Below are 288,358 nucleotides of genomic sequence, written 5' to 3' on the forward strand. Positions count from 1 at the left end.
CATTGAGTCAATCACCCATCTCCTACTGAGCCCAGCCTTGGCTGGGGAGGGCGGGGTATTAATAAAAATTATTATTATTATTATTATTATTATTATTATTATTACCCCTCTGAGAAAAAACCCACCCCACCCTCCCACCACATATAAGGAAAAGCTAATACCAATAACACTTAGTTGGTCTCTAAGGTGCTACTGGTCAATTTTTATTTTTATTTCGACCATTAAAAACAGAACAAAATCATTATTAATCAACGTTGGCCAGTCAAGAAAGTTTTTTGTCTGTGTTTTCTCAGAGTACAATACAGTATTCTCTTCATATCTTGGGTCTTCCTGCTGTTTATGCCCTGTTATCTAGGGACCCACATTGTTGCTTACTCTTCATCCTGTGCTACAGATTGTGAGAAAGCTCAGCTGCAGCAATTTCTCTCCCCTGGACCAGGCATTTAGTTGCCCGAACGGTGACTCACAGAATTGGGGCCCAAATGGTTTACAAAACCGTATCCTTATCATGGTGTGAAAAATTGTTATTTAAAACCGAACCCTATCTTTCCCAGATGAAGAACGCCGTGTAAGATTACACATATTCCTTTGACTCCAAGGGAATGCTGATCTCTATCTTTATCTGTCATTGTGCTACTAAATCCTCTAATAGTCTCAAATACACAATGCATACCAAGTTAAAGTAGAGCTATTGGGCGGTGTGGGAGGAAGTATCCATCTTTTCAATGGATACATGTAATTTTTGCTTTCCTATTGCAGTGGGATGTTTTTGTTTGCCTTGGTTTTACATTTCTTATCATGCTTCGGAAAAACATACCCACTGGAAAATGTTGCATGTAAAATACAGCATCTGCCTTGACATATAAATTGTTGATTATAAATAGAAGAACATATGTGCGGGAGAGAAATTGTGAGCAGCAGTATATTTCTTAGATATTTGTTATATATATAAATGTATATAGTTACTGCTAGAGATAGGAGCAGGCTGTACAAGACGGGTGAAAGGACTTCAAGTTTGCAAGGTCTAGTTTGCTCCCCACCCCCAGGATGCCACGGCTACCAGCTGGAGGAGCCAATTGTGAAATAGTGACCTCAAAAGAGGCCTTAAATGACTCGGGACAGCAATGCCTCTCCCCATATAAACCATCCTGAACTCTGCGCTCATTATCTGAGTCCCTTCTTTGCGTGTGTCCTTCATGAAAGGTCCGGAAGATGGCAACACCATAATGGGCTTTCTCTGTAGTGGCTCCCCATTTGTGGAATGCTGTCCCAAGGGAGGTTCGCTCAGTGCCTTCATTATATATATTTTTGGCACCTGGTGAAAATGTTCCTCTTCAACCAGGCCTTGGGCTGATTGCCATCTGATGCCCTTTTAAAATGTGTCATGGAAGCAGGGCTTACTGGGTTGTTTTTATTCTACAGCCTTTTAAATGTGTCTGTTGGAGGGGGAGGTTGTTTTGCTGTTTCACTTTACTTATTTACTTGTTTTTATCCTGTATTTTATTCTGCGAATCACCCGGAGATCTTATGATGAAGTATATAAAATAAGCAAATAAACAAATAATACACTTAGAATGAAGAAAGATAGCACTTCTGAACAGCAGTGGATGAATAATATGTCAATTCCTTTTCCAATCATAAATTTGGGTTGCCACATTTCCAAATTTCCAGTTTCCCGGTTTTTCTTTCAAGGATTCTCATGAAAATTCATCAGCATTTTTCCTAATACACACATTTCCCCTCCTGTAATTTGGCTTATACACATTTTTGCAAAGCCATATTCCCTCATATAATTTTACTGATATATGCATGTATATAAATATTTTACCGTAATACATGTACATAAGAATAGCCATGCTGGATCAGGCCAGCGGTTCATCTAGACCAGCATCCTGTTCTCACAGTGGCCAACTTGAAACCTATGGGAAGCGTCTAACCAGGACCTGAGAGCAACAGCACTGTTTCCTGTGGTTTCCAGCAACTGATATTCAGAAGCATTGATGCTTCCAGTAGTGGAACTTAATCATAGCCATCATGGTTGGTAAGCCACTGATAACCAAATTCATGGGTAGGCAAACTGGGCCTGGGGGCCGGATCCGGCCCAATCACCTTCTAAATCCGGCCTGGGATCAGCATGTTTTTACATGAGTAGAATGTGTGCTTTTATTTAAAATGCATCTCTGGGTTATTTGTGGGGCATAGCAATTTGTTCATATTTTTTCCCAAAATAAAGTCTGGCCCCCCACAAGGTCTGAGGCACAGTGGACTGGCCCCCTACTGAAATGTTTGCTGACCCTTGACCAAATCCATTGGTGTGGATTTTGCATTGCAAAATTCAGAGAAGCGTAAATTTTAAAGGATGACTTTGTTTCAATTTTCAGTGTTTTGGAAAATGTCAGATGATATTAGTTTGCATTGAAATGTGAACTGAAATAAATTTCTCCTCCATCCGTACTTCTGAGAGCATCTCAGTCCAGGAATTGGTTTTCAATATCAGATCAGAGCACACAGACTTTTCACCTGAAAATCTGTTCCTGGTTTCCCCAGCAGTGCACTTCATTTCAGCAGCCCAATTTGGGGAAACGCTGCTATTATTAAACGATTGGGAATAAAAAATCCTTGGTGATCTACTATAAATCATCTTGCTGCTTACTCCTGATGTGGAGGCCTGCCTTCATGCTGCCACAGAGATGGAGAGGTGGGGACCATAAATCCAGTTCTTCATACTCTCACATGTGATGGGTGGTTGTGAAAACCAATTGAACCAGTCTACAGCATGCCCACATTTATTTATTTATTTATTTATTTATTTATTTATTTATTTATTTCCATCAATAACCAGTTGAGAAGGAGGGAAGAAAACAAAATACATAGGGTGCATGTTTATACACAATGTTAGACACAATCCTTATCTATTTTTTAAAGGAAATCCTGTGTTTAGATGCATTTCTCTCCAAAACCAGTTTTGATCCGAATTGAGAAAAAGAATGACCTAGCTGCATTTTAAGCCAGCGATGTGTGTACAACGTTTGTTGGCATTTTTATAAAGGAGAAAATTGTCAGGTGGGAGTTGAATGGGGGTGAGATGGAAAAAAATATGCTTGCTAAGTTCTTACGTTGTTGAGTTTCTGTTCATAGCATGGCCTGGTCACTTTTTTCTTGCTCGTTCATTACTCTTATGGCCAGGAATTTATGCTGGATAACATAATTTAAAGCTTTCATAACTACCATGTACACAGTATTTTCCCATAGACTTTTAATTCTCTACATTATGTTTTATCTAGGGCTTCTAGAAGGTTGAAAGATTTAAAGGTTCTATGAAGGTAAATGTTGCCCATCTCATAACACTACACTAATATAATATACTCGGCCATTAAGGGAGTGAGAACGTCCCATTAAGCTTAATTGGAATTAAGTGAGCACAGCCAACATCAGATCAGCTAAATATCTGCACTCACTATACTCTTCAGGCATGTCTTCCCAAATGGGGAGGGGACTATCCTTGCCCTGCTTAACTTATATTAGTTTCAATGGAGCCCGATCCAAAAGCGAACTGGGTGGACTGGACCCATGAACAACAGAATAATACAGAGATTAAAAACGAGAACAAAAATTGCTCCCAAAATTGAGTAGAACAAATTGTATCAGCCATTCTATACACCCATTCATGCTGTGCATTGAGGAGTTTCTTTCTTTCTTTCTTTCTTTCTTTCTTTCTTTCTTTCTTTCTTTCTTTCTTTCTTTCTTTCTCTTTCTTTCTTTCTCTCTCTCTCTCTCTCTCTCTCTCTCTCTCTCTCTCTCTCTCTCTCTCCCCCCCCCCCAAAGAGAGAATGACACCATTCCTCCTAGCCTTGCTCTAAACATCACTCATCTCAGCATAGGAGTCAACTCCTACTGACCAAGGTCCCTTCAGCACCCCCCCCAATAAAATATTTGAGGTGGCCGGGCCCCCAAAGTTATAGGGCATTGTCATTCAAATGATGCCTGTGCACCCCTTCATGTGTTCGATGATGCAGGGTGGGGCTTACCTGGCCTCTCCCAATATTTAATTCAGGTTGGCACCCCTGTTGCCCACTATCCCCACAATTGTCTGCAATTGTCTTCCTATGAGTGAGCTGTTGTCACTGACAAATGTTGAATAAACTTAGTTGAGGAATTGATACTGCCTTGGGCTTCTGACTTTTTCTGAACATTTAACAGGCAGTTTCACCCCAGCACCTCACATGGCTGGGTCTGACACAACTTGTTCCTCCCTTCACTTTTCAGCATCACGATATATCACTATATCACGATGTTTGACTGATGATACATCACAATGTTTGACCGATGATACATTGCAATGTTGAAAAGCTGATATCACCCAACCCCAGAATAGGATGCTGGGGACTGACACAGAAGGTATGGCCCTGTCCTGGCTTGTTGCATTATTCCTCCAAGCAGAGGGTTGATGAGTGAACTGGGCTTGTGTCGTGACTCAAATTGTGTGAACTGTTAGAGAGACGCAAGAAGCAAGAAGTAAGGTGCTCAACTGCTGCTTTTTAATGTAGCTAATAGTTTAATATTTGTCTTTTGATCAAATGAAATCCGCAACAGTTAACAACAGATCAGGAGAAGAAGTAGAACAAATTATAAAGCAATTTAAACAATTTAATTCAGCAGCAGAGTAGCATCCCCATAATGAGAATATGAAATGAACTTTTATCTGGCGCCCCCAAAAGTGAATCAGTTGTCAGGCGAACCTATCTGGGGAAAGTTGTTTCACATTCAGGTGCCCACAAGCAAAATAAATAATGTGTTTGTCTCTTATGCTGAAGGCAGTTATATCTTCAACACGGCTGGTGACTTGTAATGATGATGAATCTATGCAGAATTGTAGACATTTATGTAGCCACCTGCAGACAGATGCCTACATTCAAACAAAGAACAAAGTAAGGATTTTTGTTCTCTTAAAAAAAATGAAGACAGAACACAGGCGATATAGGATGTGTCACCTTTTTCAGTTGACAAAGTCTTACCACATGCCAGGTAGGAAATTGTTCCTTTTATTACAGCTGTGCAAGAGGAATGACATGAGCTCTTCCTTTGTTTGCTTTCATTCTGCAAAGATATTTTTGAAACATCTGTGCTCAGGTGGAGAGCAAAGCCTATACCAGGTTTTTTTGGGTGAGTTATGGGTGTCGGTTGGGAGTCTTCAAGCCATGCAGGCAAACTTTCCTTTCAGTAGGCTAAAGAATCCAGCCAAAATGGATCAAAATGTACCTCTAACAATACAGCTTTATACTTTATGTATGTCCAGAGAACTAAGTCTGGCAAAATTCAACATGATTTGTATTCAAGGGGTTTAAATTTGGAGCCTTAAGGAAGCCCAACTCAGGTGTTCCCATGTGGTTTCAAAGCAAACTGTGTTTTACCATTGAAGCAAAGTGCGCACCCACAGCCAACCAACATACCAGCAAAGGAGAAATCAGAAACTCACTATAAGCTCCCTGTTGTTCTTTGTAGGCAACAGCCTGACCCACACCTAATGTCAGGTGTAAAGCTGATGGGGTGATGTGCAGAGAATGGTCTCGCAGTTTAGTGGGGGACCCCTGCTGGGCAAATTGCAACCCAAAGGTTGAAGTTCTACCACCCTGTATTTTAACTCGCTACAGATCTCCATTCTAAAAAAACAAAATGGCTTCAATTGCTGCTGTATTCTTTTTTACAAAAAAATATTTTTATTAACCAATTTCAACATAACAATTTGTCAATCCTCGTAATCAGTTACATTATTTCCCCCTTTTATTCCCCTCCCTGCCCCCACCAAAGACTTCCCTCAGCTCCCATCCCTGATCATTTTTTTTTACATATCTTGTTTTCTGCATGTTATTGTTGTTGTTGTTTAGTTGTTTAGTCGTGTCCGACTCTTCATGACCCCATGGACCAGAGCACCCCAAGCACTCCTGTCTTCCACTGCCTCCCGCAGTTTAGTTTAGCTGGTAGCTTCAAGAACACTGTCCAACCATCTCGTCCTCTGTCGTCCCCTTCTCCTTGTGCCCTCCATCTTTCCCAACATCAGGGTCTTTTCCAGGGAGTCTTCTCTTCTCATGAGGTGGCCAAAGTATTGGAGCCTCAGCTTCACGATCTGTCCTTCCAGTGAGCACTCAGGGATGATTTCCTTAAGAATGGATAGGCTTGATCTTCTTGCAGTCCATGGGACTCTCAAGAGTCTCCTCCAGCACCAGAATTCAAAATATCCTTGCTTTGTCTATCATAGGTTCAACTAATAAATTTGTGAATGTTTATTCAAAACCTGCCAAAGAGTCCAGTTCATTTTGTTGTCTTTCTAGATAGTTTGTAAAAAGTTCCCATTCTTCACTGATGTCACAGTTGTCCTTTTCATGCAGTTTATATGTCAATTTGGCCAGTTCTGCATAACTCATCCATTCTTCTTGCCACTGTTCTTTTGTTGGGAGTTCCTCATTCTTCCAACCTTGTGCTAACAAAATTCTTGCCGCTGTTGTAGCAATTGCTGCTGTATTCTTTTGACCCCCCACCACTTTCTACTGCTGTCCTTTCGAATGCCAGCTCCAATTGCTCCTCCGTCATATCAGAGAGAATGGCTGAGTGCTAGCACAAGAAATGCTGAGATAATTGTGTTCTTTCCTCAGCCTGGTCAATCTTTTTTCTTTTCACTTTAAAGATAAGCAGTGCTGCTCATCGCTCTAATCAGGTTTAGGGCCTCCATATCAACCTTCAGCAATTTTCTGTCCTTAAATCAACACATCAATTCTATTCCAAAATATTGTCATTTTTGTTCAGCATTGCCCAAAGTTGCCAATATACTATTTCCTGACATTAGCTACTATCAGGGCACTGATCTATCACTTTCTGGGCTTCTAATGAGTCCAAACTACTCTTTCTTATCTTTTTTCCCCAAATTGGGTCCAAAATACAGAGGCTTGCTTAATTTTCTTCGCTTGTGATCGCATCTCTCCTTTGAGTCTTTTTTTCACTTTTCCTGTTTTCTACCATATTCAAATTAGAATTTTAACCTCTAATACCTCCAAGTAATTTTCCTTCTGTCTATCCCCTGTCTTATGTCAGTTTTCTCCAGTTCCCTCTAGATGTTCGTTGACTATGAATCCCATCAACCCCAGTCAGCACTGCCAATGATCAGTGATGATGGGAGTTGTAGTCCAACAACACATGAGGGTACCAGGTTCATGAAGCCTGTTTTATGCTATTATTCTGCGCACAGGAGTATAAATCTTGAAAAGGTTTGTGTGAGAGGCAGCGATTCCTGAGATATACTAGTTCCAGGACATTAAGGACTGCAAAGACCAAAGGCAGCATCTTGCATTGAGCCAGGAAATAAATTGGAAGCTGATGAAGGTGGCATGAAATTGCCTTAATGTTGTCCATCCTGACAAGCTTTTAATAGCCTCAGAAGCGACATTCTTATTTTGCCTCTCATTCAAACCAATTAGAAAAGAAATTTCAAATGAAACAGCTACCATAGAGCCAAAAAAAACAAGTAAATTTTTTAAAAAGATGAACTCCCTCCCGTTTCTCCTTGGCCTGCGTAGAAAAAAATTGAGAAAAATTATACATATCAGACCCTATAATAACCCTGCTAATAAGCTCCCACTGCCACAATTTAACTTGAAAATAAACACATAATCTCACTTCTTTTTCTAGTGCTTCTGTTAATATAGTGTAGGCGTGAGAGTCACACCTGACATAGCATGAAAGCAAGAACCAAATGAATGTATTTATTATAAGGAATAATGTATGTACAAATGGGCTTAATTTATAGATATTTAGATAATACAGGCCTTTTTTTTCAGCTGGAACTCACCAGAACTCAGTGCTAGCACCTCTTAGGTGGATGCCATTGCCAATATAAGTTCTCTGTGAGGACTAGTGTGCTGAGTTCTGGTACCTCTTTTTCTAAAAAAATATCACTGGGATAATATAATGTTGTGAGATAAAATGTTACACATTCAAATGCTTTACTTGATTTGAACTTCTTCAAACTAAGAAACGTGGGAGTCATTTTTGTCTAGTTAGCACCTTTCATCATTTCTCATAAAATATCAGGGTAGTTTACAACATGAAAACATAACATGACTGCACAATCAGGCAGTTGAGCAGGGTTGAGGTAGAAAAAAACAAACAACAAAAAGGAAAGGGAAACTAAGGTCACATTCACAATATACATTTAAAGCGCTATGAGACCATGCTATAGGTAAAGGTAAAGGTAAAGGACCCCTGGACGGTTAACTCCAGTCAAAGGCGACTATGGGGTGTGGCGTCCATCTCACTTTCAGGCCAAGGAAGCCAGTGTTTGTCTGCAGACAGCTTTCTAGGTCATGCGGCCAGCATGACTAAACCACTTCTGGTGCAACAGAACACCTTGACGGAAGCCAGAGTGTATGGAAAGGCCATTTACCTTCCCACCACAGCGGTACCTATTTATCTACTTGCACTGGCATGCTTTTGAACTGCTAAGTTGGCAGAAGCTGGGACAGAGCAACGGGAGCTCACCTCATCGTGTGGATTCGAACCGCCGACCTTCTAATCAGCAAGCCCAAGAGGCTCAGTGGTTTAGACCACAGTGCTACCCGCATCCATTTACCATGTTATACAAGCATGGCTTTCCCGAAATAATTCTGGTAGCTGTGATTTGTTAAAGGTGTGGAGAGTTGTTAGGAGACCCCTGCTTCCCCTTCCAGAGCTACAATTCCCAGAGTTCCTTGGTGTCAGGGGTTGGGCAGAGGAGGAGGAGTGGTGGAGACCGCCTCCACATCGTAACTCTTCTAGGGAGGAGAAAGACAATTTAGATTTACAACAGGGGTTTGCGGGAGATCACAGCTCAGAGGCAGATGAGGGGAAAAGTCAGGAAAGAATGGGAGAATAGGAGCAGGCAGAGCCAGATCAGCAACTGGCTGACACATTCTCACTAGAAAGCATTCCAGACCCACCATCTTCCATAACTGCTATCTCTAACCATGTTTCTTTCACAGGGTACCGTATTTTTCTGTGTATGTTGTTGTTTAGTCATTTAGTCGTGTCCGACTCTTCGTGACTGTTATGTACTGAGTTGAATAGGATCCAAACTGCAGCAGTCTGATTGGTCCTAGAACAATAGGATTCAGAATGCAGCAGTCTGATTGGTCCTAGAACAATGCAGCAGTATGATTGGTTGGCAGGAACCACCCAATCATTCTCCAGATAGAAGCGAATCCACAACCTGATTGGCTTACAGTAGAATTCGGGAATTAGCCAATCATGTGCAGCCCATTGTGTAAATAATGTATATAAAGCAGATACTTTGAGGGGACTTTCATTCATTCCTCCTCACCACTATGAGCTGAATAAAGAGCATGAAATCACTTTGCGACTCTGAGTATATTTCAGTGACCCTATGGACCAGAGCACGCCAGGCACTCCTGTCTTCCGCTGCCTCCCACAGTTTGGTCAAACTCATGCTGGTAGCTTTGAGAACACTGTCCAACCATCTTGTCCTCTGTCATCCCCTTCTCCTTGTGCCCTCAATCTTTCCCAACATCAGTGTTCTTTTCCAGGGAGTCTTCTCTTCTCATGAGGTGGCCAAAGTATTGGAGCCTCAGCTTCACAATCTGTCCTTCCAGTGAGCACTCAGGGCTGATTTCCTTCAGAATGGATAGGTTTGATCTTCTTGCAGTACATGGGACTGGTTTTCCATAACTAGGCAAGCCTTAAAAGTAGGAGAGCAAAGAACTTGAAGACAGAGGGCAGTTAGTGGCACCCGCAGAGGAGGTGATGATGAAGACGAATGAGGAAGTGGGAGAGAAGAGGGGGTAGAGATTCATTTGGGACAGCGCCATTATCCAAGCGGCTGGGTTCTATCACCTCTCTCTGTAAACTTTGAAATAACCAAAGGACCCTAAGAAACTTTTCCTTGTCTTTCTGCTTTCCTGGGCAACCAGCCGGGAGCCGCTGACAGCATCCTGACACCTGGGGAATAGGGACTGGTGGTTAAACCACATTGAGAATTATAGCTCCCCACCCTATAGAATGGCTTTGTGAATGTGGCATTGCGTTTAGGAAGTTGAATCTAACCCTCGATAAATATGACTGCATGGAAAGTGTGCAGCTATGGTAGAGAGAGATGCCTTCTGTTCTCAAGACACAGCTGGAGGACACAACATATTACAAAAGTGTTGCATTGATTACCTTTGTCAGATACAGCACGGTCGCTTCATCATCTTTTTATCAAAGGATTGAGCATGCCAAAGAGAAAGCTTATAGGTTTTATGGAATTCGTTAACTGCATTTATTTCTGAGACCCTACACTTCACCAAGTGATACTTGCCAGGAAAACCAGAACCTGACTTCAAGCAAACTAGAGGAGATCCCATTTATGCAATTGCGGGGGGGGGGGGGGGCGCAAATAGATGCTGGTGTGTGTGTGGAGTGGCTAGAAGGATTTTAACCCTTTGTTCCTGACTGTGATTCCTGATCCAGATTGGGGGCTCTGTGTCTCCTGTTTGCTTTGGAATTAAAACTTCTTCAGCACAAAGGACTAAGACTCTCTTCACCCCCCAAGTCCAGATTTGGGATGTATTTCCTGTGCCTCGCATTTGCTTTTTAAATGCCCATGTCATCAGGCATCTTGGGTAGTTTGCCCCTTAGTATCATTATCAAACACAGAGAGAGAAAAAGCTCACCACATCATACTACATAAACTTCCTTTATCCCATATGACATTTTAAAGAATCTCTATAGTCAGATGCTGTTTCCTCAGTCTTTCTTCACCCTTTCCATAGACTTTGTAAGAAAAAAAGAAGGCTGCAATTAGCTCCTGAGCAGCTGTGAACTCCACACGAACAGACAAAACTACTCTAGCCAGACAAACTTTGGAAAACGTGACAAGGACGCTTTGTGCTTTTCCTAGTTCCAGTTGCCCATTTGCCTGCTGAGGTGGGAGCTGCTTACATCCTCCCTGCAGGAACCTTGGGCATGGCAAAGCAGCAATTTGGATGCAGCCCACCTTACTACTGACTGCTATGCCAGACTTTTCTGCTGAATGATACCGAGGAGAAAAGCCCCACAGTGAAGCCGATCTTCTCAACTCACAGAAAACTCTCCGATCTTTGCTCAGGCCATAAAACAGATGTGCCACTTTCTCTGTTCTGTCCCCAGAACATCAAGAGTAAGGTCTAAAGGCAGATGAGCCTCTGAATTGTTAATAACACACATGCACAAACACAAACTGATGAAAACATTTTATTTTGCTTAGGCAAGTCTATCAAAACTTGTAATATTGACCCGTAACTTTATTTTATTATGTACATTTTTAAAGAAACCTGCTGATTCTGCTTAAGTTTTGATTTTTTTTTAAGTCAACTTTTTAACATCTGATTTTATTGGTACTTTTAATGTATATTTTACAATGTTTTGCATCAGCTGCATAGAGCTTTGGATGACGAAGCAGTAGATAAATCCTGTTAAATACCGTATTTTTGCTCTATAAGACTCACTTTTTCCCTCCCAAAAAGTAAGGGGAAATGTGTGTGTGTGTTATGGAGCGAATACAGGCTGCACAGCTATCCCAGAAGCCAGAACAGCAAGAGGGATCACTGCGCAGCGATCCCTCTTGCTGTTCTGGCTTCTGAGATTCAGAATATTATTTTTTCTTGTTTTCCTCCTTCAAAAACTAGGTGCGTCTTGTGGTCTGGAGCGCCTTATAGAGCAAAAAATACGGTAATTGCCATCCCTTTAAAGCCTTGTTCTATTCCCAATAAGCGTGGGACGCCTTTGCCCGATGGCGCTGTGGCTCATAGACTGCAGCAAAATACTGGACAAGGTTTTGCCTGATGTCTTGTTTGTGTGACGGGCTAATGGGGGAAAAACTGTCCCATGAGCCCTTGCAAAACCTATATAAGGCTCCTTCTGCTGGAGCTCAGCACCATTTTGTCTTGAGAGCTTGTCACCCACCAACCATCGGGTTAGAGCCTTCACAGAGCAATTTTGGGTTGCTGGTTGACAGGGCCAGAAAGGATCCCCCCCCAACCTTATTGGCACTTGATTGGGGTTTCCCCCCCACCTTTCCCTCAGTGAAATGATGGCTTTCCTTCGTTAGGTGGAGGAACATTGCTTGCATGAGGGCGGAATTGGCATTGGGAAGGATCAACATGGTATAGGGGGGCCTCTGTTAGGGGCCTGAGGGGAGGATTGACCACGACAAACCCAAGCTCAGGTTCAGTATCTGCCTGGTTGGAATCTGCACCTTGGTCCCCTTGGTCCCCTTGCTTGCTTGCTTGGCTTGCACTGTAACAAAGATCAGCACTGGCCATAGGAGCCAACTCAAATATTTGAGGGGGCCCTACAAAGTTGATGGGCATTCTCATTCAAATGGTGGTAATAATAATAATAATAATAATAATAATAATAATAATAATAATAACGATAATATATTTATTCCCCCGCCCATGTGGCTGGGTTTCCGCAGCCACTCTGGGTGGCTTCCAACTGAATATTAAAAACAATGCAGCATCAGACATTAAAAACTTCCCTAAACAGGGCCGCCTTCAGTTGTCTTTTAAAAGTAAAATAGTTGTTTATTGCCTTGACATCTGCTGGGAGGGCGTTCCACAGGGCAGGTGCCACTACCAAGAAGGCCCTCTGCCTAGCTCCCTGTAACCTCACTTCTTGCAGCGAGGGAACCGCCAGAAGGCCCTCGGAGCTGGACCTCAGTGTCTGGACTGAATGATGGGGGTGGAGACACTCCTTCAGGTATACAGGACCGAGGCCATTTCGGGCTTTAAAGGTCAGCACCAACACTGATGTGTGCACTACGTCATGAGATCGATTATGTGGGGCGGAACTTACCTGAGCCCCCACAACTTTCTATCTAAGTTGGCACTCCGGCACTGGCTGACTCCCATGGTACAGGTTTGGGGCAGTCCAGATCTATTCCATTTACATACAGCCTGGATAGCTGAGTTGGTTAGAGTACGGTGCTGATAACACCAAGGTTGCAGGTTCTATGGGACAGCTACATATTCCTGCCTTGCAGGGGGTTGGACTAGATGATTCTCAGGGTCCATTCCAACTCTACAATTCTATAAGTTTATGATCAATGTGGGGCTTGTGGAATGATGAACTGATCCTGGGACCCAATGCCATTCCAATCCTTACCCTGCTTGCTACTGTCAATAAAGATTTGGCCTGCTTTTCCCCCAGTCTGGTTATTTTTGCTGCTCCAACGGGTCACATAATGCTCCTGCCTGGGCAGTTATGGATTATGAAATGGGAGTGTAGGCCCAGTTTCAGGTTAAATGAATGGGGAAATTTAGACACAGCTTCTCAGACACTGGAGATATAAGAACAGCACCCTCCTTTCCAAACAAGCCACGGATTTCATAACCATTCATTCTTTGTTTTAAAATGGGTGCTAGGAAAATAACCCCAGTGCCTATCACTTCCTTTAATAAATAATATCAATGCTTGTTCAGCTTCACAGGACAAAGATTTTTGAATCATGAGTCAGAATACCAGTTGCTGAATACCAGTTTGAACAACTGTGTGAGAGAACTGTTCTCTTGCATTCTGTTTCTGGCCCTGGTTGGTCACTGTGGGAAGCAGAATGCTGGACTAGATAGGCCTTTGATCTGTTCCAGCAGGGTTCTTATCTTATTATGAGTCTTCTGTTTCACAAGTCAGTAACTGCAGGCTAGGGGCTGGAAGCAGCAGGTCTTTCCCCTTCAGCAAAATTTAGCTCAAAGTGAAACCATGGAGTGACAGTTTTAACAGCCCAGCAAAATCCACACTCTGAAAGTAAGCGATCAGAACTTCACACATGCAGCTAAGCGTCTGAACGAAATAGGATTCTCAGTATATTAGTGAGGCCCAAATATTCAATGGAATATCTGCTAGAACTTCTGTTAAAGTCTCAGCCAAAGCATTAAGCCAGTTCAATGCCTAGAAGAATGTGAAGCAGTTCATCACAGTGTTCAGTTGCAACTGTAGGCAAATTTCACCTTCGACGTCAGCAGTCAAACTAGATTTGAAAAGAGACCCTGAAGTTGGGCAATGTTAATCTGAGCTCTGCTGTGTGGGGTTTGGAGGAAACCGTGCAATGGTTCTGCCCTAAAACTTTGCAGCAGCAGAAGTTAGGAAGCTTCAGTATCTGTATTTATTTGTGAACAACAGATTGACAACTCAGCATAGCGGGTAGGATTTGCTACATAGAAAAAAAGCAAGGTTTCTTCCAACCAATTTCAACTGAACTGTAGGTACCAGGGAAAGCAGTTTCCATTACAGACCAGGCATGTGTCCTTAAGTGACAGGTGACACACACTACATAAGGAATCAGTAGCTTGAGCAAACAGTGGAGCAGTCCTGCTTGATCAAAATGGATGACAAGTTCAGCTACGTGCCACTTTTGTGGAAGCTGCTTGGAACTTTTGCTGACTGTTAGGAACAGTCATGAGACCTTGGCACTAGGGTGATGATAAGATTAAAGACAACATTACGTCATCAGCATAAATAGGAAGTTGCTTGCCTTTTGAAAGGATGAATGAATGAAACTTTATTTGCGTCAGCCATCGGCCTTAGCAACAAAAGAAGATTGTGGTGCTCATGAACACAAAGGGAAGAACAACAGCTTCACAATATATGTGGCATTATAAATATTGTCTGAATGTTTCAAAGGAATGTTCTGGTAAAGCAGGAGTCCTAAGTGTTCTTTTGTCCAGATAAGTGATGGCAATGCATGGTTATATCTCATGTACCTAAACTAATGCTTGTTGTTGTTTAGTCGTTTAGTCGTGTCCGACTCTTCGTGACCCCATGGACCAGATCACGCCAGGCACTCCTGTCTTCCACTGCCTCCCGCAGTTTGATCAAACTCATGCTGGTAGCTTCAAGAACACTATCCAGCCATCTCGTCCTTTGTTGTCCCCTTCTCCTTGTGCCCTCCATCTTTCCCAACATCAGGGTCTTTTCCAGGGAGTCTTCTCTTCTCATGAGGTGGCCAAAGTATTGGAGCCTCAGCTTCACGATCTGTCCTTCCAGTGAGCACTCAGGGCTGATTTCCTTAAGAATGGAGAGGTTTGATCTTCTTGCAGTCCATGGGACTCTCAAGAGTCTCCTCCAGCACCAGAATTCAAAAGCATCAATTCTTCAGCGATCAGCCTTCTTTATGGTCCAGCTTTCACTTCCATACATCACTACTGGGAAAACCATAGCTTTTACTATATGGACCTTTGTTGGCAAGGTCTCTACTTTTTAAGATGCTGTCTAGGTTTGTCATTGCTTTTCTAAACTAATGCTAAGGACATGCAATTCCATTCTCCTGATCCAATTCATGGGCAATTTAAAAGGTGTTCAAAGAATCATTTGTCTGCTTGCTCGCTCTACCTGCTCCCTTCTTCACATGTTCTCATCCAGTTGAAGACCACAGTATGCTAGCCTACAACTCTGCCTGCATAACTATGAATCCCCCCACCCCAGTGCTTAGTATACTAGGAAACTTAGGAATTAGGATATGCTATGGAACTAGGTTCACTAGATGAAGTTAGAAAGAGGAAAAATCTTCAGTTATGATAGGAAGTCTGATTGATTGCATTTCCAGTAAAATGATAATGCAATTTCTTATTCATAGTATTCAATAAATAGAGTCATACCTTGGATCTCAAGTGCCTTGGCTCCGGAACAAATCAGCTCCCAAACGAGCGAAACCCAGAAGTGAGTGTTCCGGTTTTCAAATGTTATTTTGGAAGCTGAACATCCTATGGGGTTTTTGCGGCTTCCAATTGGCTGCAGGCGCTTCCCAGAGCCAACCGGAAGCTGTGCTTTGGTTTTCAAACATTTTGAAAGTCAGTCAAATGGACTTCCGGAAGGGATTCCGCTTGACTTTCAAGGTACAACAGTATACTATATTGCTTTGTTGCTTTAAGATTCTTTATTTTCTACAAATTTTATAATATCACTACCGTCTGTATTTTGATATCTCATAATATAATTATCTTCTGTATACTGATATCTCACCACATTTTTATATTCTACGTTGGATTGCAGCTTCCATCATCACAGATCATAGACCATCTTGGCTGAAGTTACTGCAAGTTGGTGTCCAGCCTTCTGAAGGTTCCTCATACCCAATTTATTCCCTGTCCTAATGAGTTGCTGAGCAAACCCAAGTTAGATAACCCAATTAACTGGCTGCATTGGGCAAGAATTGGTGAGAAGACACTAAAATGGATTGGAACCCCAAATTAACTGCAACTCCACACCACAAATGCTGGTGATTGTTATTCTCTGCATTTTGCATCTTCTGATATACCAGTCACCTGTGCTTGGGTTCACTGTTGATAGTTTTGTCTCCACTTGCACTGCGCTGTCTTTGCAGAGGCTGACAACTTCCCCTGTGTGCTTTTGAGCATGTATCTCCAGAGGTTTTCAGGTACAGTGAAACTCTGATAGGAACTGGGCTTTTTTTCAGCTGGAACGCATTGGAACTCAGTTCCAGCACCTCTCCGGTGGGCGCCATTGCCTTTGTAAGAAAACAAGGTAGGCGTTTATGGTGAGTTCCAGCACCTCTTTTTTTCTAGAAAAAGAGCACCGGATAGGAACATACTTTTAAATCTGCTGGGAAATAACGGGAAATTTCCAGTCTATCAGATGGAAGAATTTCTAGAATCTGACTATAGAAACATTACAGGCAAGGATTACTGGCATTCATTAAAGTTTTATATGTCAAATGTGGTTTAACTGCAATATAAACATTTGGTTCATGTTCTTATAAAGACTCTTCCATCTATTCCTTTTGTTCCATTCTAAAGAAGCATGGCTTGTCAGTGAGAGATTGTTCATATTACAGTGTAAGACTTTGGGTGCATTCAAATGTGGGGTTTATTGTGTTACGTTTCCTGATTGTAATGCTAGCTGATTTTAATGATGACACATTTTTTCGACATTCCTTTCATACTGTTGCATTGTGAAACTGTGGCTTTTTGACCTATATACTGTCATGTCCCATGGACTGCAAGAAGATCAAACCTATCCATTCTTAAGGAAATCAGCCATGAGTGCTCACTGGAAGGACAGATCCTGAAGCTGAGGCTCCAATACTTTGGCCACCTCATGAGAAGAGAAGACTCCCTGGAAAAGACCCTGATGTTGGGAAAGATGGGGGGCACGAGGAGAAGGGGACGACAGAGGATGAGATGGTTGGATAGTGTTCTCAAAGCTACCAGCATGAGTTTGACCAAACTGCGGGAGGCAGTGGAAGACAGGAGTGCCTGGCGTGCTCTGGTCCATGGGGTCACGAAGAGTCGGACACGACTAAACGACTAAACAACAACATATTTTTTTATTGGGGGGGTTAAGGAGGCCACAAACAGATTTTTTTAAACAGAAGTGTATAAGATGTAAATTTCCACTGTATTCCACTAGACTTCCATTAGTGGCTTTTACATCATGTGAAGGAACAAATTCAATGTGTAAATTAGCAGGTAGGCAAATGTCAGGAAGACAGAATAAGCTGCCATGTGAATGCAACCTTAGTCTTTGTAGCTCCCAAGCAACATACCAAAATAATTCTTCTGACAGAGCTACACTAAGAATTTTATATAATACTGTATATAAAACATGCTAAATTAATTTGGGCTACAAACCTTCTATTTTTGTTGAACAACACGTGAAAAGGCAGTAGTAGAATACTCAGATGTATGAGGCAACATTTAAATGGGGCTGGTATTTGGCAGACTATATTTTCTGGGAAGGCACTGCAAAATTCAGTTCTAGTTATTAAAATGTGTAGAAGTTGAGGAAAGAGCATCAAAATCTTGGGTTGCTGTCTTAGTCACAGTATGCTGATTCAACATGTCTGTGAGAAACATATACAATTTGCCCACTTATCTGAGAGTAAAAAAGGTAAAGGACCCCTGGATGGGTAAGTCAAGTCAAAGGCGACTATGGGGTTGCAGCGCTCATCTCACTTTCAGGCTGGCTGAGGGAGCCAGCATTTGTCCACAGACAACTTTCCAGGTCATGTGGCCAGTATGACTAAACTCCTTGTGGCACAACAGAACACTGTGACAGAAGACAGAGCGCATGGAAACACCGTTTACCTTCCCACTGCAGTGGTACCTATTTATCTACCTGCACCGGTGTGCTTTCAAACTGCTAGGTTGGCAGGAGCTGGGACAGAGCAATGGGAGCTCACCCTGTTGTGGGGATTCGAGCCGCCGGCCTTCTGATTGGCAAGCCCAAGAGGCTCAGTGGTTTAGACCACAGCGCCATCCAAATCCCAGAGAGTATCTGAGAGTATGCTTCATTGCACTCAGTGAATCTTACTTTTGAGTAGACAAGCGTGGCATTTCATTGGATCTTTTGGGGGAAGCCATGAAGGTTTAAAGTGGTAGGATGCTAGGTACTGGTTTAATAAAGCTCAAAAGGAAGGTTTGGACAATTAATGAGTTGCTGCGCCCTCAAACTGCAGATAACAGATTTGGACAACATCCCTGATTGGAACGGAGTCAGAGGAAGCTGCGCTAATAAAAAGACAGTTGGAAAAATATATATTAACAAAGCTGTATTCGACGGATGAAAGTACATGATGTTTGACATGATTGAGAATCGTGGACTCAGGGACAAAGAATTATGAAGCGTTAAAATCAAGATGTGGAAAATATGAAAACAACGAAGAGAAGCAAGACTAAGATGTGGAGATATGCTTCAGAGATCCAGACCATGGGGAGCTCCAAAAAATTAATAAATATAATTTGGACTATAATTTGGTCTTTTTTATTTTAGGTTTTTTTTTATTTTAATTGGAGTATTATGATTGGATATATTAATTGGATGTTTTTTATTGGAAAAATTAATAAAAATGTTTTTTGTTAAAAAATTAAAGTGGTAGGATGCTGCTTTAAATGCATTGTGCAGATGGGGCCTCAGACAGACAGAAGCAGAACATGTGCTGCCGAACACACTTTGCCAATTGAGATGAAGAAGGAAGAGGAGGGGATTTTTGGCTCTGTTCTGTCTTTGCCTTAGGCTTAAGCACCTATCAGGATACATAGTTCTGGGTTGGGGAGTAGGAATTGATTTCTTGGAGACACCAGTTTAAATTTCAACAACGCTGAAGCCCAGCCCATACAGTGAAAATTTAGGATATTGTTTCAAATCTAATTATAATTTGTGTCACTAAAAAGAAATGAAAACTCTTGCTGTCTCCTTTGAATTATAATCACTGCTATAAATCTATCAAGTGTGCCGTATGTCAAATATGCAGCGACAGAAACAACTAAACGCAAATTATAGTATTTTCCTTCCCTCCTGATTCCAGAAAGAACAGTTTATGTTTTTGTGTTTTAAAAAAAGAAAGCTGTGGTGGTACATTTTTGAGTTATGAAATGGAGGCTGTTAATAATGAATGAGATGCATGTTGGATAGTTGGAGTGCGTATAACTGTACTAAGTGTGAAGCTCTTTAAACAATTTATAAACATGCAACCCAATTAGAAGCATGTTCACTCGGAATTCAACCGTGCAGGGGCCTTAGAAGTGCAGCTTTAGAGATCCTTCATCATTTTTTTTGGGTGGGGGGGATAGGTGAGTGTAGACACAGCCTGTATGGCTAGGTAAAGGTAAAGGGACCCCTGACCATTAGGTCCACTCATGGCCGACTCTGGGGTTGCGGCGCTCATCTCGCTTTATTGGCTGAGGGAGCCGGCGTACAGCTTCCGGGTCATGTGGCTAGCATGACTAAGCCGCTTCTGGCGAACCAGAGCAGTGCACGGAAACACCGTTTACCTTCCCGCCAGAGTGGTACCTATTTATCTACTTGCACTTTGACTGCTTTTGAACTGCTTGGTTGGCAGGAGCAGGGACAGAGCAATGGGAGCTCACCCCGTCGCGGGGATTCGAACCACCAACCTTCTGATCAGCAAGTCCTAGGCTCTGTGGTTTAACCCACAGTGCCACCTGTGTCCCACTGTATGGCTAGTTATAGGTAAAGTGTCCTAAGAGCATAAGACAAACCTGCTGGATCAGACCAATGGCCCATCTAGTCCAGCAACCTGTTCTCATAGTGGCCAAGTGGATGCTGTGAGAAGCTTGTAAGCTGGACATGAGGGTGACACCTGTCATTCCCAGCTACTGGTATCCAGAGGCATACTGCATCTGACAATGGAAGTAGAACCCAGCCATTTTGACGAGTGGCTGTTGCTGTTAACCTCTATAGTACTGTGAGCACTGTCATGAAATTCTACTCAATATTGATCGAGACTAGACTCCAATGTATAGTTAGCAGAGTAACAACTTAAACACATTGCAGGATTCCCCCCCAAAATAGACCAGAGGCAATTGTATTTCATCCAGCAGAGTTTTACTGCTACTGAAGGCAAATAAACATAATGGTCACAAATCTAATACATTCAGTACTGGCACTGTCCATAAGAAATCCAGGTGCAGCAGACTTAAACTTACAATATAATAAGTCTAAACCTTAACACTATATACTGAACACCAGACCAGAATGAAGAAAGATAGAAAAAGAAAGTGAAACCCATGCTCCTTCTGGCCCTACTTTTATAGTCAGCATGACCTTGACAGAAAGAGATAACAGAACCAGTTTAAACCAGCTGTACTCCGCTTCTCTGAAGGTATAACCCAAACATTCTGAACCTCCTGCTTGTTTCTTTCACACAGAGAAGCCTCTAGAACCCTCTTGAATTAATCAGAATACAGCAGCAGGAACTCATCCCATTGAGGGGATTTGAACTGCCAACCTTCTGATCGGCAAGCCCAAGAGCTCATTGGTTTAGACCACAGTGCCACCCTATTAGTAGCTATTGAAAGCCTTTTCCTGTATGAATTTCTCTAGCCCTCTTTGGAAATCATTATGTTTCTATTTGTACAGCAACAAGAGAGAATGTTTCAATCCTGAGCACAATTCTGAACGAGAACACTAAAAGAAATAAAGATATAACCTCTTTCTTGACTTCTGGGCCGCTCTGAGGTTAGGCTTTCTCAAACAAATTCTGTTAACTGGGTAGACAGAATGCAGACCCTGTGGGTGAAATATTTGTGTGTTCCATTAATTCGTATGATTTGCCCCAGTGTATGATTTTAAATGATGCTCTGTAATTTTTTTCTTCCTTAGGGGAATGGATAATTAAGACAAATGCTATATAGCATTCTATTAATTTTCTTTCACACTATTGGAGAATTATTCCCTGATAAACAACAAATACAATCTCTGAGGAATGATGAAGGGCATCACCTCAATAAGCAAAAGGCTCTGTAAAGTTAATGCAATGATGGATACAAGAGATAAAATTAGAAGGGGCACACTATGAAGCAGTCTTGAGAGAGAGAATGACTTACAAGTAAAGTCATTGGGCTAAGCTAGGTTGTTATCCTGATTGTGTTTATGTGGGAGGATCAGTAAAATCAGTGGGACTTGTCTGCATGAAATTGCCCTAAATGAGAAACTGCTTATGGTTGTAAGCACTCTGATACATGAGAAATGCCTGGGTATATTGGGTCGCGTTTCTGATGTGAATGCAGGATAAAGGTAAAGGTAAAGGGACCCCTGACCGTTAGGTGCCAGTTGTGGCAGACTCTGGGGTTGCGGCGCTCATCTTGCTTTATTGGCCGAGGGAGCCGGCGTACAGCTTCCGGGTCATGTGGCCAGCATGACTAAGCCGCTTCTGGCAAACCAGAGCAGTGCACGGAAACGCTGTTTACCTTCCCGCCGGAGCGGTACCTATTTCTCTACTTGCACTTTGACGTGCTTTCGAACTGCTAGGTTGGCAGGAGCTGGGACCAAGCAGCGGGAGCTCACACTGTCATGGGGATTCGAACCGCCAACCTTCTGATCGGCAAGTCCTAGGCCCTGTGGTTTAACCCACAGCACCACCCCATGTACAAAAGAGACTCATCAATGCATCTAAGCATCTTGGATGTGGGCAAATACCTCTAAAATTGCCTTGCAAAAGAGAAGGCTTCATCTTGCTTGTTCATAGTCCTCCTCCTCTGTACCAAGCTAAGATGGTTCTCACTTGTGATGGGATGGTGAGCTGCTTGTGCGTAAAATCCTGATCCCTCAGAGTTTGGCTAAGTTCCCAAAACTCTGTCTGTGATGGAGCTCCTTAAGCATGGCTCCATCAATCGCTCGTTGTCTCGGACAGTGGGCGTTTACGGAACTTCTTCCAGCATAAAAGCTCCTTAACGGAAACGCGTCTTCTGGACTCTCGGCGTGACAGTTTCCGCTGAGGAGTGGGTGTCCCTATGGGAGGTCCTGAAACCTCCCCACTGTTCTCGCTTGAAGTGTCTCTGAGCCCTCCCTCCGACTCACTTTCCCTTGGAGCTCCACTTCTCCCCCTGCTGGTCCCCTCCTCCGCTGAGTGGTCTCTCTCACCCTCCATGAGCCCTTTCACCTCCTTCGTCTCAGATGACAGTTCCCTGACATCCACCTCCCCTCCAGGGCCCCCTTCACCCCCTTCCCTCCCCTCCTCTGCGGGAGGCGAGGGAGCAAAACCCCTGAAGGAACCTCCCTCATCTTCCGAAGTTTCGAACACTTCCCTCCACCTTTTGCTGTTTCCGGTTTCCAAGTACTCCTCCTCCTCGGAGTCTGTACCTCCTTCCACCTCCGATTCCCTGAATCCCTCCAGTTCCTCCTCCTCGTCGGTGGTGCCAAAGTACTCCCTCCGGAACCTCGCTACTGGCTGAGGTTTCCTGGGGAACCTTTGGTGGAACGTTTCGACCAAGATCTCGTCATGGACCTCCTCTGCCTTCACCCAGGTGTTTTCCGACTCCGGTTCCCCTTCCCACGCGACCAAATACTCCACCTGATTACCCTTCCACCTGGAGTCGATGATTTCCGCCACATAGTTGTGGCTTTCCCTTTCTTCTATGGCTGGCCCCCGTGTGGATACCCCTTCACCTTCCCCCCTGTATGGTGACAGTAATGACCTGTGGAATACTGGGTGCAGTTTCATGTGGTTCGGTAACCGGAGTCTGAAAGCCACTGGGTTGACCTGTTGGATGACCTCAAATGGTCCCAATCTTTTGGGTCTCAATTTCTTGCAACCCCCCTTGAACGGCAATCCTTGGGTTGATAGCCAGACCCGACTCCCCACCCTAATTGTTTCACCTTCCCTTCTGCTCTTGTCTGCCTGCCTCTTATATTCTTCTTTGGCCCTTTCTAAGTTGTGTTGGAGTTGACGATGGATCGCCTCCATTTCTTCTACAAAAAGTTCAGCGGCCGGAACACTCCATCTCTCTCCTCCTTCCCCTGGAAACGCCCTGGGGTGGCACCCATAATTAGCCAAAAAGGGGCTCATCCCGGTGGACACATTCTCTGCATTATTGTAAGCAAATTCCGCTAGTGCCAACTTTTCGACCCAATCGTTTTCTCTGTCATTGACATAACACCTCAGGTATTGTTGAAGGATACCGTTTGCCCTCTCCGCCTGCCCATTGGTCTCAGGGTGCCTGGCAGTCGAAAAGTTGACCTCTACGTGCAACAAGCTCATAAGCTTCCTCCAGAATCTGGACGTGAACTGTTTCCCTCTGTCGGAAACCACCCTCAAGGGGGCGCCATGCAGCCTAAAAATATGTTCTACAAACAATTTCGCTGTCTCTTCCGCCGTGACTGCATGTGAGCAAGCTACAAAGTGACCCATCTTAGTTAACAGGTCTACTACGACTAGTATGGCGGTTTTCCCCTGGGATTTGGGCAGATCAGTCATAAAATCTATCGACACCGCCTCCCACGGTCGTTCTGGTGTGGGTAACGGTTCTAATAACCCCGCTGGTGCCTGCCTTTCTCCTTTGGCTCTCTGGCATTGGTCACACCTTCTCACATACTCCCGTACATCCTCCCTCACCTTGGGCCACCAAAACTCCCTGGTCACCAACCACATGGTCTTGTGTTGCCCAAAATGCCCCGCTGTGGGATTGTCGTGCAGCTGTTTGAGTACTCTCCCCCTCAATTCCCCTTCGGGAATATATAGCGCCCCTTTGTAATACAATGCCCCGTTTCTTTCTTCAAAACCTCCGGGGTCTTCTCCCTCTCTCCTTAAACCTCTGAGCTTATCCTGGGCGTACTCATCATTTACCGTTCCCTCTACCAGTTCTCTTTGCCCCACCCAGGCCGCACCACACACCCAGTGGTCCTCTGGGATAATATGTCTCTCTTCTGGTGCTCCCTCCCCCTCCAAATATTCAGGTTTGCGAGAGAGAGCGTCCGCTCTGATGTTTTCTGGACCTGGCACATAGCAGATTTCAAAATGGAATTTGGAGAACTCCTGGGCCCATCTCACTTGTCGTTGGTTGAGCACTCGTGCCGTTCTCCAATACTCCAAACTCTTGTGGTCCGTACACACTTGCACCTTATGCTGTGCGCCAATTAGTAAGTGTCTCCATCTCCGGAACGCTTCGTGAATGGCGAGTAGTTCTCGGTCATATACCGTGTAGTTCCTCTCGGATTTGTTCAGCTTACGCGAAAAGAAGGCACACAGTCTCCATTCCGACTTATTGCTCCCTGGCTGAAGCAGCACCGCCCCCACCGCCCGGTCTGAGGCATCAGTTTCCACTCTCATGGGTTTTTGTAAATCCACATGCAGGAGCTGTTCTTCCGAAGCGAATGCCTTTTTCAATTCCTCAAAAGCGTGCTCCGCCTCCGCCGTCCAAACGAATTTCTTCTTGCTGCTTAGACAGTCCGTGATGGGAGCCGTTAAGTGGGCAAAGTTCTTGATGAATTTACGGTAAAAGTTCCCAAACCCTAAGAACCTTTGCACATCTTTTTTCGTTTTCGGTGTCTTCCATTCCAGCACCGCCTGGACCTTGCCTGGATCCATGGCTAATCCCTTGTCTGATAAGCGGTACCCCAGGAATTCCACCTCCTTGGTGTGGAACTGACACTTCTCCAATTTCACCCACAACTGGTTTGCTTGCAGCTGGCTCAGCACTTCCCTGACATCCTTTACATGCTGCTCCTCATTCTCTGAATATATCAGCACGTCATCGAGAAAGGCCACGCAATTCTTGTAGAGCAAAGGTCCCAGTACATGGTTCATGAGCGATTGAAAACAGGCGGAGCCTGCTTGTAATCCAAAGGGCATAACGAGATATTCGAAAGCCCCTAGGGGGGTGAACATCGTTGTCTTCCATTCATCCCCCTTCTTTATTCGTATCAAGTTGTATGCTCCCCTCAGGTCCAGTTTCGTGAATATCTTCCCCTTCCTCACCCTGGTCAAAATGTCATCAATCCTGGGCATGGGGAAAGTCACTGGTTCTGACACGGCATTTAACCGCCGGTAGTCCACGACCAATCTCGGTTTATCCGTGTTTTTTTTGTCCACAAAAAACACTGGGCTGCCCCCCACCGCTCTGGACTCTCTGATGAAACCTCTCTTCAGGTTTTTGTCAATAAACTCCCTCAACTCCTGCATTTCCCTGTCCGACATGGCGTACAGCTTGCCCACGGGGAGCTGGGCCCCAGGGACCAGGTTAATTTGGCAGTCAAAGTCTCTATGCGGTGGTAGTTTATCTGCTTCCCTTTCGCTGAAGACCTTGCTCAGGTCAGCGTATTGTTTGGGCACCTTCCCTTTGTCCGCCACTTCCATCCCTGCTAGGGAGGCTTTTGCCCCTTCTGGCACCTTTCCCTCTTTGCAGTGTTCCAGGCAATGTGCTGACCCAAAGGAGACCACTCTCTGATGCCAGCCCACTAGCGGGTCATGCAACGCTAGCCAGCTCATTCCCAAAATGACTGGCGCCCCTCCCAGGGTGGCTACATTGAACGCTATCCTTTCGGTGTGCCTTGCCACCCTCATAACCATTGGGACGGTCTGTAGGCTAACTTCTCCCCCCAACAGCTCCCTCCCATCGATCGTGGTGACCTGCAGGGGGTTGCTTAAAGGGAGTGTCTGTATCTGGTGTTCAGCTGCAAACTCCTTGCTCATAAAATTACAGGAGCTGCCTGAGTCGAACAGCGCCTTGGTCTTTAGTGGGTATCCGTTTGCCAGCTCTAGCAACACCTCTATTACTAGGGCTGGTCTTGGAGGTTCCGGAGTGGGCACTTTTACTGCTCCTTGGCCTGTCTGCAGTGCCCTGACCGTGGCAGACAGGCGTTGGCTTTTACTGGCTCCTGGACTTCCTCCTCCTTCCCCCCAACAGCTCCCGCCATCCCTTGCCATTCCTTTCTTTGCGGGCAGACTCTGGCAAAGTGACCTGGCTGCTGGCAGAGATAACATTTCTTGGCGCTCTTTCCCTCCTTCTTCCTCCCTTCATTGGGATTTGAAACTGCGCGCGCGCGCGCTGTTCCAACTTCCATCGGCTCTCCGGGCGGGAAACTGGGTTCTGGAATCTCTGGAATGCGGAAATCCCTCCAACGCTCTCCTTTCCCCTCCCGCTTCTCCAAGGCTCTTGCCTCCTGGCGCGCTCCAATGGTCAGCGCTGATTTGGTCAGCTGGTCCATAGACTCCGCCCTGGGCGCCCGGGAAAGTTCGTCTTTCACCGCCGAAGAAAGCCCCTCTTCAAAGAGCATTTGAATGGGTTCCGCCGATAGGTCCCACCCCAATTTATGTATCAACATTGTAAACTCAGTCCAGTACTCACGAACCGATCGGCTCCCCTGTTTGCAAGCCATCAATTGTCTGCGCACCAGTCCCTGTTCAATCTCGCTGGAAAACATCAAATCCATGGCGCGAAAAAACTTCCTCGCGTCCTTCAGCATGTCACTATTCCCTGCCATCGGGGCCTCACCCAGTCTCTCGCCCCGCCTTCGAGATGGCCAATCACAAACGCCACTCGCGATGCCTCATCGGGAAAGTCGTTAAACTGCAGTTCGAGAGCATACTGCATCTCTGTCCTAAAGGCTTGGTAGTTCCTGGGGTCCCCCCCAAACTTCTGCACCATTCCTGGCATCTTTCTTGCTAGTGTAGCGCCTTTTGCCTTTTCTGCATCCTGCGCCCTCCTTTCTTCTAGCCTCGCCGTTTGCATTGCTAGCTGGAGTTCCAACACTCTGTACCTTTCTTCCAGACTTGGACCTTCTCCAGCTCCTGCTGCTCCTCCGGCTCCGGCTGGGTTGCTCATGATGCCTCTCTGCACAAGCTGCTTTCAGGGACTGTCCGATTGCTGTGATGGGATGGTGAGCTGCTTGTGCGTAAAATCCTGATCCCTCAGAGTTTGGCTAAGTTCCCAAACCTCTGTCTGTGATGGAGCTCCTTAAGCATGGCTCCATCAATCGCTCGTTGTCTCGGACAGTGGGCGTTTACGGAACTTCTTCCAGCATAAAAGCTCCTTAACGGAAACGCGTCTTCTGGACTCTCGGCGTGACAGTTTCCGCCGAGGAGTGGGTGTCCCTACGGGAGGTCCTGAAACCTCCCCACTGTTCTCGCTTGAAGTGTCTCTGAGCCCTCCCTCCGACTTACTTTCCCTTGGAGCTCCACTTCTCCCCCTGCTGGTCCCCTCCTCCGCTGAGTGGTCTCTCTCACCCTCCATGAGCCCTTTCACCTCCTTCGTCTCAGATGACAGTTCCCTGACATCACTGATGCCCATCCCCTCTATTAGGCGCACCATCATTTTGGGGGGGGGTGCTCTCTTGGCTTCCCAGCACTGCACATTGCTTAGAGGGGCAGGGACAAGTTTCAACTTGTGCCATTTCCCCATTTTACAAAAGCTCTCATATTTTAGATGTGCATCATCTCCCAATCTTGGACAATTCCTCATATGCCTTCTTTTTTACTTCCATGGCTTTGCAAAATGAATGAGAGAACAAGAAAAGTTGTGATTTGTTTGTTTGCAAACAGCATCTTGCCGAAGTGTTAGCGTAAGACCATTCTCTCCTTTAATGTATTTAAACTACGGGGAAAAGCAGCATCGTTCAAAACCCGTTCCTACCTGAAGATGATGTCACTGCTAGGCAGACATTGAATTAGACAGCTTCTGATCATGTCATGCAGGATAATGTTCAGCTCAGGCTGACAGTGACATAATGAGAGATGAGCAAAACTAGAAATACTCTGGTTATCAGGCATAGCTTATCTTCTTTATTTTACTGTATATGAAAGCAGCCTTGCTTTGACTGGCACCTCATCCCTCTACGTTCTGTAAAATCAGAGTCTTAGTTGCATTTCCCCCCAGCGTATCTTCAAGCCATCATTCTTTTCATGAGATAGCTTGCTTATTGGGATTTTTAAAAATCACAGATAGAGCTCTTTCATGATGTGCATGGAGTATCTGTCAGTGGAAAGCAAGCTGACTGTGATAAGCACAACACACAGTGATAGCATTTGCTGCTGGAGGAGTTGAGGTGGGTCCCTTTAAATCTCACCCCAGCCTCAATCTTTTCACTTCACGTTGAGAACTTGCCTCTTTAACCTCTCTTTCCCGCTACATAGGAAATGTGGGCAAAGTTGACCTATTTCTACAATGCGTTTCCTGAAGTGCAGCAATGCAAGTGGTCATGGCTGGTTTTATAGGAGTCTGACTTTTGCTTCACCTCTAGTTGCAGGCTTGTTCTGAGGTGGTGGAGTAAAAGCTGGAGATGGACAAATCAATTTTGGCTTCTCTCAGTTTCTCATTTTCCCACTCTTAAATTCAGTTCTCCATATCAGTTTGCCTTAAAAAAGAAAAGAAAAAAGTCTGCATGAAAATTCACCAGCATTTTATTGTGAATTTCTCCTGATACACATATTTTATATGAAATTTTGCCAAATAAAGTGGTACCTCAGGTTAAGAACTTAATTCATTCTGGAGGTCCTTTCTTAACCTGAAACTGTTCTTAACCTAAGGTACCACTTTAGCTAATGGGGCCTACCGCTGCCACCACACTGCGGGAGCACGATTTCTGTTCTCATCCTGAAGCAAAGTTCTTAACCTGAGATACTATTTCTGGGTTAGCGGAGTCTGTAACCTGAAGCGTATGTAACCTGAGGTACCCTTTCCCTGACAACTGTATACACCTTTTTGCAAGGGAATGTTTTTTGATATCATGCATATTTTGTACGGCATTTTCACTAATATATGCACACTTTTGTATACAGGGGTGTCAACTTGGAAGGCAGGTGAGTCCCACCCCACATTATCGATCACATAATATGGTGCACACACTCTATTTGAATGGCAGTTCCCATCAACTTTGGGAGACCTGGCCTCCTCAATTATTTCATTGGGGGGCCAAAGATCACTCAGCCCCCTAGCAAGTGGCTCCTATGCCAGTATATACATATTTGTATACATTGCATGGCTCAAGAACCACACTGTGAAATTCAGAAAAAATGTGACTTTCAAAATATACTTGTGTTTTGGTTTGCGTATTGCTTCAGGAAGTGTGAATCAGTTACTCACCCAAAAATGGAAAGAAGCAGTAGTCCCAGCAAAGGAAGAATGGATACAAAAACTTATGGAATATGCAGAAATGGTGAAACTTACCGGAATAATAAGAAATTAAGATAACAAACTTTTTTTATGAAAGAATGGAAATGGTTTGTTGAATATTTACAGACAAACTGTAAACAGATAAGAACATTGGCAGGATTACTGTAATAACCGGCAGTTTCATAAGAGCATATATTTAAAGTAGATGAATAAATGAGAAAATTAAGTTAATTCAGATATGCAGAAGATATTAAAAATAAATTTAAGGAACCACAGAAAGAGGAGGAAGGAAGTCAAATTTTGAAATGTTAAAATGATTGTAAAATTTGTGAAATGTATAAACCTGAAAAGCCTAATTTATTTTTTTTAAAAAAGGTTAGGTTCAACTTGAAATGCAAAATGAATTAAATTATTCCTCCATCCCTAGTGAAGGCCTTACTTGTATTTATCCCTCCATGCATTATTATGCCACTACTTATTCCTTCCTTCTTTGTTTGTTTAGATAAGTTAATGGCTAATCTGTTCTTGTTGTCTTCCAAGTTCTCTCTCCCCTCCCAATAAAAACTAATAATGTTGTTGCTTCAAAGACAGAAACAAAACCAATATCTCCCTTTTAAAATACAAAACATAGGGAACCCCAGGGATACCAATCATATTGCAAGTGAACACTTAGGCATCGTCAAAAGAGAAGACACAGATTTGCATGAAATTTGCATATTCATTTACCGTATTTTTCGTCTTATAGGACGCACCGGCCCATAGGATGCACCTAGTTTTTTTGGGGGGGGGGGAAATAAAGGGGAAAAAAATTATTCCCCCCCCCAGCCGCGGATATCTGCCCGAAGTGCAGGGCGCTCTGCTTCAGCGTTCCCCGCGCTCCGGGCAGCAGGCTGCTATCCGCAGCCTAGGGAGCCCTGTGGAACTCCCGTGGGCTCCCCAGGCTTGCTGATAGCTTCCTGAAGCATGGATAGTGAGAGGGGTCGGTGCGCACTGACCCCTCTCGCTCTCTACGCTTCAGCGAAAGCCTGCATTCGCCCCATAGGATGCACACACATTTCCCCTTCATTTTTGGAGGGGAAAAAGTGCGTCCTATAGGGTGAAAAATACGGTATATCTATAGATGCAAATTTAGAGATTATTTCTATAATTCAAATAAAAATACTATACTTCTCACCTAGTGAGGAAGACTGTGGACAGGTGAACTGTCTGTGTGCTTGCTCAGTCAGCTGTACAGGTGCTAACAATTGATGGAAATATTTAACCCTTTAAAAAATAATAATACACTGCTCTGCTTTAACAGCAGCAACAAAATCACCCAGAATTTTCAGGGCTTTGCTGGAACCATTTAGACAGCTTCGCTTCTTGCAAAGCCGATTGATTTAGAGTAGAGAAATGCAAATGCATAGCTAATCATATAGATACAGTGCACAGAAAAGCGGAGAGTACAGAAAAACTGAAGAACATGAGGTTTTGTAGGGGGCATTTTGTTGTCATTGTGGCTCAACTTGGGGAAGAATAAAAACAACCCCAAATCTCTCCAAATTATATTCAGCCCCAGCCCAGAGTGGTTTCACATTTTTTTATCACCTATTTGGGTTTTGATGTACAAACACTATAACAGTGTCATATTGGTTGGATTTGATTGTTTTATTGTAATTTAGTTTGTTATAATCCTGCTAAGCCACAGAGAATGGGTGGCCTACAAACTGCATGTATGTACAAATGAATAAACTTGAAAGCATGGAACGTGCAAATCTGCTTCTTTGAACTGCGTTATTCTCATCCACAAATTCAAAATTGATTTTCAGCATATTGTTTTAGTTCTATGTGAGATACTGCCACTACCAAAAAGACAGTTCTGCTACTGAGATCACACTAGCATGTTGTTGTTTTTCTCTAGACATGGCCACGTTACAGCAATGCCAAACAATGAATGAAAAACACCATAACTGAGATGGGTGCATCGCTATCAGTGCTGCTTGCAAGGCACTGTGCCAAAAATAGACGTGAGAACCCATGCTAACCTCTTTGCAGTGCAGGCACAGCAGGTAATAGAACTGATTCATTGAAAGACGCTTCATTCCTCTTTTGTTTTTCGATAAATTGAAATATCCCTTAAGTAATGCTTACCTCTTCTTCTGTAAATAGAACTGCCACCTTTTAACTGCTCACCAGTCTTCCTCCGGGCCTGCAATTCCAATCTAACTGCCTAGAAAGGTTATTAGAGGGGTATAAAATGAGGTCGATCACTTCATAACAGAATTGGAAGGAAAGGCGCATGATCAGTTTGTGAGATTAAGGGCCAAACTAGACATGGCATTATTTGTGTTGTTTGGCTTTGTGTGGTTGCTGGTTTTTAAAAAAGCCAGTAAAAGAGGTGCAATGTCAGGGGTGGGAGACTGGACTGGGATTGCAGCATGCAGGGCATAGGACTTTTAACTATTTGCCGATGACAAAAACCCATTCTGAATCTTGTTCCCCATCCTGTATATGGGAGGAATGGTGTGTTGTGCTTTAAAAGAAACAGTGTGCTTAAGTGAGTTTAATCAGAGATTAAATAATACAGGATATTCAATACAGGATCTCAAAGCAGCTGTCTTATTACCAAAGAATTTCAGAAATAGACTTGAAAGAGAAGCTGCTGAATTACAACTTATCACTAAACTGAAAACTATGGAGGGACCTGGTCTTAATAGAGATATTGGATTCCTGTCTCGTTACATATGCTAATCATCTGCATACTATACCTTGCTTTTTCCTGTAGGACTAATTGCAGTCGTTAACAGTCGTCAACAGGTTTACCATACCCATTGAGTCAATCACCATCTCCTACGACCCTTCTGAGAAAAACCCCATCCCACCTTCCCACTATATATTTGGGTCTGGTGACTTCTGCTTTAGTGTACCTGAAGAGGTGTGCATGCACACAAAAGCTTATACCCAGAAGGTGCTGCCGGACTTTTAAAATTTTTTTTATTATATTTCAACTCATACCATTTATTATATTTTGCGTCAGACCAATATGGATACCTACCTGAATCCAGAGATTAAATAGTTTTGAATAGAAGGTATTCTTTAAAGTTTTTGCAATCTCTGCAGGAAACCATCTTTAAGACAGGATTTGGGCACAACTAGTTAGGACAGTGACAGTAGATCCCACACATTGCTGGAGATGTGGCTCTTGCAAACCTGACGTGTTATAAAGCATTTCACAGTGTTGCTGACTGGCTGCATGATTTTGGCAGGTAGAAAACAGCACACTTCCTGCACTGAAAAAGTACATATGGTATTCACACTGGGGAGGAGCTGCGCCTGTTCCATCCCAAGATTGGAGGATCCCTTCATTGCGGCCTCCTACATAGAAGACTTCTTGTGATTGGGAACCTTGATAATACAGGGTTCCTGATTTTGGGTAAGCTTGTAAGCATGTTCAGCTGAATGCACTTAGAAGCCCTCAACCAACCACCCCATTCAGTGTGGGAAGGTTGTGGGTGAGCATGCCTGCTGTGTACATTGGAGTGGTCATGTCATGCACTTCCTCTGTCCCCAGCTTGTTTGTTCTTCGAAGAATTGAAAGGGACAAAGATCTAATATCACTTTAGTTGCTATCACTATGGAATGGCTCCTGAAATGAGTGAATGTTTACAGTTAACCCATAGATCCTAAGACAGCTCGTGCATAATTGTTTAATCTTGGAAGCTAAAATCTCACACTTGCCAGATGGCTCCCTTACAATCTCTGCCCTTTAAATGATTTGCAAATTTTAATTAAAACGATTTAATTTTAAATCATGTCAAGCACAATTGGTCTGAAGCTTGTCTCTTGACAAACAAACCCCCTCTGATACGTTTGCGTCCATCACAACTCATGAAAACTCCCCAAGTAGCTTGGCCACCCACCTAAAAGCACTATTTATGAAAAACTGTCCTAGGCAAATATATATATAGTGCATGCTGTAAATAATGACCTTAGAGTCAAACTCCCCATGTTCAGGAAATGACCCCATGGACTCTGATGAGGTGATGGAGTGGGGGAAGGGAATTATCTTTAACACCAACCTGAGATGGCCGCACTTCCCAGAAGCCTTAGTGCCTGAAGATTCCATCCTGTCACCACCTTCCTTGTCTGAGGAGATAGCACTGCCATTGCCTTCAGAGTCCAACAACTCTATGGTGGACTCATGGTTCTCTCAGTATTGTTGTCCCAGAGTGGCTGCGGCAACCCAGTCAGAAGCGTGGGGTATACGTAAGCAATTGTTGCTGTTGTTGCTGTTGCCAATTATTGTAGCCAACAGTTACTAAAGGAGGCAAGGTCCTTTTAATCTTAAGAGGCTTCTCCCAGTTGAAGGAGAGCTAGCCGCCCAGACTGAGTTACCATGCTAGTTAAGCCTCAGTGCAGGCTTCTCTGGTGCTGAAACAACACACTGCTTTTATGTGAGTCTCCTACAGGCTGAGGTCCATTTGGAGCTGTCCAGGGTGCTGCCTTGAACTGGGACTTGAACTGGGATGTGGGTGGCGCTGTGGGTTAAACCACAGAGCCTAGGGCTTGCCGATCAGAAGGCCAGCAGTTTGAATCCCTGCGACAGGGTGAGCTCCCATTGCTTGTTTCCTGCTCCTGCCAACCTAGCAGTTCAAAAGCATGAAGTGCAAGTAGATAAACAGATACCATTCTTGTGGGAAGGTAAATGGCGTTTCCGTGTACTGCTCTGGTTCACCAGAAGCGGCTTAGTCATGCTGGCCACATGACCCGGAAGCTGTCTGCGGACAAACACCGGCTCCCTCGGTCAGTGAAGCCGCAACCCTAGAGTTGTCCGTGACTGGACCTAATGGTTAGGGGTCCCTTTACCTACAGGCTGAGGTCCATTTGGAGCTGTCCAGGTGCTGCCTTGAACTGGAATTTGAACCTCTGGAAAAGCTTGAACCACAATCTGCAGTACAACCCCGTACAAATTCATAATAACTGAAGTTCCGACCTGGCACCACCATAATGCATGGCTGGACAAATGCTAGGTCCTACACTGCTGGTTATGCTTTTGGGGGACCCACTTTTGCCTAAACCATTATTTCCTGTACTCCCTGTAGTCACAGATGCAGCAACCACCCTTATTTCCCTGTTGAGTTCAGTTAGGATTTAATAAGAGGTAAGTGTGCTTAGGATTGCAGCCTGCAGCTAGCAGATAGTGATTTGCTTAATATAAGAGCACCTTAGAGGTGGGCAAGTGGGGAATACACACACACACACACACACACACACACACACACACACAATTTCTCAACATTGGACCCATAACACAAATGTCATATTTTGAATCTGAATTTTGTGATGTAGACATTTACATGAAAATGATCTTCCTTGTAATTTATTTACTCTTCTTGAAAAGCCAGCAATATAACTGGGATAAAAAAATGACAACAGTTTGTTTTCTGCTTCCCTTCTGTGCAGCATGGGACATTTTTTTCCAGAGCCAATTTGCTTTGGATGAGTGAGCACTTATGATGTGTTTACACTAACCTGTTTATTTATAAGTGTATGAGCAGTCAGAAATAGGAGTACAAGAAAGAAAGGAGTTGTAGATTCATGGAACCAGCAGCATCCTTGAAAAAGGAAGCACTCAGTTATCCGCACTGCATAATATATGGACTTTGCTGCCATAATATATGGTGATGATCATACTAAATACTGATGAATTTTCATGAGGACCTTAAAAAACAACACAACAATCTGATTTGGAGAACTGAGAGGGAAAACCCTTCAGAGCTGCATTTGCTTTCTGTCTCTGTTGTTTGCTCCCACTGCCACCCCCTCTTGCCTTCTCAGCAGGGGGAGAAAGCTTACCTGCTGGGGAAAATGAACAAAGCACACCACATTCACATTCTCCTCAGTTGGAGGCAGAGGTTGTGGTAGGAAATTATGGAGCCAGCAAGAAAAGCTAGACTTGAAGGGCTTCAGTCATTCAAAGCTCATCCATCAGGTCGTTCAGGTTTAAAGGAAGCCTTGGGATGTCCTTTCAGCTCTCCTTGCATGTTACAGCTGTCTTTGCTTTCAGTCCAAGTCAGAGTTGAAAGAAATATCTGCAGGACAAGGAATATGCCCTGAACCGTGGCAGCAGAAAGCTGATCTAATAGAGAGGAACTGCAGTGCTATTTACTTATGCTGGCTCAATCACTGCCTTTACAAGCCTCAGAAGACAGTGGACAGCAGTTTAGAGGGGTAGCATTGCTCAGAAGCATCCTAATGCATTTTCTGAAGTCTACTGCAGGGAACCAAGGGGCTTGGGAAGTTGTGGGGTTTCGGGTGGTTTGAGCTACCGGCGAAGTGCAACACTGGATTTTTCTCCAAGGGATCCATCAATTTGGAACTAATTGTAGTTGCTAAATTTCTTATGCTCACACCTCTGGGTCCATGTCAGCATAAAGACCTCTGAATCATTGCTTTCAGGAGGGGGAGATAATAACATTAAGAACCTGATTCTACTTATAGTAGACGTGGTTTGAATACACATCAACCGGGTTCTCACTTAACCTGGAAGCATAGTTTAGTGTGACAAGCACAGGCTTTGGAATCTATGTGTTCCCCTCCATTCTTCTCCCTTAGCAGATCTCTCCCGTCTGTTTTCAACTAACAAGTTACTTCTTAGGTCCAAACTGAGAACTGTGATTAGTGTTAACTATGATTTAGGAGTGTTTAATCATAGTTTGTGTTTTACTATAGCAAGTAACTGCAGTTAGTTTAAGATAGAAGTAAGGTAAAGGGACCCCTGACCATTAGGTCCAGTCGCAGACGACTCTGGGGTTGCAGCGCTCATCTCGCTTTATTGGCCGAGGGAGCTGGCATACAGCTTCCAGGTTATGTGGCCAGCGAACCAGAGCAGCACACAGAAATGCCGTTTACCTTCCCGTCGGAGCAGTACCTATTTATCTACTTGCACTTTTAACGTGCTTTTGAACTGCTAGGTTGGCAGGAGAAGATAGAAGTAGATGCTGCTTAATTCCTGACAGCTGTGACAGAGGAAAGGGGTAGGAGGTAAGAGTATATCGTTCCAAGGCTTGCTGCTACTTATGTATGTAGCACTCAACTATGAGCCTGTTTCTGTCTTTAAAAAAAATAATGCTTTGGATGATAGTGAACATTCAGACTACTTCCACCATACATTACAGCCATATTCACACTTTACTTTGATGAAATAATCATGTAGGATATGGAGAAGCAGTGCATTTTTTGCCCCACCCCCTTTAGCCTTGTGAAGATAATGATTTAATTTCCTGAAATGGGAATGTTTACTTATGTTAAATTACTGTGTACTTTTAACATAGGCTTTCTCCCCCCTCTGGCAGTAGCTCTCATATGATTGGCTGACTGTGAGACACATGAGAGAGGCATTCCATTCTGTTGTGACTGTTATTCCAGTCACTGTCATTTTTAACTGCTTTTTGTTTTCCTCTCTCTGTGTGTAAGGGAGAATGGCTGCTGAGAGAGGCTTCTCTGGATACTGCTGAGGATACTGTCACTGTGATCTGTCTGAAGTGAAACTGACAGTGGAAGATCCCTAAACATTAATAGGGAGAAACCTGTGCAGGAGCTCTCTGTAATGAACGAAGAGAATATTGCTGAAGTGAAAGTATATATATATAAAATAATTCATAAGAAACTCTAGTGCCTGAGTGAGGTAAAACTCTGGTGCTAGTCTCAACACAGTTTTGTTTATAAGTCTAAGTAACAAGACCTCAATATACAATTCAAGTGAGACTGTACCCATGTTTGAATGAGCATGAGATTGCAAATATATTCTTTTCAATTATATGTTTATGAAAATTAAGTTCTTTTGAATATAAAGAGTCTGGACATCGTATAGTCTTTACAAAGAAGCTATCAACCTAGAAGAGTTATTTAGCTTCCTAGCTATAAGATACTCTGCTACTTTGCATATCATCGGAATTTATTTTACATACATAACAAGTCCCACTGTCAATATCACTTCAATAACTATGTGATGTGCCCAGTCAAGAAAGACCAGCACACTTGCACAACCAGATGTCCTGAGTTGTGTGGAGCACCTTCTCATAAGCAGGATCTCAAATCATAGAACCTATTGACCTTTCTTTACAGGAAATCATGCACAGCACATTGCTATTGAAAGAAAAAGATGCGGTATTGGGAATGGGGCAAAAAGTGTGGCTCAACCAGACAAGTAGTGAGTGAGCAGGGCTTTTGCTTCTCTGGCTTTGCTCTAATATGAGAGGATAAAGTGCACATTCTCCCCATTTTCTGTCTCCCTCACTTAGAAAAAGATTCTATAAAGATAAACTCAGTAATGGAGACATTTTAAAAGTCTCGCTTGGGGAGAAAAGAAGAAGAGGTTTTCCTCTCAAAATACCAGGCAAAGTTCTGAGGGAATATTTAATCTTTAGAGCGTGAGAGAATGCCTTTGTCTTTCAGAACAATCTTTGCGACGAACTTGCTACAGTTAACCGCTGCGGCATGGCTTCTTCACCATGGTGCAATACAGTACAGGCACAAAGGTTTTGCAGAAATTTGTAATTCCATTCCCTGAAGTGGTCCAACAAACACTACAAAGATTTCTTTATCACAAAGCTCACAAAAATGGTAGGGAGCTGTCTTGGTCCATTTGCAAAGAAGTAAAAATAAAAAATCCCCAAACCACAATATGGTAATACTCACTACTTTATGACACTGTAGTGAGTCTTAAAATGGGCATTAACGGCTTTGGTTTTTCCCCCATGTTGAATTCAGTTTGGAAAGGTACACAGAAATTGAATGATAGATAATAAAGAATAAAGAAAGAAGTCTGGATTCTACATACAAATGGTCCTTATTGGATTAGCAGATGAGCAAATCTGAATGTTCATGTTATGATATTTTTATGTGCTGCTAAACAAGTTGTTAGGGACGCAGGTGGCACTGTGGGTTAAACCACAGAGTCTAGGGCTTGCTGATCAGAAGGTCGGTGGTTCGAATCTCCACAATGGGGTGAGCTCCCGTTGCTCGGTCCCTGCTCCTGCCAACCTAGCAGTTCGAAAGCACATCAAAGTGCAAGTAGATAAATAGGTACCGCTCCGGCAGGAAGGTAAACGGCATTTCCATGCGGTGCTCTGGTTCGCCAGAAGCGGCTTAGTCATGCTGGCCACATGACCCGGAAGCTGTATGTCGGCTCCTTTGGCCAATAAAGCGAGATGAGCGCCGCAACCCCAGAGTCGGCCACGACTGGACCTAATGGTCAGGGGTCCCTATACCCTTTACCTTTTAACCAAGTTGTTGCCGAAGGAAAACTCGAGGTGAACTCCTCCACATGTATGCCTAATGTGTAGAGGGTATGAAAAGAAAGAGCTACACATAAGCAGTTGCTGATACGTAGCCACTGTGGTGCAGGGACTACACATGGCACAACATTGGGCAGTAGGCCCAGGAGATGTAGCCCCAGTGCTATTTTTCTAAAAAAAAAAAAAAAAAAGAGGTGCCACAACTCATCATGTCAAGGTCTATCAGCCCCACTTGCCATCCCTGTCCCCAACCTACTAAGGTGCTTCCTCTGGCAGCACCAAGAAACAACTTCCAAGATGGCCCTGGGAACATGATCATGAGACAAGCACCCGAGGGAATGTGTGCAATTGCATGCCCAAGGGCAACTTTTTGCTTTTCCTCAACGACCGCAAGAGTTTGAAGCCTATGAATTTAGAGATCAGAGCTGCATATCTGGAGCAAAGTATGAGCACATGAGAAACAGGGCTTGTTCATTTGGTGCCCAAATGTGATTTAGCATTATTTCTAATGGCTATCCCATGGTGGCCATTTTTTAAAGGTAATATTTGATCTTCTAGAACACTGCTTGGGAGCTGCTTTGGTTTTGCTCATGAGACACATCTCCATGCATTCACATTCTCAGATACTAAACTGTCTGAAGAAAAAAAAGCCAAAAATTCCACATGCGACCCATCACTTAGTGATGCAGTGCCAAAGAGGGAAGTCTTCAGTTTTATTGATGAGTGAAGAGGATCAAGGTTTTAAAATTATCAAAAATGGCCACTTCTGTTGGATGCAGAACTTTTTCTGCCACATGCAAAAAAGAAAAAGAAAAAAAAGCAGTAAAAGAAGCAGCCCTGTTAATCTCAAACTTTTCTCGTACTGCAAGGAATACTAATTCGGTTTTGCAGAAAAATATGGAAATTATAATTAAAGCTGTGGTGTTGAAATTACTTATTGGTTTGTAAACCCCCACTTGCCATGTTATTTTCTGCAGAGAAGTGAAAAGAAGATTTGCTCCAAAGAGTTAAGGGGTGTGTGTGGGGTGTGTGTGTGTCTGTGTGTGTGTGAGAGAGAGAGAGAGAAAGCGAGACGGCATTCTGAAATTGTGTGTAAATAGGCAGTCTTCCATAACTTTCCATGCAACTACAATGGCTTGCTATGCATTAAGAGGAAAACACACTAACTCCAATGTACATAAATGAATGCTACCATTCATGATTTTAAAACAATTTTTGAAAATGTATGTGGAATTCTACTACGGGAAGACTCCTTGGATTCTGTTTTCTATCTAATTTTTGCCATTCGATTCTATACTAGGAGTTTTTGTTACCTATTTTATATGCATAACTTATTTAATGTACTGTATAAAGGAACCCAAACTGTTACAGATGTATTTAGTTTAGTTTGTTCAAATTTTGCTATCCCTGAATTGATCCCCAATTCACCACCTGATAGGGACTGGGCAGAGGAGGAATGGTGGAGACCGCCTCCCCAGCCTGACCCTTCTAGAGAAGAAAAAGACAGTTCAGAATTACAACAGGGGTTTGAGGGAGATCACAGCTCAGAAGCAGATGAGGGGAAAGCTGGGAAATAATGGGAGAGGAGGGGGGAAAGGAAGCACCAGGGTGGCAACAGCCGATGGACACAGTGTCTTTAGAAAGCATTCCAGACCCACCATCTCCCAGAACCCGGCGAGCCTTGAAAGCAGGAGAGCAAAGAGCTCAAAGCAGCACCTGTAGAGGTGATGGTGAATGAGGAAGTGGGAGGGAAAGGGTGTGGAGAGTCACTTAGGACAACGCCATTATTCCAAGTCGCTGAATTCCAAGCCTCTCTCTGCAAATACAGAATAAAAAGCAGATGGTAAGGACTTTTCCTTGTCTTATCCATTCTTGGCAACCTTCCGTGGGGGTTGTTTCCTCTGCTGCCTGACATTACCCAAGGCAGAGTCTTCGTGGTCAGGATTTTACCTGGGCTTTTTGGCGCATTGTTTACCTGCCTGCTGTGACTGACAGAAAATTCCAGTGGTTACTGAGAAGAGATTAGGTGAAAGAAAACTACCAGCCTCCCTCCATATCTGGTCACTGCATTGGAGATCCAGAGCCACTAGTGTCTTCAATACAGCCAGATTGTTCTTTAGATGCCAGGAAGTATTAATGTGTAATGAAAGAGCTTCACTATTAAGAGGGCAAGAAGAACCTGGCTGCTGGATCAGGGCAAAAGCTCATCTTGTCCAGAATCCTGTTCTCACAGTAGCCAGCCAGATGCCTATGGGAAGCCTGTACACAGGATCTGAGCACAGCAGTGCTGTCTCCTACTTGCAGTTTCCAGCAGCTGGTATTCAGTGACTGACCATCTCCAGCAGTGGAGGTAGAACATAGCCATCATGGCTGGTAACCACTGAAAGCCTTATCCCCCACGAATTGGTCTTGATTAACACGCGCACTTGTTATTGTGAAGGGAATTCCATTAAAAGCACTGGAGAGTTTTGTCGTTCTGTATTTTCTCAATTAACGGAGCCTAAAATTATAACAATTAGCATGTGGACATCTGCAGAACATTTTGAGGTCAAAAAGGAGTCCTCATCCTCGTTAAGGTTGGGAACCACTGGCCTTAAAACAATTTCCCCATATGTTCCCTCAAGGGAAAAGTCCTTTTCATAATGAAGAGAAATGTTCTTTCTCAGAGAATTAATTTTTCACCACAGTGATCAAATTGTTGCTGATCGTGGCAGGAGGCTGAATAATTGTTGCTGAGGCAGATATAGTGGAACTGTCATCTTACTTGCTGTCACCTCTTCTCTTCATAAGTTCCATGTTCCACTTAGCTAATAAATTACTGTCTCCCTGAAATAATATGCTGTAATAATGCCACATCATTTTTACAAATTGAAATTCTTCCCATAAATTCTTGCATAGGAGATGCTTGCGTTTGCCTTCAGCTTTTTCTCCCTGCTTGCCTATATATATATATATATATATATATATATATATATATATACACTCCGACTTAATTTAAGAACAAGTTCCCTGATAAATGCCTATTATGCCTTAATGTTTTGCTTGCATTCCTAATTTATTTTTCCTATCAGCATAGGTATACATATTTGTTCCTCTTCCGTGGGTAGAATGCAATTATAATTTTAAAGTCATGGGCATTCAAAACGCACTGATTTCCATGATTAAAATGAACAAATGGCTTCTCCTCTGCAATGGAATCAGGCACTTTCAATATAATGCAAACATTAATGATTTGGCTTTCTTGATTAATGGTTTTCATCAGGTTAGCTGACGGCATAAATGTGAACAAACGGTTTCCAACACAAATGAGTAGAGAGTTCTTATGAAGCACTTAGAAGAAGTATGAAGAACATGTGACAAGGACTTTTCATTGACCTTAACCTGACAGTGCTTTCCTTATTTATTTATTTGGTGCTAAAAATGTGTAAAGCACTTTTCATACACAACAACAGATCTCTTCTCAAGGGATGCAGTATCTGAGGGGATCAGAGGTTAAGAAGGGCAGAAGGGAAGGGCTCAAATAAATGTCATAAGTCCATTTCCTGCGGAATCAATAGTTCTTCTAATACAACATCACATAGCCCTTCTCAGCTCCTTGTTCTCAATCCAAGCACTGAGAGAATATCCCCCCTTTAGATGTTGTCTTAAGTTCAAGGGGGATACAGTATCTGTGCCTTTCCTGATGTGTCTAGGCCACAACTTCCATCATTCTTGACCATTGGCCATTCTGACTTGAGATGATGGGAGCTGGAGTCAAGCCACATCTGGGGGTTGAGAGATTCCCCACAGCTGTCTGACATCAACCAGGGCATGGCTTATTACTCCTTTGATTCCTTTTTTTGGCTTGATTCAAAATCAGTTTGGCGAATTTTAAGTTTTCTCTGCAGTTGTTTTGAAGAAGGTCACCTGTTTTCTGAGACTTTCTGTCCTAGCTTAAAACGTTGGTACATGTGTGCCAACAAACTTTAGCCTCTGGGGGACTTTGTTCTCCAGCACCATCTGTGATGAGGAGCCACAACAAAATTCAATCAGCATCACTTATATATCACATTTCCTATCTTCATGACCTCGGGCAGCTGTGGGCTTTTTTGTTTTGTTTCCACATTTGTTTATTTGTTTTTATTTTAAAAACCCCTTCATTTAGAGTGTGAGTTTTCAACTCCTTCCTCCAAAAGCATATATTTATGATACTGAGTTAGGCCAGAGGGCACAGCTCAGGGGAATTCCTGCACCTAGGTTGCCAGGGCACTGTGGAAGCCCTGATCTTTTCTGAACAATGTTTGGGAAGTTTCACAAAATGAATGAAATACAGTTTAGGCAGTGTCCCTTGTACCATGTGACTGCCCTAGCCTGGCACCACCCTACACACTAGCTACTTAGACTGTGGAAAGGCTGGCAAACAGTTCCTTTGCTCCCAAGGCTTGGGAATAAACAAGATGAGGGAACATAGTTTAAAAACCACCAATTGCCCCCATTCCACCAGTTTGGGCTGCACTGTATACTGTGACCAGAACTGTGTCTAAAAGCAGAGAAACACTTTTGATTGATGTGCATTTTCTGAGCTGTTCATCGAAATGTTCTCCCATACTGAAAATGCAGCATTTGACACAAAAATTCAAACTCGTGAAAATTCAGCCCAACCGAATTGCTACCACGCTCACTAAGTAAATGACTGCTTGGTTGGGTTGCTGTGTCACACAGCTCATAGCAAACAACAAGATTCACCGAGAATAAAGGTTAAGAACTCTTGCATGCACTCCTATGAAGTCAAGGCCTGATCACTGATTATACATTTAGAGAATCTCATTTTACATTCTGAGCTGGAGGAACAGCTTCTGAGAGAAATGGCACTCACGTTGTAATATATCCAAACAGTACATGTTGGACATGTTTATATTCTGCACCAACTTCAACAAAATCATTAGAAAGTAAACATCTGCCCTACTCAAAGCTCTGCTGAGGGAAAGCAATTGTGTTGTATTGACACTAGTGTGTGGAATATTGGGATATTTTTTCTCCACGCCAGTCTCTTCTATGAAAGCAGGCAGAAGTGAACATATGGTTTTACTTCTTATAAATCTTTGCTCAAATGCCTAGTTAGGTCATCCATACCAAAACAAATGGCTCGCTGAAAACACTAAAATAAATGTAGCCTATGTAGTTTTGCTCGGGGAGATATTTCTGAATTCATACAGTTTGCTTTTCCCTCCAGGATCCTTTTTATCATTTCAGACACTGTAAGTATTTGAACATGCTGTAAAGACAAACCTGCAAAGGGAAGATTTCCATCCAAGTGAACCAGATAAAGTATGGAAGGAATTGTTTTGAAAAGGGTAATACTGGAAAAAAATCAAATCAAATCCTTGTGAAATGTAATATTTTACGAACATTAAATGAAACCATTGACAGCTATACAACTGTTATCAGTCACAAACCTTAGTACAGCTTTCAAATACACATATAGACTTTGATCCACAGGCCAAAAATCATCCCAGCATGTCAATACTTTAAAGAAGAAATATATATTGAAAGAAATATTTTCCAGAGAAGCTACATGGTATGTCTAAGAATCTGTTTGTGGGGGGAAAGGAGTGGCTACTTGGTGGTACTGAAGAGAAACAGATGTCCATTCGTTAAATGTTGACCATTTACATGTATCTCACTTATTTGTCCATTCGCAGTCCTTCCCACATCCTCAGTGGGAGACCATGGGAAACTTGGAACTGGTGCTGCCTAGGCAGGCTCCATCGCCACTAGGAGTTCTCTGTATCAGAGTATTTTAAGCAGGTCCACCTCAGGGCAGCCTACAAAATAAAAAATAATAATAAAAAAACCCTAGCACATGGCATCCTTCTAAGGGGAAGGCATTCCATAGCTGGTATGCTACCACAGAGATGTCCCCATCCCATGTCACCACCTGTTGTCACCACAGATCTAAGGCTAATATTGCCTACAGGCACTGATGCAGCACCTGATTGTGATGGTTATGAGAAATAGGCAGGGCAAGATGAGGCAACCCACTCGGACGGCATGATCCACATGGCCCACAAATATTGATGTACAGTAGATCTTTGCACCCTGCCTCTTGTTCTTGATGTAGATCTTCAGTCACCCCATCTTCTCTGGTGGGGAGAGGAGCATCATGTTGTGGTTCACCTCAGTTGCCAAAATGTCTCGGTTTGCTCTTAGCAATAAGGTTGGGTGTCATCAGCATACTGGTGATACTATGTTCCAAATTCCTTGATGACCTCCACCAGCAGCTTTGCACAACAGGGTAACAGGACAGAAATAGTACAAAAATAGTCTATCAGTGCCTCTGAAGTAGTGTACAAGGGACAAATAAAGAATACAAGAAGCTCTGGATTCTGTTCTATATATATATCATTAACAAAACAGAAATATTACTAAAACATAATGCTTTGTCTGAAATACCTTTGCACCTGGAATATTATAAATATGTAATACTATGTATGTGATAATTTTTCCTTGCTTAGAATTGATTTTGGAAATAATGGAGAGAGAGAGAGAGAGAGAGAGAGAGAGAGAGAGAGAGAGAGAGAGATTAAACAGCCTTGGACCTGCTGACAAGGCTGTTAAAGATTGTTTCATACGAATACAAGAAGCTCCATCTAAAAGTGCTTTTGAACTTAATGGTAATGGTGCAAAACAGGTTGAGTATTTCCGAACAGAATGATTGTTCTGCTTTCAAAAAGCACAATTAAGAGTATGATGCTTGATGCAGACAGGCAAGATATAAATTTTAATAATATTAAGGATATAATCAAAATTTATACATACTTTTTTAAAGAATCAAACTGGAAAATATAAAATGAAGGAGAAAATGAATGTAAAATAATCCGCAGCACAAAACCTGCTGCTGCCTGCATAGTGCATTTATGACCTATTTTTAGACATGCACTGCTTTTGAAGTGATTCAGCATGTTCTTGACCTAACCCTTGATGGTTTCTACACATTTAAAAGCCCATTAGGTCCTACCATTTTCACTTTAGCAGAATTAAACAAGTTCAAGCTTGGGCTTAATATACTGTTCTCTGAATTCTGTGGGACGTATGCCTGGCTCAGCTGAAATAATTTTAAACGACAGAAACATTTCTAGAGAAGCAATAGGAGGGGTGGGGAATGTTCCCTGAGTATTGCTTCAAACTAATTCTTCAGAAAGTTCTTGTTATTTTGTTTGTGTGATTCGTGAACAAAATAGTTGTGGAGTTATCAGTACATTATTGTCTTTGGTATAATGGAGCTATTTCTTTTTCTGAAACTATTCTTAGCTCAGCTAGTAACTGATAGTGCACTGCAATAGTTTGAAATCCTCAGAGGGAAGAATAAAGAGCTCTATCCCAGAGCTCATTTTACAACCCAATCAACAGACCATTTAATTTCAATTATTTGTGTTTAGGATTATTTAAACCCATTAAAGTCAATGGGACTTACTTCCCAGCCTCCAGTTGTAATCCTAAAATTTAGCAAATGCATATCTGTTAGCCAAAAGCTGAAAGGCTGTCCGGTGAAAGTATCTTTTTATTGTCATAATGTTAGTTCATTTGCATAAGTGGAAAGCAGAATACTGTAGTTGTAAAAATCCATAGAAGAAACCAGTATATAATTCTCTCTCTCTCTCTCTCTCTCTGTGTGTGTGTGTGTGTTTGTGTGTGTGTGTATCCCTGTCTGCTAGAGGATGTGTAGCTTAACCTACAGCTTTTATTCTTGTTTTTTGTTCTTTATTGCTTTGTTAATGCTGTTTGATTATTTTATTGTTTTAATTTATTTTTAGGTAATTGATGTCAGATAACCATGCATTGTTTTCCTCTCTGAGATCTTCGGGTGAAGGGTGGGTTAAAATATTATTTATTTGCTTATTAAGAGTCTCTACAACCCTCTCTTCACCTGATACTTTTTTTTCTATAGTTTGAGATATGTCTGCAGCTCCATGTGTATTTTCTACTCCACTCATAATTTTGTTCTTCTGAAGACTGAAGCTGCAACCCAACCCCAATGACTTTGAAGTAAGCCCCACTGAATTAAATGAGACTTACTCCTGAGTAGGCATGGTTAAGATTGTGGTGTTAGCAGATGAAATAACAGTGTAGTATGATCAGTATTTCACTTTGCCTGTATTAAGATATTTCACACTTTAAGATCTCATTCCAAAGACTTGCAGGGAAAGAATATGACAAAAGGTTTTAACTTTTATGTGCAAGACAACCCATCATTAATTCCAGATTAAATGGGGGGAAAGAAGGGGGGAACATGCTATTTTCCATCAGGAAAGATATTTATATCTTCCCCTTTCCTTTGTTAGGATCACAGATAACCAGTCCGTATATTTTTATTAGCATTCATATGCAAAGGCTTCTTTATGCAGTCAGCCGCCCTTGTGTTTTATTTTTATAGTTTCAGGGTGGGCTTCCCTTCACCCTATAACATGCATAGCTGCTTCCTACTGGGCTAGTATTTGGCAGAGACTTGGGCATCACTTCCTAGAAAAGTATGCTAAAAAATTGATTGTGGTTCAGAATAGAGACATTAAAAATGAGAGATGCCTTGAAATGCAAGATGTAGGTGGAGCTAGACATGTTTAGTCCAAAAAACGTATCAGGCATTATGGAAAATTCTAGACATTGGGCTGGTCCAAGAGAATGGGGTGCACGTATGCTTGGCATGTAGTCAGGAATCACCATGGGATGCGGGTGGCGCTGTGGGTTAAACCACAGAGCCTAGGACTTGCAGATCAGAAGGTCGGCGGTTCGAATCCCCGTGACACGGTGAGCTCCCGTTGCTCGGTCCCTGCTCCTGCCAACCTAGCAGTTCAAAAGCACGAAGTGCAAGTAGATAAATAGGTACCGCTCTGGCGGGAAGGTAAAGGGCGTTTCCGTGTGCTGCTCTGGTTCGCCAGAAGCGGCTTAGTCATGCTGGCCACATGACCCGGAAGCTGTACGCCGGCTCCCTCGGCCAATAAAGCAAGATGAGCGCCGCAACCCCAGAGTCGGTCACGACTGGACCTAATGGTCAGGGTTCCCTTTACCTTTAAGAATGAAAAATGGAATGGAATGGGTCCAATTGGTTTGAATTTCAATCATTCCAGGAATAATACAGGGCAGAACAAAAGTGGATGAAATGGAATACCATTTGGAACTTTCATTCATATCTACTTGGGATTCTCATTCATGCCAATTTAGGAATCCCATTCATTTTTCCCCCATTATGCCATTCTTGGGTGGAGAGGACTTACTAGCTCTGAGAGAAGTCTTCTTAGTAACTGTGTCAATGGCTACTAGCCATGATGTCGATGGCTACCTAGTCAGGAGAGGGCTATTGATGGCTACCACCCCCAATGGCTGTGCTCTGGCTCCACAAGTGGATGCAGCAAAGCTTCTGAATATCCACAGGAGGAGAAAATCCCCTTGTAATGGCTTTAGGGGTTGCTTGTGCGTAAGTTGCTGCCGCTCTGGGCTAGGTTGGCTGGTTAAACCATTTCTCTCTGGACAGCCATCCACTCCGTGGCTGTTCAGTCGCTGGCAGAATCCGTCAGTGGGCGTTTCTTACACCTCTTCCAGCAAAGAAGTTCTTTGACGCCAAGTCGCCGCCTACTTTCACTGCGCGGATGTCTTCTGCGCAGGGTGGGTGTGGGCAGCGGAGGACCTGTGCTCTCCTCGCTGGTCTCCTGCGAAGAGTCCTGGAGCCCCCTCTCTGCTCTCCCCATCGGCCCCCCTCTATCCCTGGTGTTGCGCTGATTTTCTTCCCCAGCTGGAGACCTGCCTCTCTCCCTGCTTGGCCCCTCTCCAGCATCGCTGTGGAGCCTCGCCTCCTCCGCTAGTTCCGATGGCAGTTCCCTGACACCCCTTTTGCTCATATCCTGCTTGCTGGTTCCCTAGAGGCAACTGTCCAGCCATGTGAGAACAGGATGCTGGACCAGATGGGCCATAGGCCTGATCCAGTAGGCTCTTCTTATGAATTATTTGTCAGGATGGTTTTATTTATGCACAATGCTCCAGACCTAATGTTGTTCTAAGGTAGTGTGGTGGCCATCACCCAGCGTGCCACAGGTTCAGGGTAGGAGAGGGGCAGGGAAGCTGCTGACCACTCTCCCCCTGCCCTCCGCCGCCGGGTCTGCCTGGCTTTCAATTTGAACTTAGCCTGATCTTTTATTCCCCTTCCTTCCCTCCCCCTTCCCTTTTTATGACGATTACCAGCTCTGGGATCCCACAGCTAATTCTCCCCTGGTCTCCTCGCTGGCCCAAATAGGACTAATTTAGCCAGCTAGCCCTGGTGATCATCTAATGTTTATTGGATGGATTTCCCCCCTAAATTGATTTCTGATTTCTGAATTTATTGTTATTCAGGTTTTATACTGTATTTTAGGTTGTTTTTTGTTGCATCAATTAAATTTTTAAAATTTGTTGTTAGCCACCCTGAGCCTGGTTTTCTGAACCAGGAAGGGCGGGGTATAAATTAAAAAATATTATTATTATTATGGCTGAGGAGAGTGTGCGGCAGCTTTGCCACCCATTCTCCCTTTGCTCTCTGCCACCTGGTCAGGCCTCACCCGGCAGTGGAGGCAGATCTGCTGCAGCTGGGCACACCTCACTGCAGCCGTGGGATGCTCTCCGCCACTGGGTCAGAAGTGGCCCAGCGGCAGAGCTGCTGCTGGGTGCAAGGTGTGGCACAGGCAAGGAGCATGGGCAGCACTCACCTGCTCTCCTCCCCCAGGTCAGGTCTGGGGGCATTACAGCCAAGGTGCAGCTCCTTCTGGCATGGAGCCCGTCAGGGACTGGGCAGAGGAAGACTGGTAGAGACCACCTCCGCAGCCTGACCCTTCCAGAGAAGAAGAAGACAGTTCAGCATTACAACAGGGGTTTGAGGGAGATCACAGCTCAGAGGCAGATGAGGGGAAAAGCTGGGAAATAATGGGAGAGGAGGAGGAAGAATCACCAGAGGGGGGACAGCTGATGGACACAGTGTCTTTAGAAAGCATTCCAGACCCCGCCTCTCCCAGAACCTGGCAGGCATTGAAAGTAAGAGAGCAGAGAGCTCAGAGGCAAGAGGGCACATCTTAGCATCTTTAGCGATGACACATAATGGAAGTGTGGATGAAGGTGGAGACTCACTTGGAGCAACGCCCTTATTCCAAGTGGCTGCATTTCTAAGCCTCTCTCTGTGAATATTGAATAAAAAACATTGGTAAGATCTTTCCTTCTCTTATCCGTTCCTGGCAACCTACCGTGGGGGTTGGATCCTCTGACGCCTGACAGAGCCAGGCTCCGATGAAGGATCCTGCTGTGGGGCACATGTTTGTGACCCTTCTCAGAATTGTGCCTGGGGCCATGGCCCCCCTCATGCTACGCCTCTCCCACCCCCCCAAATGACTAAAATAGAACAATAAACACCACCTACTGTTAGAAACTGAATGATCACCTCTTTATTGAAAGCTCATTTCAAAGTGATTATTACGCATATATATTTTTAAACAGATAAGATTGGCAAATCCCTTGAAAAACTGACAGGTTGAAAGTATATATGATACTGTAAGTAGATTCCAGCACCTCAGCAATAAAATAAACTTTGCATGTGTAGTGTGTGTTTTGTGAAGAAAAAAGGAGGGGAAAACACAAGATGAAGCAGGCTCAATTTTAAATTTCATTATACAAATAATATTTTTGATAAAAAAACCTCTACTGGGGATGCTTAATTTAGTATATCTCCAGCCACACCCCACGAAACCAACTACCTAGAGCACAGCAATGTGAAAAATGAGAGAGAGATTAATGTAAGTTTGCATCCTTAAGGTTTTGTTTACTCACCATAGGAAGACAATGTTATCAGTTAATAATAGCAGGATGTATAACCCAGGATGGCAAAAAGTGGGAATGTAATTTTTAGGTCATTAAAATGGCTTTTGTTAATAAATGTGTGGGATTTTATGTACAAAACAAATTAACTAGCTGTTAATTTGATGCTCTTCGGATTCAACCTAGAGTTTATACTTGTTTCTGTGAAAACATGTTCACTAGCTCCTGCCAGTTTCAGAACATGAAAACACTGGCAGCAATATAGCACATTTTTTACTGGGGTAACAACTTGGTTTTTTGTATTTGAATAAAATACATTAAATTATACCTTCAGGGGAATGGAAGAACATGATTTATACTTTTAAAAAACAGAATATTGCATGACTCAGACATTCGGAGTCCCATGAAATAGGGTTGACATATTTCAAAAAGTAAAAACCAGGAAAACCCAAAAGTTGTTCAGGTGTTTTTTAAGACAAACCCCCAAGTTGTTAAGTATTTTTTTTATTTTACAAAAACACTGTGATTTTGGAAACACCCCCTCCCGCCCGGGTGTCAGTTCTGCAGACCTACATGAAATGTTTTGTAACTTTCCAGCTTACCAAAATGCCTGTAAGAGGAACGAATATTTTTAGAATCCAAAAGGCTCAGGCTTCGTGCTACTGGCAGGTACTCTTCTAGTTTGGAACATCTTCTGAAGGGAACAACTTTCAAAAAACCTATGTACCAACTTCTTTGGAGCACTGATTTTCTGGCAATAAGCAATAAGCATTTCCCCTCAAGTAGTCTTTGCAAGCAGACTCCCTTCACCAATCTGGTAGGCACCAGATGTGTTGCATTATAATGCCCATCCATGAGAGCTGTAGTCCAAAACATCTGGAGGGCACCAGGTTGACTAAGGCTGTGTAAGCCCTGAGGCAATTACAGAAGAAACAGGAGTAACACATCATTTCATGGATGTCTGAAGCCACAACTGTTAACACTGAAAAACAGAGTTGTGTTTACTCTGAAAATTATTCCACTCACTCCAGTATTGTGCCTCAGTTGTTTTTGCTGGCCCATGTAGGACCAGCATGGATAGTTGGCCCTGTTGAATATTTGACGTTTTCTCCCCTTATGGTCTTGATCTATGGGCTACCACTAAGACGAGGCTGCATTTAAAGCTGTATTCTAACCTATATTTTAATCAACTGCTTTTAAAAAAATGTTTTTACTGTATTTTATATTTGGTGTTAGCCGTCCTGAGCCCAGTCTTGGCCGGGGAGGGTGGGGTATAAATAAAAATATGTTGTTGTTGTTGTTGTTGCTGTTGCTGTTTTAGGTAATTCCTCTATAAGAAGGACTTCATAGCAGCCATCTTTTTGCTTTTGGTAATTTGTTCTGTCTGCATCATAGCACTTTTAAGGCATTCAGTACCCATGGATAGCAAAGGTATGAAGGGTCTATCATGGACGTGCAACTCCACCCTTACCCATGCATGCTAGCCATGTCTCCTGACATCAATTTGAAGGTGAGAACATAAAACACAGAATTATAGAGTTGAAAGGGACCACAAGAGTCATCTCATTCAACCCCCTGCAATGCAGGATTCTTTTGTCCAAAGTGGGGCTCAAACCCATGGCCTTGAGATTGAGAGAGTATGCCTATATATGTATGGGACTCACTCTATGGGGGTAGGAGGAACCTTCACCCATGGAAGTTTTTGTCACTATAGAGGGAGTCCTATGTGCGTACATAGTACACCTTCAGGCTGATGTCAATCATACCTCAGCCAGGGAGCATGGCAGGCACATGAGTTAGTAGCAAGACTAGCCTGTGCATTCTCAATAAATCCTTCAGTGAACTGGGCTCTTGTTTGGCTGCGGGGAAAAAATCTTGTTTGCTAGGCTACCTGAGAATAACAGGCCAAGGCTCAAAATGATATGGGGTCAGTGCTAATCCAAAGTGTAGAGGTACTCTTATGTTCAATCGAATTTAGTTGCACATTTTTCTTTCTTAGGCCAGAGGGACTATATGACATGAAAAATACATTTCCCCTCCATATACAAGAGTACAAGTAAATGAAGCTGAGACTTCCAGAGATCTGGAGAACAGGAAAGCAGGTCTCTGTGGCTCAATGAATGACTTTTTAAATGGAAAGTTGAGTACCTCACACTGGCACCAAACATGAAACAGGTTGGGAATACAGGCTGTCAGAATTTCGCAATGACTATTTGGAACCAAGGATGCTTAAAGTTCTAGCCAAAGGCAGCATTTTTTACCTGCTGTTCTAGTGAAGACATGGTATGGGATTGGGATTCTGAATTTTAAGAATCAGCGTTTGTTTTTTGTTGGGATAGTATGCTTTGTAGCAAAACCTATTTGGTGTTTCGCAACTTTCCGACTAGTTGCAGGACCTTAGCCAGACCTAGCAGAGGAAACGCAGAATCCACGGAAGCAATTGGCAACTTGGCTGCAGACAGGATAGACGAAGCAGAAACCAGGAACTTGTAGTTAGGTGTTTATTATATACAGTGGACTACTTACAGGAACAGAACACAGATCTTTTGCTAGCTCTCTCTAACACGACTCACAACTCCTACACTCACACACAGAACTCTGAACACTGAACTACTGAACTAACACATTCCAGTTAGTAGGCCATTAATTATCACTCCCTTAAGAGAGCTTGACCAATCAGGGAGCTGTCTGCATGTCTCTGTTATCACCAGGCAGACTTACTCCTTCAGATTGCTTTCTGGCTGTCTGCCAAACCTTAATTGACTCTGTGTGAGTAGCTGTACGTACACAGATTCCCAACAGGCTGGTCTAAGCATGGCAAGGTATATCTTCAGTTTCACTGCACTGCTGCTTCAAGTGATTCTATAGGAGGCAGTGCCCAACATTAGGGTGGTTGCTGAAGACCTAAGGCCAGCTGGTTTGCAAGTACAGTGGTACCTCGGGTTACAAACACCTCAGGTTACAAACACTTCGCATTACAGACTCCATTAACCCATAAGTAGTACCTCAGGTTGAGAAGTTTACCTCAGGATGAGAATAGAAATCATGCGCCAGCAGCGCGGCGGCAACAGAAAGCCCCACTAGCTAAAGTGGTACCTCAGGTTAAGAACAGTTTCAGTTTAAGAACAGACCTCCAGAACAGATTAAGTTCGTAACTAGAGGTACCACTGTAATTCGTAATCCAAGACTAAATAGGGTATGGTAAGGGAGAAACAAAAGTGCCGTCCTGTGAAGACTATAATTTATTAGCAGGGAAATGTAATTAGTCGAATACGGCTACTTCCATCCCAATTTGGTTTCTAATTAACCTGCAGAAAACCACTTCAGGATTTTAAAAAGAAAGTACTTAATTAAAGCATCTTCAGATGTCAGGTGATATTTCAAAGTTTGCTGAGACCTTCTCTTCCAAGTGCACAATCCAAAGACAAAAGAGGTGTTGGCAACAGAACTGCTATGAGTGCAGTTTTGGATGGTGTAAATTGGGGCTTAGCTTAATGTTTGTGGCAGATCCACTCCTTGATTCAGGACAAGATTTCAGAATGCCCTCCTCGCAAACTCTTCCACCTACAGGACATATACCAGGGGCTTTTTGGAGCCAAATGGCTTGTTTTGAATTTTGAGGAACTGCTGGGAGCGCCAGTCATAAAATGGCTGCCATTGGGGTGTAGCATAACACAAAACCAGACCCTGCGAATGTGCCTATTTTCCAGGGACAGTCCCAGATTTACAGAAGCCATCCTGGTTCCTGATTTGATCCTGGGATATCCTGCTTTTCCTTTAGACGTCCCTATTTTTATCGGAGAAATGTTGCAGGGTATGGAACAGGACATCCCTATTTTCATTGGAGAAATGTTGGAGGGTATGCAGAATTTGAGAAGCGAGACTTTTCTCACAATAGTATTTCCATAGGAGGAAAGGCTTAACGTGTTGAATTTATGGCTAGAAAATAAAACAGAATCAGAAGTGCATTATAGGGAGAGACGACACAGCAGCTCTTTAGGACTCCAGGGATTCCTATTCCCTACTGTCCAAACAACTCACTCATCTATCTCAGCCCTAGTGTCACTCATTGGCTAACAGCACTGACAGCTGGGAGCAGCTGGGAGCAGAAATCACTTAGAAGACTACTTGCACATTTTGCTGAATAATTTTATTTCTAGGAGAATTACTCATGGGCACCAGATTGGTGACCCCTGACAAATAGGACTCTAGAATGAAGAACTGATGTCTGTTTATGGTTGTATGCAGGGAAGAATCTATACAGCTCTATATCTATTAAACCTAATCTGAATCCAGATTCATATTTCCAAAGCTCTCAGGCCTATGAAGAACACAACCGTGTTCTATTTTGTTTCAAATATATCCTCTGTCTACTGGTTCCTAACTATGGCTATGAAGCCTGTAAAGTTTTGAGTGGTGGATTTAGAAACTGCTGATCGGAGCTGCCTGTTATGTCTTTTCTGCCAAGAGTAAGCTTTTGTGTGGCCCCATAGCCTATTAACGTGAGCATTTAAATCAAGTGAATATGTGTTTCTTTAGGGTTTATGCAGTCCCACAGCAAGACTGATGCGTTTCACTTGGAAGCAAAACGAAACCTATTTGTCAGGGCAGTAGGATATATGAGGAAGAGTCTTACAACTTTGTATGGCCCAGGGAATTGCTTGAGGCTGAGTATTTAGAACGAGGTGGTGCTTAGACCTAATTTATCCAACTGCAAACACTTTAAAGTGCCACCTGCATGAACACTGCCCAAGTCTTAATTGGAATTGTCTATAATAACTTGCAATAATAGCTTCTCCTCTTCTAACTCGCCATCAGTTAGGGTGAGTTGCTGCTAGGATATGTTATTATTCAGGACTCCACCGTGGTTTGACAATTTCAAGCAGTACACAGATGACTGCCAGATGTTTAGTAAGGTGGCACTGTAATACTTCAGTGATGTAAGAGAATTGTTTGTGTCTCCCCCACCCCACCCCAGAAAGAGCTGTCTTTGTCTAGAGGTTTTGCAACACAGCCTCAGAACATTGCTTCAGGGTTAACGCTTAACACAGAGATGATTCATTTTCCATCTCCATAAACTGGAAAAAGAAAATCCCAGTGTTTGTAAAATGTTAGACGTGTTCCAAAAACAGCGATTTGTTTATTAAATGGCTCCCTTGCTTTTTCTCAAAGTGTATAGACATGAGTCTTTGCCTCAATAAGTGCTTCGAGAATTCAGCTAAAAATCTTTATTTTTATTTGTTTCTCTCTATGTATGTGTTGCATTTATGTATAGCTGTCTGTGATGATTTTCATGGATAAATGAGGAGGGGGAGTAGAGCAGTGTGTGTGTGTGTCTGTGTACAATTTCTGGCAAATGGCCTGTGTGGGATTTTCATAACCTTCTTGCCTGTAATATACTGCCTTGCCTGTCCTTTGGCAAGCTATGTCTGGCTTTATATTTTGAATTATAGGAGTTCTGCTTTACCTGATGTTTGTAGTTATTGTAGCGTAACCATGACAACAACAAAAATGCAGCTGTCAATCTTTTAGACTGCTTAATTTCTGTGTAAAATTGTAAAGGCCTCTACCATAAAAAACCCACTTACAACCAGCTACCACAGAAAAGCTCGCACAAATCAAACCATTGTGCTACGCACAAACACCAAGATGCCCCTCCTGCCGCAAATAAAACCCCTGAGCGAAGAAGATTTTACAAGCAAATGAATCAATGGACAAGCTACAGACTGACAGACTTGCCCAGGGTCATAATCGAATCAAATCTGGTGGGGAATATTCTTTTCTGATCCTAAAACTTGATCATGAACAAAAGGCATTGCTGCCAGCCTCTTGGCAGGCTTAGTGGAGTTAATCCACTTTTGTCAGTGTAGACACAATGCCCCAACTTTGGCACCACCTTGCCTTGCTCCCTCTCTTTCCTGGGAGCTTGACTCTGTGGCGCCACCCTGCTGGCTGCTTCTGGTAGCATTGTGAAAGAAACCTTGTGCCAGGAATCCTCAAACTATTATGTGTTACACTAACGACAAAGACCAAGGGGATATTTGGCTCTTCAAATCACAGTTTAGGGGCTTTAGAGAAGTTAAGACCAGTTTGACACACGCTAAATTTGTTTCTGACCATCAGTTTTGAAAATTGTTTTTAGCCTGTGGCCATCACAATGTAACTCACAAAAACAAACAAGACAATCCAGGAATACATTTTCAGGAATGCAAATTCTCAAAATTTGCAAGTTCTCCAAATTATTAATAGGTCACATAGGATCTAGTGCCTTCATTACATAACTTTAGGCACCAGGCATAAACATTCCCCTTCTCCCATACCTTTGGCTAATTAAACAACCCCTTTTAACCCTGGGAGATATTGTTTTTGTTTTCTACTATGTTATGTTTTGTGTTTTTATATTATAAACCACTCTGTGATCCTTGGATGAAGTATACCATGCTATAATTTTTTTTAAAAAAATTAAAAAATATATTTTATATGAAAAACCCTTGACAGTTGATATAGTTTGGGGTCAAAAAAATAGCCTGTAATTTTCTCACTGCTAGTGTATGTCAAGATACCATATAGGTAACAAACTTGTCCACACCGGCCAGTGACCATCAAATTTTGAAATCATCTGGACTGACCTTCTAGAAGATTCAGAAGTGAATAGCCAAATCTATCTCTAGGCAAATTCTGTAAAGGTCAATATAGGATATTTTGCACAATGCCTTCAGTCTGGCTATGTGAATATCTTTTATCCATGTTCAGTGAGTATAATTTGAAAGCTAAAATGAGTAAATACATGTCTAATGGGGGGGGAGTTAATTCTTGTAGATAAGCAGCTCTTTTATGGTCATGTTTAATGTTACTAACTAAAATTGAATTCTTCATACTGTATATTCAAAGTTCATTTGGGTATCTTAAGAAAGAATCTTCTGCTCAGAAATGTCTTGAGATGACAGGGGAAATGGAATACCTCCGTATCAAATTGTTATCCCATTTTGCCCAGCTTTTTGTATTCTGTGGGTCTAAAAACACAGTTTTACTAAATAGTTAATTGTGAGAGTTTTCCCCAGGACAAAACCATGGATTTAGAGATGGAAAACCTACTTCACTTCTAAGTAATTTTTAGTCATATACTGTGTGGGACTCCAAGCAGTGTATGTAAAATTTTATTTTAGATTATATCATATCCAGTTTGTCTCTACCATCTACCTCAGATTGCCATTCTATGTAACAAACAAGACATACTTTTAGCAACAAACACTTTTACCATCAGTCTTAACAAATGACTACGGCCTTAAATGAAATAAAGTCCTTGTAGCTCCCAATGAATGGGTAGACAAAATTTTAATTGTCTCAACCTGTGTGCGTCATAGAGTATTTTAAATGATTTTAAGACAGTTCACAAAGCTTTGCATTGTATTTAATACAGTTGTTGGAACTTCTAAAATCTTAAATGTTTTTCCTAAAATGTAAACAATGAAAGACTTTCCAACTTTCCACTTTATATCATATGGTTCCAGTTATTTTCCTGTTCTCACTCTTGCTCTTTCATACAAGTTGGATTTTTTTGTTTTTGTTTTTAGATTTAAGAACAATCTTGAGAATCTGTTGGCTTTTATCCAAATTAGTTCCATATGCACTGTGGTTCAATTCTTAATTGGATGACCAAATACACTTAGTGAATTCTATCAACAGTTACATGTGGTTGAATTCCCAGCTCTATTCCCATGGGAACATCTTCCATATGGTCTGTTCCATGCCATATTGGCAATGTCTACTGATTGGTAATAAGGAGAGGCACAGCCTGTTTTGTTGTTTAGTCCGTCTTTTCATTGTTATCCAAAGCTTTGATGCTGGAGGTTTGACAGTAAAATTATAGTCCATATGTGTGGGCTACATCTTCTACACACCTTATGAATATGAACATGTCATTGGTCCATGAACTGCCTTGTTTTTTTCTTGCTTATATCTGTGAGAACCAAGATTCTATGGAGATTTCAAACTAATTCTCATTGTCACTTTGTTTGTGATGGTCTCTCTGTCAGTAATAGTAATAATAATAATAATAATAATAATAATAATAATAATAATCCCTCATGTGGATTAACCTATGCCTGGGTTTCCTAAGTTTCAGGTTGTGATGGACAGAGCCTTCTATCCCCTATCTTTTAAAGGTTCACTATTGATCAACTTCAGCCCAAGCAAAACCCAAACTGCAAAAAAATAGGCACTCATCACTCATAGAATGGCTATTAAGACAAGCCCTTAATGATTTTAAAACACAAAAGGAATCAGGTGATCTGTGAGGAAACACTATTAGAGAAAGATGATGAGACACTAGTAGACAGCTCTCCACAACAGCAAAGTGCCTGCCATGTTCTCCCTTCTACAAGCTAATCTGAGATAAGAATCTGATTACCTGTGTCTACCAAAGAGCAAATTTATGGACTATTTGTAAGTTCATCCAGTTTCAGTGCTTAAGGTCAATATATAGCCAAAGAAAACTTTGAAAAATTTTGCATTCCCATTGTTTGGATTAACTCTGTTATTTGTATTCATATTTGCTCTTTTTCTGAGTCACTCTGAAGTACAGTGGTAGCTCAGATTACATATACTTCAGGTTACAGACTCCGCTAACTCAGAAATAGCACCTTGGGTTAAGAACTTTGCTTCAAGATGAGAACAGAAATCATGCGGCAGCGGTGCAGCAGCAGTGGGAGGCCCTATTAGCTAAAGTGGTGCTTCAGGTTAAGAACAGTTTCAGGTTAAGAACAGACCTCCGGAACGAATTAACTACAGTACGTAACCAGAGGTACTACTGTACTCTATTTCTGAGGAACTCTATATAAAGCTAAGACATCAGTTCCCCCTTCACTCTTATGAAAATCTATGAATACACACACACACACACACACACACACACACACACACACACACTTACACTTTTTGGCAGAAGCAAATGAAATTTGCAGGCACAGGAGCCCCTGCAGAGTAGATTCAGTCTGTCAAATTGCCTTTTCAAGGGTGAGGAACAGGGGGTTGTCTACATCTTATTTTTAGCCTTAAAATATAGTGGTACTTTGGGTTAAGAACTTAATTCATTCTGGAGGTCTGTTCTTAACCTGAAACTATTCTTAACCTGAGGTAACACTTTAGCTAATGGGGCCTCCTGCTGCCACCGCACAATTTCTGTTCTCATCCTGAAGCAAAGTTTTTAACCCAAGGTAATACTTCTGGGTTAGTGGAGTTTGTAACCTGAAGCGTCTGTAACCCAAGGTACCACTGTAACTAAGGGGCTGCTGAGTGGCAGGTATTCTTGATTATACATTTTTTTTAAAGTTAGCAGCTTAGCTTTCTTAGTTTCCATATAACCCGGAAAGCTGTCTGTGGACAAATGCCAGCTTCCTTGGCCTGAAAAGTGAGATGAGTGTCACACCCCATAATTGCCTTTGACTGGACCTAACTGTCCAGGGGTCCTTTACCTTTTACCTACCTACCTTTGTTCGGATAAGCCCTAATACTAACCCTTAAGTGATGCTACTACTGGAACAAAAGTTTGCCATCCATGGCGTTTGGGCTCTAAATAGGTCAAATCAGCTTGTGCGTAGGATGGCTTGAAAAGGTTAGAAGGCAGGCAGAGAGAGAAAGCAAGAGAAAAAAGTTGTGCTCCAGAGTTTGCATGCTGGGATGCACAGCTAGTGAGAGTGTCCCTCACTGACCAACACAAATGGAAGTCAATCAATTCAAACTACAACGTTCTGGCCTTGTATGCCTAAGCTTTGTGCACACAAAGATTTCAGAGCCAAGGTACTAGGGACATACTTAAAACAACCGTGAGGCAAAGCTCCTCAGCAACACTGGATCTGAAGTGAAAATTGTCCTTCCAAATTTATTCAGGTGAAATAAATTGTGTGAAGTGTTTATTGTATTTCACTTCTCTCGTGGGAGCTGTAGCTTGAGATTTATGCTTGAAGTACTATGTGCCTTCAGTAATGCTAACGTGGCAGATGGAGCAAAAAGCCAGCAACTTTGCTTTATCGGTGAATACCACAGGAACGATTAATTAAATAAAGCTCTCTACTCAGTCTTTTGCCTAACCTGTGAAATGCATATTTTAGTCATTCTTACCATTTGTGTTTGCTTGGCAACTGGATTGCTGTGCTTGGAGACTTTATCTTCTCTTGGGCCTCCGTCCTCTGATGGAAACAAACTTTTCATTTTGACATCACTGTTGGCTGCTGGGGGAATTATTATGACATTAACTTTTATATGGTGCCTTTCAGAGGTCTCATGGTGCTAAAAATTACAAGTCGACGGCCAAATATTGCAGCTGTGCAATAATTTCCCTGCACATGAATATTATAAAAGGAATGGAATTGTTACATCAAGAAATATTCTGTGTTTATTAATACAAATTATTTATATTCATGCCAATAGACATGCAAAATAAATAAAAATGTTGGCACCCTTTTCGGCTGTCTGTGGGGATGTGAAAGCAACACTATGGTTGTTATGGATGCAGAAATGACATCTCCTGCTTTTCAGTTCATTTCTTAAGGTTAGAAAAGAACAAAAGATATGCGGATATTACAATGTTCTGGCTATTCCTTAGCGGTCAGAATTATGTTAAACAAATATGTGAACTATAGTTTGTAAATAATAATAAGATGAAATCCATTCACCACCCCAAGTAACAGTGGTACCTCAGTTTTTGAATGTAATCTGTTCCGAAAGACCGTTCAAATTCTGAAACGTTCGAAAACCAAGGCACAAAAGGCAGTCTGCAAATTTAATTGAGAAACACTCAGCAGAAGCTGTTTGACTTCCAAGGCACGTTTGAAAACGGAAGCATTTACTTCCAGGTTTTCGGCGTTCGAGTTCCGAAAATTTCATCAACAGAGATGTTCAAAAACCGAGGTACCACTGTACTAGGGTAGAGTGTCATAAAGATGCACATATTAGTGAAAAAACATACATTATATTAGGGGAAAAAGGCTTTGTAAAAATATGTCTATTGGGCAAAACGGGATACAAAAATGTGTATACAGTATTAAGAAAAATTCACACTATAAACATTGTAGCTGCTGTATAAGGAATTATTATTAAAATTGGATTATAATTGAGTTAAATAATAGTTTGGAAGCAGAATTAAAGAAAATTATTAAACCTTGAAATCCAGCACACGGGGTGGGGGGCATCTAAATTGTGTAATTGCTATTTGATTGATTGGTGTTTGAATTGGCATTGTAATTTGGTATTGATATAATAAGGCTTATATTGGATTTTTGTAATTGAAAACTAATAAAAATTATTACAAAAAAAGAAAAATTCACACTAGTGTGATGATTAATTTTATTGAGGGCTTTAAAAATATGGAAATATGCGGAATTAAACTCAAGACTGAAAAAAAGAAAAAGAAATGGAGAGAGACTGAAATTGACATATGTGCCCATTCCTGGTATGAGCCAATGTTAAGTCCTAGTTAAATTCATTTAAATGGGGTAGTTAAGTGTGTGCTTAAATATATCCCACTGAAGTCAATGGGGCTTACAAATGGATTGTGCTCATTTTACTTCTGGAAATATGGACTTGAGCTGTCTCATACTGTGGTCTAAATTTGATTCATTAGGAGTCACTGTAAGCTTTCAAGAGTAGACGGTTCAGTGCGCCATAAAATAAACTCTGTGGAAACCAGACCAACAGTGCATTATCAACTTAATAGACCATAATATTGGGGGTGGGTGGGAAGCTTTCTTTTTAAAAAAAGGTATTGCTTTGTAATTATGGAGATAACATTGAATGCAACTTCAGGTAAGTGCTAGCATCATTAAGAAACTATTCCAAAAGTGCACTTTTTAATTAATCTGCCATTTATTCTACTGAACCGTGATGAAGCTTTACAAATTAGTACACACAGGGGGCCAAGACTGTGACAATTAAGTTTTGTGAAACCCTGGGAGAAAAGAAATGTGACTACTTTGTCCAGCTGCAGAACACCTTTCAATCCAGCAGATGTAAGAGAAGAAGCCAGGGGCATAGCGTGGGTTACTGGTGCCCGGAGCGAGGCAAGTGTTATGCTCCTCTAGTGGACTGGGCAGCGATCTGTCCCTTCACCGGCTAGTGTCTAATCAAGGGAGTTTCTGCTTGCAAACTAGACACAACCTGGGAGCAGAGATAAGGCAGAGAAACACGAAGCCAGGAGCGCCGCTGTGTCACCTCGCCCTCCTGTCCTAGCAGCAAGGTGATCTGGGTAACACAGTGGCTCCAGCAGTGCTTTTCTACCTTCCACTTCCTTCCTTCCACCTCAGTGAGTGGCGGCAGCTGCTCCCCTCCCCCTCCCTATCTCTCAGCCAGCCTGGGGGGGGGGCATGAGCAGGCATCCCTTGACTGGCCACAAGGAGAAGGCGGTGCCACCATTGTCCCAGCCCCAAAGGCCTGGCTTGCCTCCCCACAGCTCTGGCTATGAAGAGGGAGTCTGTCATGGAGGCACCTGGTTGCGCCTCCTCAGAACTTTGCACCTGGGGCCACGGCCCCCCTGCCCCCCTACGCTACGCTAATGGGAGAAGGTGGTGACTGGCAGCAGCCACCGAGACCACATAACACCAGTCTTGAAAGACCTACATTGGCGCCCAGTACCTTTCCGAGCACAATTCAAACTGTTGGTACTGACCTTTGAAGCCCTAAACGGCCTTGGCCGAGTAGATCTGAAGGAGCGTGTCCACCCCCATCATTCTACCCGGACGCTGAGATCCAGTGCCGAGGGCCTTCTGGCAGTTCCCTCGCTGCGAGAAGCCAAGTTACAGGGAACCAGGCAGAGGGCCTTCTCGGTAGTGGCACCTGCCCTGTGGAACGCCCTCCCACCAGATGTCAAAGAGAAAAACAACTATCTGACTTTTAGAAGACATCTGAAGGGCCACTACCGAGAAGGCCCTCTGCCTGGTTCCCTGTAGCTTTGCTTCTTGCAGTGAGGGAACCGCCAGAAGGCCCTCGGCGCTGGACCTCAGTGTCCGGGCTGAACGATGGGGGTGGAGACGCTCTTTCAGGTATACTGGGCCGAGGCTGTTTACTCTCATTTTCCTACTCACATTGAAATACTGCCCCTCAATGAGGCCAAACTTAGATTCACAAAATGTTTAGGGGTATGCATACCCCTGCATCCCCCCAGAAAAAAAGCACAGTTTCTAGGGAAAATAGAGGTGCTGGAACTCACCATGAACGCCTCCCTTGTTTTCTTAAACAGTGGTACCTCGGGTTACAAACTTAATTCGATCCGGAGGTCCGTTCTTAACCCAAAACCACTCTTAACCTGAGGCGCGCTTTCGCTAATGGGGCCTTCCGCTGCCGCCATGCTGTTGGTGCGCAATTTCCGTTCTCATCCTGGGGCAAAGTTTGTAACCCGAGGTACTGCTTCTGGGTTAGCGGAGTTTGTAACCCAGAGTGATTGTAACCCGAGGTGTTTGTAAACTGAGGTACCACTGTAATGGTAATGGCACCCACCTGAGAGGTGCAGAAATTGAGTTCCGGCAAGTTTTGGCTGAAAAAATGCCCTGGGTGTTTGCATCTTTTACATGTAAAAGAACTGTTCTGGAAAGTATGTCTCTTTATGACCAATAGGCATTCCTAATCATGGTATGTTTATAGCTCCAGCATATGTGCAGTCATTTAAAAAATATGCTCCACACAGTAATTATTATTTATCTTGACAGAAAATATTTTTGAATTAGAACACCTGAATGACTGAGCAGGAGGAAGCACCTTTTTAGATCATGTTGCTCTAAGCCCTTCTTCTTTAGGCCATGCAAACAGCAAATGATATTTGCCTTTCTGAAGAACAAAATGTTGAACACGCAGAACGGAATGCTGCCTGTTTAGCAAGGAAGGAGTTGAGCAGCGATGGGGAACCTGTGGCCCTCCAGATAGTTTTGGACTTCAAATCCCATCAGCCAGGATGGCCAGCAGTCAGGGTTGCTGGGGATTGTTGTCCAGCAATATTCGGAGAGCCACAATTTTCCTCATCTGTGGTGTTAAGGATGGCAAAGCTCATTAGTCAAAAGATCACAGACTCGTAGAGTTGGAAGGGACCACAAAGGCCATTTAGGCCAAGATGATGGCCACTGAAACACAGGCTGTGTGCACATCATAACACACACACCCCACTCGGCATCAAGGGAATTGTAGTTTACCATTCACATAGCTACAGTTCCCAGCACTTGAATAAGAATAAGAATAAGAATAAGAATAAGAATAAGAATAAGAATAAGAATAAGAATAAGAATAAGAATATTTTATTATTTATACCCCACCCATCTGGCTGGGTTTCCCCAATCACTCTGGGCGGCTCTGAACAGAATATTAAAAACTTGATAAAACATCAAACATTAAAAAGTTCCCTAAACAGGGCTGCCTTCAATGTCATCTAAAAGTCAGATAGTTGTTTATTTCCTTGACATCTGATGGGAGGGTGTTCCACAGGGTGAGCGCCACCACCTAGAAGGCCCTCTGGCTGGTTCCCTGTAACCTCATTTCTTGCAGTAAGGGAACTGCCAGAAGGCCCTCAGTGCTGGACCTCAGTGTCCGGGGTGAATGATGGGGCTGGAGACGCTCCTTTGGGTCTACTGGGCCGAGGCCATTTAGGGCTTTAAAGGTCAGCACCAGCCCTTTGAATTGTGCTCAGAAATGTACTGGGAGCCAATGTAGGTCTTTGAGGACTGGCATTATATGGTCTCGGCAGCCACTCCTAGTGACCAGTCTAGCTGCTGCATTCTGGATTAATTTTAGTTTCCGAGTCACCTTCAAAAGTAGCCCCACGTAGGACACATTGTAGTAGTCCAAGCGGGAGATAACCAGAGCATGCAAGACCACTCTGGCAAGACTGTCTGTGGGCAGGTAGGGTCTCAGCCTGCGTACCAGATGGAGCTGGTAGACAGCTGCCCTGGACCAGTGGCGTAGCGTGGGGGGTGCAGGGGGGGCGGGCCGCACCGGGCGCAACATCTGGGGTTAGGGCAAATCCACGGGTTAGGGGGCGCAAATTACTTGCCTTGCCCCGGGTGCTGACAACCGACGCTACGCCACTGCCCTGGACACAGAAATGACCTGCGCCTCCATGGATGACAAACTACAGTTCCCAGGAATCTTTGAGGGAGGGTGTGAATGTGCTTGAAATCTATGGTGCATGCAGCCACTTTTCAACGTGCTTAAGGCCATCAAAACACAGAATTCAGATTCCTGTAACTGCATTGGGCTGTGACCACTGTTGTTAATATCCTCACTGTTGGTCTGCTCGTGAGACATTGGAAGTCAATATTATTATGTACCCCCCCTTCCCCCTCTCCCCCCCAAAAAAACATAGATTTAGTTAACACCATCAACATCCCCCCCAGCCCCGCACCCCCACAGAAATCCCCACCCCAACACCAGTCCAGACGACCTCAACCACATTCCCCATCACCCACACCTTCAACATCCCCATACTCCATACTAAGGAAAAACAACTCCTCCAACCTTAATAACACAACCCACAATCAGGCTAAAATCTGATACTCAACCAGCACTATGGTGGCACCAGAGCGTACCAGCACCCACATCCCCACCCCAACACACCAACAATGTTGCTCATAACATTGGCAACATTGCTTATGAACCTTATACTTGACAGCGACGTTACAAAGTCACTTCACACTGTCTCACTGATCTCCCCCTATCGCAAACAACAGGGGGGATGGCCTGTCCTTGAACACGGCCTTCCACACCAGCTGAGACCTAGGACCAACCGGCTAAATGCCAGATGGCCTAAAATACCCCAAACAAACACCTATATGACTACATATAGGAAACTCTCTACAACTTACCCCCTACTCTTTAACCCAAATCTTACTCTAATCCCATTAGCCCTCCACCCACCACACCCTAGGTCAGCGCAACCCCACTGGTTCTTTAAACAACACGAAGAGAGAGACACAAGACAACCCGAACGGGTTGGCAGGGAATCGCCCCACATAATAGATAAGCAAGATGGCTAACCTAAAAGCAATTACATTAAACGTGAGGGGGCTGGGAAACCCCATCAGAAGAAAACGCATCACCTCATACATAAACACCATGAAACCACATATCACCTTCCTACAAGAAATACACAACCCACCCAAAGGCAGCAAACTCCTGAGCGACCCCCGCTTCAGTCAACAGTGGGTCGCACGAGGCTCAGGGAAAGCTCGCGGTGTAGCCATAATACTCAGTAGAGACCTGAACTTCACTGCCACAACAGTCCTCAAGGACAAAAAAGGCAGATTCATTTTCGCTAAAGGGACACTAGACGGCAAAATCAAACTGACAATCGGCTCCATATATGCCCCAAACGCGAAACAATTAGAATTCTTCCAGAAGACACTAAACAAATTCCTCTCCTTCTCTGAAGGGGAAGCAATTCTAGGAGGGGACCTCAATCTAAATATGAAAGGTATATCCCTGAAAGATATCCACCCTACAACCCCATGGGCAACCTTCCTCCGAAGGAAACCCCCAACAACTAGGAACTCTTACAAGTTACTAAAAATGCTAAAAAACCGGGGTCTCTACGACATTTGGGGTGAGCAAAACCCAGGAGACATCAGCCATACATTCCAATCGGGACGTCATGATACAGTGTCCAGACTGGACAGCATTCTGCTCACACAAGGTCTGATCCCCTCAGTGGAATCAACAAACATAGGTAACATTAAAATCACAGATCACGCCCCAGTAGAAGTCATCGTTAAAATAGGAGAAGGAACACAAACCACCCCATCATGGTCCTTCAGTCCCATCCTAACTACAAACAAACAAATTAGAGAGAGTCTCACAAAAACCCTCCAAAACTACTTCAAGGAAAACGATGTAGACAATATAACAACCCCCCTCCTATGGGACACAATGAAAGCGGTCACCAGAGGAGCTTGCATAAAAGAGAAAACATCCCTTAAAAAACAAACCTCAAAAATTAGCAAAATAGAACAAGACATCACAGCCCTCTCAACACACTACAAACAAACAGGATCTAAAAAACTCCTCAAACTTATAGAACAAAAAAGGAGAGAACTAGACTCCCTAGAAATTAACAAAACAATGATCAACATTCTATATTCTAAACAACGTTTCTATGAATATGGAGGGGATAACTCCAGATTACTAGCAAATAGATGTAGGAAAAAAGCACTCAAAACAAGAATACACTGCATCACCAAAAAAGACGGCAACATAACATTCTCCCCTGAAGAAATAACCTCAGAATTTGCAGAATTCTACTCCAACCTATACACCTCCCATAACCCACCAGAGAAGGAAATCAGAACATTTCTAGCAGGACTGACCATGCCTACCCTAACTGATGAGGAACAGGAATTCATGGACAGCCCTATCACCCCAGAGGAAATAGATGTGGTCCTCAAAAACCTGAAACCACACAAAGCCCCAGGCCCAGACGGCTTCACAGCAGAATTCTATAGGAAATTCAAAGAACCCTTGATGCCCTACATGACCCGCCTATTCAACGACATCATAAAAGGGGGCCCCATCCCCAAAACCTGGACCCACTCCAAAATAGTCTCCATCCCAAAACCACTAAAAGACAGCCTCAAAGTAGAATCATACCGCCCAGTCTCATTAATAAACCAAGACTACAAGATATTCACATCAATCTTGGCCAACCGCCTAAAAATCTTCCTACACAAGTTAATAGCCCCAGACCAGACTGGCTTTGTCCCTGGCCGCAATATAACAGACCCCATCAGGAAACTACTGAACCTGATCAAACACAGCAAGGCAACTAAACTCCCATTGACAATTATGTCCCTAGACATCCTCAAAGCCTTTGATTGCTTAGAGTGGAAATACATATTGGCAGTACTAACTAACATGAAATTTGGCCCCAACTTCCTACAAACCCTCAAACAAATATACTCCCAAGCCTCAGCAAAATGCAGAACTAACAATATGGATTCTAATGCTATAGCTATCCAAAGAGGCACGAAACAAGGATGCCCACTGTCTCCCTTCTTATTTATCCTGGCTCTGGAACCCTTAGCAATCTGCATCCGAGCAGCCACAGACATCAAGGGAGTGGAAATAAAAGGCAGAACCTATAAATCAGGGCTCTTTGCAGATGACCTAATGGTCACAACACCAGACCCTATAAGCACAGCAACCTCCCTAATCAGAGAACTCAACACATTTGCAATGGTGTCGGGCCTACAGGTAAATTTTACAAAGTCAGAAGCTATGTGCTTCAACACCCCTCCTCACACCCAAAAAGAACTCACAAAGGTCACCAAAATAAAACTCTGCCACACCAAGTTCAGATACCTAGGGGTACAAATAACCAGAAACCTCAATAAATTGTACCTCCACAACTACAAGCCCCTGTGGCGACAAATTAACAAAGACCTAAAGAGATGGAATAACATGAATTTCACTCTCTCAGACAAAATAGCCATGATCAAAATGATCACACTCCCAAAACTAACCTACCTATTCCAAACCCTCCCAATCTGGATCCCCTCAACCCAACTCCGCAGTTGGCAGAGAAAACTACACTCTTTCATCTTCTCACATAAAAAACCAAGAATAAGCCCCAAATACCTGCACCTCCCCACCTCAGAAGGAGGATGGGGAATCCCCAACATAGAAGCATATTACATTGCCAACCAAATACGCCATATAATCCCATATATACTAGAAGATGAGACAAAACAATGGGTACACCTAGAGAGGGACACAATTGAAAATACCTGCACCACAACATACCCACTCCTCCCAAACAAACTAAAGAAAATTCCCACAACACTTAACAGGTACACACAGACCATGCTCAAAGCATGGAAAACACAAATAGGCAAACTATCCCCAACCCCATCCCCACTAATCCCCCTGGCGTACCACCCATTATTCCACCATGCAGCACAAAACCTCCAGATAAAAACCTGGCGAACCAAAGGCTTATATCGCCTAATAGACTTTTATAAAAATAACAAACCCTTGTCAACACAAGAAATACAAGACAAACTAGAAGACACCCAAATGCCCTGGTTAACACAACACCAACTACATGCTCTCTTAAACAACCCAACAGTAAAATCAGCAGCAACTAGGCCCCTGACAACCTTTGAAAACCTCCTCCTAACAACAAAGGGAAACGGTAAAGGGGCGGTATCCGCAATATACAAAATACTACTACTACTATATACAAAACCCCGCAAATCCCCTAGACGCAATCAAAAAACAATGGGAGAATGACATAGGCTATGAGATTAACCCCACTCAATGGACCAGAATGTGGTCTAAACCCCCCTTTAAATCCATATCAAAGAAAAGAACTCACACTGAAACTCACCTACAGGTGGTACCTAACACCAAGGAAACTAGCGCTAATACACCCAGGAACTTCACCAAAATGCTGGAGAGGGTGCACCTCCACAGGCACATACCTCCACATGTGGTGGGAGTGTCCCAAAATCCAACTATTCTGGACAACAGCCATACAAGAAATATGTAAAATAACTAAACAAGTATTAGACTTCACCCCAGAATTGGCCCTACTAAACATCTTCCAAGACAACAATGCCCATTTACACCACAAAGAACTCATAACCCACCTACTTTCAGCAGCCAGAAACACCATAACCAGACACTGGAGAGACCTGTCAGGAGTAAGCATGGACCAATGGTACCAAATAGTATGGGAAACAGCCCTACTAGAAAAATTAACTAATAAATTGAAACTGACACGGGGACAAACAGAAGAAGACACCTTCACCCCGGTATGGCTCCCCTTTATCACATACACAGCCCAACAGGACAACGACAATAATCCACCAACAGCATACAAATCAGTATGGCTAACCTGATCCAAAACACCCACCCACCTCACTCACACACAAAAACAAAGATCACCACAGCCAATCACAAACAAACAATCACACCCTAGGCCAACCCCAACCTCTCTCACCACCAAAGGAACACAAGTGAACAACACAAGCACGCTGACACCAAACTCTACATACATTAAGCATAATAGAAACACCGCTACCCGACCCCACCCCATCCATCTCCCCTCCCTCCACCCCCTTTCTTTTTTTCTTTCTTTTTTCTTCTCTCCCTAATGCCTCATCAAATGAAACGGATTTGTAAAAATGTTACATGGAAGAAAAAAAATACGAGGCATTACACTTACACTGTAAAACAAGAAAACCCTTAATAAAATATTTAAAATAAATAAATAATATTATTATGTAAAGAAGACTGAAAAGATACAGAATGCTGAATAGATCGGTCCTTTGGTAAACCAAACCCAGCAAAGATTTTGTGTACATTCCTAATGCAGCTGCTGCAAACTGTGTGACTTTTGATGAGAAAACCACCCAAGGCCAGTACAACAGTTTATGGAATCTAGTTTTACTCCACAACGACCAGTGTTTATTTACAGTGTGTGCCTGCTGTGAAGATGTGTGTTTACTTCATGCTGCTGATTTGGTTGGGGAAACAAGGCCTTATTTAAAGAACAGTAATTAAAATGATGAGTTTTTTTAAAAAGAGAAAAAGAAAAACATAAGCAGCTACAGAAGCTAATCAATTTTCATTCTGAACAGAGCCAGATTCTGTCAGTTTGAGCTAATATGACCCCCCCTCACACACCACAGAAATTCACACCAATGACATCAGCATCATCGCTTGAAATTTATGACTCTGTATTATAGTGGGGTTTGTCCAGGGCTTGTCTCTACTCCAGATAATTCAGCTAGTGCAGAGCTAGTTTGCAGGGTGTGCACAGCCTCTGTGTCTGACCATCTGTCAGAATCTGAATTGGATTTGAATTCCCTGTTTGTCTGGCAATAGCCAATCTCATGCCAAAAGGCTTGCCGAAACACACACACACACACACACACACACACACGTATGGTTTCTCCTGACCTCACCTGCATGGAGACATGCAAAATCAGGCATTTCTGCTGGACCGAAACAGCTCAGTTGCATGAGCTCATGCTTCATATTTGTCCAACTCAATAAAGAGCAATAACAAAATGAGGAAGAAATAGGCTTGCCTGGTACGTTAATACCTTTTGCGACATGAGGATTACACAGAGGGGCAGCCAAAAGGCAATGGAAGAAACTAGTAGAGATGTTGCCAAAGTTTATACTTCCTTAGCTCAAAATATAAAGGTAAAGGGACCCCAGACTGGTAAGTCCATTCATGGATGACTCTGCGGTTCCGGTGCTCATCTCACTTTACTGGCCAAGGGAGCCGGCGTTTGCCCGCAGACAGCTTCTGGGTCATGTGGCCAGCATGACTAAGCCGCTTCTGGAGAACCAGAGCAGTGCACAGAAATGCCGTTTACCTTCCCACCGGAGCGGTACCTATTTATCTACTTGCACTTTGATGTGCTTTCGAACTGCTAGGTCGGCAGGAGCTGGGACCGAGCAACGGGAGCTCATCCCGTTGCGGGGATTCAAACCGCCGACCTTCTGATTGGCAAGCCCTAGGCTCTGTTTTCACACAATGGTAGGGCAATTGCTATGCATGCAGTAGGTCCTAATTTCAATCCTGGGCACCTCCAGTTTAAAGAATCAGGTAGAGGTAATGGGAAAGGTCTCTGCCCAAGACCCCAAAGAATCACTGCCTGTCATAACAATAGTAGACTAGATGGACAACTAGTCTGACCTAGTATAAGACAGCTGCTTATGCAGCCCTTCGTATACTTGACCAAGCAGAGAAGTGAAGAGAGAAAGAGAAAGAGAAAGAGAGAAAGAGAGAGAGAGAGAGAGAGAGAGAGAGAGAGAGAGAGAGAATGTCTTCTCCTGCTGCCACCAGTAGATGGGAGAATGGAAAAGTAGGCATTGAGCTGGGTGGGTGGTTGAGAGAGAAGGAAACTCATGGGTCCATGAGTCTCTACTCATTGGGTGGGCAAGGTAGGCAAGCGAGTATGTGGTGGTGGGGAGGGAGCATGAACTGCCTCTGGCTCACTCCACAAGTTGCCCAGTTTTTCTGGGGTTTCGGCGCATTCTCAGAACATAAAAATGTGGTCAAAAGCCACAGCACTTGGGGAATTTCATCCATCACTACCTAATACCAGCTTTAGTCAGGACTTCAAAAAGATCCTCATATGTTATGATCTCAAAGCAAGGGCAAACCTTTACTTAACACATTCTTCTTTGGGTAAACTTCCATAGCAATGACTTTTTATTTTACTCTCATTTCACTTCCTTATTTGTGGGAAGTTTTTTATTTATTTAACCCGAAAGCAGAAATAGGGAATGGACTATAATTTCTCTCATCCTTTCCCATTGACCAAGCTGGCTGAGCATTTGGAATCCACCCCCTAGATTATAGCATCCTGGAATTATATATGAAAATACCATAATCCTAATGGATCTCTATTCCCATAGATACTCTAAATATCTTGGTCCTCTTCAAGGTCAGAGAGTATGGTCAATCTTCAAAGAAGTCTTCTCTTCTCTTCTCTTTTCTTTTCTTTCTTTTTACAAACAAATGCCTGGTGAGTCTTTTTTGAGTTTGCAGAAATCCCTCGCTTGACTAGGCATGCCTTTGCTTCATCTCTTTAATAACAAAGAGTGATGGTGATGGTTAGGAAGCACAACATCACAATCATTCTGATAGCTGAGGGCCCAAGAAGAATATGTGAAGATGGGTATCATATCACCTCTTAAATGTCTTTTGTGGATTAATATGTTCATCTCCTTCAACCTTCCCTCATATTCTCCAGTCCTCCACATCTTCTTTTCCGTCTTCTGGACTCTTTCCAGATGGTCAGCATCCTTATTGATACTGCAGTGTCCAAACCTGGACACAGAACTGCCAAATATACAGGGTAAGTACGATTTCTCCTCATCAGGAATTAGTGTTGCCTGCAAATAAAAACATTCTATTGTAGCTTTAATGGGTGGTTAAAACAACGATCTGAAATGGGATGGCTATAGATCCGTTCTTAGATCTATCTTTCCTTAGCTTGTCAGAATGGGAAAATAATGGCAGCCAATGCATTATTTTGAGGGCATCTGTAGCATCTGCTTCTGCTCCCTGTCAAAGAAAAGACGCAGGATAAATGGATGACACATAAAATTGTTAAGGCAATTTATATTCAGTGTGAAACAGTGCCTTACTTTCTTCTTTTGTTCATGAAGAGACCTTTTATAGTTAATTCAATCAACTTTTTAAAATGTGGCTCCATTCTCCCTGATTCAGCAGTGTTCTGAATGTTCTGAGCTCTAAGATTCTATTGACACAACTATTCATTTGCAAGGACTTCCCTAATCATTTCATGGATGGCCCATCTCCACACATGCAAATAGCCTGGTTCCTGGAAAGCATCCCAGAGTAATAATGTGAATAATGTGTTTCAATTATAATAATGGTCACTGATGTATACTGACTTTCTTATTGATTTCTGACATCTGTATTGATCCCTTTACACAGTTATGGAGTATGGCTCAACTTCAAGATTTATATTGTATTCTTGGTGGGTTCTAGCAGGCTAAAGAAGTGCAACACTGGCATTCTTTATTTTATTCCATTAAAAGATGGATTTTGGGAGCGGGGGTGGGTATTTTAAAGTTCCAGCGTTGGATCTGCTTCATGCATGGAAATGAATGAAAAAGGCTATTTTCTCAGAGCCAATATAAGAGAGTCTCTAGATCTGGAAGAATGACTTTTGGGGTATATATTTTTTATAAGAAAATGAGGAACAGGACTCTTGAGAGATGAGTGGGAAGGATATACCAGATGCACGGAGTCTGCCTGTCCCATAACTTGCCCAGACATCATTTAAATGTCTTCGATCACACAGACATTGCTTTCAGTCATAACTAGACATGTGACTCATTATTGTGTAACTGTTCATTCACTGTCCGTTGGAACTTCTGTTGATCCCGTTCCGTAGACATTCATTTTTATAACTTCTTGGCCGTTCCATACCTGTTTACTGAGGCTTCTGGGAATGCCGTAAAGTAATTGGTTTCATATTCTGTAGCTGGTGTATCATTTTGCAGCGGATACAAATCCTTCTCCTGTAATATGTTCTTTGCTTATGGTGCTTAACTAATCTTCTTCAAGTACCAAATTGTCCTCAGGTGTATTCTCTGTATCCACACTAGATGTGTGTCTGTGATCTTCAGGCTGAAGCACTTTGTTCTTCTTACACCCAAAGGAGAACCTACCCCAAAAAATTAATGGTTAATTTACTCACACAAGTAATTAACTGCTTTGGTAATAAATAAATGTCCTTCCATTTCCCTTCCTGCTTCCCCTGCCCTGTGAAACTCATAGATGCTTCTGCAGTCTTAGCCATGTCTACTCTGAAGTGAGTCCTACTGAGTTCACTGGGACTTACTCCCAGGTAGGTGGGCTTAGAATCACAGCCTTATAAAAATGAAGGGAGACTTGATATAAGAAAAACCTAGATACATGGAACAGCAGGCATTGATTCAACGCTGAAATGAACAATCACCTCAAGGGGCTCCTGATGTCTGGAGATATTTGTTGCCAGCACCAGCAGGGACATAAACCTAGGCAGAGACTTGGAGGACTGTTTGACTTGTTAATGTAACGTGCAATCTTATGAGTTTAATGGGACTTCCTCCTAAATATATTGCAGCAGGTTTGGTCAGGCTATACATTCCTCATGGGGGAACTCCAAGAAGGGAAAATTGTGCTGTGTTAGGGTTGTTGTTAGGGACGCAGGTGGCACTGTGGGTTAAACCACAGAGCCTAGGCTTGCCGATCAGAAGGTCGGCGGTTTGAATCCCCGCGACGGGGTGAGCTCCCATTGCTCGGTCCCTGCTCCTGCCAACCTAGCAGTTCGAAAGCACGTCAAAGTGCAAGTAGATAAATAGGTACCACTCCGGCGGGAAGGTAAACGGCATTTCTGTGTGCTGCTCTGGTTTGCCAGAAGTGGCTTAGTCATGCTGGCCACATGACCCGGAAGTGCCACAACCCCAGAGTCGGCCACGACTGAACCTAATGGTCAGGGGTATAATAAACCATTGTGTTGCTCATTTCTTGATTAACTGGTAGTCTAGGAGGAAAAGTACTGTTATAGAACAAACTTGCCCCTTTTTCCGTTATGGGGTATCCAAGAGCGCGTATGGAGTCCTTAAGTAGGTTCCCTATTGGTAGGAGAAAATAACAGAGGCCAACCAGAGAATACTGAGAAGCAAAGCAGCTGGTAAGCCTGATCTTTATTAAACTGTTGCAACAGGGTACTCACTCACCACACGCAGGAGAGAGGAGGAACCTAGAACAATGGTGCGCAAGCCCTTATATAGACTTTTGAAATTGCCCACCCTGTAGCTCAAGACCACCCCCAAAACATCATACATACATCACAGAAGGAGGCGGGTCTACAGCAGAAATACATCACAGGAGGCGGTCTACAGCAGAAATCCTGTTTGCCAGGATACTTGATAATGGTCACTGATTGCTTTGCCTGGGCAGCCTGGCCATTCTTTTGTGATGGTAAATGCTTTAGTTCCTGAATCCAAGTCACAGGCTCACCCTACTCATACATAAATACACCCTTAAGACAGGATTTGTAAGGAAAGAGACAGTGGGAAGGCTTTCCCCATTTTCCTCCCTACTGCAGAGGAATACTTGAGGTCACCGGGAGAGTAAAAATGGTTTCAGGATTGTTCTCCTGTACTATTTCAGACACATGGTTTAAAGACTTATGTATGTGTTTGCCTTGTGAAATTATGAACATTTATTTTATTTATTTGAGAGCTTAAATTCTTATAACAGTACTGAGTACCTGTAATCACCTAGCCCCCCCCTATTCCTGATAATTACTTTGGCAGGCAACATGTATAACTGCCGATCAGAAGGTCAGCGATTCGAATCCCCGTGACGGGGTGAGCTCCCATTGCTCGGTTTCTGCTTCTGCCAACCTAGCAATTCGAAAGCACGTCAAAGTGCAACTAGATAAATAGGTACCACTCTGGCGGGAAGGTAAACGGCGTTTCCGTGTGCTGCTCTGGTTCGCCAGAAGCGGCTTAGTCATGCTGGCCACATGACCCGGAAGCTGTACGCTGGCTCCCTCGGCCAATAAAGTGAGATGAGCGCCGCAACCCCAGAGTCGGTCACAACTGGACCTAATGGTCAGGGGTCCCTTTACTTTTACCTTTATGTATACCTGAGATATGGTCTGAAGCTCAACATCAAAAAAACGAAGATCATGGCCACTGGGCCCATCACCTCCTGGCAAATAGAAGGGGAAGAAATGGAGGCAGTAAGAGATTTTACTTTTTTGGGCTCCATGATCACTGCAGATGGTGACAGCAGTCACGAAATTAAAAGACGCCTGCTTCTTGGGAGAAAAGCAATGACAAACCTAGACAGCATCTTAAAAAGTAGAGACATCACCTTGCCAACAAAGGTCCGTATAGTTAAAGCTATGGTTTTCCCAGTAGTGATGTATGGAAGTGAGAGCTGGACCATAAAGAAGGCTGATCGCCGAAGAATTGATGCTTTTGAATTATGGTGCTGGAGGAGACTCTTGAAAGTCCCATGGACTGCAAGAAGATCAAACCTCTCCATTCTTAAGGAAATCAGCCCTGAGTGCTCACTGGAAGGACAGATCGTGAAGCTGAGGCTCCAATCCTTTGGCCACCTCATGAGAAGAGAAGACTCCCTGGAAAAGACCCTGATGTTGGGGAAGATTGAGGGCACAAGGAGAAGGGGACGACAGAGGATGAGATGGTTGGATGGTGTTCTTGAAGCTACCAGCATGAGTTTGATCAAACTGCGGGAGGCAGTGGAGGACAGAAGTGCCTGGCGTGCTCTGGTCCATGGGGTCACGAAGAGTCGGACATGACTAAACAACAACAAATACCTGAGATTGCAAACCTGTCTCTGCTGTTTGTTTCTCTCCTCTTTCAGCATATTCAGTGCAATAGACTGCCACTTCCTTGCCTTCAGTCTGGAGAATGGAAAGTTTAGAAAGGAAATTTTAATGATCATTGGCAGACTACCTTAGCATTTGCTTAAGTTGTTCCTGCTTGCAGCAGAAAAGGGTTATCACACCCGCTCTAATCCTGCTATCTCTAACCATGTTTATTTCACAGGGTACTGTATTGTACTGTGTATAGGACTAGGTTTCCCCCCTAAAAAATAATGTCCAAAATTTGGGGGCATCTTATACACCGATAGATCTTCCCCCATTTTCTTAAATTAGAGTCCCCCCCAAATAGGGGGTGTCTTATACATGGAGGCATCTTATAGATGGAAAAATACGGTATTTCAGGGGCCATGACCAAATTTCAAGCAGTTGCCTGGTGGGGTGTGGAGGGAGGCGGAAAGGTTTCTGTCTCCCTCCAGCTGTATTCTCTCTGCACTCTACACAGGCACAGGAACTCTGCCAATAGTGAATGCTGATTGACAGGAGACCTCTGCCATACAATGCATGGCACATCACACAAACACATTTGAATGAGAATTCAGTGTTGAGTTGTAGTGTCCAAGGACAAACAGCTTAAATAAATAAAGATCTGTGCAAAGCTCCACAAACCCCATCTCTGCCCTTTCTATCTGTCCCAAACAGTCCTAGAAATGCAGCCTGGAAGTTAAAAGAGCAGGAATGTAGGAAGAAACAAGCAAAGAAAGAAAGAAACTCAAAAGCGTGGGTACACACACACACACACACACACACACACACACTATGTCCTGGAGCTACAGTGATAAAATAAGAGATATACAAGGCAGAAGACAGATAAGAAACACAATGAAGACAGAATAGATTGGCTAATGGTTCCATCAACACCCCACTGAGAAGTTCAAAGGAAAGGTATAGACATTTCAGCAGTACTTCAGTTCAGATGTAAGGAAGAAGGAAGAAAAAAGCCACAAAAGCAAAACAAGCTGACCTACGTAAAGCAGGCAGTTTTTGTGAAAACAGTAATAGAATTTTAGGGGTTTCTTTGTTTTTGTTTTAAGCAAACCAAGGTTCATCAAAATCCCATGATCACTTCAGTAAACAGTGACAGGGATGAACTGTGAAAGGTTTTGGTACCTAGTTTAAAAATATAAAAATTTCAGCATCATGACTAATCATCACCATTCTGCATCAATATACACATCTTGTCAGCTGTACTGTTTTATTGGCAACACTTTTAAAATGTCTTCCTCCGCCGCTGCCCCACCTTTTACAGGATGTATGCTTCTGGTCTGGGGTGCCAACTTGAATAAGATATTGTGGGGGCCCAGGTAAGTGTCGCCCTGCATAATTGATCACATGATGCAGTGTGCACACACTATTTGAATGGGAATGCCCATCAACATTGTGGGGGCCCTGCACCCTCAAATATTTTATGTTCCTATGCTTCTGGTGGTTGGTTGGTTGGTTGTTGGCGTCTGTCTGCCTTCAGGAGTAACCCCCCCCCCAAGGAAAAATTCATACCCACTGCCTTGCAGGACATCTTTGGGGGAAGAAAAGGCTTAGGAGTAAGCTATACACAAATATGGAGTGGAGTCCCAAAGACTATTGGATGGTGTCTTGTATGCCTCCTTCTAGCAACTCCTGTAGCCAAGCTGGTGTGCTTCAGTACTGCACAGCTTAAGCAGGAGAGTGGTCATTCAGCAATGTGATATTACTTTTAAAAAGATTCTTATTTATCGTGCAGCTGCTTGGGACCATACTGTTGCAGCTGGAATGGACAGCAGTGTGGCTTCCCTCTCTCCAACTCTAGCATGGTTAAGTTTCTTGCTTTATTGTAATGCTGTCCTGTTTTCTCCTTGTGATAGGAATGCACATTGCTGAAAGAAAGAAAAAACATTCGGGGCACAGATGGCTTGATTGTCTGGGAAACCCCCATCACCTTGCTTGCTAACTGTTGAGTTGTCTGTTTCAACAGCATTCTTGATACATTTACTTTAGACACTTTGGTGGCAATTCACTTCCAATAAACTCAATAGGAAATCCCCCTGTCGAATATTTCTGGATTGCACCCATTACATTTACCATTTCATCTCATGCTGAGATTGTTCAATGTCAGCTTAAGTAGTTGTTTGAATTATATGAGGTTCATTTTGTTTGGAATACGAGGACACCTGTCCATAATTCAACCTGATTTTACCCTTGCTTTTCATTCCCAATAATAGAGCACCATTATATGTGAATTGCTCTTTTTTATTATCAGATTCTAGTCTCTCGCAGGGTGTACCTGTTAGTTACACAGGCAAAAAGCACAACAACCCCAGTTTCAATTCATGTTTGAATGCAGACTAGGTTTCTGTGTTTTGAAAGGTCTTGTTCACCAATCTAAGTTTACCTGTTATTCTAAGCACAATTGGTTGAAAGTAATATACACCAGGGATGCGGGTGGCACTGTGGTCTAAACCACAGAGCCTAGGGCTTGCCGATCAGAAGGTCGGCAGTTTGAATCCCCGCAACGGGGTGAGCTCCCATTGTTCGGTCCCTGCTCCTGCCAACCTAGCAGTTTGAAAGCATGTCAAAGTGCAAGTAGATAAATAGGGACCGCTCAGGCAGGAAGGTAAACGGCATTTCCGTGCACTGCTCTGGTTCGCCAGAAGCGGCTTAGTCATGCTGGTCACATGACCCGGAAGCTGTACGCCAACTCCCTCAGGCAGTAAAGCGAGATGAGTGCCGCAACCCCAGAGTCGGTCATGACTGGACCTAATGGTCAGGGGTCCCTTTACCTTTACCTTTAATATACACCAGTAGGATTGACTTCCAAATAACTGATTGCTCCCCTAGAAGGTTGACAAACCACATAGACCCTAACCATTTGTTATGCTGCCTGGGACTGATGGGACCTGGAGTCCAGCAGTGTCTCAAAGGTCAAAAGTTTCCCACCCTTGGTATAAGTAGATTGTCTATTCCTTCCATCTGTTTCATCCCACCATGACTAGGAAGCCAACAGGATCATCACTGGAAAATCCCCCAGAGCATTCAGGAACATATCCATTTCCATCAGCCTCCAAGGATGGCCCATCAAAATGGGTCCAGCACCCTTACAGCGGGAACTGCCATCACCAGCCCAAACATAGCCAGATAATGGTCTAACCATGACAAGCAAGTGCATTGCATGCTGACAGTGTGTCCTGCCTGGTATGCTAGCCCAATGACCATCTGAGAGAAACTCATGGTTGTCACAGAGGTTATGCAGTTTCGAGCTAGCCTGACAGCAGCCTCCATGTGGATATTGATGTCACCCAGGATTATTGTTTTACGGTCCTCAAACAATACCACAGAGACTACCTTGGCCAGGCTGATCAGACATGCTGCTGGGCAGCAGGGTGGTTGGTAGACCAACAGCATCCCCTATCTATCTCTGTCAGGGGCTGGGCAGAGGAGAAGGAGTGGTGGAGACCACCTCACCATCCTGACCCTTCTAGGGAGGAGGAAGAAGAAGACAGTATAGATTTACAACAGTGGTTTGTGGGAGGTCACAGCAGATGAGGGGGAACGTTAGGAAATCATGGGAGAGGAGGAGCAGGCAGAGTGGGAGCAGCAGTTGGCTGACATGTTGTCACTAGAAAGCATTCCAGACCCACCATCTCCAAGAACCTGGTGAGCCTTAAAAGTAGGAGAGCAAAGAGCTCAGAGACAGAGGGCACATGTCAGCACCCATAGAGGAGATGATGATGATGATGATGATGATGATGATGATGAAGTGGGAGAGAAGGGGGGTGGAAATCCACTCAGGACAATGCCATTATCTAAGAGGCTGGGTTCTATGGCATCTCTCTGTAAAGTTTGAAATAAAAAAGAACTGTAAGAAACTTTCCCCTGTTTTTATACTTTGCTGGGCAACCAGCCGAGAGCTGCTGGCAACACCCTGACAGTCTCTCTGGCCCAACACCACGTACACGCCCTCTAAGCCCATCCCACATATATCAGAGATTTACCACACATGCAGACCACACTTATGCATATGGAGGTACACAGAATGCATACCCCACACTCATTACCACCACAGCACTGGGCTGAGAGAAGAATTAGAAACCTCTCCTCTCAACCTAGTGCTAAGATGGAGATTTCAAGTGGAAGACTGAAGTATTCAAATGTTGGTGAATTATTGTAGAATACAAGAGATTGATGAAGTTTGATTACTGGAGTAATCACTTACTAGCATGCTGCTTAGCAGATAGATAAATCCCCTTAAATGTACTTTAAGCATGTCCCCATTTTATTCTTTATTAGTAGATGTCTTATTTTCTTGAAAGTGACTAATGTAACATGTCATGTTGCCCATTTATTACATGTCAACCACTACTAATCTCATAGCTTAAAGACAGCAGAAAATTGTTTTGAAATCACTGACAATGGAGAACAGTTTACAATTTCATGCTCAGACTAATTAAATCAAGAGAGAGTCAACACAATAGAATATTTTAGTGCATGTGCTCTTTTATGTTGCTATTAGCTCTTGTGTCTGTCTAAATGTGAACAAGGACCACATATGACTTACTATCAGTACTGATTGGTTTTCGTTCGGTGGGCAAGATGTTCTTGTTTGGTTTGGTTTTGAAAAAGCACTTCAATTTAGCCACTTTAGTTATTCATCCATTTTTCAAGCACTTATTTCCTTTTATATTGGGGTATCCAAAGTGGCAATACAAGTACACAAGAACATGACTGTGCAAAAATGTCAAATATTCTACTTCCAAAAACCCAGAACATCCAAAAGGTGTCAGAAATACAGATTGTGCATTCAATGAAGTGGACTATAACCTCAGAAAGCTTGTATTATAAAGTATGGTCACATTTAAAGCATTACAGCACCTTTTGTTACACATGTTTTAGCACGTGAGAGGGATATGTTTTTTAGAAGGTTGAGAAATGACTTATATTGGTATATAAACTGGGAAACTGTGCCCCTCCAGATGTTGTTGGTCTTTGACATTCATTAGCTTCAGCCATTCCTGAATACCGATGTATTTAAAAATGGCACTGCATTCGTTTGGGTGCTTATAACTGTGTCCTTGCAATTGGGAACCATACCCTTTTCACTTTATCAGTAACAGTGGGATGGAGTAAAAAGGTAAAGGGCATTTAATATCTCTTCCAGCTCCATGATTCTATGATTTCCCCCCCAGCTCTGATCTAAGTTTCATCTGATCTAAGTTGGGAAATATTTTTTCTCGCCTGACAAGCTTGATCAGAGAGATGCTCGTTTGTCAATCTGACCAGATTCCTCTTCTCAAAAGAAAAGAATTTGTTGAAAGGGAATGTTAATGAATAGCTCTATTGAGATGGTTATCCTTTGGGAACAAGCGTGAATCATGTTTATAGTTAACGGCCAAGGAAAATTCTGTTTCATCATCAGATCGGTTCTTTACTGTATGCCACTGGGAAAAAGAAAACAACCAAGACTAAACATTTGGTGCCATTTCATCAGGTATGAATAAATGAAAGATTTCTAATGGCTTGTCAAAAATAGCCAGTACCAATTCATTTTCATCCCTTCCAACATTTGTTAAAGGGCATAAAGGTGTTTCTTTCATTCCCCCCGAAGTCTGCAGCGATCCCAAAGAACTCCAGATTCTAATCATCATGATGGTGGAGGGAAAACACAAAGTACCATCTTTTTCTGCCTTAAGACTCCCCCTATTTTGGGGGACCCTGATTTAAGAAAATGGGGGAGATGTATTCGTGTAAACGACACCCCCAAATATTTGACATTATTTTTAAGGAAAAAAACCTAGTCTTATACACGGAAAAATACGGTATGTCTTACCTAACTGTAATCTGGCTGATACTTTGTCAACTGCAAGCGATACTTCAAATGGGATGTATAATGCCGACCTTCTTCCTTGTCCAATAGGCTCTCAGCATTGCAGGCTACTAACACTCTGCTATATAAAATAGTTACTAGAGTGTTCCACATTTGTATGCTAGTGGTTGTATTTAAAAGGTAGCAACTTTTGCTTAACAAGGTTGCAAGCTTATTGACTTTTCAAATTCCGAAAATGATACACTGGGCAATAGATATTGGTCATAATATCGACATGGAAGCATGGTAACCATTGTGGAATATGGATATAAAATTTACAGCATGTTATGGTCTAAGAGAAAATGATATGAAAATGATATATCAATGGTAAATACCAAGTAAATTGGCAAAAAGGTATAAATCTAAAAGAAATAAGTGTTGGAAATGTAAAGAGAAAGAAGGTTCTTTTTATCATATGTGGTGGTCTTGTAGGAAGGTTAAAGCTTACTGGGAAATGATATATGATGAATTGAAAATGATGTTTAAAATAACGTTTGTAAAAAACAACAACCCAGAAGCTTTTCTTTTGGAAATTATAGGGCCAGAACTACCTAAACTGTATAGAAATTTATTCATGTATATGACTACATGAGTGAGAATATTACTTGCCCCATAATGGAAAGAAGCAGAAGTCCCAGCAAAGGAAGAAAGGATACAAAAACATATGGAATATGCAGAAATGGCGAAACTTACTGGAAGAATAAGAAATCAAGATAACAAACTTTTTATAAAAGGATGGAAATGGTTTGTTGAATATTTACAGATAAATTGTAAACAGATAAGAACATTGGCAGGATTACTGTAATAACCTGCAGTTTTATAAGAGTATATATTTAAAGTAGATGAATAAATGAACAAATTAAGTTAATTTGGATATGCAGAAGATAGTAAAAATAAATTTAAGGAACCGCAGAAAGAGGGGGAAGGAAGTCAAGTTTTGAAATGTTAAAATGATTGTACTGTCATATTCAACTTTAATGTAAACTTCAAAGATGATTTGAAAATGATTGTAAAATTAGTGAAATGTGCAAACCTGAAAAGCATAAATTTAATTTAAAAATATATCTGAAAATGATAGTTTTAGTACCTTGTACCCTCTATGCTGAACAAAACATCTCCTTCTGAAAGAGAAGTGACCTATTTTTATTTTTTAAGCAGCAGTTCATCTGAAAAGCACCTGGGGTCTGCATTCTGATATTCAACGTGGAACAAAGGCTTTCTGAACTGCAGCAAGTGGCTCAGATCCTGTACATCCTGCATGCCCAAGTTATTACCACAATATTAGATTTCTCTGAGTTACACCTGTGTCACAGAAATGATATATGCAGTGCCTATAGAATATACAACAACTGTGTTCAAAATTATCACCCTGGTACGTTAATGGAAAGGAGCTCTGACTGATTTCAGTGATGCCAATTCTCATGAGAATTTGGACATCTTCATTGCTGAAACGTTCTATTTGTACATGATTCATCTGATAGCTACTGCTCTGTCTGCCCTTGGGCAGGGATAGGACCTGGCGCCAGACCAAGACGCAGAGCATCAGTTATGCCCTTGCATCAGAGTTTAGACCCTTATTCCCCTCTCAGTTGGCTGCTGGGCTTGCAAAGTGGTTCATAGGAGTGGTCCATTAGATAGCATCTATTATTAATTACTCACAGGTTCCGAAAGGCAGCAAAGCAACCAATTCATTCCTTATTTGTTTTTCTGAGTAGTAAAACATGACTAAGATTAGCAGATTTTCTTTCGTGTATCACATTATTGCTTGCATAAAAGAAAATTGCCTGGAATCAGGAACGATTTTAATAATATAATTTTTTGAACGGCATGTTTGAAACATGTAGAATTTAATCGAGCCAAACTTAGCATCATTAAGCCCATTGAGGTCAATGGAGGAGCTTGAAGCATTTAGTTTTAACAACTGACATTGAAATTTGCTTTCCTTTACCCAGGCAGAGGGCCTTCTCGGTTGTCGCACCTGCCCTGTGGAACACCCTCCCATCATATGTCAAGGAAATAAATATCTGACATTTGGAAGGTGTTTGAAGGCAGCCCCATATAGGGAAGTTTTTAATTTTTGATGTCATATTGTGTTTTAATTTGTTGGAAGCTGCCCAGAGTGGCTGGCGTAACCCAATCAGATGGATGGGATATAAATTGTTGTTGTTGTTATACCTGGACTGTGCCTACTTGTATCTTCTGTGCAAATTACAACTGCACTAATTGGTGATGTATTAGCTAGTCCCTAGCAATTGTATTTGCTTATTTGATTGCCTTAAGAATTTTCAGGTTTATTAACTTCTAATTTAAGTCTTCAGTAAATACATTGTCTTTTGATAATGAATCCTTAAAATACAACATATATGTTAGCAACAGTTCTGTTAACTATAAGTTGATTTCAACATTATGCCACTTTTAAAATAAATATGCTGTAATTTGTAACTCTTAGCTATACTGGAGAACTGTTACTGAGTGGAAGTGGAAATACTGAAAAATACTTCAAGGGGGATTTTGGTTGTAAGATGTGGAACAAAATGAAGAATCAACAAAACTGAAATATTGTAGTTTCACACCATCCCCATCGTGAGGGGGAAAAATACCGTATTTTTTGCTGTATAAGACTCACTTTTTCCCTCCTAAAAGTAAGGGAAAATGTGTGTGCGTCTTATGGAGCAAATGCTGGCTGCGCAGCTATCCCAGAAGCCAGAACAGCAAGAGGGATCACTGCTTTCACTGCGCAGCGATCCCTCTTGTTGTTCTGGCTTCTGAGATTCAGAATATTTTTTTCTTGTTTTTCTCCTCCAAAAACTAGGTGTGTCTTATGGTCTGGTGCGTCTTATAGAGCGAAAAATACGGTAATTACAAAGTCATTATCTAGTGATATTTCAAGTTGGCTGCTTTTCAGTTCAGTTTAGTATGGAAGTAACTTCATTAACTGTGAAGCAATAAGAAAAGTTTTTGTCGAGTGTAGACCTGGGGTCACTGATGGTGCAATAGCACCTTTGAGGACTTCCCTTAGGGCCTATGAAGGCTCTGGGTCCTTCCTCACTGAAGGAATCACAAGGTGGTGAGGTCTGATAATTCCTTGCTCCCATTGAAAGTTACCTAGGGCTAGAAGGGGAAACTGGAAGAGAAACATATCCCATTTCCCCTTTCAGCTCTATGTCCTTTTCCAGACTCAGGTTGGCACCTGAGGAGCTAAACAAAAACTGGAGAAACTGAGGGAGTAAAAGGGCAAGGTGAATGATCTGGAAGTCTTGTGGAGGGGGTGGGGAAAGTGACTAAGTGGGGTGACACAGTCAGGGGAGAAAGAGAGAATGGAGTGCGGGAGAGAGATTAAAGAATATGCCATGGGCAGATAAGGACACAAATCAGATCCAGTTAAACTTGAAATTGTATAGCCACCATCAAACCAAAGACCACGTCTCTCAGTATTGACTACCAGAGCACAAAACGAACAAGCAAAAACAAATGAACCATAGATCTGAGGCACAGTTCCATATGGATCCTCATATTTCTTTACTAAGGCTTCCCACAAAACCATCACCAGGTCACAGGTCAGTTCACTGTGTCCTGTGATCTGTTGGTGGTTTCGGTGACATCTTATGTAAAAATAAGTGAGGATTTGTGTATGCATACAGATGCCTTTGGGAAGAGCCAAGCTGTCCGATCATGTTACAGAAAATTGTGTTAGATATTTTATTCTGGCCTGATTTGGAACTTGGTCACTGTGTTCTAAATCTTGATCTAATTATAAAACGTCCATATCACTTAATTTTGAAAATGAGAAGACAAGACCTTGATTCTAGAAGCATGACTTCACAATTGCGCTGTCTATTCCAGAACCTCCACACATCTCCATTGGCTTCTTCTGCTTGTAGTTTTGTAGTGAACAGTCTCAGCATTCCATACCAAGGAAATATGTAAGGGTCAAATGCTGAAAAAACAAATTGGCAGTGAACAAACCACCAGTAGGCGAGAGGCATCTTGTTTTTGGGTGCTCTCCTGCAGTGAGAGCCACTACGAAAAGTGAGAAGTCTTCTGAATATATGACTGCAGTCAGATGGCACTTTATTCCATATTCCAGACCCTCCAAGTGTCCCTATTTTCCAGGGACAGTCCCAGATTTACAAAAACTGTCCTGGTTTCTAATCTGATCCTGGAATGTCCTGCTTTTCCTTACAACATCCCTATTTTCATCAGAGAAATGTTGGTTGGTATGGCATCATGCGATTCCTGAGGCAAGGAGATAAGTATACAATCTTTAGAAGACACTTGAAGGCAGCCCTGTATACGGAAGGATTTATTATCAATGTTTCATGCTTTATTACATTTTAATATATGTTAGAAGCCACCCAGAGTGGCTGGGGCTCCCCAATTAGATGGGCACAGTATTAATAATAACGTGAAGAAGAAGAAACAGGACATCTCTATTTTAATTAGAGAAATGTTGGAGGGTACGATATTCCTGATGTTTCTTTACCAATTAATTTCCACATTTTATGTCATCTTTCACACAATGTAAAAGGCGCTTCTAGTGTAACCTAGTGGAAGTCTAGTGCTAATTTCTGTTTTAACTGCTTCCAGAAAAATATCCATTTGCAACCCTGTAAACCTGGGAAATTGCGGGTGTTTTGTGGGATGAAATGGGGATGGTAAGGCCTGACCAGGGGAGGGGGAGGGTTGGAGTGGGGAGGGAGGGGGAAGGAAAAGAAAAAAAGAAAAGAAAAAGTAAACTGGATGGTATTTTGAAGTGATTTTGTTATGTAAGCCTTTTTTCAGAAACCATATATATTAATGTTGTGTAGTTATGCATTGTAGTATGAATGAATTTTGTTTTGTATTCTTTGTTTTATAGAATACATATAATAATGTTATGTTATTAAGCAAATTTAATAAAACAGTAAAATAAAAAAATAAAAAATGAAAGGACCGTATGAAGGAACCACACCTATAATGCAAAAACAACTGAGGATGAATTTAATTGAAATCACACTGTATTCCTGAAGTAACCTAAGCTGAATCCATTTGTGTTATTTACATTCTTGCCTTAAATAAATATTTATTGTTTATTTAAAGAAAACTAGTCTGAGATTCCAACTTACTAGTTACCCCCTCACAAAGGTCTAAAATTTTAAGGGTAAAGAGAAAGAGACCTTCAGGTAAAGGGTTGTTCAGTGAGGTGGGGGCAATTTATCTAAGTGAGAGTGGGGCCAACGGCGTGTGGGGGGAAAGTGCCAACACACCCATCACAGGGAGTTTCCCTTCGACAAAGTGTAGGATTATGGCAATGAAAATAGTAAGTAGAGTTGGGGCGATAACACCACCCTGTTTAACACCTGGTCCCACTGTGAATGCCCAATACTTGCATTTGTTTCTTTGGTTATAAACTTCCATAGAGAACTAATTGACAGCTAGCCCGTGGATCCCAGTGCTTGGCTCTCAGGTTGATGCTACATTACAACTTTGAGGAAGATGGCGAGAGATATAGGTCATGGTGGCATGTTGGCAATCTTAACCTGGTCTGTGGGAGTCTTTGAGGCAATATTCAAACTGGCAAATCCCTAACCGCAATACCAGCAGTTTCTTGCTCTGCCCCCTGCAACAATCACATCATTTTCTGGAGTCAAGTATTTCCAGTTTCTACTCAGCATCCATCACCAGGCTACTGCGCTGCTAAAAAACCCACATCTGATGTGTCACCTGCCAGAATGTTATTTGTAGAAATGTATCAAATGCCTGCCAGTAGGCGTATGTTCCTTCACTGACATGTAGCTGTGTTTGTGAGCTTTATGATGCTCATCAAAAGAATTTCTATATGCTGCCCAGTGCTGCTTCCCCTAACTTTGTCATATAAATCAAAGACATTGGCAACAGAATCGAGACAAGTGCTGAATATGACTCATGCTCAGGCAGAAGTGTGGGAACTTGGGCCATGCTTTTCTTGAGGTTCCCCACATACCCTTGGCTGCCGAAGCAGCTCATCTCACCACACGCCCCTGCAGGAACCTTAACTAAGCATCCGCTTTCCGCATGTGGGCTCTGGAAGATGAATGTTTGGTGGCTGCTTCTGGGGGAGGAGGTAGCAGGGGAAAGACTAGTTTAATCCCATTCCAAATGCAGAACCCACTGCTTGGCTATTTAAGTTAGTTGCTTGACCGATTTGAAGAGGGAAGGCTAGGTTGTTCCCAGCAATTAACTAGTTTACATGGTCTGCAGCAGACGACTCCCATCTTTTCTCTTACATGCAGAAACCTGCAGCTCAAAGCTGCTAGTGTAGTAGCGAAAATGGTAGTTCTACCATTTTAAGATGTGTGGTTTTTTTAAAAATTTGAGACAAGGGCGTTTATTCTACTTTTAAAAATTATGTCAGGTATCAGAGGAGAGGGGAGTCAAAATAAGAAACCTAAGTCCGAGATAGGGAGTCTGTTTCCCTCCTGTTGACTCCAGCTCTCATCAACTGCATCCAGGAGAGCCAATGATTGGGGGGATAGAAGCTGGACTCCAACAACTTCTGGACATGGCTGTCAACCGTCCCTTATTTGGTGGGAAAGTCCCTTATCCCAGCGCTGTGTCCCCCTGTTGTCCGTTATTGATGATGTCCCTTAAATTTCCCGGGTTTCAAAGGAAGCAGCTCCTCTCCCTCCCTCCCTGCCGGCCAGGGAGGAGGGAGGCTCCAGCTGTGTTGCTTGGCTGCGTTGCTCACCCAATAAGGAGTCTAAGAACAACTGGGGGGGGTGGAGCTTGCATGCCATGTGCCGATCAAATCGGCCATGTTGCCTGGGGACTCGCCTTTGCTCAGCGCTTCCCAGCGGAGAGGTGCCGGTGGTTTTCCTTGCTGCATCCCCTTTGCCGGGTTGCTGAGCTGTGGGAACCACCACTTGAGGCTTCGTTTGGCTGCTGGCTGACTAAAATCCCTTATTTTGGCTGCTGATCCCTTATTTTCGAGGCTGCTGGTCCCTTATTTTCAAATCTGTAGGTTGACAGCTATGCTTCTGGAGGACCACAGGTTCCTCCACCCACAGGTTCCCCATCCAGGCGGGGCCTGACAGGCCTCGTAAGGACTGCTGCCATTGCTGCTGCCGCCCAGGAAGACTCTCCTGCTTGAGTGCCTGAGGGCCCTGGTCCTGCCTCTTTCCACCTGGCCCAGGGCAGGCCCTGACAGGCCTCATAAGAACTGTTGCTACAACTGCTGCCCAGCAAGTACTAGGGTGTTTTGGGGGTGAGTTTTGTTTGGAGTTTTTGCTGTTGTTACTGATATTAACTGATATTAACTGATATTAACTGATATTAACTGATATCAACTTTTTGTATCTTTATTTTTATGTGGAAATGGCTCAGTTTGGTTATGTAGTTTTTAATGTGTTTTTATTTATTTTTATGACTACTTTGCTCTGTCTGTAATCATGCAAATCTTTTCATATTGTAAGCCGCCCTGAGCATTGTTTTAACTGTGGAAAGGCGGCATGCAAATAATAATAAAAAGATAATGATGATCCATGTTCCAAGTTCTTGTAGTTAATAGGATGCTTCTGGTTTTAATTAGACCAATAGAACTTCAGCTTTTGGTCCACCTGCCTTGCCCCACCCTCTAACCTTCATAAGGGAGATGTTTCAAGAGAGGAATGGGAATCTCTGCTGACCAGGCAAAGTCTTTTTGCTGCTATGGGCATTATGTGTATGCGTCTTTTGATGAACTGAATGGAAGACTATGAATTACAGGAGTAGAGAAAGAGTGTGTGTGAATTAGTTTGTTAATGTGGTTAATACTGTTTTGCAGATTATGAGTGATGTAATGCTTTGTGAATTTTAGAATACGTCTTTTCTTGTGGTTGTGCTGTTTAGCTTATTTTTTAAGTTGTTTTGTTAGTAGTGTTTTATAGAAGGCGGTTGCTTTACTGATGATTTACCATTGTTTTGCTGATGATTTGTTAATAATTTTATATGATTTATGCTGCAGTTGGGATATTCTACTATGCCACTATTTGTTTTCTGTAAGTCATTTTGTGATTCATGTGAGTGAGAAGTGGCAGAGAAATATAATAAATGAAATTAAATGAATTACAGATTTAATTTTCATTTATTGTGATTCTTCGAAGAATGCAATGGACATTTGTAGGAGCCAACTTGAAGAAGAAGAGTTTGGATTTGATATCCCGCTTTATCACTATCCTAAGGAGTCTCAGAGTGGCTAACATTCTCCTTTCCCCTCCACCCCAACAACAAACACTCTGTAAGCTGAGTGAGGTTGAGAGACTTCAGAGAAGTGTGACTAGCCCAAGGACACCCAACAGCTGCATGTGGAGGAGCGGGGACAATTGTCTTCCTCTTGAAATATATATTTATTTTCCACGCACATTTATATCCCACTTTTTATATCAAGGCTTTATAAATGTTGTTTCCAGGAGATGTTCAGACACTGACCAGATAGAGACCTGGTTAGCATCAGTAAAGTAGTGGCCTCATGCACCTTCAGACTAGTTTCCCTGTGAATTTGACGCAGTCTGTTTCTGATTGTTTTCTACCTCTGAAATCTTGTAATTTAAATAGCATTTTTTTTTTCTCTCAGAGGAATTTCCAGTCAGATTGACAACACTATGATCCTAGAGTATTTGCATGTAAATCATAATGATACCAGACATATTCACGAGACAACAGGAAATGGATAAACTTCACCAAATGTGTATGTGTGGGTTTTTTTATTTTTAAGGTGAACAATATGGATTGAATTCACTGGTGACTTTACCTCAACCACCTTAAGTCTTCTTGCACAAATTAGGGCACCACTACTTATGACAGTCTTTTGCATCATATCCAGTGCTGTTCTGGAGGGTTCTCTAGCTATCAGGGCCAGATTTTCAGGAGGCACAAAGTCTTTGTAGGTAGGAAAGATCACCAAAAAATTGTGCTGTCTGCTAAGGCAAAGCCACTTTTGCAGACATGCCCATGGAAATGTTCTGTCGGAAAGAAAAATAGTCCGCAGCAAATATTAATGCAGGAGGTATCTAATCTGGAAATGTTAAGCTTACAAGGTATGCTGACTAGTGAAATTGTCCATAAATTGTTTCAACATCTTAAATAAATTAGGCAGTTAATTTTTTATTATGAAATTTTAATAGGGAATCACAAGTTTATTAGATTATTGGACTTTATGGCTCCTGTTATGGTCAATAGAGAACTGAATGGCCTAATTCAGTTTCAGGATAAAGAAGAGAATTTATCTCTTACATCTTTTTTGTCACCTATTAAAAACTACTCAATGGGAACACTGTCTCAGATTTGTTGCATCTTGGGTGTAGAAGGCATTATAGCAATCATTCATCAAAGCAAAATCAGATTCAAATTTCTCCCAAGGTATATGCCATAAAATTGCAGTGATTGATGCCTTTCTTCAAATAGATTCAGGTACACAGGAAAGGGTTGACCCCGGTGCTCTGTTAAAATCTGTAAGGAAGATGCAAACTCCCCAGGAGGCCCCTGGCGCGGCAACATTGATTGGAAATAATTACAGAGGTAAACAGATCCAGCAGGTACATTATTCTAAGGATGAATTTAATCAAGCTAATACAAAGAAGACATTGGGAGGATAGTGAGGATAAGAAGCAGTTAGTCCCAAATGAAGCACAATTTTTGACAAAATGGGAGAAATATGTTAATCTGGCCTTATCTATGACTCTCCAAAGAGGAGATTATATATACTTGTAACAATGCAACAAGAATGGGTATTGTTTGTTGCCAATGAGAGGCTGCTGTAAAAATAACAACCGGGCTTTCAAAATTATAGAATTATATCATTAAATGAGTGAGGGCTTCCAAGAAAGGACTCAAAAGACAGACCCTCACCCCTAGATCTAAGGAAATGGGGGTGCATTACAATTTGGAACATTCAGAATTTATACTTGCTAATCTTTTTGTGCCCACATACTGCAGATTTTGTCAAAGTGTAAATTCTCCTTTCTGTCAACTCTATGCCTCCTGTCAGGAGTGCCCCGGGGGTGCCCCGGGGCCATAAGTGCCATGCAATGTACATGGCACTGACACCGGAATTTGTGGGTGCTTGGGCACACAGGGCCCCAGGGAGTTGGCACCTATTCCTTCTTTTAAGAGAAAGTTTTGACTTAGTATGCCTCTGATCTGGATTTAAGGCAGGCATTGGCAAACTCGGCCTGCCAGATGTTTTGGGACGACAGCTCCCATCATCTCTGACCACTGGTCTTGTTAGCTAGGGATGATGGGAGTTGTAGTCCCAAAACATCTGGAGGGCCAAGTTTGCCTCTGCCTGATTTAAAGCGTTTTTCTTACTGATCCTGTTACTGCTTCCCCTCCTCAGTCTTGGATGTAAGTTAAGCACAAGAAGAGGTAGCCAAATCTTTTTGACCATTTGCAGTCCAAATATGATTCCTTTCTCTTTCTCAGCTTTTCATTTTATTTTATAGAGCCCTATAAAATAGGGTACATTTGTACCTTTCTTATCAGGGGCTTAATATCTCTCTCTGACAGAGCCAATGTCCCTTGGCTATTTACATTTCAGAGTTTCATCCTAAACAGATGCTGTTGCCGCCATTGCTGCCATCACTTCACAGCCAACTTGGCACTAAAGCTTCCAGTTCTATGGGGAAAGCAGGACACAACTGCTATGGTAGGTTTACCAATTTTTGAACCAGGCACTGTGTCTCTTTCCCAGGAATTTCCAATATAGCAACCAGCAGGAGTGATATAAGGTCATTGTTAAAGGAACTGAACATTTATAAGCACCCCAATCAAAATTGCATCCTTCCAACTGGATATTCCAGGACTGGTAGTCTCAGTCCCATGTGGGAAAACTTACCCCACCTGTGGCCTTTCCTCCCTGTGTCTCAAGGTAAATTGGGGGCAGAGGCTGTTAGAATTCCTGCTCCATGATTGCAGTCATGGGACTGTTGTCTTTCACATGACGGTATATGTTTTGACTCCACAGAGTGGGAAGTGACGGAGACAGGATGTTTGTGTTACTGTGTTCCGTGAAGTGGGACTATTGTCCCTTGTTCTTTTTCTCTTTGCTGTCTGATGCTAGAGAGCAAGGGAGCCATGTTGCAGAGCTCTGTGTGTGTTTATATGTAAATAAAGTAGATTAGCCAAAATGCTGAGTTGCTGAGGTCTGTCATGCAAGGTGTGCAAACTCTGCAGATCTCTAACTGTGCCGGTGTCGGTTGGCATCGGTCGCTGTGATGTTTGGGCTGAAGAAAGCTTATGAAGCTCCTCAACGATCGACCAGGAGTGAGGGAACATGCCAGCCGGGCATGTGTCTCTGCCAGGATCTTACTCAAGTGTAGGCTGAATTCCTGACAGAGGCGACAGAGACTAACAGAACTGAGGTGAGCTCAGCTCCACAAAGAGTTTCCTTCTGTCCTGCTGGCTAGCATTCTTGCAGGGATGCTCATTTTTGAGAGTAGCCTTTCTCAAATATGCATGTTAGTTCACCTAACCATTTCTGCATATCAATCCTCACTTAAAGGCTCAGGAGCAGGCCAGGTCACCCCCCTATCCAATTGGCAACTGCAGAAAGCATACAATTAGGGTGGTAGTTCTCTAGTAACTACCCATATCCATCACACCGTTCCATTTGAATATGGCCACATCTGTTCCATACATTGAAAGCACTCATACCAGTTTAACAGTCATGGCTTCCCCCAAAGACTCCCGAGTGCTGGGAGTTTTTAGGAGGCCCCTATACCCCTCACAAGGACGCTGGTGGCGCTGTGGGTTAAACCACAGAGCCTAGGGCTTGCCGATCAGAAGGTCGGCGGTTCGAATCCCCGTGACGGGGTGAGCTCCCATTGCTCGGTCCCTGCTCCTGCCAGCCTAGCAGTTCGAAAGCATGTCAAAGTGCAAGTAGATAAATAGGTACCGCTCTGGCGGGAAGGTAAACGGTGTTTCTGTGCGCTGCTCTGGTTTGCCAGAAGCGGCTTAGTCATGCTGGCCACATGACCTGGAAGCTGTACGCCGGCTCCCTCGGCCAATAAAGCGAGATGAGCGCCGCAACCCCAGAGTCGGTCATGACTGGACCTAATGGTCAGGGGTCTCTTTACTTTACCTATACTCCTCACAGAGCAACAACATCACTCCGGCATTTCTCCGATGAAAATAGGGATATCCTATTCAACTCATCTAACTGGTTTGCCCCAGCCACTCTGGGCAGCTTCCAACATATACAGTCATACCTCGGCTTAAATATGCTTCAGGTTGAGTGTTTTCAGGTTATGCTCCACGGTGACCTGGAAGTAACGGAACACATTACTTCCGGGTTTCACCACTTGCGCACGCGCAAACGCTAAAAATGACATCGCGCGCATGCACAGATGCGGCAAATCGCGACCCGCGCATGCGCAGACACGGGTTGCATTCGCTTCAGGATGCGAACGGGGCTCCGGAACGGATCCTGTTCACATCCAGCGGTACCACTGTATAAAAAAATAATAAAACATGATTTATTTTTTAAAAAACCTTCCCTATATAGGGCTGCCTTCAAATGTCTTCTAATGGTTCTCTAGTTACTTAAGTCCTTGGCTTGAGGGTCACATAACTCCATACCCTCCAACATTTCTCCGTTGAAAATAGGAAGATCCTAAGGAAAAGCGGGACATTCCAGGATCAAATCAGAAACCAGGACAGCTTCTGTAAATCTGGGGACTCAGCTAGACTGCTGAAGAAAAAGTGATTTATTTGCATTTGCGATATAACATTTTGCCATCAGGTGTGGAATCCTGTTTTTCTCTACCTGTTTTACCTGTTTAAATTTACAACGCTTCTGCTTAAGAAACAATAAGTGTTTCATGCATTATTCCTATTATCCTCTCCTAAAGCTTACACCCTTATCTGTGGGCCCTTAGGCTGCGAGGCAAAAATTCTAGAGGAGCCTGCCAGTGTTAGGCTTAATAGATTTCAGATTTACCTAGCTCTGGTGCCAGTAACCTCACTACCTAGTTTCTGGATTAGATAATGCGCTACTTCGAAGTATTCCTGAACCTTATAAAGGAATGGACACTAAACTAATTCAGATTTGCTGTAGCTGAATTGGCACTGGGGCAAATTAATTTGTGCAGGCCCTTGTAAGACAAAATGGCACATGGATGCATCTACACATTTTTAGAAGCAGTTAAATAGAATATGCTCTGCAATCAACTGCCAATGAACATTGTGAAACACATTTTTAGAGGACATAGCTTTCTCCCCCTACCCAATCACTGCCTAAATTTTGTGGCTGAAACCACATCACTATGCCAGTTTCCAGTAAGTATGACAAACTGCTCTAATTAAGCCCATTTAAAATAACAGCTTTATGGAAAACATATGTGAAACCAAATGTGTTTTTAAATTAATTTTCAATTGCTCTTTTGTGCAAATGAGAGAGTTTCAATCAATGCAAATATGATTCAAGAGAACTGGAACACCGAGGACTTACTTGTTTGCAGCAAAAATAAACAAAAATGGATGGGCAATGCAAGAACAGTGTAAGATGTTATTAATTCAAAAATCAAAAACTATTCTAACTACAGTACTTTGCAATTAATTTAGGAAAGGGGAAAAAGCTTGGCAACATAATATATGAAACTGTTCAATCTGCAGCACTCAATTGCAATGTTTAAAATGGTGATTTGGCTGGAATTATGGGGGAACTTGCCTGTTTAAATGCTCTCTTGTTGAAGTTTAGGTCCTCTGTTCTCTATTTGGGATTGCAAAATCGTAGGAGCCCTAATCCCTATTCAAGAATTCCAAATCCCTCATGCAGTGAGGCAGTGTGAGGTTAAATTTGCTAGCTCTACTTTCCTCCAACCTGGGCTATCTCCATTACCTTATGTGCATTGGAGGGATAACATCTGGAGGAGTGAGCCTTTTCTACTCATGTAGGCTCCCCAGGCATTTTAGAACCCCAGTTTTCCAGGGTTCTTAATCACACAGGGAGCCTATATGAGGTTCCAAATGTGTGGAGAACAATGGCGCTAGTGACAGAGGAGGGGGAAGAGAGCAAGCATGCTCATCCCTGTCTCCTCATTACATGAAGGATTTAGAATGTGTGCCCTTGAAAACGTTGGCAGCATTAAGATAAATTCAACAGTGTAAGTAAGTTTTGATGGAAGTAATAATGGAATACTGAATGGTTTAGTTTATACAGTACAAACTATGCAGGGATTTATGCTATGCAAAATGAACCATGGAAACAGAAGAAGGGAAGTCGTAGATATTTTAAGGTTGTTTAAATGAATACTCTAAATAGTAAACAGAAAATTTAATAAAATTATATATATATATATATATATATATATATATATATATATAAAATTATATACAGTATGTAGAATGTATGCATTGAGTTCTAAACTGTATCTGTAAGCTCTTGTACCTATTTACCATTGAAGAGGGAAAAAATCAATTCTGATCCTCCACCCAACAGCTTAATAACAATTTGGTGTTTCTCTAACTGGGGCTGTGTACACATTACTGGCTTAAAACGCAGTGAGGTCGTTCATATTTTTTTGCTGTGTGTCAAACTGCATTGGAACATTGCTGTATCTAATTTGACTGGACTAAATATCCACACCAGTGAGTGGAGATATCTTTGCCCAATGAACAGTTCTCAACTTGGATCAAAGTCGATTACAATTTTTTTCCAGCCAGACTAAGTAGTGGAAATCTGATTGATTTAAAAATGAATGCCTATTGAAAAGAATGAAGATGCAATGATATAAAGGTTTGGTCCATGGGAATTGTTTTTGTACTACCAGGCTGCAATGGTATACTCACTTACCTAGGAGTAAGTCCCCTTACACTCAGCAGGACTTACTTCTGAGGGCAGGCAGAGGATTGCACTGTTAATTAAGTGGAAGTTGCCATAGCTGGAGAAGTTGGTGTCTTGTGCTCTCTTGGGTTTACACTTGCTAGGAAATTGTCTGCATCATTTTGCACCAGTTGAAGTTTCTGAACCGTCTTCAGTGGCAACTCCACAGAGAATGCATTGCAGCTTTCAGTCTGTGAAAATGCAATGGCGCAGATGAAAGTTGTAGAGTCCCTGCTCTGCAAGAAAGGGCACAGCTGATGTATCACATGTAATTGCAAAGTGCACTCCTAGCAGCAGCTATTACCTGCTTATCCAGGAGCAAAGCTGTGTAAAATAGCACACCTACGTAGCTGTGAACCCCATTGGCTACAGAGAAAGAAAACTCAGTCAGAATAGGCAAACTCACCTTATTGATATGTAGACTTAAAGCTATTTAATTTCCTATCCTGCTGGAGCTCACTGATACTTCAATGATGGAAGACGGATGATGAGATTTACCTGACATACCCCATGTGCCCCCCCATACTACACAATTTCTCCTTCAGGGGTATTGCAACACCATCAGGAACCAGCCACAGGGCCAGTGGCGTAGTGTGGGTTGTCAGTACCCGGGGCAAGGCAAGTAATTTGCGCCCCCTAACCCGTGGATTTGCGCCCCCAACCCGTGGATTTGCGCCCCCTAACCCTAACCCCTAGATGTTGCGGCCGGTGCAGCCGGCCCCCCCTGCACCCCCCACGCTACGCCACTGCACAGGGCCTCTCTCTTACTAGAGTCTATCATCACATTCATATTCCATTAATTAGTCCTCATCCTGCCCACCACTGCATCCAGGCACTGAGCCAAGATTTGGATGGCTACATCTGATTTAGATGTAACAGAGAAATGGAATTGGGTATCATCAGTACACTGATGACAACATGCTCCAAATCCCTTAAAGCCTTGAACTGTCCCATCTGAGGTAGCCTTGGCATAGATGTTGAAGTCCCCTAGAACAACTCTCCTGTGGTTCTCCAACATTATGATTGAGATCACCTCAGCTTGCTCAGTCAGGGAGTTTGCTGGGCAGCATGGTGGGTGGTACACCAGCAACATCCCTAATCTGTCTCTGACCCAACTCCAGATGAAAGTCCTCAACCCCCACCCTGGCTAGGGAAATGCAAACTGTATGGACCATGGAACCATCCTCTCCTCTTCCAGCCAATGTTGGAGGAAGCCTTGGGTGGTGGAGCTGGGTCTTCCTAAAACGTGCAAGGTTGGCTTTCTTATCCTTGATCAAGTTTTGGATGTGTGTGGTCAAATTATGAGCTAACCTAGTTAAGTAGCAGCACTTCCAGATCAGAAGACTTGGTGATAGAATAGCTGGATCCCTTAAGGGTGGGTGAAGAGCCAGAGGAGGAGATGGCCCAAAAATATCTAGGTCCTCTTTTTATAGATGACTTGCCTCCATCCAATGCCTTATTGCCACCTGCCTAGAATTTGCTATGAGGTATCCTCACCTTTTCTCCTCCGTCACAACTTCTGGGGCACATGTTTGCTCAACAAGCTACCCACACAGCAACCAAGCAACTACACCTCACCGATACTTCTGAACACATCCTCACATAAAACCACAGGAGTTTCAGGCAACTCCTTTAACACCCCCCCCCATACAATCAGGCTCTTCACAATCACAACGCACACCACATCTCCTCAGCTACAACTAGTCGATAAATCACCCACTAACTACATAAAAATACAACAAACCTGTTAACATCAGCAGCACACTCCAGATAATGGAATAGTTTTATAATTCTCTAGGCCCCAGAACATCCCACTCAAACTATTCAAGCAACAACAGACAGCATAAAACTCCCCCAACTCTCTCTCAGGATCCATACCTTTTAGAACCAGCCAAGTTCTTGTCTTGGTTGGCTCTCCACCAGGTACCTCCAGCTCTCATTAGGGGTATCAACCCACATCCAACTCACTGTGCCCATAGGGCTCTCATTCAGGGCAACCCATAACATCAACATATGGGGTGTATCTCCATCCTCATGGTTTCCCAAACGATTGACCCAAACAAGTGACTAATCTTTGCTGTCACCTTCACCTCATTATTCCTTCATTATTATCATCATCCCTTTATTATTAATTCAATTTATATACCACCTTTTATCAAAAGATCCCTAGGTGGTGTACAACCCTGAAAACACACCACAGAACATCATTGATAAAAACATAATAAAAAGCATACTGACAGACAGCCTAATAATAAAGTAGTCATCATAATAACAGCCACTCCACCACACTGCTACAAGCCATAGATTATTTAATAGCCATAGTAAAGGTAAAGGGACCCCTGACCATGAGGTCCAGTCGTGATCGACTCTGGGGTTGCAGTGCTCATCTTGCTTTATTGGCTGAGGGAGCCAGCGTACATGTGGCCGGCATGACTAAGCCGCTTCTGGCGAACCAGAGCAGTGCATGGAAATGCTGTTTACCTTCCCGCCGGAGTGGTACCTATTTATCTACTTACACTTTGACGTGCTTTCGAACTGCTAGGTTGGCAGGAGCAGGGACCGAGCAACGGGAGCTCACCCTGTAGGCCTGAGTAAAGAGGAATATTTGCCTGGTTCCTAAAGGTATGTAACGTTGGCTCCAGGTGAGCCTCTCTGAGGAGAGCATTCCACAATCGGGGAGCGACAAGAGTTAAGACTTACCTGTGAAAGAGGAATTTGCATTCTTTTTTTCTCTTTTTTGTTTTTATTTTGGTTTAGACTTGTTTGCTTTTTATTGTAATGTATTATGAAGAGCCTTAATAAAAAGCTGATTGAAAAGAAAATAAATTATTTGAAATCAGCTATGGAAGTACTCTGAAAATGCTTTTTAGTCCTTCCATTTTTAATTTTTTAAAAAAGTGCTCCTGCTTTTTAGATCTTTGCACTGCAAAGATTACTCTTTGTTTTACTTTGCTTTAATTTTGTGTCTGCTTTAATTTGCACTTCAATTTTACATTGTGATCTGTTGTAATTTTCTTCTATTTTATGCTTTTAACCTCTATTCTGTGAGGCACTCAGACAGCTTCAGCTCTTGGGTGGTATAGAAAGGTTATTAGTTCATATAATAAAATAAATCTGGACTGTGCTTTGCTTCCAAAGAACTATCGTGAATGCTGAGACTCCAAAAGAGATTGCACAGATAAGCTCTCTGAGATCTTAAAGGGGAAGGAGATCTGCCCTTAAATGACATACAGCAAAACTAATTATAAAGGAATAAGTCCAGCTTTATGTAATCACTCAAGAGTCTGTTTAGACTTTGTTGCAGGGGAAATTAGTCATCTGTTCAGAGATGCCAATGTTCTGTGGGCTATATACATTTGAAATGTATATCAAAATGTGTCCTACATTTCAGAGGGAGGCCATGCATTTTGAAATTCATTTTATTTATTTTGTATAGATGCTAATCTTGTCAATAGTACAATAAACCCAAAAGTCCCATCACAAAAATGTTATTGCAAATGCCTTAAGATATGTCTTGCAGCAGTATTCATTGTTGGCCCCCTATTTTAAGATTCCATTTCAAATACATTTTGTTGAGATTGATCCATATCATGAACAGAAGCCAGAGACAACTGTTGTACTATCACACCTACCGGTAAGTACAGGAAAGGTGAGCTGGTCTTGAAACAGGTTTCTGCACTAGGATCCAATTTCTGCATCCATCCACAAACAAAGGTGATGAATGGGAAGAACAAAAGCTCCTTATTGGCTGCAACAAAAGCTCCTTATTGGCTGTTAAAGGGGTGGGGCCATTGAGTCGAAGCATTTCATACCCCATCCCCAGAACAGATTACTGACTCATCTGTTAAAGGGAATATCTCATGTGCAGCAGCTCATGCACATGCAAGAGTTGGGGAAGAGAGACTTTTCATTAGGAGTCAATAATTTGTTATGAATATTTACTTATTTATTTCACAAGGTGCTCAGAGGTCCTGGCATATTTTGCGATATAAATATTTGTCAAATCTAATTTGTAAATCCTGAATAAACTCTTCAGTGATGATGTGACAGCAACCTGGTATCTCAGGACAAATTAATAAAGCAAAAAGAGGGAATTATTGATTTTGGAGATTTTCTGCAGTAAAATAATGGGCTCAATATAGAGAAAATATTCTTATGTTTGATCCATCTTGATATGGGTTGATCAAAGGTCAGATCGTCAGAAGGCACAGCCCGTATCAAGTGCGGTCAACTAATTTAGCTTGTATCACTATCAAGCATTTTAAACTTTTATTTTAAAAATTCTTAAATTTTTTAAAACATCTTTATTGAAAGTTCAGAAAGTACATAACTATATGTGCACCAGACGTGGTGAGATGTAAATAAAAGAGAAAGAAAAAGAGAAACAGAACCTGTGTAGAAGGGAAAATAAAGGTGGAGGGGGGAAAACCCAAAACTGTATATTCTATAAGGTTGTTATTGTAATTCACCAGCTCTTACCCTAATACGGTATTTGTAAGAATGGATTCCAATTATCATTCAATTTGTCCATGGCAAGTCTGCGTTTATAGGCAACTTAATATACAGTATATAATTTTGATTAGGTCTCCTTTAGGCACCAGTGAGATTAGCTGGGCAAACCCAAATGAACGTTAATCCTATTACAGTGTCACAGTTGCTAATATGTTCTCTCTCCAATAGTGGACAAACAGCAAGGACGGAAACACACAAAAATCAAATTAAAACAGGTCAGAAGTTATTTAACAGCTCAGAGACAAACTGAGCATAATCATAAATGTGTGGTCTGTAATTTATGAGGACTGATCACATTTACAGTGCCATTCTATACACGTCTACTCAGAAATAAGACCCACGGGGGACAGACCATCCAGTTTTGCCACCTGAGGTGAAATGGGAAAGTGCCCCCACTACCCCTCAGCTGAAGCCTTGCTTACCAGGGTCACACGACAGTGGCTGCTTCCAGAGAGATCATGGGGGAGCTTGTGGGGATCTCATGAGAGTACTGTGACATCTCACAAGACCTTGGTGGAAGCCACTGCTGCTACTTCTCCTTGCTTCTCCAACAGTGGTGGCAGGGGCAGGAAGGGCACTCACAGGGGCACTGCCCCATGGGATTCTGCCACTTAGTGCGGCTGCCTCAGACCACCTCATGAGCAGGCTGGCCCTGTGACCCACTAAGTTCAATGGAGCATAGTCCCAGGCATCATAGAATCATAGAGTTGGAAGAGACCACAAGGGCCATCGAGTCCAACCCTCTGCCAAGCAGGAAACACCATCAGAGCACTCCTGACATATGGTTGTCAAGCCTCTGCTTAAAGACCTCCAAAGAAGGAGACTCCACCACACTCCTAGCTGCTGCATTCTGGATCAGTTGTAGTTTCTGAGTTACCTTCAAAGGTAGCCCCATGTAGAGCACATTGCAGTAGTCCAAGCGGGAGATAACTAGAACATGCACCACTCTGGTGAGACAGTCTGCGGGCAGGTAGGGTCTCAGCCTGCGTACCAGATGGAGCTGGTAGACAGCTGCCCTGGACACAGGCAAGTTGGTATAAGACTCCAGACTTAGCATGGTATTTACATTTTATCCGACAAATGAAATATACTGCAAGAATATTTCACTTTCCCCTGACTATTATAGGTGGTATACATATTAAAGCTTGCAAATCACATGGGAGACATATTCCTAAACAGCCTGGATAGAACACATAAGTTCCATTGAGTCATCTGTTTACAAGCAAATTTGCGTATGATTGTGTCTTCATGATGAAAGATGCATCAAATGCAAACTATTCATAAAACGTCTCTTCCTGTTAGCTAAGACAATCTCACCATTGATGTCATGATTCTTGTTCTTGGCAAACATTATTCTCATGAAGATGTGGGGTGGATGCAAGATGTTTTTCTTTCAGATACAGTTTGCTGTTGATTTCTTCAAACATCGGCTCCTGGAGATGATATGAACAAGTCTGACAAGGTTTGATAACCTGAAGGTGAGAGCAGTGGGGTGTAGATATACATGCCCTACAAATCACCTCTGAGATTGGATTTGTCCATATTTCAAAAAGAACTGCTTTCCATATTCGGCTTTGATCTCTTTGCACTTCTTACTTTCGTTACGATTTCCACATCATCATTCTTCATGAACTGGATATAGACTATGTACTGTACAGAAGAAATGATACCAATGTTAAATGTTGACAGTTGCATATCTGTTATTCGGAAGTGGGATAAACCTTTCCCCAGTTTTATTCTACACCAACTTTCTAAACAATATGGGGCCTGTATCTCCTTGAAAGCCTTAGGCAGATGTAATGGTTCCTCAGTTCCAGAACTGCGGAGTGCCATTACGATTTGCTTAACAGGCAAAATTTCACCATTGCCATTCTCTGAGAGAAGTGAAGCTACAAACTGTACATCCCGCACTGCTCCAATGACACTGTTAATGTACAAGAGGCACCATGCCGAGGGACAACAGCAGGAAATGGCTATTGCCTTCATACTCCTCTTTGAAACTTCCCATAGGTATTTTATCAACCATTGTAGAAAACAAGATGCTGAACTCAATGGACATTTGGGTGTATCTAGCAGGAGCCATCTTCTGTTCTTTTTTTCTTTCAAGATATTAAACTGGGATGAAGATAAATGTTTGTAACTACTACAGGTCAGGGTTGCATTCCACCAGGATTTTCTGTAGGAAGAGTAGTTTGATCTGCCAAACAAAAATGGCAAATGCAACAGCACCACAGTCGTATTAGGGCCAAACTAAAAAGTTCATGAATGCAATGAATGTGTACACTGTTTCATTGTGTAATTATTAGTTTTTTAAATAAAAAAATCCCCTCTCAGAGGTTGCCATTTGTATTGCAGTGAAACATCTCCTGAAATGTCAATAGCAACGCCACAGGGTGGATTTTTGTGGTGACCAAGATAAATTCAATAAACAATCGTAATAATCAAAGGCCTGGAAAGCCTTATGAGGAACAGTTGAGGGAGCTGGGTATGATTAGCCTGGAAAAAAAGAGGAGTCTGAGAGAAGATATGATAGCCATCTTCAAATATCCCAAGGGTTGTCATGCGGAAGATGGAGCAAGCTTGTTTTCTCCTGTTCCGGATGGTAGGGCTCAAACCAATGGATTCAAGTTGCAAGAAAGGAGATTTCAACTAAACATTGAGAAGAATTTTTTTGGCAGTAAGAGCTGTTCTGCAGTGGAATGGACCCCCTCAGGAGGTTGTGGACTCTGCTTCATTGGATGTTTTTAAGCAGATGATTGATGCTTTAGTCAAGATTCCTGCCTTGCAATTGGTTGGACTAGATGACCACGGAGTCCCCTTCTAGCTCTACAATTCTATGATCCTATGGAACTTTCCATTGAATGCATGTCCCTTGGGAGAGGCTGCTGTCCATCAGATCTCAACAGGTGAACCTAGGAAGCTGCCTTATACTGTTATCATTGGCCTATCTAGCCTAGTATTGTCTACACTTATTGGCAGCAGCATCCTAAGGTTTCAGACAATGATTAGGTTGGTTACCATCCCACAATTATAGTTTTAACTAAAAGTTAGGGATATGCATCACCCCTGCTGCAGAACTGAAAACAAAAGTATGTCCAGGACCAAAGAGACTCTTATGATTTGTGGGGCTATTTTGACATCTACCACTTTATAGTACATTAAATTCCATTAACTTTATGAGTTTCTGCTCCTGCATTAATGTCAGTGATACTTCTGCACTTGCTCACCCTCTATTCATCTCATGTTGAGAGGGAGAGAGAAATAGTTCCTCATAGCTAAAGAGCTTATTAGGAATGAGGGTGGGCCAACAACCATGTGATCCAGCTATTTCTGTCCAGATAGGAAAAATCATTCTGTGTTGGTTTAAAATGGAAGGACATAACCTCAAATACTAACACAACTAGACGGAACATTAACAAAATCTGTTTTTAGCAACATGAACAACATTGATAAAAATGCAGGGCACCTCCGTAGCATCAAAGTGCCTCACATCTTCATAGATAAAACAGTGTTTACTTATGGCAAGTGTGAATGTAATAATATTAGTAGAAACATTAGTCTTGGTAAATTCTGGGTTTAAAATGCATATAAATAAGGACTTGAATTTATTAATTTTGGTCCTGATTGTAAATCCCTGTGACATATCTCATTTTCATGTGATGGGCAGATGAATTGTGCCTATAGGAGTAGATAAGTTCAAATTCCCTGCAGTGGTACATTATAGAACATAAATATATCCCTTTTACTAAATGACATCTTCAGGACCAGGCCTACCATGAGTCAGAGTGAGGTGGTGTCCTTTGGCAAAGGTTAGTGTCAGGTTTCAGGGAATCCTATCCCTCCCATGGTGGGATGCCAAGAAGCAGATAAACAAGAAGAGTTCTTACCCAGTAGTTTATTCAGTATTCACAGAGAAAGACAAAGGAATGCTGTCTCTCTTAGATAATGGCACTCCAGGTAAAGTTCCACCCCCTCAGTCCAGTGCTGGATTTACGTATAAGCTAAACAAGCTATAGCTTAGGGCCCCACTCTCTTGGGGCCCCCCAAAAAAATTAAAGGGAAAAAAACCTGGATGTATACTTCCAAAATATAAGATAAAAAACAAATAAAATGAAGACGTGTGCATGCACACAAAAGTTTATACCTAAAACTACTCAGTTGGTCTCCAAGGTGCTACATTATAATTTTTTAATTCTTTTGGAAGGATTCTTTTAAAGACTTTCTTAGATCATATAACTTTTTTGAAGACTTGATTCTTTTAAGGGAGTTTTTAGGTTTTTTAAGAAGTGTCTTTTTATCTATCTTTTAAAAGAATTTTAAAAATTTATTTTTACTATGGTAGACCAATACGGCTACCTACTTGAATCTAGTAAAATGGCTTTAGATACCTATTAGGTCCATAAATTACCATATAGCATATATTTCAACACAAAAAACAGTGACAATTTGTTGCTGACAAAGGACAGCTGGGCATATAAAGGGCCCCATTACCTTCAGTAGCTTAGGGCCTCATCAAAACTAAATCTGGCCCTGCCTCAGTCCCTCCTGTTCTACATCACCCCTGTGCTGGCTGATCTGTGCTTTCTGCCTCTGAGCTTTCTGTTCTACCTCTCTCAATGCATGCCGGGTCCTGGGGGGGGGGGGTCAGGAACGCTTTCTAGAGACACTGAGTCTGTTGTCTGTCTCTCCCCGGTGCTTCTTCTTCTTGCTGCTCTCTCAATATTTCCCAGCTTCCCTCCTCTGCAGCCTCTGAACCATGACCTTCTGCAAACCACTGTTCTAAATCTATACTGTCCTCCTCTTCTCGGGAAGGTGCAGGAAGGGGAGGGGGCAGTCCCCACCATTCCTCCTCAGTCCAGCCCCTGACAGTCAGGGAGCAAACATTAGCTGTTGTCCTGTCCTGTGCCCCTCAGTGAGCTAACCTACTGCCTTCAGGTGCAGTAGGAGGTTCTGTCCTGGCAGCAGTGCTGAAGCATGATTTAACTGCCTGACCAATATGTAGGATTTAGGAGACTTTGCTGAAAGGCATATTCAAGTGTTGCTGGTCTTGTTCCTACTTGTAAAATGTAAATAGTGGTTTCCATGGATCAGTGCTGGAGAACCTATGAGCTTCCAGATGTTGTTGGACTCCAGCTCTTATTAACCACAGCCAGCATGGTCAGTGGTCAGAAAGAATGGAATATCTGGAGAGCCTCCGGTTTCTCATCCTTGTCACATGGGAATGGCATATAAACTGTACAGTACTTTGCATACCAAGGGTTTAATAAAGACAATTAAGCTTCCATATAGAGGTTTACTACTACAGATAGGCTTGGAAGAGATGATCATTGGGGCCAATTCCAACTCTACAATTCTATGAAATGGAAATCAGCCCTGAGTGCTCACTGGAAGGACAGATCCTGAAGCTGAAGCTCCAATACTTTGGCCACCTCATGAGAAGAGAAGACTCCCTGGAAAAGACCCTGATGTTGGGAAAGATTGAGGGCATAAGGAGAAGGGGACGACAGAGGACGAGATGGTTGGACAGTGTTCTCGAAGCTACCAGCATGAGTTTGACCAAACTGCGGGAGGCAGTGGAAGACAGAAGTGCCTGGCATGCTCTGGTCCATGGGGTCACGAAGAGTCGGACATGACTAAATGACTAAACAACAACAACATGAAATGGGTGATTTAGATATCACAAATGGGTTGTTGGCAACAAGCTTTTAGAACCTTCGCGATTTCCTGTGGAATGGGTAAATCTGGGTTAAATGAAATGCAGGGTGGCGTTTCGTTGCCAGTGTTGTTGCGTGAGAGAGGAACAAGCATGAGCAGCACTGATCCCACCATAAACGCCCATCTGGAAACACTTTGCAAGACGCGATGTGATGCGCATTCTCAGAGAAGGGAATTTCCATTCATTAGTCGTCATTTGCAGAAAGTGGCCCTTACAGGAATTCCTGTGAATTTTGCATGACATCTTTAAAAATGATTTAGAGGTTGGGAACTCATAGAAAAAGAAGCTGAATGGAAGTGAATGGAAAGGGTATGTTCGAATCCTTTTCTTATGTTGTGCATACTGCTGCCACGAGCTGTTCTAAGAGTGAATGATGCAAAAGGAACTAAATACAAGAGATGGCATGTTTATCTACCGTGTTTGTTTTTAAGGAGAACAAACTCTGTTTCCCCTCTCTTCTCTCAATAATGATTCAACGTTTTACCTTTCCTTCCCACATCCTTTTCCTGTTTTTACCCATTCAATCCTTTTTCCCCCCCTCCGCCTGCCCTGATTGTGCTGGTTTTGGATGGAATCCAGGCTGGGTTTCTCTGCAGAGCTCCAGATGTTTGCAATAATGTATGACTGAAGTGAATGCCAGTGGTAAAAGGATACTTTTTCACAGGAAATAGTTTGCATCTGACACCAACCAATTTCTCTTTGGGGAGAAAAAGAAGACGTTTGCTAGCTGACAGTTATGCAGTAAACAAAAACAAACCAGTGGCAAGATGTTTAGGAGATGTTTCTGTCAATTAATGCCATTTTAAAATTAATACACAAACATACACAATCCACTGAGAAATTCTCCTACGTGGGCTCCATTGTAATAAAAGGGAACCTTGCACAGCCGCCACTCATTTTAATGCAGCTTGTGTAGATTTTTTTCCATGAATTGTTCAAAGGCCCACCTAATTCATCATCCTGTTTCCTATAGCAGTGAACCAGCTGCCCTCAGGAAGTCCACAAACAGGAAATAAAGGCAATAGTCCTTTCCTAGTTGCCTCCATCCCAAGAACCATGATCATGCCTCTGAACATAAAGGTTGCAGTTAGTCATCATTGCTATAAAAATAATAATAATGGTTTCATTTATCTCTTCCTGCTCCCAAGTTACATGCAGTATAGCCTGTGGGTATCTCCAGATTTCATCCTTATTTGCTTGCACATTGGGGAGGCTAGATTATGTCCACTCTTTATTGAACATTCGTTCTAATTTGTTTGTGGCAAGTTTATATGACAATGAGCATTCATCCGGATTAGCTTGTGGAGGGTCTATACACTCTCCTGTCAATTGACCTTCAGTCTCACACTTTTTAATGCATTTTCTCATCACTTTTCGAGCTTCAAAAAGTCCAAGTTTTGTAAAGTGGAATTTGTGTTGGGTGGGTCACTTTAATCAACTTTAAGTGTGCAAACCTACATTTCCAGCACGCAACTTCCAGGTAAGTGTGCAAAGGATTGCAGGATACATGTACACCCCTCCCCCACAAATATCTCCCTTGTCAATATCTAAGTACAATAAACAAGTACAATAAAGTTCCAATAAATAAGTGCAAGGCTGTCCCAATACATTTTGGTGCCAAAGGTGGAATAGCAAATTCTTGCCCCTCCCCGCTCCCATTGCATACTACCAAAGGGCTGGCCAAGTTATTTAGCAAGTGAGGCACAAAATCCCTCATGAATTTGTCACCAAAACCAAGAATTCAAAAATAATAAATTTAAAAGTAACAAGTTTGCTGATAAATCAAGTGCCAGAGGTGGCTTCCTCACACCACCTAACGGCCATCTCTGAATAAGAGGATTTGGATGGGGCATAAATAGGTACCTGTTGTGTCAACACAAAGCAGGATATTTTGCCAAATTTCCAAGCAGATGCTTCAGTGTATATTTTATGATAGGGTATTAAGATTTTAAAAGCTGGGAAATAACAGAGTTAATCTATTCATGGCCCTTCTGGCTCCAACATAAGCTATTTAAAACCTGACATTTTTAGAAACTCAGGGATATTTATGTTTTACTAATATATTAGGCTGGTGCTCTGTGTTGAGTTGTCAAGACTTCCCGTCAATGAACTGTTGATAAGGCATTCTTCTGGGCTTGTCTTTTGATGCTTATAATTCTTTAAGGCTACCACGATGAAACACTTATTTTTATATCTTGCGGACTCTTATGTGAGTTCAAGTGCTTTGTGTCTCCAACATTTATTTAGATGTTTTAACATACCGCCTTTTGCGCAAGCTCAGGGTGGTTTACAGTAAAGCCAAATCAGGATTATTTATTTATTTATTTTTTTACAAAATAACAGATCCCTTAACATGTAACCAAATAAAGCTACAAATGAGAAGATCACATAGGTAAAGGTAAAGAACCCCTGGATGGTTAAGTCCAGTCAAACTTGACTATGGGGTTGTGGCGCTCATCTCGCTTCAGGCCGAGGGAGCTAGTGTTTGTCTGCAAACATCTTGAAAAAACTGCTAGGCTGGCAGAAGCTGGAACAGAGCAAAGGGAGCTCACCCCGTTGCATGGACTCGAAATACCAACCTTCTGATTGGTAAGCCCAAGAGGCTCAGTGGTTTAGATCACAGCGCCACCCCCTCCCTACAGAAAATCACATAAGCATATGAAGAACAACAATAGTGAAATATCATACAATTTTTGCTGCCCAATGCCTGCGAAAACAAAAATGTCTTTACCTTGTGGTGAAATTATGCCAAAGTGCCAAACAGGCATCCTTGGGGCATGCATTCAATTAAAAAAGGGCTATTCTGCCATTGCCACCCTCTGGTACTCCCCCTGGAAAAGGGACGTGGGTGGCACTGTGATCTAAACCACTGAGCCTCTTGGGCATGCCGATCAGAAGGTCGGCGGTTCGAATCCCCGCGACGGGGTGAGCTCTTGTTCCTCTGTCCCAGCTCCTGCCAACCTAGCAGCTCAAAGGCACGCCAGTGCAAGTAGATAAATAGGTACCGCTACTGCAGGAAGGTAAACAGTGTTTCTGTGCACTCTGGCTTCCATCACAGTGTCCCATTGCACCAGAAGCGGTTTAGTCATGCTGGCCACATGACCTGGAAAGCTGTCTGTGGATCTCGGCCTGAAAGTGAGATGAGCGCCACAACCCCATGGTCGCCTTTGACTGGACTTAACTGTCCAGTGATCCTTTACCTTTTTTTTTAACCTACTCCCCCTGTATTTTGTGATTTTACCTTTGTCCTAAGGTGAAGCTGTGTCCTTTTCAAATAGCATTTGGAAAAGGAAACCCGATTGCTGCTATTAGTAAAAAAAAATTAAAAAAAATATTTCCCACTTTTCACCATGTAGGTCTCAAAGAAGCCTTTTTAAAACAAAAATTACCCTCCTTCATTTTAAATAATGTAAGATCCATTTTGGTTCAGTGTACTTACCCAATGGTGCTAAACAGCTCAAGAATGTAAGAATCATCCATTGGCAAGTTTTATACAGTCCATTCGAGATCTTTCTTCTGTTTCAAATTGTGGAATTTTATTGATTTTTTTTATTGTAATTTTTTACTGCGTAAAAAACTCTACCTTCTGCCACGATGAGTGGGTCTTTCAGCAGAGATGCAAGAAATAGCTAGAAAAGTGTGGTAAAATAAGTAAATGGCTGCTTTCACTCCTTATATGAAAATTTAGACTAATAATTCTAAACCAATCAGGGCTTTTTTTCCCAGTTGGAACTCGCCAGAACTCAGTTCTGGCACCTCTCAGGTGGGCGCCATTGCCATTATAAGAGAACAAGGGAGGCATTCATGATGAGTTCCAGCACCTCTTTTTCGAGAGAAATAGCACTGAATACAATATATATCATGATTAATTGTGAAGTCCTGTGCACTGCTCCAAAGCATTTTAAAAATAATTATTTTATTTAAAAACCACCCACATAGAAAACAGGGAGTTTTGGTTGCTTACGCACATGCAGGTTTCAGAAAAAGTTTCTGGCAGCGACATGATTCATTAGCATTGCTGCAAGATGCAGTATTGATTCTTGCTTTGTAAAAGTGACAACTAAGAAGCTACTGAAACAAACACTTCATCAGCTGGGTTGCTTTACCAGTGTCTCAAACATCCAATTACTGATCAGCAGTAACTTTGGTTAGCTTAGCTCCTGTAAGCTAATGAGATCACAGCTGTTAATGGTCTGTTGTGTACAAGATATACTTAATGAGTGTTCATTAAACAGATTTTTGGGGTGAGCTTTTTGATACTTTTAGGAACCCAATAATGAAATTGCTGGAACAGGCCAAAGGCCTATCTAGTCCAGTATCGTCTTCACTTGTGATTCAAATCCAATGGCATTCAGAGACATGCTGCCTCTGACATGTAGCCAAAATACAGCCCTCATAGCTAGTAGCCGTTGGCTTATCCGCCATGAATTTCCCTAATCCTCTTTTAAAGCCATATAAGTTTAAAGCTGCCGCTACAACTTGTGGGGGCAAATCGCAAAGTTAAACTTTGTGCTGTGGTACTTTCTTTTGCCTGTTCTGACTCTTCTGTCGCCTTCTGCAAGACAATCTGCAGGAAGGCAGTTTGGATCATGGCCGTTTTGTCCTTTAAAGATCTTTCGAGCACATCAGAAAAAATGTCAACGAATCAACCAATATTTTTCAATAGCTGTTTTGTGTTCAAATTGCTACTCGAAATTTCAACATGGAATTATAGGTTGCCTCAGAAATATGCACATCTGTCTTTGTATGTGTGTGTATACCAGCTCTACAATGAGGGGAGTCATCTAATGAACTATATTAGTCAGTAGGAGAATTGTACCCAATTATTCATACTTTCTTGGAAAAGAGCCATACTGAAGCAGCAACAAAATGCTATACATATCTATTCAGAAGCAAGCTCTACTGAGTTCAGTAGGACTTACTTCTAACTAAGTGCAAAGGATTGAAGTCTTTGTGGGATTTACTTCTGATTTAGGGTTGCCATACGTCTGGATTTTCAATGATGGAATTAGTGTCTGAGGGGGATTTCGGGGCAACTCAATGCAGTCAGAACGACTATAGTTGTTTAAAGATGACCGCGAATACAGTGTAGCAAATTTACCAACTCTTACTGAGAACCAAAATTATGCAACTGTAACCTTTTTTGAAAAATATACGATCCCCAGCAGACATGTGGAAGAGTCTTTTACAGTCAATTTTACTACAAATCAATACAAGCCAATGCTCTCCAAAACGCCCCTTAGGATTGTGCAAGAGTAAAAAAACCTAGAATTTGGCAATAAATGTTTAATGTTGATAATATTTTAGTAATTTGCTCTTTAAATCAGGTAAGGTGCAGGTTACTGAGCCGGCTTGTCTAAATAGAACTATTCTGTTAGGAACATAGGAAGCTTTTTCGGTATTCTCAACATTGAAAAGTAGTGACTCTTCTGTGCGTCTTCAGAAATTCAGAGGGGATGGTAGTGGTGGGAGCTTTGGTGATGTGACAGCATTGGACCAAGGACCTTCTGCATACAAGTGATTTGTTCTACCACTGAGCTAAGACCCTTCTCCAGGATTTTGTGATGAAGTTGAATACAATCATTCATAATGTAAATTCTCTGACAACTGCACACACATCTTGTTATGTTTGGAGAAAAGGTTGAACCCCACAGAGGATTCTACCTTAATAAATGATCCCAACCTCCCATTTCCTTGAATTTCTGAAGTCCTGATACTTTGAAGATAGAAGCAAACTTCCCCATTGCATTTTCTTATCTTTCTATAACAGCTGTTTCATTTCATTTATCCAGGTCCTATTTCCTTGTGGTATTTTTCCAGTTTCCTGGAAGCTGTTGTCCTGTTCTCCACTTGTATCCCTCCTCTTTGCACACACAGATTCCTAGTTTCCCTTCTGTAGTTCTCATCAGATGTTCCTCACAGTTTTTCGGTGGCATCTCATTTGCCATTCCTTCGTTATATAGCACCAATTTTTATATTATCCATTTTTAACATTGACCAACTTTTTTATCTCTCCCCCACTTACAGTTCACATATAGCAGTGGTTCCCAACCTTTTTTTGGCCATGCCCCACCTAAGCATCTCTAAAATCCTGATGCCCACCCGCCGTGACATATAATTCTTATTATTCAAAAAGTGAACCCCTATTCACGTGGAGGAAGCCTAAAAGGCCATTAACTGTTAATAACTCATTCTCGAATTGTCCCCTTTAAAAATCAATTGCCCCCCTGTGGGGTGTGTGCCCCACATTGGGAACCTCGGACATATAGGAATTAACATCACAGGGGCTTTCTGCTAACATTTCACTTGGCTACTATCAAGACTAGAGTTACTATTTTGATGCCTCCGCAGCAGCCTATATTTCCTTATGAATTCCACCGAAAAGGCTCCTTATAGGAATCCAAAATGTCATTTGAAACCTACAGAATGTGACTGGACAGCCTTCAAGGCTGGGTCCACGGCAGGGGTGCCAACCTGAATAAAATATTGGGGTGGGGGGCAGGTAAGCCCCACCCTGCATTATCAGCCACACAAACCATTTGAACGGCAATGCCCATCAACTGGGAGTGGTGGTGGCGCCCCTTTGGGGGTGAAGACCCCTCAGAGTTGGCTCCTATGGTCCATGGGCATAGCCAGGATTTATGTTGGGTAGCAGGGCAGGACAGCCCACCTGTCATCATCCTCTTCCTGGCTTTGTCTAGCAGATTCAGTATGAAACGTCTCAAGAACAGCTGAATTACCCTGAGCGCTCAGAAAAAAAATCTGTCAAAACCTTTCTACAACTTCTGCTTTTAGTTAAGAATGCTTATTTATTTACTTGATTTTGTGGGAGGGGGCAACGTGTCCCCCTGCCCACGCCTGGGTCTTCTTTATCTCGCCCTGTTCCTGAATTTCTTTGCAAATCATGGGTGTAGGCAGGATTTATTTTGGGAAGCGGGCAGGCTTTATGTTGGGGGGGGGGTGCAGAACCGAGTTACCTGCGACACAATTGGGTTAGTTAAGTCTTTTTATTTATTTGCTTGATGGGAGGCAGCTGCACCCCCCCCGGTTACGCCCTTGTTGCAAGTGTTCCAATGTAGTTGCATCCCTCCCTTCCCCTTTTCTAAGGGATCTAATAATAATAATAATAATAATAATAATGGCCAGTGGGATCCCCCGCAGAGCTGTTGCCTCGCGATCCCGGCATTGGCACCGAGAGAAGTTTTAGAGGCAGTTCTTCCCGCGATCTGGCCGCCCCTCCGGGGGAAACGGAGAAGCGTGGCGCCAAATTTGGGCGACGAGTCCAACATTATTTCCCCTCTCCGCCTTCTCCCCCCTTTCGCCGCCGCGAGAGAAACGCGGGAAGGGAGCCTGCGATCTCCTCCGCACCGATCCACTCGCAAGATGCTCTCAGCCAATGGATCGAAGCGGGGAGCGCGCCCAGCGAGCAAGCGAGACCGGAGCGATCCCCCCCTCCCCCTAAAAAACAAACAAACCAAAACACGCGGGCGGGAAGCAGCGGGTCTTGCGCAGGGACGATCGCCGCCCCCTTCCTCCTCCGCCTCCCTTGGCGCCTTACGCACTCACACCTCTCCCCGCGTCGCCAGAGGAAATGAACAGTCTCCCGAGGCCTCTCCAGAGTGACTCTGGGCGAAACCATCCCGTCGCAAGGGGCGGGTGGGTTCTAGAGTCGACACACACGCGCGCGCGCAAGGCCCCCCCCCACCGTTTCCCCTCAGAGGCGGGAGGCAGTTTGAGAAAGAGCCGCGCTCGGTTTTTTTCTCTCCCTCCCCCCCCCCCCGCGCCACGCGCTCCGTGCAACATCCCGTCCAGCGCCGCTCGCTCGCCCGCCGTCGAGAGGATTAGGCGGGATTTGTGGGCTGAAGGCATGTGGCGAGGGCTCTGAGGGGGGTGGGAAAAAAAGCCCCGCGGGGTTGTTGTTTCCCCCTTCTTCCCCGCCCGCCTCCTGGGCGAGCGGAGCGCCCTGCATGTCTGTGTCGCTCGGCGAGGGAGGGAAGCAGGCAGCAGGCAGGCGCAGGCGCAGCGCCCGCCCGTCCGCTCGCCTGCCTGCAGCCCGGGCTCCCTCGCTCACTAGTGCAGTTGCCGGGGCGTTGATGGCAGCGGCGGAGCGCGCCCGGAGCACGACGGCAACGCCGCCGTCGCCTTGGGCCCCCGAGCCCAACATGGGCAGCCGGCGCGGAGGCAGCAGCAGCAGCAGCGGCGGCCGCAGCGGCAGCTCCGGGGCCCCTCAGCGGCGGGACGGCGACGGGCGCCGTGGCCCCTCGAGGGCCAGCCAGCTCTCCTGACCTGCCTGCCTGCCGCGCTCTCCCCCTCCTCCCCCGGCGCTCCCCGCCGAAGAATGTCCGCCAAGTCCAAGGGGACCACCTCCTCCTCCGCCACCTCGTCGTCCGTGTCGTCTCCGGCCGAAGGGCTGCCGGCAGCCTCCAAAGCCAAGGTGAAGGAGCAGATCAAGATCATCGTGGACGATTTGGAATTAGTCCTGGGGGACCTGAAGGACGTGGCTAAGGAGCTGAAGGAGGTGAGAGGGAAAGAGGGGGGGAGAGACAGAGGAGGAAAAAAAGAGAGAGAATAAACACCACCACCCCCTCCGATCCGATCTGTGTGCCTGCGGGAGAGGATCGGGCAGAGTCCGGCCCCTTTCCCCCCCAGGCGGGACCGGCCCAACTCTTGGGCAACTGTGACAGGCGGCCGGAAGAGCCGCCGTCTCCTAAGCCGGCGTGGACCGGACTGCGCCAGACTTGTTACACTTTCGAGTCTCGCCTGGCCACCACGAGCGATCAACTAGTGGCTCCGTCTTTGGGAGCGACGGGGTGGCGAGTTGGGGGGTGGGGGTGGGTTTGGGGATGGAGAAGCCCAGCCAGTCGCTTCCTATCCGCGGGGCTCGGGGTGCCGGATCGCCTTGCGCCAAGAAAGCTACCTCTCCTTGATCTTACTAACCCTCCGTGGGGGTGTGGGGGGTGTGATCGAGACGGGGCGGCGCGCAGGCTTTGGGGTTGCCCACCTCTTTGGGATGACTTATGAACAGCCGAGAGGACTCCCCAAAGCCATCCCCGGGCGCGGATGGGAGTAGCTTGGGACGTGGGGTGGGGGGGGGGAGAGGAAGAGGCTGCGATGCTTTGCCCGGCACCACCCACCCACCCCATTCCGCCCACTCCAGAGTTTGGTTTGTAAGTGGCGGGGAGGAGGGGGCAGGAGGAGGAGTTGTGCCTCTCCATCTTTTCGCGTAAAGGGCTGTGTGGGCATATCTCCCCTCCCTCCCTCTCTCTCCTGCTTCCCCTCCCCACCCCAGATCTTGGGCTCCAGATTTAGCGTTTAGTCATTGCATTAACTAAGGAGATGCTTCCTTCCCTGACAGCAGCGACGCCGCTTCACGCCTTTGGTTCCCCTCCCCTCCCCTCTTTTTTCCGAGGGTGGTTATTTCTGTGCTTTCTTCTGCCGGCTGTTATTTTTAGGAGGTTGGGGCGACGTCGCCGCTTGGAGCTTGTCAAAGTAAAGTTCCTGCGTAGAGCAAAAGGGGAGATTCCTTGCAGGGAGAGAAGGGGGCAGGGAAAGCTGGCAGTCTAGGCCTGGGAGGGATTCTGCTAGGTTTTGGATACTCCTGCTTTCTTCCCAGATCCCACGGCCTCAACACAGATGGTGTCTTCTGTGCAGGAATTGACTGTGGTGATCCTCAACGCCTTAATGCCAACCCTTAAGGATCCGCAATCCTTACATGCAGGCACAAGGCAGAACTCTGTTTAGTCTGATGACTCCATCAACACTGTGATCTAAATACATTTGTACTTGCTTTTTCATTGCAAACATAGTTTCATCGGCATCATTTCCCCAAACTTCATCTAGTAGGATGGTTGGATGTGATCTTTGTAGAATTTGAAGGTGGCGGGTGCTTTTCTTTCTAAAATGGACTTTTATAAGACTTGGACCTTTTGTTTTCGTACTGATGGTTACAGGTTGTGACAGATGATGGTGTTTTTAGTTCAGTGGAATCAGAAGAAATCTCCATGTACTTATATATTTTTTATCAACAACTGTCAAAATTCAGCAGGCTGCATCCCCTCGTCTTCATCAGAGAAATATGTACAGGGTGAGCTGGGATCTTGGTAGCTCCGAGAGAAAGGTTGTGGAGAGCAGCAGGCTGTTAGTTCCTATTCATCTTGTTTGATGCCATAAACTTGGAGTTCAGCATCCTGAAGCTGGTCACTGAGTTGGACAGGTCTGAATTACAAGAGTGAATTAAAAAATGAGTTGCTGGTACAACTTGAGAATTATTAGGCAGAGGCTATAACCCGTATTAGGAAGTCGGTCCCAGTTATTGGGATTTCCTTCTTAGTAAACATATATAGGATTGGACTCTCAAGGTATCAAGGGTGGAGAATGGACCAGTTTTGCAAACACCAAGAGACACTTCCCACATTTGGAAATATAATTGCCAGAAATGTCTGGACTTCCCTTTTCAGGCCTGAAACACAGAGCCAGTGCACAAAATATCTATTTGTCTCATATAGTTTAGGAACCAATGTAATATTTCCTTAGCCATTGGCAAATGTCAGCTCCTATAGCTTAATTTGCAGGCAGAATGCAATTACTGTGTTGGATGCTCTGAAGTAGCAAAACATTGCAATTCAAATAACACAACTTATCTGTCCATTTTGGAGATTCCTCAGATCTTTATTAGTTTGTGTGTGTGTGTGTGTTGCACAACTGGTGGACAGATGGTGGGATTAGAAGCTGAAATTCAAGTCTGAAGCACGTGTGCGTTGCTTTGTAATCCTGTACATTACATTATACAAGACCCTCTCTCTCCTGCCCCCGTTTCCTAATTTCATAGAGGTTTAACAAGATTTTTTTTCCCCTAAGGGAAACAAATTGCTCAGAAACAAATTTTCATTTCCTGCAGAAAGCTGTATGAAGGATCAGAAATATCCTTTTTTTACCCTACCAACTCCACTTTCTCTACATTTCTCCTTGCAGATATGCCAATAGCTTGTTATCTTAATGTGCATATTCTGTCTTCCAAGTATTTGTGGGTGTTTGGTATTTTTATGTGAACATGTAACACACACAGATATACAATCTGTGGCATTGGAGCCTCATATACCCCCTCCAACCTCATTTTATATCTTCTGAAGCTGCCCTTTCTTTCATTCTGTCCCATCAGAATTCCCTTCTTCCTTCTTGCTCATTTCCTTCTTATTTTTCCTTGCCTTTGAGCATGGTCTCCCCCCTCTCCTCCTCCAGAAGAACTGAACAGCCTAGTGTTTTGTTTGAGAAATATACATTGATATAGATTGAGCTGCATTGGTTTGTTGATCAGAACTGGATGAATAGGCAGTCCACAAATGAATTGTATAAATAAATAAGCAAATAATACTAATAAAAGCACTCTGAACATTGAATGGAAAGTAACTGCATCCTATGCAGTGGGACTTCCTTCTAAGCAGACCTGAACAGAATTGGGAATTCTAATCTGAGGTAGCCATGGTGAAAATCAAAGAAGTCCAATATTTTTTCTGGGTTAGTTAATCCAGAACACTTTTGTCTGAGGCTCCATTTATCACTTGAGTTTGGCTCCACCCCTTTATGGCATGCAGACCTTGACATATTTTCCCTGATGGAATGTGGCCCTTGACAGGCAAAAAAATGATTGCCCTCCCCTTGGCTTACAGTAACAATATTCTCTTTAAATTTCAAGGAGTCCGTGGCTTTTACAATAGTTCATAGTATTTTAGGATCCGGAAAGAGTGCCTTATTTTCTCAGACTTTGTTCTGTTTCTGGAAGTGGAACTCTTAGGTTTAGGTAAGCAGATTTGTTTAATATCATCGGCTGCATCTCTGAGAAGAACAACAACAATGAACAACAATTTGTGGCCTTTGCTGCTCGCTGCCCAGAGTAATTGTTTATGGCTGCAATAGTTTCATGGAAGAAGTGAAGCTACAGCGCCTGTTAGGAAAGGCTTGTAATGACTTTATGCACCTAAAGCAGCATGTTTTCCTTTTTTTAAAATGCTAGTTACTGTTGGAAGATAAAGAACACTGTTCATTAGTTCACAGCTCATGTCTTGTCTTATGTTTTCTTTGAAATCCTGAAGTGCCTGACTAATTTTTCCTTTTTTTAAAAAAAACCCTCTTGCTGCACAAGCAAGACAGCAACAGAAGTGTGGTCTTAACTTCCAGATTTTGCATTTACATATTATATTTTATTTACAGTCCACGTTCCTCCATGGAAGTCAGGGACACAGTGTCTGTAAAGTGTCCAGGTGACCTCCCATCTCGGCAACAAACCCAGATTAGTTTAGCTTCAGTAAGATTGTAGCATAACTGTGCCTTCAGGCCATGCCCCAAAAGCTGGCTTTGGAAGTGAAAAAACACATCTTTCACTCTTTTAAAAAATAGGCTGCCCTTCTGTTTTGTTCAAGAGGTTGAGTTGGATCTAGGGAGTCTTATCCCAATGAAGGAAGTACCTTTGGAACCACCCACTGGAAATCAAGATTCTGTGGGAGTGGGTAATCAACCAAGTCGTACACTGAAATTAATTAAAAGCTCAGTTAGTCTTGTCCGTTAACTTCAGTGGATCTGAATAAATACCGTTCAGTTCAGGCATAGAACATCATCAGGGCATTTTGCTTCTCTCTGTAATGATAGCATCTCTGCCTAACACAGTTGAGAGGAATAAGGGTCAGCCCATTCAGGGCCATAGTTCATAGAGAAGAGGTCCCTACCTTACTGAGAGTTTGAGACCCATTGGATCCCTGTACCGGGTTTAGCTGGCCAGTTGAAGCCATTCTCAAGGTGTGGCCACTGTCACATGCTGAAAGTTTCTAGGAGTCATAGGTGAGAGCTGAGTGCAGGATGGAGACCAAAGGTGGACAAACTACTCTAGAAGGAGCACAACATGCCCCCCACCAGAGGTACTGCCCCCTCCTCTAACACCCCTAACATCCCTGGTTGTGGTACCACTTAGCATAGCAGTGTAGTGACAGTTGTGACAGAGTCATCTTCAGGCAAAGTAATGTCAGAAATTTAGACACCTGGTTGGAAGAGAGCTGTATGTGCTGCCTGGTTCTGCAACATAGGAGTGATGTTGGCTGCCCTTGGAGGGAGTCTTCTGAATCTGAAGAGCCCAGCAAAGCCATGACAGATGAAATGGAGACTTCTTTAATCCAGTTTGCCATGTAAACTTGACAGTGGGGTTGGGGCCTGGCATGATGGTGGCCTCATACTTCTGGCCAATTAAGAACTGACATACATTAAGACCATTTGCACATTAAAATATTAATGTGCACATTCTGCATATAGCTTAACTCCATTATACTCATTTATTGATTTATTATATGTTCCTATGAATGTAATGGACTTAATCCCTTGTCTTTAGGATTCTAGCTTAATGGCACTTGGCTTCTAAATCAACAAAAGAATATTTAGGGGTTTTTTTTTAAGCATATTGAGTCACCATAATTCAGGCATGTACCTTGTTTTGTTTTTCTGTTGACATGCATTGCAGCTAGACAGATGTTCATCTTTACCTTCAAAATAATTCCCTCTGCTTTTCCCTCCTAAAAATGTGTTAGCTGTACTTTTAAAGTGGAAACACGTCTGGTTCCACTGAACAATTTTGAAAATGGTACCTACTTACCCATGAATACATACAGGAAGTATGGTTTCTTTTTTGCTGTTCCACGTGGTAAAGAAGTGAACCGACACCCTTTTAAAAAGGTCATTTGATTTTGATGGCACATTGCATATTCATGGTAGAGGATAAGGAGGGATCATAGAATTATAGAATCATACAACTGTAGCGTTGGAAGAGACCCGGAGGGTCATTCTGTTCAACCCCCTGCTATGCAGGAATCTCAACTAAAGCATCCATGACAGATGGCCATCCAACCTCTGCTTAAAAACCTCCAAGGAAGGAAAGTCTGCTACCTTCCACAGCAACCCTGAACATAGATTAATCGCCAGGAAAAGGGGATCTGAAGACCTTGGGATGCAAATGCCACAATTGTACTGCCAGGAAGCATTCCACAAGAACAAGGAAGGGATTTACTGGGACCCAGGATGTGAGCAGATAATTAGGAAGGCAGACAGCCATTTCAACCGATCATTTTATTAGAAATGTAAGAAACTGTCTTATACTAAGTCAGACTGTTCGTTCTTCTAATTATATTGTCAGTACTGACTAAAAGTGGCTCTTAGGTGTTTTAAGTCCTTCCCAGCCCTACCTGAAGATGCCAGGAACTGATCTAGAGACATTTCTGCATGCAAGGCATGCGCTCTGCCGCTGAACATTATCTGCGCTGTAGACAAGAGGGGTGTACAGGCCAGGGGAGCAGCAGAACGTTTAGTCCCCAAGCTACAGAAAGATGTTCACAATTTACAGCAGAGCTTTCCAAACTGTGTGTCATGAAATGTTAGTGTGTCGGTTGCAGTATGTAGGTTTGTCGCTCTCACCCTTCCTGGAGCTGGAAAGGGGTGTGTGTCTAAAATGATGCATGTCTAAAAAGTGTGTCACCAACATGAAAAGTTTGGAAAGTTCTGATTTGCAGGAGAACCATGGCACAATTTAAACATAGTTGCACAAAAAGGAATCTTGATACTGTAACTTATTATTGCATGTATAAAGTGTTGCTTCCAACTACATTCTGACTGTTACTAAGACTGTCATAAACCTAATTGAACTCAATCGCATTGACTTCTAAGTTGCAGTGTAAACCACTGATGGGAAACCTGTGGCCCTCCAGATGGTGTTGAACTTCATTTTCCATCAGCCCCCAGCAGTATGGGGAGTGATTAGGAATGATGAGACTTGTGGCAACATCTGGTAGGCCATAGGTAACCCATATCTCTTGAATGCCAATAGGATAATCTGAGTTGGGATATGGTGTAGCAGTTTGAGAAAGGTTTAAATCTCAGACAGGTAGATGCCAATGCTTCGGGAAGTACCGTATTTTTTGCACCATAACACTCACTTTTTTCCTCATAGAAAGTAAGGGGAAATGTCTGTGCGTGTTATGGAGGAAATGCCTACGGGTGGCATGCCTATGGATTTTCCTCTAAAAACTATGTGCGTGTTATGGTCGGGTGCGTGTTATAGAGCGAAAAATACGGTACTTGTCTTTGAAGGTTTCCTCCTAGAAAGGCCATGTATAGGGCAGAGAATACTTCTGGGAAACAAGGCCTATTGAGGAGGATGAGTCTTAACTGTGGTGTCTAAGAGGAACTGGACATAGAGGAAAGGGTTAAATTTCCTTCATGAGCACAAATAACCTCATGTATGAGATAAGTCAACAGGTGCAAGGTCAGCCAAGCCAGTTGCTATGGCAACGGCCCAGTGCCATAGTTGGAAGCACTGATTGCTCACTCCCCACCCGCTCAACTGTACTGGACTGCAACACAGCACTCCTCGATAAGCAGGGAATGGGAATTCCACCATGTGACCTGCTTTTCTGCAGACTTCAGTCTACAACTGAGGATGTCGATTAAACTCCACATAAATCCCAGATTAAAAACTATTGTAAAAAAACCCCACTGTTGTGAAAGAGGACATTTTGTGAGAATCTACTGCAAGAAAAAGGAAATATATACATAAGATCTTAGGATCTTAACCCTTCAGTCTCCGTTCCCTATTGAGACTAACCTTAAACATTGAACTGAATTCCACTATTTACCCTCTTCCACTTCATCCCATACCTCTGTTTCTTCTCTCCATGTTCAATTTTACACAGCAAGCTCCCTGTAATAACACTCAGTGTTTTGGTTCTTGCGCTTTAAATTCTATGTGCCAGGTATTAAGTACATACTAATAGTTAATAGGATCTGTGAGCCAGTGTGGTGTAGTGGTTAAGAGCGGTAGACTCGTAATCTGGGGAACCGGGTATGCGTCTCCGCTCCTCCACATGCAGCTGCTGGGTGACCTTGGGCTAGTCACACTTCTCTGAAGTCTCTCAGCCTCACTCACCTCACAGAGTGTTTGTTGTGGGGGAGGAAGGGAAAGGAGAATGTTAGCTGCTTTGAGACTCCTTCGGGTAGTGATATAGTGGGATATCAAATCCAAACTCTTCTTCTTCTTCTTCAAATATGAGCTAAATCAGTGACAAAGATAAAGAGTATTATGTAATTTTGTCAGAATGGTACAGTAGGAAGTTTCCATTCTCAATTATAACTTAGCTTTTTCAGAATTCATTGTGAATTTGCTTGACCTGTTCTGTAATATGCTGTTTAGGTTTTTTTTCACTTTGAAACATAATTCTATCTGTCGCTTGTCAGTTTCCAACCCATTTCAAAAATACTTGGCTGGGCTTCATGAAGAAGTATTGGACTGATTATGCTTTCTCTATTAGGCATTTAATCTCTAAAGAGATCTGGAGTTTGTGCATGCTAAATCTCCTAGAAATCTAGGTTCTCCATTAGAGGAATTAAATATAGAACGTTGTGTAAGTTCAGTTCAAAGCTCCACCATCAAAGTGTTCTGTTGGTGAAGTCTCCGGTAACGTCAGTATTGTGCTTTCTTGAAACATTTGATCTCTGTCCCATGCTGTCTGAATTGCCAAGAGCAGCGGCTTTCAAAGGTTGTTGTGATGGGCCTCCCTACATTGGCACTTCCAACTGAAAATAGTTTAGAGATTTTCTAAATCAGCGTCATAGTGCAGCAGCCCCATGCTGTGTAAACTTCCTAGAAACATAGAATTTTAGAGTTGGAAAGGACCGCAAGGGTCATCTAGTCCAACCTCCTGCAATGCAGGAATGTTTGCCCAATGTGGGGCTCAAACCCTTGACCCTGAGATCTCATGCTCTACTGAGTGAGCTATCCCAGCTTCTGCTGGCTTGTGGCCTGGCCGGGGTCACTTGGAGGTTCCATTAGTTCAGGGGTCGCCAAGGTTTACCTTGCCTGGGCTGGTTCACTCCAGCGGAGATCCCTCTGTGGGCTGGATTGCGTGTGTGCGTGAGCGAGCACGCCCGCGATTTACAGCGTCTGTGCAGACGTGATTTTCGGCATCTGCGCATGCGCAGATGCAATTTCCGGCACAGCGGAAGCGAGTCCCTGCGCCACGCTGGTTTAGCACAGTGCGTGGGTTCTCACCAAGCGGCTGGCTTGGTTTGGGGGCAGCTTGTGGGCTGGTTAAACACTTGTGGCCCATGGGCCTTAGGTTGCTGACCCCTGCACTAGTGTGACTCTGTCTCAAGCCCAGTGGCAGCTCTGTTGTCCTGTCACTATGTGTTTTGCATATGGGCTGCACTGCCCAAGGCTTGGCCCGTTCATAGAAAATGAAATTTCTTATCACATGAGTGGAGAAGCTCTGGCCTACGAGCCTGATTAATCCAGCTCTGGCCTGTGTGGCTGTTTTATTTCCAGCCATGCCTACCTGCCCCACACCTAATGCCATGCCTCCAGCTGTCAAAAGTTGGTTTGTGTGGGGTGGGAGGAGCTATGGGTCTAGTCCACCAGGCAGATCCACTTCCCCATCCCTGCCTTAGCGTGCAGACCTTCACATTACCATGGTTTGGGAATTAGAAAGGTCAATAGAAAAGTCACTAGCCATGGAACAATTCTGTACTTCTAGTTCCTGAGAAGAGTGACACGGGTGGCGCTGTGGTTTAAACCACTGAGCCTCTTGGGCTTGCCGATCAGAAGGTCGGCGGTTCGAATCCCCGCGATGGGGTGAGCCCCCTTTGTTCGGTCCCAGCTCCTGCCAACCTAGCAGTTCGAAAGCACGCCAGTGCAAGTAGATAAATAGGTACCACTCCAGCGGGAAGGTAAACAGCGTTTCCGTGCGCTGCTCTGGTTTCAGTGTTCCGTTGCGCCAGAAGCGGCTTGGTCATGCTGGCCACATGACCCGGAAAACTGTCTGCGGACAAATGCCAGCTCCCTTGGCCTGTAAAGCCACATGAGCACCACAACCCCAGAGTCGTCTGCGACTGGGCTTAACTGTTAAGTGTCCTTTACCTTTACCTTTTTTAGTTCCAGAGAACAGGGAAAATCTGTCCTATTTCACCAATAAACACCCACGGTCTGTTAGGGAAAGGTGGAGTTAGGGCTCATTTTGTGGAGGGAGTAAGATGGTGCATACCATCTTCTCATCCAGTTAAGATACATTCTCAACCTCCAAGGTTCAGAAAAAGATTAGATAGTTTTGGTGCTTGGCAAAAATGCACAATTTCCCCATGCACATTTTTGCTACTTGTGCAGACTGAATATGTACTTCAGATACTTTAGAAATATGAGCTTGTGGAAAGGAGTGAATGAATTAAACAAAATAAAGTGAAATCATAGTACAGACTTGTGTTTAGTCTACTGACATTGTCATTTTCCAGGCTTTCTTCTTTCCATACAGAATTTGCTGAGAGTGTCATGCGTATTTCGGTTTTTCCATTTGATTTTCTTGCGTTGCATCACATCACATGGCAAATACTTCTGTGGATATCAAACCTCATCAGCCTGAACAAATTCTTGAAAGTTATTTGTGAAATATTTGCATAACTTGTAATAAGCAAGTGAATGAGATTTAGCTTTTTATCAAAAGGGAGCAGACATGGTAGCTGTTGCCAATAATTTACAGAGATTGATCCAAAATAGAGGATATCTAGACTGTATGGTATGCAAGAAAAATAATGGCTACTGTGCATAATTATTTTGGCTTCATGCAAGCATTGCCTACGCTTGCAATTTGTTCAGTTGACTGGCTGCCATTAAACCTGTGGTTTCTGTGCATCACTGAATTTTCCATTTCCGCCTCAAACTTGCTATATTTTGATTGATTTAGTGAATATTTTTCTATGTCTTAAGCTACTGGCTCTTCCACTTCAATAGCGACTTAAAATGGGAAATGCTGACATTGACTGAGAGACAGGAACAGGTTGTATCTCACATGAAAAATAAAACAAATCAGTATATGTTCTTCTGGTGTGGGTTCTTCTAGTGTCCAATACTTTTTATATGGACCAAATAAAATACATTTAAATGGGTCAAAACCTTGAACCCAGATAAATAATGAAAAAATAGGTGGGGGATAGGAAAGTCTGGGATGGGAAAGCAATGAGAGGAAATGGTGGTCATTTCTCAGCAGCTGTAGTTCCTGCTAGTTGTGATGACCAGCTGCAGGGGAAGATAACATGGGTGGTTAGAGCATGGTGCTGACAACGCCAAGGTTGCAGGTTCGATCCCCATATGGGACAGCTGCATATTCCTGCATTGCATGGAGTTGGACTAGATGAGCTTTGGGGTCCCTTCCAGCTCTATAATCCTATTAATGATCTTTTAAAGATAGGATGTACTCATACTAGCACCCAATAGGGTGATTTCACCCATGGGGCTGAAATCACAGTGCTTGGCATTGGGAAAAGATACATGAAGTCTTAGGATGGGATAATATGAATGGAGATATTGATGACAAATTTCTGGCTCAGAAATGTCACAGGAGTGGATAGCGCTCACCTCCATCAGGGGTTGCCAGCATAGCATCCATAGGCTCTTGCGTGCCTGCCAGTGCCTCCTATGGTACCTACAAAAGGTCTCAGTCAATATTCCATCAAAAATCCACAATGCATGAGAGACTGTTCAGTCTTCCTGCTCAATTCCTGTTTGCATTCCCTCTCCTACATTGAAGGCACCCACAAAACCTGCCAACCTTTTATCGGATGCCAGGATTGTACATTTTGTTTTATGACGCCCTCCACGACAGCTGTTTTGTGACTGGTGCCCACTGTACTCTTTAAAAAGAATCCAAATTTGCCCACTGTTTCAGAAAGGTTGGCAATGAATGCCCTAAATTCTTCACATTTAAATCTGAGCTGCAGAAGAATTCCATTTCCCCCCAAGCCCACTGCCCTCCTGGTTTTCCTGGCTCCTGCAACTCTGGCAACGGCAAGCTCCCTTTCCTGGTATATGATGTGCTGTCAAGCATTGCACCAGATATTTTTTTTCTCAGGAGCTAGGAACATCCCCATTAGTAATTTGAAAAACTACCTTTCCAGTGTCCACTTGTAGCCAGTGTGCTGTGTGGTGGACATAGCAGTGCGTCAGCAGTGGCGTAGCGTGGGGGGTGCAGGGGGTGCCGGCCGCACTGGGCGCAACATCTGGGGGGTAGGGTTAGGGGGCGCAAATCCACGGGTTAGGGGGTGCAAATCCACGGGTTAGGGGGCGCAAATTACTTGCCTTGCCCCGGGTGCTGACAACCCACGCTACGCCACTGTGTGTCAGGCACTGGAGAAGGGGTGAGATATGCTGCCACTATTAAAGCCAGCAGCCACAAAAAAACATGTGGGGTAGGGGTTTGTGAGGGTAGGGAGCAGGAAGGGACCTGGAGGCTCCAAACTGTGTAGTACAGTTCAAACCACTTGAATATGACAGGGGCTGCACCAGGGTTAGAAATTCAGATATGTAAGCTGGGTGGCAAATGGCTCCTTAAACCAGGGTTACAATTGCCAAAACGGAATGGCTAATTGCAGTTTTTTTGCCAGGCGGCTCAAAAGTCGCATTGGTTCCTGGAATCCATTCTGATTGTGCAGATAAAATATAACAGTATTCGTTAAGGGATGCGGGTGGCGCTGTGGGTTAAACCACAGAGCCTAGGGCTTGCTGATCAGAAGGTCGGCGGTTCGAATCCCCACGATGGGGTGAGCTCCCATTGCTCAGTCCCTGCTCCTGCCAACCTAGCAGTTCGAAAGCATGTCAAAGTGCAAGTAGATAAATAGGTACCACTCCGGCGGGAAGGTAAATGGCGTTTCGTGTGCTGCTCTGGTTTGCCAGAAGCGGCTTGGTCATGCTGGCCACATGACCCGGAAACTTTACGCCGGCTCCCTCAGCCAATAAAGCGAGATGAGCGCCGCAACCCCAGAGTCGGCCACGACTGGACCTAATGGTCAGGGGTCCCTTTACCTTTACAGGTTGTGTTGCTAGTGTGTGAAAACAGTCAAGATCCAAGGATCCCCAGGCATGCACCTCCAGATGGTAGAGATGCCAGGTGCCATCCTGGCATCTTCACTTGGTTGCAAGTGGCCAATAGCTAGGTGCAAAATGTGCCTGGCGAATTTTGAATGCTGCACTGATTCAGAGTCAATCTTACTTGAGCCATGTGTGGGGTAACTGCAATATGAAGAGCAAGTAGAGTTATTTTTTTAAAAAAAAATATATCTTCCCCTGGTTACATTATGGAAGAGTTGGACTAGCGATTATCTGGGCATTGTAAAATAGATATTGCCTTGGCCTGCAAGTTGATGTTCTGCTATACTTGCTGTGATGCATGCCATCAAGTGACCCAGCATTGCCTGCGATTTACCTTTGGAGTTGCATGGTTTCTGGTGGAGATGACATTCTACGCAAAACAGTTGTTTATTGTGGAAGAGGAGATGGGTCAGAATGCAAGAGCACACATTTATATCACTATGGCTGCTCATAGCATAATCAAAGATCTTGCAGTATACTCTTGTTCTTACTGTGTATCATCTACAACAACAGTTAGTAACAGGTCATAAGTCTGTCATAATATGTGCCTTTTTTCCAGGTATTTTATGGAAGAAAGATTTTGTGGAACAAATGTATTGGCAAGCTGGATGCATCCTGCAGACCATACGTTGCTTACCCTTAATGTACAGAAATCCATGCTTCAAGTTCAGGCAGTAGTGGTTACACCGTATCATCCTGATTCTTCACTGATGTAGGCTTTCTGGACAAGTTTGAATTGGAAATTGGGATTCCCCCCCCCCCCCCGATGCCCCAGAGAGTGATCTAATTTAGCGTGTTTATTTTACATGTGTTTAGTAGACAAAATAAAAAACCTACATCACTTCTGATCTTGCAGCAGTGTATGTAAACCCAGAGTAGAACTGAGATGCTTTGGCATCAAATTTACACCTAATCCAGAGATTAGATTAGTTTTAGTCTGCACTTCATACTTGGTATTATGTAGTTTTAAGTACACCGTTACCTTGAGATGTTTGGTTGAAAGGCAGGAATAAATAATATAATGTTCAGGAGATGTGTGATCCCACAACTTCTGTCTTATACACTTCCATTCTTTAATCCAATACTCTGTGGTTTTAAGAAGTAACTTTTGTCACTGCATTCTTAGTAGTCATTTTTATTTCTTTATAGCTCATTTGGAACTGTCTCTCAATCAGTTGAAACTGATTGAGGCAAGGTGCAGAAATGCAGATTATAACAGGCACGTTTTGTGCCTTTCAAGTGGTTCCAGTGGTGATTGGTAGTTAACTCCAATGAGGATTGTGTTTGCTTTTAGCCTAGCTGTTTAAAACCCAATAGTGAATTTTGTATGTGTGTAAAGATGTTGCTAATGATTACGTTTATGCACAGCTCATTTTTATATTCTAAGATCTATCAATTACATGCAAAGTTTAATGATGCACTCTTGACTCCTTGTGACCTTTGTCTGAAGGACATCTCATTCTTATATGTGGTGATGTTAAAATTACCTTTCTTTTCTGCATTCCTCTACTGCTTATTAAGACGTCATTTTCTTCCTGTTCCATCAGCTAATAATATTTTTGACAGACACCTGAAGAGCAAATACTTCCTGGGTTTTGTTGAGACCCACACATCTCATCTTGTGAAATATCTTCCGACCTCTCTTTGGATGCTTAGGGACAGCTTCATTATATGTGGGAGCATGCTAAGAGGGCAGTAGTATGAAATTCTTCCAGGTGTGCAGCAATATTAACATAAAACAGAGATCACGAACAGTCTCTGACCTCCCCGTTCATATTTATGATGATCATAAGCACATGTGTTGCTAAAGTGAAGCTGAGCGAAATCGTTTTGCCCCTTCTGTGCTTCAGTCTTCAAGGGCTTTTAGTTCCACTATCATGCTATTTTGAAAGGAAAGGACCAGCGTATATGTTTGGTGCAGCCCGTGAGCATCATGTAACCTGACTGAATGGTGCATGCTGTCACGTTTGTGTTAGCTGTTTTGTTTTCTAAACATTTGTGTCACTTGCAGTCAAGCCTTTTGTGCAACTCTAGAGCACCTCCAAGTGTAGTATGTTGTTCAACTGTGAGCTAATTAGAGCATATATAAATTCTGGTTTTCAAACAAAGTAATACTGCAGTGGCAAGACATCCTTCTGAGCTGAAATGTGCTGTGTTCATGCAGCCTGGCAGCCTCCAGCAGTGAACCAACATAAACAGTAGCAAAGCATAGGTATGACAGTATTCCCACCCGTAGAATACTGCCTATGTTATAAACCTTACCAGCGAATCATATGTTCTCACCGTAGCCAGGGTTGAAGGGAATTAGAGATCTAGCAGCACAAATATGCTTAGACTTGTGTGATAATTGGTGATGTTTAAGTATGCAACAGAGAAAGCTGTGGTTTAATGGTTTACATGTGTAGGCATGGGCAATAAATTGGCTGCTCGTTTGCTGCTGCTACTTGCATTTCAGCAGCCTGAAAGGAAGAGTTTTCATTTTGCGTGTTTATTTTAAACTCAGCAAATGGCATAACTAACATGTAAGGTTTAAATGATATTTATTTAATGAAAGATTTCCGTTCCACTCTTGTAATGCTCATATATAAATGGTACATGTGTATATTTAACCATCCATTTGAGTGTTTCACTTACACATTGCCAGCTTGTTGGTGTTTGAAATATATTGCTTTTTTATTTAAAAAAGTTAACAAATACGCAGTTTCCAACCCAAAGTACTCCCTCCCCCAGTATAAGTACACCCAATACTGTTTGCAATATTTTGTTTTCACTATTGGTTCTATCATTTATGTGCTGTTTGTCTCATGACACGTAGGTCTAGGAGGTATGAAAGTCACTTTCACTTATCTCTGGATAAGGAGAGGCATATTTAATGGGTTTGGCAATTCTATCCATGAAGAACCAAGGGCTGTATAATAGGGTGTTTTGTATGGTCATCATCTTGTTGGGGATCATCCAGTCTTGTCAGAGCACATCCCACACTCTTTGGTGTAGGACAGTGTTTCTCAAACATGGGTATCCAGCTGCTTTTGGACTACAATTCCCATCATCCCTGACCATTGGTCTTGCTAGCTAGGGATGATGGGAGTTGCAGTCCAAAAAAACACCTGGAGACCCAAATTTGGGAAACACTGGTGTAGGACTTAGCTTCTAAGCAAGTCACAGCTTTCCAGACCTATCCTCTCAAAATTTTCTGTGTAAGTTTGTAAAGCTTACCCTACTTCACTTAGTGAATAACACAAGTTTCTGTTCCATGGGTTTCTATTGCAACAGTGCTATCCTTCAAATATTTTAAGAGACAATATTACTGCCACAGAATAACTGCATAGCAATAATGTCAGTCAAACCCTCAAGCCTAGGGTCCTTAGGGTAGACTTAGGCAGAATATGGTAATCCTGTATTTTCTTAATCATACCCATTTTTGTTTAAGATTATTAAACATTGTTCTGTGGATATAGCAGAATGAAATGCTGTTATCTTTTGGACACTGTCTTAACTATTATGATATATCTAGAATGATTGTTGGACAATGTTAGCTGATGTGCCAACCTTAAATTGGTAATAAATATTGGATTGGATCCATACTAAGGTGTGCTTAGTTCCCATTGAACTTAATTAGGCTTATGTTGTAACTAACTTACTGAAGTCTGGATCCAACATACTATGTTTCACATTTGTTTTATTTTTACATTATGAGATATTTCCCAATGCAGTTACCGTTGATGTAAGCTTGTAGGTTCTCCAGAATTGGGGATGCTTTGGCCTATTGATCTTTAATAGGCCTAGCGTGCCTAACTCTCTGTTGGATCATGGCTTCAGTATCTTATCTTCTGCTCAGCTATTAGGTGATGGCTCTCTTGCCTAGGCTTGAGAGGTCAGCCGGAGAAGGTGAGAAGACACAGACCAGCAGGCATGCCGGCCATTTTCATAGAAAGGGCATAGCAGCCCTGAAATAATGCAAACTTCCCATCTGATTGGTTTAAGGGTTTCACATGATCCTACTTATGATATTTTGGAATGGTGCATGACATGATCTTTTAATCCAAGCTATAAACCCTCAACACTTTACAGGGTGCCTTGGGTCTTCTAATGAGATAAAATGTCAATGTGGCTGCATGCAGGAGAATAATTGCCAACTTTTGGCAGTTGCACAGCTGCTAATTATTTTTAATAGAACCTAGAGGAGAGGCTGTTCTACTCAGCATTTGTGAACAATTGTTACCGATTTTTGCTCTAAACCTTGTTTAAGTATTGCTGTCCAACTGTCAGTGAACTCTCTGGACACCAGAAGGGAATTTTTACAAAAATAAGTTGACTGACCTTAGGCTAATTCAAACCTTAGTGGATAATCATGGCTTGCATCTACCTTTTGAATAATTGGAATAGAAGCATCCTCTTCTGCTGCTGAAAGAAACAAAGCAAAGCTACAAATTATTGCAGTAATGATATATCTACAGGGGTTGCTGTACAAACTTCCTTCCAATTTGACCTTGTTAATATGAATGAAGTACTCCCAAATTAGATATGTGTATTCTTTATTTTCTTCCTATGATTACATTGATATTATTTTGGAGAAAAAGAGAGATTTGAATATGTGATAAAATTAAAAATAACAATTTGCTGTTTTGCAGCATTGGCCTTTGTAGTAGTTCATGTAGTTGATCATTGATTATTATTAGTCATTTTTCATTAATTGTCTATCCAAATATTTTAAACATCTGATCTTTGTAATGACAGAGAGTTCTGCTTTCTAAGGCTGAAAATCACCTTTGTGTCTATTATTAGAAGTATTTATGTACCACTTATTTCAAACTCTAAGCGGTTTTCAACTTGGTTAAAACATCTTGGATAAACAGCAAATACAAAAAATATCAGAGGACTTCCACATTCTATAAAACACAATTAACAACAGAAAAGGGCAGCAAAATAAACATTGCACATAAAGGTCTGCTGCAAAAATACAAGGAAAATTCATTGTAAACAACTTCACAAAATACCCTCTAAACAGGAAATACAATATTAGAAATGAAAATCAACTAAAAGGTACAAAGGCCACATTTTAAAATAACATGATTGACAATTAGGCAAAAGAAAACCAAGTTACTCTTCCAACCACCCTATGCCAATTAATCATCCAATTGAACACATCAATCCAATTAAATTCCAAGCCCTCTATGCAACAATAAACACAGCTTACTAAAGCCAAAAGTACCTTCAGTTTAGTTCCACACAAGTACAGGCTTATATGATCAGTGCGTGCTATCTACAGTAGCAGGCTATGAAGGATATAGAAACTACTTTGTCCAACTTTCTAACAGTGTCATTCTAAACAATGACAGTCCCCCCCCCCAAAAAAAACAGAAAAAATACTAAAAACATGAGTTACTCATATCAGTACTTCTTACTCCCCTTATCTCTCATCCAAGGAACCAAAAACTATCAGAATAAGACAGACTTAGCTATCCTTTGACCCAATGAAGCTAGTGGGACTTAAGTTACTAATTTGTCCCATTGATTTTTATGACTTTTATTGATTGAGTCTGGAACCAACTTACCATTTCCAGTTAAAACACAGTTACTTCTCTTTCTCTTTCTTTTTTTTTAAAAAAGGAAGTTGCAGTCTGGGTACAACATTTCTGATATGGTTTCACATTGTGGTTTGGAATCCACAATTTAATCACAGTTCCACACTTTGGAAGAAACTGGCAACTGTGCTTTAAGATAACCACAATGCAAGCCCTGAAGCATGCAAGGAGAGGAGTGGGAGAGAGTGCAGAGGTACAGCAGTCTTTACGGCCTTGACTTGTGACATCTGAAATGGCACTTTGTTATTCAGGATTAAGGAAAGGATCAGATTCCCGCAATGCACAAATGCACCTTTCCGCACGGATGTTGCAGGATGTTGCAGTCGTGTCTTCTTTCTATAGTTGCCTTAAGGCAAGTACAAAATATCGTTTGGAGCAGTCTTAAATTTATAGGCACTACTTAATTTCTGGTTCTGTTTTTTCTTGGTACGACAAACTCTGTTTCTGATGTTCTGGCTCATTGTTTTCAAGGAGTGGACATCGGTTGGAAAAGTAACAAGTTTAGCTGTTGCTCTCATGTTACATGAGGCTTTTGGAATGTAGTGTGTGATCTTTCAGGAGACTTCATATGGAAAACAGTGAAGAAACTTAATAGTGTTGCACTGTTTTTAATCATGGTGTGTGTGTGTGTGTGTGTGTGTGACACATGAACTTGTGTCCATGTGATTTTCAAATGCATCATTAAAGCACTAGAGTGCTATGTGTAGGATAAGTAAATTATTTTAGGTCTAAATTGATGCCAGATAGATAATTCATTGCTTAATGAAATTGATAGTTTCTAAGTAGGAGATGATAATCTACAATGTGTGACTCTCCAAATATATCTTTCATTGTTCTTGTGTTAGTCCAGTTAGTCCATTTTTCTCTGAAGGGAAACTGTGTTACATTTCACTTTACTGGGAAATGAGATACCTTTCTAGATTTCCATGCCTTTCCGTTACCAGTATTTTTTTAAGCTCCTTCGAAAGATTGGATTTCCTAGTAGCATGGTTTGCTCATCCTTTGAAAAAAGAAATCTAATAAAAAGTAATGTGATGGCTACAGTAATTCTAAATGGAAGGGCTAGACTAGAAAGAGATTTTGCTTGTGACTTGAGTGACAGAGAGGTGGTAGAACCCATTTTCTAGTGATGAAGAAATTAGATTAAGGGAATAATACAATATTGCCATTTTGTAAGATTTAATAATCTCTTAGTTACTGAATAATGTGCAAAGCAAAAATCTAATGAGAGAATGTTCATCGCACCATAGGAAAGATCAAGAAACCTCAAATTGGTCACATTTATTTCCAATAAAAGTTTTTTTTAAAAAGGCCTTTATTGACCCAGTTTGAAGATAACAGTCTGCTCTGAAAGACACCGTTGTCAGCAGCTGAAGACTGAGAAGCATCAGGAGAGAAAAACTACAGCTAAAGCAAAATCTCCTAAAAGCTCAATGCATAGATTTTAGAAATATACAAGAAATGACAGTTATGAACCCTTACATGGTTTTGAAGCCACTTAACTTGTAAAATGTGCAGAATGTACATTATTTTGAACAGCACGTGCTTTCCTGCTATTCATTAACATTTTGTATCTTTGGAAAATGGCTGTTTCCTTGTTGGATCTTTATGGGATATGCAGTTCTTGGTTAACTTTGAGAAGGGGGATGAAATGTCAATAGGAATCATGGTATAGATCAACAGGAAAATATCAGAACTCAGGGAAGGAAGAATTAGCAAACTAGTATCCTGTTTGGAGTTCTTTAAGTCTGTAATATATAATATTTTCTGCCCATTCCCCTCCACCTGAAATCTCAAGCAATGACCTGGATCTGACTTGGAAGGGGCACTGAGACAGATTAATTGTGGACCTTCCATCCTATTTTGCAGGCCGGTTGAAAAAATAAGACATGCTAGGTCTTTAATTGTTGGTATTAATAGATATTTTGTTTATGTGTATGCCTGATTTAATTTATCTCCTTTGAATTAAATAAAATTGGATAAACCTTGCCCACTGATATGTCAAACACTTTGTTTTGTTAATTTCCCTTTCCAAGGCATAGGATTTAATGGTAAAAAAGTTTTCTTCAGTTTGTTTATGGATTAACTTTGTGGCTGACGCAGCTTGATGTGACTTATCACAACATGATTTCTCATATCAAGAAAGCTAAGAAAACAGAAGCAGAGTTACGGAAGTTAAATCCTGAGAAAACTACTGTTAAAGGCCGACCGAGAAGAAAAACATGCTTGCTTATATGGACAAATGACTCTTTTCTGCCTGTGTTTACTCCCTAAGCAGAAAAGGGCTACATACCAACAACTTGGAAGGTAATAAACACTTTGCAAAGTTTTTTCCCCCCACTACCCAAAGAAAGCACAGAACTTATTGCTTGGGCCCATATCTTGTCTTTGTTTCAAACAGCTTGTTAGGAGAAATGACAGAATGACACTGTCATGTTAGGGACTGGCAGTCCATGGACTTGATCTCCTGCTCAGGACACCCTGGATCTCATATAGCATTTGATCTGAAGGACCCACATTCTGTTCCCACAACTTCGTAAACCATGCAAGCACTTTTCTGGAACCCTGAGTCTCATGTTGCAGCCTTTATGGAAAGCTAAAGAGTATGGGACAAAAAATACGGTATATGCATATGTATGTGTATATATGAATTTCCCTTACAAAACATTAGACCTGTAGCTTCAGAATATATTAAGAAGATGGAAGTACTTGGAACAATTATAGCTTTTTATGCTTCATTTGGAATGGCAGGATTTGAACCTGGCACCTTCCACTTGCAAAGAGATGCTTGTACCGCAAAAGCTGCAGCCTTTCCTTAATAAAGAAGAGGGTGACCTCTAGAGTGGCTGCTGCTGAATGCCTTACTTAAACACACACACACAACTGGCAAATCCCCCAGGTTAAACATCTGCTTTCGTAATTAACACCTCAGGTTCTGGGTGGCCCTGATGGCAGTGAAGACAAACCGGATCATTCACAGCGGGTATCAATTTCCAGCTGAAATTGTGTACACAATCCAGGATGCTGTCCAGCTAGTTAGCTGATAAACATGAATGTAAATATTGATGTCAAAGGCTGATACGTTTCATTATTGCACGAAACTGATGTTGCCACTATTAATTCCTTAGCTAAATTCGTTGCACATTTGCTACTTTATTATCTGCGTTAAGGAAGGTATTGGAGAATAACTGAGATGCCTTCAGATTCAGGTACAGGTGCTTCATCCAGGGAAAGCAAACGTGGGCTATTATATGTCCTAAGAGGGGAAGAAACACCACTACTTCTTCCTATAAGATAAGCCAGATGAAATTCATTAAAATGACATGATCCACACAAAAAGCCAAGCCAGTCACCTTTGAGACCTCCTTTCCCAGAATCCTAAGATATGCATAAGAAGCGAAAGGGAAGAGGGTATTTGCTTTCATGCTGTGGAGAAGATGCAAACTGAGTCTTGTTATTGATGCTTTCTGGAAAACCCTAACGTGTGAGAGCAACCACGCCATTTCGATTCTCTGTGGAGGGAAGGAAAGGTGGTTTCTCTCCTGGGTTTGTGCAGGCAGATTCTCTCTGTTCCTGTCATCTCCTTCAGATGCCCCAGAGGCTCATGCTGGAAGCACTGGGGTGCCCAGTATGGGGGACAGGACACTTGCCACTGCTGACCAGAAGCAATCACTTATAAGAACACTGATTAGCAGTATTCAGAATCTGGTGTGATTCGACAACCAGTAGGACTCTAGAGAAGGCAATCGTTAGATTTAATTAATGTGATACACCATTTTCTGTGACAATATCATGCTCACACATAGAAACACACACACTAATGTTTTTACCAGCTGGAGATGACTTTGCTAATTTTGCACTGCCAGAACAAATGTAATGAAAAGTAAAGTATCTCATGAATGTTTAAGAGTTGCTTCAAGAGATTTGTTCAGTTCCACAGTACAGAACATGACATATACTCATATTAATAATAAACATGTGAATATTAAATTTTGCGCATGCATTTCACCTTCTGTTTCTGCAGCAGTGGGGCTGTCACACAACACAACTGCATCCCCAGGGGTTGCACCCTAATTTGCTGCCTATATTTGCTGAATGCCTAGTTGTCTTTTTAATGCAAGGTCTCTGTGATGGTCTGCATGGTTCAAATAGATGTGTCCAGTCTAAAGTACTGCTCTAGCAGTGTTAGAAACTCATCTGTATAAGCTAGAAACTCAGCTATATAAACAGTCAGGATCCAAGGATCCCCAGGCATGCATCTCCATCCTGGCACCTGGGCATCTTCACTTGGTCGCAAGCGGCTGATAAAGGTAAAGGTAAAGGGACCCCTGACCATTAGATCCAGTCGTGGCCGACTCTGGGGTTGCGGCGCTCATCTCGCTTTATTGGCCGAGGGAGCCGATGTACAGCTTCCGGGTCATGTGGCCAGCATGACTAAGCTGCTTCTGATGAACCAGAGCAGCGCACGGAAACGCTGTTTACCTTCCCACCGGAGCGGTACCTATTTATCTACTTGCACTTTGAAGTGCTTTCAAACTGCTAGGTTGGCAGGAGCAGGGACCGAGCAACGGGAGCTCACCCCGTCACGGGGATTCGAACTGCCGACCTTCTGATCGGCAAGTCCTAGGCTCTGTGGTTTAATCCATAGCGCCACCCGCGTCCCATGTGCAAAATGTGCCTGGCGAATTTCAAAAGCTGCCACCTAGTGATGATGCAGTTCAACCACGTTGCACCTTGGTTTAATTGGAACTGCTAGAACAATAGGTGCAGCCACTGCCATTACAAGCAGCGAGTTACAAGATTCCTTTAAAAAGGATGAGGAAAAACTGATTTTACCGTGTTGAAGTTAGGGCTGGACTCCGCCTACCCACCCCCAATGCCTTTCGATTAATTTTGTGGGGTTTTTCAAGGTAGCCTTACAAATAAGTTTATGTGATCCTCCCCTGGGACACTGGTGTTGCCGTGGTAGAAGACCCGATGGTGGAAACATCAATGTTTAGTGTCATTTTTCCTTCTTCAGCTGCGCAGCACCAATGTGCAACATTGGGCTCACAGCAGCACAGCCGAAATAAACATAATTAGGTTAAGCAGTGATGGAGATGGATTGCCACTGCCAGGACCTCAAAGTGATGGTGATGTGTGAAGAAGGGGAGCTTCAGTGCCAAATGCTGAGTTGAAAATGTTAGGTTCAGAATATTTGACTCAGCCTTACTTTTAATATCAATGATTTGTGTGTATCGATTTGAAGAAATGCATCGAAATGTTTTCAGTAAGATGTCAGCTGTTTACATGTTTTCCTTGGCACAGTCCTAAAGCTTTAATATCAAATTGGCTGTTAGAGCAGCATGAGTAAGCATTAAGTCTCGCAGCAACTGTCAATAGGGTGTGTATATCTGAGTCCTGGGTGCTGAATTCATGAATTTGGTTCCAACAATCCAGACAATCACAATTTTGGTATATTGATTCCAGTTAAGCAGTTGCATTTGAGAACATGGATTAATGAATACGAAACCCCCCACTAATATCTTTTTATCTTTACCTTAAATCTAATTTCTTTTTATCTTTATCTTTTATCTTGGAGAATCTGACATCAAAGAGGTTTATATGACTATGTGCAGACATGTGTTAACAGCCAACAGTAAGAAATTATGTTAGAGGACAAGTTCACATACAATGCCAACCCAATCTCTGGCTTAGCATGAGTGAGCAAATGTGGGGTTTCGGACCCACAGGTTGCAACTGCAGTGCTCCTCCTGCTGTCCTGATTTTCCACTCAAAACTAAGCCTTGGTTTGTTGTAGGATTATTTCTGAACCTGGGACGATGGTTTGTCTCCCCCAGACAACCCAAGACTGGCAAACCAAGAACATTGGCTTCAACTCATGGTTTTTCTGCAGCGAGGCAAGCCATGAGCCCAGGTTTAGAAGTAATAGTGAGCCAAATCATGATTTAGCCCTGAATAGTGAAGTAGCAACAGGAACAGAAAAGCAGCAGTGCAGCTATGATATTTGGTCTGGGAACTTGCTCATTTGTGCTAAATCATTATTTATACCAGCTCGTATGAAACATATACAAAATTACAGTACCTTTGCAGTGAAGTGTTGATAGAGGACATTAAAAAATTGCTGAAGAACCAAAACCCATTTTCATTTACATTTTGTAGTTGATTCGTTTTTGGGGTTCCACTGGACTTTACAAAGGGTTTGCTTGTGGAACAGAGATTATAGCAGAATGCTGTAGGAACCATAAAAAAAAGTTTGGGAGGAAAAATGTTGTGCAGACTGTATTTTCTTTGCTGTTGCCTATTTGCAAGCCCACAATCTAGCCCCTCTTTGTGCTGCTGTGATGCTAGGGACTATTCAGCTGCTCAGAAGAAGGCTGATAGTATCTGAGTTAATAGTAAAGATTTTAACAAAGGAAGTGTGGCTGATTTGGCTAAGGAAAAGTCAGACAGGTCTAAATATAGGAGGGGAGGTGTGTTCTTGGCAGGATTACAGGAAATGGCTGAGTTGTACTGGTTTGTTAAGTTGAATCAGATAGTATGTCATGACAGTTTATGTATCAGCTTGCTGGACGGCTGCCATGTCAATCAGCAGCCACGTGACACATAGCATCCCCTTTGCCTCTGTGTGCAACATCCTCTGGAAAGATATTATTATTATTATTATTATTATTATTATTATTATTATTATTATTTATATACCACCCTACATCCACAGGTCTCAGGGCGGTTCACAGAATACAAGACCACAACATATACAATCAAAACAAAATCAACAACCCAATAACACCCCCTTCCAAAAAAAAAGGAACCACAATTTAAAAGGACATACGATAACCAAAGGCCTGGTTAAAAAGGAACGCTTTTGCCTGGTGCCTAAAGGTGTATAATGAAGGTGCCAGGGAAACTTCCTTGGGGAGAGCATTCCACAGAGGGTGAGCCATTGCAGAGAAGGCCCTGTTCTCGTGTTGCCACCCTCCAGATCTCTCGAGGAGGCACACAAAGAAGGGCCTCAGGAGATGATCTCAGGGTCTGGGTAGGTTCATATGGAAAGAAGCGGTCCTTGAGGTATTGCGGTCCTGAGCTGTTTAAGGCTTTATAGATCAACACCAGCACTTTGAATTGGGCCCCAAAACTAATTGGTAGGCAGTGCAGTCGGACCAGGATTGGTGTAATATGTCTGGTGAGCAACCTGGCCACTGAATTCTGCGCTAGCTGAAATTTCCGAACTGTCTTCAGAGGCAGCCCTGTGTATAATACATTGCAGTAATCTAACCTTGAAGTTACTAGAGCATAGACAATAGTTAGACTATCCCTGTCCGGATAGGGGGGTAGCTGGGCTACCAGCCGAAGCTGATGGAAGGCATTCCGGGCCACTGAGGCCACCTGAGCCTTCAGCACAACAAAGGATCCAGGAATACCCCCAAACTACAAACCTGCTCCTTCAGAGGAAGTGTAACCCCATCAAGAGCAGGTGATCTCCCACCCATCTGGTCTAGGGACCCACCCACTAAGAGTGCCTCAGTCTGATCTGGATTGAAGTTTAGTTTGTTGGCTCTCATCCAGTCCATTACCGAGGCAAGACACTGGTCCAGCACTTCCACTGCCTCACCTGCAGATGTAAAGGAGAAATAGAGCTGAGTGTCATCATAGATAGATTAGAGCCATCTACGGAAGCCAAAGAAAGGAACAGATACTCTGGGAAGGAGGGGTTAATTACTAGCCCTTTCCATCTCCCTTCTCACAGCTGATGTAGAGCTAATAGTTGAGAGAGTAAGCCAGGAGCTTTTCTCCACAAAATCTAGTTTTCCTTTCTAGATGTCTAGGGAGGAAGAAACATGGTCACAGGAAGGGGCTGTATCAGACCTTGATGTGAGTCCACACAGGGCTCCCTCTTCCTGCCTGTTCTATTTTTCTTTCTAGATTTTGTGACACGTTAAAGCAGATGCTTTACTTTGTCCTTGGAAGGCCACCATAGCTTAGGAACAAGCATCCTCCACAGCAGTCCCTCAAAGTTGCCCTCCCGTTGATTCTTGTGCGTACTTGTAAGCCTGATATGAGGCAGACTTCTTTTCTGCATTGATATTACTACCAAGAAGGCCCTGTCATTGGGAGCGCACAGTGGCGGCAGCCCCATTAGAGTTCACAAGATGGTTGATATTGGGGCATACACTCTTTTAGGCACTGGTGGTGTTGTGTGGATGTACGCGAACAAAGCATGGCAATTAGATTCCAGATACTTTGCATGGAACCACTCCAACTGTCTCTTATGACTCCATCATGAAGCTCAATTCTTTCTTTTGCTAATAGGAGACTCTGTAAGTAGGCCTGGAATAAGATGCTGTGACCATGACTGAGTTGCTGGAGGGTTTCTGCTTTAAGTGAGCACCTTCCTGGGTCATAGTGCACCCATGTTGCCAGAAACGTGGTAAGAGAAATGAACCTGGAGTTATTCAGGGTATGGCTCCATACTTTGCTCTCAAGACCTGTGGCCTAAGGCTTTTGAAGATGCACCTGCTTACGATGACCTCTTGATCGGAGTCTTCTGTTTTAATTGCTGTGTTGTTTTAATGGGAATGTTTTATTGCATATTTTAATTACAGAGGGTTATATTTTAATGCTGTGTAATTGGTTTTTCCTCTTTGTAAACCACTTAGAAGCCTATTTCGACATTAAGTGGTAGATTACTTTCAGGATAATGATAGTAATAATCCTATGCGCATTTACTTGGGAGTAAGACCTACTGTGCAGGATTTAATCATTGGGCTTTGTGATATTCACTGACTGGCTTATGTAGACTGCTTTTTCTGTCTGATCTAGGGTGAGAAGTTATATGTACCTACATTTTGCATATCTCTTTACCAACAAAATGGATCAATAGTGTAACAGCTTCTTTTGTGCATACTATGTTTATAGGCAAGAAAAGCCAAACATCCCCTGAATCAAAAGTTTATTTTTAAAATAAAAATAGAAGCCTCTTGTTACATTTCATGCATTATAACTGGGAAATTATACACCCCCCCCATACCATTTAAACAGCAAAATGTGTTCTGAAGTTACCAAATGATACAATTAGTAGCTATGCATGTTCTGACTAATAATTGACACAGTGTATAGTTGTTAAAACTTCCATTTTTATCATGCACCTGCCAGGATCTTTCTGTCATACCCAACTTGATCGCAGTATCTCTGTACTCAAAGAATAATTATTGAACCATTCACCCTCACACTTGCCTTGCTTGTCTTCAGAAATTGAGGAACTAGCGTGACAAGAATTTAAAAACCATTATTTTCAGTGTGAGTAAATGACAGAAGATGACTGTCAACCTGTGCGGAGCTGACACAGATGTAAGAGGAATGAAAGTATTTGTACCTGAATGCCTTTGTGTTGCTGTGATTGCAGAGTGGGAAAGAAAATATAAAGCAAGTTCACCCTTAAACATGACAGAGCTCGGGTCTCGGCTGGGAAAAAGTTTTAAAATGTCAGTTGATATAGATGGTGAAGACGGACCATCTTAAGTCGTGTGGTGGAAGAAGTTTGAACACACATTTGCTTTATTCTGAGGTACTTAGTCCTCTTCAGGTGTACTGCAATCGCATGAGGGAGGCAGGGTATTAATGCCACCTCTACCCCTATTCCTGTTCTTCCTGCTCTCTCGGTGTTGAAGGGTAATCTGAAGAAGGAAGCCCCTTGTATTCATGGAGACTCCTCATGCATTTTAGAACCCCAGGTCTCCACATCTCCAGGAAGCTCTTTTTGTCAAGGGTTTCCCTCAAGTTTTAACAATCAACTGCTATGAAACACAATTAAGATAGATGTAAAATAGGGCAAACAACCACTGGAAGTGCTCTATCAACAGATTAGAAATAAGGACAGTTACCACCAGCTCAATGTTTTTTGGTTTTTTTAGACCATTATCAGCATATGGATACACCCTAAAGCTGTGAGATCTGGTAACATTAGAGGCAGCTTTCATTTATAAATGAAGACCGTTTCACATATAAACATCATTCATCTCATGGCTTCATCCTTGATGCGTGAACTGATTCAACCGAAAACCACCGTATTTCAAGTTACGTGAAAGTCCTATGCTTTGTATTTGATTTGTGATGAAATTGTGTATGAAGCTTGCATATAACATAATCACCCTGATGCTTTATATCAGGCTCAGTGATGATGTACAAGTGACAAAATGGTTGTCTTGATGATTTTAGAGCATCAAAACCCTGACAAGCTATCCCTGAGGAAAAGTGAATAGTGTGTGGGTATGTTGTTGTTATTATTATTAAAAAATGCCTTGTTTTCATTCTGGTCAGGCTCACTAGAACACAATGAGGAAAGATAGTTCACAGCTGGTGTTATGTCTAGTTTTAACTGCGCAGATAAACCAGTATTTGGTCTGTACTATTTCAGAATGAATATGGGATCTCACATGATTAAATGACTCTCCTGATAAAGAAAAAAACTCTCCAACTAGCACATCAGAGGGAATTTTAGACTAGAACCCCTTTCCCCAACATAATAGGGTTTCTTTTTGATGTGAATGAACAATTATGGTACTTACATGAGCCTTCCCCACTCAGCCCTCCCCATCCCAGACACAGGTTCACTTCCACTGTGAAAATTAGGCCTAAACAAACTGAAGTCCTGTTAGTGACTTCAAATATGTTACTGACATCCGTATTAAAATGCTTCTTCTAATTCTTGTATTCAAATCCTTTGAATTTATGAGTTAATCAAAAGCTGTTTTACCTGGTTAACATTGCTGTAGTACTTTGAATATGGGAATTCATCAGAAGTAGTATTATTCTCCTTTTTCAGAATCAGAAAAGGATGTTAAATTTTTCATGAACATCTTCCCCAGCGTTTTAAACCTAGCCTCAGATGAAACACTTCAGAAAGCAAGATGTCTTACACATGCAGATTACTTATCAAGATGACAATTGTGCCATGGTTGCTAATTATTTATTTTATATTGGCAGCCAGTGCAGTTCCCTCAGCACCAGTGCTATATGCTGATGAAAGGCAGCACCAGACACAAACTGCGGCCCCACAAGCCATGGCATTAGGGATGTGCATGGGCCACATGATATAATTCAGATGTGTATTCGTCATTTTGAAAAGAAAGAAAAAAATCTGTTCTGATTTGCTCTGTGCTCTGTCTGATTAGAGTCATGTTTTGGATCTGAAGCAGCTTCATTAAAAGCAGACTTTGTTTCCCACCATCCACAATATACGAACTATCAGGTCCCCGTGTTTGACAAAAGTGGATGAAATTTGAAGGCATAGCAGCCTCTTCAAAGTGAGTTAAGACTGACAAATTACAGTCAAACACGTCCAGGAGTTTTGGGCCTGGACACCTTTTTTCATTTATTTAAGGAAATGTGTGTTTAATTTAACAGGAGAATTGGATGAAATTTGCAGCCGTGGTTACTTCTTCTAAAGCCACGAGCCCTACTAGATTTCAGAAGGTTAGCTGCAGTGGTTTCGCTACAAGGGCAGCCACTGCAGTTTAGGGCATGTAAAAAAAGTACAGTGGTACCTCAGAACTTGAACATAATCTGTTCTGGAAGACCATTCGACTTCTAAAACGTTTGAGTTCTGAGGCATGGCTTCCAATTGGCCGACAGCTAGGTTTTTGCACCACGGAAGATACGTCGGACGTTTGTGTTCCAAGGAAAGTTTGAAAACTGGAGCACTTCCTTCTGGGTTTTCGGCGTTCGGGAACCAAAACGTTTGAGAATGGAGCTGTTCTAGTTCCGAGGTACCACTGTTTTAATTTTCCTCTTCCATAGTGGTTTGTGAAGAATTGGTCTGAAAGCTGCTGATGTGACAGATGTGTCACAGGTAACAAACCTGTCTAACTGCAGTCAAATAGGTCCAACAGCTTTTGTACTATGTACCTTTTAAACCTAAATGTGATTCATCCTCCATGTGGTTTTCTTTGTAATTAGCCCCCCACGGTCAGTTGCTAAGGAGCTCTCTTTCTCCCCTTCCCTCCTTCTACTTTTCCCTTATCATTCTAAGTTCCAATTCTGGAATGGTCCACCCTTCCTTCACTCCACCCTGGCATTTCCCTTATGGTAGATAGTGAGATCATTTTTCTCTGGTAAGACACAATACAGTAGTATATGCACTTTATGCCTATATGTTTGTCCAAGTAACAAAACACTATGAAGTGTTCTTTATGGTCCTGATTTCACTTGCCCCTGCTTCACTCTGATGAGGCACTGATCCGCCTGCTTGTGCTTGGGATTTGGAGTTTGAACAGAATAAATGCACACCCCTAGTGAGGAGAGCTATGGTTCCCCCCAAAAAAAGACAATGTTGGAAACTGCATTGTGGGTGAAAGCATGATGTTGGGCAATTATAGCTAAAATTCACATTAGATGTGAACCGAGCTATTCTGTATCTTTTTTCGCCCGACAGGATTTGGGAATGGCAAGATTATATTTTACTTACACTTCTCTCTTCTTTATTTCTTTTGGGCTGGTTTATGTGGGCTGATTGCCACATAAAATATACTCTGAAGGCATCAGTGGAAGTTGAAGATTTGTGTGCATGTTGTAGCAAATGGCAATCATTCTTGTGTCCTTGCCTTCTAAGGAAATTTGCTAAATAATCTAAGTAGACCATACTGTTATTTCGCTGTCCAGTTGTTGCATTATATTTTTAGTGAAGTGTCACGTTTCTCCTGAAATAAAAATAACCAAGTTTAGTTGTTGCTCGGTTTTTATTGGAAGGTTCAGTGGAGACAGCTGAGAGACTAGATGTATGTCACGCAGGAGAAGATGAACAAATAGTGCTGGGAGGTTTTGATTGAATCCCCAAGATAAGAGGATCCCACACAGGAGGATAATTTTAACAAATCAGCTAAAATAATTTACATGTCATGCTGTGTCTATGTGTATTAACTCAGTTGCCCAGCAAAAACAAAACAAAACAGCCTTAACCAGATCCCTCAGCTTTTCAAATATATTTGTTGACTTTATTTGAGAAAACAACTATGACTCTCCCATAATTTCTTCTGGGGCTTTCTCCCAGGTGCCCCTCCACTTAGACTAAGTTTGTAATAGGCCCATTACAAATTTTGGATCTGAACATATTTAACTCCTTGGATAGATTCTAAGTTGTACCTTTTTATTTAGTGTAGGGCTTCAAACACAATTCTTTTTTTGAAAAAACAACCAAGTAAACCAAATGATCAATTATAAAAAGAAGTGCATTTTGGAAAAAGGAGGGGAAAAAAAGAAAGGGAAGGGAAGGCAACAAATGAACTTTTGCTGGTTACTTTGCTGGTTACAGTTACCTACTTGGGCTGAGTTGAGTTTCAGAAGTGTGATCAGAGTTCCTTACAAAGGAAAGTTTCTAATAGAGAACCATCTCTATAATGACTCTGCACATACATCATAAAAGGACTGGCCAGTTGCAACTAGCTGAGGTATTGTGAAAATAAGAGTTATCCTAAGAATGTGTACCCAGAAACAAAACTATCTGTGCAGGACTTTCAGAAGAGTAGTCTATTTGCGTACACAGTAGGGGCACCTTTGCTCTGTTTAGAAAAGGAGTGACTAAGATGCGTCCCTGTGGCCATACCTCTACCAGCAGCCTCTGTCTGATCAGTGGTCATGATCAGTGGTCTGGGGTGATGGGAGTTGTAGTCCAACAACAACTGGGAGGCCACAGTTAAAACACACGCACAGTTTGGCGGAGAAAGTTTCAGGGAAGACAAAATGGAGAATTATTAGGAACCAAAAAGATTGTGAGGGCAACGATAGTACTGTTGCTTCTCCCACCACTGACAGCTTTATCAGTGATATGAAGAGAACTTCTGCTGGAGGTCAAGGGAGACACGCTTGAATTCAGGGTTTCATCCTCATTGGCCAAACAAATAATTGCTTCAGTACTACTTCCCTCTCACAATATCACACAGAACAGACACCTCATCTGTTCCAGATATTGTATTCTCAACATCTCGGTTTTACCTGAATCCTTCTTCAGTTTGTTGACTCTCGTCTATGTAATGGTATATCCATGCAGTGTAATAGATACAGTACTTCTGATGATATTTATCCAGTTTTAAAACTTGTGGGGGAGGGTTGGAATGGAAAAAATGAGGAAATGTTTAACTTCTCCCAGAGCTTTAACACTTTCCCAGAAATGAATTTAAGATGCCTAAGGAAAAAGGTGTTACAATCCTGAAATGAAAACATAAAAGGCAATAATTTAGACAGACAGGTCAGCTGAATTTCAATAGCTCATTATTCCTGAACTCAGGATTACCTGGGTCAAAAGCACTTGCTACTCTGAAATGGATTATAATTATTTCTTTGCCATTATTCTGAAGATAACATGCTTTTTGGTGATAACATAAGAGAAACTGGTCCATGCTGTTTTTCAATTAGTTTTCACTTAGGCTAGTGGGAAAACAAACACAGAAAATAAATCACTGTCATTTAAACTGAGCTAATTTATTCATTTTAAAATAAATATATGTATAAGACATTACAGATGCATAGTAGGCTCGTTGAATAGCTGAACAATTCATAGGCTGGCAAGCATAGTAAAACATTGTATATAACTGTTAGCATGTATATTTTGTAGTATGCTATGCTCTGTGATTATTTTAATTTAACTACCATGTGTTAAATTCACATTAAGCTACATTTTCATCACAAGATCGTTTATTGAATGTGCTTAATGCAAAGCTTCTAAACTTTGCTTTTGAATCACTACTTTATTATACAGTTTGTTGAGTGCAGGAATATTAGCTGGAAAGCATCAAACAAGGATAGCTTAGAGTAGGGAAAAGGAACTTCTTCTTTTCAATATTTGCACTGCAGTTTATCACACATTCCATCTCGAACATCTCCATGCATTCAGATTTAATTCAATGACCCCCTCCTGAAGATATCACCATTGGAACAGAGATAAGAGTGTTTTAGCAACTTAATACTCAGAGCAACAGAGCTTGCAGATGTGTTAAGCCAATCTGTCTCACACAAAAATGCAATTAGGGTAACACCCAGCTGCTCATTAAGTTGACAATACTGAGATCACCATGTATCTTTTTCCAGAGAGCGTAGCCATGTTAGATGGTTGAAGCAAACCAACAAAAAGCCTATGGGGCCAGCTTGCATGGACTAGAGCCCACTTATTCCTCTTATGCCATGAAAACATTCTTTAAGTTTAGCAGAATACCATTCATTGTGTCAGCAAATCATACATAACTTGGAGTTCTTAGTTATTTCATTTAAATTGCGAGTGACCTTAAAATTATGTTTTGCGTTTCAATTTCAGCTGAATGGATTTTAAAGCAGGTCTTCTGACTGGACTTACTACAAACACCCTAGACAGGGGAAATGTCTAGAAATGGCACTGTGAGCTTGTGCTCTGCAATTTTTCAGCACAATAAAGGCTTCATTTGCAGCAGCTCCAGGGAATCTCTGTACTTTATGAAGTAAGAATATTGAGGTGTCCCTTCAAGGGGTTCAGCTTCTTAAGGAAGACTGGACCTTCAGAGAGAGCGTACCTTTTAAGGCTCAAACTGGTCGGGAAATGAACAGAGACCAGACCAGGATATACAAAAGCAAAGCGGCTACAAGCCTGATCTTTATTAAAGCTGTTGCAACAGAGTGCTCCCCTCACCTGCAGGAGAGAGGAGGAGGACCCTGGACAAAGGTGTGCAAGCCATTATATAGACTTATACGTAGCTCAAGACCACCCCCAGAAACATCATACATACATCACAGAAGGGGTGTAGCCCAAGACCACCCCCTTAATAACATCAGAGAAGGGGCAGACTACAACAGAAATCTGAGTGCATTGTTTTTTCTCCTGTCTGCTAGGTTACTTGATGATGATGATGATGATGATGATGATGATAATAATAATAATAATAATAATAATAATAATAATAATAATAATTTATTATTTATACCTTGCCCATCTGACTGGGTTTCCCCAGCCACTCTGGGTGGCTTCCAACAAAATATTAAAATACAATAGTCTGTTAAACATTAAAAGCTTCCCTAAACAGGGCTGCCTTCAGATGTCTTCTGAAAGTCTGGTAGTTGTTTTTCTCTTTGACATCTGGTGGGAGCGCATTCCACAGGGCGGGTGCCACTACCCAGAAGGCCCTCTGTCTGGTTCCCTGTAACTTGGCTTCTCGCAGCGAGGGAACCGCCAGAAGGCCCTCGGAGCTGGACCTCAGTGTCCAGGCAGAACGCTGGGGGTGGAGATGCTCCTTTAGGTATACCGGACCAAGGCCGTTTGGATTGGATTACCTGGGCATTCTTGCCACTCTTTTGTTATGATAGCTACTCAACTCCTAAATCCAGGTCACAGGTCACAGGTTTACCCTGTTCATATCTTAAATGTGCCGTTGAGACAGGATTTGTGAGCAAAGAGACAATGGGGAGGCTCTCCATTTCCTTCGACCTTGCAGAGAAATATTTGAGGTCAATTTAGAAGAGAGAAAATGGTTTCAGGACTTTTCTGTGGGTTTCAGACATGTGCTTTACATATTTGTATTCTTATAAAAATATAAATGTTTGCTTGGTTTATGAATATCTCATTCATATATATATACGACCTTAAAATTCCTATAACACTTTATATGACTGTGATGCTCCTATTAACCCCCAAAATAAAAATAAAAAACCCAAATCCTTTAAATCCACATGTCGCTTTCCAGACTATTTTAGACCAGATAAGAAGGCAACCCGATCTTTTCCACCTCTGGATTATAATAGGCACTGCTCTAGCATTTGGACAGAGGGTATGAAAGGGTCACAAGTGCAGCTAATATAATAATGGCCTCAAGTTGTCACTATAAAGAGAAATCGTGCTCACTGAAGAATGAATAGCTTTGCATGCAAACGGGGATGCTATAATATCTGGAATAACAAGAACCTTCCAAGAAATGGATTTGAAAGAGCCTGCAGTAGTTTTCTGGTCTGTTGAAAGACACAATCCCTTTCACTCGGATGGTGAAATAATTTGTGGGCTCCAAGAGACAGTCTGTGACAATTGTAGAACAAGGTAGCCAAACTATCAGAGGCAGGGTGGATGAGTCTGCCATTCATTGTCTCAGTGCAAATCAACGAGTTCCCTGGACTCTCATATTTCTGTTTGCTTGGCAGCTGTTCACAGATGTCATAAATCAACACTGAGGTCCCTGCAGTAGAATAGTTCTGGCTAGTGCTAAACAGTGAGTCTTAGTCTCTGGAAATTTATTTGCAGGCTTGCTTTTTTTTTTTTTTTTTACTTGCAAGTTGTTACCAGCAGATAGCATTGATTGCCCCTTCTTTGATTTGGCAAGTTTAGCATACGAGTCTATGGGATATTGATGAGACCTATATATATCATGCACTTAAAGCGAATTGAAAAGCAATCAGTTGCTCTCATTTACAAGCCAGACATTATTTGATTTTTCCTCCTCTCCTCATCATCCAATTCTTCACATGCCAGAGGGTTCTAGAATATGGGCTAGATCTTGTTTCATAGAAATGTTGTTGGTCGGAGTCCATAGCTCACAACAGCTAGGCTTGGGGCCGGACCAGCACATGTTGTTTGAAACTTGAGAGAGAGATCTCCAAGAACAGGAAGATCTCACAAAATATGAAGGGGAGTATTTCTTTATAGGATGACTCAGCAGAATTTTGGTGAGGAACTTTGGAGAAGAGAAAAGCTTACCCTTATATAGTTATTGTTACAGCATTTGGGCATCTGAAGGCAGCCCTCTTTAGGGAAGCTTATAATATTTGATGAATTATTGTATTTTAATGTTTTACTGGAAGCCGCCCAGAGTGGCTTGGGAAACCCAGCCAGATGGGTGGGGTATAAATAAATTATTATTATTATTATTATTATTATTATTATTATTAATCTTATTTCTTATAAATCCATCTTGATGTAGGTTTATAGTACATATATACAAGGTTGCTTCTGGCAAATAAATTATTGGCCTATGAGCTGATTAAAAAAGCTAGACCATGTGCATATGCTTCTGAGTAATAATAATAATAATAATAATAATAATAATAATAATTTATTTACACCCAGCCCATCTGGCTGGCTTTCCCCAGCCACTCTGGGCAGCTTCCAACAAAATATTAAAAATACAATAAAACATCAGACTTTAAAAACTTCCCTAAATGGGGCTGCCTTCAGATGTCTTCTAAAAGTCAGATAGTTGTTTATTTCCTTGACAAGGGCTTCCTCCTGCTTTGTCATAATATTGAAGAGAGAAATCTCCTGCATGCCACTTCAGTTTTCAGAAATACTGTTTTGGGTCCTAATATAAGTTAACTTAAAGTTCACCCCCATCTGATTTGGGGCAATTATCCTCTTTCCCCAGTAGCTCTGTATGTCTGATCCAACATTATTTAGGAGGGGTCCCAATCCACCAAAGAGGCTGGTTGTGGGACATTTTTCTGAGCAGGGGAGGAGCGGGCAGGAAACTTTCCTTCCATGAACTTCCTTAACTCAGGATCCAAACCATTATGTCTGTCTGTGTTTGTGCCTGAAGGGGTAATTGTCACTTGAGTGTCTGCAGGCACAGTCTGCACAGATTGAGAAGTGTTCTGGCCATGCATATTTTGGAGATGGTCACTTGGAGAATTCCCATCTCTAAATCTTTACATTGCAGCTGTTGAGTGTGGATTCGAAGCAACTGATGGACCTTTAAAAAGTAACATGGGGAAAGGCTTTTAACATTTTTCCACTATGAAAAAAAAATAGCCTAGAGAAGAAATGCCATTTGAAGGTGAGGCTGCACATTCTTCCTGTACAACTCATGTGTTTAATGCATCTGCCCCATAGAAGCCCTGCTGATACTTGCCATTACATATGGATAATAATAATAATAATAATAATAATAATAATAATGCCACTCTGGGTGGCTCCCAACAGAATATTAATAATACTAATAAAGCAATAAAACACCAAACATTATATATATTTTAAAATAATTTTTATTAAGTTTTCCATTTAACAATCCAATCATATCACATTAATTAATCCGAATTATACCAATACATATAATAAAATCATAAAATCCAAATATTTTGCCGAATTTTTAAAATTTTTGTTGGGGATACCCATGCTTCGAGCTCATTAAGGGTCCAATCATCTCATAGTTCTGCTGCTTTGATGTTCACAAGTCCCATCTTCCAATCTTCTTGTTGTTATCGTTTTTATTCTTAATAACCTCTGAGTTGTTTCCACAAGTGAGTTGAAGCAAACAAAAACATCAAACATTATAAACTTCCTTAAACAGGGCTGTCTTCAGATGTCTTCTAAAAGTCATATAGTTGTCTTATTTCCTTGATATCTGATGGGGGGGAGTGTTCCACAGGCTGGGCGCCACTACCGAGAAGGCCCTCTGCCTGGTTCTCTGTAGCTTCACTTCTAGCAGTGAGGGAAGTGCCAGAAGGCCCTTGGAGCTGGACGTAAGTGTCTGGGCTGAATGATGGGGGTGGAGCTGCTCCTTCAGGTATACTGGGCTGAGTATAAGGAATGAATATTATTGACATTGAACAGGGGTCAGCAAACTTTTTCAGCAGGGGGCTGGTCCAGTTTCCCTCAGACCTTGTGGGGGGCTGGACTATATTTTGGGGAAAAAAATAATGAATGAATTCCTGTGCCCCATAAATAACCCAGAGATGCATTTTAAATAAAAGCACACAGTCTACTCATGTAAAAACACGCTGATTCCCGGACCGTTCACGGGCCGGATTTAGAAGGCGATTGGGCCAGATCCAGCCCCCAGATCTTAGTTTGCCTACCCATGACATTGAAGATGGAAAAAAGGCAAAGTGTGGAAATATTGATAGGAGCTTCTTTTGAGTGTGTAGACGCATCTCATTTGCACCCTTATGGAAACGGTCATTACTATGTCAAGTTAGTACTATGGATGCTTTAGCTGAGATTCGTGCATTTGCAGGGGGTTGGACTAGATGACCCTTGGTGTCGCTTCCAACTCTACAATTCTGTGCTTCTAAGCCCAGTCTTTAAAATTAAAGTAATGGCTGTGCATCAGAGTTTCCAATCATCTGCAAAAAAAGCTTTAAGTTCTACGCACACTTATCTGTAAATATTGAAATAAGTGGGACTTGCTCTCAAGAAAACACGCAGAGGATTGGTTTGCCAGACTGTGTGTTGGTAGATCTGCATTTTACATCTGCTCTGTAGTGCCTGGAAAAGCCCCAATGGCTTAATTGGTTTTCCTGATGCACCAGCTATTAAACCTTTTAAATTACTGTTGAGCCAAAAATGTATCACAGTTATATCATTCGAATGTGGGCTATGATCCAAAATTGTATATGTTCAGTGCATGCAGGTTGTTTTTTTTTTTAATACTGCCCGTTTACTTTTCTGAAGTCATTTCTTAAATGCTGCTCCTTTAGAATTTCTGAATATTTTTTTAAAAAACCTTCCCTAAGTTTAAACAAAGATTTTGCAGTAGAATTTAATGGGAACCCATAGGGAGGTGTTGTGAATTGGTATGCTATGGCAGTAGAACACTTTAATGTAAATTAATTTAATAGAAATTTAATTCCACTGGTACAGAGTTATTTCTCTCCGATTTGCCCAGTACGAATTTCTGCTGGATGGTGAATTACTGCTGGCTGCTCTTTCATATCCTGGTTGCGAGGGGGGAAAGATCATTTGGTTGCCCACATTCTTGTACATGCTGAGCCGAGAGAAATATGGATGTGTACCATCATGCAGAAGCTGGAACATTATTTTTCAAAGGCTACAAAGAGCAGCAGTGAAAGTACTTCCTCCCTCTGTGGAAAGCTCATGAAAGCCCTTTCACTACAGAGGTGGAACTGATAACATGTTTTCAATTTCAGCTCTTCGATTAAGGGGCTTCTCTGTGTTGAAAAGAATGCACGAGATAGACTGTTGCTGTTTCAGTCTTTGCAGGGAATTTGTGGTATGAGCAACTAAACATTTTGTGCATGTGAATTGTCACTAGGCATGCTCAGCCCCTATTCTGCAATGCATGTCTGCTGTGTAAAACTGTACAGTCGTACCTTGGTTATTGAACGGAATCTGTTCTGGAAGTCTGTTCAACTTTTGAAAACATTCAAAAACCAAAGCGTGGCTTCCGATTGACTACAGGAGCTTCCGAAAGCTCCGGCGGATGTTTGGGTTCCAAAAAACGTTCTCAAACTGGAACACTTACTTCCCAGGTTTGCTGCCTTCGGGAGCCAAAATGTTTGAGTTGCAAGGCGTTCCAGAACCAAGGTATGACTGTACTTGTGTGTTTATGTGTACTGAATAAGTGCACAATTGTAGTTTGGAAATTAAGGATATAAGAGCTATTCCATGGGCTTTCCATGCATAACTGTGCATAGAGCATAAATGGAGGAAACACCATACTTTGGAATGAATGTTTGTTTATATTTTTCTTTTCTTTTTTCTGTTGATTACTTATGTTACATAGTTTTTAAAACCAATAAAGCATTTAAAAACAGCAACAACAATGGAATCATAGGCAGCAAATGAAAGGGAATGAGGACCTACCACACAGTACCTTACCATCTAATTGTGATGGTAGTAGAATCCTGAGCAATGAAAATTGCCTCAAGCAAAATTGCAATAGGGAATGGGATAGTTTGAAACATCCTCAAAGTTAATAAAAGTTCCGTTTTGATGAGTAGAATCCACTACTGTGTGGAGAATTGCAATGCTTATTTTTATGTTTAGATTTAGGTCATTAAAATTCAAAATGTAAATATATTGCTATATTTTGCATTTTCTTCACATTGGTGTTTGCATGTGAGCATGCATTATAAGACAGACTTAAGTTCTGGTATCTTATTTATTTATTTTAACCCCTAGAGTTGAAATCTATAGCAGAATGTGTCAAAGTATTATTGAAGTGGCCAATGAATAATACATTTTAGTTAAAGAAACGATTGCAAAGTCAGGTGTAAATCCACTGGATTATGGCAAATGGATAACTGGAGAATTTAACAGTGGATGTTTGCGTAAGGGAATGATGATCTAGTTGGGTTAATCAGGCACAAAATCAAGAACATGGGGAAGAGCACAGATTTTGGTTCAAAAGACAAGAGATTGATCATGTACACATAACATAATATAGAGTAAAAAGAGAGTGGTGTGCAGCATCTGCGCTGAAACAGCAGCGTTCGAAACTCCCATCATTCTAGGCGCATTTTGCGACAAGGAATTTCATTGGTGTGAGCAGTTTCTGAGCTCTGGGTGCAGTACCGCGCCTATGATTTCATATTAAAATTGCAGAGTGGAAAGAAAGGAGGACTTTTTTCTGCCGCCCCACTTCCAGCCACTCTCTGAAGACTGGAGAAGAGACCCTATTAAGTATATTAGGGGGTCAGGCAGGGGAAGCATGGGTTTGTTTTTTGCAGTCTTCAAATGAGGACTAGGCTATGTGGAAAATGAATATAAGATATTAGCTGCAGTTCATTCATTTTCAGCTTTGTATTCTTTTTGTAGAAAAGTGTGCCTAGACATTCTGTTATTGTGCCCACAACCTAGGTTTAAGGTGCCATTTAGCTCCTAGCTTTCATATCTCACATACCATTGCTCTTAATCTGGATTGCCAATGGCTTCTCCACATTCAGTTGTCATCATAAGGCAGGAACAGGGCACCTGTGGTGTTACAGATATTGCTGGACTTCCAACTTCCATCGGCCCTAGCCAGCATGACCATGGATCTAGAACTGGCCTCCACAGTCACTTACGGACTCACTGTTAAAACCATGTTCTTGGAAGACAATCTTACTCAGCTATGAGTGATCGCCAAAGAAGAAGAGAGAAGAAGACCATTGATCAGGAATGATGGGACTTGCTTGCTATAAAGGAATGTGCCTCATTCCACACTTTCTTAGGTCTGTCAGAGGAATCATTAGGCCAGGCATCACAACATCTCTAGAGTAGTGGTGGAGAATAGGGCTTCTTGCTCTTTCACGTGCATTCAGTTTGCCCTTCAAGTGACCCCTTCTTCCTCCAGTGAGTAGTGTTCTGTCTTTGGTGTGATTGGGAGCAGGTCTCGGCCTCACACTCTTTCCACCCTGCCCATTACCCTTGTTTATTTTAATGCGAAATCTTCATGACCCTGCATAATGGAAGTGGCTAGAAAGTAGCTTCTATACTGCGAGGTCACTGAGCGGTGCTAAATCAATGTGACACCTCATGCGTTGCCCTTTGAGAGCATGGGGGCAGGAGCGGCAAAGCAGATTTCAAGCATGAGACGAAATATATTCATACAGAAGACATCTGAAAAGATTCCATGATTCTACTTTCTTGCTGATAGCAGGACCCATGAAAGGCTTTGAGGTGACTTCGGGAAAACTGTTTAATTAGAAATGGGCTGCAATCCTATACTCTCCAGCCCATGGGCCAGGACTGGCTCATGAGGGGGTCCGGTTTGACCTCTGAGGTCATTTTCTACAAACCACAGCCATCTGTTTATCAGCTGAGGTCAGCTGCTGGGCAGGAGGATAGGGCTAAATCCTGCGTTTGGCTGCACATCTGGTTCCCAACAGAGAACAGGCTCACACAGCCAAGGCGGTGGGATTTCATCTCCACTCATCACCTGATAAGCAGGGGTTAAATGTTGCTCAGTTCAAACAGGCCCAGAGGGGGAAGTCTGGCAGTTCTGGTTTTTGGAGTCTCAGTACACTTCCTTCCCCTTCTCCCCCTTTGCCAGAGTCAGGGCAGAGTGACTTTGAGAAGAGAACAGGGGAAAGGAGGAAGAGGGGGTAAGATTGAAATAAACTCCCTCCTCACAGAGCTGTTGGCTTGCGCCATCCTGCCCTTGGCAAACAGTTCACATTTTTTCCTTCCTCCTCTTTTGCCTGTCAGCAGCTTTCCTTCAGAAAGCTGTTCCTTGGTCAGGGCAGAATGACTGTGAGAAGAGGAGGAGGAGAAGAGAGAGGAGAAGCTGGACTCACTCTCTTCCTCTTTCTGCTTCTAGCCTGGCAAGGGAGAAAATGAGAATCAAAGGAGCAAGACGCAAGCCCAATGGCACGGAGGAAGAAGAGAGCTCATTCTTACTCTCTGCTCCTCCTTTCTCCTTCTTGTCTTCTCACTGTCACCCTACCAAGACCATGGTGCAAGGAGAGGAGGGAAAGAAAGCACCATTGGCAAAGGGTTTTCAAACAGGATTGCACTGAAGTCCCGGGACTTCAAAGCACAGCATCCCCTGACGTCAGGTGATTATCAGGTGAGTCTCAGGTGGACAGCACTTCTCACCTGCCACATTTGGCCCACCGGGGTGGGTGGGGAGATAATGATCTGCCCCCCCATCCAACCAGAAAAGCTAGCTCACCCCTGTTATGCCTGGTTTCCTGGACGCAAGCCCGACTGAACTCATTGATAATAACTTTTGAGTAGGCACGCAAAGATTTCACATTGTAAAGGACTTCAGACGTCTTAAAGAAATCTCAACTCCTGTTGCTACGAACTGCAACTGTACTTGAATTTTTCAGCATTATTGCTTCCCTTTTGCCACATTGCTTTAAGTGGCTATGGCAACGAGTGGACCTGGTGGCTACTCTGAAAAGGGAGGCCAGGCGTTTGACTTCTAGCGGCTGGTGCATGCTGCACCATCAGTAAGTGTGGCTGGCACTGAGCTGTTCAAGCATGCCTTGGTCTCCTCTGGTCTCTTCCGTTTCTCAGTCTTTCTACTTTTTATTCAGTATAGGCATTGCTGGTTCTTGTATAGGACCTTGTAGGAATTTCTTTGCCCATCAGCTGGTCTTGCTGTTTCTTTGTTTTGTTTTGTTTTTGCTCCTCTCTATTGATTTGGTGGCAGGTGTACTTAGAGAGTGGCAGTGATTAAACAGGATAATTGGCCGCACTGTTTGGTAGGTATGAGGTATTATCAGGTAAGGCTGAAGGACGTTATCCCAGTGTTTCCCAAGTTTTTTGGGCCACCCTCCACTTGGTTCCATAAAATCATCCCCAGTACCCCTAACCCCCACTGAATGAATTGTTCAGAATAGTTTTACATGAGCCATTAAGGAAGACAATAGCACAATAAAATTCAAAACAGTAACAATTAATTGCACATTTATTCAAAATCCAATTAAAACTGTAAGTTTAATTAATTCAACAAAACTGATGAACTTGATCCACTGGGACCAGCTTTTCAAAGTCTGATAGTCATTTAGCAAGAGTCTTAGATGCCACATTTAGCAACTACTTCACTGTTCAGTGAATTCTTAATGTGATGGATGGGCTTGATGAAGTGATACCATAGATATTCAGTTCAAAAGAGAAAAAAATTACACTTGTTCTTTATAGCTATAGGTTTCCCAGAAGAAGAAAAAAAACTAACTTATTAGGCATGAGTGTAAAGCATTGCTCCACACAAAAATAAATATATGCTCTGATCTAACCTTGTAGCTAAAAAAAGAATATGCAGCAAAGAATATTGCATGAAAAATATTTTTTTATAAGATATTTATTAAAATTTTTAGTACAAAAAGAAAAAACAAAAAACATCATTTTAAACAAGAAAAGATAAAATACAAGAAAGAAAAAAGAAAAATCAAAAAGAAAGAGCAGAGAATTAAAATCCATTAAGCAAAAAGAAAAATCAAGGAAAAATACAGCAAATCTTCCCATTACTTATCTTTCATTAGCTTATTTCCCTGACCTCCTCACACCTCCCTTTTTTGTATTCTACGTCAATTATCCATTTCAGCAAATCCTTTCCCTCTTTTCAAATTTTTGTCCTGTAAATTTATCTTGATATTAATATAACTTTACTTTCCCTCATTTCACCAATTAGCAGTCTGTTTTTCCTAAATCTTTGTAGCATTTCTGCTAAAATCACATAAATTCATTCCAACATCATTCTAACATTCATTAATTTTGCAATGTTTCTGTAAATAGTCTTTAAATTTCTTCCAATCTTCCTCCACCGACTCTTCTCCCTGGTCTCAGATTCTGCCAGTCATTTCCGCCAGTTCCATGTAGTCCATCACCTTCATCTGCCATTCTTCCAGGGTGGGTAGATCTTGTGTCTTCCAATACTTTGCAATAAGTATTCTTGCCGCTGTTGTAGCATACATAAAGAAAGTTCTATCCTTCTTTGGCACCAATTGGCCGACCATGCCCAGGAGAAAGGCCTCTGGTTTCTTCAGAAAGGTATATTTAAATACCTTTTTCATTTCATTATAGATCATCTCCCAGAAAGCCTTAATCCTTGGGCATGTCCACCAAAGGTGAAAGAATGTACCTTCAGTCTCTTTACATTTCCAACATTTATTATCGGGCAAATGATAAATTTTCGCAAGCTTGACTGGTGTCATGTACCACCTGTATATCATTTTCATTATATTCTCTCTTAACGCATTGCATGCCGTGAACTTCATACCTGTGGTCCATAACTGTTCCCAGTCAGCCATCATGATGTTGTGTCCAACATCTTGTGCCCATTTAATCATAGCAGATTTCACCGTTTCATCCTGAGTATTCCATTTCAACAGCAAGTTATACATTCTTGACAAATTCTTAGTTTTGGAATCTAACAGTTCTGTTTCCAATTTTGATTTTTCCACCTGGAAGCCAATTTTTTTATCCAAATTGTATGCCTCCATTATCTGATAATAGTGAAGCCAATCTCGCACTCTATTTTTTAATTTTTCAAAACTCTGCAGTTTTAATCTGTCTCCCTCTTGTTCCAAAATTTCCCAATATTTCAGCCATTTGACTTCTATATTGAGCTTTTTCTGAGCCTTCGCTTCCATTGGTGACAGCCACCTTGGGGTTTTATTTTCAAGCAAATCCTTATATCTTATCCAAACATTAAACAGTGCTTTTCTGACAATATGGTTTTTAAACGCTTTGTGTGCTTTGACCTTATCGTACCACAAATATGCATGCCACCCAAAAAAGTTGTTAAAACCTTCTAAATCCAACACATCAGTGTTTTCAAGAAGCATCCATTCTCTCAGCCAGCAAAAAGCGGCTGATTCATAATAAAGTTTTAAGTCTGGCAGGGCAAATCCACCTCTTTCCTTAGCGTCAGTTAATATCTTAAATTTTATTCTAGGCTTCTTGCCCTGCCAGACAAATCTAGAAATATCTCTCTGCCACTTCTTGAAACACTCCATTTTATTCAAAATTTGCAATGTTTGAAACAAAAACAACATCCTTGGCAATACATTCATCTTTATCGCAGCAATTCGGCCTAACAATTAGAACTTCAGGTTTGACCATATTTCTAAATCCTTTTTCACTTCCATCCAACATTTTTCATAGTTATCCTTAAACAGATTCACATTCTTGGCAGTCATGTTAACCCCTAGGTATTTCACTTTCTTAACCAGTGTTAGCCCTGTCTCCTTCTGAAACCTTTCTCTCTTCATCACTGTTAAATTTTTCTCCATGAAAAATATTTTTTACACATTCTTACTAATGAAAGCATAAGGAAGATGTATGGAAGTGCTACCTTGGGCCAAATAATGGGGGGGGGGCAGTCACATCACCTGTGCCTGCAACATCACACATGCAACATGTGTGTGGCGTTGGGAGGAAGTGCATGATTGGGAGGAGACCTTGCCAGCCCCGCTGCTGCTCCCCCCTCTCGCCCTCTGGAAGAACCTACCTTTGATGCTTCACCACACTTGGTTTGGCGATTCAACCGCCTCCACCCCCTCAATAATGGGGGGGGAGGCTGAGCCCCTTGTAAGGAATATCGAGGGAACTGACGACACCTCCACCCCCTAGGAGTTGGCGTGCCTGAACTAGCTTATGAGAAAATCAGTAGCTATTACTAATAATTGGCCATCTTGTGACTTGTGGCGATTCAGAATTGTAAATACAAACAAAGGAAGTAGCTCTGAAAGCAGTAAGAGTGTGAGAACTTTAAATACAAAGCAAGGAATGTGTTTTGTTGTAAATTCTAGCCCAGTCAATCATAAATAAGTGATCGGAGAGTCCCATCTCCACCAATCGGAGAGTCCCCCATCTCCAGGGGCCAGCAAACTTTTTCAGCAGGGGGCCAGTCCACTGTCCCTCAGACCTTGGGGGGCAGAGGCGGACTATATTTTTTTTGGGGGGGGAATGAACGAATTCCTATGCCCCACAAATAACCCAGAGATGCATTTTAAATAAAAGCACACATTCTACTCATGTAAAAACATGCTGATTCCCAGACCGTCCACGGACCAGATTTAGAAGGTGATTGGGTCGGATCCAGCCCCTGGGCCTTAGTTTGCCTACCCATGCCCTAGGTAATCTCAGTTCCCCCCAGGTGGTTGCACTTCACATTTTGGGAACCATTGAAGTAGCCACAAGACTTGCCTTCAAGGCTCTGGGACCCATTGACAGGGATCCCCTTTGAGGACAGCCTGTAACAGCTGCCCAGAGCTGTAGTGCCCCAGGTGAGTGTGAAACAGGAAGTCCTCCTTACTCGCTTGGAAGAGTGGAGCGGATGGAATGCTCCCTTTCACCCTTGGCTCACCCATAGTGTGTTACAAGCAGTTGCTATCTCAAGCCATGGTTCTATACTGTAGATCTGCTCTTGTTAAAATAATAGAATTGACCCAGAACAATCAACCTTGTACCATACCTCCTTATTCCTCTTTGTGGGCACAGTGTTCTGGTTAATACATTATTGTCCACTGGTAATAACTATTGTCCAAAAAATAATAATAATAAAAAATTAAATGGAGAAAGAAAATGATATGCTTTTTTCTCCCTTTCTTTTTTATGCAGGGAAGTTTTAACTAAAATCATTCTGGTTTGCAATTATTTTCAAGATAGACTAGTTTGTCATGCTTGGATAACGAAGATGATTTATTATTTAAAACACTGAATATTTATAGAAGCTTTTATTGTAAACAAGACATGTAGACATTATTCATAGCTTTGTAGTTTACTGCTTAAGCAGAAAATCTGAAAAATATCCTCCCCATCTCCAAAGAAAAATATTCATGTATATTTATAGGGAATGGAATGTTGTTCACTAAGTTTCCAGTATGCAAAGCCTAATGTCTCAAGAAATAATAGCAGTTCGGCTTGGGCTCAAGGACATTTCCCATCAAAGTCGTATAATAAATTTACCCTTTTGCTGAATATTCTATCCATTTGAATATACAATAATTGCCAAAGGCTCATTTCTGGGGGAAAAGACTATTAGGCTTTCATCACTGCACAAGCTAAGGGGCTGCTGGTTTTTCAGGGTTATTGATGGCACAGCATGAAAAGAAATGAAAACTTTTGAAAAAATGGATCTTATTTTGGAACAGCATTTTTTTTCCTTTTAGCAAATATGTTTATTCTGTCTCTAAAGCCTTTAAACATTACTGTGCAGAAGCAGCAGCAAATTGTGTAAAAACTAACAAAGGGATCCCATTGCTTTAAACACAGAATTGGCTTATTTCACATGGGGGGGGGGAGACAAAATCATCTTAAGGGAAAACATGTTACATAATTTCCAGGAACAGAGAGTAGTACAGTATAATTCGCAAGAGGCAAAAAACACAGGCCATTGGTTTTTTTGTGAAGATAAAGATTGTACGATATCCACCATTATGGACTTCTAAGTACCACTTACTAAGACAGCTGCTATGCCTCTCTTAATAACAGTTTGTAGGAACAATGGAAGCTGCCTTATACAGTGGTACCTCAGGTTACATACGCTTCAGGTTACATACACTTCAAGTTACACACTCCGCTAACCCAGAAATAGTGCTTCAGGTTAAGAACTTTGCTTCAGGATAAGAACATAAATCGGGCTCCAGCGGCGTGGCAGCAGCAGGAGGCCCCATTAGCTAAAGTGGTGCTTCAGGTTAAGAACAGTTTCAGGTTAAGAACGTACCTCCAGAACGAATTAAGTACTTAACCTGAGGTACCACTGTACTGAGTCAGACCATTGGTCCTTCCAGATCAGCAGTGACTCTTTTGGGGTTTCAAGCAGGAAGTTTCTCCTAGTTTCTTCCTACAAACCAGATGCTCTACTACTAAGCTATGGCTCTTTCCTCCAGAGTGTTGTTTGAAGATGCACTAGCTATTATGATCAAACCTCCTGGGTGCCATTCAAAACATTTATGGCATTTGCTTGGTGCAGGATAGTGTTTGAAATTACCCAGGCGCCAGGTGTATCTCTCACCTATCAGTCACTTGTGACCAAGTGAAGATGCCTGGGCACCAGGAGGGCTCCTGACATCTCCACCATCTGGGGATCACTGGATCTGGACTGTTTTCACACACTAATACCACATCCTGTAGAATTCTGTCAGTTATATTTTATCTGCACAACCAGAATGAATTTCAGGAACCAAAATGCTTTTTTCTGCGCAGTCTGAGCAGGAGCAGTGAACCATGTTATATTTAATGGTTGTGGCTTCTTTTCACTTACTGCTCCCCATGGCCCTGCTCACAGTAGTGAATAATATTCTTACGTTACAAAGAATGGGCCATGCCACCATTAAGAAAAAGAGGTAGGAACAGGCCAATATGTACTGCATATAGACTATCCCTGGATCAAGTGATTTTGAATTTTTAAGTTCTCAAACTTCTTAACCTAGCTCAAGGTTAGGGTTAGGGTTAGGGTCATCTGAACTAGCCAGATGTTTAACCGATAATAAATCATAGTCAGTCCATCATTTGAAAAATAAGACTTTAGAGCTGTCTTGCCCCCAAATGGCAACTAGACAGTCCGTTTTAGTGACTGTAACTTTGGTTTAAGGAGCCATTTGGTGCCTGGCTTTTATATCTGAGTTTCTAACACTGGTGCAAGACCCTGCCTCCATTTGTCTTTTAACAGACTGATGATGAATGCCTTCCTGAGAGATGCATAGACAGAAAGAATTATTATTTATTTCTTATTAGAGGCAGACATTAGCAGTACGGCTGGGTGATATCTGGTTTTCAACATTGTGATATTTCACCAGTTGAACATTGCAATATACCGATATATCACAATGTCTGAAATTAGGATGGACCTATGTAGAGGCATTAATGGGACGCGGGTGGCGCTGTGGGTTAAACCACACAGCCTAGGACTTGCCGATTAGAAGGTCGGCAGTTCGAATCCTCACGATGGGGTGAGCTCCCGTTGCTCGGTCCCTGCTCCTGCCAACCTAGCAGTTCGAAAGCACGTCAAAGTGCAAGTAAATAAATAGGTAGCACACTGGCGGGAAGGTAAACGGCATTTCCGTGCGCTGCTCTGGTTCACCAGAAGTGGCTTAGTCATGCTGGTCACATGACCCGGAAGCTGTACGCCGGCTCCCTCGGCCAATAAAGCAAGATGAGAGCCGCAACCCCAGAGTTGGCCACGACTGAACCTAATGGTCAGGGGTCCCTTTACCTTTGTGTAGAGGCATTGGCTGGCGTCACTTTTTTTCCTGAACTGTTATTTTTCCTGGTGCTCTTGTGATTTGCTGTTCCCTACAGGAAGCAGGGGAGAGCTGAGCTGGCAGAGTTAACAGGGCCTGCAGCAATTGAGAGAAGCTGAAACCAGAGGCAGTCACCTAGACCCATGAGGCCAAAAACTATGGATGGGGACTAGGGGTGGGCGATATATCAATATTTTGTCTTTTATTGGTACGAACTTCAGACCACGATAAAGGTTTCATCCCCACCCCGTAATATATCAAGATTGCACTGCCCAGCTGGCCTTGAAGACCCGGCAGGCAGGAAGCAGCACTTTACTGCAAAGTAAATGGTCATTTCCTGCCTGCCCTATCTGCAAGGCATAAAGCCCTGCCGCCTCTCAGCAGGCGTTGCAGAGTAAAGGGCTTTACTTTTCAGTAAAAGCTGCTGGTGCAGGCCCTGTGCCTCTTGCTAGAGGCAGACCTAGCATAACAATAAGCTTTCCTGCCAAGGCAGGGAGATTCCGATCAGCAAAGATACGATATCAGGCTAAGCACGATACCAGGGTCTCTACTCTGCCTAGCGAGAGGCACAGTGTGTGCCTTAAAGCCCGTGGATGATTGGAATCTTTGTTCTAGGTGATTCTCATCAGCCAACCAAGTTTCTTCTTCATGATAAGATCAATGTGGCTTGGCTCCTGCTTATGTTCAGGCAAGGAAGCAACAATTTACTTTTGCAGTAAAGGGCTTTATGCATTTGGAAACAAAGGTGCAGGCGATGCTGATGACTGGGCTGCTTGCTGTCAGTTCAAATTTTAATTGTTGGTTTTAGATATATTGTGATGTATTTTAAGTATTGTTTTTAACCGGTTTGTTTTTATCATTCTTTATTCTATGACTGATGTTTTTAAATGTTGTAAGCTGCCTTGAATTCCAACTTGGCAGGATATAAATATATTACATAATAAATAAATAAAATAGTATCAGAGGCAGTGGGGTGGAATCCATGCACATTATTTTGAGTTTCTTGGAGGATTAACACTATACAGATCTATTAAGTAACACATAATTTGACATCTCTTTTTTATTGGTGTGGCTCAGTATTAAGAACACATATTTTTTAATGTGTTCTTTTTAAAACACAAAATATATAAGAAATATACCTAGACTGAATTACAGAGTGGTAGTGAGTAGAGCTACATACATGCAGAGCTACATACACACAAGAATGAATTTCGATGGGAACAAATGTAAGGTTATAGACTTAGGCAGGAAAAGCCAGCTGCACAAATATAAGATGGGGGACACCTGGTTTGCCAGTAGTACATGTGAAAAGGATCTAGGGGTCTTAGTAGACCACAGGCTTAACATGAACCAACAGTGTGGTGCAGCAGCAGAAAAGCTATTCTGGGCTGCATCAACAGAAATATAGTGTCATAAACCCTGCTCAATTCTGCCTTGGTCAGACCACACCTGGAATACTGTGTCGAGTTCTGGGTGCCACAATTTAAGAAGGATATTAACAAGCTGGAATGTGTGCAGAGGAGGACAACCAAGATGATCATGGGTCAGGAAACCCAGACTTATGAGCAACAGTTGAGGGAGCTGGGTATGTTTAGCCTGGAAAAGAGGAGACTGAGAGGAGACGTGATAGCTGTTATGTACTGAAGTTCTCACCCTGGGCCAGCAGGGGAATACTGTAGATAGTTCAGGTCTACATATGCAAATAAAGGAATGAAAGTGACGTTCAGTGATTGGATAGTTACAGAAAATGGTTACTGTTGCGTTCTGGTGGAGCTCTGTATAAGCAGGCTGGCTGAACCCTTCAGTTCAGTTCTGTCCTGGCCTGTGAATAAACAAGAGTTGTTTGAAGAATCGCTGTTCACCCACAACTTAACAATAGCCACCTTCAAATATATGATGGGGTGTCACATGGAAGATGGAGGCTCTGGAGGGGGCAGGACCTGAATGAATGCCTTCAGGTGACAAGAAAGGAGATTCTGACTAAATAACAGGAAGAACATTCTGACAGTTAAGAGCTGTTCGACAGCTGAAAGGACTCCCTTGGTAGGTGGTACACTCTCCTTCCTTGGAGGTTTTTAAGCAGAGGTTGGATGGCCACCTGTAACCTAGTTTTCTGGTGCCAAGTTAGCACCTAGATTGTCTACTTGACTTTCTAACACCAATCCAAACCAGTTCCCAATTTTTTACAGGGCCAAGTTCAAGGTGTTACTGTGAGTATATAAAGCCCTTAACAGAACAGTAATATATTCTCCAGAAGTCTTTAATTGTTTAGTTAAGCATGCTACCAATGAGTAAATTTTCATTTAATTATATGCATCAAATTTAGATTCCACCCCCCCAGTATTTTCCCAGATTATTATAAGCTCCAACCTTATTTCAGACATTGTGATATATTGAGAGATCACAATGTTTAGCTGGTGATATATTGTGATATTGAAAACAAGATATCGCCCAGTGCTAATGGGGACGTTAGCACACATGCAAGTCCCATTCCATTGTTAAACTTTTATGTGTTTAGCAGAGATAAGGCAGGGTTCCCAGTTATAAGAAGACTTTTAAGCATTCTCAGCTGAACATTCTTAGACATCCTAATGAGAAGCCTCCATTTCTGGAGACATCGCTGCCTAGTGTTTACTTGGGAGCCCTTCTCTCCTTCATATTTTTTTTAGCTCTGGTGTGTTCAGACAAGTGCCTGAAATGCTCTTCAAAAGAAGCACTGGAAGAAGAGTTTCAGTCATCAAAGTGGTGAAGTACCTATAAGTATCTTTTGTTTCTACAGAGTATTCCTTTGGAGCAAACCTAGCAACTCAGTAGCAAAACTAGAGAATGGCATAGGAATACAGTACAGTTTTCATTGTGTCGCTGTCAAAAAACAAAGGCTGTACATGTGTGGTGCTTCTTCTTTTTTAACTGCTAATAATGATTTTAATGATACATTTCAGTGACTTTGGGGGATGAGGTGGATGGGATAATAATTCTTAGGATACAGATGGAGAGCCAGGCAAGTCACTGAAGGTTCTAGACAAGGACATCATCTCCCAACTATGGGGTGGGGGTGGGGAATGCATTGATTAGTTTCCTTTTGCTACTTTTATTGTTTTCCTCCACTTCTGTAACCCATAGCAATTTAACCACTTATACCTGTATGCCATTGCTATCTGTCTCTGTCTGTCAGTGGTAACTCATACTTTATCATCAAACATCAATGTCGTGCTCATGCATAGAGTATAACAGAGATGGACTGATCCATTTTGGATGACAAATTGTGACTAGCGTGTAATCAAGGGGTGATAATAGTGGGTCAGAATATGTTGACAGTGCTGATAATGAGTCTCTGGTCGTCAGCCTGCGAATATATAAAGCATGCTCTTAAAGCCAATGCAAACTATAAATTAGGTTTTAAGGTGACTCCGTAAACACAAATGTGAATGCTTTTGCCAAAACAGTGACCTATTTCAAAACTTTGTGGGCTGTTTCCTTGCTTCTTTCTAAAGCTAGGATATGGTTACATTGTCTATTGTTAATTATAAAAGTGCTGTATCAACACATGACCGTTTACATTTACTCAGTTTAAAAAGAAAATTCTATTGTGGGAATTCAGCTTGTTTCCTGCTGCTGTTGGCACTAAATAAGTAGGTGGAGGACTCTTTTTTTGTTTCCTACACAATTACATGAGTTTTGTTTGTTTGTTTATTTTTAAAGAAGCTAAAACAACTTGGTCAAAGGGAAGCTAACTTTGAATAACATTCCCTGCATTGATTGGAAGTTTTTTTTAAAAAGTTACACAATATTTCACTTTGCAAATGATCTAATTTCCCCGTAATGATGGCTTTAGAAGTAGAGAATGGTCTGCGACAATGCTAGTAATGTCTGACCAAGAAGCATACCAGGAGGTATTTAATGTTGATGTCTTGTTCTGCGGATTGAATAGCATCACCCCTGTTTGTGGCAAAGATACCTCTTGTCTCCTGTGCAAATATTTGGCTAGACTATCAGTGATTAGAATAAGGACCACACCCTCCAAATGTTTAGCCCAGGAGTGGCTCACCTAGTGTGGGAGGACTACAGCAGTGGCCTTCCAGCGATGGAAGTGGCTGCCACTTTCCAGGAAGCTTAGTGATGAGACGGTGGTAAGGTCAGGCCTTTACAGATGCACCAGCAGAGCCAATCTGGTTCTTCTAGCAGTTCACTCACACAGCCTCCACCCTGCACTGACTCCAGTGCCAGAAGACTATTGCTGAAGCTCCACCCCATTGGTCAATCCATTCCTGGGTTAGCCTGTGATTGACAGAAGCACCCCCAGGACTACGGTGGGTGACTTGTGTAGGGCTATCTGATGATATTAGACTGGTTGTGTGTCCTGCTTTACACAGAACAGAGGACTATAAGGTATCTGAAGGGCTATTGGGGGATGCTCCTTTATTTTAAGGGTTGTCTGGTCAAAGTCCAATTTAAAGACCAAGGAAGAGTAGAGGTCTTGAAGTTGCCCATGAAGACTTTAGCAACCTGGACAACAGACCAATCAGGCTGATAAGCCACAATCTTCCCAACTGTGGTGAGATGTGTTGCATTGCTATTTAAATTAGAGCAATCATTTCTAAACTTGCATCTGCACATATAAATTAGCGTGTGCAGATTTTATCACCCTTGTCTTCATTCCCCCTCTTGTTTTGAATGGTGCATTTCCTCTTTTCTAGTGATCTGTAAGGGGCCACCCTAGATTGCTGTTGACTCAGCCAGGTAGCCAAGTGAATTAATCTGCCTCAGGCTGCAGGGCTGGTGTGTCTCGTTTCGTTGCTTGAGGTGAAATGGGAAATGCAGCGCTTCCTAACCTGGCCTCACTGCCGCACCAGCTCCCGGGCCGTAACTGCTGCGTCACCTCTGCCAGCAGAGAAGTGGCTCCAGCATAGACACCGATTTAAGGCGATATTCAGATCTCATGAGATCTCTTGGGCTACCTGAGATCTCAGCAGGATCTTGCCAGAAATTGGCGTTGATGTCCACGCCACTTCTCCACCACCAGCGGAGGCAGTGAGGGGTCCACAAGGGCACTGCCCCAGGGACTGAGGTGGCTCCTTCACTGCTATTCATGGCTGTACGGTTCCTGTTAGGCAGCACCGTGAGTGGGAATAGAAAACAGCAGGAATCGGTGCAGCAGAAAAACTTGCTAAACTATTTGCCATAGCAAAATGTCTCGGGGCAGCACAGTTCATATCTGAGCAGGGAGTTCATTCTGGGTGTTACTTGTTCAAATACAAACTTCCTTTGCTCAGACCCACCAATCCACACTGGTTCTAGTTAGACATGGCCTGAGCTAATGCAGCCATGGTCCCTGCATAAGGCTTTCAGAAATAGATACAGATTTTATTCCATAGTGTTGTTTGGTACTTTTATCCCAACTGTCTGCAATGATCTGACATTGCGTTTGCTAAATACAAGGATCACTTCAATGGAAGAGAGCTGAGTCCTTTGTACAAAGCTCTAATGTGAGAAATGGAAACTTTGTAATGAATTGCACAAAAGGTAATTTTGACAGTAATGCCAAAGTACAGTCATACCTTGGAAGTCAAACTGAATCTGTTCTGGAAGTCCATTCGACTTCCAAAATGTTTGGAAACCAAGGCGCGGCTTCCAGTTGGCTGCAGGAAGCTCCTACAGCCAATCAGAAGCCGCAGAACCCACATCAGACGTTTGGGTTCCAAAGAACTTTTGCAAACTGGAACACTCACTTCCAGGTTTGTGGTGTTCGGAAGCCAAAACATTTGACTCTCAAGGCATTCGACATCCGAGCTATGACTATATTCCTGTTCTGTGGTGCCTCTGTGGTGTTTATATATATAAAAAATAAGCTGTATGTAATTTTCCCAATAGCTGTAAGAACCTCATTCTAAGAAATACACAATATTGCTGTTCGGTATCAGAAGTTTATTCTGGCTGTATACTATCTCTGAAAGAATTTCTGTCTCAGAGGACTTATATGACAGTTCATTTCTCAGTGTTTGATGCTGTGTACAGGCTGTACTACAAACTGGCCTTTTGTAAATTGCTAATAGCAAGGCCACATCATAGATGAGGCACAATGTCTGAGATCAGCTTTTTATGGAGGAATTAAATGTTTAGGAATAGGTGTTGTAGGCACAGAGAATGTGTCTCTAGAAACAGATGCTGAATAATTCACAGAGGCTTCAGAATTTTTGTGGAATATTGCTAATAATTGTTCAACTTTCTGCCCCTATGTAAACAAAAAATACATTAAGATGGCATAGTGAAATATGCTGTTAATTATTTCACAGGACATATGCAAACCCTGTGGGTTGCTTGTTGACTTAAAATAAGACTTCTTTGTTTGTTCATTGTCAGTAGTATTGCAACTTCTCTTCCCAGAACAGCAGAGACTCAAAGTTACTGTACAGTGATCTCAGTATCATTGTGAAGAGTTTATATTCAAATAGAATATTTTTAAAGAATGAAAAGTGTAGGGTAGATGCTAGAGATTAATGATGATTACATTCAGAAAAATTATATGAATTATATGAATGATACATACAGTATGTTGGAAATTGCTCACTCATGTCTAGGAAGACTGGCCCCTGACCAGTTTCTTAAGGGTTCAAACCTCATGAAAGATGAGATTTAAGTAGGTCTTATACTGTGAAGGTGACTTTGATCAGTGGAAGGTGGTCATGGTAGCAAGAAGATGAATTATATGTTCATTTATATATTTAAAACTGCTAAATATTTGCAGTTTTAGTTAACATTAAGAACCCGTAGAGATACTTATGACATTCTTGCCATCTAAATTTCTCCCTTAATTACCTGGTCTACTTTCCAGAGAGACACCAAGGTGTTAGTGATCACCCATTGATCCATTGTTAATTTCTGACTGTGGATCAGAGAGATGCTCCTGTACAATCTGCTATAGTTTTCATTTTGTATTTATGCACACTGGCACACACTGCTCAAATGTGCATTAATGATATCATATCACAGCAAGTATTCTGACACAATTCCATGATTGCATCATTGGCGGATTTTGGGCTTTCAAATTTCAGCGGCGTCTTTTGCAATGCCAAGATTTGGCGCCGCCTGACTTTTGCTTTCTGTTCTAAGTCATTGTTGCAGTGTCCCCTGCGACACCCTCTTAACTGCGCCCAGGGCGGGTGAATCAGTCACAGTCTCCTAATTATACCTCTGACTGCATGCATTTTACACTTGTGCAAATTGCACATGCTCCAGTTCTGAAATTGGTTTTAGAAATTCTCCAAGTTAAACTGGAACGGAATGTTGGTTACAGCAAACACACAAAATAATAATAGAATGGGGAAATGCATTCATCAATAAAACCAATGCATGCCCCATAATTCCTCCGATTTAGCAGAATCAAAGTTCCAGTCCAGATTCAGTGTGGCTCAAGCTTAAGTATAGCTAACACAAAATTTCGCAGAATATGATCCAAATGGATCTATGACACAGAGGATGCTCTGGAAATATTTTAGTAGACGATTAGAGTTCAGTAGTCTTTAATATTTCATTTATAAAAAAGCAGTATCTCTCCTGCATCTAAGACTGAACAAAATTTATAAGAGAGTCAAATAAGAACTTATTTTTACCAGAGGTCTGAAACCTCTCTATTTCTCACAGACTGAAATAACTCTTTTGCTTCCTGGAAATATGGTTTTATGTGTCTTCAAACCAATTCAGCTGTGTTTAGCAACTATTTAGTCATAGAAGTAGATGCAAGTGATAAGCCAGTCTTGTGACTTAAATAAAAGTGATATAAATAAGGAAAACATATCATACTACAATGTACAACAAGATCTGTGTAGCATTTAATATGAAATGCAATGGGTTGGGATGACGATGAAGATGATAATTTTTAAAAATTTGTATACCACCCTTCATTTGAAAAACACAGGGTGGTTTACAACAAAAGATGAAAACAATGTCAGTGTCCAAGGAGTTGGATCTAGACTTCATTTTCCATGGGTGGAAAGGCTCCTTCAGTTCACAGAAGGCTTTTAGTCCTGTTGGTGGAGGAGAAAGTACCTTCTGTTGATCCAAAACTGCAGCTCCCAGCTCCACCTCTCATACTGTTCTGGAGGGTCCCCTCCACTTCCCTTCTTGGTTCCCCCTTTGCCTGTGGAAACATCCCCTGAACCCAACTCTTCTTGGGTATCCTTCCACTGCTGGATCAATGCCAGGCTCTTAATTTCTGAAACATTCTTGTATATTTACTAATTTATACTTATAAATACAGTTACTTATTTATAAAAAATATATTGTTACTTACAGTGGTACCTCGGGTTCAGTACTTAATTTGTTCCGGAGGTCTGTTCTTAACCTGAAACTGTTCTTAACCTGAAGCACCACTTTAGCCAATGGGGCCTCCCGCTGCCGCCGTGCTGCCGGAGCATGATTTCTGTTCTTATCCTGAAGCAAAGTTCTTAACCTGAAGCACTATTTCTGGGTTAGCAGTGTCTGTAACCTGAAGCGTATGTAACCTGAAGCATATGTAACCTGAAGCGTATGTAACCCGAGGTACCACTGTATTTATTTCAGAATGAAATTGGCTATCATGGTTATCAGTCAAACAAGCAAACAGCCTCTCCACTTGAGATTTGCTATACTTTGGCAGTACAAATGGGTTCTTCCTTGAAATGTGTGTGAATTTCTTTTGAAGTGAATTTTGGGTGGTTGAGTTTTCTGGAGATCTTGTGTACCTGTGAATGGCTGCTGGATTGGGTTGATACTGTAGCCTGCTTATTCATTACCCTTTCACCAAAGGTGACCCTTAACAGTGCATCTTCTCAATGCTTCCAAACTTTTTTGTACACTGTAGGTTTGGCAAGTCACCAAAAGAAGTGAATCACAAAACTATTGTTGGCAAGAAAAGCTCTTGTTCTGTGGTACAGTCAAGCTGGGATTCTTGGTTGACCTGAGAGGTTGTGATAGCACACAGTCTAAAGGTCAAAAACGAGACCTACTAACCATAATTACTTCAGCCTTGAGTAGATACAACTACGAGCAGTTTTCTTGCATCTATTACATGACCACAACCGGGCACTCATTTAAAGGCAGTGAAACTAAAGGATAGTGAAACTAAAGTATTAAGACTATAACCATCATAAAACTAACCTATAATTTTAGTGATCAGAAATAACTGGCTTGATAGTTTGTACAGTGGTACCTTGGTTCTCAGACTTAATACGTTCTGGAAGTCCGTTCCAAAACCAAAGCATTCCAAAACCAAGACAAGCTATCCCATAGAAAGTAATGTAAAATGTTTTAATCCATTCCAGACTTTTAAAAACAACCCCTAAAATAGCAATATGACATGAATTTTACTATCTACTATTTACTATTTACTACCATTAATCCATAAAATGAAAGCAATAAACAATGTACTGCAGTCACACAATCAATCAATCAGTCAATCAGTAGCTGAACTGGGTTCCACACAGTCACAAAAACAACGAAAAAGAGCTGCAAAAACACAAACACAGAATAAAAAGCAAAAACAGACAGACCTCAGCCTAATACTCAAAACGAAACTGTGGCACTCAAAATGGAAGTGTGGTACTCAAATCGGAAGTGTAACACTCAAAATGCAGCACGTTTGGCTTCTGAAAACAGTTTGCAAACCGGAACACTTACTTCCAGGTTTGCAGTGTTTGGGTTCCAAGTTGTTTGAGTACCAAGGCATTTGAGAACCAAGGTACCACTGTACTTGTTTTCTGACAACCGCCCGAGCATATATGATAATGGATTATTAATTATAGAACATTTTAGGTAGGCTCATGTCACTTCTGCTGTGAGGAAATTCTCCTTTGCAATTATGCACAGTACTGCTAGGATCTAACAACAGGGTAAGTAAGATTGCTCGATCAGGGACTTTCACACATTGCTCATATTGTAGTCATTAAGTCAGGTTGGGGAAGCATTTGCAACCTGAGGACCAGATGTGAACCTGGCCAGCCTTCCAGGAACTGCATTCCTGTGGGTGGTAGGATAAAACCAGCCAAAAAGAATAATGGATGGGCTGAAGCACTTGAAGACTGGACATGACCCAGCTATTTTACCCATTGGTAGTTAAATGCCTATTTGTAATGATGTTACCAGAGAAGGCACAGAGATGGAGAGTAGGGGTATCTTACTGGTAATGCGCCTACATGAAACATTGAATTCTTGAAGCTTCCAGGAATATGGGCCATAATCCCAGAGTGATTCTCAATCTCTAACCACTGTATGGCTAATTATCTCTGGTAGGGGAGTAAGACAAGAGTTTTGTTGGAGCTGCCATGGGGATGGTAAGAGCTGGGCATGTGGTGAACACTTCAAGGAGTGTTGAAAGTAGAGATTTGTATAACCAATGAAGACTCAAAGTTGGGGCTGCAGACCAGATCCTAGTGAATATGAGATAAAGTTTATGAACGATGATATATGGCCAAACCAAGCATCTTCATCTTCATCATTATCTTCATTAACATCAATATACACTGCTTACTAATCAATATAATGGTCAAGGGTGGAAGCATTCCAGAGAGTGGGTGCAACTTTCATCATTAGCCATGTTGGTGGGGATGGATGAGAGTCCAACAATAGCTGGAGTGCCACAGGTTCCCCACCAGCAGTGACTGGTAATTGATTGATTTATTATCCATTTAAAAAATACATAATTCCTATCCATTCCATATTTGCTATACTGTGAAGCTATTTTTTTGCTCCTGTCAAAAAAAATATCTAAATATAGATTTATTTACTTATAGTCAAAACAGCATTCCCCTTAGAATGAAAGCGCTTTCTGAGGTCTGTATTTTGGGTCAGTCAATATTTGTTTAACACAGCTAATATTTGGTTTCCATGAGATGGCAAACTGGAGAATTGTAGACACGTTTGTATGTAGAAGCAACCTCATTTTTCTTGAAATAAGCCAACACATTGAAGTGAATAGACTTCAGAATCTAAATTTGGGAAGCTTTGGGTCAAATCCAGTTTTTGTCACTAAGATTATAGAAATGGGGCAATTAAGATGCTACAGGAACCACATTGGATACTGGAAATACTTTGTAAAGTTAATACCAAGTTAGAAACTTAGGACTGAGGCCAGCAGTTACAAGTCAATTTAAAAATGGGGAAGGCGTGATTCTAAGCATGCTTCATGTTTACTTGTAATTGCTGGGGACAATGTTCTACTTCACCACCCTTTGCACAGATGTGTGTTTCTGTTTCCCCATGATTCATCCATGAAAACAGCACGAAACAACTGTATACTGGTATAACGCCCCAAATATCACCACTTTTTCTCCCATGTTTTTCCAGGTTAAGGGGGCTGCAGGTTGGTTTTTTTCTAGAATCAAAAAACGTGGAAATGAGCACTAAAAATTCACTATATTCCATTTGTTTTCTGGACATGGCTTTTTCATAATGTGAAAGCACAAATGCAATGTGAAAATTAACAGCGAAGTGTCAGGGAAATGGAATATGCTGTCATGTGAATGCAACTAGAGAAGGCAAATGACTTGGCCAAGTTGTGGTTGAATGAAAGGGGCCATCGCATGGGTATTACCGCTCAGACCTACAAATGAATAAGAATGACTGTGTAGCAAAGGAGGGTGGCATTTGAGTCCTCTACACAGTGCTTCTTTCCTGGACATTCCACTTTCCTGATTTTAACTTCTTGCAGAAATCAGACTTCTATGTTCCATTTCAATATCACTGTTACAATGAGATGTGAGCCAGCATGCTGTGAAATGTTTTTACTAAGGAATTTTGATCAGAGAATTTGCAGAAAGCCAGTCAGAGCTCTAGGACCATGTTCTAAACAGCCACCTCTGCTTACAGAAACTGTGATATTTCCAAAGTAACAGCAACATGGATTTATAGCCAAAGAAATTAGTTACAAACTGTGCACCATAATAATGTCTCAAGGCTATCTCTCTATGCTTGTGTCTGCATAGGACAGTGATATAAATTAAGCACTGATCAGTAAACAATACCTTTGGGCTGCATTTGTATTTCTTGGTTAAAACTCAGCATGCAAATAAAGCACAATAAATTCAGAGGCTAACATTCTGAGCACCCCGTCGTCATTGCTGTTTTGCCTTGTTGGTGACGGAAGAAACTGTGGCTCAGGGATGGGAAATATAGGGAACATCCTTGAATACACACATTTGTATGCATGCACCTCTACCAATAATATTTAGCCAGTTGAGTAACAAAGGCTACATTTCTCTATGCATTTATTGAGGGGCAATCTCCATTGAATACAATGGTACTAACTTTGGAGTAAATATCCATAGGATTACTATGTAAATGTTTCAACAGATGCTGTTAGACTCAGCTGTGGGGTAGACATTACCATTAAATCATATTATAAATGTCTGCAAACTACAGTCGTACCTTGGAAGTTGAATGGAATCCATTCCGGAAGTCTGTTCGACTTCCAAAATGTCTGGAAACCAATGCACGGCTTCTGATTGGCTGTAGGAAGATCCTACAACCAATCGGAAGCTGCGAAAGCCCCGTCGGATGTTCAGGTTCCAAAGAACGTTCACAAACCGGAATACTCACTTCTGGGTTTGTGGCATTCGGGAGCCAAAACGTCCACGTACCAAGGCATTCGGGATCCAAGGTACAACTGTATATAGAAAGAACACAACATGCAGTGGTAAGTTTCACACATTTTGTTAGTTATCATTCTTATTTTGGATCAGTACTAAAGGATAAATCAGTGTGGAACCTGATGACCTCTGGGTGTTGAAGGGCTGTAACTCCTGCCATTAACAGCAACAACAACAACAACTTTTTATTTATACCCCGCCCTTCCCGGTTTAAAAACCGGGCTCAGGGTGGCTAACGACAAATATAAAACATTGATTAAAATGCGACTTAAAAACAGCATAAAACAGTATAAAATACAACATAAAATGCAGTATCAATATCAATAAAATTCTAAAATTCAGGGGTCATTTTTTGGGGGGAGGGATGGCCACTGGTATACTGGCTGATGAGACTTGGAGCCCAACAACATCTGGAGAACCACAGGTTCTTCATCCCGTAAAAAAGAGAAGAGAATTTTTCTGTCCAGCATTCCTTAATTAAGCTGCAGAAATTTTTATCACTGATTTATTCACACTAGGTCAAACAGCAAACTATGTATGTGGAGCAGTACCAGATTTGCAGCAGCAAGGTTTCTTAAAAATGTGAATTTAACTGGTTGAGCATTTTTAGTGAACTTCTTCATTGCACTTTTCAGTAACTGTCAACAAAAACAACAGCAACAAAATGTCAAAATAACTGAAATTACCCATGAGATTACCTTCCATCTTCCTAGGATGTTTTCAGTACAGTTCTCAAGCTGCAAAAACACTGGCTCTTTGCTTTAGGCAAACCCACTGTGATAGTGGCAGGAATGTTGAGTTTGAACATGCGCATCGCAGGTAACTTTAAAATCCCTGTTCAGCCATAAAGTTCTTGGAGTCATATTCTCTCTGCAGAGCCTATCATACAGGGTTGCTATAAGGATAAAAAATTGAGTGCAAGCTGCTTGAGTACTTGTAGGTTGGGCAGTATAAATGTTGAATAAACTATTTTCACAAGGAAATTAACAGTAGAATGTAGATCTGCAGTGGATGAAATACATTCCATCCTTTTTCATTATCTTGCTATTGATGAAAAACAATTCTTGCATATAAATAGGGGAAGGGAAGTTGGTGATACTTGATGCACTGCAACATTTTCAGTTCAAGGAAAATGTATTTACGGTAGATAACCCTGAAAATCAACTAATTCTATTACTGTATATTTTTAATAATGATGATGATGATGATAATCCCACGAACTACACATGGTTGATTTAGTATACTTTGGGGGTCAACATCTGAACAGAAGCTCATTCAAATGTTGGTTTACAGAGCATACCACTAATTTAGAAAGCAAATGGTTCAAATGTAAATTTAAGAAGAACCATTGCTTTCAGCAGTGATGAATACTAAGTAACACTATTTCAAGAAGCAATCAAGGTCCCTAACCATTTTTTCTATCTTGGTTTTGTTTTCCCTCTATATAAAATTTCTGGTTAAGTTTTCTGAGATTTCCCCTATCACCCATGTGTAATATGAACAATCATTTAGAAGTAAAATAGGAGCTAATACCACACTGCTGGTGTTCAAAAAGATTCTGACTGCAATGTGCAAAGGATTCCTTGTTCTTCGGCAATACATAATGACATAAATCAGACTTTAGAGTTTATTTCTGAAACTAAAACCCATGAAGTAATATGGAAATAATATCTGCTTGCCTGATGGAATGATCTCCCCTGTTCTTCCCCTGCATATTCTTCTGAGGGTTCCTGTGATCTAAGAGAAGGAATTTAGGAGAAGTGCAATGAGAGGAGCAGGAGGGAAGCCCAAGATTCCGTGTGCTGGCTTCTACTAGTTACATCTGGCCTGGAGTGTGTCAGAAGAAAATGCATTTTAAATGTATTTTGAAACAAAATACTGAGGAATTCTAAAATACAAATTCAAGGCACAATATAGCACCATTAAGAACACAAAGATAATGGAATACCCAGAGGAAATGTGAGTTGCAAGGGTTTCAAAGAAGCAGCTTATTGCAATATATGTGTGGAATAATGATCTGTGGCTAGAGATGTATTTTTTGTTCTGCCCTGTGTTCACCACATGCAGCGCTGTTTCCATTCCATTGCAGTTCATCTTCCACCAAAGAAGATCTTCACTTCCTGCTGCAGCTAAATTACAGAAATTAAGTTGCCATCACATTATCCCACCCCATTTATTTCAATGCAGGGAAAATACAATGCAAAATAGTAAAAGAAAATGTAATCAATTATGCATTGTTTGCAGACACCAAGAGTGCATAAGGATTGTATTTGCTGGATTGAGTTATGTTTTGGACAATGGACGAATAAGCAAACATTGGCAATTTCCTCCCATTGCCATTTTCATCAGAATTCTTCAGTATCCCTCACTGTAGCATAGGCTAGGCTCTATAAAAAATTGCCCTGACAATCCACAGCGCTGAGGATGCAATCTGGCCAAAGTGCTTGTCAGACCCGTGGAAGAGATGTGAGCATATGCTTAATTTCCCCCTTGAAATGAATAAAACTGACAAGCGTTTAACTTTGCCTGGGTTGTACCCTAAATTACTAATGACTACATTTGGTTTTAATGTGGAGGGCTTGTATAAGACATATTTGCCAGTATGATGTAATGGTCAGATTAGCACTAGGGAACGGGAACTTCAGGCACACAAGTCGCGAAGCTGATTGAATGACCTTGAGCTATTCTCTCTCAGCCTAGCCTACCTCAAAGGGTTGGTGTATAGACAAAACACATGAGGGGACAGAGCCATAGATGCTGCTTTGAGTTCTTTCGAGGAAAAGTGACCTATAAATGTAAAAAAGAAATACACTGTGCACATCTAAGGGGTTTTCCTTCCGTTGGAATTCTGAGCTCAGATGATGGCAGTTTTCGTGTTTTTTTTTTTGTCATTAATAAGACTTTCTATAATCTGTTCTAGCTGGTGGCGTTATTGTATTTCACTCTTCATGAATATTTCTGTCAAATACCAATTGAATTTTGTCATCTTATCTTTTGTAATTAATTGCCTTGGCTGCTGTTATGGATTCTTTGCTCTTATCCATTTCAAAGCTAATAGTTCACTTCAAGTTTGACCTGCCAGTGTAAGCTCTCATTTTGTTGTAATCTTGCCTTTTCCCTTTGCTCTGATAGCTGTCTTGACATTCAGGGACGTATGGAGTGGCAGCAGGAGAGCTCGGTCCCCAGAGAGACGAGGCAGAATATGATTAACTTTACATTTTATTCCTAGGATATTAATTCAGGCTTCTCAGGTAGAACGTTTTTTTTATGTTAAAGTCATTTGCCTAGGAAGTTTTGCTAGAAGTTTTCCAGGAGGAAGGAACAAAGCTGCTTTCAAGCATGTAAGAGCTGCCCTTGCATGTTTTCAAATTGCTGCTGCAAACTTCATTGGGAGTGCAGTCTGAAAGCTCAGCCTCCTTTTTGTGAGCTACTTTTATGTTCACAGTTGAGAGATTTCCCCTGTTGTTTTCTTGTCTCCTGCCCGGTGTTGTTTAACTCCTAGTTACCGCCTTGTTAAAGGTGTTTAACTGTGACGCTTTTACAAGGATCTTTTTAGTTCTTGGTACCATTTCAAGAACGATTTAAAGTCTCTCCTTCTTTTTGGTTTCCTCTCCCTCTAGCAATTTTTTAAGGTTGTGTTCAGTGTAGCACTAAAGCTTAGTCTCCATCAGCGCGGCAGACATTTGAAACCAAGCTCACCACAACAGAGATTAAAGCAAAACATTTTAACAGGATGTTGACGTCAGGGGCATGGCAGAGGAGGAGATGCAGTGGTGGAGACTGCCTCCCCGTCCTGACCCTTCCAGGGAGAAGGAAGAGGAAGACAGTATAAATTGACAACAGCGGTTTGTGGAAGGTCAGAGGCAGATGAGGGGGAAAGTTGGGAAATAACGGAGAGGAGGAGCAGGCAGAGCTGGATCAGCAATTGTCACTAGAAAGCATTCCAGACCCACCATCTCCCAGAACCCGGTGAGCCTTAAAAGTAGGAGAGCAAAGAGATCAAAGACAGGGGGCACTTAGCGGCACCCATAGAGGAGGTGATGATGGTGATGAATGAGGAAGTGGGAGAGAAAGGTGTGTGTGGAGATCCACTTGGGACAATGCCCTTATCCAAGAGGTTGAGTTCTGTAGCCTCTCTCTGTAAAGTTTGGGGGGAAAAAGGACTGTAAGAACCTTTCCTTGTCTTTATACTTTCCTGGGCTACCAGCCGAGAGCTGCTGGCAACACCCTGACTATTTAAAATCTAGCAAAGAAGAAGCAATGCTTTCTGGGCCGAGTTCCAAAAGGATGGGGACACCACTCCCCAAAAAGGCACAAGGTTTATTGCGCCCACAAGTCTATTAAAGCTTGCAGGCAGGTCTTCAGATGCTGGTCTTAAGGTTCAGGTGGGTTCATAGTGGTGCAGGTGGTCCTTCTATCAGCTTGGTCCCAAATCATGCAGGGCTTTAAAGGTCACCACCAGCACTTTCAGTTGAGCTCAGGATTTATATGATGGAGTCAAGGAATGAATAGGCAGCTGATGCAGTTAGTACTGTATCGGTGTTACAAACTGTGAAGGTCTGGCATGCACAGGTGTAACAGCAACTGCATTTCTGCATTAGCTGAAGTTTCCAAACAAAAACAGCTCCATGTATGGTGCATTGCAGTAGTCTAGCTGGGGTATGACCAGGGCATGTGTAACTGAGGCAAGGTGCAAAACCCTATGCATACTTTACAGGGTTTGTTCCCAGTGACTCCTGTTTTATACTGAACTCTGAGGTGTACGGTACACAGGGACCACATCCTCTTAACTCATCTTGATTTTGTGCTAATTGTGAGTTTTCTCCTTGAGTAAGGGAGCTCCACTAGAACAAAGTGTTTGCAAATTCCCTTTAAGAATATTTTAAATTCATAAATATGACATTGTTCATTTGTGAAGCACAGCTCTTGCATATTAATTTTTTCACATCTGCACTTTGCTGTTGAGTTAGACGTTTAATTTATATTTAGTTCCTGTAAAATGGTTTTCTCCATGAGAGATAGTAATTAGTTTTGAGTGCCATAATAGTTGGAGGGAATTTCCAAAGAATTATGAACAGTTTCTGTGGTGGAGATAGAAGTATGGACCAAATATTCCTAGGAACAGGAATACGCTAATGAATGAAAGTGTAAACAAATTAAAATGTAAGTTTCCTTATGTGATCAGTATATAATCAAATGAAATGCATTGGAACTGAAGCAATGCATACTTCAGTAAAATTATTTCTGTGGTGACTCTTGGTTTCAGGCTGATCTATCATATCCTCCCCTAGTTGCCCAACACATTCTCATTGAGGTTAGATTAAAATATATCTAAATGATTGAGCTGCATTAAATTATAATCCATAGCTATGTGGCAGCTTTCCTTGTAATACCCTTTGGCTTAGTCATATTCCTGTTCTTTTGAAATTGACTTTACAATGTTACATCGAGATCTCATTACTGCCTTTGTGAATGATAAATATTTCTTAGGTGTAGCTGAGCTTTCTCTAGGATGGATATCATAGTTGCATTAATAAGAACATGCATTTTACTGTAGTTGTCAGTGTAACTCTGATAGGATTCATGTGGAATTAGTCTTTGGACTGCAGCCAAAGAGTTGTTGCAAGAATGCAAGTAGAATTGAAGAGGCCATTTACTCTCTCACTCTCTCTCTCTCTCTCTCTCTGTGTGTGTGTGTGTGTGTGCGTGCCCGCCCACACACACTGACCATAGCTTGGATCCAAACTGCGCATCCTTTGGTGGGAACATCCTAACAGTCAGCTAGTGTAGATCCACTTAGTTGACACTCCCTCTGGCCAGTGGAAAGGAGGCTGCTTTGCCAATTCCCCCTCCCTCTGCAGCCCCTTGCAACCTCACAAAGTCTGCTGAGAGCATTAGGCAGCCCTCCAGAATAGTGTGGGCTACAGGGGAGAACTGCAAAAGCTGTCACTTGTGGGTTCTCCCTGCCTTTGCGGCTAGAAGAAGCCCTTCCATTCATAGATGTCAAAGTCTGGATTCAACTCAATATTTGACTGGTCGGTTGTCCAGTTCACCCACCCTTCTCTGGAAATTGCAGAACCACAGGCTCATCCATCTTGTACTGCCTGATGGATTCCACTACTTCCAAAATAAGCAGCAAGACAGCAAGTAGCTCCAGTTCAGCTCTTTAAACTAACTGCTGGCAGAATAACCTGCGCTGAAACTTCCAAGACAGCAATGAAGCCATTAATGTGGTTGAACTTCCTACTTCGAAATGAGATTATGTTTATACAAATGGGATCCCTGTGCAGTGTTTCTGAATTGCCCAAAGCATTATGGACAAGTTATTATATTGCTTTCCCCATGGTGCTCCAGTTTAATTAGCCATTTTCCTCGCCGTGTCAACAATCTCTCTCACACATCAGACTCTGGAGAGGCTCGGTATTTCTCGCCTGTTGCCAGTCTGAAATTTAAAGTATCTGTCATCCTATTTGGCCACAAATACAAGCAGGCTGTTAATCTTTTAACAGCCCTTTGCATAGAACTATCATGCTCTCTTACTAGCCAAAGGTAGAATGGAATGGAATTAGGTTGTGATAAATAACTGGATGCTTTTTGTTGGTTACCTGAGAAAGTCTCTGACTAGTCCCTGCTTCACTAGTTGCAGAAATACTTTGTATTTGATATGCTAATTCTAGAGAGTCTGGTGTAATCGTCAGAGCTGCTTGTATAGCATTAGAAAGCAAGGAAATTATCTGTAATAACCTGCATTCTCTGTCCTTTGAAGAATAGAATTGCATCACTTTGAAGCTTGGTGAATTAGCGAGCAATGCGGCATGCTTGCTTTCAGCACATGGTAATGTAAATCATTTTGAAGCACTCTATGGATTATTATTATGTTCCTACTTACCTATATGAATGCGGAGTGTGTGTTGCACTATGTTGTAATATGAAAAATTGTAATGTCCCTTTCATGTTACCAGCATAGTTATTTGGTTCTGTTATAGCAATGGGCTGAATAAACTATTAATGCAGATGTCTTGGATGCTAGAGTTATCAGCAAATTGACATGTTCAGATCTTTCTGCATGCAACTAGTTCTGGGCAACAAAGCAAAAGCTCCATGAAAAGAACATTAATTTCCTTCCCTTGTTGCTGTTTAGTCGTTTAGTCGTGTCCGACTCTTCGTGACCCCATGGACCAGAGCACACCAGGCACTCCTGTCTTCCACTGCTTCCCGCAGTTTGGTCAGACTCATGTTCGTAACTTCGAGAACACTGTCCAACCATCTTGTCCTCTGTCGTCCCCTTCTCCTTGTGCCCTCAATCTTTCCCAACATCAGGGTCTTTTCCAGGGAGTCTTCTCTTCTCATGATGCATCCTAAAGAAGCGAATCTCACTGTTGCTTATGTTGAAGCTCACCGGGTTGTACCTGCCATAGAAACATTGCAGCAAAGTGCCTTTAAAATAGCATTTTAAAATATATACTACTGGCCTTTTACTTCCAGAGACATTGTTGGATAAATGGTAGTAACAAAACCAATAAAGAGAAAAGAGGTAGGGGAAAATTCACATTTAACTTTAGTTAAGCAAGGGATGAGGGTTGTTTTATTCACAGTATTAATTGAGACTTAGCTGGAACTAGGGGCAGAGAAGCACAGATGGAACTGAGATGATCTGACAAGCTAAGTGTCTGAGTCAATGGATAATGGGCTATAACTTAGAATTTCATTAAATAACACTCTCCCAGGTGCTTTTTAAAATAGCTTCTGGACTCTTCACTTGACCCATATTTCTTTTTTGGTGGCAGTCCATTGTCTATTGACCTTGAAGTGAACAACGCATTCCCCTTGTTATTAGCTCCATCTTCTCTGATAGTAGTGTCTCAAATAAAATGAGAAATTAATAGCTTTCCTTGCGGGGAGGGAAGGGTTGAATAATCAGTTGATATTCTCTCTAGGTTTGAAGAGTGCCTCCATTATGAGTTGCATTCAACAAACTTGTGCCATTTCTGCATGGACCTCCAACTGCACAATACGGCCCAAAATCTGTTCTGCAGGGTCTACCCAACCTTCCGAAGCAGATTGGGGAGACAGGGAAAGGCATAAGAAATCCTCTTGTGCAGGTGGAAGTCTCTGCCCTAATGGGAGAACATCACTGGATACATATGGTATAGTTTACTCCTTAAAAAAAAGGTAAAGGACCCTTGACAGTTAAGTCCAGTTGCAGACGACTCTGGGGTTGCGGCACTCATCTCTTTACAGGCCGAGGGAGCCGGCGTTTGCCCGCAGACAGTTTTTCCAGGTCATGTGGCCAGCATGACTAAGCCGCTTCTGGCGAAACCAGGGCAGCACACGAAAATGCTGTTTATCTTCCTGCTGGAGCAGTACCTATTTATCTACAGTGGTACCTCGAGGAACACCTCAGGTTACAAACGCTTCAGGTTACAAACTCCACTAACCTGGAAGAGTTACCTCGAGTTGAGAACTTTGTCCCAGGATGAGAACAGAAATCGTGTACCAGCAATGCAGCAGCAGCAAGAGGTCCCATTAGCAAAAGCACGCCTCTAGTTAAGAAAAGTTTCAGGTTAAGAACGGACCTCCGGAACGAATTAAGTTTGTAACTAGAGGTACCACTGTACTTGCATTTTTGGTGTGCTTTTGAACTGCTAGGTTGGCAGGAGCTGGGGCAGAGCAATGAGAGCTCACCCCATCGCGGGCATTCGAACCGCTGACCTGATTGGCAAGCCCAAGAGGCTCAGTGGTTTAGACCACAGTGCTATCCGCATCCCTAGTGTACTCCTAAGGACAGTACTATTCTAAGAATTCTAACAATTAGTTTTTGCACCCCTATCCCCCACCCTTGGAATTGCATGGTTGTTTTTTGTTTTCTATACACAGCTATCTAGAGAGCATTTGTGGCTTTAAAGGCAGTGCCCTGTAGATATGAAGAAATCTTTTAAAGTATTTTCCCCCTGAAGTTCTTTGATGTTAGCTTATGTAAGTATCACTCTTTTCTTTCATACTGGCCTATTCATTATTCACATAGTAAATATTTGATTTTCCCTAGTTGAGCTTTTCCATCTGTATACCTTGAAAATCTCTACACTTTTTTTTTAAAACCCTCTAAAAGAACTAACTAACTCAGGTAAAAAGCTCAGCTTTTTTATTGTCCAAGGAAAAAGATGTCTATTGAATAATGTTCTGAAAAAATCCTATAGTTCTGACTTGTTTGAAAGCCACATATACTTGATTAATTCTCTTCCATTTTGGACTAGGAAGGTATAATCTAACATTCAGTTATATGTTACTCAAACTTTTGTAGTCCACTGTTGCATGGTAGACTGAATATTAGACTTCTGTGCCTAATATTTCGAGATGAAGTTTGAAAGTGAGTTAAAAATGTGTTTGAGTATATTTGTGTGCTGTATCATGTTTGTGTCAGACCATTTAAGTACAGTTTTTATCATGTAACTTTTGAAAGTGGAAAATGTCTCTCTTATGGGTTTATTTTTATCGCTTAAATACTATACGGAAACATTTGCTCCTTTGCTCAGTGTAAGTGAAGTCCATGGTCAAACTGTAACTACTTGTATCCAAAGCATATTATATATCAAACAAGCAAATTAAAAATAGTTTATCTCCAACCTCTCCAAACGCCAGCAAAATCAAACAAACAGATAAATAAGAACATACCCTCGCAATGCTGACACAAAAACTCTGCACATACACTAAGCAAAAGAATGAAAAATCACTACCCCATTCTTTCTCCCCCGCTCCCTACAACCTCATAATGTCTATGACAGCAGCGTCTCACACCAAATGTAACTGACATGTAGTAAAGACCCAGTCAATTGAAAACAGAGACACTGTACCCTTGTTAAATAATAATAATAATAATAATAATAATAATAATAATAATAATTTATTTATTTATACGCTGCCCATCTGGCTGAGTTTTCCCAGCCACTCTGGGCGGCTCCCAGCAGATTAAAGCAATTAAACATTAAAAACTTCCCTAAACAGGCCTGCCTTGAGATGTCTTCTAAAAGTCAGATAGTTGTTTATTTCCTTGACATCTGATGGGAGGGCGTTTCACAGGACAGGTGCCACCACCAAGAAGGCCCTCTGCCTGGTTCCCTGTAACCTCACATCTCGTAGTGAAGGAACCGCAACAAAAACCACAAAAATCTTTCAGTTAAACAACTGTATATAAAAAAGCTTATTTCCTTAGTTTGTCCTCAGATTCTAGCAAAGAAATCATTGCTTTTGCCTCAGACGCTTTTTTGTTAGTCTGGAGAAACCAAATCAAAAGCATACTGACCGTAGTCTTGTGAAAAGGGCAAGAAAAGCAAAAGGGCTAGGAGGGCTAAGGAAAGGGCAACATAGCCCACCTCCCCACTTGTCCTGCAGGCACATGCCACATCACCTGCAATGCCCCCTGTTATGTATTGAAGTTCTCACCCTGGGCCAGCAGGGGGATACTGTAGTTAGTTCAGGTCCACATATGCAAATAAGGGATCGAAAGTGACGTTCAGTGATTTTGCTCGGTGTTTCAGCTCAGTGATTCAGCTCTGCTCAGAGGGTGGCTGCATCTGGCTGTGCTCTGTTGTCCATCCATCCCACCTTCATCACCAGTGTTAAGTTGTGGGTGAACATATCAGACGACACAGCAATTCTTCAAACAGCTCTTGTTTATTCACAGGCCAGAACAGAACTGAACTGAAGGGTTCAGCCAGCCTGCTTATATAGAGCTCCACTAGAACGCAACAGTAACCATTTTCTGTAACTATCCAATCACTGAACGTCACTTTCGAGCCCTTATTTGCATATGTGGACCTGAACTATCTACAGTATCCCCCTGCTGGCCCAGGGTGAGAACTTCAGTACATAACACCCCACCTCGCAAAGATGCTGCTCACCAGCAGCTTCTCACCACTGCTCAGAATGGTTTAGTGTTGAGTTAGTTTTAATTTTCTGTGTTATGTGGCAGAATATATGCAGTGTGCATGTACAATGACATGTTTTAGAATGAACTTTCTTTCTCAAAGCAATACCTAAAATATATGGAGCATTTAAACATTCAAAAAATTAGATTTTTGCTTTACCATTTTACCATTGATGCATCAGCTCCTTAGATTTTATACATGTTGCGATTAAGTTCGAAGGTGCAGGCCAAAGTAGTGTTAAGCACCTTCTCGGTTTTAAGTGCACCCACTAAATAGTTAAGACGAACCTAGCTTTCCATTGGTATTAAATTGCGTTCCAAATGTGGTTTCCAAGCAATGTCAGATTCATTGAGCTATACATCAGTGTCACTCGAGTCAGCACACTTCAGAAGATATACAACAGATATTATCTCCAACCTTTTAAGGCTAAGTTGCATTATCCTTTGTTTTAAATTTATTTGCCTCCAAGATTCATGCATTAAGGGGTTGGTATTTATTCCTTAATACTACATAGCACTTACATCTCAGACACAAATGCAAATATAAATGTAGAAGTTATCTCATAAAAACCACCAGTCATTCCTAGACAAACACTTAATCTACTCTGCATTCTATTGCTCTATTTTTCATCTTGTGCCAGTATACTCATTGCCACAGTTGCAATCTCTGGTGAATTATTGCACAAACTCAGTTCCTCTGGATATGTGTGTAGGAGCACAGAACCAGAGGTGAGTTGCACTGACACCCCACTTTGTCTAACCTCCCCCCTCCCCAAGGGCAATACTTTCTGCCTATCTAGTTGCTTTCATGTCAGCAAACTGCACACACACTACAAGATGCTGTAAAGAGGAAATGTATGGACTTGTGAAGAAGAGATGGCCAAAAAAATCTACTTTGAAATATCCCATGCTGCACAATAATATGAAATAACTGGGGGGGGGATGTTTCTTGGGAGGCATGATAATGATAGATAAAGGGTTATTCCTTAAGATAAAGGATTATTCTTGGAGTAAATGAGTAACTGACAGTAATCATCACTTAGTTTCCTGTGAGCTCTTCTTACAGTAATGTTTGATAGTATGGATACTCAAGTGCAAAAAATATGTGCTGCTTATCAAGCATAATAGCTGCTTGAGTATATTGAGTAAATGGCCTCGGTCCAGTATACCTGAAGGAGCGTCTCCACCCCCATCGTTCACCTGGACACTGAGGTCCAGCGCCGAGGGCCTTCTCAGTAGTGGCACCCACCCTGTGGAACACCCTCCCATCAGATGTCAAGGAAATAAACAACTATCTGACTTTTAGAAGACATCTGAAGGCAGCCTTGTTTAGGGAAGTTTTTAATGTTTGATGTTTTATCGTGTTTTTAGTCTTCTGCTGGGAGCTGCCCAGAGTGGCTGGGGAAACCCAGCCAGGTGGGCGGGGTATAAATAATAAAATTATTATTATTATTATTACTTTTGGAGGGGAGGCAGATTGCACTGTGTGTGTGTGTGTGAGAGAGAGAGAGAGAGAGAGAGAGAGAGAGAGAGAGGGAGAGATTAGTACTGGATCAAGATCCTATTTCTGTACATTTTTAAAGAGGGAATACAGGAACAGATTTTTGCATGAACGCTTTATAGCCAGAACATGTATTTTGTATTTGAGCATCCATATGAGAGGGCACAAAAATTCAATGAGAAGCAAGTGTAAGATTTCTAAAGTTATCTCTGCTAGATAGAGGGGAGCAGGTGTTTCCTTTTTCAAGGTAAGAAGGCTGCAATGAAGCCATGCCTTAGCATAGAATGAATAGGTCAGTATGATACTATCTCATCATGTGGCTGACCTTCGACTTCTACCCTGAGGTAAAATTATTCTACCTTGTTTCTACTGCATTTTTATGTTCAGGTTGTTTTACATCAAAAACATACAATATTTATGCCTTTTTTCTTTTCTTTTTAAGCTGAAGCCTGGAGAAACTGCCTCATCTCGTGGAGTTTTTGATTTGGGTTTCAGGACTTATTCAACTAGAAATTAAGATGTAAATCGTGTATCGTAGTTATGAAATCGGAATGCCTAACCCTTAAGACTTAAAGCAAAGGAAGAGTGCTTTAAAATCAGTGCGGTGGAAATAGAGGGTAGAAGGTGGCTATATTGTTCTGTATTGAAATGTTATTAAAGTGTTGAAACTTTTGAAATTTTTTTTTTCTTAAAGAAAAAATATATTTTTAAAATTTCTGCCAGAATTACAGGCCAGTATATTTAATGTATCAGAGTTCTCTTATACTTAAACAGATTGTTCATGTTCCTGTTTGTGTGTGCAGTGCTGGGGAAGGAAGAAAATGAAATTCCACATGTGTGCACCCATGCAAATGCAACTGGGCAGGACAGGCTATAGGAACTTAAATGGGTGTAATTTGTCAGTTTGCATTTCTTAGTGCAGAAAGTATTGATCTGATGTGTAGAGATCTTTCCTAGTCTACTTAATTCAAGAAGCTTCTAGAAGCTTCTCTCTGTGAAAGAAACAGGCAGAAGGTTCATGATGTTTGGGTTATTCCTTCAGAGAAGCTGAGTACAGCTGGTTTAAACTGATTCTGTTATCTCTTTCTGTCAAGGTCATGCTGACTATAAAAGTAGGGCCAGAAGGAGCCTGGGTTTCACTTTCACTTTCAATTCCTTCTGGTGTGGTGTTCTTTATAAAGTACAGTGGTATCTTGGGTTACAAACACCTCGGGTTACAAACACTTCGGGTTACAGACTCCACTAACCTGGAAGTAGTACCTCAGGTTAAGAACTTTACCTCAGGATGAGAACAGAAATTGCATGAGGGTGGCACGGCAGCAGCAGGAGGCCCCATTAGCTAAAATGGTTCCTCAGGTTAAGAACGGACCTCTGGAACGAATTATGTATGTAACCAGAGGTGTCACTGTATGCTTAGCATTAAGGTTTTAGTCTTATTTTAAGTTATTGTAAGTTTAAGTCTGCTGCAACTGGATTTCTTATGGACAGTGCCAACCCTGAATGTATCGGATTTGTGACCATTATGCCCATTTGCCTTCTGTAGCTCTGCTGGGTGAAATATCAATTGCCTCTGGTCTATTTTGGGGGAATCCTGCAATGTGTTTTAAGTATTTACTCTGCTAACTATACGTTGGAATCCGCTCTGGATCAATATTTAGTAAAATTCCATGGCAGCAATTACCTCCTTATTATTGTGAACTTGATAGTATCACCCCTGAATGTAAGCTAAATGGCCAAATCTTATGAAGCTCTTCCACTCAGGGTTATGAGATAGTTCACTATGAGAGAAATAGGCTGAGGTATGGATGAGGATTATACTGGGTCACACATTTTGGAGAGCTGGTACTAATTGGTGTAGACCAGGCATAGGCAAACTCGGCCCTCCAGATGTTTTGGGACTACAACTCCCATGATCCCTAGCTAACAGGACCAGTGGTCAGGGATGATGGGAATTGTAGTCCCCAAACATCTGGCGGGCCGAGTTTGCCTATGCCTGGTGTAGACTAACCTGCTGTCCTCTGCAGGGTATCTTGAAGACTAGCTCTACTGTATACAAAACTGAGCTAGATAGGAAGACTTATATGGTACAAGGCGACTTCCTTTTTGTACATTCAAAAAGTGCTCACCATCTCTGGATAGCAGGGCTGGGAAGGACGGCTAATAGAGATATTAGGCAGCTACTACCACCTGAGTAGGCAACACAGGGCTAAATTTGCCAATGATACGAATCAATACAAGGCAGATCCATATCCTTGACAGACAATATTCTGCTTCTGTTGAAGTTGCAATGATGCTTTTGAACATTTAACTGGATTTGGAAGCTCCATATATCAAGCCTGCAGTGTCACATCCAGATTGATTTAAGGGCATGTTTGCTCAATGAATATTAGCACTGAAGTTTTTCCCCCTGTCTGCATCAGATTGCAAAAAATGGAGTTTGTCAAGAACTGGCAGGCAACAATACGTGACTGATGTACTGCATTTGGCTTGGTAGGTCGCTCACTGGGCAGACCCAACTTGTAATGTGATTTGTCAATCAGAGCTGGGCCTTCTGGAGCTTGGTTTGATTGGATCTAGAATTAGTTTGCAAAACCAAAAGCACACAAATGAAAAATAGGTTGCATTGGATGGAATTTGCATATTAAACATCATCAGCGTTGTGGCTGTGATTGCATACACACAGCATTTTGTTCTAGTATCAAAATGGAGATTGAGTAGTTGTTTTGTCCACACACAGTCTGGATCTATTTCGTATTGCTTGCCCCTGAAATGCATTTCTTGAGAAACTGGGTTCATTTCTGAAATATACTCACAGTCCTACAGTGATTTCATGCTTTTTATTGCAGCTTGTAAAATAGTGATTGAATTTCCCCCCAAACCTCCGGCTTTTATATACATTCTTTACACAATGAGTCCCGTCTGACTGACTGATTCTGCTTCCGTCCTGGAGCCTGATTGGGCTGCTACTGCAGGCCAATCAGTTGTTGCATTCTACGATCCTACCAGCCTAATAGGCTGATTAACTTCCTCCTGGGGTCTGATTGGGCTGCCGCTGCAAGCCAATCAGTTGTTGCATTCTAGGATCCTACTTGCCTATTGTTCTAGGATCCAAGCTTGTTGTTGTTGTTGTTTAGTCGTTTAGTCGTGTCCGACTCTTCATGACCCCTTGGACCAGAGCACGCCAGGCACTCCTGTCCTCCACTGCCCCCTGCAGTCCGGTCAAACTCATGCTGGTAGCCTCAAGAACACTGTCCAACCATCTCGTCCTCTGTCGTCCCCTTCTCCTTGTGCCCTCCATCTTTCCCAACATCAGGGTCTTTTCCAGGGAGTCTTCTCTTCTCATGAGGTGGCCAAAGTATTGGAGCCTCAGCTTCATGATCTGTCCTTCCAGAGAGCACTCAGGGCTGATTTCCTTAAGAATGGAGAGGCTTGATCTTCTTGCAGTCCATGGGACTCTCAAGAGTCTCCTCCAGCACCATAATTCAAAAGCATCAATTCTTCGGCAATCAGCCTTCTTTATGGTCCAGCTCTCACTTCCATACATCACTACTGGGAAAACCATAGCTTTAACTATACGGACCTTTGTTGGCAAGGTGATGTCTCTGCTTTTTAAGGTGCTGTCTAGGTTTGACATTGCTTTCCTCCCAAGAAGCAGGCATCTTTTAATTTCGTGACTGCTGTCACCATCTGCAGGGCAGGATCCAAGCTTAGTACATAACAATTTCAAAAATAAAAGCTCGTTTCAGATTGACTCTGAATTATGCTGTGTGTCCATCTGGAAGCAGATGCAGGTGATTTTGGCAATGGAGATGGTGGTAAATTCCCATTTGCCCAGTGACGTTATGGGTGAGGGCATATACCAAGACTGAGATTTCCACTTCCTCCTTCATTCAGCTGGGATATTTTCAGGGAAGAAAAGGCATGGAAAGGGGGAATGTTTTCAAATGAGTGTCAGGTAACCTCACCCAATGTTGTGGATGGCAGGGTCTTGAATGAATCTAGATTGTAAGTGGCATGTTGAGAATTAGCATGAACAATTGCAGGTGGAAAAAATAGACACTTTTGTGCTACAGAAGGCTTAGCATGTGTTAAACTGCTGTGGTCCTTGATCACATGTACTACTTGCAGACTTAACCCAGGGTAATTGTTGCTTATTTCTGTTATTTCCACCCCTCCGCCAAATAAAATGAATTTTAAGCGATTTCATAAGACATACCGTATTTTTCGCCCTATAGGACGCACTTTTTCCCCTCCAAAAATGAAGGGGAAATGTGTGTGCGTCCTATGGGGCAAATGCAGGCTTTCACTGAAGCCTGGAGAGCGAGAGGGGTCGGTGCGCACCGACCCCTCTTGCTCTCCAGGCTTTGGGCAGATGTCCGCAAGCCTTGTGCGGCCGGTGGGAGGTCCCGCCGGGCGCGCAAGGCTTAGGGCGGCAGCCTGCAGCCCGAAGCATGGGGCGCACTACGGAGCACGCCCCGTGCTTCGGGCAGATGTCTGCAAGCCTTGAGCGCCCGGCAGGAGGTCCTGCCAGGCTCGCAAGGCTTAGGGCGGCAGCCTGCAGCCCAAAGCACGGGGCGCACTGCGGAGCACGCCCCGTGTTTTGGGCTGCAGGCTGCCGCCCTAAGCCTTGAGCGCCCGGCAGGAGGTCCTGCCAGGCTCGCAAGGCTTAGGGCGGCAGCCTGCAGCCCAAAGCACGGGGCGCACTGCGGAGCACGCCCCGTGTTTTGGGCAGATGTCTGGAAGCCTTGTGGGCCCCGTGGGAGGTCCCGCTGGGCTCGCAAGGCTTGCGGGTGGCAGCCTGTTCTGGGGGCTGGGGTCAACTTCGGCATCGCTCTGGGACCCGTTCTGGGGGCTGGGGGAGGGGGAAGCTCGGGCTTCCCCCGCCCCAGCCCCGCGCCTGGGGGAGGGGGAATAAAATGTTTTCCCTTTATTTCCCCCCCAAATCTAGGTGCGTCCTATGGGCTGGTGCGTCCTATAGGGCGAAAAATACGGTAATCACTGTAACCTTAACAGTGGCTCTGTTGTACCCTTCATTGAGCTAAATTATTGGATACTTTAGACCAGGCATGTCCAAAGTCCGCTTGGGGGCCTAATCCAGGCCCACCAGTCAGTTTAATCCTGTCCTTGTGGCAGTTTACTTCCTGGGGTAAAATCCTAAAAAAGCTCAACAACTTCAATCCTAATAAAAAGGTCACATATGTTCACTTCATGAAATCTGGTCCTCTTTGAAAAAAGTTTAGACACCCCTGCTTTAGACATTTTCAATTCATGCAAATATTGTCAACGCTTACCAATGGTTAGAAATTGGAACAAATGCAACACACACCTGTCAAAAATAACTGTTTGAAGGTATCATATCAGTTATCTCAAAAAGGCATTGTGTTAATGAAAACCACATTATTGGACTTGGTATACAAAAAAGGCTTTAGTAGGTGACCTTTATAACCTGACATACTGTAGTAATTTATGAACGGGTGTGAACTGTACACTGTGGCAAACTATAAATATGCGAGTTTTGAATTTAATTATGGAAATCAAGTTAAATTAGAGGATGCAGTAGTGAAAACAAAGCAGATGTGACACATAGAACAATAACTAAAAACAATGGGGATGGAATCCACTTATCTATAATTCTCACATCTTCTGATTTGGGAAATGCATCTAGGAAGTGGTCTGTTTAGAAGAAAAAAATGTGAAATATATGTACAGCCATATTTTTCTGCAATTGCGTAAGAAACTACAATGACCCTGAGAACTTGAAATGTAATCCTTTTTCTATGCTCTGAGAGAATATGAAAGAGCTGAGAAATTGGGGGGGGGACTTTAAACATTCCCCCTTCTTTGTACTCAAATAGCTGTAAACCAATCTTTAATCTTTTTAATATTTTCTTTCTTTTCTTCTTTTCAAAAAAGACTTGGTTAACATTCTCTGCAGAGATGGAAAACAGCAAAAGGATAATTGCTTGAAATTATTTGCACATACGTTTTGACTTTCTCTGGCAGTTTTTTCCCCTCCCCCCTTTCCCCATGTTGCCTATTTTCCAGCCAGCTTAGCAAAAGAATTTGGCCACAATCACCTGGGATGCTTCACCTTCTTGGAGGGGAGTCATGCAAGAGTATGTGCTCTGAATGCACAGTATCCCAGTCTCACTCCTGCTATCTCCAGCCAAAAAATTGTTAGCAGTAGGGAATGTGCAATTGTTCTGCCTAAAATCAGGGACAGATTCTGCCCTTCAGATGACACAGTACTGGGCTAGGTGGTTTAAAAGGACCACTTGGGATATGGAAGCGTAGAAAAAGAAGGAAAAGCCTCCAAACGATGCCTAAAGTAGGAATGTATAGAAGATACAATAGACTTGGCATATTTTGGTGGAAACAACAGAGGTGAGTGTTTGAGGGAGGAAGGGAGAGAGCCTGAGGGTGAACAAATTGAAACTTAATCCAGACAAGACAGAGGTGCTCTTTTTGGTCAGTTGGAAGCAGAACAGGGAATAGGGATTTAGCCTTTGCTGGATGAGGTCCACGTTGAAGTCACAAGTTCCCTGAAGTCACAAGTTCACGTTTTGGGCATGCTCCTGGTTTCTGAGGAATTTAAATAAGTACAATGGTACCTCGGTTTACATATGCTTCAGGTTACATACGCTTCAGGTTACAGACTCCACTAACCCAGAAATAGTGCTTCAGGTTAAGAACTTTGCTTCAGGATGAGAACAGAAATCGTGCTCCGGCGGCGCGGCGGCAGCGGGAGGCCCCATTAGTTAAAGTGGTGCTTCAGGTTAAGAACAGTTTCAGGTTAAGTACGGACCTCTGGAACGAATTAAGTATTTAACCTGAGGTACCACTGTACACAGAATATTATTTTTACATTAAACAGAATTTAGAACACAAAGAACCACTATTCTATGAAACTGCATGTTCAGTTTTTATGCCTTATACCAGCCACCCCCCAACCTGTTGCCCTCCAAACGTTCTTGGACTCCAGCTCCCATCATCACTGACCATTGGGCATGCTAGCCGGGCCTGGTGGAATATGTAGTCCAACAACACCTGGAGGGCACCAGGCTGTGGAAGCCATCCTTGAACATTTGAGCGAAGGCAAAAGATGATGGCGAGCGGGCTTGCCTTTCCTTTACCCCCACCCACCCCCCAGTTGTTATTACAATTTGTGTTTGGTTTCCATGCAGGTGGTTGACCAGATTGACACCCTGACTTCTGACTTGCAGCTGGAGGATGAGATGACAGACAGCTCAAAAACGGACACGTTGAACAGCAGCTCAAGTAGCACAACAGCATCCAGTTTGGAGAAAGTCAAAGTCCGAGCCAACGCGCCGCTCATCAAGCCCCCGGCCCACCCGTCTGCCATTCTCACCGTGCTGCGGAAGCCGAACCCACCGCCTCCTCCTCCACGGCTGACTCCAGTCCGGTGCGAAGACCCTCATAGGCCAGTTATCCCTGCCAACCCTGTAAAGACTAATGGGACTCTACTACGAAACGGAGGCTTACCGGGTGGACCAAATAAAATTCCCAATGGGGATATATGTTGTATACCGAATAGTAACTTGGACAAAGTCCCGATGCAGCCTCTGATGCACAGGTCTGAGAAAGACAGGTGTCCGCAGCCTGGAACGCGGGAACGGGTACGATTTAACGAAAAGGTCCAGTACCATGGCTATTGTGCAGACTGTGACGTTCGGTATAATATTAAGAACAGGGAGGTTCACTTGCACAGCGAACCTGCCCACACGCTGGGGAAGCTTCCTCACCAATGCCCTCCCTTGCCACCACCACCTCCTCCGCTTCCTCCTTTTCCGTTAGAAAATGGAGGGGTGGGAATAAGCCCCAGTAGTAGCTTTCCTCCTCTCAGACCTGCAACTGTGCCTCCACAAACTGCACCAAAACCCCAGAAGACCATCTTGAGGAAATCGACCACTACAACAGTGTGATGTATCCCACTTGGAAAACTCTCTTATTTTTTTCCTTATGTATAAAACATGAAAAAGGTAATGAGCACTTTCTACTCAAGCAATAAAAAGCCCAAATATATTACACCCTTTCTTCGATGAAGTGGCATAAAAATCACATGGTGAGTACAGATAAAGCTGGTGTCCGATCCACAAACACATTTCATGATTGAAAATTATAATTATCATTGTGTAGGTGATCACTGGTATTATTATTATTATTATTATTATTATTATTATTATTATTATTATTATTATTATTTTACAGCGGAGCAGCTTTAGGTGTGGCCTAAAGAGGCAATTAAATGTTCATTTGGGAAACCATAGATTAATTGCAGCAGCAATTAATAGTGAAGTCAAATGTGGTTTGGAAAATACAATAATTTGCGCTGCCAAGTAGGTTTTACAGTACAGGCAGTGACCATTTTGTGTGGAGGTTCTGTTCCTGACCACTGCATGTGTTGGCAGAAAGCCCGCTCCGGCCCATTATGCCCCCCCCCATTTTGCCCCTATTCTGCCTCTTCAGAGTCCCTAAAACCTATGCATCGGCGGTCGCACTTCAATTGGGCACGCCTAAAATGCTCACCACCTGTATGTGATTCTTTCGAAACGCATCTTCTAGGAATATATGATTACACAGAATGATCTGAAATGGCAGAGATCTTGGATCAATAGGGAATTTGTAGTGGAAGCAAAAAAAAAAAAAAAAAAGTCCTAGATTATTATACTGCATATCCTTTTTGCCCCAAGAAAATGCAGGCTGTTATTTGACAACCCAAATGTTCTTCATGAGCACTTCAAAGTGCCCCAAAGTAGCAAAAAAGGTAAAGGACCCCTGGACGGTTAAGCCCAGTCAAAGGCAACTAAGGGGTTGTGGCACTTTTCTCACTTTTCGGGCCGAGGGAGTTGGCTTTTATCCACAGACTGCTTTCCAGGTCATGTGGCCAGCATGACTAAACTGCTTCTGGTGCAACAGGACACTGTGATCGAAGCCAGAGTGCATGGAAACACTGTTTACCTTCCTGCCGCAGCATTACCTATATTTATCTGTTCGCGCTGGCATGCTTTCGAACTGCTAGGTTGGCAGGAGCTGGAACAACCCCGTTGCGGGGATTTGAACCACTGACCTGATTAGCATGCCCAAGAGGCTCTGTGGTTTAGACCACAGCACCACCTGTGTCCCTACCAAAGTAGCAACTGCAGGTTAACAATATTTCCGTCAAGAGAAAATGTGGCAGGAACACTTTTCTCAGCATCTATTTCCTCCCCCACGCCATGCCACCCACCAAAAATGGATCAAATGTTATTTGTTAATGATAGGTCACATGCTAAGTCATATTCAGTTTCTTGCTCATGTTTTCCTACTGTGAAACAATAATCCTGTAGGAATTTTTGCAGAGGTTATTGGGTCAGGTGCTGAAACACTTGAAGAATTCTTTGAAAAGATTGAAAACTTCCCAGAAACAAAATATTAGCATTCACAGACTCAAACTCTCTCTATCACTGCCCCTTGTTTATATTTGGTTGAATGGCTGTTATTGGGAAAAATCATCTGATGTTTAAAAATGGTTGCAGAGTCAATAATACTTACTTTAAGTATGAAGGTTATGAGGCAAAGGTGTTTGATCAATCAGTGAAGTGTTCCTGCAGTGAGCCTTTTGTTTAGAAACGTGCTTGCAATTTTGATGAATTATACAGAGCATCCTAGGAATTGGTTATACACAATTTTACCATCATTGAAGGCTGATACATCCCAAAGGTTTAACTTGAAAATCAGTTGAAGAAGGTTAGCATTGGTCTGCTCTTGGAAAGTAAAAGTTTAGTTACCGTATTTTTCGCTCTATAAGACGCACCAGACCAGAAGACGCACCTAGTTTTTGGAGGAGGAAAACAAGAAAAAAAATATTCTGAATCTCAGAAGCCAGAACAGCAAGAGGGATCGCTGCGCAGTGAAAGCAGCAATCCCTCTTGCTGTTCTGGCTTCTGGGATAGCTGCGCAGCCTGCATTCGCTCCATAAGACGCACACACATTTCCCCTTACTTTTTAGGAGGGAAAAAGTGAGTCTTATAGAGCAAAAAATACGGTATTTCATTAGCTTGAATTCTAACTTGTGTGAGCACATGGACTTTGGCACTTCTCCCTTTCATGCAACTGACACCTGTTGAAATTCTCTTTTTCGCACAACTATTCAAGGTACAGCAGCCCTGTTTTCTTTTTCACCTGGCCCAGAATGGGGAGTGATCAGACATCAACACATCCCTTTTTGCTAATGGACGTACAGTCCACTTCTGAAATAGGGCACCTTTACATCCAAGCCATTACAGTTGCAATCTTTAATCATAATAAAAAATATTAAACCGAAACAGTGATTTCACTGTTATCTGTTCTTTGCAACCTTGGTCCAGCTATTAATCCAAACAATGATACAGTGATAACCAGGCCACAATCAGGCTAAGTCAAAGCACTGTTAAGACCAATTGATTTCAATGTCGTGGGGGGGGGGGCGGAGATGAGCACTTGCTTACTGTAAGAATGTTTAGAACACAGACCAGCCAAAAGCATTTGCATTCAAAATGCTTAGAGCAAAGGAAAGTTACATTTTATTGAGGTGAAATGTTTCGGCTGACTACTGTACTTATTAGTTTATACCTTGGATCCTTGCAAGTCAAACGTTTTGGCTCCTGAACGCTGCAAACCCGGAAGTGAGTGTTCCGGTTTGTGAACATTCTTTGGAAGCTGAACGTCTGGCGGGGCTTCTGCTGCTTCTGATTGGCTGCAGGAGCTTCCTGCAGCTAACCAGAAGCCACACTTTGGTTTCTGAACGTTTGGGAAGTCAAACGGATTTCTGGAATGGATTCTGTTCGACTTCCGAGGTATGACTGTACTGAATTATGGTTTAATCCTCAGTCGCTAAAGCAAGTCATGCATGCTTTTGTAGGGGAGACCAAGTTGTTCACCCAACCTGCCACTAAAAACTTGCTTAGGTTGCAGAATTGCAGGCACTCACCTGAGAGTAAGTCCCATTCAGCCGGGCTTACATCTAAGTAGACATGCACAGGATTTCATTGTTAAACTCTTAGGATCAAATGCACACAGCTGTGTCAATGAATTAATTTGGGAATGCACAAAAATAAAAACAAAACCCAACAACTCTTGGAGAGATCATGTTCTAGGGCTATTGCTAGTTCAGTGATCTGCCTGCTCTAGTCAGTGTTTGTGTGTAACTTGCTATGGCATTTCAAGTGCTGAGGGTGACTCTGAGGGCAACAGCACTGATTGCTTGCTGCTGTGGTGGCAGGAAATCTTTTGTAAGGTTCCAAAATCTCATTGAAGGCACAAGAGCATTCACATTAGAATTCTAGGGTCTAAGGTGTTTGGCTAGAACAATATCTCATAGATTCAGGATATAATTTTTTAAAAAAAATGTTAAAGGGTGCCAGGAAACCATGTACAGTGGTACCTTGGTTCTCAAACAGCTTGGAACCCAAACACTGGAAACCCAGAAGTAAGTGTTCTGGTTTGCGAACGTTTTTTGGAAGCCGAACTTGCTCCGTTTTGAGTGTTACGCTTCTGATTTGATTGCCAGACTTTTTGAGTGCCAGACTTCCATTTTGAGTGTTACACTGAGGTCTGTCTGTTTTTGCTGTTTATTTTGAGGTTTTCTTTTTGTGGCTTTTTTGTTTTGTTTTTGTGACTGTGTGGAATCCAGTTCAGCTACTAATTGATTGATTGATTGTGTGACTGCAGTACATTGTTTATTGCTTTCATTTTATGGATCAATGGTCTCGTTAGGTAGCAAAATTCATGTTAAATTGCTGTTTTAGAGGTTGTTTTTAAAAGTCTAGAATGGATTAATCCCTTTTGCATTAGTTTATATGGGAAAATGCGCCTTGGTTTTCGAATGCTTTGGTTTTGGAATGGACTTCTGGAATAGATTAAGTTTGAGAACCAAGGTACCACTGCAATAGTCTCTTAACTATATCAACATTACTGCAACAAAGACTGTGAATGTAACTAGGAATGTCAGCAAAGTTCTCCCATGTCAGCCTTCTAAACTAACTTTGGGGACTCTTAAAATACCATCCCAAATAAGACGCAAGTGTTTAAAATTTCAAATTTCTTCCTGAGTATTTGATTCAGTTGTGAGCTATATATAACATTTTGCATATCGTTTCCCTTCCATCCTAGTTTAAACCTGTTGTTAAGGTACCTTTAGCATTGTTTGTGATTACGAGGATGACTTCCTGAATGTATTCTTTTTTTTTTTACATGTAATATTTTATTGATTTTGTTAAAAAGCAAAAACATAAGAAGAAGAAAGAAAACAAAGAGTAAAAAATGTATATAAAGTTTTATAGCATAGTTCCAAAGTGATAATAAAGTATCGATTCATATAAACATTCCTTTTACACACAGCATATATATATATATATATATATATATATATATATATATATAACCTATTTTGTACCTGTGAGTCCCATCATTATTGAGGATAAAGGTCTTAGATGAGGTGAGTTCAGATGTGTTCTGTGCTCTCTGATGATTTTGTCAAAAGCCATTAAAGTACTGGAGGGAATGTGGCATTCATATAATGTTGCAGTTCTTATATGGAGGAAGCAAAGAGTTATGTTACTCTTTTATTCCTGGATATTAAAGGGCAGTAGCAAGCCAAATATAATTCAGAACAATTCAGATTTGGATGTTATATTACAGGCTGAATCGGGGAAAACAGGGTCAAACTTACAGACTTTTGAGTCCCACTGATTTTCAGGGAGAGATATAAATATTTGAGTTTCTTTCTTTTTCTTCTTTTTCCTTTTTCCCATTGAGAGCTTGACTGGATCATGTCAAGAGTTTATAATGAATCTGCAGAACTTTAACTCTAAAATGAAATGCCATGGGCATTTCCATGGCATCAACCTGTGACTGAGAAAGAAATGCAAGAACATGTTCTTTTAAATGTTTGAGTTAGAATGAATAAAATTAATGCAGCAACATCTTCTCAAAGATATACAAAAAGAGAGTTACTTACGCTTAAGTGCATCATTTACAGCACATTAAATTTGGGAAGGATGGAATTAGGTTTCTATATATAGAGCCATGCATTGATTGTAACCTACACTCATTATATATTGGAGTCTTCAATTTTGAGAGCATATTAGAACAGAATTTGCAGTTGCATAATTTATTAGAGAGGCCTCAGTGTCACTGTGATTAAGTGCACAATGGTGTAGCTCATGAAAATTGCAATAACATCTTTATCATAGTGTGTATCAGATAGTGATGGGTGAACTCCATTGGCTTGCTTTAGAATAAACTCAAGGTTCATAAGCAACAATTCAGAAGAAGCTCATCTTTTTCCAAGAGTTTTCTCCCATATCTTGCCGCCAACATGCACATTACTGCATTGATTTGGGAGACGGCAGTTTGTTTTGGTATCATGTTCATGATTTTTGCAAAAGCAGAAAGTGCAACATCGTGGCTCAGACATTCTCTCAGTTTGTTTGTTCGTGTAAATGATATGTGCATTGAAGAAGTTAATGTAGCATTGAAGTATAAAAGCAGGATTATTATTATCTTTAAAAAACCTTCTGCATGCATTTACACCAGCTGGTTTTGTGCCTTTATGTACACCAGGGGTGGCTAGCCTGTTGCCTTCTCCAGACAACAACCTACTTCATGTGTGTAATGTTGACAGAAATGCTGGCATGTTTTCATGTACACACAATATATAATTTTGAAAGCTGTCCATAACCTATACAGTCAAACCTCGGATCCTGAACACCTCTGTTTTGGAAAGTTTCGGTTCCCAAACTCTGAAAACCTAGAAGTAAATGCTCTGGTTTTCGAATGTTTTTCGGAAGCCGAACATCTGACGCAGCTTCCGCTTGAGTGCAGGAAGCTCCTGCAGCCAATCAGAAGCCGCGCCTCAGATGTCGAACATTTCAGAAGCCAAGCGGGGTTCCAGAATGGATTATGTTCAACAACCAAGGTTTGACTGCATTTAAAATATGGCATACACTACTCTTCTAAGGAATTCCACAACAGGCATTTCTCAAGTCAGCATATCATTTTTCCTTCCTCAGTACAATTACCATAATGCTGAAGAGAGAACATCTATAAAGAAAAAATGTTAACTAACTGGTTTTTCTCCATTTCCGTTTTTAAACATTTAATTTGTGTTCAGGATCTTAATAAGCTTGTCCTGTTTGATCAATGGAAATGCCAGGATGTCATTGCTAGAAAACAATGCCTTATCAGTCAATAGGAATGTACAAAGCTGCTTCATTGGTTCATCCACCATGGCTAGCAAGAATCCCAGTCTTACCTGGGAGATTCCTGGTAATTATCTATGATTTTTCTTCTGTACTTGGCTTTGTTGTTCCCTTCATCTCCTTCAGCAGCAACAAGCTGTCATCGTTCTTGCTTGACTCATTTTTATTTGGTCCTATTGTTTGTCTTGGCTGTGGGAGAGGGATTACCTGCTCCAAAACCAGAAGGACAAGCATTAGAGTGAGGGCAGATCCACACCACACATTTAAGCATATGCCATACCCCAAGGAATCCCAGGAATTGTGGTTTCACCCTCACAGAGCTGAAGTTCCAAGAAACTTGCCAAGCTACTGTTTCCAGGATTCTCTTGGAGAAGCCATGTTCTTTAAATATGCATCAAGTGTGCTTTAAATATATGGTGTGGATCTGCCCGAGGTCACTAGGACTTGTTTGGTGTTAGGTACCTGTGGATGATTAAGAGCAAGGGATAGCTCCTTGTGATTAACTTCTGATTGCCTGTTTATTTCATTAAAAAGCAGCAGTGTTGAAGTGGGGTGGGGGGAATCCAGATTGGGAATGTAAAGTGAGAGGAAGAGGACTTTAACCTTTTACCCCTTCCATGCACTGATCTGGATCAGAGGGCTTGTGGCTGCCATTCATTCCTTCATTGATTTTATTTTATGTAGCCTCTCAGAATTCAGGCTAATGGGAATATATTAAACTGAAAGTATTTGCTCAACTCTGACCTGTAATCTGCAGGGAACCAACCTTTCAATGTGTTTCACTCCCCTTTGTTTTTTGTCTGGAATCCCAGATCGTTCTGATGATCAGATATGAATGCTGATCTCAATGTTGTCTCTTTTATTCTAGGCTTCAGTTCTCTTACTCTAGTCTCCTCACATGTACTCAGAACCCTGCTGCCAGAATCACTGACTTTCCTTGTGACTCTGATCATGTAATGTTTCTCCTAAAATGCCTGCACTGGTTTTCTGTCCACTCCTTCCTTTTCTTCCTTATCATTCCCGATACAGTCATACCTTGGGTTAAATATGCTTCAGGTTGAGCGATTTCAGGTTGCACTCTGCGGTGACCCAGAAGTAACGGAGTGCGTTACTTCCGGGTTTCGCTGCATGCGCAGACGCTCAAAATGACGTCATGTGCAGACGCAGCGAATCACGACCCGTGCACGTGCAGACGCGGGTTGCATTCTACTCAGGATGCGAACGGGGCTCTGGAACGGATCCCATTCGCATCCAGAGGTACCACTGTATATCCCTGCCTGGGATCTTTACTCCTTTGGCTCCACCACCCTTAATTATCCAGATCCCTCTAAAGACTCTGCCCATTCTCCCTTGCTTGTCCAGAGACCTATACAGTAAGTGCCTTCCAAAACACAATTCTCTTACTTTATTCAAACCACTCATAAAAACCTCACCTTTTCCACAAAGCCTTCCATAGCCTACCTGCAAGTCAACCTGTAACTTAAGCCTAAGCACATTGCTTCCCTGCTTCCTGTTGACCTCTGCTTCCACTTCCTTCCTCTTTCTGTGTCAGGTTGAAGAATGTAAGATGCTGCTTTACACTGTAAAGCACCAAGCACCATGCATACCGATGATGCCATATAGGCAAACAGATAAATATAATAACATATGGTTCACTGTTGTGCCACAGTACTTGCGAAAAATTTTGGAGCGTTATATTCAGCAATGCCAGCTACCACGGGATCCCGTGGGTGACTCTGTTGCTACTACAAAAATGGTTCCGCAGGATATAATTAGTGCCTCATGTTTGGCCAGTCAGCTCTACAGTCCACTACACAAAAGAAGTTGAGAGCTGGCATCTGCTTCTCTCCTTAGCATGGATGCTGACACTATCTGGCATCTCCATTTGGAAAGTAACTCACACAGCCTGCATTTTTTGAATACCAAAGTTCCATCAGATGTGAATAATTTTCACATCACTGCCAGCGATGTTGAGCTTGAGCCAAATAGTCAGGGACAAAATCTGCTTGGTTCTAGAAAATGGTACGGTTGGCAAACCATACAGAATATTCCTCATGCCCCATTGTGTCTCAGAAAGAAAAAACGAGAAAGAGTAGGACAGATTCCTAGAAGGTAATAATTATTTCAGCGCTGCTCTACTGCTTGAGATCAATCCATCCATGTTCACTGTCCTTTGCTTTGTAACTGTTTATCATTTATATTTATCCTAAAATTACTACCTCTCAAGTCTCTTTAAATGGAGATGTTAAAAAGAAGCTAACAACAACAAACCAAAATATTAGATTCCTGAGGCAATTCATATTGGGATTTAAACATGTCAAGAGTTCACTAATATGACTTCTTCAAGATAAGAAAGGAATGCGCCTTTAATTTTTATTAACCAATTCGTTTGATACAAAACATTCAGAAACACTGACAAACTGTCTTTTGCTTTTTAATCTGCATGGAAAGGAGGTGGGGTGATCTTAAAGCTATTTGTTTTTTGTGTGCGTGCACATAACCATTAGATACTGGCAACATTTTCATTACTGGAAATGTCTTGAGGCAGCATACATTGTTGATAACAAATTCTTACCAAGCTGCACTGCTGTGGATATAAAAGCTGCCATGTGTGCTTATTTATTAGAGCATAGGATTGCTTGCCACGCTCATATACTCATTTCCCTGGAGAATGGAAACAGGTTGTTGCATTAATAATAAAAAAGAAAGTATAATTGTGTCGTAACAGAAGGTATAGTTGGACATGGGAATGTATCTAGATGTGACTTCGACAACAAAACAAGGGCATTAAATAGCTGTTAACTGGAAGGTAACTGGTTTAACATTATGAAAGTGCAGAGAAGTGTTTCCATTGCAGGGAAATGCAGGCAAACTGCTACTCCCAGTTGCATCACAATGCAATATTGTTGCTACACACTGCGAATTCTGATGTTGCACCACCATGTAGCTTGTAGTGGATTTGACTGGATGATGAACCATATCAGATTGGGTTAGTGGGCAAAGAAGCCATTTCACCCAAGGATGAACAGCAATAAATAGTCTGGGGTTTTGTACAAGGGAATAGCCATGATCTGAAAGAACGTAGACTTAATCCATTGTGATGAATCCCTAGGTGCTAATATAACTTAAAACTGCCACCTATAGTGTAGGGACGTGGGTGACGCTGTGGGTTAAACCACAGAGCCTAGGACTTGCCAATCAGAAGGTCGGCAGTTCAAATCCCCGCGACGGGGTGAGCTCCTGTTGCTTGGTCCCAGCTCCTGCCAACCTAGCAGTTCAAAAGCACGTCAAAGGGCAAGTAGATAAATAGGTACCGCTCCGGCGGGAAGGTAAACGACGTTTCCGTGCGCTGCTCTGGTTCGCCAGAAGCTGCTTAGTCATGCTGGCCACATCACCCGGAAGCTGTACGCTGGCTCCCTCGGCCAATAAAGTGAGATGAGCGCCACAACCCCAGAGTCGGCCACGACTGGACCTAATAGTCAGGGGTCCCTTTACCTTTACTTTATAGTGTCTGGGATTTCACACTCCTGGTGAGAAAATATTGGGGTTCTGTCTGCATTCCACATTCCTAGCTTAATGGTCCCACTCAAGGTCATCTAGTGAGAACTGGCTGCAGGTCTCTATGTGTGGTTGTTGCCTTCTCTCTTTTTTTCTTCTCCTTCTTCTTCACTTTTTCCAGATAAACTACTTTTTCATACTTGGCCTCATTGGTTTAAGGAGCAATTCCTCACATAAATCCTGCCCACATGCTAAGACTGATAAATATTTGTGGATAACTCCCAGTGTCTCTTGTCACACAGATGATTATTAACTTTGTGTTGCTTCCACATCCTTTCATTAGTTTTACACTGTGTATTATCATCAGCATGAATAGCTAACAAAATGACCAGTGGAGCAGTACAAGTCTTATTCAGCACATCATATCAGTCTGAATATGAAAACAAAACGTGAAAGGTACTTCAAGATGGAAAAACTAATATTCCTGCTCACAGTTCCAAGAGTTATATTAAATTTTTACAAAACTTTTGAATATGCACTTATTTTATGTATTACATACAAAAAGGTGGGGCCTGCAACTAAATGTTGCAGTGTGGAGTGCTGTCTTTTTCTGAGATATTCCATACTCTTCCCCTTCCCCTTGATTTTCTGTTTCCCCAGAATGGTCTAATTCTTCTTCAATGTCCATTGATCATGCTCAGTTCTCATTTTGGGATTTCCCCAAAGATTTAAAAAAATCAGCAAACTCCAAGTCTGCTGATATCTCCGTGATATCTTTCTCTCTCATTGAGAGTGTGGTTTTTTAAAAAAATTAAGTTCCAAAACTATATCCAAACTGGTTGAATGGCAACAAAATGGCAAATGAATTTTGGTGTAATTCAGTATTACACTACACTGGCACTTGCAATATGTGAAACTTCCACTAGGTCCCATTCCTTTTTATTTCTTTAAACAAGACGGGTGATGAGAATTTCATCATGAAATTGCACTCCTGACTTCTGTGGTATGTGGCTTCAGTTGTGGGTTGTTGTATTAGGGTCTTTCTTTTTTTTATTAAACTTGGCTTTGTGAGATTTTTGCAAAGGTTTCTTCTACAATGGAACATGGAGAAGGGAGAAGCTACATTAAAACAGTATCTTGAAACACTAATAGAAATAAAAACTCAATGTACAGTTTTTGTTCTTGTAATGAATCAAAGAGATCAGTGCTTGCCTCTCTTGCTTCAGGCAACAGCTGTTATTTATTTCTGGTGAAAATTAGAAAATAGCAGCCACATTCTATTCCAAGTTTATTTAAACTATTGCTGGGGTTGGGGGTGGCAGGAGGAAGCATGTGGCACATTAGATTTGTGCCAGTGAGCCTGTGTTAATGCAATACACTTTTTGTACAGTATCTTACAAGCACATGTCTTAAACAAGATTGCAGTTTTCAGATTTGTTTTAATTTTTGATTGATCACTTAATTTATGGTGGGCTAGAATGCTTGCTTTATGATGAGTCATGATGCATGTGGAAATTGAACTAGGCAAAGTTAAGTTGAATGAAAAATTGTGTGCATTATTTCATACTGGCAAATCGATCTCCTACATACTTGTTGAAAACAAACAGAATTCATCCTTTTCTCAGAGATAAATAAGCCATTGTGGATGAGAGACCAAAAATGTTGTATTACCAAATTAGACCATTGATCATGTCAGCATAGCTGATGTATATTATTAATATAAGCCAGAAAATGATCATTGTTTAATAAATAACTTTTCTATTTTTTCCTTTTAACAAGAAACTTGACCTTTGACTCAAAACTGTAATTTTCCTGTGTTTATTGCTTAAAAATGCACCCTATATGTAGAAACAGAGAAGTATAAACAATGAGGGTTGCACCCAACAACAGTGGATTTTAGCTACCCATATTTACTCTGGTTATGACTCTGATGCAGTCCTGCAACTGGATTAATAATTGTATTTACTAAGTCTGTAATCATGGATTTTTTTCAGCCTGAACTCGCTATGACTCAGTTCCGGCACTTCTCAGGTGAGCACCATTGCCATTCTAAGAGAACAGAGGAGGTGTTCATGGTGATTTCTGTCACCTCTTTTCTAGAAAAATAGCACTGCCTGTAACTATTTCACTAAAAGAATGCAGGTCTGTAGGAAGCAGGTACTCTTGATTCTGCCTTCCTTGTGAATATTTGGGGGATTCTTATGTTGAAGATGGACAAAACTTTTTGGAAGCTCCCCTGAGTTCCCCTTAAAGAGCTTTAAACAGTTAGCACCCGCATATAGATGAGGCGCATCCTGAATTACCAAAATACTTAATCACCCTCAGGCTAAGAATGGGGCAGGAATCAGACAAAAGCAAATCCCTGTGCAGAATTTCCTGATCCCAGTCATCCCAACCAAGGCATGGCGGGGCTTGGACATCCACTTGGAAATCCACACAGAGAAGTTATGCCTTAAGAGCCACCATTTTTAAAGGTCTCTAGGCTTCAATTCTAGTTGTTCTCTCTGTTTCATTTCGAGCTTGGGTATTTAAGCATAATGCAAAACTTAACTTGTTAGTAGTATATTCATAACTTGACCAAACGTTTATTCTTTTAACTCAAGTACTAATAAATAATAAGTGTTTTTTTCACACACAGCTACAAATATTGTATGCAGTTTGTGCCATTAAGAGATGTATTTAACAAGAATCTTTCAGGTGGAAGACCCAAGTTATTAATGTTGTGCTTGTTGACAAGCCTTACTACGTAGATAGTATCTGTCTAGCCCATGGGTAGGCAAACTAAGGCCTGGGGGCTAGATCCGGCCCAATCACCTTCTAAATCCGGCTGGCGGACGGTCCGGGAATCAGTGTGCTTTTACATGAGTAGGATGTGTGCTTTTATTTAAAATGCATCTCTGGGTTGTATGTGGGGCATAGGAATTTGTTCATTCCCCCCCCAAAAAAAAAATATAGTCTGGCCCCGCACAAGGTCTGAGGGACAGTGGACCGGCCCCCTGCTGAAAAAGTTTGCTGACCCCTGGTCTAGCCTTTCAACATCCTGAGATCTGTGTGATAGCAGTAGCAAATAATCTGACAGTGGGAACCAAGATGGACTCTTTATTTTGGTAGCATTGCCTGATAAGCAAAACTTGTTTTCAACTTGCTACGATTTCATCACTTCTTTCGGGGGATTGTATTATCTTCTCATCTGTTTCTGATAGCTTGATATGTGTGTTGCATCACTCATAATAGTCTGAGCCCTATGTTTTGCAAAGTGGCAGAAGTAATTGTGCTGATATAAGTATGTGACAGCTAAAGATTGATATGTGCTGTGAGTTTTGTTTTTTGAGTGCTTCAAAATGGATGTAAAGGAGAAAAAACCTCCTCTGCGAAGCTCTCTAGAAAATCACGCAAATCCATCTACAATAATAGATCATTAACAGATACTTAAATGGGTGACATCATTTTGCTTGTTTTATCTGCAACAACAACAGCAACAAATTAATTATACCCCACCCATTTGTCTGGGTTTCCCCAGCCACTCTGATTGGTTCCTAACAGAATATTAAAAATGTGATAAAAAATCAAACATTAAAAATTTCCCGAAACAGGGCTGCTTTCAGATGTCTTCTAAAAGTCAGATACCGTACTTTTCTGTCTATAAGACGCCCCCATGTATAAGACGCCCCCTATTTTTGGGGACTCAGATTTAAGAAAATGGAGAGAGATGTATCCGTGTAGAAGACACCCCCTAATTTTTGACATTATTTTTAAGGGATAAAACCTAGTCTTATACACGGAAAAATATGGTAGTTGTTTATTTCCTTGACATATGATGGAAGGGTGTCCCACAGGGTGGGCGCCACTACCGAGAAGGCCCTCTGCCTGGTTCCCTGTAGCCTCACTCCTTGCAATGAGGGAACCGCCAGAAGGCCCTCGGAGCTGGACCTCAGTGTCTGAGCTGAATTATGGGGGTGAAGATGCTCCTTCAGGTATACTGGGCTGAGGCTGTTTAGGGCTTTAAAGGTTAGCACCAACTCTTTGAACTGTGCTCGGAAACGTCTCATTGTGAGCTTCATAGTGTAATGAGTCCTGCAAAGACATGTTGGAGGGTGTGGTCAGAAGAGGAGGAGGAGATCTGGGAGTGAGAGGAGTCCCACCCAGGGAACATTCCTAATGGGCAGGTGAATGGGAATCTGGGACCCCAGGAGAAGTCTGAACCAGCAGCTTGGGAAATGGAGATCTGGATGCTGAGGAGGAGCCATGTAGGTTGTTAGGAGAACAGCCTGTCCCCTTTAACTCCAACAATATTATTCAACGACCCACTTTAAAAACACGAAAGCCTTACATTATCATATTTAACATGATGTGCAATATAGCTAATGGGATCCCTGCCAGTAGCATCAGATTCTCTGGACTATTGATTTTGGAGATTTTGGAAGGCAATTTATTATTAACTTGTTTATTTGGGGCGGGGTGGGTGAAGTGACGGAAGAAAGTGTGGGTAACGTAATGTTCCCGCTGTAGAATTATCAACTCCCCAGGAGTTAATTAGCTCTTTTGATTTGAAAAAAATAGTAATTTTTGTAATGAAAATCTGTTGCAATCATTTTCAGTTAACAGATGAGGAAATATTTCTGAGACTAACAGTAACAGCACAATCCAAAGTCAAGGTCCCCTGGGAGGGGTGAGTTTGGAATAGGTGACTATTTGGCTGAGCCAGGTGAGGCTAAGGCTGTGTTGGCTGAAGTCCCTTATCCCAGCTCAACCAACGCTGGGGTAAGCCCCCCAAAAGGGGTATTCTGGGAACAGGACAAGACAGGGGTAGGCTTAAACTTATTCCAAACCTCTTTCAGCTTCATCACGTGACCTAGCAACCCAGCAGAACTTACACTGGCAAAATGGAAGGGTGTGTGTAAGTCCAGTAGCCCTGCTCCTTCATGGAGTTAAACCCGTGTAAATTTTGCCAGCCTCCTATAGCTAGGATTGCTCTGCCCATGCCAGATATAGACCTCTAACCAGGGGCTCTGAGAACCTTAGTTAATTAGACCATTCTGACTCTCAGATTATTCAGAGTTATGGTGGTCATCCTCAAAAATCTAAAGGGATGTCAAGTGGAAGATAGGGTAGGGCCTTAACCAATGGATTCAAGAAACAAGGTTCTGTCTGCTAGCGCATTTGCAAAACTAAGCAAGGTCCAATAAGGTTTCAAATTGGATGGGGAACTGCATTTTGAGATCCTGCATTGCAGGAGGTTGATGACCCATGAGGTCCCTTCTGACTCTACCATTCTCTGACTCTATGTCACCTTGTCTGATGAAGCATGTTGGGCTTTTAAAATCGCTTGCCCAAAGAAGTGGTAACTTGTGCATTTTCATAGTGGTTGGGAATAATAGAACAGGATTAAATACCAAATATATTCTTCTACCACTGTCCTTTTAGGAAGCTGGTGACCCCAGAGCCCAGCCTACAGACTCCTTCATTCAAACTATTCCTGTCTAACTGACATCCTCTCAAGAGCCACTGTTTGCCAGAGTAAAGGACCCTGGTTTTTTTGAATCCATGTGGAAAGGCAAATTCAAATTGAGCTCCATGTCTGCTGGCTTCCATTGCCTCTCTCTAGGGTTGCACACATTTAGACAGCCTTTCATTGCAATACAAAAGAGAAAGGCAGTGTTTAGGGAAGCTGGAGACAGAAAGGCTCATATAAACACTGAGATTCCCGAGGAGTGGGATAAATGTGTAATTTGTGCAACATTAGGGTGGTACAAAGCAGCTGCTTAAAAGCTACTTAACTGTGAACATGTCTGCCATTGATTCATTGTAGAACATAGGAAATTGCTGATCCCTCTCCCATATCTTTTGCATAGATTATGTCCTAGGCTTCTGTACCAAGTGGCAATGTTTGTTAAATGTAGTTCTACTTAGCTTTAACTCCCTAGAGGAAACCGGTTGTTGTCTACTAGGGGCTAATTACAACATGTATCTAGCTTCTAACATAGAATCTGGCACAATGTGGTGGCAGATGGCAGCTAATCTAGGGCAAATGCTTGAAGTGATGCTTTTGCAAGCCCTAAGTGTTAGTAGAGGAATTTTCAGAACTCATTTCCATGAGAAAAGAGCATCTCAAATGCTCATCTCTCAAAAGTTGCTTCAGTGTGTTTTTTCATGGCAGAGAAGCGGGTTGTTCCAACAAACTGTGCTAGGAAATTTAGTTTCTTGACTTAAAAATTGAAAAAGAAACTGTAAAAAAATCAACATGACATACATGTATATAAATACAGCACTTCATAATTGATTTCCAAGGTACTGTTACTTTGGGGAAATCCTTAAAGTTTGAGCAGCTTGATTTTGTTGATACCCTCAGGCCTGGTGTCTGTGGTTTCTGTCAATATAGTGCCCCTGCTGATCTGCCAACAAGATAGCTGTTCTAGGAGGATACAGTGGTTTCATAGCCTGACTTCCTGCTGCTTTTGCTGAACTTACCAAACAAGACAAAATTACAGACTGTGCTGGTGACATCAGAAGGAAAATGGACAAGCTCAGGAACCATTAACTATGGCAGAAGAGTAGAAAAGAAACTCTTAAGCAATACACACTTCATGTGATCACTTTTATTAGTAAAATAGAACACGTTATTACTGAACAACAGAATGAACCGAGTACTGGCAAATTTCGCTCATAAGAAATGTAATAGTTTCAACACATTTATTGTAGGAAGTCGGAAAAGTGCATCACTATTTGTATGTTGGCTTTGGGCTTGTTAGAAATCTAGAGAAAGTGCCGAACCAGAACAAATGAAGTTTATTTACCAGTAGGCTAGAATAGATTTGTGTCACATATTTTTTAAAATAAAGAAAAGTTTGGAGAGATGGAAGCATCATATCTGGGCTGCTTTTCATCTTTGACCTGCAATGCTAGTCTCAGACTAATGCTGAAGGGAGAGGAACTGTCATTTACATAACTTACTTTGTAAGGTTTTTGAACAAAAACATATCCACAGAGTTTTGGTTGTACCAAATAATCATTTATGCATTTTAGAGCTAATCTAGTCATACCTTTTCCCCAAACAATGACAATTTAAAATGATGTTCCTTACATTGATAATAGTGTATAAGCCAGATAGTCAGCCTGGGAGCATGAGTTTTATACTTTAGAATAATGGCAAGCAATATGTGGAATATAAGCAGGTCTTTGAATACATTATTTTGTTAAATGGCTGTTGATGGTCCATGTTGTATGTAGTAATACAGTATAATATTAGTTACCAATACAGAAAATACATTGAATGGGACAATGATATTTATGGATCTGTGTTCTGCAGAACAATCATATGCATATCTACTCAGAAGTAAGTCTCCCTGATGTCAGTGGAACACTTCCAGATGAGTAGAAAATTGCAACTTAACCCCCCACCTTTAACCCTCTTTTTGTTTGAAATATTGATGAAAAATTGCTTAATTAAGTGACTACCATATAGGGGCATAACACAAACTTGTTCTGCATCTAACTGAAAATCCATGATCTTTCCTGTCTCCTAAATGAAGAATCCTCTGTCACTCAAAAATTTGTACACACTCCATCAGCAGGGCATGAACGGATTAAACCGATGCACTCTTCTTCCTCCTGCATAGAAAATACTTAGTAAATTATACTCATGGACCAGCAAAGTCTGAGAACAGGGTGATTAAGCGCAGTTTTGCAGAATGAAACACCAAGCTTTACTGAGCAAAGCAATAACTGTTGCTGAATGGCAATAAGCCTTTCCAGCTGTTTTTCTTTTCTACATTAGATTCTCCTATTTCCTAATAAGCTATTTACAATCATTCACAAGTTTCATAGGCTGGGTAAATTGGAAATGGAAATTGGATATCCTGTCTCTCAATTTTGGCCAGTCGTAATCCAGATTAGGAACTTCGTGTTGGAATTAGCAGGTTAATCCTTCTCCCATGTTATTTTTCCAATGAAAATTGCCCCTTCCCAAAAATGGCATTTTTCTTGTTAAGGAAAAGACAGAGACGTACAGGTGATCAGAATGTATAAGTTATTATACTCCATATCCCATCCATTGCAGTAAGAACTTATCTTTAAGTAAATATTGCTGCCATAAAATTTGTTGTTGGCTGTAATTTTCATTGTGGTTTACACCAAAAAGGTTGAGTACCTCTTTACTTTTCAAACAATTTCCTATAACATTATTTCACATTTGCAGGGATCTTGTACTGTATATCCTTTTAATATAACTGTTACAAATGTATTCCTAAAAATGGATCAGTTCTTATAGTTCTGTTCATCTGCCATCAGACCATGCATTTTATATATGGCCCAGTTCTCCTTTGAGAAATGGAAATGCATAAATATGATGAGATAGTCAAAGTACTATCACACAGAATATTCAGACTAGATGAGAGTGTGCAGATTTTAATACTGGATGAGCAATAAGAGATAGATCAGGTGCTTTAGGCAAGTAGCAATGCAAATAGCTTAAAATTACATAAGAGCTGCAGTCTGATTGCTTCCCAAGTTGAAACCTTTTTGTAGTAATTTAAAATTACATGAAATTTGGTTTTCATTACTTCCTAAGTTCAAGTCACCTTTCAAGGATGGAGGAAGTTTCCAGCAAGTGGTCTCAAAGTCGTCTAACATAAATTCTCAGAGAATTGGCTTTTGTGGCAAGTTTTCTCAACTGATCTGTACTGCTTGCTGTTTGGGTCTGTGGGCAGGTAGGCAGAGGGGTGGGGTAAGGGCATAGATGGTGGATCATAGAATTGTAGAGTTGGAAGCAACCCTAAGGGTCATCTAGTCTAACCCACTGCAATGCAGGAATCTCAGCTAAATCATCCATGACAGATGATCATCCAAACTCTGCTTAAAAACCTCCATGGAAGGAGGGGCCACAACCTCCCAAGGGAGACCGTTCCACCGTCGAACAGCTCTTACTGTTAGAAAGTTCTTCCTGGTGTTTAGTCGGAATCTCCCTTCTTGTTACTTGAAGCCATTGGTTCGAGTCTTTTGGAAGCCTTAAGATAAATGTGTCTGTGAATGGTGAACATCAGGGTGTGTATCCCAGTGGTGCGCCTGCAGCTTGTGGGGGCACTGGGACGTGTGGACAGTGCAAATGTGTCTGAACCCTTTGCTCCCTCTTCCCTTCCCCCTCCCCAGTTGACAATGTTCACATTGTCAACACTTCTTTGCTCTGAACCCTTTGCTCCCTCTTCCCTTCCCCCTCCCCAGTTGACAATGTTCACATTGTCAACACTTCTTGCTACATTTGCGAAAGACTGTTACATGGCTTACAATGATAAAGTAATACCACACAATTTATCACTGAGCCATCACAGAGGTTTCTGAGCCCTGTCCTGGTCACTTATTGCAGATGTAAACACCCACATGTTCTTAAAGCTGTGTTGGAAGAACAAATGTTCGTGTTAACTGCTGTAGATAGTGCTTTTTTCTTAAAAAATGTTTAGGGGTGCTCTCATTTTCCTAATCACATTGAAATACTGCCCCTCAATGAGGCCAAACTTAGATTCAGAAAATGCTTAGGGGTATGCGTACCCCTCTGTCATCATCGTCCGCCCCGCCCCCCTGAAAAAAGCACTGTCTGCAGAAATAACAAGACCTCCTTTTCCATGCCGGAGAGCTTGCATAGAACTACATTTCTTTTGTGATAAATGAACAGGCTCCAAGCTTTTGATGACACCTGTCTTTGATTTTACTTAAGCAGAGTTGGCAATATTGTTTTGAGAAACACCTACTTATCTTAAATCAAGCCACAGTTTTCACCTGCTTAAGTAATATTGAAATATATCGTATCCACTTTAAAAAAAAATGTGACTGCCATAATAGAAGTTGCAGAAGAGAAAGAAGTTAAGTCCTCAGTGGATTGTGGACTTACGTTCAGAAGGGGGGGGGGGGGAAGCAATTCATGATATGAAAGTTGTTCCAAGACTAAGCTTGAGAGTTTTTTTGTACCTGATTCTCCATATGAAGAAATAATTTAAGAAATAGACTTATATTCTCTTCCACCACTATTGGAGGTATCCCACTGAGAATAAGGGAAAGACATATAGTTCAACATCGTTGAAACTCAGCACCACTGGGAGGAGGAGTGCCAGCATGGAAAGCAACCTTTGAAATCCAATTTGCCACCTTGAGTTTCATCAGGGAAGAAAGGCATGTTACAAATGCAATAAGCAGATAATTTTCTCCCCTACAAAATCCAATCTAAAGGTTGATTCATATATATTCACAGTATCTTAGGAGACCTCATACAAGACACGACCTTTATTTTTTCCCTCCGCATTTTCATGCTTGCCTTATTGAGATTGATTATGCATCACATTTTTCAGGTTTTTTCTTTATGCACATTGTCTGAAAAACGGGGGTGAGGGAATAAATGGAAATGGTTAATGGAAATTATGTGGACTTCCTCGTAAAGTATGTTTAATTGTTAACTATGGGTTTTAGATTGCTCTGTTTTTCTGGGTTAATTCATTTTAGGAGAAAGCACGAATGATAGGCTTCAGTTTAGTACAGTGGTACCTCAGGTTAAGTACTTAATTCGTTCCGGAGGTCTGTACTTAACCTGAAACTGTTCTTAACCTGAAGCACCACTTTAGCTAATGGGGCCTCCTGCTGCTGCCGCACTGCCAGAGCACGATTTCTGTTCTCATCCTGAAGCAAAGTTCTTAACCTGAAGCACTATTTCTGGCTTAGCAGAGTCTGTAACCTGAAGCGTATGTAACCTGAAGCATATGTAACCCGAGGTACCACTGTAAATCCAGACACACTAGGGGATTGGCCATCCACAATCACCGTCATTCTTAGTTATCCACTTGGGTATACAGCCTGCGATCAAAAAACCAAACACCTTCCTACCATTTTGCTGATGTGTGTTTTACTGCTCTTGAAGACATCATCAAATCATTAGTGAAAGATAACTTGATACTGTCATTGTTGTGTATAGGAAGACCCTCCACCCTGTCTTGAAAGAGAAGTTTAGTTTTTACTAGCAGGTTGAGGAATGTCAAACCAAAGTTTCCCTTTTCAGAAGTGAGCTAGATTCTCTTGCCCAGACTGGCACCAAAGGGTCATTTGTTATAGGAATGGCTGGCATGTAAATATGTTAGGCAGTGCTGTGCTATAGCAAAGTAATCTGGCTTTCTCAACCACCTTACATGCACGCAGCCATATTTGGTTCTTCTGTGATCAGCAAACTTCCTTACCTGTTCCCTTGACCCAGGCACCAAAAGCTCCTCATGTCTATACCTAGCCTTTTTCATTGCATAGAAGTAGGCAAGAGCAGCCAATCTTTATTAGGCAATGCATATAATATTTGCTGTAATTGATTAAAATCTATTGAGTGGGTAGACAAAAGGTAAATCTCTTGGTGATTTTGAAATAGATAGGCAAGAATTTCTGCCTCCCTGAACAAAATGCCACCCCCAACACATTCTGTTGCTGAAATCATGAAGGCTGGGTTAACCAATAATGTGTTTTTGTTTGGAAGGACCATGAACTCCTGGGCTTTTACACCAGATCCTCATTTGTGGATCTCATGGTTTTAGGTTTTTTTCCTTTTCCCCCTTCCAAAGTAGATCCCACAATTCTGAAGTCCGTTTACCAGTGCATACGGTGACTCAAATCCACCTGTTTCATCACAGCATCTCCTTCCTAACTCATTATCTGAGCAATTTATCACTAGCAAAGTCAGACTTCCCTGTTTCCAGCTTGTAGGCTGTACACCTTGCTAGCTCATTTTGTTCCTTCAAGCTTGCTTGCTCCCTGGCATGATGCCCTGCCTGATCAGGCACATTTTCTGTTCATACTGTAGGAGCAGATCAACTGACTTATGCTCCTGACAGTAGATTATAAACCTCAACAGGAAATTTATTTCTTTATGTTTGCTTTGGATTATAATCATTCACTTGCGTTCTGGCTGCATTCAGCATTTGAGTCTACAAGTCTTATGACAGACCTGACTCTTACTGTTTTCTGTGTATGTGCATGCATGTTAAAACATATACTTTTAAACCTTTTTAAAAAATAAAATACATGGCTTTAGGAAAAGATGCATACAGATGTATTAACAATGCATGCTTTTCAGAGACCCCATCAATAATTTCCCTTCATACATGAGTACTTCCATTGTTTTCAAAGGATGCAGTCAGATGCTGTGGACCTACTCACAGATGTGTGCAGGCAAATCTATTGAAGTCACTGGACGCACCAATGTATAACAGATCATCAAAAACTGGTATAAGGAGCAGAATCAAAGGTTGAGGTGCTAACAAATATCAAGGGAGTTTGTAGACATATGGAAAAAGCCATAGCCCCAAATCCTTTGAAAAAACAAAACAAAACACCTTACTGATGCTCTCATTTTTAGCTTTCCTTGTTTGTTGAGCAAGTTCTTTCCAATGCAAGCCTACGAACAAACCATTCCTGGATGTAAGGAAATGTAACAAAATGCATGGTTTGACAGCCCATACCGTTAGTTCAGTGTAGCAGCTTCTTCTATGCTGCCACATTGATTTTTGCCATCTAACCTTCTTTGTTAATCAGATCCTCGGCCAGCATTCTCTGACAGGTTCAGCAATCTGTCTCATGCAGAGAATGAAATGCTTTGTGAGGACTTTGAAGCAGCATGAGTACCATCTGTGGCTTGGTTGAAAAGCCTTAAATACATTTTTTTGGGGGGGGGGACTCTCGCTCATACTGAAGCACTGAAAGGGCTCTCGGACCTTATAATATGCAAACAGCAGGATTCAGTCTTCACACTATTCTGTTCTAAATAGCTACTGTAAGGCTAGGAAGCCCGTGACCCTCCAGATATTGTTGGACTAAACCCCAGCATCTCTGGCCATTGGCTATGTCAGCTGGGGCTGATGGGAGTTGGGGAGTTCAATAACATGTGGAGGGCCACAGGCTCCCCATCCCAGCCTTACAGAATGCAATATATAGAACATCTAGTCCAGCCTACTGCTATTCAAGTCCCCATTTTTATTAAAATCCCATTCATCAGAGCACCAAGTAGGGAAGTGGCCAGGAAGCTGCTACATATTCATGTGGGTGTTCAAAGCGATGAGTGGAAAATTGGTTATTTCCTCAGAACCAATAGAAACTTCACTAATCCTATTACGAAGCCCAAGAGCTTGTGAACAGTAGGCATCAGAAATGTATCAGCTGAATAAAACAGGTAATGTAATAAAACAGGTAAAGCTTTTCAATACTTACACTGAGCACATTCCTTGAATAAAGAGCTTCCATTTATCCTTCAACTATTAAGTGTACCTGCCATGCTACAGTCATAGTAGCAAAGATTCCCCCACCCCAATTGCTTAAGCTAGAACAGGGTAGTAGTGAACTGGGGGGGGGGTCACATCCAATCAGGACAATCTTGTTTGGGCAAAACTGGGCGGATCATAGAGGTGGAGTTTGAGAGCCACCCGCTTCTTTTCCTTTCTAACCAGAAACATTTCCATCCGAAAACAAATGGTAATTCTGTAAGTAGAAGCTGTTATCTTACAGACTGAAAAGCTGTTTTTCGGGAGGAGCAAATCTATGGCAGTACTTCGACTGATACGAATTTTGTTATTTGTATTCTTCCGTCTTCTTCTCCTAACATGTACGAGCTCCCCAAAGCAAACAAGGCAACAATACCATGACGATAATTAATTAATTAATTCGAAAGGGTAAAGTCAATTATAAAAAATACATCCCCATGTAATTAAAATACACAATAAAACTATTTCATCCAAACATTAAAGGTATCAATAATTAAAATGCACAATGAAACAAGCCCATTAAAACAGCATAACTATAAAAAAATCAATTAAAACCATTCGATCTGGAGACCGGGGGAATGCTTGTCTAAGCAACTGCATCTTTGGGATCCAGTGGAAGGCCAGTGGCGCCTCTTGTTTATCAGCAGGGAGAGCATTCCACAACATGGGCTCCACTAGGTGAAAAAGCTTTTCTCCATGTTACCATAAGCCGATAATCACCAGGAAAATGGCTGGTATTGATGCTCATACTGGGCAGTGGGTGTTTCGGGTAACCTGGTCCAGAACTGTTTAAAGCAAATAGCAAGATCTTAAAACTGTTTGAGTGGCTAATTTGCAGCTAGTGCACTGGGGTGATGTGCACCTGATAAGAAGCACTACTTACTACGTAAGTCGCAATGTTCTGCATCAATGTATGTAGGCAATGAAGACCCTTCACTCAGTGCAGTTAGGGCATTGCCCACCTGCCAAAACTCCACAAAGCTATAGTACAGTCCCTTCCCTGTTCTTTGCATTACAAACTATAAAGTGCATTTGGATGAACTTGAACTGAACTATTTTGTTCCTTTTTTAAAACAAACTTTGCAAGCAGAGTGGGGGCAACCCAACCCGACGGGCAGCATATAAATAATAAAATTATAATTATTCTTATAAGCAGTGGTGGTTGCTGACACAGTCCTATTTGATTTTGTTCGTAAACCCCACTGTGTTCTGTGGGGATTATCATGAAGACAAGCGTAGGACTTTATAGCTTACTTAGGCACTAACTACCACTGCAACAGGTAAAGGTAAAGGTTAAGGGACCCCTGACCATTAGGTCCAGTCGTGGCCGACACTGGGGTTGCGGCACTCATCTCGCTTTATTGGCCAAGGGAGCCAGCGTACAGCTTCCGGGTCATGTGGCCAGCATGACTAAGCCGCTTCTGGCGAACCAGAGCAGTGCACGGGAACGTCGTTTACCTTCCCGCCGGAGCGGTACCTATTTATTTAATTGCACTTTGATGTGCTTTCGAACTGCTAGGTTGGCAGGAGCAGGGACCGAGCAATGGGAGCTCACCCCGTTGCGGGGATTCGAACCACCAACCTTCTGATCGGCAAGTCCTAGGCTCAGTGGTTTAACCCACAGCGCCACCTGCGTCCCCACTGCAACAGTTAAGCGATCACTATTTCTTTGCAAGAGTGGAGGGTAGGGAGAGAAACAGAAGAGGTAGAGGCCACACAACATTTTTCCTATCAGATAAGCAGCCGTGAAAGTGGGGACTCCTAAAGCAAAGTAAGACACAATCTAGTTTAGCTAAGCACTATTTTGTAAAACTGCCATGCTTATATATTCATATATCTTTGCAAGGGAGGAGGATAGAGAAAAAACTGGAACCAGGCCACACATCCATTTCCTCATTGGCCTCATTCCCATGACCTCCTAGTAATCCCACTAGATATAGTGAGCACTAACCACCATTGGGATGGGGTTAACCCACTTAAGTAATCCTGCACTTGTTTGCACTGAATCCCTGAAAGGCTTATGTTTGACAATAAGGCAGATTTCCTTATCATTTGGAAGGTAGGCTCCACTCAGAAGGGTTTCAAACAGTCTGGGCAACTTTCTAGCAGCACATTTTAAAAAGGAAGTATATCAATATAGCTATTGTTGGAAACTAAAACTTTGCGAAAGCAATCTTCTCTCCTTGCACTGCCGCATGTTGCTAGAGCAGTTTCTATCTTGCTTAGTGCTTAAATGATGTGCATTCTGCTTGGAGAAGAGAGAAAAGAATTGGCAGAAATTGGGGAGAATGAGATAAATGTTGGGCTCTGTAGTAAACAACATTTATGGGTTTCTACCTACCATTTGTCTTCACTGATGCATTGCTCAGGGTAGATGAATATAGAAGACGAAATTGTCAATTGCCTTTCCCTGTCCAGCTGCAATTCAAAGCATTTGATTTAATACTCTGCACACCCAGTTTTTGCACTTACAATATTGAAGGATTATACTAAGGTTCTTTGGTCTGTTTGAAACCCTGGAGTCCTTTGGGAGGGAAGGTGGGATAGAAATTCAATAAATGGTCAGTTATACAGTGCCACGATAATGCAGGCTTCATAGTAGAGGATATCTTGGGGCAACATGTTGGTTCCAGACTGTTTATGAATTCACACATTCACAAGGATAAGGCAGAACTGATGAAGGCAAGTTGGTTTATTTAAAAGAGAACAAAATGTTGTTTTCTATACTTAAGAGGATTGGAATTTGCTTAAATCTGAAATACTACAAAGAGCACTGTTGTGACTCTTGGATCAACCTTCTATTCAGAGGGGATGCCGTTAAGCGGAAAGCAAATTAGTTTTAGTTCTTGCTGCTGCCAAATCAATTTTAAATGTGTGAGGCAGAAAAAGCCCTATAGACCTAGTTGTCCATAGTTCATCAGGTTTTTTTTACCCAATGGCATCTCTCTTATGTCTACTATTGACCACAAAACACTAGGAAAGTTTGAGTGATTCTTTTTTACCCATCCCTAAACTGTCATGGAAATATTACTGCACCACTTCTGAAATTTAGCAGGATGCACCCTGCAAATGTCATCTAATTCTGATCGGGAGTAAAAAAAAAAAAATCACAATCCTTCCTTAAAAGGAGAAAAACAAAGAAAGAAAGTTGTAAAGCTCCAAAAGAGTTCTCAAAGTTTCTTCAGCAGGGCTACATACCAACATAATTGCAATGTCATATCATTATTTTTTAATGTATGTTTAAAACTACATCCATCTGTTCAAAAGTTCCTTGCGGAATTGGATGCTGCTGCAATAATTAGCGCCCGCATGTATTCCTATTATGTCAATTTGATCACGAGCTTGTGGCGGGAAACTTCACCAACTACTGCATGCATCGTTCTGAAAATTTGTCTTGAGTTGAGAATCCTAGTCCCTGTTTTATCGAAGGGGGAAATGTTGCTATGTAACACCCCTGTTCGAGACAAAGAACCAAAATAGCTGCAGGGAAGTGCTATGGATTCTCTCTTGGCTCCTTGCATCAACAGAATTTTTAACTAAGATCCAATTACAGAATATTCATTATTGATGATAATAAGTGAGCTGTAAAGAACGCACATTTACTTTCTGGTCCCAGACAGTTGCAAGTTTCTGCAGCCTTTCAAAACTTGTAAACTCAGCATCTTTCACGTCAGCCTAGAATGCACCCAGGTCAGCAGGTTGTCAGTGCTGTGGCATGTGTGTGTTTGTTTCGTTTCTCCCAGCCATCAGAGATGTACGTGAATCCCTGCTCTCGAGTTTAATTCTTAGATCGTCCCTGTCTGTTTGCACAAAATTCAGTGGCAGAAAACTTATAAGTTCAAGGTTTATTAATCCCTGACATTTCCATTTTGCAGATAGCAGGTAGCACAACTGGTCGAGGCCTGTCTCTTAAGTCCTTCAAAAGCTGCTACTAGCTAGATTCATCAATAGTGTATGATAGAGGTGCCAGATAAAAGACCTATTTGACACTTGGCAGGGCAGTTTGTTTGCTGCTTGTTTGACGGGGTTGGTGCCAGACAGTGCCAAGATTGGAGCTGCATGTTGGCACTGGCGGAGGAAGGGGGAGAGCACACCACCCCTGTCAGTGCAATCCCGCTGGGCGCCACGCGCCCGCAGGTGGCACGCCACACCCCCAAGACATGCACCATGCCCCCGGGATGCACACCAGCCATACCCCCGCCTGATTTCCTCCCCCCGGTGCCAGAGCATGAAGCTCTGCCATTCCATGTTGGTGCAACTGTGTGCCCGCAAGCTCATCCCATCTCAACCCTTTTCAGGTAAGCAGCCACAGCACAGGTGTTGGGGTGGTGGCTCTATAGGTCTGCCCCATCACATACTCAGACACCGTCATCTCGCTCACCACCCTGTTTCCCACAGTTTCCAACCTGATGTCTGCGGGAAGCTGACATCTTGGCTGTGAGTCATGGAAGACCTGCTCCCTGCCTTGCTGGCCTTTTCCCACCTGGCCTGGGATAGTGGAACCCTGATTGACTCCTGCTACAAAAGCTGAGGCTCCTGAACGCTCTTGGGCTGGGTGATTTTGTTGAGGGTGTAATTTAGGTATAATTTTAAAAAATTGATTGCATAATTTTTGATGTTTTATTATTGTTCACGACTACTTTTGTTATGTTTTGAACTATGCATTTTTTTGCTAAGCCGCCTTGATCAAGGTTTTAACTGTGGAAAGGCAATAGACAAATAAAATGATATATGTACGTATGCATGACAACTAGGACATGAAGGCATTGGTCATCTCTCTTTATGCTCACTAAAAATCTTCCTGTGCACAATTTAAAAAAACAAAGCATGTTGAAATTGGACATGCCATATTCAGGGCTGAGAAGATTTTGGAAGGAGTTTATCTCAGCTGTCCAGCTAGTTGTGACTGTAAAATGGTGAACCCACGTGTACTACAGGTGATCACATGGTTTCTGAAGATAGTCCTGATTCAGCAGACCACAGCTTTCCTTGTGGTGTGTGCAGAGCATTATCATAGAAAGAGGCTGAGCAAAGAATGGGCTACTCCAATGGATTATTTAATAGAAGGAATTTTTGAAATATTTATATTTAACAGTGTACCGAGGCTTCTGTTTGAAGTACAACTTCCTTTGAAATGGGGCTTGACTTTCCAAAGACTCTCCTTAAAAATAAAAGGCCTAAGGATTAATTTTATATGTAAGGATTCTTTCAGGGCCTGGACAGGGTACTGAAGCAGTAGCAGGTACTGCAGCTGTATTCAAAGCTGCGTTTAATTAAAATTTGGTCTGAAGTATGGGGCATGGCATCAGGCCTTGGCTGAAAAGCTGCTACTGGTAAGTCCATGATAAGTCTGTGATGGTAGAGACTGGATTTGAGATGGCATGTCAGATCACCCCAAGTGTGAAGTGGAAATGAGAACAGTCTTGCGGGTACCTGTTTTATAAATTCTCAAGTTGTACAACTTTAATACAAGCACGTATAGTGTGAAGCTGTGGACTCTGGCCATGAATGCTCTCTTTAAGCCAGCACTAGTCATGTTTGCTGACTGACTTGTGTAACTTCTGACAACCCACGTATAAATAAATTTAATATGTAGAAAACCCCGTCGGGTTGAAATCCTGTCCCCGATTACCTGGAAGTAAGTTTCATGGAATTCAGTGAGACTTATCAGAGCTGCATGAGCACCAATAAGGGATGGTATTTTAACTGGCTATATGTGTGCATATACATATAATATGTGTTTTGTAACCTGCCACTCTTTTGTTTCTTTGTTCCCTTGCAGCTCCTTCGGGCTAGAAGGAATGTCAACCTTTGGAGGCATGTTAATCAATTTCTCCCATGACAGTTTCGACACAGCAACTTCTTTCAGGCCATATTTAATTGTAACAACAGGGAGCCTTCTTAGAGCACGGGAGCCCTTGAGCCAGAGCACAACTGATCACTGGAGTAATCTGCATTAAATCACCGGACTCATATCCAGCAGCTACGAGCTGAGCCCTAACAAAAGCCACAGCCTTAAGTACCATTCACTCTGACACAGGAAGAAAAAGGAGTAATGATCTTACCCCGTCAAAGAAACAGCCATCTCCAGATCCTGCTGCGAATGGATTTCGATGCAAAGGAATTGAGAACAGCTAGTTAGTAGTCACATGGTCCAGCAAGTGTCCAATTTTTAAAAAAAATTAAGTATATGTAGCTGAATGAAAGGATGAAGCACTTAAACGACTCAAGAGCAATCAGTGCATTTAGTCCCAATGAAAGATTGGTCATCGTGGGTGGAAAGAGAAGGCCGTTGTTGTCCCTTGTGCAAATTCAAAGCCATAGATGAAGAAAGGACGAATGCTTCGAAGATGCTTGGAAAGATGTTGTTTCCTGTCCTCTGCCGAAATAATTCAGTTGTTACAGATCGCATCTCAATGCACTTCTAATATTTGCACTGTCACTTCCATTCAGGGGAATGATATGTAGGCCATCATTTGCACAGATGGCCTCATGAAATTTCTGCCCGCAGGAAGATGTACCTTGAGGGGCTTCTACAGGAGATTAAAAGCCCATCATCAAAAGTGAAGAAAAGTTAATGCCCTTCTATCCCGTCACATTTGGAATCTTTCTCACAAGGCAAATTGTTGCTTCTAAGCCTGAGATATATTAAAAAATAATAGAAAAAGCATCAACAGGCTAACATGGATTTTAGAACAGATCTAATTTTTAATACATTTTTGTATCATTGTAACAACAAAGAAATTGACCTATACTGCTCACATTGACGGTACCCTCCGAGTTAATAGGATAAATGAAAGAGAAAAAAACATTTCTACTACGTATTTGACACATAACATTTTTATAGCCAATTATCTGTCCTTCATGGAAAATGTACCAGCCAAACAGGCATTTTCAGTTTATTTTTCTAAATAAATGTGGTGTTTGTATCATTTGCAATCACTTATTTTTGCTGATTCCCATTATTTGTCCATGTTGTGCCCCTTCCAATCTCCTTCACCAAAAAGGGAGTTTTAAAGACAAGAACCAAAACACTTGTTTTGCCATGTTAAATCATAATGATTTGCAGACTGAAAGCTTTAATATAAAATGTTGTTTGTAGAATTATAAAGTATATTTCTACTGGAAAATATGTATGGATATCCAGAAAGGCTGTATTTTAATTTTTAATCTCAACACATAGGTTATTTTTAATATTCCCAAGGAAGTATTTAGTTAATGTAGTTTGCTTGAAAGTTATAGCAGATAATTTTGATTCAGGAGCGGACAGCGTCTTCGGCAACGGTGAGTTTGCTTGTACACAGTGCAGGATATGATCCAGTTTTTGGCCTCTGCATGTACGAAAGGACTATTGGGGGCCATACATAATGCAGTCAGCAGGAATGACCAGCCCCTTACATAGTGCCTCTGCTCCATGTTTGTCCTAGATTTGCAATGGGAGACACCCTCCAAAGCATTATAGCAGGGCATCTAATCTGCCCTTGGTACAAGCCACACTGCGTGGACTAGGATGGAGCTGGAATGGGATGTGAAGGATCAGCTGTGAAGTATCCTCCTAAGCCCTGTAACTGCATGCTGTCTGGCTGGTTGATCAGAATTGCCAGCATGCCCTAACCTACCCATCAATTTCCCAGTGCCCAGAATGTTTGCTGGAACAATCAGGAGCTGCAACACAGTTCCATTATTCGCATATCATTTTCATAAATAGAATCAATGCCAATCCATACTGGTCATGTTACATTGATTGCAGTTGCTTGGAAGTTGTTGCAAAAAAAGCTTAATTCAACCTGATGGACTTGGAACACTTTCACAAGTGATACTCTTTCTTCTCCTACGTGTCACTCCTGAATGTTGTCAGTGCAATCTAGAAAGTCAAAGAGAGGTCAATTCATTCTTATCTATGTTGCCCTTCATTTGATATACATACACATGAAATTCAAATGCCAGTTCTTAAGACCAAATTTCTTAGAACTTAATTTGGATACAAAAATTTGTGATTCTTTCCGCAAGTATTTATTGCTTAAAATACACATATTTTGAGCCTTTAATATTTGTTGCCATCATGATCTTCTCTTCACCACAATGAGGGCTAAAACCTTACTTGGTTTTTTTTTTTACATGCAATCTGGGAATCTCAGGATTCTAACAACTGACCACAAGTTGCAAAAATATAATATGGGGCTTTTTATGCAACTATATGACTGACTATACGTTGCTCATCCCTGCTTTAGATTCTGGACGCTAAAACAATTTGTAAGGAGGCTTGATTCTTAAATTACACATGACACATTATATCACATGACTTTTGCATTGCATTGCATAAATTTATTTATTTCCAAACTGTTACAATATGGTTCTGTTAAAGATGCCGTTGCTGAATTGGGGGATCAAAAAGTGAGAAATTGCTTGATAATCTCATCCATAATCTGCAAAGGGGAAGAGTCGCTGTATCCATCCAGTGCAGTATTTTGTTATTATCAGTTCATAGATTCCTTTGATGCTCAAGTTGTTTTGAATAAAATTATATATTTTCCTTTTTCCTGAGTTCTCTATACTGTGTATAATTTTACGCATTCACCAACAGAAAAAAAGAGGCACCGAGAGAGTCTTTTGAGATACCAATCTCTTACTTCGCCAGTTGAATTGTAGTCCTGCAAGAAGGATGTGAAGAATGCAGAAATATAATGTGGTACAGGCCATCTTGGGGCTGCGGGTGGCGCTGTGGGTTAAACCACAGCGCCTAGGACTTGCAGATCAGAAGGTTGGCGGTTTGAATCCCCGAGACGGGGTGAGCTCCCGTTGCTCGGTCCCAGCTCCTGCCAACCTAGCAGTTCGAAAGCACGTCAAAGTGCAAGTAGATAAATAGGTACCACCCCGGCAGGAAGGTAAACGGCGTTTCCGTGTGCTGCTCTGGTTCGCCAGAAGTGGCTTAGTCATGCTGGCCACATGACCCGGAAGCTGTACACTGGCTCCCTCGGCCAATAAAGCGAGATGAGCACCGCAACCCCAGAGTTGGTCACGACTGGACCTAATGGTCAGGGGTCCTTTTACCTTTACCTTTACAGGCCATCTTGGATTCAAGTTGTACATATTTTGATGCTTCTCCGGGGGGCGGGGGTGTTAAAATCCCAGCCCATTGAAAGTTTGCACATCAGAATACATGTTAAAATAAAATATTTTTTCTCAACATGTCAATATTCAGGGAGGATTATTTTTTATATATATATAAAAAAGTGAAGCATTCAGGTAATCTATGGTCTGAAGTGGCAGTTTGGGATAGACTGTACCACATGCCATCAACATTGCTGATTGAATCTAAACCTATCCAAAAAAGAATAATACCGACTCCTATCTCAGTTAGCGTTTATTCACCACCATCTAGTCTTAACATTGACTTCAGACACCAATTCATAGTTCCGCCACCACAGCTGATCACTTGTCCCCTTCAACGTGATCCATTGGAAATAAGAGCTAGTCCCAGAGGCCATTTCCTTACCAGGGTAGCCTCTCATTTTCAGGTGTGAGGAGTGCCTTTGCTTGCTCAACCTGCCACAGAAAATGTGGGCTGTGGTGCAGATCAAGCTGGACTAAATGCTGCCTGCTAGCTATTAGTTGACCATCCCTGTAAAAATTGCTGTAGCAGAATGAAGAAGTTCAACTGAGCACAAATCCTGTATTTTAAATTCACTTCAAGTCGTTTACATGGAAGAAAAACTACGGTAGGTGGTGGTGGTTTTTAGCCGAGATGGTCAACTAGCTGCTAGCGCTTAACCTGGTCTCGATTTTAACATAAAATTTGGATCTAGCTGATCTCCATTCTTTGGGTGAATTTTTTGCATGCTAGTTTGTCCAACTGATGTTTCCATCACATTGGCCACCATTCAATGAACTCCTACAGTTAAGATACGCATAGCTGATATCTATAATGTCCCCCTGGAGGAGAGGGCTCTCCAAAATTGCAGGGGAGCAATTGAGAAGACCACGTTTGTACCTGCACATGCTAATAGTAGCTGGGGCAAAACAAAAATGAGTGGAGTTTGCAACATTGCATAGCCCTCTCTCTTCCACCGGATGCAAAAGAGGAAGTGATTCTTAAAAAGGTGGTCGAGAGAGCAAGAATAAGACCACAACGTCTAGAGGGAAGACAGATTCCCCACCGGTCGTATAGGGAAAGGCATCTAGACTTAAACTCAAACTTCAAAATATGTTGAGAAGACTACACAGAATCAGTGCACTGCTCTAGATTAAACCAGAATACTGGCCTAATGGTTTTTGGAAGCACACTCACTTCTAATTTGAAGTTAAATGCAAACAACTTTAGAAAGACATTTGAATTTGAATCACAGCAATATCTTCCTGCTATTTACATTTCTTCATTCTTGCTATGCTTCAAAATACTCAGAATTATATATATTCTTTAAGAGAAGATCAACATGAGCTTTTATGACCAATATCTGCTCGCAGCAAGTAAATTCATTGAGGCCTCTTTGTTTTTTGACATCTGCACATTTCACTGAGATTTGTGTGACTTGAAAATTGTTCCAATCAAGCATATTCAGCTCTAACACTAAATTAAACCTGAGTTCTGAGCATAATGATGCAAGCAGGTCTATAAGACTTTGGAATAAGAACTATTAATAGGACACCGGTAATGCAGTTAATTACATTCATTTAGGTTAATATGCTATGGGTTTTCAGATTTCCCCTTGGGAAAGCAGCTTAACGCAGGAAAGTTTAGCTACGTAAATTTAAGCCTATACCAGATTATTTAATTTTTAAAGACCCTTAAAACGCACTGTGTTCTCTAATGTAATTTGTGCAAATTTCACATATTAAGCAGAATTAAATCCTGGTTTATCAACCATATAAACAAGTGGGACCTGCAACCAATCACAACTCACTGATGAGTGCATTTGTGTGATACACAAATTTGTATTTGCTGAGTTCATATAGTGCATTTTTAGGTACACACTTAAAATTATGTCTAAAAGATGTGTGGGCTGCTGATAAGAAAGCAATTTTGTTAGCTGTTTATTGAAACAAATCAAACTTAAAATTCTTTGTTTTGGCTGGATTAAGCCCCTAAGGATGTAGACCAGCATTTCTCAACCAGGATCTATATGGCCCCCGAGGACCTCCAGGATATTCCAAGGGGGCCATAGGTGAAAACTGTGTAAATGGGAGGCCACAGCACAGAAGGAAGTGAGAAGTGAAGAAAACAGAGAAGGGTCTAAGAAAAGAAAAGAAAACAGGTAAGAGAATGCTGCAGACCATTTTTGGATAAAGAGTACAACATCTAAAAAGTTTCCACAGCCTTGGGATAAAGCAACATTATTTTTCATGGCATTTCCTACTTCATATTTAGTAGAATCAGGATTCAGTCGTGTGAATTATTTACTCAGCCTAATGCGGAATCGCCTTAACATAATGGACAGAGGTGCTCTTCGGTTATCCCTCAAGGCAAAAGAACCGGATATATATGTGTGTGTGTGTGTGTGTGTGTGTATATATATATATATATATATATATATATATATATATAAGCTTGTTTCAGGTCATCAAGCACAAGGATCACACTGATTGAGAAATACTTAATGTATAAGTTTTTGTGCGATTGCATTTTGTATAAATTGTAAATAAATATAAATAAAATATGTTCCATTTATCAACAAAACATTTAAATGGCTACCTTTCTGCCCATAGGACAGGGGGGCCACGGTCAAAAAAAGGTTGAGAAACACTGGTGTAGAGTACATATTTTTAAAGAAGAAGTAAAGGCATTCACTTGAAAATGGCCTGGAGTGTTGACATTAGCAGAAAAAATTATCATGTTTACAGTTATGAAACTATAGTAAAATAACATTGCCTAGAGGGACCAGTACCCCCAGTTCATTCTGGTTTATATCACATATTCTGACAACCTGAGAACAGAAGAGCAAGGGCCTCTATGGTTGCTGCAGAAGTGCTAATGTAAGTATGATGGCATTTGTGGCATGTGATGATTTGGAAATATTTTGGAAGCACTCTATATCTGGATGACACCAAATTAGCCATGTTTAAGTTATGCTAAATGGTCGCTCCTATGGAATTTTCTTAATAGGGCACATTCCATTTTTCTGTGTGCTGAAGGATTTGTCATGCACGGTAATCGTAGTGTTCAAATAGGACACACTTCTTACTTCTTTCGCCAAAGTGTCAGCTGAACCAAAATACCGTACAGTATCATGAAATTAGGATTAATTGCATTAATTGTACTAAGGATTTCATTGGTGCTAAACTGCTTTCAGTTTCAGATAGAAAGAACATTATATATATAAAAGGAGCATTGTGCTCTTATATCAGGTGTAGTCAATGTAGTGCCTTCCTGATGCTACTACAGTGGTACCTCAGAAGTCGAATGGAATCCGTTCCAGAAGTCCATTTGACATCCAAAATATTTGGAAACCAAGGTGTGGCTTCTGATTGGCTGCAGGAAGTTCGGACATTCGGGTTCCAAAGAAGGTTTGCAAACCGGAACACTCACTTTTGCGGCGTTTGGGAGCCAAAACGTTCGACTCACAAGGCATAATTACTCCCGTAATTCCTCCCCATTGCCTAGGCTGGTTGGTGCTTATGGAAGTTGTTGTTCACAACAACTAGACGACACTATGTTGGTGATTCACATATTAGTCATGAAATTTCATTATAGGTCAAATAGTTCACATCATGGTATGCATGTATGCATCAATAAGGGTCGTGATCTTCAGGCACAACAATAGACCAAGTAATATCATCTTTTTAAGAATGTAGAAGCAACTGAATCTTTCTTTGCTGAACAGCTATCTTTATCCCATTTCTGATCTGCCATCAGATCAGAGATGGCTTTCTAAAGACAGGTCAGTGCAAGCAGGGTCAACTACAATTACTTCTGCAAAGATTCCCATAAGTAAAATAAAGTATTTTAATCCATTTCAGATTGGGTTAGCTAAACCTCGGATTAAGGGCAGGGAAAACACTGTACGCGCAAGTTTAAACAATTTTATTCAGGATCAGATTAATATCAGTCTGAAATCTTTCTGACAATGTTTTGAAGGGATTTGTGACTATTGTTACATATAATGGCTTTCAAGGCTCTAAGTCAAAAGGAATTCTATGGATGTTAATCTTTAATCATGTGTAGTGTTTTACATAGTAAAAATATACACTAATGCCATGCCAAATCCAGGAAATAACAAGAAAATTAAGAAGGCAGTGCAGTTAACAAAGGAAACAACATATACACAATTCTTCCAACTAAGTATGTTCCTGTGTCAGAGCAAGACATAAAAATGGTCCCATTCTAAGGGTTTGGAACATAAATTTAATCTGGTAGACATGAAAAGCAGGCTTTAGGAAGAATGGCACAGACTTCACATTAACAAGTGCAAGTTTGTAGTATTATATTAAATATTATATTATATTATATTATATTATATTATATTATATTATATTATATTATAATAATACAGTGGTACCTTGGTTTAAGAACAGCTTAGTTTATGAACAACTTGGATTAAGAATGCTGCAAACCCAGGGACTTCCGGGTTGGCGCCATCGCCGAATGGCGGACTCCCTCCGAGCTCCGGAGGGAGCCGGCTCGGCAGGGGCTGGGTTTTACCGCACCGGCGATGCGGGGACCCTTAGAAACCACGGCCACGGGGGCCGTGGACTTGGAGACTCGGCTAGCACCGCTAGCGCCCTCCCGACTCGTGAAGGAGCCTTTTTAAAGGCTACGGATCGGGTGCCGGGGAGAAGCGTGGTGCTTTGAGTCCTCTGCCATCCCTGCCGAGCGAAGCCGCATGCCATCCGGCGGAGAGCGCTGACTTCTTCCATTGAGAATTTGGACTTTTAACAACAACCCGTGAGTAAATTGGAAATCGGGTTTAAAAGAAGAAAAATTTTTGGGATTTGAGACGAGCGGGGGGGGATCTAAAAAGGAAGTCAGTCCCCCTCCCTATTGTAGACATTTTAAAACAAGGATTGGGAAGCCAAGGCCCAAAAAGAACGGTATCTTTGCTAAAATCAAGAATTCCATGATGGGAAAGTACAAGAATTGTGCTGGAGGAAGAATTGAAGGAGAAGGAAAATGCACCCCCCTCCCTGGGAACCGGGGCGATTGAGGAGTGAGCCTGGTGAAAAGAGCCGGTGATTTTGACAGCTGTCAAAGTAGCTGTCAAAGTCGGAATTTTAAAGAGGATTTTATTACAAGGACCTTGCTGGTCAAATTTGTTACAACTTGATATAATTTGTTAAGACTTGAATACAAAATGGCGAAAATACGGAGAACAATCGGATTTTTGGAAACAAAGTTACAACAACCCCCCTAGAGGAGCTTCGGGACATTACAAAGATGGGCGTAAGCCGGGAAAAATACAACACTTCGGAATTTCACAGAACTGGTTATCTCCTGGGAAAGCTGCAAAACTGAAACTGAATCTCGTCTACAGGGTGTTTAGACTAAAAGGAGACAACAGAATACCTTACTGAAGAAGGAAGGGACTGAACGCAAGTTTTTGTTCCTGAATAACAACAACCCATGTAGAGTTACTAAACTTCTGAATAAGAAAGTTTTAGCAGCGGAACAAGAGGAAGCTGGACTATAACCTTGAAAGAACAATGGGGGGAATTTTATAATTTGACATTTTTAAAGATTTAGGAATTAATTTTTAAAAAAAAGTAATCCTAAAAATGGGAAATAATTCTGCAAGGAGTTGGGGGAAAAATGGGATTGATGGACTTAAGATTTCCAGGCTGGAAACATAGATTGGAGGATAAGGGAAATTAAACCGGGGAAGGGGAGGGAGAATTAGAATCCAAAGGCTTGCAACTATTTTCTGAATTGGTTTTCTTTTTTCTAATATATTTTTTATTTTTTTATACTTTTATTCTGTGTGCTTTTACTTTAATGGGAAAAAAGGGGGACATTGTGGAAAGAAAAGGGGGTGGGCTATGGGGAGAGATCTTTTGCTTTTTTTTTTATCAAGGGTGTTGCATAAGGTTTGTATAAATTTAAATTTGAACAATGGGGTATATAAATTGTGCTTTAAATCAGAAATAGAACTTGTGGAAACAACAATATGAAAGGGGAATACGGTAGGGGTGGGGGAAGGGGGGAGTCCCAGAAAGTGGATGTTTGAAAATAAGGTTCTGAATGTATCTTCATAATTTCTTTTCTTCTCTTTCTGTATTTTGGAAACTTCAATAAATATTATTTAAAAAAAAAAAAAAAAAAATAAGAATGCTGCAAACCCAGAAGTACAGTGATACCTCTGGTTACAAACTTAATTTGTTCTGGAGGTCCGTTTTTAACCTTAAACTGTTCTTAGCCTGAGGTACCACTTTAGCTAATGGGACCTCCTGCTGCTGCTGCGCCGCGAGCGCACATTTTCTGTTCTCATCCTGGGGCAAAGTTCTTAACCCGAGGTACTACTTCCGGGTTAGCAGAGTCTGTAACCCGAGGTGTTTGTAACCCGAGGTACCACTGTAGGTGTTTTGGTTTATGAACTTTGTCTTGGAAGCAGAACATGTTCCGCTTCCTGTTCTGTGTGTTCCATTCATAAATTGAGTCCCCCGCTGCTATGGGAGAGCGTGCCTTGGTTTAAAAATGCTTTGGTTTAAGGACGGACCTCCGGAACGGATACAAGGTACCACTGTATTATATTATAAACACAAAATACATAATGAAAATAAAACAAGAAAACCCAATAATCCCCCACTCCCCAACACATTTTTAAAAGGCATTGGATGTCAATCAGCCAAAGACCTGGTTGAAGAGGAACATTTTTGCCTGGTGCCTAAAAGTTGTTAATGAAGGTGCCAGGTGAACCTTCCTGGTCTTCATCAATATTCCTTGCAGCAATGTCCATGAGAAGTCCATGCGCTAGTCTCAGAATGGGGTGTACCTAGAGCCATTGCTGAATGATTCAGAGCCGTAAGGGATGTTGTTGTTGATCCTGGGATGCCCAGCTTCTCCTTAGGACATCCCTATTTTCATCGGATAAATGTTGGAGGGTAAGGTAGGATATCCTTATTTTGACCCCCAAGCCAAGGAGATGATTCATATCCATAGCAATTAATATTCAGAGGCATACTGCTTGATCATTCATTTTGAATAGTTTGGGAGAAAAATGAAAAGGGGTTCTTGGTCTTCAAGACTGGATCAACTGTAGAAGCAAACTCAAGTAATACTTCTAAGTAGGGGTGGGGACAGGGCTGTCTTCAGCATATGTGGCGCCGGGGTGCAAAAGTCCGACTGGCGCGCCCACACACACACACACACACACACACACACACTGGCTTCTGGATGGAGCTGCTGTGGCTGGAGCTTGGTCAGCTGCCAGGTGTTGGTGACAGGGAGGGGGTTACAAATCAAATAAAATGGCCAGGGACTCCGCCAAGCTGATTTCTTTGTCACCTGCGTTGCTCTCCCTGTTGTGATGGCCTGGGATTCGGACTCGGAGGCTGAACCTGAGGAATCCTAGCCTGCACAGGATTCCCCGCCTCCAGAACCAGCTGAGCCGGGGCTGGGGCTTGAGCCTGAAGGGTCGTCACCTGTGATGGATCCTCAGGTGCAGGCACCAGCTGAGCCTGCTCTGGCTCCTGAGGTGATGGAGGACCCATCGCCTGCAGGTGCTCCACTCTCAGCCACGTCAGGGGAAGCTGAGGTTGCCTCTGGGTCCGGTAACCCTCCAGCCTCTCCTGAGCTGCAGAGGCTCAGGGCAGAGAGGCGGAGGGAACTAAGTTCCTGCAGGAGGAGTGCTCGCCTCCAGGCCAGGAGAGGCGAGTCACCTGTGGACCGGGGCTGCCCTATGCCTCGGGGCAGATAAAAGCCAGCCAGCCCCAGTCCTAAGTTTCAGGAGCAACATTGTTGGTAGCCAGTTCCTGCCTGCACCCTGTCCTGCTTTTCTGCCGGAGCTCCTGGCCTCACCCGACTCCCTGCCTTGGACCCAGCTTCAGCTTTGATGGACAGCCTCCATACCGTACCCTTGACCTCGGACTGGTTTCGGACCTCGCCTCACGGTTAACCCACAGGACCAGCACACCTGGTCACATGTTGCCCTCTGTCTCCAGCAAGGCACCTAAAATTTGGAAGGCAGAGAAAAGGAAGGAGGAAAGTTTAGGCTGGTGGCCGCCGGGCACCCGAGTGGTAAGCCTCTGCAGGCGGCTTGTGAAAGCCTGTCTGGGGACCCAGAGCACCCACTCGCTTTAGTCCCACGATGCCATGGCACCTTAAGACTTTGACGACAACTCTGCCATCAGACGCTGGGCAGGAGGGCAGGGGGTTGGGGTGGAGAGCCGCCTGCAGCAGAAGAGCTCCCCGCAGCGCTCCGACCAATGGGTGGGCTCTTCCCCAGACTCAACTCTTGGGCCCCAGTCTCTCGACCTGGTGCCCCTGAGAGCCAGCACCCCTAGCACCTATGGGTAAGATGGCCCTGAGTGAGGAAACTATGGTCCTCCAAACATTGCTGAACTGAAACTCCTATCAGCCCCAGCAAGCATGGCCAGCATCCAGGACTGATGGGTGTTGAGCAACATTTGGAGGGGCAAAGGTCCGTCGTCCGCCCAGCCCCCCTGGCCCAGTTCATCAAGGAAACACTGCAGACCTAAGTCTGAGAAAAATAAATAACCTGGAATTGAGGGATATAAAGAGAGGAACAGGGGTGGGGGTGGGGACGAGAGAAATAGGGGAAAGAATGAGATGTGAACAGAGTTGCCAGAACCTCAGCCAATGGTAGGCCCAATCAGATGTGCACGAAAAAGAGGTTCAGAGGGCCACAAATGTGCTCTGGATTGGGCACATGCTTACAACACTGCTCCCTATGCCATACAGCAGCAGCATCCAAATTGTTAGCCCCACAAACACTGGGAGGTTCCGCTTTAAGCAAAGGAGCACAGCCCACTCTACTAAGTGGGGGAGCTTCCAGTCTCACTGGGTCATCCGCAAGTCCAAGGATAGCAGTGGCACACCCTCTGCTCGGAAGGGCTCTGGCCCAGCAGACTTGTCTGGTAATACTTTGGAGTGGCCCTGTGTGGCGGTTCTTTTCTAGTCCGGTGTCCTTGACTTATGGTGACTTGAACTCACTGCTCAGTGGAATTTGAGAGGTGGCAATATGCCATCTCACTGTTCTCTAAAAATCAGAGTACAGTGGTACCTCAGGTTAAGAACTTAATTCGTTCTGGAGGTCTGTTCTTAACCTGAAACTGTTCTTAACCTGAAGCACTACTTTAGCTAATGGGGCCCCCTGCTGCCACTGTGCCACAGCTGCACGATTTCTGTTCTCATCCTGAAGCAAAGTTCTTAACCTGAGGTAATATTTCTGGGTTAGTGGGGTCTGTAACCTGAAGCGTAACCCGAGGTACCGCTGTATTCATCTGAACAAGTGGCGGGGCTCAGTTCTTTCAGTGATCACCATTTTTTTTTCTGAATTCCCCTGAGTTTATCCTAGCCTGAGAAGATGTCAGCATGCAGTAAGCTGTGAGACAACATTTCTGAGCATGTGCTATAGCCTTGCCGACTCATGTGGGCTGGAAACGTGATGTTGGAATGAAGGACCCCTTTCTCTTATTTGCATGTGCTTTGAAATCCAGAAAGAACAAGGTTTAGGTCTGACTCCTTTATTTAACGTTTGATTAATTTAATCCAAGCAAGTTTTATTTTTTATTTTCAGAAAGAGCATGTATCGGCAAGCCACGACAGCTTATGTAAAATCCCAGCCATCTGCTAAAACTCTCAAAACACCACTAGATTAAAAAGAAACGCTAGTAAATTAGAAAATAAAATAAGGATATAAGTAATCTCTGTCCATTTAAATAGATGTAGTTCTGGTTTCTTTCAGAAACTTTAAAGAGATTTAAATTGTAACTGGTGTTTATAGTTAACATGTAATGACTGAATTTTAATGTGAAGATACATTGGCAATTAATTGCCATAGCATTCCCCTCCTCACATATACTTTGAGATATTTCCCACTTTGTTGAACTTAATCCCATCCAGCTGGTGTATGAAATAAATAAGCTGGCTGCTTTCCAGTCTCGTGGTATTATATTGACATAAAAAATCAATCTTCCCAGTTCAATTACTATATTTATTCTGGTAAATATTACCCAATCTTTTATCAAGAAGCTGAGCTGCTGTGGTTTGAAAAACAATTATTGAATAAGAAGCGATCTCGGAGTATAATATTTGTGCGTGCTATTTTCCCCCCTGCCAACACAAACAAATCAGGTAATTAATTCATCACTATGAGGAATTAAAAGTCTTGATGCTTTTTTATGTCATTGTTGCATGTGTTTGATAAATGTCAGTAAAAAACGACACCCCTTGATGCTCCTCTGTCATTTTTTCGGTACTTTCAAGGCGAAGTAGAGAAATTACCTGCCAAGTTTCTATCACAGTGGTCTTATTAGCTCACTCTATGAGCCATCCTTAGATGTTCAATGCAAATGTCTGAAGACAGCAGAAATGAGCCATGCTCACAAAAACACTGTCCCCACAGGAGACCTTCCAATGTTAAAAGAGAAGACCTGAAGGAAGCTCCTAGCTGCATCCAAATGCACATAGTTAGCATCCTCCACAATTAGGAACCTTGAATTATCCAGGCTTTGCACAGGCATCTAAGCAGTGTTCATGCATACAAGCTTAGATTCAGAGCTCCCTGTTCAGTGCAGGAAGGTCAGGGTGCTACACATGGAACGAAGATGTTGGGATTAGTTTGGCACATTGCTGCCCAACATAGTTCCCTGCATTGTGCTGCTTGCACACTCAAAATTGGTTTAGATTTAGCCCTCCAGATTTGGCATCCCCCAGACCCTGCCAACATGGCCAATGGGAGTTGTAGTCCAGGACATTTGGAGAGAACCCTGTTGGAGAAGACAACTTACAACAAGAGGCAGCTTCCTCAGTGTAAGTTGGCAGTGAATTGTCCTCCTAAGAGAGCTGAGAAAACATGTCCTTCTGAATGTCTGGTGCAGTCTGCAGGCATGAAGTTAGAGAGGGTTCCTGCCTGGTTAATAGTTGTGCTGAAGAGGGAAATTGGCAGGTCCAGCTGTATGATGAAACTCCATTGATTGCATTGCTGTGAAAGGAACCTGACCTCCATCCTGTTTTGCATGTTATTCCCCATATGAAAGAATGACACTTGTTTTGGGGGGCTTCACGGTGTCAAAGATGTGACCTTTCAACAAAGTTATTGCAGCATCAGTGAAAAACAATAGAAAAATAATAATTGCTAACCAAAATATAAATTACTTCTCTGCAAAACAAGAGGCCCCTGGTTTATTTGGGGTGGCTATCCTGAGTCAACATGTTAATTTTCATCAGTAGTCAGACACTGGAAATTTATGGGTCAAATACAGCCTGTGAAGGGCTCCTGCCCAACTTAAACAGTAGTTATACTTTCATACAGATATGTCTGAAATAAGCTTTACTGTACTGACCATAAAGAATCATAGAATTGTATGCGTAGCATAAATCCCTGCATATTTTATATAAACCAAACCATTCCATATTCCATTATTGCATCCATCAAGACTTATTTACGCTGTTGAATTTATCTTAATGCTGCCAATGTTTTCAAGTGTACACAGCCCCCCCATATATTCAATAAACATTTTCCAATCTCCTTTAAACGGACGTTCTTCTTGTTCTCTTATTCTATAAGTTATGTCTGCAAGCTGCGCATATTCTATCAGTTTAATCAATCATATCTGCTCTCAGTCTCCTCTTTTCCAGGCTAAACATGCCCAGCTCCTTCAACCATTCCTCCATCCTGGCTTCCAGACCTTTGATCATCTTGGTTGCCCTCCTCTGCACACGTTCCAGTTCTTAAATTCTGGTGCCCAGAATTGGACACATGTGTGTCTAGCCAGTGGGAAAGTAGTCTGTGCTCAGTGGCTGGTGGGTTATTATTTGCTCCTTTGAAAATGTTAACCATGTTGGGTTGATCTTTCTGTTCTTCTTTTCCTCGGCCCTGTCTTGTGCGTTACAGAGGCAGCAGCTCAACTGTGGGGTCTCAGAGGTGGCATACCACTGAACAAACATCACCCCTGTTTCTAGTGCTTCTGCTTAGAGGCAACCCCCTAATTGGCTATAATCTCCCAAACTGTTATGTACTGAAGTTCTCACCCCGGGCCAGCAGGGGGATACTGTAGATAGTTTTTACTCAAGTTCACGTATGCAAATAAGGGATCAAAAGTGACGTTCAGTGATTGAATAGTTACAGAAAGTTGTTACAGTTACGTTGTACTGGAGCTCTATATAAGCAGGCTGGCTGAACCCTTCAGTTCAGTTCTGTTCTGGCCTGTGAATAAACAAGAGCTGTTTGAAGAATCGCTGTGTCATCTGATATGTTCACCCACAACTTAACACAAACTACTGAGTGAAGTAATTTGTGCTAGCTGAGAACTTTAAACATGAACTCCTATGGCAGCCTTCTCCAACTTAGCACCCTCTAAGCTGCCCAGAGCAACTGGGACAACCCAGTCATATGGGCGGGGTACAAATAATAAAATTATTGTTATTATTATTATAGATGTTTTGGATTGCAACTCCTATGTGCTCAAGCCAGCATGGCCAATGGTCAGGGACAGTGGCAGCTATGGAGTCCCCAACATCCATAGAAGAAGTCTTAAAAACTAATCAGGTTTTTAAATATCCTGAAAGATTAAGAATCGGGAGACAAACAAACCTGAAGCTCGTGCAGTGGGAAACACAGAGATGCAGGTTGGAGCCAGTAGCGTTTAATATCTTCATTAATGCATCGAGAGAAGGAGTAAACAGGATTTTAATGAAACTTGGGGGACTTATAACTTGGAGGGCTTGTGTAAACTCTGATCAAGACAGAGAAGTAAGAAATGGGGCTGGAAGTGATTAGCTACATCGCGAGAATATTAAAAAGCAAGGCTCCCTTTTGACAATGTACATCAGGAACAGATGTACCTGCTCTGTATTAGGGACACAGTGGAAACTTTTGTGCCCAGCTCCAGAGGCAGCGCTGGAATGGAAGGGACTGAATGCAAAGCCTTTGGGCACGGAGCAAGCAGATTTTGTGAAGGAGAAGGAGAAATGGCTCACGAAATGGCACCTTTGGCAGCGGCAGCTTCTTATATATCTCGCAAATATGGGGACATGACGGCTGGCTAATGGGGTCACGCAGATGTATAATGCTGTTTGGCAAAACAAGGGAGAAATCCTTGGGAAATGTTTGGACGGATGTGCGAAAGGCCTCTAAATGGCGCATTAGACAAAATAAATTTGGCGGAAGATTGCTGTTTCTGCTGCGGCTGCCATTATTTTCTCCCCTCAGATGTTTGGGAAGAGAGCAGGGCCCAGTCTTAAGGTAGAAAAACACATATAAGCAAGTCTATAAATATTTCCAGCCTCTCTTAAGGTTGTGGCGAGCAGCTTCTGTCCCTGCTTGCTTAAAAAAAGTTGAACCAATGGCGCGATTCAGTACAAGGTAGCTTCCCGTTTTCAAATCCCAGTTGCCCATTCAAACATAGCTTTTGCAGTTTTAAAATAGCCATTGGGGAATCCTTACATGTGTCTGCGTGTGATGTCTGCTGCCGTCCTGAAGTTGTTCTGGAAACATACAGAAGTGAGATTACACGAACTGTAAGAAGGTGACCCGGAAACTACATCTAATCCAGAATGCAGCAGCTAGACTGGTGACAGGGGGCAGCCGCCGACACCACATAACACCCGTCTTGAAAGACCTACATTGGCTCCCAGTACGTTTCCAAGCACAATTCAAAGTGTTAGTGCTGACCTTTAAAGCCGTAAACGGCCTCGGCCCAGTATACCTGAAGGAGCGTCTCCACCCCCATCGTTCTGCTGAGGTCCAGCGTCGAGGGCCTTCTGGCGGTTTCCTCACTGCAAGAAGCAAAGCTACAGGGAACCAGGCAGAGGGCCTTCTCAGTAGTGGCGCCCACCCTGTGGAACGCCCTCCCATCAGATGTCAAAGAGATAAACAACTATCTGACATTCAGAAGACATCTGAAGGCAGCCTTATTCAGGGAAGTTTTTAATGTGTGAGATTTTAGTGTATTTTTTGTCTTTGTTGGAAGCCGCTCAGAGTGGCTGGGGAAACCCAGTCAGATAGGTGGGGTACAAATAATAAATTATTATTATTATTATTATTATTATTAGTAGTAGTAGTAGTAGTAGTAACTTATGAACTCAACAGGCCTTCCCACCTGCTCCCTTTCTCCTTACGGCATCGCCCTCTTCCCTGTTGTCTTCTGTCTGGGGGCAGATTAGAAAGTGCCTCAGAAGCAGGTTTTCATGGGGCCACTTAATTAACTTTCCCTAGGCAGAGGAGATGGTGGCAGGTTTGAGGTTGAAAGTGGACCTGGGCAAGACAGATGAGCAGGAACGCTTGTTACACTTCAGGTGTGATGGCAGCTGAAGAATGCACAGTGAGCCCTCTCTTTATATGGCATTTATCCCCAGCCTCCATGTTCTACAGCCCTGCAAATAATTTGTACAATTTACGTCCGTGATATGAAAGGTGGTCCCAGCCCATTAACTCCCAGTTGCTGTCTTCTCTAAATTAAGCAGGCAGTTTCTCAAATGAGGGTGGGAGGAGAATGATATTTTTCCACTGAGAATCAGTTAAAAGAAAGATCCAGCACTGTTAATTGTGCTACTGAGAATTAACTTTCGCTTTAAAAAAGGGAACAAGAGATAGAGAGAGACTTTGAATAAATATAATGCACTCAGGACCTCGAGTTAATCTGCCGAAATCAGGGCCAGAATTTCTCTAACATCCATCTTTCTGACAGGGACACAAGCTGTTCTTGGTGGCTGTTAACAGACAGATGAAAATCCCCTTTGCTGAACCACAGCATGTGAAACATTTCCCCCAAAAATGTGAGGTTGTGAACTGATCGGCTTTGCAGTGTATTATGTAACTGACAACTCGGGGAAGCATTAACACAGTGAGCTCAACCTGTCAAGCACGGCTGCTGCACATGCTCTATTCATTCCAATCAGGCTTTTGTAGAGCCCTGGTTTGCACATCACTCCCATAGTAAACATTTTCACATAGCAAGAGACAAGCAAGCTAAGCTGATAGGCTTGCTACCTATTTAGATGTACCAGCAACTGCGATGTATCGGCAGCTGTCCTGTTCCTCTATCTTCTCTGTGGTTCCTTTTCACTTTTCCCAAATTCTGCTTAAGCTACCATAATTAAAAAAATATTAACTGCAGAATAGTAGTCTGCATTACTTGCATTACCTCCTTTTAGTACCTTCAGCCCTTTTGCACCTAAATATTAGTAAGACAAAGGAGATGTTGTTGGACTTCCGGAGGAAGAGAGGAGAACCTGCCCCGTTGTATATCGGGGGGGGGGGGGGCTGGCTGTGTGGAGAGAATCTCCTTCTTTAAATTCCTGGGAGTTTACCTAAACAACAACTGATGAACTCCTTTTACCGGTCCACAATAGAAAGTGTCCTTTCATATTGTATTTACAGTGTGGTATGCTGACCTGACAGCCATGGACAGAAAGTCTCTACAGAGAGTGGTGAATACAGCACATGATATCATGAGCTGTCCCTTGAGTCCGCTAGATGACATCGCAAGGGACCATTGCCTTAGGAGAGCGAGAAGAATTCTCAGGGATGACTCACACCCCGGCCATCACCTCTTTAATCTTCTACCCTTGGGCAGGAGATATAGAAGTCTAATCAGCCGTACCAACAGGCTAAAAAATAGCTTCTATCTGTGGGCTGTTAGGCTGTTGAACGAAAAATAACATAGTGAAATTGACTTGCGAGGCGGTGTGTTGTTCGATAAGAGATTGAGTGTTGGGGGGGAGGCTCATTTAATTTTATTGTACACAGGTTGTACAATGACAATAAAGGTATTATCATCATCATCTCCCCCCCCTTTCTGATTCCCCGTCTATGCCCCTGTAACTGCCCACCACAAATTCACTTGACCAGGTTGTTTGCAGCCCTGCTTTTCAGGTTCAAGAAAGCAGAAAGGGGCTGGTCTTGCTGGACTACAGAGCTACCCAAGATGTTGCAGGTTTGACCTCAAAACGAATTAATGTTGCAAACCAACACCACGAGAATGGATGGATGCTGTTGACATTTCTTCGGAACGCCTAAACTCCTTGTACCCCAGAGGCTGACGACTGTTTATTTTAAAATGCCCTGAAGCAAACAGTCACCTTTTTAACATTTCAGAGAGCAATGCAGCAAAAGGCACATGGCTGGGAGCCTGATTTGAAGATGTTTTCAGGAGCCATAGAGCATAGAGTATGAAGATATCGTATTGTCTGCTTAGGAGCCCACCAGTAGCAATTTTATTAGACCATTGGGAAAAAATTTGGAAATCAGATATTAATTTTACCGCATGCATTACTATCAAAGAAAACATTCTGAAGATGTTTTACAGGTGGTACTTAACCCCTGTAAAGGTAAAGGTAAAGGTACCCCTGCCCGTACGGGCCAGTCGTGTCCGACTCTAGGGTTGTGCGCCCATCTCACTTAAGAGGCCGGGGGCTAGCGCTGTCCGGAGACACTTCCAGGTCACGTGGCCAGCATGACAAGCTGCATCTGGCAAGCCAGCGCAGCACACGGAAACGCCGTTTACCTTCCCGCTATAAAGCGGTACCTATTTATCTACTTGCACTTAAGAGTGCTTTCGAACTGCTAGGTGGGCAGGAGCTGGGACTGAAAGACGGGAGCTCACCCCGCCGCGGGGATTCGAACCGCCGACCATGCAATCGGCAAGCCCTAGGCACTGAGGTTTTACCCACAGCGCCACCTGCGTCCTACTTAACCCCTGTAAAACTGGCTAAACTTTATAAACTAATATAGAATCTGTGTTGGAGATGTAAGGTATCAGAGGGATCCTTATATCATGTTTGGTGGGGATGTGATAAAATTAAATTTTGGGAGGGAAATATACATGAGGAACTGAAAAAAATGTTTAAAACAACAATTGGTCAGAAGCCGGAAACATTCCTTTTAGGAATTATAACAAATGACATCCCCAAAGACATGAAGAGAATCTTTTTATATGCAACAGCCGCCACAAGGTTATTGATTGCAAAAAATTGGAAGTCAGAAGAAGTACCAACATTGAAAGATTGGCAACATAATTTTTTTGAAATGATTGAATTGGCAAAAATGACGGCAACAATTAGAATGCAATCTAATCAAAATCTCAAACAGGAATGGAAATGTGTAGAAGAATACATGACCAAAATATGCTCCAACAAGAAATTATTGATATGTATAGACTGATTTCACAAAGCTAAGTTAAGCTACACAGATATAAAAAATTGAATGTTTAATTATTAAGATACAAAAATACAATCTCAATAATAAAGTTACAAAATAATAACAAGGAAGTCACGTACGGGTGGAGGGAAGACACAGGGCAAGAAATAAGAAATGGATAAATGTTGGTACATAATGAAATGTGAAAATGTGAATTTACAAATATCATGTATATGTATCATTATGTAAAGATTTCACATATGCATTGCAACATTAATAATAAATAAATATTTGAAATGGTTAAAAAAAAAGACAGAGATTAAAGAGAAATGGGTAGAAACCTAAAAGAAAAGAAGAAGTAGCAATAGATGCCATTGCCTGCTTGCTCCTTCGCTCTCTGCCTAGCAAACAAGCCATCAGGTGGCAGCAATGGGGAGGAAGAGGAGCAACAGCAGCAGGAAGGATGTTCACTGAGGGAAGAGGGCCCACGGAAGGCAACTTGTCCAAGAGTCCTCTAAAACCTGGGGCCATCACTGGGCCCGGTAATTGCCATCTAACTGTACACCATCACAGCACCATTTTTGTTGTTGTTTAGTCGTTCAGTCGTGTCCGACTCTTCATGACCCCATGGACCACAGCATGCCAGGCACTCCTGTCTTCCACTGCCTCCCGCAGTTTGGTCAAACTCATGTTGGTAGCTTCGAGAACACTGTCCAGCCATCTCGTCCTCTGTCCTCCCCTTCTACTTGTGCCCTCCATCTTTCCCAACATCAGGGTCTTTTCCAGGGAGTCTTCTCTTCTCATGAGGTGGCCAAAGTATTGGAGCCTCAGCTTCAGGATCTGTCCTTCCAGTGAGCACTCAGGGCTGATTTCCTTAAGAATGGATAGGTTTGATCTTCTTGCAGTCCTTGGGACTCTCAAGAGTCTCTTCCAGCACCAGCACCATAATTCAAAACACAGCACCATACAAGGTCCTTTATTCAAAGGCAGGATAGCTCAGTTGGTAAAAGCATGAGACTCTTAAACTCAGGTTAAGAGAGAAATGGTGAAAACAGGATGTATTTATTGGGACAGTGTGATTTTTGCAGCTGTTGTTAAAATTGCAAAACAATGAAGCACGGGATGGAGCAATGGAGAACTTCTGAAACAACAATGGAATATCAACTCCGTCCAAGGCATGATGGTGAACAGCAACAGCCGGGAAAAGATAGACATAATATTTTACAAGGACAGGAAGAAACATCGCAGACAGAATAATTGCCACACATAGGAAGAACAAGGATATAGTTTGAACGCTTCACCTGTAGTTTATAAATCATTTAATGTGCCAATACGAGTGGAAGTCGTAAATATTGCAGTTGTTGTGTAACGGATTGTTATTTTGACTGGAGTGAAATTAATAAGATTTTGGAATGCAGAAATCATCAAACCAACAATTCTAGTTTGCGGGAGGGGGTACCTAAATTATATAATTTGGCATCTGAATGATGCCAAATGATAACAATCGTTATAACAATGATAGCATTGTAATAATGAGGCTATTATTGGATTATTGTAATTGAAAACTAACAAAAATTGTTATTTAACAAATGACTCTTAATCCCAGGGTCCTGGGTTCAAGCCCCACATTGGACAAAAAGAGGCTTGCATTTCAGGGGGTTGGACTAGATGACCGTCGTGGTCCCTTCCAGCTCTAAAATTCTAGGATTCTATGATTACAGAATGAATAAATAGAGACAGCTGCTTCCCCTTTTCCTAATGCAATGTGACAGTGAAGCTACACAGGCTCTGTTCTCACAATCTGTCAGGCTTTAATGTAATCAATATTAGCAGTATCCATAATATCCATCTTAATATATTACAAGATTACACAGCATAGCATGACTTCCTGTCGCTCCCACAGCTCTGAAACGGCTGAATAAAAAAAGCCAGAGAACAGAAATCTGAGAACGTTCAGCTAATGTGTGTAAAGACGCCTCTGTCCCATGCAATCTGACATCTCCGGTCACCTTTCATTAATAAACACATCTTTGCAAATAAGAAGGTGAAAGCAAAAATATATCACGACGAATGTGGAAATGGCTGGCTGAAAAGGACAATAGTGCAACTGTCTCAGGACAAATTAACACGCAGATGAGCAGGCGGCAGCGACGGGTTTATATAAGGTGTCAAAATCCATGCTTCAAGAAAAACAAATTCCTTTTAACATTGTTCATCCAAAGCAACAGGGCAAATGCCACTGTCAGCTAGCTTTGATTTCAACCTCTCTCTTTGGAAGTATTTGATTGGAAACAGCAGGTTGGGAAAGGGGGGTTGGGAGAGAGAGATAGAGAGAGAGAGAGAGAGGAGGAGGAGAGAGGGAGAAGGAGAGAGAGGGAAAGGGAGAGGGAGACACGCAGAGAGAGGGAGAATCATATTGGGACTCTCTTATCAGAGAACTGGAATGATGTTTTATAAAATCTGCTTCATTTAGCAAACACAATCCATTTGCAATGTTTATAAGAAGATTGATTTCATCAGCCATCTTCCATCAGACACAGATGTACTTTCTGGATGGCTTTCTGCATCCTGGAAATAAAGTAATAAAACATCTCATTAAATGTGTTGTGACAGCAGTTCATGACAGCTCACACTGTCAGCAAATGGAACTGAAGAAGATAGGATCCAGAAGCCATAGCTGAATAGCAGCTACCCTTTCAGCTTAAGAAATGCCACAGGAATTGACTGGGGAATTAATATCAATATTTCTTCCCAAGCAGGGTTTGAAGTGAGCAGCTCAGAGCTATTGATAACCTCAGCAGGCATGGGTCCCAGATATTTCTGACTGGCCGTCACCCTTTGAGGTTAGCATAGGCTTAACTGTCTCAAAGGGACGCAGGTGGTGCTGTGGGTTAAACCACAAAGCCTAGGACTTGCCGATCAGAAGGTCAGAGGTTCAAATCCCCGCAACGGGGAGAGCTCCTGTTGCTCAGTCCCTGCTCCTGCCAACCTAGCAGTTCAAAAGCACGTCAAAGTGCAAGTAGATAAATAGGCACCGCTCTGGTGGGAAGGTAAACAGCATTTCCGTGTGCTGCTCTGGTTCGCCAGAAGTGGCTGGCCACATGACGCGGAAGCTGTACGCCGGCTCCCTTGGCCAATAAAGCGAGATGAGCGCCGCAACCCCAGAGTCAGTCATGACTGGACCTAATGGTCAGGGGTCCCTTTACCTTTACCTTTAACTGTCTCAAAGCATCATATGTGACTTCATAAGCACCTTCTAATCACTGATGAATATTATATAAAACTAATCCATCCATCCATCTATCTATATCTATCTATCTATCTATCATCTATCTATCATCTATCTATCATCTATCTATCTATCTATCTATCTATCTATCTATCTATCTATCTATCTATCATCTATCTATCATCATCTATCATCTATCTATCATCATCATCATCTTCTGCACAAAGCTGTATTTGTTTGCACAGGAGTAAACTCTGACAGTGTTGAATGAAGTTTACTTTATGAATGCTTTTTATAGATTTTGGGGGACCTCCCCTAAACCCTAGAAATTAATAAATGGTAGGATTTTTATTATTTGTGTTATGGTACGAGCTGCAGATCTGTGCCAGGCAAGGAATCCCTGGGCTGGCTTATGCAAACCAGCCTGGCTGGCCTAGTGAAGAGCAAACCTGTTAACAAGACAAAAGGTGTTGATGGGCCATCTGAGAGGAATCCTTTGGCCTGGGGAGACAGATGTTGCCAAGGTAATGAATGGGAAATGGGTTTGAAGTAACAGGAAAAGAGAGTTTTTGGCAGGACGTTCTGGGAAGAAGAAAGACAGGGATCCATCTTGGGCAGGTTGGCTGAAGGCTGGCTGGGGGTGATGCCTTGGACTCTGTAGCTGAACTGCTGTGTGGAGCATGCCCCTCTTGAAATGACCATGCTGTAAGATCTGGACTCCTTCCATTCATACAGTAGGTGTAAATAGGCGAATAAACCATATTTCTTAAAGCTACAACAGTCTCCACCATGTCTCCATTTTCAAAAAGGACACAGACCCTGGCTGAGTGCCTGGAACCCCCAGGAATCTTGCAGAAAATGGAAGTGGCACACGACTTTTGTAATAACATCGTTGCAGCCTAAGTCACTCAGCTTTCAAATTTTAATTCTGCGGCCAAATTAAGGATTTCTGGTGTGAAACAGCATCCCCTCTCTCATATCAGACCTTTCCACACTAGTATAAACACGATTATAGCAATAAACAAAATAGAACAGACAAAAATTAAGGCAAGTTAATAGAAGTCATCAGGTTTTCCCCCTATAAAAATCAATTGGCTACTTGCAATGATGCCTGCTTAGAACCTTAGAACCTTCATTAGTACCTCTATGCCTCTTAATACTAGTTGCTGGGACTCACGAGTGAGGAGAGAGCTGTTGTGCTCAAGAACGGCTTGCGGGCTTCCCATAGGCATCTGGTTGGCTACTGTGAGAGCAGAATGCTGGACTAGATGGGCAGAGGTAGAACAAGATGGACTAGATGGGCGGTGCATGTCCCAGGGGGTGTAGTGCGTGTCCTAGGGGGCGTGGCACATGTCCCAGGGTGTGGGTGGCGAGTGGCACACACCCCGGGGGTGTGTGTTGCCGATCGGGGGGGGTCGGCATTTTGTCACCCCCCCTTTGGAATGGCACCTGGAGAGAACCGCACCCCCTGCCCCCACCTCTGAACGCCCCTGTAGATGGGTCTTCAGCCTGAAACAGCAGGGCTCTTCTCATACTCTATTGCTATTTAATGTGTTTTAATGCACATCTTCAATTCTCTTCCACCTAATATTTGTCCAGTTGTCTCACTTTCATTCTTGAAAAAGTTTCTTCAGAATTACTCTGAAACAAACTTCTTTTTTAAAAAAAATAATCTTGTTTTTTACCCCTCTGTACTGACCTAACTTACACTAGCAACTATCAGTTTGTTGCTCCCTCCAATTCCGGCTCACAGGGGGTTGCACTAGCAGACGCCTGGGGTCATGACAGAATATGTGCAGCTTGCAGACTTAACATATAGAATAAGAGAACTAGAAGAACATATGTTTAGAGAAGATTGGAAAACGTTTATTGAATATATGGGAAATAACTGTGTATAGCTGAAAACACTAGCAGCATTAAGATAAATTCAAGAGTGTAAATAAGTTTTGATGGCTGTAATAATGGACACAAGGGCACAAGGAGAAGGGGACGATAGAGGACGAGATGGTTGGACAGTGTTCTTGAAGCTACTAACATGAGTTTGACCAAACTGCGGGAGGCAGTGGAATACAGGAGTGCTTGGCATGCTCTGGTCCATGAGGTCACGAAGAGTCAGACACAATAAACGACTAAACAACAACAACAACAACAGAATACTGAATGGTATAGTTTTTGTAAAATATGCAGGGAATTCTGATATATAAAATCAACCACAGAAAGAGAAGAAGGGAAGGCATTGATATCTTAAGGATGTAAAAAGGAGTACTTTAAATTGTAAAACAGAAATATATATATATATATATATATATATATATATATATATAACCCTTGTGGTTCCTTCCAGTTCTATGATTCTATGATTCTTTTTTCTGTCTGTCTTAGACTGTACCTCTGGGGACATGGTTTGATCTCTGTACAGTGCCAATGAGATTTTTAGGAGCAAGAAATTCAGGACAGCTCCATCAAACGTTGTTTTTCAGATGTATGAGCCAGCAGGAGGAAACTTCCTTGGATGCACAAATGGCATAATGTATCGTGTGCTTGCAATAACCATTGTAATTTACCTGCAATCCCACCATAATGCCATGTTTGTAAGATTGTGCTGGAACAGTAATTGGCATGTCCTATATAAAACAGTTAGCACAACCATCGAAAACAGATGGCTGCTGGTGGCATGTTTGCTAGGATCATCCTCTTAGGTTGGCCAGGCATAAGCTGGCAGACAGGAAACTAAGAGGTTTCAGGCTGTTCCTCAAAAAAGGAAACACAAAAAACCACCCTTCTTAAAGTTTAGCAGAAGTTTCTAAACTGAAGCACTGTGAGCCAAATTTTTCACAGCACTTGTAGGAATCTTTTTTACACTGTGTTCCCCTAACCCAAGAGCAGCCCTAGAGCAAACAGCTGTTTACTATTGTGACTTTTCCAATTTGTACTCATTCTTTTTGCAACAAAGCTTTCCCTCCATGGTGGTCTCTGTTAAACCAGCAACCTAATAGAAAAACAACGACCTTAATTTGCAGCATGTTCATCTAGTCATTGGAACAATTGTCTCGTACAGTATCTCTCATGCAAATCAGATATTTGGACCAGATGATACAATCAGAGAAGCTTTCCAGCAGAACAGATTGCTTTTATTCCAAATAGCTCATAAGTATTGTATTTAATGTGAACAGGGATCTTCCCATCTCTTTAATGCTCTGGTGATCATCCCATAAGCTCTCTTGCGAGCAAGCAACATCTTGGGTAGATACAAAGATATAGCCCTGTGTTTCGTTGGTGGTCACTTTTGAAGTATGCCAGACTTTATAGCTTATCATAATATGCTGTTTAAGGCTGTTTCTGGAAAGGAGGAGGTCAGAAGGCCTGCTGCATGTTTAGGTCCCACTGTGTGGCTTTTGCAACAGGGTTTATAAGCTACAATTGAACAATATTAGGAAGGGGGTCATCAAAGTTCAAATGACACCATCTCATGCTCAATTAACACACGACCAATGTTGTTAGTGGGCTGGGGGGAGCGCCTCAAGCCATAATTTCTTTCAAAATTGAGTGAGACTGCCACATCGGTTCTGATATATATACCCATGACATTAAACGCTCAAATCGCATTTGCTGAAAGACACAAAGGATTTGTGATGCCCCAACTGGAATGCAGATCCAACCGCACATTGGCTTCTGTTTGGTACAGTGGTATCTCAGGTTACATATGCTTCAGGTTACAGACGCTTCAGGTTACAGACTCCGCTAACCCAGAAATATTACCTCGGGTTAAGAACTTTGCTTCAGGATGAGAACAGAAATTGTGCTCCGGCAGCACAGCAGCAGCTGGAGGCCCCATTATCTAAAGTGGTGCTTCAGGTTAAGAACAGTTTCAGGTTAAGAACGGACCTCTGGAGCGAATTAAGTACTTAACCCGAGGTACCACTGTACTTGATCGCCTAGCCTTCTTGAAGACATATGCTGATGGGTTGCCATAGATCCTCTTTTTCATGGGCGTGTAAAATGAGAGTTGTCATAGCGTCATAGCTAAAAGTAGAAGTCGGCAAATAATAATAATAATAATAATAATAATAATAATAATAATAATAATAATATTTTATTTATACCCCACCCTCCCTGGCCAAGACCGGGCTCAGGGTGGCTAACACCAAATATAAATACAGTAAAAACATAAAAAACCCAAACAGTTGATTAAAATATGTTAGAATACAGTTTAAAATGCAGTTTAAAATGCAGCCTCGTTTAGTGGTAGCCTATAGATCAAAGCCAAAAGGGGAGAAAACGTCAAATATGCACCAGGGCCAGCTATCCATACTGGTCCTACATGGGCCAGCAAAAAGAGCCGAGGGAAAATTTATACAGTGGTACCTCGCAAGACGAAATTAATTCGTTCTGTGAATTTTTTCGTCTAGCGAATTTTTCGTCTTGCGAAGCACGAAATCCCATAGGAATGCATTGAAAATCAATTAATGCGTTCCTATGGTCAAAAAAAGTCCAAACAAAGCCAAATTTGGTACAACAAGAGTTTATTAAGTGCTCTTTAAAGTCACACATACTGTAAAGAGCATTTCAAAATTCAAACCCAGAATTTTTTTAAAAAAACAGTAGAGTGGCCCAATGGTCACAGAAAATCATAAAAATGCAGAAAAAAAACACACAAGCTTCCAGATTCTTGCAAACCCCTCCCCAACTGTTCCCCCAGCCACCTAGCACACAGAAATTCAAACCCAGAATTTTTTTTAAAAAACAGTAGAGTGGCCCAACGGTCACAGAAAATCATAAAAATGCAGAAAAAAACACACAAGCTTCCAGATTCTTGCAAACCCCTCCCCAACTGTTCCCCCAGCCACCTAGCACACAGAAATTCAAACCCAGAAATTTTTTTAAAAAACAGCAGAGTGTCCCAATGGTCACAGAAAATCATAAAAATGCAGAAAAAAAACACACAAGCTTCCAGATTCTTGCAAACCCCTCCCCAACACCAAGTCCTTGAATTCCAAACACCCCAACCCAAAATCCAACCCCCCCAAAAAAAGTTTTAAAAGCTTAACTTACCAAATGGCTGCAAAAGAAGTTTTGGAAAAGCTTCAAAAATCACCGAAGTCTTTAAAAACCTCAAAAAAGGCTACTATGTACACTGCGTTCTATGAGTTGCTCCTCGAAGTCAAGTCGCAACTGTATTAACGGTGTTAAGAAAAAGGAAACAAACTTGCAAGACGTTTTTGTCTTGCGAAGCAAGCCCATAGGGAAATTCGTCTTGCGAAGCAGCTCAAAAAACGGAAAACCCTTTCATCTAGCGAGTTTTCCGTCTTGCGAGGCATTTGTCTTGCGGGGCACCACTGTATACAAAATCCCATATGAGGGGTTCCATCAAAAAAATAAATGAGAGGGGGGGATAGACTGAGTCCAACCCAAAGGCCAGTGAGGCAGAACAGAAAGCCTGGGTTTCCTACTAGCACTGGAAAGAGAAGATGAGGTGTACTCTCACATTGCTCATGGGACCCTGCAGTTCTGTCAACTGACATACATTGGCTCATAAAGCTGTCTTACGGGAAGTCTGAATGATTCGTGCTTGACAACCATGGATCTATGATCCAACTGAGAAGGGCTGTGCGTGCTAAAATGCAACTGAACACCAAGACTAGACAAGTGTAAGAGAAAACTACTTTTAACGAACTTGCAAACGTTTTATCTATTTTTTTTTAAAAAAATATTTAGAGTGGTATTCAACAAAAGTTTACTCAGGACTCAGCTATACAGCTGCAAATAAAACGTTTTATGTGTGTTTTAAGTGCAATATACAATGTGACACTAGATAGCAATGGTGAGCCTCAGGAAAATTCAAAAAATGCCTCTTCTTTCCAGGATGTTTCCCAAGCAGTGCCAGATTGACGTATAAGCTAAACAAGCTATAGCTTAGGGCCCCACTCTCTTGGGGGGGGAAAGGAAAAAAAACCTGGATGTACATTTCCAAAATATAAGATAAAAAACAAATAAAATAAAACCTACATACAGCAACAGTGTTTTGTGCTGTGTAGGCTCCTATGATGTAAGTCATGGGCCCCGCCTGCTAGCCTGCTCCCTAAAATATCACTGGTTTGCTCATTTCTATATATAGGGTGCCTAAATTCTGCATGAACTGGTCACATGGGAACATGTACAAATGGCCTTAGATACCTGCTAGGTCCATAAATTACCATATAGCATATATTCAACACAAAAACAGCGACAATTTGTTGTCGACAAAGGTCAGCTGGACATATAAAGGGTCCCATTACCTTCAGTAGCTTAGGGCCTCATCAAACCTAAATCCGGCCTTGTTCCCAAGCAAACAGTGTCTGCTCTCCTCATTTCCTCATTATTCTGACCACTCTTGGAGACCAGTGGGGAGGGTAGCTTGTTGCAGCAGGAGGGAGAGACTCCCTGGCATCTTCAGCGATGTCTTGAACCTCCTCTGCTTCAGCCTCAGAGTGAACTGCTCCCTGCTGCCACTTGCTCTTCCTGCTCACTAAATCCTGTTGCCCCTTCAGCTCCCCACTTCCAATCTTCTTCCTCTGACTGCTCCTCTGTGTCCTACCACCAATCCCCTGGCTCTGGTCCTTCCTCCTCTGGGGTTTTCCTTGGGGGTTCCCTGGCTGGTGACTCCCATCACTCCTCTGTGTCCAGCCAGTCCTTGACATCTCCCACCCTGAAAGGTAAAGGTAAAGGGACCCCTGACCACTAGGTCCAGTCATGGCCAACTCTGGGGTTGTGGCGCTCATCTCGCTTTATTGGCCGAGGGAGCTGGCGTACAGCTTCCAGGTCATGTGGCCGGCATGACTAAGCCGCTTCTGACGAACCAGAGCAGCGCACAGAAACGCCGTTTACCTTCCTGCCGGAGCAGTACCTATTTATCTACTTGCACTTTGACATGCTTTTGAACTGCTAGGTTGGCAGGAGCAGGGACCGAACAACAGGAGCTCACCACATCGCAGGGATTCGAACTGCCAACGTTCTGATCGGCAAGTCCTAGGCTCTGTGGTTTAACCCTTCTCCCACCCTTATAAACTGCAATTTCATGGAAACTATCAGAGGTATACAACAAATATACACACATTGAAAACCAAAATCACAGATCACCAGCTAACTGAAACAATTTTTTTTTAATTGCATGCATAAGCCTGGTGACATAAAATACTAACATACTTAATTAGGGAAAGAAAGTTAGGTGTGTATAGTTATTGGTTTGTTTATGTTCTTGATTTTATTATGGTTTTTTTTTAAATCTTGTATTTTTATGTTGTGAACAACCTTGAGATCTACAGATGGAGGGTGGCATATAATTTTAATTAATGAATTAACAGCAACAGCAACATCTGAGTAGGCATGCATCAGTTTGTCCTGCTAGGCTACAATTCTCTGTTCGCTTACCTGGGAACAAGACCCAGTTTACCCAATGAACTGCATAAGTAAACATGAACAAGATGGGGCTGCTAGTCTGAATATGTTCCATTTCTTCCCTGAGTGGGATACTGCCAAACTTTCCCTGACTCTGAGCTGTATTTATATCATAGTTCAATTTATAATCCCTAGAGCCTCCTCTTGGTAATTGCATTTGACAACTGAATGCTCCGGTGGAAGCTACATAATAGACTTGGCTGATGTTTAAACTTCCAGTATTTGTTCTGTTTTCTGATTCATGACAATTTTGCTCATAATTAGGTGGAAGAGGAAGCCTGGATCTTTTTATGTGAACTCTAGTAGAGATAAACTTTGAAGGGATCAATACATCTTAATTTCATAGTCTAATCCTATTTTCATGTTGCATGCCAAATGTAACGAGATAGAAGCAGGCATTTCTTTTGTTTTCCCTCAATACTCATCCCCAGCACTAGTGATGTTGGAGACAAGCTTTTATTTTAAATGAACAGTGTGCCATCTATTAGGGGAAAGTGCAGAAAAATTAAAATGAGGGAATTCCGTGATAGATGAAGAAAATATACACATTTTGGAAATTCATGGGCAAAATAATATGCAAGGAAGCATTTTGGTCACTAAGTGATTTCATAAAAGGAATTGTCATCAGAACACAAGTCCCATGATAACTGTATGTTTCATTTGCAATCGAAAAGGGTAGTATCAATTAAATTGGCATCAATGGGTCTTTAAAGCTTTCATTGTTGGCTGGATGGGCCCACTTGTTTACATGATTTTTGTTGTTGAATGCTAGGGAAATACTGCAAAGAAGTGAGCAAATGATTGAGATCCAGACCCACTAGACCTGTAGGGATGGGAAGAGACCATACTCCATACAAACAAAATTGGAAGGTATTTAGAATGCAGTAATATATCACCACCACTGCTCATGACCTCCACCAGTAGACATATATTGCCTAAGCTCATTTTCACAGATTTTATTGATAGCCAAAAATCTAGCAAAAAAAGGAGAGAAAAGTTCAGCGCTTCCTTGCATCCCCTCCTCTCCGTTAATAGATTTGCCACACCTTTGTATCCTGCACCCAGGGAACTTATTCTTACACACAGGACTTGAGTTTACTGCAATGTTTTCTTTTTTGATTTGACAAGCTGAAGCTTTTCCTCTCAGGTGATCCCTGTGTTGCTCTCTGCATGGCTTGAATATAAATGAGCAATGAACAGTGTGGCAGGAACCTAAAGGACAAAATGGAACAGTTTGCCTTTCCATGTCCCAGGAAAAGAAAAAGAAAAAAGGCAAGGCAAGCTTTCCATCAGCGTTCTAGGCCAGTCTTCCCAAATTGATACATTGACACTTGGAGGCATGTTGGCACATCAAAATCTAGTTTATACACACACGTGTGCATGCTATATCTGCATTTGGATAGATGATAGATAGATGATTGATAGATGATAGATTAGATAGATAGATGATAGATGATAGATGATAGATGATAGATAGATAGATAGATGATAGATGATAGATGATAGATGATAGATGATGATAGATAGAGATAGATAGAAGAGAGAAAAAGATGGATAGATAGATGATATAGATGATAGATAGATAGATGATAGATAGATAGACAGATAGATGATAGATAGATAGATAGATGATAGATAGATGATAGATAGATGATAGATAGATGATAGATAGATGATAGATAGATAGATAGATATAGCTAGATACTGTAGTAGATAGATATAGATAGATAGATAGATAGATAGATAGGGGGATAGATAGAGATTAGATAGATAGAAGAAGAAGAAGAAGAAGAAGAAGAAGAAGAAGAGAAATTTATTACGGCCATAGGCCCATACAGGTAAAAACAACACCTAAATAACAGCTTGTGCCATAGGGAAATTAAAAAAAAAGAAAAAAACAATCGCTAAAACACCACTATAACAATAAAATACTATAAAATGGAAAGGCATACTACGCCTTAATTTGCTTGTAGTGCTCCTTGGCGTCGCTTTTGGGAAAGGACAGCAACCAGGAACCTAGCCACCTTCAGGGTCGTGTGGGTATCCTTGTCCTGCAAGATTTGGGCAAGGTGGAATTTTGGTGGGGTACCCTCTAGTTTCTGTATGATTGATCCCAACAAATTTGCCCGTGGCACATTGAACAAGGGGCAAGTGAACATAATGTGCTGGAGCGACTCCGGCGTCACCTTGTCACATTCGCACACAGCGGGGGCTTGGCCCTTTGAGAACCTATGTCTCAGGACATTGGAGGGAAAAACGTTAAACCTCACTTTGGTGAAGGCCAGTCTATGGGCAACAGTCGAAAGGGAGGAGAGGTATGATGGAACGCAGTAAGTTAAAGTGATACCAATGTTCTGGGGCGAACAAACACCTCCCCCCAGCGTATAATTTCGCTGTAAATCAATGTCATCCAGTCTTTGGCGGATCAGTCTTTGAGCAGTGATTTGGTCTAGTTTTAGGGAATCTGAGGGAGAGATTCCATAACTCAGGAGTTTGGCATGAATTCTACTAGTCCAAAGGCTAGAGAATTCATCTCGCCATAAGCATTGGACAAGGTAATGGTTTGGTAATCTATGCCACAATGATAACCAGTAATCGAAGACTTGCTTCCACAGGCAAGTTTCTACGGATGCGACCTTCAATTCTAGTCGCATGGCTGCGTTGCTTACGCACAGGGGGAGCATTAGGAGCCGACGTAGGAATTGGCTTTGCAGAGTCTCAAGGGGAGCAAGATCTGTCATCACGGCCCAGAGCGGGGCAGCATAAGCAAGCACGGCAACCACTTTTGCCTTGAACACCTTTAGGGCCGAGGGAACATGCAAAGCTCCGTCCGAAAAGAAGAATCGGAGGAGCGCATATGACAAGGTTTTGGCCTTATTAAGTAGGTGTTGGATTTGAGCTTTCCACCCCAAATTGTATTGAAAAATAACTCTTAGGTATTGAAATTTTAGGACTTGCTCTATTTTTGCTCCACCAAGCTTCCATTTGTATAATCTCCGGCTTCTGGAGAAGATCAGAATCTTGGACTTGGCATGGTTGATGGTTAATTGATTGAGTTGACAATACGTGGCAAAGATCTTCAGAGCTCTGGTTAGTCCAACACGTGTATAAGATAGAATTACCGCGTCGTCCGCATATAAAAGGAGTGGGCAGCGGTAATCCGCTAGTCTAGGCGCGTGTGTACTTGGAGATGAGTTGACTAGGGGTGCTCGCATGTCGCTGATGAATAGGTTGAATAGGCAGGGAGCCAATATACATCCTTGGCGCACTCCCTTGTTTATTGGTATCGAATTTGTAAGGTCGCCCGCTGGAGTGAATCTCACTCTGGCAAGGGTACCTTCGTGGAGCTGGCTTATGAGCCATAAGAGTCTTCTGTCAATGCCCTGTTTCGCAAGTTTCTCCCAAAGAATATTTCTAGGAACGCTGTCAAAGGCTGCCTTTAGATCTAAGAAGGCAGCACAGAGGTAGCCCCGGGGGGGGGGGAGGAGTACTTCCGTGCCAGATGATAAAGAACTATCGCATGATCGGTTGTAGAGCGTTTAGTTCTGAACCCTGCTTGTTCATGGCCAATCTGGTTAGTCTCATCTACCCATCACAATAATTTAGTCATCAAAAAGCTGACATAAATTTTCCCTATGATCGAAAGGAGGCTGATGTTACGGTAGTTTTCCGGCTCCGTTGGAGAACCTTTTTTATGAATTGGTACAATAATGGCCTCCTTCCATATTTTGGGGATGAGACCAGAAGCGTTGATTGCATCGAAGGTTTTGGCCAAGATGCCGGCCCACCATTTTGGGTGTAGTTTGATGGCTTCAGATAGATAGATAGATAGATAGATAGATAGATAGATAGATGATAGATAGATCATAACATCTTATTTGGAAAATAACATCTTATTTGTAAAGACATCACATAATAAAAACTCCTTAACTCCGTGTAACCTCATCTAAATGTGTGTATATTTTCTGTGTGCACTGTGCTGTATTTCAGAATGGTGCTTAAGTGAATATTGATTCCTTTGGTGTCTGCTGAGAGGTGATTCACGTTAAGTGGCAGTGAGTCAGCCTCTTCCCCTCTTGAGAGGAGCTAATATCTGGGTCAGGATTGAATTGTTGCAAGATAATGAAAGATTTCTTCCGAAAATCATGTCAGCCACTCCTGTGGCTCTAATCCTTAAAGATTGTGTGACTCACTTCAGATTTCCGCTCCCTCTCCACCTGCCAACTGTGTGACGAACCCAAGCGTCTCTAGTTTAAATAGTAAAATGCTTGTTAGAATTTCTGTATCGGGATCAGGAGACAGTGATGTCTGAAGGGCTGGGCATTCTTTTGATCATGAGAAAATTTACACACACATTCCAGACAGGCATGCAGGAACCATTAGAAGTACTCCACCAGGCTTTTCTTTGATCACTTATACTCAGCAAAGTTTGTCTATTTGTTTAATATTGCTGCAGTGATAGAATTCTCTTATTCTGATAGTTTCCTTAACAAATGTTCTCCTTTGTTGTAGTATGTCATAGTGAAAAGTCTGAATGGAAGAGCCATTGGTTCAAAGCTCAGTACAGCCATGAACTCAATTGGTGGCCTTACTCAAGCCACTATTTCTCATCTGCAACATGGCGATGCTAATACAGTGGTACCTCGGGTTACAAACGCTTTGGGTTACAGACTCCGCTAACCCGGAAGTAGTACCTTGGGTTAAGAACTTTACTTCAGGATGAGAACAGAAATCGCGCGGCAACAACAGGAGGCCCCATTAGCTAAAGTGGTACCTTAAGAACAGTTTCAGGTTAAGAACAGACCTCGGAACGAATTAAGTTCTTAACCAGAGGTACCACTGTATACCATACTGAGCTACCTTGCAGGATTGTTGTAAAAAGTACCGAAACCATTCCTTGGAAGTACTCTGTGAAAGGACACCTGGAAACTATGGTCATGATCCTAATAATAATAATAATAATAATAATAATAATAATAATAATAATAATTTATTTATACCCCAGCCATCTGGCTGGGTTTCCCCAGCTACTCTGGGTGGCTCCCAGCAGAATATTAAAAACACGATAAAACATCAAACATTAAAAACTTCCCTAAACAGGGAAACACTGGGCCCTCTGCCTGGTTCCCTGAAACTTCACTTCTCGCAGTGAGGGAACCACCAGAAGTCCCTCAGCGCTGGACCTCAGTGTTTGGGCTGAGCAATGGGGGTGGAGACGCTCCTTCAGGTATACTGGGCTGAGGCCATTTAGGGCTTTAAAGGCCAGCACCAACACTTTGAATTGTGCTCGGAAATGTACTGGGAGCCAATGTACTGTAGGTCTTTCAGAACTGGTGTTATGTGGTCTTGGCGGCCACTCCCAGTCACCAGTCTAGCTGCCGCATTCTGGATTAGTTGTCATTTCCGGGTCACCTTCAAAGGTAGCCCCACATAGAACGCATTGCAGTAGTCCAAGCAGGAGATAACTCGATAGCTGCAGTTTGAGCTTCTGCCTGCGTACTGGGGCTCCTGAACTTCATCTATTGCTGCCTCTAGCACATTCTGCAGAAGGCACTGCTGTTTGCTATAACAGCACTTGGTGCACAAGACTTAACTGCTGTGCCTTATATTTTCAGTTGCATTTTTATTTTTTGCTCCAGGCTTTTAAAGCCACAGTTCTGGCTAAAGTGGGATTGAAAGAGCGTACAGAGCATACCTATTGCCAGCCCAAGACAACAGCAAATGACACAATAATCCCCCCCCTCTCATTCCACATTCAGAACAGATTGGCTCAATTTTACTTCCGTCTGGACCCTGTGCTCTTCATGTGAAGCCCTTCTCCATGGAAGGTGCAGAGGATGGCAACGTGAGAATGGGCCTTCTCGGGAGTGGCTTCCTGTTTGTGGAATGCTCTTCCCAGAAAAGCATGCCTAGCCTATTCCTATCTGCTTTCATACCTGCCAACATTTCTCCTAAGGACATCCTAAGGAAAAGTGGGACCTTGTGGGATCAAATAAAAAATCAGGACAGCTTCTGTAAATCTGAGACTCTCTCGAAAAATAGGGACACTTGGAGGGTCTGTGCCAGGCAAAAATATTCTTATTTTCTGCTTATCTTTTAGTGTGGTGGGGTGAATCTTTTTTCCTATATGTATTACTGGCATAGTTTAGGTTGTTTTATCCTAGTTTTTAAAGCAAGTTACTTTGAGTTTCATTTTTTTCCCCAAGTATCTAACGAATACAGGTAACAACAGCAACTTAAACTTTGAGGTTAGTGCAGAGGCAGATGTGTTGGTTATAGACGTTGGCTGCATTTTTCTTTTCTACTTTCAATCAGGCATGTTGTGCAGGGGTTAATGTTCCAAACCAGGAAGACTTACTCATAACTTACTGGCTGGTCTTGAGCTAGTTATTGTCCCTTCAACATAGCCTGCTTCATAGAGTTCTGTGAAGAGAGACCAAACTGAGGATAGAAATATAAAAGATAAATAATGCATATTAGAAACATACAGAGGACACATTCCCCAAATAGCTATCAGTTAGGGTTGCCATACGTCCAGAATGAAAGCAGCAAAAATAGTGTCCGGGGAAAATTTTGGGAAATTGGCAAAATGTCCAGTTGGTAAAATATCCCCACCACACTGAAAGATAAGCAGAAAGAACTTTGTGTTTCCCCACAAAAGCTCAACAATAACAATTGTGAGGTTGATTTCCTTAAAAAAGCTCAGCGATTTTTGTGCCAGGAATTTTACTTCTTGAAATATGGCAACCCTACTATCAGTTCTAAGTATCCAACCTGGACACAGCCAGTGCAAAGACAGGAGAACAAAATGGTAGGATTGATGTCAGAAGCCTCATAAATTAATATAACCAGGGCAACATGGCTGGCATTCAATTTACTGCAGTCTTCTAGTCAAGTAGTCTGTTGTTGCGATTTTTCTACTGCATTTATATAATTGATCATAATTACATCAGCTTGGCAATACTTGGTTCGCTGTTAATGTGAAAGGGGGAAGACTCTTGATAGAGATGAAAGGAGCCCTAAAATTAGTCCAAATTAATGTTAGGTTCATCAAACAACTATTAAGATTTGGGTTAGATGTTTTTGTGATAATGGCTTAGAGATCTGCAAATGGTATTAATCTTCGACTCTAATAGCGCAAATGAAAAAGCAGCCTCCAGTTAATGCCGTGATTATACTACTCCCTTGGGAGCTCTTCTTTCGAGTTAATCTTTCTATATCTGTGGACCTTTATGTATTTAAATTGCTGCAACCATGCTTATATGTAAGCAGCTACTAATGAAAAAGAAACACTTAAAGAACTGAACTAATAATTAAGACTGAAGTTTTTGCTGTACACTAATGAGTTCATATATCACTGATTCAAAGAGCTGTTAAAATAAAAATTAAAGACTTCTACAGGAGTGTGTGTAAGATGCAAAACTCTTCTCTCTCCCCCTCTTTGTGATTACTCTGGATAAATACAAATTCCAGCCACATTTTCTCTATGCTTATTTTATGACACTGGGATGTGGCTGTTTGCTCCGTTTATCACCAACAGGCACATTGTATATGGAAGATTCCATCAACGGTGTCTCCGAAAAAATTTACACATCCCTTGGGAAGACAGGCGATCACCAGTGTTGAAGCAATGATTCTTCAACATTAACTTTGTTGGACTGGTAATGTTTGGATGCCTAATTATCGTCTTCCAAAGCAACTACTCTATTCCGAACTTAAAAATGGAAAGAGTAATGCTTTCAACAAGAGGTATAAAGACTGTCTCAAGGCAAATCTTTAAAAAATGTAGTATAAACACCGACAATTGGGAAACACTGGCCTGAGAGTGCTCCAGTTGAAGAACAGCCTTTACCAAAGGTGTCATGGTCTTTGAAGACAAACTCAGGACAAAAGGGAGAAACATGCTAAGAGGAAGGCACATTTGGCAAACCCTCATTGTGATCAATTCCCACCCAGAAACCTATGTCCCTACTGTAGAAGGATGTGTGGATCCAGAATTGGGTTCCGCAGTCACTTACAGACTCCCTGTTAATCAGGTCCTCCCTTAAAGAGGGAATGTGTTGTGGTGAGACCTGGCAACCAAAGCCGTGTTGTGGGTGGGTAAGATTGGTTAGCCACAACACCCAATTGGTAGGTCCCTTGATGCAGGGTTTAATCAGGCCAGTGGGACACAGGATAAATGGATCAAAGGACCTATATATATCTGTGCACGTGACCTCGAGCTTCCTCTTTTGGCTTGTGCATCGGAACACCCACCCACCTCTCCCTATTTTTAGGGCTTGTGCACTTGACCTTCCTATGCCGTCATGTGTCGTCTGTCCTTGGGACAGGGGCATGGCAGGAATTTTCCCCACTTGGCTGATTGGCTGTTGCCATTTGGGTTTCACCTGCCATGTAGCAAATCGTCACAACTTGGAAGGTTGCGGATAGGCTCTGGTTCAGGTGATAGGGATGGGAGAACACTCTCGCCATCCCTATGTGAAGGGTATTCCGTTAAAGAAATCCAGGGACTCGATGGTTTGGTCAACCCCTGTGAGGGGGTTGTGCCCGTGCCTGAGTCCAGGGGGGGCCATTTGGGTGGTGGAGAAAGCCTGTTCCTGGCTTTCCGCTTATCCAGGTGTTCACCCTAGGCTGACCTATGCTGGTGCCCTGGGTCACGCTACCTGCAACGATGAAGGGAGCTAGTCAAACCAGAGCCTATGCAACCACTCACTTGCTGTAATCAATAAAGTTGTGGCCTAAATTCTGCCAAAAACCAAACCAAAATTTGAGCCTTGTTTGAATTTATTTAAGGGGGAGGTTTAAAGGTCTGAACACACAAAGACCGTGTTCATGGAAGACAATCTTACTCGGCTACAAGTGATCGCCAAAGAAGAAGATATATGGATATAAACAGCCATAGCCTATGGGGTGAGGTGAACTTGTGCTCCTTACACCAGTGTTGCCACAGTTTTTGGGGGTACAGGGCTGGGACAGGGTAGTAGTGTGCAGATACATTAGTGGCAGTGAGCATGGATTGCATCTGACAGTGTATCTGCACACTCTCTCGTCTCCTTGTGACCTTTCTGCTGTGATGTGTGTTCCATGATTTGCATTAAATGAAAGACAATAGAACCCTAATGAAAACAGACAAAAAAAACAAATAGGATTCTATTCATTCCCCCCGCCATGGGTAATTGTTCTTTTCATTGCAGAAACAAATTAAGTAAATAGGATTAATTTGTTTTTGCTTTTTGTTTTTTAATTCATTCACACCTCTATCAGAAAAGGTTACATTCTTTTGTTTACCATTAGGGATAACAAAATGGATTCTCAGTTGTAGCTCCTGTGTAATGGAATTCATGATCTATGTAGGCCCAAATGAGCTCAGGCCTTCAAAATTATAGGAAGAACTATAAATGTAAAATATTTTTCATTAAGGAATGATTGCAATAATTTTATGAGCTCACTATGGCGTTTAATGAGACCTGTTCACCCCAATTTCCAGCACCAGTTGAATATAATAATTATCTCTTCATTGGGTATTTCAGCCATATTTTATGTTTGCTGCCCTATTTTGAGCTGGGCTATTTTATGCTTTGTAAAATACTCTGACCACTTAATTGATAAGGAATATACCAAACTAAATTGAAAATATGATACATCCTGGAAGGAGATACTGGATAAACATATATATGTATGTATATAATAAATGGATTAGTTCTTGTTTGTTTGTTTGTTTGTTTGTTTGTTTTTACAAATGCTACTCAAAACACTATTTGCCTTTTGTTTTTATCTGCCCTTTGAGGAATGGCATTTTACTGGGGATTTACTTAATTTGATTACCCAAATGTGTTTGATCATTATACTTGAAAATGATCTTTCTCTTTGAAATTAAAACATTATAAATTAGACTTACAACAGCCTAGGGCACTATGATATTGTTCTTAACACATTTGAAACTGACTTTACCTTACACAGTCCTTTATGATGGAAATTTCCTCACTGTCTGACCTTTCATACGTCATCAGTGTAGAAGCTATCGTGTGAATTTGTTCTCACATGTCCATATTGATATTTCTAAAGGATGATGAACAAAATTTCTTCAGTCTGTCATGAACTATATTAAGACTATATAGTAGTGCACTCCTAGGAAAGGATCCCTGAATAGGGAACTGGAACATCGTTGTAATACGATCTTTTAGTATCACCGTTGAATTGTCTTAAAAACTAAATAGAAATAAGGTTAGGTCCAAATATACTAAGCAAAAATTCTTCACATATAGAGCTGATTCACACATAACAAACTATGGGCTTTTAAAGCCATGTAAACTACAAGTTGCCATGCAGACAAACAAACCATGGCTTCTTTCTCCAAAGCTTGGTTTGCTTCCCAGCTGCTCTTGCTTTGGGCCTCTGTGGTTTCCTGAACATCTGTCAGCCAAAACATAGGTAAGGATGGTTGCTGGGTTCACATGTAATGTCAAGCCATAGCCATAGTTAAAGCAAACCAAGGTTCATAAGCCAAAAACAAACCATAGCTTCAGATCATGGTTTGTTGGAAGTAAACAAACCAGAGTTAAGCAACTGGGCAAGGTTCACACATAATACTAAACTATGGATTGTAATATGTCTCTCTCATTGCCCGTTCCTGGTTCTTGGATATAAAGGTCTGCATCTGCATGTACCACTCATCAAAAGGATAAGCACGTCTCATGTTCAAAAATACTATACTTCATTCTGGAGAGACTTGAAGTAATATTTAAAACTGGCAACGTTCATGGAAGAAAAGGATGAATGGAACTCTTAGAGACTGTAAGTCTCATTAAAACACCACGCTCCCCGGTTTTGTAGAGCTACAATAATTCACTCTTCTTACATGGACTGTAACTCACCACCAAAATTACAGCAGGCTGATTCAATATGACCTTACAATCTATTATCAGCACAGACTAATATATTTTCTGCAGTGGAGATTGGCTTTAGGTAGCCATAATTACTAAATTTAAATGATTACCGTTGCCAGGGAGCATAGCTGGGAAGTGTGTTTTGTATTTGGTTTGGGAATTGTTTTCTTTTGTTCTTTTATCCTTTTAGAATACAATACAATAAAGAAGTTAGAACCAAAACAGCAGTCAGGAAAAAACCTATAGATTGACTTTAGCTGCAGATAATTCCACTGACTTCCTTCTTAGTAGACATTGGGGTATAAATCAGGAATCCTGTTTCCCTAAGGGGGAAAATAACACAGAATGACTATGAGAAAGAAGCAGCTTGACACTATTGTTCACAAGTAACCCTCCATGTGTCCATATTTTCCAGGGACAGTCCCAGATTTACAGAAGCCATTCCAGTTTATGACTTGATCCTGGAATGTCCTGCTTTTCCTTGAGATGTCCCTATTTTCATCAGAGAAATGTTGGAGGATATGGGTAGCCCCACTTGGATGGGCCACAGCTGGGTAAGGGTTTTCTTGTGGATATTTAGTTGATTCTTTTACCCCACAAGTATCTTGGGGGGAAAAAGGCCATCCTGTTTTCTTGCATGCGAGCATGGCGGCCATTTGGGGTGCTGTGATCTCACATTGTTTCACACCAAGATCTCACCTCAAAAAAGGGCTCCCCCCTAAAAAAGCACTTTTTGAGGGGCCCATAATCTCACATGAGCCATGTTACCTAAGGCATGGGCAGAAACTCAAGATGTTGGAGGGTATGGACTCTTAATTCTGCTCTCAGCAAGGTCTGTCAAAAAGGCAAAAAACCCCCACACAAACCCTCTGTTTCTTTCTGCTCAAGTTGTATATCGTTTTGGTTTTTTCTTTTCTTTTTTTATTAAATATTTATTAAAATTTTCCACCTTAATAAAAAAAGTCAAAAAAAAAAGAAACAACAACAAAAAAATAAAAACACATAAAGTTTACAATCCATATTTTCAATAACATATTTCCCTGACTTCCCCACACCTCCCCTTCTTATATTCCAATTCAAATTGTTAGTTCAACAAGTTCTTATCCCCCATTTTTAACCTTTTTATATTTAATTCATTTTAGAAAAACCAATTTTAACTTATTGTCAGAGACTGCCTCTAGGTCCCGGCTCACAAAGGACCAACGCTAGCCGGTAGAACGGTATAAAGTCTTTATTGAAGTGTAGTTTCCATTACCAAATCCTAGCGTGCGTCTCTACGTCTATTCCCTAGATCGGCGAAGTCCCATCTGAATCTCCGCCTCCTGTACACCAGTTCAAGACCCTAGCCTTGCTCCACCTTTTGCGTCTCTCCTTTCGCCTCTGGGTCCTACCACCCCCCGGGGTTCCTTCCTTCCTGGATGCCTCGGATGCGGACCCTTCGGATTCCTCCCCCTCCCTTCGGCGGGCTTTAGGACCTGGCTCCCTTTCCGGGCTGCTCATTGCGCCTCCCTCTGTTACATTTGAACTTGGCGCGCGCGCGCTGTCTCCGACCCTCCTCTCTACCGTTTCCTCGCTCTCCGACGCAGGCGTGGCTGCTGCCGGAGAGCTGCCTGTCGCTGGTGCCTGGAACTCCTCCCCCCTGCTGCTCTCTGGTGGCGTAGCTGGTCCGGATTTCCAGCTGCTGCTCTCCGGTGGGGTAGCTGGTCCGGATCTCCAGCTGCTGCTCTCTGAATCCCCTCTGGTCCCTCCTTCCTGAGGTGCCCCTCTTGGCAACCCCCCAGCTCTGCCCACGGGAGCCCCTTTCTGTGAATCCTCCGATTCGCTGGAGAGACTTAGGGACCTTGGTCGGCTATCGTCGCTAACTTCTCCCTCCGATTCCTCTCCATCCGTCCCTTCTGCTCCTGAACCCCTGACATCCATCCCCCCCTCGAAGCCCTCCCTTCCCCCCTCCCCTCCTTCCGGTGTGGGTTCTGGGTGCTCCGTCGTGGCGGGGGTGAGTGCCGGATACAGTTCTTCCCCCGTGTCGTACATCACATCGGGCAGGTCTGGCTCCTCCTCCGTGCGCTCGTCGACGTCGATCTCCTCTGCTTCCATCTCCCTGCCTTCGTGTTCAAATCCCACGTCCTCCCCCAACACGTCCATGTCCATCTCTCCCCCGTTCCCCTCTGAGGGTGATGCCTGCCAGGGACCCCCCAGCCACTTCCTGCGCCACTGCTCCTCTGGTTGAGTATCCCACCAATAGGAGCGGTCTGAGGCAGAACCCGAGGTTGAACCCTCCGGAGAGCGTATGTGTGGTGCCGTCTCCTCGTCCGAGTCGAACCCCTGGAACGTGCTGCCTGAAAGTGTGGGTGTGAAGAGCCAGTCGTCGAAATACTCGGCTGGCATGGGCCTGTGTGGGAAAATGGCATGGAACTCTTCCTTGAGAAGAGGCTCGTCCAAGGCATAGCCCGGCACCCAACTGTTGGCGCTGGCCGGGGTATCCTCTCTGGCAAGAAGGTATTCTACTCCCTCTTCCCCCCATCTCGAGTCTAAAATCTCTGTGGCTTCGTTGATGCGCTCCCCTCTTGGCGACCCCCCTTCCCTGGGTCCTTCTCTGGGCGGATCTGGTGCTGTGCCTGGCTCCTGAAATCTATGCGGTGCTTTGTAGGGCGTGAGCACCGATCTATGGAACACCGGATGCATTCTGGAACCCTCCGGAAGCGCTAACCGGAAGGCCACTGGATTGACCTGTGCCTGGACTTGGTAAGGCCCTAGCTGCTTATGCCCTAGCTTCTTCTTGGCCAACGATTTGGTCGGCACTGCTTGCGCTGCTAACCAGACCCAATCTCCCACCTGTATGTCTTCCCCTACTCTCCTGTGTCTGTCAGCCTGCAGTTTGTATGCGTGCTTGGCCAGTTCCAACTGCCTCCTAAGCTGTTCGTGGACTTCCTGCAACTCTGACGCTAAGTCTTCCGCTGCCTGCGGCTCCCCCTCCCCCACTCTCTCTAAACCTGGGAAGGTTCTGGGATGCCTCCCGTTGTTGGCGAAGAACGGCGTCACCCCCGTCGACACGTGCTTCGTATTGTTGTAAGCGAACTCTGCGAGGGGCAGGTAGTCCACCCACGTGTTAGGCTGCTGATTGGCGTAGCATCTCAGGTACTGCTGCATGATGGCGTTGACCCTCTCCGCTTGTCCGTTGGTCTGCGGGTGTCTCGCCGACGCTAGATTGATCTTGACGTTCAGGATGCCCATCAACTTTTGCCAGAAGTTCGAGATGAACTGCCGCCCCCGGTCGGATAGAATAGATCGTGGCAGACCGTGGACCTTAAACACGTGGTCTATGAACAGCCTGGCGGTCTGTTCTGCCGTGGCCACCTTCGCACACGGGATGAAGTGTGCCATCTTGGTAAACATGTCCACCACCACAAGCACTGCCGTCTTTCCCCTGGAACTGGGCAGATCCGTGACAAAGTCCAGGGCCACCCGTTCCCACGGCTCAGACGGCGTCTGCAACGGTTCCAGCAATCCCGCCGGCGGTTTGTGCACTGACTTGGCTCTTTGGCAGGTGTCGCATCTCGAGACGTAATCCGCTACTTCCCCCCGCATCTTGGGCCACCAAAAGTCTCTGGTCACTAGTTCTACAGTCTTTTCTCTGCCAAAGTGCCCGGCAGTGGGGGCGTCGTGTAGCTGCTGCAGCACCCTCGCGCGGAGGTCATTCCCCGGCACGTAGAGTGCTCCCTTGCGGATGAGCAACCCGTCTCTGATCTGGAACTCGTCGTCCTTCACCGTGCCCTTGTGCACCTCCTCCATCTTGGCTTGCGCGAAGGGGTCCTCCTGCAACGCTCGACGTACGGCGTCCAGATCCACGGTCGCCGAAGCGCAAGCCCACGCTTCCGGTGCGAAAATGTGCTTGGCTGCCGACGGTGCCTCCTCCTCGAGGTATTGCGGCTTTCTGGACAAGGCATCCGCCATGATGTTGTTGTCACCCGGGATGTACTCTATCTTGAAGTCGAAGTCCGCGAAGAACTCTGCCCATCTAATGTGCCTCTGATTCAGGAACCTCGCCGTGCGCCAGTACTCTAGATTCTTGTGGTCCGTGCGGACCTGCACTGTGTGTCTGGCTCCGATAAGGAAGTGCCGCCACGCCTTGAACGCTGCATGGATGGCTAGCAACTCCCTGTCCCAGATGGTGTAATTCTGCTCCGACTTGCTGAGCTTCCTTGAGTAGAAGGCGCACGGCCTCCAGTCCCCCTGCTGGTCTTGTTGCAACAGTACAGCTCCCACGGCTCTGTCTGAGGCGTCTGTCTCCACCCTCATTGGTCTGCTGGGATTCACATGCAGCAGCTGCTCCTCGGACGCGAAGAGACGCTTGAGTTTCTGAAAGGACTGCTCCGCTTCCTCCGTCCAGAGAAACTTCTTCTTCTTGGAGCTGAGCGTGTCGGTGATGGCCGCCGTTTGCATAGCGAACCCCTTGATGAACTTGCGATAAAAGTTGGCAAAGCCGACAAACCGCTGGACTTCCTTCCGATTGCGCGGGCTTTTCCAGTCCAATACTGAGCGAACCTTGGCGCTGTCCATGGCGAGCCCCTTGTCCGACAGTTTATAGCCCAGGAAATCCACCTCCGTCACGTCGAACTGGCACTTCTCCAGCTTGGCGTACAGCCTGTGCTCCTTTAGTCTCTGCAGAACTTCCCTGACATCCCTCTCGTGCGCCTCTCGCGACTCAGAAAATATCAGGATGTCGTCCAGGAAGCATACGCACTTCTTGTAAAGGAGTCCCGCCAACACGTGATGCATAAAGGCTTGAAAACAGTGAGAGCCATTTTGTAATCCGAAGGGCATAACTCTGTATTCGTAGGTGCCCAGTGGTGTGAACATGGCCGTTTTCCACTCGTCGCCCTCCCGCACACGAATCAGGTTGTACGCGCCTCGCAGATCCAACTTGGTGAAAACGCGTCCTTTCCTTACCGTCGCGAGCAGGTCGTCTATTTTGGGCATGGGGAAGGACGAGGGCTTGGTTTTCGAGTTCAAAATTCGAAAGTCCACTACAAGCCTCTTTTGGGGCGTGTCTCGCTTCTTCACAAAGAATACTGGGCTGCCCCCTACAGCTTTCGACTCCCGGATGAACCCGCGCTTCAAATTGTGGTCTATGAACTCCCTAAGTTCCTGCAGTTCATCCTCAGACATGGAATACAGTTTCCCTGTTGGCAGCGTCGCCCCCGGCAGGAGATCAATCTTGCAGTCATAGGGTCTGTGGGGGGGTAGCTTGTCCGCTTCCTTCTCGCAGAACACCTCCAAAAATTCAGAATACTTGAGAGGTACTGCTTGCAGCGTGCCCAAATGTAACTGTGGGTCATCCTCCTCCCCTTCTGGTCTAGGCAGAATGCAGTGTTCCGCACAGTAGGAGGAGCCAAAAGTCAGTTGGCGTTGGTACCATGCCAATGCTGGGCTGTGCCTGTGTAGCCAACTCATTCCCAGAACTACTGGCGTGTCCGACAATTGGGTGACGTTGAAGCTGATTACTTCTCGGTGATTCCCAATTTGCATCACCATAGGTGGTGTCTGCTGTACCACCTGCCCCCCTAGCAGTTCCCTGCCATCCACTGTGACAACGTTCAGGGGCAGTGTGGCTGGCAGTAGCGCTATGTTGTGTTGTTGAAGGAATTCCAGTGCGATAAAGTCCGCATTACTGCCAGAGTCAATCGTAATCGGCACTTCTAAAGTGAGACCACTGGGCAGCTGGAGCGATGCGGTGAGCTGCACCACTGGTTTGGGCGGGAGGGGATCCGTGGGCTTCAAAATCTCTGGGGACTTCTTTACTGACTCGCCTGGCTGGCCCCCAGTGCTTCTGTTTCCAGCCAGACTCCTTCGTTTCCCTGCTGTGGTTCACTTTGCTGAGTTGCTCCCATTACTGTCATTGAAGCTGCAGTGTGCTTGTGGAGCCTCTGGGGACACTCTTTCGCCATGTGCTTCGGACTTTCACAGATGTAACACTTCCTGTTCCCTCTAGGCTGCTTTGTTTTGACTGCTCCCGGTGTTAAGGCTCTGGTGGCTGATTGAGCTCTAGCACCGCCGATCTCCATTGGCTCCTCCCCCCCTGCTTGCGGAGGCGTTGATTGCGCACGCGCGACATCCCTGGGCAAGAGGGAGGGCGCTCTGGCTGGTGTGCGTCCCCAACGCCCTTCTTCTCTGTCCCATGGGCGGTCCTCCAGCCTCACCCCCACTGCGAGCGATCTGTCCACCACTTCCTGGGTGCTTTTGGGTCTCTCCCCCCGCGCTATCTCATCCTTGATTTGGGGGTTCAATCCTTCCCAATAAAGATCTCTAATGGGGGGGGAATCCTTGTCCCACCCCAAGGCATTGACCAATGCAAAAAAGCGGGAGTGATACTGCCTCACGCTGGCTTTCCCTTGTCTCAGCCCAAATATGTCCTTACGGGCAATGTCAATGTCTATTTTCGATAGAAAGCAAGAATCCATCGCTTTAATGAATGCAGCTGAACTCTGGAGCGCTGGGTCCATATCTCTCCACAGATTGCGCAGACATGCTTTCGCGTCTCCATGCAAATGAGACAAGATAAACCCCACTTTTTCCTGCTCATCTCTAAACTCTTTTTCCAGCAGTTTCAGCGCAAACTGCACGTCTGCTCGGAAATTGGGGTACTGCTGTAAATTCCCATCGAAGTGAGATACAATGCTGCCTCCTCTCCTCCCCAACCCGATCCCCTCGGATCTGGACCCCGTTTGTGCCAGCTTAGTAAGCACGTCCAACCTGGCTTGGAGATCTCGGCATGCAGCAGCCGCTTCATCCTCTCTTTTCCTGGAGGCGATTATCTCTGCGCTGAGCTGCGTTACCGCTTCTTGCAGGGAAGCAATTTGCTCTTCAGTAGACATGTCGCTTGACTCTTGTGAGCTCCCAAGGCACCAGTTCTCTTTCCTCCCTGCTTCGCTCCCCACACGCCGCTTGAGTCAAAGAGAACTGATGAAAACTTTGAGAGATGGGACTTACTGTCAGAGACTGCCTCTAGGTCCCGGCTCACAAAGGACCAACGCTAGCCGGTAGAACGGTATAAAGTCTTTATTGAAGTGTAGTTTCCATTACCAAATCCTAGCGTGCGTCTCTACGTCTATTCCCTAGATCGGCGAAGTCCCATCTGAATCTCCGCCTCCTGTACACCAGTTCAAGACCCTAGCCTTGCTCCACCTTTTGCGTCTCTCCTTTCGCCTCTGGGTCCTACCACCCCCCGGGGTTCCTTCCTTCCTGGATGCCTCGGATGCGGACCCTTCGGATTCCTCCCCCTCCCTTCGGCGGGCTTTAGGACCTGGCTCCCTTTCCGGGCTGCTCATTGCGCCTCCCTCTGTTACATTTGAACTTGGCGCGCGCGCGCTGTCTCCGACCCTCCTCTCTACCGTTTCCTCGCTCTCCGACGCAGGCGTGGCTGCTGCCGGAGAGCTGCCTGTCGCTGGTGCCTGGAACTCCTCCCCCCTGCTGCTCTCTGGTGGCGTAGCTGGTCCGGATTTCCAGCTGCTGCTCTCCGGTGGGGTAGCTGGTCCGGATCTCCAGCTGCTGCTCTCTGAATCCCCTCTGGTCCCTCCTTCCTGAGGTGCCCCTCTTGGCAACCCCCCAGCTCTGCCCACGGGAGCCCCTTTCTGTGAATCCTCCGATTCGCTGGAGAGACTTAGGGACCTTGGTCGGCTATCGTCGCTAACTTCTCCCTCCGATTCCTCTCCATCCGTCCCTTCTGCTCCTGAACCCCTGACACTTATAAACATCAATATTTGTACCTCAGTGCTCTTTCTTAGAACCTTTTTCTAAAGTCGACCCAAATTCCCTTCCACGAATTCCCCAATTTTCATACTAATAACAAAACAAAATGAAAAGCAAATTATAATTGTACACCCTTTGGAATCCCAAACCCCACCACCCCCTTTCCCGGTTTCGATCCCCAACAGATGTCCATCAGTCTTAATCTACTATCAGCCTGGAGACCTCACGTCCGAGGCTCTTAATTCTCTCTCAATTCCTCTCTGCCGGTTTTTTTGATAGTCCTTAGTACTAAACACCAGATCTCGGAGAAGCTCTGTCCCAATAAGGTCCATGTTTCTTCCAGCCAGACCTCCATACTTAAAAGTGGAGCCCAAATCTTGTTTCTTACTCCTTTTAAGTCCCATTGTCCCGAAAGCTCCAACTTCCATCTTAATCAAATTTGTAATCCATAGGTCTTTAGATCTCCACATAAGGAGATCTCTCCATTCTTCAATCTCCAATTCAAACCAGCTTTTCATCATCCTGTACTTATTTTCCTTTGTAACCATCATGTCAGGCCTCTGGCTCGATTTCTTATTTTCCTTTGTAACCATCATGTCAGGCCTCTGGCTCTCCTTTGTCATCTGCAAAATTACAGCTCCTCCTTCTTTTTCCTCAGGAACAACATATGTCTCCTTCTCTACACTCTCAAAACTCTCAAGCTTCTCTTTTTGTCCAGCTGCATGGGCTTCCTGAGTCAAATCCTTATCAAATTCAGTGATATTATTTACTGTTAAGTTCAGAGTTGCAACATTTGTAGCCAAAACATCCATTTGGCCTTGTAGCTTTCCCAAGAGAACAAAAACTCTGTCCAACCCAGCCTGAATTTTCCCTCCTCCAGCCATTCTTGTAATGTCCCAAATCCCCCTCTAGAGGGATTTTGGTAACTTAGTATTCTTTCCAGTTCAAATCCAAAAATCAAGTTAGTTTGTATCAGTTCTTCCTTGTTTTCAACAAAATATAACCAAATTGCAACAAATATATCCAGCAGAGACAGCAGAAACAAAGTTCTCTTTTTCCTTCTTGACAGCTAATTTTGACAGCTGTCAAACTCTTCTGTATCTCCTCAACAGGCTCTCTCGCGGATCACTCCCGGGTCCAGAGGGGTGGCACTTCAGCTCTCAAAATTAGCTCTTATCCTCCAATGAAATTACTTATACTTATACTGCCAAATCATGATATTAATATCTTTTACCCAATGAAGAAAAAGAAATTCTCTCGACCTTAGTTAACTAGTCCTTGCTTTAAATTATTTACAAGACGGGGAGGCGGACTTCCTGTTTGCACCTTCCCCGATCGTGCCAAATTCAACAAAAAAAAAAATTCTTTACAAGTCCAATTTCCATACTACTCACGGGTTGTTACTTTTAGAGTCCAATTGTTCACAAGAAGAAGTCAGCGCTCTCCGACCATGGCATGCGGCTTCACTCCACAGGAGGAGCAGTCGACTCTCAGCACCGTGCCGCTCACCCCGTCCCCCGTTCTGAAGCCTTTAAAAAGGCTCCTTCGCAGGTCGGGGGGCGCAAATGGTGCCCGCCGAGTCACCAGGTTCACAGGCTTCAGCGCCTGTGATTTCTGAGGGTCCCCGCGTCACCGCAGCGGCAAGACCCAGATCCTGCGGAGCCGATTCCCTCCGGAGCTCGGAGGGAATCCACCATTAGCCGATCGCGCTAACCCGGAAGTCCTCTCGTTTTGGTTTTTTCAATGTAAATCATTACAGTGGTACCTCGGGTTAAGAACTTAATTTGTACCGGAGGTCTGTTCTTAACCTGAAAATGTTTTTAACCTGAAGCACCACTTTAGCTAATGGGGCCTCCGACTGCCGCCGCACAATTTCTGTTTTCATCCTGAAGCAAAGTTCTAACCCAAGGTACTATTTCTGGGTTAGCGGAGTCTGTAACCTGAAGCGTCTGTAACCTGAAATGTATTTCTTTTCTCTGGACACCATCTGCACTACTCAAGTGCTTCTGCTGCTACAAACTCTGGCTTCCCTCTGAATTATTTGAGTGCCTTTTCTAGCTGAAAGATCTACATTGACTCCCTGTACGTTTCCAAGCACAATTTAAAGTGTTGGTGTTGATCTTTAAAGACCTAAACAGCCTTGGCTCAGTATACCTGAAGGAGTGTCTCCACCCCCATAATTCAGCCTGGACACTGAGGTCCAGCTCCGAGGGCCTTCTGGCGGTTCCCTCACTGTGAGCAGTGAGGTTACAGGAAACCAGGCAGAGGGCCTTCTTGGTAGTGGCACCCGCCCTGTGGAACGCACTCCCATCAGATGTCAAGGAAATAAACAACTGTCTGAAGGCAGCCCTGTTTAGGGAAGTTTTAAATGTTTGATGTTTTGCAGTGGTACCTAGGGTTACAGATGCTTCAGAGTAGCAGAGTAGCCTGTTGGTATCAGTGGGCTTCACCACAAGCTGCTAACCAGTCAGCAGACATGTGACTGCAGACTGGCGACTGAGCAGTCATAGAATCGTAGAATTGTAGAGTTGGAAGGGACCCCGAGGGCAGTGCCAGATTTACATATAAGCTAAACAAGCTATAGGTTAGGGCCCCACTCTCTTGGGGCCCCCCAAAAAATATTAATTTAGTTTACAAATCCATTCCTCCATTGTGGGTATAGTTTGTGACTTCCACCTAGCAGCAATCACTATTATAGCAGCTGTACTTGCATATAGAAAAATAGCAACAGTGTTTTGTGTTGTCTAGGCTCCTATAATGTAAATCATGGGCCCCGTCTGCTAGTCTGCTTCCTAAAATATCACTGGTTTGCTCATTTCTATATATAGGGTGCCGACATAAAATATGCATTTTATGAAAAAATACATATTTTGTTATGTGTAAATGGCATTAGATACCTATTAGGTCCATAAATTACCATATAGCATATATTCAACACAAAAAACAGCGGCAATTTGCTGCTGACAGAAAACAGCTGGACATATAAAGGGCCCCATTACCTTAAGTAGCTTAGGGCCTCATCAGACCTAAATCCGGCCCTAGAATCATAGAATCATAGAATCATAGAATCATAGAATCATAGAATCATAGAGTTGGAAGAGACCACAAGGGCCATCGAGTCCAACCCCCTGCCAAGCAGGAAACACCATCAGAGCACTCCTGACATATGGTTGTCAAGCCTCTGCTTAAAGACCTCCAAAGGAGGAGACTCCACCACACTCCTTGGCAGCAAATTCCACTGTCGAACAGCTCTTACTGTCAGGAAGTTCTTCCTAATGTTTAGGTGGAATCTTCTTTCTTGTAGTTTGGAACCATTGCTCCGAGTTCGCTTCTCTGGAGCAGCAGAAAACAACCTTTCTCCCTCCTCTATGTGACATCCTTTTATATATTTGAACATGGCTATCATATCACCCCTTAACCTCCTCTTCTCCAGGCTAAACATGCCCAGCTCCCTTAGCCGTTCCTGCCCGAGGGTCATCTAGTCCAATTCTCTGCAATGCAGGAATCTCAGATAAAGCATCCATGACAGATGGCCATCCAACCTCTGCCTAAATACCTCCAAGGAAGGAGAGTCCTACATCTAACAGCTCTTGCTCTTAGAAAGTTCTTCCTGATGTTTAGCCGGAATCTTCTCTCTCTCCTGCCTCTGCAAACACCTTATGCTTGTCTCTGGCAAGGACTGCCCTTCTATTCCCTCTTTTTGGCTGGTTCCACTCCATCTGGTTCTGCTCCATCTGTTTTCCTGTATAATCATCTTCTTGGACACATGTTGAAGGCCACTGCCTCCAAATGACTCCTGGTGCAGGACACTGATTCCAACCCCAGTTCAAATTAAGCCCCCATTCTAAGTAAAAAAAGTGGCAAGAAACAATAGTGGTATAATAGAAAGTTACTCATTATACAAGCATCCTCATTACTTCCAATATAATGTTTGTTTTGACACTTTGATTTGTGAGACATTTTCATGCTTTGCACAATAGTAGGTTCTAATTACTTGCTTTTCTGTGTGGGAGGTGTACATTAAAAAGAGATTTGCTTCAGTTGTAGAAGAGAGGTTAACCATCTCAGGCTCAGCTGAGAAGATGAGCTACATTTAATTTTATATACAGCGCCTTTTTAATTTGGTGCAAGACATTTGCATTCTCCCTGTTTCCTTTTCTCTGCACTGAAATGTGAGTAAGAACAAACCGTTGCCTCAGTTCAGGCTTCTTGAGTCTCCAATTACAAAGCATTATAATGAAGTTCAAGATCTTCTCCCTCCCCATCCATGATCTCCAAAGTGAGTACTGAAAAGCTCTTACTGGACAGGCACATCCTTTTAACCATGAAAAAGATGTTTGACGTGTATGTGGGAAAATAAACAAAATAGCTTAGGGATGGAAGCCCATCACATTTACCTATAGTTTGCAACCCTGATGTTGGGCATTGCCATTTGAGGGCCATACTATAAAAGATATGGGACATCAGTGATCAAAACTTTTCTGTTTTTAATTGAAATCAGACACAGGCAGCTCCAATTTTGACAAAGGCTAGCCGACGGGGACGTGGCTGAATCAAACGCCTGGGATAAGTCTGACTCTGGAGATGAAGGAATGCCAGTACAGAGAAAGCCAGAGTTCAACTCTGGAGACAAGGGAATGCAGTCACAGACAGAGCAGAGTAGTTCGGCCCCCTTCATCAAGAGTTTCCAGACTCGTATAGAGTAGCAGACTAGGAAAGCCGGCAGGCAGAAGGAGGGGAGGAGATAGATGGTATTGAGGGGGTTGCTATGCAACCAGGAGGAAGGCAGCGTTTAGAGGGCTCTTTGTTTAAGAGTGGGGGGGTTCACCCACCTTCTACCTGAACCAGAAGAGCTGAAAGGGTTAAAATGCAACAGAAGTACAAGAGAGGAAGGACGGGACTTTGGCACCCTTCGTGCTGCAAAAGGGACGGGGACTCAGAGTGACCAACTCGTAGCAAAGAGCGGCAAGCTCGGAGCCACTCTCTGGGTGTTAATTGTAAATAAATGTACCATAAAACTTCCAGAGACTCATAAATTCTTATCAGAGCTTGCTTGCCTGCCTGAGATCATTACACTAGCCCTTTCATCCATGGAAATTTCTTAGTGTAACCCATCCTGCCCCAACAGCCGTCCAACTTCTATGCCCCTCCTGGCTACAACATACTGGTTTCTTCCACGTGTTGTGTACCTTGACCCTATATCTCTACCTAAAGTAGAAGGCAAGGCATTCATGACTCTTGTCTTGCTCCATCACCTGATGTGCTGCAGTGCTCACCACAACGTGTCCTGACAGGAGGGTCTAGTGGGAGGAGCTGAGGGATGGGCAATCTTTCTTCTGTTGAGGACATTCCCTTGGAGGTAGCCCATAGGGTCACATGCTAGTGTCAGGTGGGAACAAGGCCAGTTGTGCACAGGGCCAAAGCCTGGAGTTGGTGGAGCCAAACTTTCTGTTATTCTCTATCTGTCTGCTCCACCAGCATCGCCCACCAAGTTAAAGTGAATTGTACACAAAGTTTACTGAAGTATTTTGGCACCTAAGGAAGAATATTCCACAATGCTTTCTCTCTGGGAATAATAATAATAAAATAATAATAATAATAATAATAATGAGGCATGAAACAATTGATTATTTGTTCTAATGGTAGGGCCTACTCTGCCTGATGATAGGGCCAATTCTGAGGCACAATTGGGCTGCCATACATCTGGGATTTCCCATACATATCCAGGATTCATCCGTTGGAAAAAAGCTCAACAACTTTTGTGTCTGGCAACCCACTACTGACATAATGTGAAAAACCACATTATTAGTATGTGGTAAGAACCCAAGCAGAGGTTCTTTGGGCTTACCAGCATCAACCACCCCCCCAAACTTGTGCGATATTTGCCTGGGGAGCATGGTCTTCTCACATAATGGTTGCAGATGCCTCATATTATTCCTGTAGTGCAGGAAGGAGAAAAAAAAAATCAGTGTTTAGAATAATATGAGAAGACTCCTTAAGAGAAATACTCTAGACCTCCACTCAGAGACATTGGTCCCTGATGTTTTCTAAACCCTTTCCTTGATTATAATGCTTTTTTTATATAAAAAAGGAAAGGAAAGATAAAAGGGAAAAGAGAGCTATAACCTGCAGCATTTTCACAAGAAAATAATAGAGCCAGAACTGGGATTTGAGGAGGAGAAGCACCCCTGTGGTGGGCTTCTTTGTTTCTCCTCAGATTCTTACTCCTGCCACTCAGTACTCAGTGCCATTTTTCAGTAATCAACAGTAGCACAAAATTGACAGGAAACATAACTGGCAGTGACAAGACTTCCCCTTCTGCTTTGCAGAGTCTTTGTTTTGTGTTAGCTGAGACCATCCCTGGACACCCTGGGTAGGAAAACTGCTGAAAAAGTTGACTTGAAATCTCTTTTAAACCTGGGTTTCAACTATGTATGCTCTCCGCAGAAAGAATGTGAGTCCTGTGGGAACTGGAAAGAGCTTTTCTTTTTCTTGCTACAGAACTGCAGGTCAGAAACATTTTCTATATTTTCAGATGCAAAGTAGGAAAAGATCCCTTATCCTTTTAGCTGCCCTCATCCATGCCTGACAACCTACACTTTGTCAAAATACCTTCTTCTAGAGACAAGTATTATTGGCACAGCAGCCATAACTTCTTTTGCATCTGGTCTCCTAGTTCCTGATATGCCCTGGTTTGCTGATTTCCCTGAGCCAGAGATGGGACTAATTTCCTGTGGGTTCTGTGCAGGGAAGGAACAGGTTGAATAGCTGTAAAGGAAGGTCTTCTGCTACCCACAGCTATTGGTAGTTCCCTGTTTGGTACCTCTGCCTATCTAGTTTTATTTATTTGGCCCACCTTCTTATGGACCTTCCAATCTGGCAGTGGCAGCACCCATGGAGGGCAGCCATATCCTGTTCACAGATATATATCTCATCCAGGACCCTCTCAAACCTGACAATGTCTCTGGTCTTAGTCACTCTTGAGAAAGTACAGTGGTACCTCGGGTTACATATGCTTCACGTTACAGACTCTGCTAACCCAGAAATAGCACCTCAGGTTAAGAACTTTGCTTCAGGATGAGAACAGAAATCGTGTTCCGGTGGCGCGGCAGCCGCTGGAGACCCATTAGCTAAAGTGGTGCTTCAGGTTAAGAACAGTTTCAGGTTCAGAACGGACCTCCGGAACGAATTAAGTACTTAACCCGAGGTACCACTGTATTATTATTATTTTTTATTGAATTTATATACCACCCTATACCTGGAGGGTTCAGGGCAATTCACAGAAAAGATCACAATGTATAAAATCAAAATAGAAGCAATAACCCAATAACACCCTCCCCCAAAAAGCCACATTTTCAAAGGGTATAAAATGTCAATCAGGGCAACCAAAGGCCTGGTTAAAAAGGAACGCTTTTTTGCCTGGCGCCTAAAGGTGCATAATGAAGGTGCCAGGCGAACTTCCCTGGGGAGAGCATTCCACAGATGGGGAGCCACTGCTGAGAAGGCCTGTTGTTGTGTGCCTCCCTCTGCACCTCTCGAGGAGGAGGCACACGAAGGAGGGCCTCAGAAGATGATCTCAGCATCGGGTAGGTTCATGTGGAAAGAGGTGTCCTTGAGGTATTGCAGTCCTGAGCCATTTAAGACTTTATAGGTCAAAACCAGCACTTTGAATTGGGCCAGGAAATGAATTGGTAGCCAGCACAGTCGGACCAGGATCAGTGTAATATGCTCAAACCGTCTTGCACCGGTGAGCAACCTGGTCACTGAATTCTGCACTAACTGAAGTTTCTGAACTGTCTTCAGTGGCAGCTCTACGTATGACACACATTATACACATACATAACAGCCTCGTGATATTGCCTCCCGCAACATGGTATGCATGAGATTGTTAATCTTAGGGTCATGGGTTTGAACCCCAGGTTGGGGAAGCAATTTTTGCATTGCAGGGTTTTGGATTCGATGTCCCTTGTGGTTCCTTCTAACTCTACAATTCTATGATTCTGTGTTAGTTGTTTAGTATGCAAGGTTGGATATGCATATTTTAACACACATCAGTGACCAGGCAGAAGAAAGTGAATAGTGATATAAGCAAAAAAAAGGGGAACTTTTGGCTAGATTCCTGTGCCACCAATTCTAACAGTAACAACAACAATTATTTTATTATTTATACCCCGCCCATCTGGCTGGGTTGCCCCAGCCACTCTAGGCAGCTTCCAACCATATTAAAACATAACATAACATCAAACATTAAAAACTTCTTGATACAGGACTGTCTTCAGATGTCTTCTAAAAGTTGTGAAGTTCTTTATCTCCTTGACATCTTATGGGAAGTGAAGGAAGGTCTTATGGGAAGTGAAGGAAGGGGGATTCTCTTACTGTAAAAATCTTGAAAACTTTTCAACATTCAATAAATAATAAAAAAGAATGGTATCAGAGATTTAAACCTGAATGGCAAAGGCAATCCAATACTATCCTATTTCTATGCTCTCTCTCTCACTCTCTCACCCCCACACCCCCCCACACCACCACCACCAATTCTCTAGTGTTCATTTTCATTTTTCAATCACACACCACCAGCAGCCAATGGGATCCACATTTCTTGTCCCAGTTCTGCAGCTGACGTCAAGTTCCACCATCAACAGGGGGGTGGCTGTGGGGTCTGGAGGAATATAGATACACAATAAACATGATCCTGCTATGTTCCACTCATATTCTGTCCATGACTCCACTCCATTTTATCTTTGCCAGCAAAGCAGCTCCACCAGTGGAATGTACCACATTTTTTCATGGTGTCAAAGGGCTTTCATGAAATCGTGAAGCTTCTCAACCACTGAATCTCAGGTACAGAATCGAGTACCTTTAAAAAATAAATAAATACATAAATGGCAATTTCAGTGTTACACAGTCAGGATTAGACAATGCTAACTACACAAATCAGAAGAGGAATACTAAACGCATGTTGATGACTATCCTTCTTTTTTGAATATCTTACAGTTGTAATAACTTTACTTAACGCTAGTGTTGACCATGTGATGAGTGGCAAATACTGGATTATTTTATTATATTCCCTGTCCAAAACATTTTTCAAAAACACAGTCTAATTGCCCTGAATTCTTAGAAGTCTTTCCCCCTGAGAACTGGTATTCTAATAATTTTCTTGCAAAGTAGCAAACTCCTTCCTGCAAATTGCTTCCTCTCTTGTTCTTTGGGCACTTCATGCTTCCAAATTATTTGATCCCAAGAGGCACTGGCAGTTGTTGTGAGTACTCCTTGATGTTCTTGCTGTTTTGTAAAACGAATTGCAATTTCTCTTTAATCTCTCAGTCAAAAAAGGTTCTTTCATTTAGCTCTATTCCTGATTCATTAAACACATTTGAAATCCGTTGGACTATATGAAAAGCTATAGAGAGGCAGAACGATCAATGTTCCAAATACTCATTCTTTTGAATTTGGAAAGACATATTTTCCCACACAAAGTCTTCACGTTTGTGAATGTTCTCTCTCTTTTTAAAAAGCTGCCACTGCCATTGTTTCTTCTACCCGCTGCTTCATAGAGGATATGGGGATCTTTCTACGAAGGAAGGGAAAAAGTCATAATTAGGAAATTATATTGAAGACGTAGCATATTCAGCTTGTACAGCTATGTTGCTATGTCCCTATCTGATCCAAAATGCCCAAAGATGAGGGACCACTCGACATTGTCAGAAATAGTCACAAAGTTCCATCCCTTTTGGACTTGTGTATAGCCTGTAGAAGAATTAAACAAAAAAGAGAGTTTTGAGCTTTGTTCCAATTACTTACATTTATGAATTCACAAACAGCCATTTTAAATTGTATCCTGTATTTCATATATACAGGAAGCTACCAGTCTCTCCCAACCCCAGTTCTGTACTTACACCTGGAAACAGCAGCAAAAAAAGCTAGTGATGTCATAGTGTGGTTAAGATGATGCGGAAATGACTTAATACATTCTTGTGATGTTAACATCCCAATCTTCTCTACATCACAAAGGATCTCCGCTTTGATCATAAGAGTACAGTCTTCAAATCAATTGGAGTACTGTGCTTGTTAACTAAAGGAGCTGGTGAACTTTTCTTTATTTCAGTGGGTCTAAATCAGCTTGTTGTTGAAATACTCTGGTTTATGAATGACAGCTGCCGAGCCACTTGTAAGATGGGTCTATATTTATAGTTTATGTCTACCATAAATGCGGTTGTACTGTTTCTCTGAGAGACGGGGGAGGGGAGAGGGAGGGAGGGAGACACAGAAAGATTTCACACAGTTAATAATTGAAATTGAGATCTTAAGTCTGGAACTATTTCCTAAGAAATGCTACTACCCAGTTTCCTAGCGTGCATGCTCTATTTAATCTCTAGTCTGAAAGCTTGTCAAAACTAATTACATCCAGAACTACAAGGCACAAGAGGTCAGCGAATTGGTAGGGCCTCCAAGAAACTACAAGGATAAATTATTTACAAAAGAGGTTTACAGTAGAAAATTGAAATTAATTCCTTGGCAACAGAAGGTTGGGGAGGGGCTAGGGTGAGACACCGACACATAGCACTTAGAAGAATGAAGGCAGCATTTTTATTTTTTTAGCAAATTGGTATCACTGCATCATGGCAT

At 42.5% G+C, this 288,358-nt stretch overlaps 1 protein-coding gene and 1 long non-coding RNA gene across 6 annotated transcripts; one reads left to right on the forward strand and one right to left on the reverse strand.

Annotated features, from left to right (window-relative positions):
* Positions 1–87,140: 87,140 nt before the first annotated feature.
* On the forward strand, positions 87,141–230,729 carry PRR16 (proline rich 16). 5 transcript variants are annotated; one of them, XM_083577134.1, is made up of 3 exons: positions 87,141–87,244; positions 198,364–199,262; positions 227,971–230,729. In XM_083577134.1, exon 2 carries the CDS (start codon positions 198,415–198,417, stop codon positions 199,120–199,122), a length of 708 nt encoding a protein of 235 aa, XP_083433260.1. In that variant the 5' UTR covers positions 87,141–87,244; positions 198,364–198,414; the 3' UTR covers positions 199,123–199,262; positions 227,971–230,729. The 5 variants fall into 5 exon arrangements, with proteins under 5 accessions (XP_083433260.1, XP_083433257.1, XP_083433258.1 ...); XM_083577131.1 differs by lacking the exon at positions 87,141–87,244 and adding an exon at positions 115,958–116,776; XM_083577132.1 differs by lacking the exon at positions 87,141–87,244 and adding an exon at positions 115,975–116,776 and having other exon boundaries at positions 198,364–199,179.
* Positions 230,730–285,896: 55,167 nt separating this feature from the next.
* LOC310745055 lies at positions 285,897–287,956 on the reverse strand. The gene is made up of 3 exons (XR_014539869.1): positions 287,534–287,956; positions 286,304–287,303; positions 285,897–286,074 (listed from the first exon to the last, which is right to left on the reverse strand). It is a non-coding gene; the product is annotated as an uncharacterized lncRNA (long non-coding RNA).
* Positions 287,957–288,358: the final 402 nt, after the last annotated feature.

Source organism: Podarcis filfolensis, assembly GCF_964270895.1.
Source record: "Podarcis filfolensis genome assembly, chromosome: 11".
Taxonomy (NCBI): Eukaryota; Metazoa; Chordata; class Lepidosauria; order Squamata; family Lacertidae; genus Podarcis; species Podarcis filfolensis.

Excerpts from the sequence above, each read along its gene's own strand:
- PRR16 (XM_083577131.1), top strand. The coding sequence starts at position 116,597 with ATGTCCGCCAAGTCCAAGGGGACCACCTCCTCCTCCGCCACCTCGTCG. Across the intron at positions 116,777-198,363 it reads TGGCTAAGGAGCTGAAGGAG|GTGGTTGACCAGATTGACAC; the intron begins GTGAGAGGGAAA and ends GTTTCCATGCAG.